The sequence below is a fragment of the Ixodes scapularis genome, unplaced genomic scaffold (genome assembly GCF_016920785.2).
Source record: "Ixodes scapularis isolate PalLabHiFi unplaced genomic scaffold, ASM1692078v2 PGA_scaffold7__128_contigs__length_106722199, whole genome shotgun sequence".
In the NCBI taxonomy this organism is placed as follows: domain Eukaryota; kingdom Metazoa; phylum Arthropoda; class Arachnida; order Ixodida; family Ixodidae; genus Ixodes; species Ixodes scapularis.
The window spans coordinates 12,703,978-12,992,335 of NW_024609882.1; the positions used below are offsets into that span (position 1 = coordinate 12,703,978).

The window sequence follows — 288,358 nt, forward strand, 5'->3', positions numbered from 1 at the left end:
GAAAATTTAATAGAAAAATATACAATAACAAAGAGGAAGAGAGAACCGTAAAACTAGTGCAAAAAAAAAAAAACGAAAAAAAAAATGAGCGAGAATATTGGACCAGGTTCTACACCCGAGGTCCTGGCAATATTGAATTTCGACGCGATCATATCGAGACGCGAGGGAGGCTCCAGCGAAGCTTACGTGTATGCGACGCGAAAAGCCCGAGAGAATCTGGACGGGACGCCGCGGCTGCCCAATTCGAACCGCGGGGACATGAATTCGAGAACCTGCAGGGTCTTGTCCAAAGAATGCCGCCTTGCTCTCAAACTTTAATCTGCCGCGTATCGACTGCCGTCCGGTAGATGCGCTCAAGTATCAATATGCAAATGTGCATCTCGAAAATTTAATAGAAAAATATACAATAACAAAAGGAAGAGAGAACCGTAAAACTAGTGCAAAAAAAAAAAAACGAAAAAAAAAATGAGCGAGAATATTGGACCAGGTTCTACACCCGAGGTTCTGGCAATATTGAATTTCGACGCGATCATATCGAGACGGGAGGGAGGCTCCAGCGAAGCTTACGTGTATGCGACGCGAAAAGCCCGAGAGAATCTGGACCGGACGCCGCGGCTGCCCAATTCGAACCGCGGGGACATGAATTCGAGAACCTGCAGGGTCTTGTCCAAAGAATGCCGCCTTGCTCTCAAACTTTAATCTGCCGCGTATCGACTGCCGTCCGGTAGATGCGCTCAAGTATCAATATGCAAATGTGCATCTCGAAAATTTAATAGAAAAATATACAATAACAAAAGGAAGAGAGAACCGTAAAACTAGTGCAAAAAAAAAACGGGAAAAAAAATGAGCGAGAATATTGGACCAGGTTCTACACCCGAGGTTCTGGCAATATTGAATTTCGACGCGATCATATCGAGACGGGAGGGAGGCTCCAGCGAAGCTTACGTGTATGCGACGCGAAAAGCCCGAGAGAATCTGGACCGGACGCCGCGGCTGCCCAATTCGAACCGCGGGGACATGAATTCGAGAACCTGCAGGGTCTTGTCCAAAGAATGCCGCCTTGCTCTCAAACTTTAATCTGCCGCGTATCGACTGCCGTCCGGTAGATGCGCTCAAGTATCAATATGCAAATGTGCATCTCGAAAATTTAATAGAAAAATATACAATAACAAAGAGGAAGAGAGAACCGTAAAACTAGTGCAAAAAAAAAAAAACGAAAAAAAAAATGAGCGAGAATATTGGACCAGGTTCTACACCCGAGGTCCTGGCAATATTGAATTTCGACGCGATCATATCGAGACGGGAGGGAGGCTCCAGCGAAGCTTACGTGTATGCGACGCGAAAAGCCCGAGAGAATCTGGACCGGACGCCGCGGCTGCCCAATTCGAACCGCGGGGACATGAATTCGAGAACCTGCAGGGTCTTGTCCAAAGAATGCCGCCTTGCTCTCAAACTTTAATCTGCCGCGTATCGACTGCCGTCCGGTAGATGCGCTCAAGTATCAATATGCAAATGTGCATCTCGAAAATTTAATAGAAAAATATACAATAACAAAAGGAAGAGAGAACCGTAAAACTAGTGCAAAAAAAAAACGGGAAAAAAAATGAGCGAGAATATTGGACCAGGTTCTACACCCGAGGTTCTGGCAATATTGAATTTCGACGCGATCATATCGAGACGGGAGGGAGGCTCCAGCGAAGCTTACGTGTATGCGACGCGAAAAGCCCGAGAGAATCTGGACCGGACGCCGCGGCTGCCCAATTCGAACCGCGGGGACATGAATTCGAGAACCTGCAGGGTCTTGTCCAAAGAATGCCGCCTTGCTCTCAAACTTTAATCTGCCGCGTATCGACTGCCGTCCGGTAGATGCGCTCAAGTATCAATATGCAAATGTGCATCTCGAAAATTTAATAGAAAAATATACAATAACAAAAGGAAGAGAGAACCGTAAAACTAGTGCAAAAAAAAAACGGGAAAAAAAATGAGCGAGAATATTGGACCAGGTTCTACACCCGAGGTTCTGGCAATATTGAATTTCGACGCGATCATATCGAGACGGGAGGGAGGCTCCAGCGAAGCTTACGTGTATGCGACGCGAAAAGCCCGAGAGAATCTGGACCGGACGCCGCGGCTGCCCAATTCGAACCGCGGGGACATGAATTCGAGAACCTGCAGGGTCTTGTCCAAAGAATGCCGCCTTGCTCTCAAACTTTAATCTGCCGCGTATCGACTGCCGTCCGGTAGATGCGCTCAAGTATCAATATGCAAATGTGCATCTCGAAAATTTAATAGAAAAATATACAATAACAAAAGGAAGAGAGAACCGTAAAACTAGTGCAAAAAAAAAACGGGAAAAAAAATGAGCGAGAATATTGGACCAGGTTCTACACCCGAGGTTCTGGCAATATTGAATTTCGACGCGATCATATCGAGACGCTAGGGCGGCTCCAGCGAAGCTTACGTGTATGCGACGCGAAAAGCCCGAGAGAATCTGGACCGGACGCCGCGGCTGCCCAATTCGAACCGCGGGGACATGAATTCGAGAACCTGCAGGGTCTTGTCCAAAGAATGCCGCCTTGCTCTCAAACTTTAATCTGCCGCGTATCGACTGCCGTCCGGTAGATGCGCTCAAGTATCAATATGCAAATGTGCATCTCGAAAATTTAATAGAAAAATATACAATAACAAAGAGGAAGAGAGAACCGTAAAACTAGTGCAAAAAAAAAAAAACGAAAAAAAAAATGAGCGAGAATATTGGACCAGGTTCTACACCCGAGGTCCTGGCAATATTGAATTTCGACGCGATCATATCGAGACGGGAGGGAGGCTCCAGCGAAGCTTACGTGTATGCGACGCGAAAAGCCCGAGAGAATCTGGACCGGACGCCGCGGCTGCCCAATTCGAACCGCGGGGACATGAATTCGAGAACCTGCAGGGTCTTGTCCAAAGAATGCCGCCTTGCTCTCAAACTTTAATCTGCCGCGTATCGACTGCCGTCCGGTAGATGCGCTCAAGTATCAATATGCAAATGTGCATCTCGAAAATTTAATAGAAAAATATACAATAACAAAGAGGAAGAGAGAACCGTAAAACTAGTGCAAAAAAAAAAAAACGAAAAAAAAAATGAGCGAGAATATTGGACCAGGTTCTACACCCGAGGTCCTGGCAATATTGAATTTCGACGCGATCATATCGAGACGGGAGGGAGGCTCCAGCGAAGCTTACGTGTATGCGACGCGAAAAGCCCGAGAGAATCTGGACCGGACGCCGCGGCTGCCCAATTCGAACCGCGGGGACATGAATTCGAGAACCTGCAGGGTCTTGTCCAAAGAATGCCGCCTTGCTCTCAAACTTTAATCTGCCGCGTATCGACTGCCGTCCGGTAGATGCGCTCAAGTATCAATATGCAAATGTGCATCTCGAAAATTTAATAGAAAAATATACAATAACAAAGAGGAAGAGAGAACCGTAAAACTAGTGCAAAAAAAAAAAAACGAAAAAAAAAATGAGCGAGAATATTGGACCAGGTTCTACACCCGAGGTCCTGGCAATATTGAATTTCGACGCGATCATATCGAGACGGGAGGGAGGCTCCAGCGAAGCTTACGTGTATGCGACGCGAAAAGCCCGAGAGAATCTGGACCGGACGCCGCGGCTGCCCAATTCGAACCGCGGGGACATGAATTCGAGAACCTGCAGGGTCTTGTCCAAAGAATGCCGCCTTGCTCTCAAACTTTAATCTGCCGCGTATCGACTGCCGTCCGGTAGATGCGCTCAAGTATCAATATGCAAATGTGCATCTCGAAAATTTAATAGAAAAATATACAATAACAAAAGGAAGAGAGAACCGTAAAACTAGTGCAAAAAAAAAAACGGGAAAAAAAATGAGCGAGAATATTGGACCAGGTTCTACACCCGAGGTTCTGGCAATATTGAATTTCGACGCGATCATATCGAGACGCGAGGGAGGCTCCAGCGAAGCTTACGTGTATGCGACGCGAAAAGCCCGAGAGAATCTGGACCGGACGCCGCGGCTGCCCAATTCGAACCGCGGGGACATGAATTCGAGAACCTGCAGGGTCTTGTCCAAAGAATGCCGCCTTGCTCTCAAACTTTAATCTGCCGCGTATCGACTGCCGTCCGGTAGATGCGCTCAAGTATCAATATGCAAATGTGCATCTCGAAAATTTAATAGAAAAATATACAATAACAAAAGGAAGAGAGAACCGTAAAACTAGTGCAAAAAAAAAACGGGAAAAAAAATGAGCGAGAATATTGGACCAGGTTCTACACCCGAGGTCCTGGCAATATTGAATTTCGACGCGATCATATCGAGACGCGAGGGAGGCTCCAGCGAAGCTTACGTGTATGCGACGCGAAAAGCCCGAGAGAATCTGGACCGGACGCCGCGGCTGCCCAATTCGAACCGCGGGGACATGAATTCGAGAACCTGCAGGGTCTTGTCCAAAGAATGCCGCCTTGCTCTCAAACTTTAATCTGCCGCGTATCGACTGCCGTCCGGTAGATGCGCTCAAGTATCAATATGCAAATGTGCATCTCGAAAATTTAATAGAAAAATATACAATAACAAAAGGAAGAGAGAACCGTAAATTTAGTGCAAAAAAAAAAACGGGAAAAAAAATGAGCGAGAATATTGGACCAGGTTCTACACCCGAGGTCCTGGCAATATTGAATTTCGACGCGATCATATCGAGACGCGAGGGAGGCTCCAGCGAAGCTTACGTGTATGCGACGCGAAAAGCCCGAGAGAATCTGGACCGGACGCCGCGGCTGCCCAATTCGAACCGCGGGGACATGAATTCGAGAACCTGCAGGGTCTTGTCCAAAGAATGCCGCCTTGCTCTCAAACTTTAATCTGCCGCGTATCGACTGCCGTCCGCTAGATGCGCTCAAGTATCAATATACAAATGTGCATCTCGAAAATTTAATAGAAAAATATACAATAACAAAAGGAAGAGAGAACCGTAAATTTAGTGCAAAAAAAAAAACGGGAAAAAAAATGAGCGAGAATATTGGACCAGGTTCTACACCCGAGGTTCTGGCAATATTGAATTTCGACGCGATCATATCGAGACGCGAGGGAGGCTCCAGCGAAGCTTACGTGTATGCGACGCGAAAAGCCCGAGAGAATCTGGACCGGACGCCGCGGCTGCCCAATTCGAACCGCGGGGACATGAATTCGAGAACCTGCAGGGTCTTGTCCAAAGAATGCCGCCTTGCTCTCAAACTTTAATCTGCCGCGTATCGACTGCCGTCCGGTAGATGCGCTCAAGTATCAATATGCAAATGTGCATCTCGAAAATTTAATAGAAAAATATACAATAACAAAAGGAAGAGAGAACCGTAAATTTAGTGCAAAAAAAAAAACGGGAAAAAAAATGAGCGAGAATATTGGACCAGGTTCTACACCCGAGGTCCTGGCAATATTGAATTTCGACGCGATCATATCGAGACGCGAGGGAGGCTCCAGCGAAGCTTACGTGTATGCGACGCGAAAAGCCCGAGAGAATCTGGACCGGACGCCGCGGCTGCCCAATTCGAACCGCGGGGACATGAATTCGAGAACCTGCAGGGTCTTGTCCAAAGAATGCCGCCTTGCTCTCAAACTTTAATCTGCCGCGTATCGACTGCCGTCCGGTAGATGCGCTCAAGTATCAATATGCAAATGTGCATCTCGAAAATTTAATAGAAAAATATACAATAACAAAAGGAAGAGAGAACCGTAAATTTAGTGCAAAAAAAAAAACGGGAAAAAAAATGAGCGAGAATATTGGACCAGGTTCTACACCCGAGGTCCTGGCAATATTGAATTTCGACGCGATCATATCGAGACGCGAGGGAGGCTCCAGCGAAGCTTACGTGTATGCGACGCGAAAAGCCCGAGAGAATCTGGACCGGACGCCGCGGCTGCCCAATTCGAACTGCGGGGACATGAATTCGAGAACCTGCAGGGTCTTGTCCAAAGAATGCCGCCTTGCTCTCAAACTTTAATCTGCCGCGTATCGACTGCCGTCCGGTAGATGCGCTCAAGTATCAATATGCAAATGTGCATCTCGAAAATTTAATAGAAAAATATACAATAACAAAAGGAAGAGAGAACCGTAAATTTAGTGCAAAAAAAAAAACGGGAAAAAAAATGAGCGAGAATATTGGACCAGGTTCTACACCCGAGGTCCTGGCAATATTGAATTTCGACGCGATCATATCGAGACGCGAGGGAGGCTCCAGCGAAGCTTACGTGTATGCGACGCGAAAAGCCCGAGAGAATCTGGACCGGACGCCGCGGCTGCCCAATTCGAACTGCGGGGACATGAATTCGAGAACCTGCAGGGTCTTGTCCAAAGAATGCCGCCTTGCTCTCAAACTTTAATCTGCCGCGTATCGACTGCCGTCCGGTAGATGCGCTCAAGTATCAATATGCAAATGTGCATCTCGAAAATTTAATAGAAAAATATACAATAACAAAAGGAAGAGAGAACCGTAAATTTAGTGCAAAAAAAAAAACGGGAAAAAAAATGAGCGAGAATATTGGACCAGGTTCTACACCCGAGGTCCTGGCAATATTGAATTTCGACGCGATCATGTCGAGACGCGAGGGAGGCTCCAGCGAAGCTTACGTGTATGCGACGCGAAAAGCCCGAGAGAATCTGGACCGGACGCCGCGGCTGCCCAATTCGAACTGCGGGGACATGAATTCGAGAACCTGCAGGGTCTTGTCCAAAGAATGCCGCCTTGCTCTCAAACTTTAATCTGCCGCGTATCGACTGCCGTCCGGTAGATGCGCTCAAGTATCAATATGCAAATGTGCATCTCGAAAATTTAATAGAAAAATATACAATAACAAAAGGAAGAGAGAACCGTAAAACTAGTCCAAAAATAAACGAAAAAAAAAAATGAGCGAGAATATTGGACCAGGTTCTACACCCGAGGTCCTGGCAATATTGAATTTCGACGCGATCATGTCGAGACGCGAGGGTGGCTCCAGCGAAGCTTACGTGTATGCGACGCGAAAAGCCCGAGAGAATCTGGACCGGACGCCGCGGCTGCCCAATTCGAACCGCGGGGACATGAATTCGAGAACCTGCAGGGTCTTGTCCAAAGAATGCCGCCTTGCTCTCAAACTTTAATCTACCGCGTATCGACTGCCGTCCGGTAGATGCGCTCAAGTATCAATATGCAAATGTGCATCTCGAAAATTTAATAGAAAAATATACAATAACAAAGAGGAAGAGAGAACCGTAAAACTAGTGCAAAAATAAACGAAAAAAAAAAAATGAGCGAGAATATTGGACCAGGTTCTACACCCGAGGTCCTGGCAATATTGAATTTCGACGCGATCATATCGAGACGCGAGGGAGGCTCCAGCGAAGCTTACGTGTATGCGACGCGAAAAGCCCGAGAGAATCTGGACCGGACGCCGCGGCTGCCCAATTCGAACTGCGGGGACATGAATTCGAGAACCTGCAGGGTCTTGTCCAAAGAATGCCGCCTTGCTCTCAAACTTTAATCTGCCGCGTATCGACTGCCGTCCGGTAGATGCGCTCAAGTATCAATATGCAAATGTGCATCTCGAAAATTTAATAGAAAAATATACAATAACAAAGAGGAAGAGAGAACCGTAAAACTAGTGCAAAAATAAACGAAAAAAAAAAATGAGCGAGAATATTGGACCAGGTTCTACACCCGAGGTCCTGGCAATATTGAATTTCGACGCGATCATGTCGAGACGCGAGGGAGGCTCCAGCGAAGCTTACGTGTATGCGACGCGAAAAGCCCGAGAGAATCTGGACCGGACGCCGCGGCTGCCCAATTCGAACCGCGGGGACATGAATTCGAGAACCTGCACGGTCTTGTCCAAAGAATGCCGCCTAGTTCTCAAACTTTAATCTGCCGCGTATCGACTGCCGTCCGGTAGATGCGCTCAAGTATCAATATGCAAATGTGCATCTCGAAAATTTAATAGAAAAATATACAATAACAAAGAGGAAGAGAGAACCGTAAAACTACTGCAAAAAAAAAACGAAAAAAAAAATGAGCGAAAATATTGGACCAGGTTCTACACCCGAGGTCCTGGCAATATTGAATTTCGACGCGATCATATCGAGACGCGAGGGAGGCTCCAGCGAAGCTTACGTGTATGCGACGCGAAAAGCCCGAGAGAATCTGGACCGGACGCCGCGGCTGCCCAATTCGAACCGCGGGGACATGAATTCGAGAACCTGCACGGTCTTGTCCAAAGAATGCCGCCTTGCTCTCAAACTTTAATCTGCCGCGTATCGACTGCCGTCCGGTAGATGCGCTCAAGTATCAATATGCAAATGTGCATCTCGAAAATTTAATAGAAAAATATACAATAACAAAGAGGAAGAGAGAACCGTAAAACTAGTGCAAAAGAAACGGGGCAAAAAAAAAAAGAATGCAAGGGAAGCGAGGTTAGCGGTGCGTAGCAGGGAGTGGGCGTAGCAACATGTGCTAAAAATAAATAAAATAAAAAGGTGCTGTACTGTCCGTCCCTATGTTTATGCTTTCTGTTTTATTAAAAAGAAAAAGAGGGATGAGAAGATAGAAGCGAAAGTCAATGAGATAACAAAAGTAGAAGTGAGGCGGAGACGAAGATGGAAACAAAGAAAAAGATGGAAAGGCATGTGAAAGAACTGGAGACGTAGAAATACAACAAGGGTTGCAAGAAGGGTTCCTGACAGAAAGATAAAGACATATGGATCTAAAGGGCACGTAAAGATGGAGACGAAAAAAGTGCTTTAAGAGAGTAAAAAGAAAGGAGAGAGAGAAAAATGCGATAAGATTTGGTAAGTGTAAGTGAATGTGCATGCGGCAAAAATAAAAACAGACAGACAAGACGATCTGTTAAAAAGAAAAAGGAAAGGGGGGAATGTTGGTGACTAGTAAGAAAAAGTATTCTTGTTTGCCTAGAAAAATAACCCTTATCAGCAAATCAGTGACTGGCTAATATTGCGTAATCTTTCATGTTTACCAAGAGGCAAAAATAGATTTGATGTTAGGGATTTGTCGATCGCAGTCCCAAGGAAAACAGCATCCGAGAGGAGGTGAAACGAGGGCACCGCAAATGCAATTTTCTCTAAAGCCGTGGTCACACCGTTTATACACCATACAATCTGCATACAGATTCGAATACGAGTCACCGCGAGATCTATGCTTCAAATGCCGATATGGCAATGAGTTCAAGAACAAAACTAGGCAGGCGGCATTCGAACCACGAATATTGCGGCGACTCCTGTTTGCAGACTGTCTTTTGTATGATGGTATGAGCAGTGTGAATCCAAAGTAAGTGAACCGCTTAACGTAAATTTCGCAAACACCTGCGTTCTTTGTCATGTTTTACGGTGCATCAAATAGTCAAGCGCAGGGATTTGTGGTAGCATCGGGAAAATGGCCGCCGGTACGGGATGGCACAACGTTTGGACTTCCTCGACAACGTTCAGAGGCACGTGAAATCGAGAGAAAAAAAACAACTTCTGTATACTCTTGTGATATACCATTTCCCCTTCAAGGCGCTCGAAAACATTACATATCTGTTCCTCGATCGACGTAATGTAGATTCACCAGAAAATCAAAAAGCAAAAATAAAAAAAAATGCTCTTCGGCGTCCAAAAAGGTAACATTGAACTTGAAAGGTATCAAATACGTGGAACGAAAGCAACTGATTTTCTCTCTTGTCATCCGATGCGCCATGGGGCTCAGTCCGATGAAAAGTGGCCCATCGCCGAAATTGAAATCGGAAAGGAGGACCGAAGACCTCACATCAATCCTCCAAAATCGATACTGCCTTCCGTTCTCGCTCTTACGATTCAATGCTTCTTGTTTTATAAGTTTATTTTCTCTCAGAATCTCACCCGTCCAACCGTCAGGGTGTATCGAAGCTAGATTTCGATTCCGAACCTATTAAAAACACACGACGGATGCCGTCGCCCGATTGGAAGTGCTCAGCTTTATGCATCTATGCGGCCATCGATTTGAAGCGATGTGACTGTGTACAGCCTGCCGGCGAGGTGTATCGCACTCTGAAACAATCCACTGCCGACTTCGATTCTTTTAGAAACACTGTCTAGGTGACTTTAGCCACCGCCACATTCAAAGTCCTGAGCTGCGTGCATTTATCAATCCAATGATGGGAAGCAATCTGGCTCTTTGTGGCGTGTTGATCTGAAAACACCTTCCTCCCAATAAGGGGTTATTCGAAACACCGAAAGTATTGGTCAACCATTCTGAGAGCGCTGTCTTCTCATCTAATTGCGCACCATTCCATCCTTCGACAGGGCGCTGTGTTTCCTTATCTTTTTGGCCGGGTGGACCAGCCGATTCAACTTATCCTGGAGGTTTTGTTCAGATAACTCGAATTAATCCTCACTGTTCAGAGGTGTGGCGTTTCTAATAGGGACTTTATTAGTGATCGTTATGTACATGGCTCTTTCTTGAATTGAGGTTCTGCAAAAAATTATCGGACAGCATCATTAAGGATTCTGGTTCGCTAAGTTGGATGGTAGTGTGAAGAATTACTAAATGAGCTGCGCTTAGACTGTGGGCACTTCATTCCTTGAAATTGTTGTGAACGCCGCCATTCTTGTGCTTTTGCAGAGCAGACGGAACTGCCGATCGTCATGATTCAAAAGTGCGACTTCCTCAGTATTTGGTACGGTGTTAGAAAGCTCTTGTAATATTGTTTTTCTTTGTCGCGAACTGTTTAAACCTTTGTGGGGGACACAAAAGTTTTTCCTGCGATTTCAGATAAAGCTTCAAATAACTGGCAATCATGATTTTAAGCCACAATAAAGGTGAGTGTCGTCACTCTGAAGCGTAGCTTGTTTTGTAACACTAGTAGTGTGCTAGCGCACTGCAGCTCGGAACAAACAAATAAACAAACTTGGACGTTCGTGTTTAGGCATCGTGATCCGGGACAGTGCCCCTTGTCCAATGTTCCGCCTAGACGCATGCGGGGTCCAGGGAAGCGGCCTATTCCGCTCGTTGCGACGCCCTTCACTTCCGGCTCGTTTGGATGAACCGACCATGGCCTCAGCAACTTGTCGTCCGCACGCTCGCCATTTTTTTGTGCGTGACAGGGAAAATAGTTTTAATATTCTTCCCAGCTGCAAAATGCATCGTTGGTTATCGCACGATAATAGCTCATAGCGACGTCGAACTCGCTGCGGGAATGTTTGCGAATGATTCATGTTGTGTCATGCATGCTGCTCTTACGGTTGGGAGCAAAAATCGTCTACGCTTTTACCGCGGTAACTTCTTATGAGTGCAGATTTGCGGCCCTTCGTTCTCGGAAAACTCAAGGCAAGTAAATATTAAGCAGTTTTAGTAGATTGTTTCGATACTATTGATAACAATATTGTACATGCGCAAATGTGTCGGCGGAGTATCCAGTACTGTTATCAGAACCATAAAAACAATCCTAAAGCTATCTAATAAAAAAGTTATCCTACAAACAAAAAATGCTATTTTTGCTGGTGCAGATCCCTAGCAAAAAATGCTCTTATTTATTGGTTAAAGGTTTCGCGGTTCCGCCGACCCTCATTTGCTAGCAGACGATCCAAAAGTGCAGAGTTGTGCAACGATCGCTGGAGACGTTATGTATCGTCCGCAAAGCGCCTTTATACATCGCGGAGAAATTGACAGGGGGCACCTGTAGTACCGGCGGCCACACGGAACTGTGTTTACACTCATATTGATCGCGATAGTACGACGATATTGTGTCACGCTGTAGATCTACCAGTGTAGAACGACTACACTCTTGAAGTCTGTAACCTGTATGACGCTGAAGCGATATACGACAGCACACCGGTACGATGCTAATCCAGATCGAAACTGCCAGGGACGGGGATTAAATCCAGGACCCCTGGGTTCTGCAGCACAAGCTTTCGCTCCGCCCTCTCTGAGTTTCAGTGGAGTAAAACACTCGGCAACCGATTTTTTCTTTTGCAATTAAGGAAAAGTGTACATCGGCCCCCAATCGTTCGCAGCTTGAAACACGGGGCGAGATGTGTAAGTCAGGCACATATCGAAGAAAAAGGTGTTCATCCTGAACTTTCTCACTTGAAGTCCCTGTGGCTTTTTATACGTTATTTTATATTATATGAGAGCGCATCCGGCGCTTCGAGCTGATAGGGGCAATTAAGAAGCGTAAAAATCGCAACGTCAAGGTGTTCGTAAATTTTGTATTTGTGCGCATCTGTGTCGAAACCAATTAAGCGCGGGTTATGTGCTGCGACCTTGCGATCTTAGCCCAAGTGACTGCGTTAAGACGTCTTTTCGAGTCTTTGACTGTGCCCTGACTTATAGTTATACGAAGTAGTACAGACTTTGAGGATGCATAAACCATAGGGCCTCAGGAATGTAGAGCAGCCGCAGCGCAAACGCTCTGCAGTCGCAATAGTGCACTTACTAAGGCAAAAAACAAAGCACGAAAGTTTTGTTTTATGTTCTTTCTTACTTTTGAAAAAGGTTTCCGTCCCCGATCTTTTGTTTAAAACAAAAAAAGGTACCATGAGGGACTTAGGAATATAACAAACGTAAGCATGGCATATCGTCACGCACAAATTCATAATATACTGTAATAAAAATGTTCCGCAATAAATTGTTTTTATATCTCAACAAATTAAAACCAAACAAAATGTAGAATATCGAGGAGTTTGACTACGGCCAATGCAAATATTACTCCAGAAATTGCACAAATTATAAGTTTTTAGTTACAAACTTGCACGTAAAAATACTTTGATATACCACAATAAAGAAACAAAATCTGCCTTTACTTTGAGATCAAGACAAGGTTATTACGTTTAGTTCACGCAGTTGATCGGAAAAGCGCGTGATATCCCCACTGACCGGTACTTTCTTCACTAGAAGCACAACGCGGACACAGAGCGAAATATTCACTCTAAAACCGCCGTTTTCCACTTTCTTGTCGAAACAAATGTCTACACAAGCAGTACATCTATGGTGCTGAGTTTATCTTAGTGATAATTGAACGTGGGAGCTGAAGATCTTGAGAAAAAAAGCATCGATGGAAACGGGAAGTAAAGAGATTTTATTCAGTTCCGACTTTCCGCAGAAGAATGCACATTTCCTTGTTTTGACGTGGGAATAAATCAATCAGTCTCACATGAAGAGTTGTCGCCTCCACCTTCAAAATAAACTCACTATTTTCGCCATGCGTTATATGTAATTATTAAAAGTCAACTCCCGGAACAAAAAATTAATTTTTTTATGTTCCCTATCTGTTCGTAGAATCGGGCAAACACTAGTCTACGAGTATCCAGTAAGAGTATAGAATTTCAGAAAGAGTTCCCCACTACCGGTTAACAAGTCCAAAAATTAAAAAAAATGTTACTGATGGAGACGAAGACAGGTAGTTGATCATTTGATGGATGCATTCAACTGCACGCGTTATTGAACAAGGCACTTTGATCATTTTGACAGGCACGGTACGAGATTTTACCTTTGTTCAGATGAAGCCTGAAGCAAACCTGTACAATTTAAGACATTTATTTGTTTTTATTAAAGAAAAAATCTCGCAAAGCATGCACGTTAATGATTCTACACAAGGAGGGAAAGTCAAAGAGGTGTCAAGGAGACATCTTTTCCCTTTCAGAGACAGTGCCTGTGCTTTCGAAAGGGGTTACATTTCTGTAACAGATGACAGTCTGCTTGCATAAAAGCTTCATGTGTCAACTTTTGCCAAATAACGTCTTTATTAATAGATGTGTATTGAGCGTTTGTTTTAGCAATATAGCGCGAAAAACTTTGTTTTGACGAATTTATAAGTAAACAAGAATCACGCATAGAAATGTTAATGAATAAAATATGCCTCCTCAATTTTAAACTAAAATTTCAATTTACTGTTCAAAGAACAAAAAAAACCTTAAAACTTTTGTTTTTTAACTCTATCCAGGATTACATTCTTAAACACTAAATTAAACACTGAAATTCCTCTAATTTAAATTATGAAAAAAAAATTCGGAGCTGTTAAGGCAGGAATCTAATTGCTAAGGTTCTCCCAGAACAATGGCGATTGCAAAAACTCCAGAATGTTTAACCTTATTTAACATGCGATATAACAGTTTATATTCTAGTACCGCTTGGCTGAAGCCTAGAAAGTCACAGAAACAGCATTTGCACATTTCGAGAACCTTTCAGAAGAACAATAATTTGAATAGTTCAAGTAGCATATACAAAAACACTTGGTGGGAAACACTTGCCACTGAATAAGTATGTTTGTTTTTTTCTTGGAAAAAACCCTAAATGTGAAAATTGTTCCTATACAGTTGCAGACGGCACAGTCTTCAGAACGTTCGTCACGAACTCAAACACACCAGACGTTGCGCACGAGTGATGCTTGACGTTCAGAAGCCATAGTCATTGGTTCACATGGGAAGCACAGACGTTCGGCGACGCGTCCTTTGTGTCGAATCCAATGTCTGCATGTCAAAAAAGAAAGCATACAAAATAAGGCCATTAGTTTCTAAATAACATTTCACTTTAGATATCTGTTAAGTTATCGATGGAGCGAAACTTCCGAGGTTCGTTTTTGGACTGTTTCAGAGAATTCTAAACTTTTTTAGACAAAATTTTGGTTGCTTCGAAGGCTCGACAGTTTCGTCGCTATCTGGCCTACATGTCGTAATGCGTTTTGGTTTTTTGTGGACGCTATGAGTGTTTTAGACTCGAAACCTTGATACAAACCGCAGTTCGATCAGTTTTGGGTTTATTTTTTGCGTTAGGATGCTCGACCAGGATGCTCGTGGCGTATGGGGATCTTCGTAGATCCTAGGATGCCATGTTGGGGCTTGCGGGCGCATCGACCCATCGAGAGTTTTTTTATGCGGGCTCGAACCGACGGCCATATGGTCGCCAGGAGCTCACCAAGCAAAGCTTTATGGTCCAAGTGTCAAAGCTCTGAATGCAGTCTGTAGGCGTCCCGAACAATTCGGTCACGAATCACGGTTGACTAATCGGAGTTTTTATTTCCACTCTGAAAACACGCGCTGCCAGTGGCCTTGAGCGGAGCATCCTGTGTGAAATGCGCCTTGCTGTGATGGGCGAGCAATAAGCGCCTTCGGATAAGCAATGGATTTAGCTAAAGCGTGTTTCGTTGAAAAGTGGGGGTGAGACTTCGTTCGCTAAAACGTCGTCGTTCGACAAACTGAGTTCCACAGGCCACCTGTGTTGTGTCAAGTTAAACCGCAACGCTCCCGGCGCTAGGAACGAAGAGCGTACACGTCGTCCAGCTCATAATGCGAGGAAAACGAGCGTTGCGATTTGTGAAAATCGATTTCGCCTATCCTGCCCGCTTAGTTTTGGTCACGTGACGACGTCACTATGGAAGGTGTGAAGTCAAAACCATTTTGACCAACAACGCAGAATTTTAATGGCTTGTGCGTTATTCTATTTCTCCCATAACAGATTTTATATTAACAAGATTATTTTGTTAAATTAAGTACGTAAATCTAAAATTTTAATTATCTTCCGGACACTCTGGCAAAGCTTCGAAACTACCGGAACATATAAGAAACAAACTGAGGTTCGGCCGTTCTTCCGAAACTGTTTCGGAAAAAGTATCGCTCAAACACCAGCTAAGTTTTCTGCACAACCAAAAGGGTGAGTAAACGAAAATGTACTGAAACTTCATGTTATCCAAAAAGCACTACAGATAATAATAAAAAAATGCATTCTACGAAACGATCTCAAATGCTTGCAGAAGGAGCTCTATACATTTATGCAGACTTTCGCAGACAATATATCCTCGCGTGTGCTGCAGAAAGCAGCGCACTCGAGGATATATTGTTGCGTGAAACAACTATAAACCGTGTTGTTGTGTGAAACATCTTGATTCAATGGGCTAGTATAACCCACACGGTATAAAAATTGGAGCACTGATAAAAATGTTACATGATGCTACTTTATCCGCTAGACTTGTGCGTTCTGCTGGACAGTGTGTGAAGGAAGTCACATTTCCACACACCAGCAAATATTTAGCTACTTATTTGTGTGACGTCGATGAAACTAATGGTGGATTAGCGCCACCTCAAAACACCCTACATGTACAGGTATCTAGTTGGTGTGATGGCGCCGAAGCACAAACTCACTTAGTTCGATAGCAATAACAAAGAACATGCTGGTGAATTTTTAGAGCGCAGCTCTTAGGCACCCGTTTCCGGTTTTCGCAGCGTCGGCGTAACCGCGCTAAATTTAGCGGGGAAATTGACGTCACGTGATCTGAACTCTAATTTAGTTTCTCCGCTAAATTTAGCGAGGAAAATGACGCCACACGAATTGGTGTCATGTCTCCTATGAACCAATTCAGTTTCTCTGCAAGATTTAGCGGGAAAATTGGCATCACATATGGAAGAAGAGGAGGAAGAGGAGGAGAGAGAATGAGGAGGCAGAAAGAAAGAGGAGAGGAGAGAAAGGGGATGAAAGGAGAAATACGGAAGAGGAGGAGAGGAGGAGGAGAAAACGAGGGAAGGACGAAGAGCAGAGGAGGGTGAGAGGAGGAGGGGAGGAGGATGGGAGGAGGATGTACGTGGGATGAGAGGGAGGATCATACCCTCCCCTGCGTACCCTCCCCTTCTCCCCCTCAAGAGCTGCGCTCGAATTTCGCGTTACAGACTCGTAAACGTCCGTAATTTGTTAACATAATTTTTATGTCCCTCGGTATCTGGTTTTCAATATGTTACTCAGTCTGGCTTCAATTCCTGCAATAGGAGGTATAGCTAAGGAAATTGGGTGTGCGAGATTTCTCTTGAGACTGAGCTCGTGTCAGCTCAAGGTCGAACCTTCCATAGAGTTGCTCATTGTGGCAGAATTGTGCATTCACACTATCATGCTGAACCGTCATGAATACTTACAAAACACAAAGGTAATAGAGGCTGTTAAGAGGCAGTTCTGAAAAGTATCCTAGAGTCGTTAAAACGGCACCAAATGTTTGGATGGGACGTCTTTTTCACAGCACAAATGCTTATACGCATTTATGAAATATTCTGTGCTGAAAACAAGTAGAGACTTTGTCTCAGACCTCTAAATCCCTTCACTATTAGTTTGAGTAAAAAGCAGACATCGGAATGCACGTCTTTTTGAATGAAAAGTCAGGGTGCCGTCAAACTGGTGAATGAATACTTTTTATGATTCAACACTGAGACAGCACGAGACAGGCAAAATAAAATCATTACAAATTGTGCACCCAGAGTATAAATTTGAATATTGCAGTTCTCAGTTCCTAAAAATTCGCCATTCACAGTTTGTTCTTCTGATTTTTTTTTTCTTTTTTACAAAAGGATAATTGTGGGACCTTATTCACTATGTAAATGTTGGAACATTCATTGCTGAAATTGAAGTGGCCTTTAAGATAACTTTTGTGTTCTCCTAATCACCGAATTTAAGTTCCAGCGTGCACTTCGAAGCTAACCACAAACTTTTTGTCTAGCTTTTGTAAGTATAGTTTCTGGTGTGGGCGAGTCATATTCGCTTGTAATATTTTGCTTCGTGCGAATGTCTTGTTATTATTTTTACCGTGACTTAGCAGTTTAGTACGGTTTTTTTTTGTTTTTTTTGCCACAGATTGCATTAGGCCCTTCTAATTATAGTTCCATAAAAACGGATAGTATTAAGAAAATTATCTTCTTATAGCCTTTGCAGTCTTTACTTGATTCATTTTTAAACCTTTTCTGTGTTGTAGAGACGAGTAGAGAACTTTATACATACACATGATATTCAAGAGGGGCCTGATGAAAAAGGCAGCTCGGTGAACAGGGGTCGATCCACCGCAGTGTGTTGCTCCGAAACAAAATGCGCCGAAAAATTTCAGAAATCAGCCTGGCACCCTCAGAGCAAAATGTATGGAACCTGAAATGAGATTCAGACAAAGAAAAAAACAGGTAGAACAAATGTTTCAAATAATCCGTGATTTCCTTTTTTATATATTAATATGTGCAAAACATTTCCTGAATATACACGAAAGAATATACGGTCTTTAACAATAATTTGACAAGATTAACACGAGGTTGAAGGAAATCAAATTTATCTTTTGGGATTTCCGGATTTTCTATATCTGCATCAATCAAAAGAAAATTTGAATTTTGTATCCGTGCGATTTTTAATCGTCATCCCGCATAAATAATAAGCCAGCGTAACACCTGCGTTTTTTAAAGGAGAAATGTATGTCAAAAAACGGCAGTATTAAAAAAAACATTATAATTTCGACTTTGATTGTGTGCTATTATCTTTTAATCTTCATTTTTTTCATTGGCACTATTATAAGAATTTATTATGATTGCGAAGTTAGTCCAATATGCATTTGAAAAAAATTTGAAAACCCAGAATCACATGAATTTAAGTTATTTTTGTATGCGCCGTTCTTCGAATTGCTAAGTCGCCCATCATCACAATTATCTTGAGAAGTAGGCCTCTTCATCTTCTCTCCATCCAAATCTCCTTTACTTTCAAATTATCACCAAAAATATTCAGAAAAATAAATTGTTTTTCTTCCGCATAGTTGCTTCAAATTTATTGTAATGTTCGAATGCTTTCTCATGATGTAACTTTGGGGCATCTTCACAGTTTGCGCAAAAAAAAAATAAGATGGATAGTATTGTCCTACCAGAACCAAATTTGCCATGCGTATGCTTTAGGATACGTTGAATGCGACTATCGAAGCTTCGCTAGAATATATACTTTTCACATTTGTGTCAAATATAATCAATTTTCCTAGCCCTTCAATAATGGCGTTTTTGTGATTTCTGGTTATTTTAAAATAAACTAAGTTTCGAGCACATTATGCTCGTTATTCTATACACTCAGTGATAAAAAATTAGCCAATTCGTTTATTTTACTAGGTTGTTCTAAGTGTGTCGCCAAGACCCCCGTGCGCGCAATAACATGATTTTTTTCTGTACTTGCATTCTATTCAGGACACTAAAAAACACCAGATTGATAAAAAGATCAAGTAGTATAAACTGAAAATTCGATTCGATTGTCGTAAATAATAATAAACATATAAATGTTTTCTCTCGGTCCACGCCCGCTTAACAACACTGGAAAACATAACAGGAACGATTAAATACCTTCCGTGTTTATTACAATAACGACGGTCCCAAGTGTGTTTATGCGTCTAAATGTCCACGATGCCTTAAAAATGTGTGCGCTGCGGCAGAGCAGAACAACTGGGAACATAAGATATGCATGATGCAGTTTCCCCCCGCTGGCGCAGCTTCAGAACATGCTCTTTAAATATGGCATGACTTCGTTGATGCCCTTTTCAGCAGACAGCAAAAAGGACTACCCTCAAAGAAAACACAAATACCTACCATGCTGCAGGACGGGAGAAAATGAAATTGAAAGTAACTCTCGCACAACGGTTCATTCATCGCGTAAGTCAGCGGGCATGTAGCAACTGAAGTCAGGATCCAGTTACTTCAGTAGCAACCAGACGCGAACGAAACCACTGGAACCAAAATTAAATAAAAGAGAACTACACGCTGAAGGATCAATGCGGGAAAAAGAGATGGCGCCACCCCTTGGAGAGGTTACGAATTATTTTTCATAAGCTTTTCACGAGCGGCGCGGGGCGGCGCGGTGTCCCACTTAGACCGCAGAAGCTTTCCTCCCGTTCAGCTTGTCCGCCGCGACACTGCGGTCACCAGCGAAGCGATCTCCCCAGCCCAGCACCCGCATGTTCGTCGCTTCGGAAAGCGAGCAAATCACGCATCATGTACACAAACACTGAAAAGAAAACGGCGCAGGAGCCCTTTTTTTTTTTTTTTTGCAAAGTCTATATTTCATTCCAGCTTAAGTCCCGACGCAGCTGACGCTACGAACTAATGGGAAAAATCAAGCAGCTTCAAAAGCGCAAGTCACTGGGCCTTTTTATTTATAATTGGTTCATCGATGATAGAACACGTACACAAGCATGATGGTGCGCTTTTGACGCTGTCTGATTGGTGTTATCAGCTCGTAGCGTTGGTTGCGTCTGGACTTCAGCTGAAACGAAGTATTGAGGGGGGGGGGGGGGGGGTGATCAGACCGTAGCGCCCCAGGCGCCTAACTTTAGAACTACACGGATGTGGACAACAGATAACAATGACTCAGCACTTGGTTGACGTAACCAAACGCCGAGCGTAATAACATCGAAGCGACTACACATTAAAAACGTCGTACATACATTCATCATCCGCATAATTGTTCTCTAAATATTATATATGATTTAGTGTCAGCTGGGAAAAGGCTTGCGTTAGGCTGGCCATCTGAAATAAGTGTACAGAATCCCAAATTATGGTAATTTAAAAAAAAAAAAAAAACGGCAAGTTATGTAGGATTTATATGTTGGAAAGTCATGTTTCTACACTTATTTAACCTTGCCGCACCCATTTTCGCAGTATGAGGCTGTGAGGGCGCAGAACTTACGCTTCTTTTAGATCAACTGAGTTGTTTACCACAATGTCAGTACAATTTATTTATTTATTTTCGTGTTTCATGTTTGCAAGACCGACGTATAACAACAGTGTACCCCTGTTGTGTGGTTTTAGCGTATCCATAACCGCGGACTAAAATGGCATTAAAGGAAGAGCGGCACTTCATCTTTTATATTTATATTGACAATTTATTTTTAACGCGTGTGCAAAACTATTCATTAATATCCTTACTACACAAGAAACGAAACATATCTGTCTCATGCACTATATAATTGAGTGTAAATATTTTATTGTTTCGCGTGTTTGTATTCTATTCTATACTAAATCATAGTTGTTTGTGTGTGTGTGTTTGTGTCACCTACCAAATTGGAAAATGATTGGCGTGTACAACCAAAGGGGTGATATTACTATCATTGAAATTGGAAAACACGCAGGCAAACTGGCGAACGAATTCCACAATGATAAATCCAATACTGGGAAAAGACATAGAGAGAACAGACAAGAGCGCACACCGTTTTGTAGCTGTGTTTTGAAACGCTGTATGCGGTTGCCCGTTTGTGTTTTTATATGTTCCCAGTTTAGGGTATATCATTATGGTGTGCTCTTAATAAATCTGTTACATCCTTATAATATTCCTAACCTTGAATTTCTAGAAGTTTAAAATTTTCACCTTTCAGAAAACCTTAAAGCGCATCTCCGACATCTACCTGATAAAAGGCTCTAAGTCATTGCTATACGTACCGGTTATAACAAAGTCGGTTATAACGAAATAGTGGCTACAGCGAAGCGATCATCATTTCCCATTCTCTTTTGCACTTTGTTAACCGAAGTCGGTTATAACGAAATACCGGATATAACGAAGTGATTTCCGATTCCCGTTGGCTTCGTTATAACCGGTCTCGACAGTAAAGGCTCTATATGGTTGCTATACGTGTAGATAATAACAGAGAAGAGGAGACGAGAGCGTGAGGGAACGTGAGAACACCAAGTCCTGGTTGGAATAATTAGTGGCTAGAATCTACTCACTTTTCAAACGTGTTCGAACCGGGTTCGAACACTGAGCATAAAAAAGGCAACTAGCTTTGCGCCTACCTACAACTTCCAACAAGAGCTCGCTGTTTTGACGTCCTCGCAAACTCTTATCCGCTCATTTCCCTCCCTTTTTACGCTTATAAAAAGCCACTCACGACTCGAGGTTATACCTAGAAGACAGCACCGCCGTGCAGGTAGTATCACAGTGACCGAGATAGTGCGAGGCCGGCCTGACTCCTCCTCGTCGGCTCCAAGACGGGGCCACGGAAAGTCCACGAAGGAAAAGGGTGAATCCAGGTCGGAGAGCTCGCTCGTTCATTCCGGTCGAGAGGCTTGCCGTCACAGCGCGCCTTCCGTATGTTGGAGGGCTATGACTGAAAATGGAATCGCGTTTCAGGCTCCAGACATCTGGAGACAAGATATCGGTGTTCTAACAAGATTACGCAAATGCAAAAACCCATTGGTCGCAATCGTCGATAGACTTCCATATTTTGCTAAAGATATCTTTTTTTTTTTTAATATAAATTAGGAGTAGTTGCTTTTTATCCGGTTCAACTTCAGTACGTGATGAAGACCTCATTTCAGTTAATTTTTTAGACACCAGACACAAACCCGATATATCAGGACCAGATAACGATAAGTCTTTAACATGTGGTTTCATGAGAACATATTCATAGGCAGACATATCGGTCAGGTATGGATAAGGCATCAGCAGCACCCGAACATCCTGATATACCAAAAAAAAAAAAATTTGCCATGCTGAAAAATCTTTTATTTGTGCGGCCCCAACGTTTCATGAATTTGGCAGAGGGGTTATTTTTACGACCTCGTTTTGTAAATGTAAAGGGCTGCATGTTCGCGTGCCCTTAAACTTTGCAATGTGAACTTTGCAAAAATAAGTGGAAAGCGAACACTAAAGCTTTTACACTATTACCCTTCACACGAAATCCTTAAAATGGCATCGATTTCTGGTCTGAAATCCCGTTTTTAAACGCCGCGAGTCAAACATCAGCTGAGACTCACTAGTTGCTCCGTGCAAGGCGGCCTCCGGAGGAAAGGCACGTCGTACGTGTGCTGGTGTTGAGCGTCCATCTCTTCCGAGGCCTCGTTGTGCTCCCCGGCCCTCAGCCTCCCTGTGGTCGTCCAGGTGTGCTGCGGTGGCGGCACTCCGTCGACGAAGGCGCACACGCGGCTTCCGGCGTAGGGCGACGGGAAGTAAAGTTGCTCCCGGCAGGCCACCTGGTCCGGCTTCTCCCAGACGCTCATGGGCACCGTGTCCACGGCCTTGGTGTTCTCGGGCTCCTCCATATCTTCTGGAGAGGAAGACCAAGTCGAGAACCATGACGCTTTTGGATGTAGAGTAGATTGTTGGGCTCGTTGGTTTTGGAACTTGGAATACACTTTAGCGCTCAAAAACAAGGACAAAAAGACGAGAATCAGACACCACTGTGCGCTGTTCCGAAAGTTGTCGTAAAAATCGAGTTTTTCTTACCACACAGACCATAAAGCGTGTCTACTTCGACCTAGTTTAATAATCTAGTTCATCTCCCAAACTCTGCACATTTCAAGGCACTGGACCCGAGCTAGGCGAGAGAAATCAATCGAAGGCCTTGTTTGGTGTTGAACTGGCAAATTTTGATTATTTCCACCTAGAGGACAGAGGGTCCTCATTACGCTATCGTCAGTGGATCCCGCGTCAAGCAGGAAAACAGACTGCGCTTTGACTAGAGTCACTGACAGGATGGCACAGAGAGCTTTCGGTGTTCCCGCCTCCAATTAATAATTTGTTAACACTGCAGTGCCTCGTGGGATTCGAGCGTGCACGCGCAGCAAGAAATTTCATACAGAAAATTTTAGCAAACGCGCAGCAAACAGCAAACACGCCGCACGTTTCATAGCGCTGAGGTTTAAGCATATTTCAACACATATACAATATGCCCCCAAAAATGTACCATTTGTTTTTCTCAGAAATAAATTATGCGTCGCCAAATGCTCATTTTCTGTCAAAACGTAGCGCTCGCGGTCTGAACCAGTTGCCAAGGTTTCAGAATTAACCGTTGCCTCAATCAAAAGTTATAAGCTATTTTTGTTGGAAATTCGAAAAGGAAAATGGGGCCCGTTTTCGTAGACTGGTGCCATTCAGCTCTACTCGAGAACTCTGTCGGTCACAATTTTTCTATCGAAAAATTAAACAAAAAAGTGACGAATACCTTTTTAATAAGATAACAGTTTGTTCGGAAACTTTGGCACCTGGTTTGAACCACTAGCTTTACATTTGGGCGGAGAATGAGGGTTCGGCAGTGAGTAGTTTGCGGAAAAAAAACACCCTGTATTTTTTTACACCATCTGGTTTATCCTAAAAGTTGAGTGCATTGTTAGCACAGGCACGGCTGTGTGGATTTCAAACGTGATATTCTTGCATTAGTCATTCTACGAACAAAGCATCCTGAAGAGTCTGTTCATAGCAATTATCTAAATGAAGTATAGAAAAACGGGCATAAGTATAAGCACGACCGGGCTAGGCAACGGCATTCCTTACGGCCTTTGCTATTGATTTAGAAGTAATCCGAGTTTTTGTTACATCATTTAGAATATTACTATGAACAGACTCTTCAGGATGCTTTGTTCGTAGAATGACTAATACAAGAATATCACTTTTTAATTTGGAAGGGTGGCGTTGTCGTGGGGGAGGAGGGGGGGGGGGTGGCAGGTCAACGCCACTCTTCCGAATACTGCCTAAACCGCGTTGAACCACTCTTCAGACCGCTTTGAATGAAAATGTGTGTCAATGTGCTCATTTGAAACCACTGTAGTGTGCTAATTGAAATACTTTTGGCTTTCGAAAAGCAGACGCCTGATTATGAAAATTTCTTTTTTTTTTTTTTTTGTGCGAAGACAAAGAAAACGAGTTTTGCGTAAGTCTCTGCGGGCCAGAGGCCTCGTTGCCTGTAGCTCTAACTAGTCTGGAAATTCCTCAGATTCAACCCCGGAGCCAAAAGGTCAACACGGTGACATAAAGGTGTCTCCATAGAACGAGTGAAAGCGCTGTAGGAGCGGTGATGCTCGCAGCGACCCCACCGAGCTGCGGTGGCAGAGAGAAATTACCCCCTCATGTGAAGGCCGTAAGAAAGGCTGGCTTTTCATTTTAGCCCGGCCGTATTATAGCCTAGATATTGGCTATAATTTGGATTCCGTGTTTTTGGAGTTTATTTCGCGTGAAATTTGGAAGGTGTTTCTTGGAGTTAATTTTTTTCCTGGTGATTAGGGGTTTATCAGAGTTTATTTTTCTTAGCTGAAAATTCTTCGAAATTCGGAGTTTATTTTACTGCGTAACACTAAAAAAACTAAGGTCTAGGTACCATGACCTGTTGTCCTGAAGGGACTTCGACGTTCAAAAAGGTAAACCCCTTTTTTCAATATTTCTAGATTTCAAAAGAAACAAGTGGAATCTCCTCACGCCACTGTCTTTATTAAATTGAATTTATTTCTGAAGTTTAATTATTAAATTAATCTTTATAAGAGAACCTTATGCTTTTATAGATTTTAATTGTAAGACTCCGTCTTTTTTGCTGTTTATTTTTGTCGCTTTGACATCGAAATTCGGAGCTTTACCAATAAATTCGAATTGACAAAAGTATTTACCGGCGAGAGTTTTCAGATTTTTTCAGATTTATCCGAAAACACGGAACCTTATCTATAATGTTAAATTATCAACAAGAAATCTAGCCATATCTTATTTATATTCGAAGATAACTTTTCGCAGCGTGTCGAACGCAACGTTTAAAACAAATTCGTAGTTTGCTGCATATTGAAAACCAGCCCCACCTCGTCGTCTTGCCAGTGACAGTCTTCTCCGGGAGACAACGCAGCAGACTACAGCGAAAACCATAAACAGGACGAACAGCACGCACACGACGGGGACGATGATGCGGATTTGCCGCTGCTGGGAATCGACGGCTTGCGTTAGTCGCGGCGGTGACACAGTTCCTGCAGAAGACGAAAACAATTATGGGAGTCTCTATAAAGCTTGTAAGAATTACTTCTACGCTTATATAGAGTCAGTATTTGCTTTAAAGTATATCTAATGGGTGTAATAAATTATTCAATTAACTATATGCATTAAGGGAGTATTAAAAAATTCGGAACAGATATTCTGGCCATCCATGTGCCACAAGTAATTTCCTAGACGTAGTGCGCCAAAAATGTAAATACATTTATACGACGTCCTGACATCGCTGGAATTGGGGATTATTACTCTCCGGGGTTTTTCACTCGTTGGAGTATAAAAAACTGGAGCATGCGGCCGCGGATTTGGTCTAATACAAGCCGGAAGACGAGGCCTGCGCATGACGTCATGGTTAGTGGATCCCGCCGCAAGCAAAGTCAAACACGCTGAAGCGAGACGAGAGTAACCGCAAAGCGGCAGGCGCGTCCATCTTGGCAACGACGCGTGAAGTGAGACGCTGCGGAACGCGTTGTCGTCGATACTGACGCAAGCTCGAAGGCGATGCGTGGATTCGCTAGCCTTGTCTTCTAGGTGCTATTGCCTAGTCGGTGCGTCACTTTAATTTTTTTTTCATGTAATTTCCGTTATTTAGCGCCGTATTGGCCGGCGTAGTTTGTAGTCTCCAATAATGCGATGCTCAAAATACGATTGGTTTGCACCAGTCTTACAAAGTTACCACTCCGGAGTAGAATCTCTGTGGGGTTATTCTGCACTTTCACTCTCCCGGAATGCAATGGGAATGCAATGGTAGGAGAGCTGGAAAGAAGGGAATAGGAATGGAATTGTATGCCTTATGTCCGGATTTGAGTGGGAATGGAATGGGTTTGGTTCTTATGCGAGATGTGTCGATCCTCAGCTAGGCTTGCATGGGCTGCTGGCGCAGCGCTAACACATGGTCAGCTCTCGCTGACCAGATGGCTCTTGAAACAGCATGATTGTACTAAAAGTGACCGGCGGCCTGATTGTCTCACGGCCTCATGTAGTTTGGAGGATGAAAGTGGCGCGCCCCAGTGGAGAAACAACCAAAGATGAAAAGTTGTTCATGGACATGGTTCCTGGCGCCGCCAGAAACGGCAAAGCGGCTGTTGTAAGTATACGCAACTAGCATGCGGTTTTTAACCTAGCAGATCCTCTAGTGCTCGCGTGGAAAGCAAATAAAAATTGGATTGATTATGGTAAAAACATCGCGAGAATAATACAGCAAACGTAAAATTATACTCTTTTAGCAGTTTCCACGATATGATCCTAAATTCCTTCGTGCTGGATCGGTAGCGATTCCACTTTGTCGGTGGTTTTGTGCGCTTCTGGCATCGCATAGAAATTTGGCGCAGGTGTACGCGTCGTCGCTTCGGACAGCACACTACTCCGTTCTCCTTTACGCTGAGATGGCTGTCAATGACACGAGCACGAGCTAGCCCTCACTCCTAGGAGTGAGGCCGGAACCAGCTTAAGCTAGTCCCAGCTTCAAGCTGGGTTATTGCCCTGACATGCCCAGTTTGGCATGCTGTCATGGTGGTTGATCTGGTCATACTAGTCATGTTGGTTGATCAGGTATTACTGCTCATGCTGGTTGATCTGGTTCCAGCTTCCAGCTGGGTTATTGTCCCAGCATGCCCAGTTTGGCAAGCTGGTCATGGTGGCTAAACTGGCCATGTTGGTGGACTTCCAAACCAGTTCAACGTGTTAAAATTATATACAGAATAAACAAGCCAAGCTCTTCAGAAAAGCCAACTCGGCATCCAATTTATTATTTTCGTACTTGCGGCCTGCTCATATGAGCTCAGATGCTACATATCCTCGACGCTGACACAGGACTAATCGACGCGCAGTCAGTGGTTTTTGGTGCAAAGCAAGCAATGTTAATAAAACCAGATTGCGTATCTCTCAACACGAAAAATGCGAGGCACACGCCCAAAACAGACAATAGCAAAAGAAAATACTACACGCATGAGAGAAGCGAACTTGGGTCCCACCAGTGAAGGGGGCGAAGCGGCCTCTTGCGTGGTCGGCAGAGGCGAGGAAATCCGTGTAGCTTGAATGACATTGGCGAGACTCCTCAGAACCACCGTCATTCACGAGCACACACACGTTCGAAGACACGAAGCGACGCCCCAGTCGGGACGTCCGACCTCTTCCCGCACTGAACGAACTGCCGCTCGCTGTCTCCTCAAAACCCTATTCGCTTGCATCGTCGTTCAAATAATCTCCAAACAACGCGCACACACCCGTCCCTTCGAAAATCTGCCCAAGCTAGCCAAACGTGTCTCAAACTCTCCGTTCCTACCTCTCTTCCTTTTTTTTCTCGTACACAAAGGCAGCTAGCAGTGCGCGTGGAGCGACCGGTCGTCTACTAAAAACGAGAGGACAAACAACAGGACGTGGCCTCGTTCCAGCTTAAGCCGACCTTGCCGCGCGCGCTCCCAGCAATGCCAATTCCACCATCTCTAGCCGACCTTGGAGTGCGCGCTCCTAGCAAGACCAGCTTGACCACCACGATTATTAGTTCGACAAGCTTCACCAGCTTGTTTCCCAGCTTGACCACATTGGCTCCATGGAAAACCAGTTTGACCAGTTAGGACAAGACTGGCTCCGAGCTACACCAGATTGAATCTAAAACCAGATTTTAGTTAGACCATGCTAGTTTTTACTTAAACCAGACTGACCACCTTACATTCTAGCTTGTCCAGCTTAAACCAGCTTGATTGCCAGTTAAACCACTTTTATAACCTCATTGACCAGTTTGCCCAGCTTAGTTACCAGCTTGACCAGTTTGATTTCCACGCTGGCTTTTCCAATAGGGCTTGCTTTGAGACGCGCCTTTCCAGCACTAACGCTTGTTCTGCGGAAGAACGTCTAATAGCCGCGATCTCGTGCTCTCGTGCTTGTGGCATTAGTTTCAGTTTCAGCTTACAGGGAAACCGCAGCGGTTTTGTATTTGCGTAAAAACACTTAAACAGTCTTTGCTGGGCCTCCAGAAGCATTTATATCGAGATGTGTGTCAATTTTGTGCACGGAGGCTGAAAAAATAATTTTAGTAGGACCACAGAAGCCCTCTTTTTCGGAGCGTTAGGTCATAAAGGGAGTTTTCGGGATCTCCGCCTTCGTGGATCTTCAACGCCCATTAAAGCTATGTACGTGCAGTCTTGCTATCTTTAAAAAAGGTCAGAAATAGACGTCATTACCGGTACCAGCACGATGGAAGAAAGCTGGCAAGCTTGCAATTGCACGCGCTGCCCAGACGAGCGACACGCGCTTATCGGACGATTTAACCCGTTATGACTTAACGACTGGTCGGAGGTTTTGCGTGTTTTCTCGCGTTTGATTGCAACTTCGGAGAAAACGAACGTGATATTCAGATTCACGGGAAAAAATTACTCTGTAATTGAACTTTAAGTCGTTTCATGTTCAATGAAGTCTTCAGCTTCCCTTTTCTGGTGAAGGGTGTATTCGCCCTTTAATGTTTGGCAACACGTTTAGGGGCGCCATCTATTAGGCTGCCCCAACGCCATTTTGGTTCACATATTTTTTTTACTTACCGTTATTTTGTCATAAAAGTAAATGAAGTCTGACAGTCCTATAAGCGGCCATTTCTAGAAGATAGAGTGTATATTTGATTTTGCAACTACTGCGGACCCGACGGCTATTTCAGAACCGCAAGTGGTTGGGGGCAATTTGCACACTGGCGCCACGACGTTTCAAGTCACGCGAGAAATAGCGAATAGCTGTGTTGTTCGAAGCAGCAGAAATATAACTTCTTCTTGGGTCACGCACAAACTAGATATTTTTAAGGCCTCATCAAAGAAACAACACGCTTACAGTGTATCGGCAGAGGATTTGTCAACAAAATGGATGGTTTTAATTTCTCTAAAACTTTGGTTGGGGCCAGTTGGTATACATATCGACGAAGAGGCTAATTAAAAGGCGCGAACAAACCCGGACGAAAAAAACACACGTACGACACGAACAGTAGTACACTACTCCGCCTGTCTGTGTCGTACGTGTTTTTTTTTGTTTTTTTTTCATCCTGTTCTGTTCGCGCCTTCTAACCTTTAAATTAATTTCTCTCGTCCGTTGGGAGCTTTTTACGCTTGATCGCGCAATCGATGTCTGCAGGGACGCCAAGTCTTACGAATCCTCTTGAGCGACCACCGCTCGGATTAGTAGAATGAGTTGTTTGGGGAAGCTATTTGCAGACACTTGGAGTTGTCTGCGCTTGATAATCTCAACTTTATTGATGCTTTTTTCTGGTAAAACAATGTCGTTGCCTAGAGTCATTGTTTTCCGTTCATGAATTAGAGAAATGGGATGGAAGGTTTTCAGCTATTCCAGGAGTGGAAAAAGAATGGAATCGTTGGAAACTCAAATTCCCCGTAATGAATATAGAATCGAAGGAGGGTGTCCTTCGATTCCATATTCATTACGGGGAATTTGAGTTTCCGACGATTCCATTTTTTTCACAACTTTGGTTTGCACTATACCTTGGGTGGATGCACGTAGCAATAGTGGTGGCATTGTTGCTGCTGTGTCACACCCTCGTTTATCCTATCTGACCGACTCCAGGAGCAAGGTGCCTATCTGAGGTCGTCTAGATAGCTATAGACCGTTTTACTGAAAGAGGGGAAGAGAAAAAAGGGGAAAGGGCTACTTGCGCTATTCCCCTTGCTGGTTGTGTAGGAAGAGTGAAAGTCCCGGATGAGGAGGCTTGGCCGGTGTTGGGTCTATGCAGTGCTTGAACTTCGCGCTTTCTTCCGTTTTAAACTTCTAAACTTAATTGGAGCCAAGGGCTTTGATAGCGACAGTCCCCCGGTCATCGGTACACCATTGCTGGGTGATAGGGTGCACGAATAACGACAGAAAGCGTCGAATACTGTCCGAGGGCCTACGTAGCTTGCATGGAATTCGGCAAAGCGAGTGCGGCTGCAATGTTTTTAAGCTCCATCGCTTTCCGTATGACTGGAAATGATGAACCATTTATCAATTTTTGCTTACAATGGGCATAATTCAACGTAGCCTTTTTTAGTAATCAACAAGTGATACACAACACGGGAACCTCAATTAACTTATGTAAACAGCCGGAGCTGCTATCGATCGTTTTGCTGCGCTGCTTTTATCTTGCGTGTCCGACTGAATAGACTTATTGCTAAATTACCCAAGCCCCAAGGAGGACGCAAGATTGTAAGTGTACGCACCGGACGCGCTCGCCTTCCCCGTGTAAATGATTCGAGGTAAATAGCCAAATTAAGGTGCTGATGAACGCGCGTGCAAGGTGATATTTGTTTTAGACTTCTGCCTTAGAACAGTTACAACTGCTACTGCCAACGCTTCCTGTATTGGCGGCGAGATGTTTTGGTTGTGGCGGGTGGCGTCCCCTTTGTATTTTTCTTTGTCCGCCAGACGAATAGTATACATTAGGTATAGCTACTGCATACGCCAGAACGTGCATCACGTGTGACTACACTCGGTGCATGTTCATTAGTGCTTGCAAAATTTAGCAAAAGTGGTCGTCGTGGTGCGACATTACCACCGAATTCCTGCGCGCGAGTGCCTGAGGCTCGTTTCTCAAGCCTCCTGTCGCTTCGCTTCTCTCTCGTCTTCTTCATGGTGGTTTCCGTATAGCATCGCGTATTTGCAGACGCGGCTCATAATCGATGTGACCTTACTCGAGCAGTTGGGACTTGCTCTCAAAAAAAGGCGCGCTAGCTTACCTCCGTCCAGAGTGAGTGTGGCGAACGCGTAGACAGCCTCGGTGGATCCAGCCTCGTTGTGGGCGGTCACCAGGAGGTCGTACCAGGTGGCCGGTGAGAGGTCACCGATAACCAGCGTCGTTGATTGCGGCGGGTGCTGCTGCGCCGGGGCGGGCAACCTGGCCGCTGCCGGCGTCCATTCCCGTGCGGCCTGTTGCTTGTAGAGCACCACGAAGTACGCAATAGGGCAACCGCCGCTCTTCCACGAGCTCAGCTGAAGTGTCACCGCCGTTATGTTCAGCGACACCAGGTCTTGCAGCTCGGGGGCCACGGGTGCTACAAAAACCAGACATTTCTGCTCTTGGAGAGTTTGAGGATTTCGTGTAAGAGCAAACGCGAGCACTCTGCGTTTGCGTTAGCATTGCGTGCTCCACACTTCGCCTGCGGCATATGCACGCAACGCAGCGAGCTATACCACTACCAACTAGAATATTAGGCCTGCGCATGACGTTACCCTTAGTGAATCCCCGCCCCGAGCGGCGATCACGCTCAAGCTCGAAGACATCGCCGCAACACGGCAGACGCATCCCTCTTGGCGGCGTCAAGGGATAACGTCGCATTCCTTGTGAGACGCTACAAGACGCACTGTCGATGATGCTGACGTAAGATAGACGACGCTGTGTGGATTGTTTGGCAATGTATTTTAATTACTCTTGGAAAGGATGCAGGACAGTTGGTAGGACGCTAGTGTGCGCATTCTTGTCACCGTCCTGCAAAGGGAAGGGAAAGGGGTCACTAGTGATGGCGTATGGGAGGCTTTGCCATCTAGGTGGGCTAAACTTGCGTCCGCATGCTTTCGTTCTTCGCATGCGTACGCAGCGGGTTTCTGCGTGCCCTTTTTGTTTCTCTTGTTGCGCGCGAGACAGAGCGAGACGTCCCACAGATTCAGAAATATAAAACTGCTGTCCTCATAGTTAAAAACAAAACAAAACTAAGCGCATTCACCGCCGGCAACCCGGAAAGAGATTCACAACATTTAGGTAGCGATTGGATTCGTGAGATTGGATTGGCTTGGCCGAATACCGGCCTTGAATCTTGAATTGCTTAGATAAGTTATCATCCGCGCATCTCGATGGTGATGCAACTGCCTCCGTATGCGCTTGCGTTCCGCTGTACTAAAAGTGCTAGATTGACGAACTCTGCGGCGTTCCCCCAAGAGCTTGAGTGTGCCGTAAGCACTGCTAACGCAGTGGTCACTTACGCTATTATGAAACTCTCTATTATTTAAAACTGAATGTGAATGAGGGCCGAGATTTCTGAGGAAAGGTGTTACGGAACACCACGGAAACCGTAACGAAATGTACCTGACATGGTAATCTATGAAAAAGGCTCGAGGCACTACTAAGCAGCTAAGCACTTCTTATAAGTTGTGAATGCGAAAGCATGCAAGCCGCTTGTCCGCTCCCTTATTTTGTCTGCTGCGTACCGCCGGCCAGAGCACGCGCTTCCTGGGCGCGGTGACTTTGGACGCTCCGTGTTAACGGCGCGCTGACGGACACGCAGCGCCATGGGGTGAGCAGTCGTTGAAACTGACGCCCGCAGCGGCCAATGGGAGCCTCGTCGACGTGCGCCAGCCAATGGAACCGAAACCGAGAATGCATCAGCTTTACTCCGCTCCTTTGGGATCGGGGAAACGAGGTGTCGTTGTCTAGCCTTTTCGAGTGGTTTCATAGCTGCGAGCTGCCTTCACTTGGAGAAAAGATTTAAGGTACTGTTTGGCGCGCTTCAAACTGATGACGTCGGCTTGCTCCATGGGACAGTTAATGCTTTGGCATTAAAAGTGATACATTGAGAAGGAAGAACGAAATTTGGAACGCGCAGCAACAAAAGTTGGAACCACGACTACAAGACTGTGGGGTTGGCGTTCAACCACTGCGCCGTTTCCCTTGTCCAGGGGGACGAGTGCGTCCAAAAAACGTGGCCAAGTAAAGTTCGTTCACACTTGTGCGAGCGACTAGGACCGATTCCGTTAACCTGTCTGTATGACCCTTGCCACTTCTTACTTCCGGGCCGCGCAGCAGGGATCGCTGTCGTAAGCGGCCTAAAAAGCGGCTGTTTCAGAGTCGGTCGTAGCCGGTCGCAAAAGGGTGGACGAGCCTTAATGTTTGCATAGAGGCCCGTTCACACACTTATGCATGACTAAAGCGCCGTTCACACTCTTGCGACCGAGTAAGACCGAGAGAGACCAGACCGGTTTTTAAGCCTTTTGCGACTTCTTAGGACCCGGCGCGCTGCTGCGGAGCTGGTTCTAAGACGTCGCAAGAAGCTTAAAAACCGGTCTGGTCTCTTTCGGTCGTACTCGGTTGCAAGAGTGTGAACGGGCCTTTTGACCGACTTCGACACGACCGATTTTTAAGCCTCTTGTGACGGCTTACGACCGGCCGCATTGCGGCGCGTCTGGTCATAAGCCATCACAAGAAACTTAAAAGCCCGTCTTGTCGAAGTCAGTCGTAGTCAAACACAAGCGTTTGAACGAGCCTTAAAGCCGTACTGTAGCTTCCTCAAGGCCTGACCACAAAAGCGGCGTTGCGGCGTCTTATCATGCTCGAGTCACGGAAGAATACGTCCATGACTCGAGCATTTAATAATAATAATAATAATAATAATAATAACAATATCTTTACTTCCATCAATCTTGATGGGGGAGCCCGAGGAAAAAAGCTGCGATATGCAGCTTGACTAGTCCTCGGTCCCCTTACAGTGGTCAACGGCAAGCATCGAGAAACAAAGATGAAAATCACATTCACTAGCAGCTGAAGGGATTGTTAACAGAAAAAGAAAACATATCAAATAACGTTTTATGAAAATATAATGCATCATGTACAAAAATATCCACGCAAGTCTTTGAAAGTCAAGTTTTTAGGGAAACATTACTACTGCGCAAAGTATTTAGCAAATTTGGAAGAGTAAATTGAAGCATTTGAGAGCCATAGCCATCTTCCACTTCTCCGCGTGACGAGTAGAATACACGGGTGAATTTTCCTTCAACAATGCAAGATTTTCTAAAAAACATGCCCCCTTTATTCTTTCACTCTTAAAACTGGTACAAAGTCGATATGATTTGGTCTATAATAAACGTTTGTCACGTCTGTCTTTGCACTCTCACAAAGTGCTTGGAACGAAAACAACAAAAAAGTTCAATAAAACAAAAGTGCATGTCGAGGCTTCGGGATTTTATAAAATACATATATTTTTTTATTTTTTATGACTTTTCTTTTTTATATAGCGTTCGTGAGCAACGTTTGAAAACTAAACGACGCACAGCCGAAACGCGATCTAAATATATTCCATCTTGCTCGATAAAAACGCGGCTCGAATGTTGAGAGCAACATGGGGTGTGTAAGCCCATAGTTAGCTGACCTTGTTTCCATGACGGTAGTTTCAACTGAATGTTGCCGCCTCGGTGGCTCCGAGGCAAAGCGCCGGCCTAGGGATCTTCATGTGGCGGGTTCGAATCCCAACCGAGGTGCCGGGATTCGATGGAGGCGCAGTGCGGAGAAGGCGCCGTGTAACCGAGCATAGAACAGAAGTTTCGGTTGCATGTAAAATTATCCCCGGGTGCGCTTAATATCACGGAGCTGGAAGCGCTGTGAAAACTTGCCGTCAACCCCTGCAGTGCTCAGCAGCAGCGAGCTCAGTTATGGTCGCCAGTATATGCCAGATATAGGTAGCCCACTCACCTGAGCCCTCGGTCTTGGCGAACACGGTGTTGCTCTGCGGTCCCCTGCCCGCCGCGTTGAACGCAAGGGCGTAGAAGGCGTAGCGGCGGCCGCAGTCGAGCCCCCGGAAAGCGTACGCCGACCGATCAGCGCTCATCTGGATCTCGGACCACTCTCCAGCAGATTCGGAGGACAACGAACTTGAGCCGGGAGTTGCCTCGGCTCTCTGGTACAGCACGTAGCCTGGGGTAGTGCGACACGTTGCACACCCGTCCAAGAAGGGCTTCGACAGACACGCCATGTGAATTTAATGTGTGCACATTAAAAAAAAATGGGCAGTCCTGTGTTAAACCGCAGAACAGTCACAGTGCTAGCTGCGACACGTCACGGCGAAGTCGATGGGAATAAGCGTCGCGTTCACGCACCGTAGAGTGCATGAACAAAAGCGTTTGGAACAAAAATAGACATGCAACCATTTTGTTCCAAACACTTTTTTTTTTTGGAGGATGTGAAAGCGAGTCTTTCAGCACGAGCTTTTGGGATTGACAAGGCACAACAGGGCGACTCGAGGGCCTGGGTGCGAAAGTGTTTAGTATGTACACTTTGATTGTTAGAGTGTCCTTTCGTGACATTTCTTCTTTGCTTCTGCGCTTTTCAGATAGATCTTAGGAAACTATTTGTTATACGGGCATTCCCTTACAACGTATTAGAATACAAGATGAAAGACAAAACCGTCAAATGAAATCTGAAATCCTTCTTACGTATAATTTGCGAAACAAAATGAAATGGCGCGAGAGAATCGACCTCCAGTAAGCTTGGCTCAAGTCATATGCCCGGCACAACTTCATGAATTTGGGTAGCCAGACATTTTTGTTTGTTTGAACAGATACGTTTTTTACTTCCAGCAGCATCGAGAGTAAATCCGGCATCGACATCGCTGCACTCAAGTGATTTCCATGCAGACTGCTTTTTTTTGCGTCAGATATTCCGTTACTCGGGTGCTTTTGTCAGGCACCCACAAGATGCCTTTGATACGTTTTTCACCCGGGAACCCGAACCCTTTACGTCTAGAAAAAATATTTGAATTGGATGTCTTAAAAAAAATTGCGTGACAACAGGCATGAAACCGATGTTTTCATGCCTGACAGCAGGCATACAAACACACGTGACGTCACACGTGACATCACGTACGTGACGTCACGAGGGTTACGAAGCTCACGAGTGACGTCACTCTCGTGGCGTCAAGCAGCGCCTAAATTTGAAGGCAATTTTTCTGCTAAATTTAGCGGAAAATTTCATCGCTAAATTAAGCGGAAACATTTCCCGTTAAATGTAGCGGGGAAATATTTTCGCTAAATTCTGCGGGGAAATTTTTTTCGCAAAATTTAGCGGGCAATATTTTTCGCTAGATTTACGTCGCAACTTCTGCGCAATCTTTTTCTGCCATATTTAGCGGGGATATTTTCCCGCCTAATCTAGCGGGACAATTTTTTCGCTAAATTTAGGAACTTTTTTGCCCAATTTAGCGGGCAATTTTTTCAGCTAAATTTAGCGGGGAAATTTGTTTGAAAATGTTTAGCTAAATTTAGCTGTGAAATGTTTTCGCCACAGTTAACGGGAAAAAGTTTCTCTAAATGTAGCGAAAAACTTTTCCGACAAATTTAGCGGAGAAATTTCTCCGCTAAATTTAGCGGGGAATTCGCCTGGAAATCGTGGGATAATTTCCGGGCAAAATCCTCTCCGTAGCCTTCCCTCCCCTACATCTCCTCCCCTCCTCCTCCTAAAGAGCTGCGCTCTAATTTGGCATGACAGATAATTGTAAACGTCTTTCACTTTTTTGTCCTGTAACATCCAGCTCAGTAGAAATCGCGCAGTGCGGAGGCTCTTTCAAACAGACTGAACAGCTTTGTTCATGGAACACTGATGTATGATTCAGACTCACCGCTGACAGGTTGTTCTTTGGCTGCCTCCCAGCTGAGGTGCACTGAAGACGACGTTGAAGAGACTAACTTCAGGGACGGTGCGTTGGGAGGGTCTGCAAAGGACGGTCAGAACCGATACAAAACTATTTTAGGCACACCCCTTATTAGGAACCGAGGCTCAACACGGTTGCCGCGACTTGAAAAGTTGGTCAATATTCACATTATTTGGTCAATATTCACATTAGAGCTACATGCCACACATACAGGCATTGTCGCTTCCAGACGTCTCATTTATATTTCGCTATAAATTAACAGCCTTGCTCTAATGTGAGCCAAATAATTGGTGCGTGCATGTAAAACCCTAGATTTTTTTAAGGAAGACATATTTAATGGCATATCTTTGCATGTGAAGTTTCAAGATGTAGGTCTGTCCGCGTGAAAACTGATTACAGCCTTGTCCTTTTCATCTGCGAGCTTTGACGCAAACGATAGAGGTAACCAAGACTTGCGTTTGCGTAGCCATCTCCAAATAAGGAGAACAAGCACTTCGGTCAAAAGCGTTGGAAGCACAAGACATCGTTTTTTGCTTTCTTCGCTTATTGTGAGATGTCGCAACAAAAACAACTCTAGATGAACTCGGTCGTCTGCATGAAAGCCCGCCGTTGAAAATGTCAATGCTGTTCTAACTTTTTAACGGGAACGGAGCTCCGTCATGAAATTTCATAATAATATCCACCAGTGACATATATCTTTCGTGAAGGTTTGAGAATGTTACTTGTAGGCGCCGAATTTTCTGGCCGAGTTTAGAGCGTGCACTTTAATTCCTAATACTTTATACGAGGCAATATTTGATTTTGTACATAAAAATGGTCGACACTGACCGATTTCCAGCGTCTGTGCGAGAACTTCTTCCGAGGATGGTCCCGCCCCCTTGGCGTTGAAGGCCTGAACCACGACGCTGTAGCGCGTGTTCTTGCGCAAGTCGGTGAGTTCGCATTCGTGCAGAGATGACGACGATGCCGTAAATCCATGACCTGCGGCAGCCGTAGATGCATCGAGGGTCTTGTAGGCGTACGACTCCTTTGATTCCCGGACACGGTAGCCCACGTAGTAGCCGTGAACGGTGCCGTGGGTCTCTTCTTCCGTCGGTGGCTGCGAATACCGTAAACTGCTTTACCGGGAGTGTGCGAGTTACGTTTACGATCTCTTGTGATTCTTAAGGCGAGTGATAGTTCAAGCCCAGTTGCACGTGCTCACTTTTCAAAAGCTCTACGGGTCACCACGACATAGAAAAAAAGCAAGAATTAACTGGATATATATACAAAACTAAAAATAGCCTAACTTAAAAACAATCAAGTATCAGAACACTGACAGATGAAACCTGAGAGATAGTAAATGGTTCTTTTTAAGCCACCAGACAAAACATTTATGAATCGATACGTTACCAGGTGTTTAACGGGCTCTCTGAAAATTAAGTCGCGAAATACATCATTTTTGTTTAATCGGTTCAAATTTTTTTTTCTGTTAAGAGCAATCTTAAAGCAAGAAGCAATGCGGTTTTGCTTCATTAATCGGATTTTAATATAATCAAGTGACCTGTAAGAGTTCTTCATTGAGGGCATCTCAATACGCTGATGTCTAATCGTGTTTTTTTGTGATCGATTCTCTTTCAACAAAAGTGGGGATACTAGTATTTGGAGATATATACCTTCCAGACGACGCGAAGACTTCGTGATCCGGTGGCTGTGACCTTGATGGCACGCGGTGCGCCGCTCGGTGCTGTAAACAAAAGGCGAATCGGTGCATCACAAACCGGTGCTGTATGAGTACCTCGGCTCACGTAATATAACCTCACTAGAATTTTAAATTATGAATTGCTTTTAGCGGAACCTTCAATCCTAGACCTTTGTTCGTTTGTTCGACCGTTCGTCCATTCATTTCCCGCTAAATTTAGCGTGTAGATTAACTTCACGTGATCTATACACCATATCAGCATCCGCGCTAAATTGAACGGGGAAATCAAAGTCACTGAATTTACACCAATAGAACGATTTCACCAGCACGTTTCGCTACGCCGCCGCTTCCGCAATGCATTGTGCGACCTTTAAAGACTGTGCGATGGGGCTAGTGTTGTCGTGGGCGGAGATGCAGCGACGATTTGGCTGGCGGCCAGCCTCGCACGGACGGCGTCAGCACTGTTGTCTGAGCGATTTTTTTTTTTTTTTTGCTAGGTTGTTATGTGGAATTTCACGTGTTGGCGTTCCTGGCTCCAGCAACAGCCGCACCAGACAAAAGGGTGTCGAGTTTCATAACTTTCCGGAGGACCGACAGTTCAGAGAAGAATGGATCGCCAAAGTTCGCCGAGCAGGCAGTAAGGGATGGTAAATGAGTCTTCGCTTTTTCCAGAAAGCTAGATTTTCAACGAAAACAAACTCACACGGATCGTGATTGTCCTGTTGTTGAGAATGTATTAGGCCAAAACCGACAGAGCCCGCGGAGTGACCCTGGGTCGGAGGTGCGATATGATCGTGCTTGCGTCCGATCGTGTTTGAGTATCGATGCGGCATCTCGTGTTCGGCACACACTCGGTAAACACACGACTTGTCTTTACTGGTAGCTTTCTATGCCATTGCTTTCTGCGTTAAGGTTGTCGAAGTTTGTGCTCACGATTGGACACACAAAGCGAAATTATCGATTTTTTATTCACAGCCTTTGTTCGCTTGCCAAGTGCACGCGGGTACGTGTAATAGATGCCTCAATCGTAGTGAGTTAAAGACAAGCCTGGCGAGTTAGTACCACAAAATGTGTTACAACCTGGGTCGAAAGTAGAACCAAGGAACGGAAACATAACATGATGTAACATCGGTTATGCGCATTTTCAATATGTAAACTAATACCTTGATTAAAAACATACCCCTAAATATCCACTTTCTTCAGAATTTCAATGTACAATAGCGTATAGAGGCTATGAATATACTGAAGCAAATGTATCCACTTTCCTATCCAGTGTCTATAGCTTTTTGGTCGTTTCCCTTCTGTAGACTTTCTATAGAACTGAGTGTATAAAAGTTTGATTAAAATAATGTAGAGATCAGAGGTTTTCTTGGAAGAAGAGCGTGTTGGTTTAAGTCATGGACGAAGAAAGACAACGTGTCAAACCCTTCCCTCCTGCTGACGAAAACTGAGGTTGAATTTTTAAAATCCGAGATAACCCTACCACTCTGACTTGCACTTTGCGTTTCTTTTCTTTCCTTCTCTCCCCCTTTTCTCCCCTGCTCCTACTGGGTATAGTCGGCTGCTCGCTGTTTGAAAGTTTACTCGTCTGTTGCTGGTTGAAAGATGTGGTTGTGTTGTCCCTGTTTTAATTGTTTTATTCTTTCTTCATCCATGTCAAAGGTTTTAACAACGTTTTTATCCGCATTTTACAAATAACTAATTAGTGTTCCACAAGAAAATTACATTCTGAATATTAGTTTTAGGTTTGTCACATTAGAGTCATGGAAACATGCACTGCCAACTTTCAGTGTGTACAAACACAGACATCACAAATACGCACGCCGCGAAGCACTCCTGTCATTAGTAATTCAGTAATATTGACCGCTCCACCGCAACATGTGCCTTACACTTAAAAGGCAATCACTCGAAGGAGGACCGTACGAGAAGATAAAATGAGTACAAGTATGTTGCATTTATCACTCGTAATTTGTATGACATTTGGTTTATAAGGTTTGGTGAACTGTATCTCCAGCTGTAAATCATTGCAAGAGGCGATAATGATTTGACACAGCCGAAAAAAGCAGCCTGCGCAGTGAGGATTCAACTAGATGTGATGTCGCTTCTCCTCACTCATCTCATTTTTCGATTCATTCTGGTTTATATAAATTATTTAAAAAATATGGCGACAAAAAGTATATTGATACGTTGTGATAAAAGTTTTATAGCATGTTTATTGTCTGTGCTCTATAGACTTTGGTTGCAGAAAAGTCTATAGAATGTATATTGGACATTTTTGGTACAACGTGACTAGATATGAGGTTGAAATAGTCATTAAAATGTGCATAGAAACTCCATTTTCTGCTTAAATTATTTTTGTAAGAAAAGAAAGCCAAATTATGAAAAATTAAAATAACAAGCTGTGTAACGCCTATAAGCACAAACAGCATGATCTGAATGTCCACAAAAGCAAATGTTTATCAGCAAGTTGCTCAGCAAATCATCCCAGTATTAACGTTGCAAGAGCTTAGACTAAACGCTAGCCTTATCTTTAACAAAAAACATGACGGGTATTTCTAGTTACATCAACAAGAGTCGGGCACAAAGGTTTGCGCAACTGCTTTAGAGTGGAAAAGCGGAACACTTCTACTTGTCCACGCGGTGTCACGCGTCAACGAGGGAACGAGGCGAAGGCGGCACCTAGGCTTGGGACCCCGTGTACGCACAGCCTCCGCGCTTCCTGGACTAAAGTTGTGGCGGCAGCTAAGATGCCTTGCTCAAATTCGCGCATGAGCCGAACGGTAGGTGAGATAGGTCTAGTCACTTTTCCGCAATACGAGTAAATGTACCGAAATAATGATATCACGTGATCTGATGTCACGAGACCTATATAACAATTAAATGTTCCCTTAAAACTAGAAAGAATATTGACGTCGCGCTATTTCACATCACGTGATCTATGCACTGAGTACGGTTCCGCGCTAAAATTAGTGGGTGAATTGATAAAAATATAAGTTTTTTCACTCCTGAAAAGGACAACCTTCTAAACAAATGTGAGTGATTGCTCTTTAAATCAGGAACATAGCCAGGGAAGGGGGGGCACGGGCCCTCCCCCCCCTCCCCCCATAATCTTCAGTTTTGCAGGGGCCCCCCTACCTCTCGTACAGCATTTCGTCATGGGCACGCACGCCCGCCCCCCCCCCCCCCCCCCCCTTTCCCGAATCAAAATCCTGGCTACGTGCCTGCTTTAAACAGTCCATTGCATGAAGGGCTTTGAAGAAAAAAGGTCGCTACCTTTTTCTATTAATAAGTGTTTTTGAGAATGGTGCGTTTTAGTTATCTGGATTTGCTACAGACATAAAACAATAGCGTTGAAGGTCATCATCAGTATTCACAGAAAGCTGAAATAGAACTAGCGTACCTTCTTCGTCAGTTGTGAGGACAAGCGAGTCGCTGTAGTCGCTAACGCCGAGAGCATTCTCCGCCCTCAGGCGGAACTCGTAAGTTGACTTGGGCTTGAGTGCATTCACCACGTGAGACAGATCCGTTGAATCGACGGCCACCAGATGCTTATCGGTGTCCCATGATCCTGAAAAATCAACGCATCAACTTATCTTAATTAATAGGATACTGTAAAATCATCAGCTCAAGTCTAAGTTTCCTTTCGAAAGACAACAGATCGCGTGAAGTTTTATTCGTGTAAGGAATTTATTGTTAAAAATACGAGTATTTTATCGTAATAGAGGCATCCGGTAAATACAAAGAAGAAATTTTTGACCGGCAAGCCTTTCATTAACCTATGATGAAGGCGAAATAATGGTTACGCTATTTCTCTCACGACAAAGGTAAGCAGACAAAAAGGTTCGGGCATGAATGCACTCACTGAAGGAACCCATTACAATAGTGGACAAAGGCATATCATCTCAAATAGAATTAGCGATGCTTTTTCGACATACTATAGCGTAGGTTTGTACACTTTAGTAGAATCCGATAGCAAAGGACAAATAGGAGATTGAGCAGCTCTAAATAAAAGACGAATAGGAAGGTAGATTGGCTGCTGGACCGAGAAGGTATTTTCCCCATCACTTACCGGGCTCAGTCTTGTACTCGAGCAGGTACTTGAGTACGGGACTGTTTCCAGAGTACGGCGGGGCCCAGACCAAAGTGGCAGCTCGACTGGTCGTCGACGTCGTCTCCAGACCCCGCGGCTTGTCCGGCGGCTCTGCGACATCAAACGCCCGTTCCCGCCATGAAGCGAGCGCACGAAGCAAATAGATGCACCACCTCAATATCACGGTCGCCAAGAAGTAGAGGGTGCGACAATACGAGCGGGCCCAACGGCTTTCGGGCCGGGCCGGCACTAAAGCTATGCGGGAGCCCCGCTTACGCTCAGTAAAACCTTTGATTGCCACGTCCGAGCATACTCTGGTCCAATCGCACGCAGGTTTCAGTTACGCTGCTTGGTACGTGTCTCCGACTAGTGTATTTACGCCGTTCAAAAAGTGGACCCTCGATTTCCGCATGGTGATGTCGCAGAAATGTCATGCTGTCGTTCGCCGCGATCCTGGCGGTGTCACAACAAGAAAGAATGGATGTGGCAGACGCCTGCTTTGTTGCAGGTCGCTTTTCAGCTTTCCAGCCCAGGGAGGCTTCGGCAGTCGGTAGTTGAAACGCTGCGACGAGAGCAAAGCTCGCGTTTGCTGGTTCTTTTTACCGCGACTTCTTGCGCCAACCGCCAGGGTCGCGACAACTGACAGCTTGACACTCCAGCTTCTCTGACGTCACTTGTTGGCAATTCGGGACCCCTTTTGACGTGCGGGAGCCATAGGACGTTAAACGCGCCAGTCTGATTTCATTCCATTACTAGATCTCCCAACTTGGTTGTCGAATATATTGGCGAGTAGAGCAACGTTATGCCTTGAAGTAACACCTGTTGACGGCGTGTGGCAAGGTATTTAAGGGGACTTCTGTCTCGGTTTGCTCCTTCCGTATTCCAGAGAGGCAAATGTATGTCGTTCATCCTCGCGCTTTCTGGCAAAAACGAAGATCTATAAATTGGTAATAGTTTATTTGGGCAATATTTTGTAGAGAAAAACCCCAGCCTCGAATACAAAATGGCGTCTAAGGACGCTCAAAAATTGTGACCCCAAGGTCGGGATGTTATTTTGCATACTATCGGGTCTCAAAGAGTATAATTCGAGAAACATATTCTTGGTTGGAGGCGGCCGGACATCAATTAACTTCAAGCCTATATATCAGCGTATCTTTGATGAATAAATCAATATTTTCATCAAACATACTACAATTTTTCTGCATAGGACCAAAATGTGTTGTCGACATACTGAATAAAAAAAGTAAACGAAAAAACTGGGTACTCAGGGGGATAAACACAAATATTTGAACGGACCCAAATTTATTTATTTCAACGTGGCAGTCGGCTTGTTAGCTTAGTACGGCCGAGGCTCTTCATGCGGCATTCATCCCCTTTCGGCTATAAGTAAACCGGAGCAGCTCATATTGCCGCTGACTCTACATCTGGAACTACGCGTACTATTTTTCTTTATTACCATGATTGCAAATAATAAACAAATTTAGGCAAAAGTTCAATTTAAGTCTGAATCCAAATAGATCAAGAACAAAATTGGTTTAAATCAATAAAACCGTTTTTTTTTTTTTTTTTTTTTTTTTTTTTTTGCCTACGCGGAGTCGGGGCCTGTCCTTAAAACTGATATTTGCCTCCACTTCAAGAACTGTCACGTTTGTGGGAACGAGGCGGGTCATAAAACTTTTCAATAGTTTACTGCTTGATAGGGAATTCTGTATCTGGAGATTAGTGGAACCTTAATTTGTTATTTATTGTTTTGTAAGTTAAGGTGCATCTTTGACTGCATTAAAAGCGAGAGCGTCAATCTTCAGATAGGGCTAATTCCGCGAAAAGACACTGCCTATAATGAAATGTTCCTGTTCTAATTTTACTCGTCCTAAAGGTATAAGCCAATTTTGGTTGTTTCTATTTCTATTGATGTATTATGTGCATATTTGAGGGTACTGACCCTAGAACCAGCAAAGCCTCGATTAAAAATAATGAATTGTTATAACATAGTCCGTGTTTTTTTCCTGATATATTCATGGTGGCTTAAAACGATATGCCCTTTTTAGGTTTTAGTCTGACACCTTAGTCTCAAAATATCGTTTCTAAAGCAACTATATAACAAAGCATTACAAGATAGATTGAATTTCGACACTACACGGTCTTTGAACCACAAGACGTATCTGTCTCTATGTTATGCACCTTGAACGACGACCTGGAAGTTGGTGTCATCTCTGCCGTACGCATTTTCTGCGTAGCAGCTGAACAGCGACGAGTCCCTGCGATCAGCAGCAGGGATGTGCACCGTGTACTCGAGGTCTTCTGCACCGGGCTTCTCTTCGACCACGTACCTAGACAGCAATGTCATGGCACACTTGAAATCACGTGAGACGTGACAGGCGTTTAGGAAATTTCAGTGCAATGATTTATAACAAAATAAGGCTCAAATTAAATAGAGGTGTCTAATGCCGAACAAAGCGATAGGTCACGTGATAAAAAAACAAAACAAAGCTACGTGTCACGGTCTTTGCCATGCTTCCTGTCACTCTTTGCCTAATTGTAGGCAACTTAAAATGACATTTAGTAAAGTACGTTGTTGCGCTAGTTGGTTCATTTTAGTAAACATATAAAATAGCGCAAAAAAAAAGGACAAGAAGTCCTTGTCTTGTTGTAATATGCGTTCTAGCGAAACACAGCCGGAAAACTCGAAGTGATTACCGACGGCTTCTACAAATGCTTGGAACGCGTCGGTTCCTTCGGCGACGGGTCTCTCATCGAGTTGAAAGGCATCCACGATGCGCTGCCCTTCTGTACCCAACAAAGAAAAAAGCATGGCTTTCTTACGACGAGGTTCTACGGCGTGTAACCCCGACGCGTCAAAGAACGAGAGAAAGGAACGCTTCCAGGCAGGCCAAGCCACGGCTGGCGAACCGGGTACAGCTAAGAACACGGCCGGCGGAGGGAACACTGTCGGCCCGACCAATGCAACTGACGGCGTTGCAGTGGAAGAAGGAGATGAAGTCATTTTGTTAAGGGTTATATGAAACGCAAAAGTGGAAGTACTGGACGAGGTTGTGTGCAGACAGAAACGCACCCTCAACCCCTGAAGACAAGGAGAACTATACTAAGCCTATACAGGAACATGGCGAGGCGCCAAAACGAAGACATCGGAGCAAAAAGGAAAACTGCATACTGGGACGCTTGCCGGGGCCTACTGCGGCAAAGCAAGCAACCGTGAAAACTAAAGAGCGGTTACGTGCCGGTATTCCAACCACCGAACCGGTACGCGGAGAGCCGCCGACACCTCCACCTGACTCAGCTGGACATCGTGCAAAAACCTCTAAAAAATTATCCCCTCCTCGTCGCCATTGTAGTATTCTAAGTTGAAAAGGGGACCAAAACTAGATGATAAGAGAAGGTGGTTACCGTCCGGTGACCGAAGCAGACGGCTGGAGGCGTAGAGAAGCAGACCAGCCAAGGGTCAGCGAGCATCTGTTCTTTTTCCGCCCCGCGCAAGGCGCGTGCCGTTCGCTCCTGTTTATTGCGTCATACCGGTCGGCGTGAGACCGGTAGCGCCATCTTTTTTAATTCAAAGAATACAACACTTGTCCTTGTCTTTTCTTGCGCTATTTTATATGTTTATTCAAAAGGACATATTTCTGCAACACGTTTCTGGAAAAGTTTGCAAGGTAACTTCGTTATATCTACATTTAAAATAGCTCAAAAAATTAAAATACACAACGGTCAGTGATGGCACAGCGCTCACTTCTAATGAATTAAATTGCACGATCCGTGACTCTCCTGATTATGCCAGTGGAACGTACCACAAAGCGTAAAATGAAAGAAAACGCATAAACTTCAGTAGGATTAATGAAAGTAAGTAACGTATGAAAAACAACAACGGCCATAAAATCCTCATAACCAAAGCGCCAATTCACCGTGCCTGGAATTAATTTATAGCGCTAAGTCTCTACATTATTTTGTGACATAGAAAACTACCCCTAGTGTGTTTGTTTGCAACTCCCATGTGTAGATCGTTTGGGAAAAACGGTATTTTTTAGATGAACTAATAATTGAATATGTCTGTGAGAATCAGCATGCATTTTAGTAAAAATATTCCCAGAAAAAAAACGTAAAATCTTTCAAACAAAAACCGAATTGTGTGGAGATCCATCAGTAGTGGGCAGTATGAAAGATTTGCTAGTGGTTGTGCCTCTCATACTGCTGTACAATTAGCCCTTGATAGCGCACATATGCAAAGATTAAATAAGCGAAAAAGGCGGCATTATCAAAACATACTAACCTGTTGTATATTTATTTATCTCTAGCTCCCTTCTAGAAGCTGGTTTTTTGAAGGCATCCGTTAATCACACATTTAATCCACAGATGTTTAACTTGTTTCGAGCAGCAGAACACAAGTGGACACGTCTTAGACGGAAGTACCTTATAATGGTATTAAAAGCATGCATCGGATCGCTCACCTGGGTTCGAGCGTGGGGTTAAAACCATGCCTGTCTCTCGTCCAGGTCACCGTGATCGGGGGCTCACCGACAACACTGCACGTGAGGGCAATGCTTTCTCCACGGCGAACCGTGAGTGCTTGGAATTTTCTTTCGAAGTGTGCCGCCACTGAGGACAAAGCAAAGTAATAAATATCAGCCACCGAGACCGCACTGAGACTTTAACTGTACAAAACTATCAGCCTATTCCACAAATGCAAACGAGTCATTTGCATGCCGAAATATAATTTAGTCGTCCAGAAGTTAATGCGGTAGTATGCGATACACTGAACAGACGCTTTAGAACTGTATGTATGAAGAATCCGGCGTTACCATAGTTTGTAATTTGGAATCATATATACAAAAGCTGTTGAGTAAGAAAATATCGAAACTATGTTTGTTGCATGAATATCGGCCTACAAAACTAACTTAAACGCTAAAATCCTTTTATACTACTTCGTTTTTCCAACCTACAGCATCAAAAAGAGCTTACAACTGTCTTCAAACTAATACAACGGTAGGTTATGTAGCTGAAAACAAAAACAACTAAAAACAGTATATTGAAATATTCGCTGTCATCAAAGGAAAATACATGTTTGATTGGCGTTAATTAAATTGGGTTATGATAACTTAACCCACGCTGTAGTTCACGTCCGTAAATATAATATTTGTGAGTGGCAGATGCATTAGTTACTGCGGCACCAAAAATATGCAAATATTCCGCAACAAAGAAGTAGCAGTCAAATGTTTTACCTCCTCCAACTTACTCACTAAATCTTTGACATGACGCTTCACATCTACGACATACTCTCGCAATTGGCGTTTTGTAACTGCAGCCTAAATTAAAGAAAAAAATATATGCTACGCCTATCTGAGAAAAATAAAACCTGAAAGAGAATACCATGGATGTCCAGGCGCACGACGGTGGATATTCCGGGTCCCACGCCGTTGATGGCCTGGCACATGTACTGTCCGCCATCTTTGCGGTCAGCCTCGCGGATGCTGAGCGAACCGTTCTCGAGAATCTGGACGTTGGCGTTGCTGATGATCACGCTAAAGTCGCGGCCGCCGCTGTCTCCTCCTGTAAGAAAGCGAAACAAAGACCATAAGTGAAGTGCTATCCTACTAGTCCATGTCATCAGGGCCCATGTACACTACAGCTTGTTTCTTTACGCTAAACATCCAAGCTTAGGGCGCAGACGTCCACAGCAGTAACAAGGACAAACTTTTGGGACCTTTATACCGGTCTTTCTCTCACGAAGGACCGCAGAGGATTCTGCAAGTCCTCGAAGCAAATTCAAGGCAGAGTGAGTCTCACATGACCTTTGGGAGGAGCGCAACGACACGCGAGACGCGTAGTTACTTGATACCATTTACAGCATGAATATCCAACGAATATAAAGATCCAACGAGTCGAAAAGTCCACTGGTGGATATTCCGTCTCGTCGGATATTAAGACACGTTGGACATTCATGCCTGGTTGGACATAACGTGTCATTGGATATTCAGACTCGTTGGACATTCAACCTCAATTGGACATTCCGTCTCGGCCTCCCGGTCTTATCGGATTTTTCGTCTCGTTGGTTATTCAAACTCGTTGGGCGTTCCGTCTCAGCTGGACATTCCTTCTCGCCTGCCTCGTGACCAAGTAGATATTGTACGCGGAGCGACATAGAGCTAAATTCCTCTTGCTACCTGATTTAAGCAATGTGTTTCGCAATTTTAGGTATTTCGACCTGATAGATCAAGTTGCTAAAAATATGTTCGTCGCTCAGGCGGATTTCAGCACGCTGGTAAAACATGGTAAATTTTTCAACTTCTACAACTGCCTAAATATAGGAAACAAAAAGACGAAGAAGTTCGCACAGCCTCCGCTGCACAAAACTAAATATTTATTTTAGAAGCATGTTTCATGGTAGGTTATTGTTCAATTACTACATTTCGTGGCGAAGTCGAAACGGGCTTCAAGAATAAAATGCAAACACATACAATCATGAATAATTTGTGTAAATAGGACCATCAGTTTTCACAAAAACGATATGGAGACGAAGCATCTTCGAGTGATAGGTTTCCGCTCTCGGCACGGGGCCCCTTTCATCACATCTTCAAGGCAGGACAACGTCATCAGTGGAAAACATGAAATATTTTTGCATTTCCTGCGTCACTAAACGACAACTGAAAGAATTGTTGAGTAGCCCCTGGGAGAACACCGGGGTTTGTGATTCAGTCCACGAAAATGCAGACGTCCTGGTAGGTCGCAACGTGACCACTGTTGAATGAGGCAAGCGCATTCATTTTTGCGGTGAGCCTCTCGCTTCTTGCCGAGACACAGTTTGATGTTGGTCTTTCCACCTCTACGGGTCCGGCAGAAGAGCCTGGATTCGAGTTTGTGCGGCATATTGTGCATCCTGAAGATAATTCGGGCTCCTTCTTGCATTCTTTTGCTTGATTTTTCGCTTACTAAAACCTTCAATAAACAGTTAAAAAAAAAAAAAAACTACTGGCAAAGTGGTGTGACAAGAACATCGTTTTAAAATTAGTCGTAATTAATTAATTATGTTTCATAAGTTAAATACTGGCGCTTTCAGAAGAGGCTTATAAGCAAATCACAGTTATTTTAATCGCATAGTGCGGTCTGCTTTATTTTAAAGCTTGACTCGTTTTTAATTGGAACACCCTGTATAGTTTTGCAGCAGCAGTGCGTGAAACCAGCCGTTTGTTCTGAGGCCAAAACAACAAAAACATTTATTTTAAATCAGTCACAAAATTTTTAGAATCTCTCAGGTAAATTTTATTTCATTAATGCTTTCTGTCACCACCCGTTTATTTACAGAGAGCATAGTCTCAACATAAACATATATGTATTCAACCACAAACTGCATACGAACACATTTTCAGCATCATGTTACTTTAAGTTCTAACTTGTCGTCTTGCGCACCATACAGAAATATTCTATGTCTCCACGGCTACTGCATTGGATATCATGTCTCAGTGCACGTTCAGACCTTGTTGAACCTTTCGTCTAGTTGGATATTCGGACTCGTTGGACATTCCGTCCCAATTGGACATTTCATCTTCATGGATATTCCGTATCGCCTGTCACGTGACGAACTGTATCTTTCGACTCGTTTGATCTTCCGTCTCGATGGATATTCAGGCAGTAATTGACTTGATAAGTTCACGCAGCGTATTGGCTGGGATGGCGGTTAGCGCCCACTGCAGTAGACCCTAAGAGGAAACTCCTTGTTTTATTGTGTTTTCAATATGAACCCACCATCTCAAAATATAATAGGAAAGGGACAAGCGACTATTAATTAATCATATATGGTGTAGCGCAATTTCAACAAACTTTGTGGGACCGACAATAACACGGTTCGCTGTGCAACTTATTTCCTTCCATCCCTTAAGGGCGAAAAATCCAACGTGCGACACCAAAGCAAGTCAAACTCAAAATGGCTTAGTATACTCTCTGCTTTACGGAAGTGTGGTTCCAAAGCCCTAGTACAGTCATCGCTGCATAAATGAAAATATTACAATATCGGGCAACTTCGATTTATCGCCCAAAAGAGCAAATCTTCGATGGCCATAATTTTGTGACACACAATTGCGGATCGCTCGTCTCTAACTGCGCCTTTTTTGGATTACGGACGCGAAAATTGTCGCTCGCTATGGTTGAAGAGAAGCGTCGTTCGCGAGCTAAACATAAAGTAAATTATAAAACAAAGCGAATGGAACTCGAAAAAGAAAACTGGTAGTACAACCAAAGTAATATATTGAAAAAAATCTCTGAAAACGTGCTTGACTGGTTCTTACAGTCACGACATCTTAGCAACTCAAGCACTATTTTTTTTATATGTATTTCCCCGATGCACAAACAAATATACGCAATGTGGCTCAGAGCAGGCTGCGGCCGCTGCGGTTGTCGTTCTGTTACGTATCGTTCTTCTCACGTGTCACTAAACGTTTTGAGTGAAATGATTTGTGAAAATCAACCATCTTTTACTTCCCATATTTCATATTTCTGTTACGAATGAACAATGCCTTGGGGCAATTCGTATCTTATTCATTATTGAGTGACATGCGTTAAGAATAAAGTCGCTATCGTCATTACGAAAACACCGTAATTACTATAAAGGGGCCGGGACTCCGGTTAACATTACCTAACAAATCCTTTCGTAAAACAAAATAAATGTTCTGGAATAAATTGTTTTGAATATGGTAGGCCACCGACCGTGAGCCTTTTTCCAGCGGATGACCGGCACGGGAAAGCCGTCCGCTTGGCAGTCGAATACCACGGCTTGCCCCATGACGGCCGACATGTCCCTCGGCTCCTGGCGCCATCTTGGAGGCACTGAAAATAAGATCAGAAATTTATAAACTCGCTGTAGGACCAGGAAGGTTTAATTGAAGTGCTGGAAGAAAAACACAAACATAAAAATTACTAGTTTTAAAGAAATTAATTTATGCAATCTGCTGCACATTCACTTCTTCATCAATGTGGTAATTTATATACAAAAAAAGAAAAATTATATTCGGAAACAATTTACCAGACATGCGTTAAGATATTTGAGGTAACTTATAAAACAGGAGAAACAATTTTGCTTTTTTATATATATAAACGTTTCGATTATTACATGGGCTCTGCACATTTCCTTTAACCTTTGCGCGTGCTAGCGTGCTCGTGTACTGTTGTGTAGATTATAAAATTCATACTTTGTGCGCGCTTTGTTCTTTTACGTGAACAGTCTTATTCTAATAAGGATATTCACGTTAATTACACAACCAAATATTTCCTTACTTTTTTCATAATAAACGTACACTACTCTTCGGCTTTATACGAAGAACAATGTACAAAAACTGACGCGTATTATTTTATAATAAATAACCTAATCACAGTGAGCCCTAGACAGGACAAACAAAACTTCACCCCCAGAAGTTAGAGATAGTATTTGTTAGTGGTTAAACATCCTAACGCTCCTTAGAGCTATTCAAGGAGTGTCCAGATTAAAACAATTATGAAGATAAAAATTAGCTGAACGATTATTTTCAACCTATAACATAAACATACACTCGCAGATTGATTTTAATGCTTTTGTGACTCATTTGCAAGGCGAACAAGACAGCCTACTTGAAATGTTTAAAAAATCATGTGAATTAAAGCAGAAATAAGAAAAAGAAAATAATTTCAGTCACGTCGATCGAATACACTCAAAAGGGGAGAACAGGTCACTTTACTTCTTTTTTTTTTTCTAGGAAGCTAATGTTTCGTGATCAGAATATAAAATCGATTGTTATTAGAGAAAAGAAATAACGAAAACATGAATCCACGAGAAATTGATCGGGAGTGCAAATGATCGATGGCTTTTTAAGCCCCTAAACCTAAACGAGACTATTGACATACCTTTTCCAAAACTTTCAGTGAAACTCAAAACTACATATATTTAGAAAAAAGTCGCATCCGGTAACATGCTCAAGCATATTTTAAGGAAAAAAAGAAAGGCCATACAGATTTCTGATACTTAATCGAAATATGGGAATGTTTTTTTCTTGCTATTTTTGTCGGACTACTAGGTTAATTAGTTATAAAAACTTGAACGTGATTGATAAGGTAAATTTAAGCGGGAAATTGAAAACAAACAAAGAAGCTAATGATGGGTTCATCCTGCGTATCAAACACAAACCAAAGAGGTTTTTTTTTATTTTTATTTTATTTCTTTGTTACGAATTTGACATTTGGAAATGAGATACCGAGATTTGTGCCGCGTGACAAACGAGGTCACGTAAAAATATTTAGTGGTAAAAAGGCATAAATCGGTAGATTATGTCGAGCTCGTTATGAGAGAAAAAAAAAATAACGGGCAATTTTTATGTCCTGTTGTATTAACCAACGGAAAATGAAGTCGAATTACGTACATGGTTAAACACTTGAATAATCAAAGTGAGGAGTATTTCGGCTATCGCGACACTGGCATTTTACGTGCAAACAGAGCTGCGTATATCTTGAGTGAAAAAAAAAACAGTGAGTGCGCAGGCGGGCTGGTGGATGATGATCATAATGTAGAAAACCCGAGACTGTGGTAAAAGCAAGGAAACGGAGTCGAAGAAAGACACGGGAAAAGAACGTATTTTTCCCTGTCTTTCTCCTTCGACACAGTTTCCCTGCTTTTACCACAGTCTCGGGTTTTCTACATCATGATCTTGAGTGAGTCAGATAATTAATATAATGCTTACGGGAAATAAATATAAAGTCAAGACACTATCTATTATTATTTATATATTTTTAATCTTTTAATTGGTTCGAAACAAAAATCACAAGCGAAATTAAGAAAGTGTGTTCCTTTCTTCTTTTTTTTTTTTCGCCAAATTTAGGCAAGTTATAGTAAAACCTTGAACTAAAGAGGGTGGTAGGTTAAAGTAAGGAATTAAGACTGAAGTTAATTTTGGGAGTTTTGAAAATAAGCTTAATTGATACTGGATAAATAGGATTACAAAAAAAAACAAGTTGGAGGTGCATTTTAAAGTATTTTTTATCCCGTGAATTTGAATATCACTTTCGTTTTCCCCGAAGATGTAACTAAAGGCGAGACAACACGAAAAACCTCCGACCAGTCGTTAGGTCATTGATCTTTCGGCCGCGCAGCGCCTGTCGCTCGAGTGGGCAGAGCGTGCAGTTCCAAACTTGCCAGGTATCTTCCCCGCACCAACAGCCCATTCACACTAGGAGCGGATCCGCAACCGCAAAGCGGATCCGTTCGTTTTCGTCATAAAATACGCGTGAATTTGCACTGAATCTTTCAGCAGCCGCATTCGCAACCGCTTCGCAACCGCTTTTCAACCGCTAGTGTGAATGCATGATAACACCAGTCGTGATATACTTTTATAACCTTTTTTTTCAAGAAAAAAGAAAAAGCAGATTGCTTGTGCATAGCTTTGATATACGGTGAAGATGCACGAGAGCAGAGAGTCAGAAAACCCCTAATTGGACGTCACGCGCCGGGAAGAAGGGGCTACAACGAGACTTTAAAAATTATTTTCTGCAGCCTCCGTGCACCAAATTGAAAAAAAAAAAAATAATAATATCGATAGTCGGGATCATGGAGGGAAAATGAAGACAATTTAAGTGTTTTCCTTCAAATGATAAACCGCTTGAGTTTTCCTTTAGGTGGGAAACCAACAAAAAACATTTGGCACGCCCCGGTGGAGGGCTGGGAATTCATTTCGACCACCTGTCTTGACGTTCATGGCGCCGTGTAGCACGTCTACACGGCGCCTTTTCGTCAAAACACCGCTGTCAGAATGCGGGCACCTCGTCCGGTATTCTAACCCGCCACGTGGGGATCTTAGTCAGGCGTTTTGCCTCGGAGCAACCCAGGGGGATAAGATTCGAGCTTTGTATCGTTATAAACAATTGCATTTATTCGGTCCAGACAAAAAAATCATGACGCGGGTTAAAGCTCGCTCTCAAAGTAAAGTATGCAAGCGCAGCTGAAACCGTCGAAAACACATATCGCTTGACCCGGAAACAAAGAGTCCAAAAAGAGGGCTATGTTCAGGAGGTGTTTCGATGTAGGCAACGTTGAAATTCTATCGCATTGCCCCGCACGACCTTCCGTCGTAGAAGAACGAGGGCGCCTTGCCCCTCTCTCTCTCTCTCTCCCTTAGCCAGCCGTCGCTCTTTCTCTCTCTCCCCGTCTCGTGCGGCGTCTTTTTGACATGTCTAGAAGGATCATACGCAGCCCGTCGGTGCCGAAGTCAAATTTGGGGAGTTTTACGTGCCAATCCAGCGACGGGCATCTGGCACGCCCCAGCGGAGGACTGAGGATTAATTTGGACCACCTGGGGATCTTTTGACGTGCAACCGAAAGCTCGGTTACACGGCGCATTCTCCGCAATAAGCCTACGCCAGATTGCGGGCACCTCGGTCGGGATTCGAACCCGCCACATGGGGATCCGTAGGCCGGCGCCCTCGCCTCGGAGCCACCGAGGCGGCTGCAGCCCGTCGGCGCTTCGGATCAGCTGTCCCTTCTCTTTCGACGCGCTTGTGAATACTATGACACAACCAGCGAGCCCGTTATCCCGCGCATTCCCGTGATAAGGAGAGAACAACGGAAAATGTATCTTTTCAGTTAACGACCACAAGTTTCTGGAGGGGAGAGGGTCACAAACAAGGGCTACCACATTCAAAAAGTTCCTCCACAAAAGAGCCTCCACATCCGAAGCACAAAAGGGTGGGTCCACTAGAACATTATTTTATCATATATAAACATGTGTCTATATATGTAAAGAAAGCGTGCTCTGTCATTTCCAAAAGGAGAAATAATAGGCACGCATGGGTTTAACTGTGTTCTTTCATAAAGTGATACAACACTTATTCCACTGAGGTTAATGCACAGCTTAAGCCGAGCTCACATTTCTCATACATTATGCAAAATACAGTCTGCAAACAAGAGTCACCGCAGTATCTGTTGTTCGAATCCCGCGTGCCAAGTTTCCTTCTTGAACATATTGACGGTGGGGCAATCGAAGCAGGAATCTCGCGCTGACTCGCGTTCGAATCTGTGTACAGACTGTCTTTTGTATAATGTATGAGCAGCCTTTAGGCTAAGTTTTATCTGAATTTGTATCGTTATACTCCAGACATGCATGAAGCTACATCAAATTTATAACGCAAAGTTAATAGGAAAACTTCATCCTTATACCGATACCATATTAAAAAGAAGAAAATATTTTTATACATTCGTCGTCATCACATTCAGTTATCTAACTAGCCTTTGTTTCAGGAAGAAAAAAAGGTCAACGGGGTCATGCCTGCCTTCTTTACTATAGCAAAATACCACCAATGTAGTTATTTGCCTCGCCCACCAACAAATACATTTAGGCATCACGCTCTAACCGCTCCTCCATTTAAAAATAACGGATGGTAAGACGTGTTATCGACTCAACTAGAGCATCCTGCCTTATAATGATACTTATTTTAACCTTGTTATAAAGTCGCGTTACTTATACAAAACAAACGATCCCCTAGATTACCGGGAAGTAGATACGCCCAATCCTCAAAGGGCTCCAGGTAGGCTAACCAGACCCAAGCGTCCAAGCGACTCCCAGCGCGAGCGTGCAATTTGCATCCCCACTCCTGACCGTCGGAGTTCACTGTTCCAGCCGGAACTTGACGTTGCCGAAATTAATCTGTTTCCTCCCAACTCCACTTTCGCCGCTCATTAAAACCCGACAGTTAATCGGGAACTCCTACCATCCCGGACATTCCGCTCCCACGCACCACCTTTCCGCACAGTCCGTCTTCTTTCGCCCCGCGTGCTTTTGCTGGCGAGCTTGCCTCCCAACTGGCATGTAATTGCCGCAACATGCCCGTGGGGGAGACAAAACAAACTATCGCGCCATTAGTCTTCCGTTTGATTACTTTCCACTCAAGTAAGCTATTTTGCTGGAGTTACTGAGTGGAACGCGCTTCCGTCAAAATACACGAGTAAATTAACAGACAGCTTGGTGACGTTTTATCAGTACGACAAACAAATAAGGTCGTACCAGCTTCGACACGACAAATAAAAAAGTCGTATCAGCGTTACATGAATGCGTCACTGCTCTAATGTGTTAGTATTCACACAGTCGCCGGGAGCTGACGCTGAGACGCGAGTGCAAGTTACCATGGCTACAAAGCGGTGCGTTGCTTTGTTTAACCAGTTCTGACTCGCCGTGAACCTCGCAACGTAGTCAAACGTAGCCGAACGTTATTGTGGGAATAAACATTGAGTGCGCCTATTTCTGCACGTTTGCCTACTGAGAAACATGGGCAAAATATCGAGTGATTCTCATAGCCGGCGTGGAAATAATACATGGCAAAATAGATCGACTTAGCGTTTGCAAGTATATCAACGTCGCTCCATTATAAACAAAACGTCTGCGTTGACTTTCCTGCAGGGCACGGAGAAAGAAAATTACGGTGAGCAAAATAATGATCCCAGCGAATCTCAAAACCCGGAACATCATCAGATAACATTTGTGGTGTTCGTAGACGAAACTAAAGTCACACGTTCCTAAACAAATAACGCCAAGCTCTTTGTTTGGTCGCCATTTCGGTCCATAGAATGAACAGTTTCTCCTTGAACTCTTTATTTTTGGCGATCCGATGCAAAATTACGGTTACATGTTGCTTTACAAAACATTTCTATAGTCCGTTGCAACTCAAGAAGGTAGGGCGAGGGTAAGACGGGCCGGAAAGGAGGAAGCAGACGGAACGCTAAAGAGAATAACAGGTTTCCCCCTCTCTTATCCAGCGTTCAGTCTGCTTCCCCCCTCCTCGGCCCGTCTTACCCTCGCCCTACCTTCTTGAGTTGCAAAGGACTATAGTATACCGAGATTTTGCAATCCAAACACCAGCGAAACAATCGCACATGTTCTCAGCGCCAACCACTGCAACGTTTTATTGTCGCGCAATACTCATGAATAACAACTTCATTCAAAAAAAATTTGTTAAGATAAACATGGTTGATATGTGGATTTCATGCAGAGTGCCGAAAGCGCTCGTATTGGCGAGGAACGCCTTCAGTGCCATGACGTTCTATCGCGATCTCGATGCCACTGGCTTAGGGCGACCCTTTTGAAGCTTGAAAGATTTCGAAGGGACAAAATGACTATTGCAATGGCGCCAAAACCCGGTCAGTCAGTCGCCTTCGATGTTTTGGTCGTATGTATATAAGTACTTCTTTGTGTGCTGCAAGCAGGTAGGGAAAGCAATGGCGCTACTTTCCAACGACCCAGTAAAGTTAAGGTAATGGAGCATGGCGTATGACTGGCTCACGCCTGAGGACGTCGCATTTTTTAAACATTGCCGCGCGCGCAGCTGGTTAAGTAGGCAGCGCGCGCGTGGCCTAATGGTTATTGTGCCTGCCTTTCATGCTAAAAGGCAGGGTTCGAATCCTGCGAGTGACGATTCTTTTGTTTAGTCCTGCAATTTAGTGTTCTGGTAAATTCAAGAATTCTGGGTCAAATGTTCTACGCGTCGAACCTTCTACGCCGATTATTCCAGAAGCCCACTCATGTACGTGCATAAAGGGCTCCGCTTGGCGAGTAGCAGTGTGTCTCACTGATTTCGACGCCCGCAACACTCTCTTGTTATCTTCTTTCTTTTTGCTTTGGGCACAGGTTCGCCTCATTAAACGTTTAGTTTCTTCAGTTATTCTTTGTTTCATTACCTCTTTATTCGTGACGTTTTGGTGGAGGTGCAGGGTAACGCATGTCCGGGCAGCGCTCCCTTCCGAGGTCCCGCAGTGCAAGTCTAAACCCAAGCCCCCGAGCACCCAACAAAGACCAGACCCAGATCCGATCACGTCGCCGCAACCTTGGACTACCCCCGGAATTAGGACCTTTGCCAACCAAGACCAAGCAAACAAGGAGGACGACGGTGAACAACTAGTCGTCGGAGACCCCGACCGCCGCCGCCGCCGCCGCCGTCGTATACCTTCCCGTCGCACCCCGGAACCCGACGCCTTTCCAAAGGGAAGTCCACAAGGACATTGAAGACTGGCTGCAACAATACGAACGTGTGGCCCGCCATAACGGTTGGACAGCTGAGCAGTGAGTGCTTGCAAAACATCTACTTCGCGCTGGAAGGGACTGCGAGGTACTGGCTGGAAAAGCACGAGGCTTCTATAACATCGTGGGAGCCAGGTACGATAACCGTTAGGCCACGCGCGCGCTGCCTACTTGGTCAGCTGCGCGCTCGGCGATATATTCGTATCCTTCTGGGGTCCTTCGCTGGTATCCATCCACTGTTTGCCGTTATTGGTTGCCTTCGTGTTGTGCAGAATAATGAACTCGCGGATGGGTGTAGAAAGTTTAAATGTAACGATCAAGGTGTACGTGAGTTTATTACGCAAACTAGTAATCCCCTTTTTGCGCTATCTGTGCAACGGAACGCCTGTTATTACGCGGGAACTCCTGTGTGCTTTGGCGGCAAAGTTCCAACAAGCGTAATTTTGGAAACGACTCCCTCTACGTGAGTTTCTGCGGATCCAAATATTATTACGATGGTAAGGGCTGAGAACGTTTATGATGCACCCGAATACTGCAAAACAAAAGATGCGCTGAGTTCCCGAATATGGTAGTATCTGAAAAACGAGCATCCCTTTTGGTGTACTGACACTAGCGGTCATAGGATGGCTCTGCTCGCTACAATAGCAAAACAAACAGGCAGAAATGAAACCTCTCAGTTAAAGCCATTTACTACGAAACAATCTGCTCTGGAAGAGAGATGCCATTCGCTAAATCAAAGATGATAAAACGCTGTTCTAAAATAAATAATGACCCTCGCTCCGAGATTAACTGTAATCCCAAGTCTCTAATTTACAGCGTATAATCCAAATTGCTGTAGAATGTAAATGTTGAGTTTAAACTTGCGAAACGCATCGGCTCAGCCCCTATTAAAAACAAGAAAGAACACGCCCCTCGAATCTAAAGCGCGCAGCGTTCAGTAATCTCCACGAAAGCGTCCTCCGCTGGGTTAAACAAACTCACCCACTGACCGCGACGCCAATGGCAGTAACGACGTACATGTCGACGGCTCGCGCAAAACAGACGCCGCACGCTGGGTTCCTGCATAATTGCTGCGCCCCAGGCTCTCTTGTAACCTGCCGGTAAGCAGGGTTATCGTGGAGGGAAACCCGACTGATCCCGCGTATCGCGACCTCGTGAATGCTTAATTCATTAAGCGGTGAGGAAACAAAGGCCTAGAAAACACTGGATACTTCTTTTACGTGTAAATGGCCGAGGAAAACGAAAGCGACAGGCTCGGTGAGCCAATAACAGTGCCCGATTGGGACACCACGTGACACCGCGCCGTCGGAGCGAACTTCCGGGGGAGGGGGGGGGGGGGGGGCTGTTACGTGCATCACTCCAACAATCTCATTGGCTGATTGAAAAGCGTGGCTATAGCCGTCTGCCAGGTTAGGCTAAAAACGGAGTATAGAGATAGAAGGTTGAAACGCCAATTTCAATTTACAGTTTGGTTCCGTTCGTTAGAGATCAATTTGGGAGCTGTGTCTTCAGCGTTTACGGCTTTGTCGAGTTTGCAGCTCTGCCCCATGCAAACAGCTGGGAAAACAGTCTCCTACAGTGAAGTAGAAGTGTGTAGGTCTATCTATTAACAAAAGCTTCATGTCGGAACTTTGGTGTGCACAAACATTATTTTGACTGCGCCATCTAACTTAGCCTAGCGTTGACCGTCGCTGGAAAGGCTACCAAAGACCGCTCCCGCTACATTGTGGCACTACTAAGATTAGTACGATTATTCGTTTAATGAATAGGCCCCTGAATTCATCTTTGAAGCGATAGTGAAAGGTTTAGTGAATAAGTCATTGATTAAATTAGCGAATATGTCGGTATATGTGGGAGTGAATTAATAGAGCGTGACTGAATATATAAGTAAAGATGTGAGTGAAACGTCAGTAACTAGGCCAAAAAGTACGCCAGTAACCGCGGGTGAAAGGTGGAGGGGAAATCTCGGCAGCAATTGATGAATAGAAATGAGAACGAATAGTAGGTAAGTGAGCAGTTGAGTAAAATCAATAGTGGGCAGTAGGTTAGTGAACAAATAAGGGATTGGCAAGCGAATAGTTGAGCGGAAAGGTAATTTAAACCGCAGTGGGTAGGTGAATAGGTTGGAAACTAAAATTATTGCGAAGAAAAAAGGATCGAAATGTCAGTTATATGGCGAGTCAGTAGGTAATTGAATGAACGAGTAATTAGGTGATTCATTACGTGAGTTAAGAGGCCATTAAATTTGTCAAGACCTCTTTTGAAAGGCGTGTAATAAAACATTGAGGTAATTGGTGACAAAATAGATACTTGCATGTGCATGTGAAAAAATAAGTCAATATTTATTTTGATTAATTTGAGTGAAAATGAGTCAAGTGGGTTTCGCATAGTTGAGTGAACATGCTAGTTAGTATACCTTTGATTAACCCAGTGAATATTTTGATGAATGCGTGACACATTCGGTGACTAGGCTCTTCCGGGAATAAAAAAAAGTTATATCCAGCAGTGATCATAGTTTTGTGATTTGATGTTGAATGCGTTTTTAATGCGAAGTGGAATCACAACCAATTTTCGCGAATTCAAAAGGGCCTCTCTTAGTTAAGAAGTTGGTTTACTAATGCCCCACGCTAGTGACTACATAATAACAGCTTCGATACTCCATTTCATACTTCCAATAAAGTTTTAGCGTCACAAAATTCAGCAGCGAAAACAGTTTTTGTTTTAATAATGCATATCTCGCGCGAGTTTTATAACAACCTCGTTCAAAATAAAAAAAAAATAATAATTTCGTAAGTTACGTACAGAGCCAACGGAGGGTACTTGACATGCTGTCGCCATGAACTCGAGACAATTTTAAACTTCGTGGGAATCATATTTTTATGTTTATATATTTAGATTTCGACCGGCATTGCCATGTATGAAGAGGACAAAACATATTGCTTTTTGATGGGGCCCCTACTGCGTGCACTTCAGAGTAGTTGAGCGTGTACGTTACACCCCTATCTAAGAGGGACAATGTAAACATCGTGGAAGCGATATATTGTCAAAAAATAGTGCTTCCGCAAACTGGGATTTGGTGCTTCCGACCTGGGATTCAGGAACCGGTATTTTGCGTCAAAGCGAACGCAGACAAATTTACTTCCAAGAAAATCTCACCCTGACTTTTTCTTAACTGCCATTCCATTCTACCTGTGAGATGAAGAACGTCAATCTTCAGGTTTCAGAGCGCTACTCATAAAAGTGGCAACGATAATTTCGCGATGGCAATTAAACAAAAATCAACTGTACTCTTCCTATTTTATTTCCTCTATTCCTCCTAATTTCTGGAATTCCACGTCTTTTCCGTCAACCTCCAGGTTTTAATATTTACACTCGGATGTTTCCGTGATTAACTATTTTTCCTTACCTCGCCCCAGCGCTCTGTGCTCACTTAGCCCAGATGAGTCAGCCAGGCACGTCAACGCGGCACGCATGCCCGGGATAACGCGACCAACTCGGGCCGTCCGCACAACAGCGAAGACCGGCAGACGTCGACACGCGGTCTGCATGCCTAACGAGGTCCTTCTACTCCAGGCCACCCCCCAATGCAATTTGCCAACTCTGTGTAAGCCCAGTGTGCGCCGGAAGGGTTTAAAAGTGGATTAAAACTGCATCAAAGCGTCGTAGAAACGCCTCGAGCGCCTCCACCCGGCCCCAGACTCGCCTGCTTCCTTCCCCGAATGCAGCGTAGTCTGGGCGCCTAAGCGCAGAATTGCGGGCCACAACTGGTTAACAAGTTCACTGGTCCAAAAAGGAACGACCGCTTGCTAAGCTTTTGCAATACACAATGTAGCGAAAAGAAAAAAAAAAGTTAAATATGTGTTTGAAAAGAAAAACAAACACTTCTATAGCTGCAAAAATATAAGTAGCCGAGTTTGAGCCGTTGCATTCTGTCACTCCGTTCCTTTCTTTTACAACTTCGATTATTATCGTTCTCCAAGAAAATGGGAAATCGACACGAGGTTGCCTGAGCCAGCACTGTTTTATGTTTAGTGATTACCTAGAGTTAACCGAAGTTCGAACAACATATCGAAGATAAGGTTCCTGGAGTTGGCTTTCCCTTCCTTATAACCTTATTGCAGCGAAGCACCCTTGCGGGTAAAGAGGCGTTCATATCTTTTAATAAAAGGGGACGTGTTTGAAATCAAACACGGTTGTCGGGCGAAAAAACATATTTTAACAGCACCATTTCCGTAATAAACAAAGCCGTTCTTTACCACTTGAACTAATTACTTATTTGCAAATGATATGTTTAATGAAGGAAGTTAAAATTCAACATTTTGGTTGGTTGATTTGTAATTCAGTTCTTTCGACGGATTCAAATAAAAGATAAAACTCACACAAAAGAAATATATCTTCAGATATGTTTAAAGTACGGCATGCTTTTTAAACTCATTTTTTTTTTGTTTACTGTATGCCCGAAATTTAAAAAAACGTTCAAACATCGTGCATTTCAAGCTTTGATGATATATGTGTGTCTCCGACTACCTTAGGATTCATTGCAATGTATACGGCTGCAGTGTTACACATGTTCTGTCGACTGATTCCACTTTAGTTTAATTTATTTTCAAAAATTATATATACAACTTTGAAACGCAATGAAAAATTGAATTTTCCATATCTTGAACCTACTCACAAAAATGACATTTTTTTTTCGTAATATTCCCAGGAACGTTAGCATTTTATTTGCCTAATGAGAGATCACCTTGCTGTATTTTTATAGAACTGATCAAACTAACCGGCGCAACCGATTTGGCGAAATGGTACTTAGTTGCTCAAGTTGGCTTTACTCCAAGGAGTTCAGCTTTCAAATGCAGAAGCAAGGGTCACACTGCTTATACATCGTAGAAACGACACTCTGCATAGAGATTAGAACGTGAGTCACCGCGTGTTCCGTGCTTCGAATGCCGCATGGCAACGAGTTCAAGGAGGAAACTTGGCCAGCGGCATTTTAACCACGGATATTGCGGTGAAAGGTGTTTTCACACTGCCTTTCGTACGATGTGTCGGCAGCGCGACCCCGGCTTAAGGGAGGTGCGCCCAGGAGTTTGGAAGGTGGAGGGGTGACGGGAGCTGGCGTTGGAGAGTGGGAGGGGGCAATATTGACGAGCCGCCATGAGAAAAAAACAAATGTCTGTCCGAAGCCCCTTTGCTGTTCCGACGTCACTGGCTATGTATTTATTTTTGTACTATTAATACTTGTATTAGGACACCCCAGCCTGGGTGAATATTTTTTGTTTATAGCACGAGTACATAGTATACAAAACAGTATATACTTTATTATGTGGTTAATTTTTTTAGTAAATTTACTTTACTATTGAGCTGATTAACTGAGTGACGCTAAAGAGCAGGGTAAAAAAACGTGACACCCAACGTGAGTTTTTAATTTTGTTTTGCTTATTTCCAAGATGCATAGCATCCAGACATTAATCCGAAAGACCTAATCCAGTCACTTCAAAACTAAACAAACGACGCCCGACTACTCAATATATTTCAGTCCACAGAAAAAAAAAAGAAAAAAAAAGCTTTTCCCGGTTTTGTTCTGAGTCTGGCAAACAAACTGCGGTGAGTGCCAAGGCGCCATACACTCTGCTGGACACCGACCACACATCACATTGTTTGACAAAATATTCCCGATAAATAGAGTGGGTATATTTTCCCCTTACATTTAGCTTCGTTGCGGAGAAAGTTATTCGCTCAACGTCAAGGCCACGTAACGTCACTTCAAACCAGGGCCTCACGTTGAACGTTCAGCAGGAAACAGTGTAGGGAGTTCGCTGCAAAACCTCGTGGATAAGGGCTGCCGTGCCCGACTCACCCTGCACGACCATGGGCGCGGTGAAGTTAGCCGAGGCGGCCGGGTTGCTGGCCACGCAGGTGTAGTTGCCCGAGTGGCTCTGTCGGACGGCGGCGAAGGACAGGAAGGACGTGTAGTCGTTGGCCTCGGCCACCGACGCCCTCAGGGCCGGGGCCAGGGGCAGGCCGTCCTTGCGCCACTCCACCGAGATGGGCAGGTCCCCGTCGGACACGATGCACGCCGCCCCCGCGCGCTTGCCCTCCGTCAGGTCCGACGGGAAGGCGAACGGGTTCACCACGGGGGGAACTGAACCGGAACAGAGTTCAAGCTTTACCTACCGTTTCCTATGTAATCAAAGCATCAGCCAGTATATATATCGCATACGTGTTCGCTGTTAATCGAAGCCCGTAGATATTTAAATAATATACGCAATATTGCCCAATTTCGAATAATGCCGCCGGTAGGTCCAATCCTACGGCACCACCTCGTGTGGATTCCCCTATAAAGTCGATACCATCGCGATTTATCCTTCTGCTCAGCCAGTTGTCCGGTCACTGAAAGCGGGAGAAAAATTGGATGCAAAGTTGGCGTGCCAGATACTCGGACCACGAGCCGAACAACGACTCGCGCAGCTTTTTAAGAGATCGGGCGTTGTGAGTGCCAATGTGTATTCCCGCGACAACTCTAGTAAGTTCGAGCTCAAGAAGGTACGACGAGTGAAAGGAAAGCTGGTGAGGAAGAAGCAGACGGAACGCAGAAGAGGAAATGGGTAAACGTTCTCCTGTTTCCAGCGTTCCACATCCCCGGCCTTCCTTTTCATCGCCGTACCTTGTTGAGTTACAACGGACTATAGTATTTCCTAGCCTCTCGTCGTCGGTTGTATTGAAGTCGTCAAATTGCCCCTGCGGCGAAAACTTTCGACCGCACATGTCATTCCACATGAACTTCCTGCAGGACAGACGCGAAGAATACGGCCCTGACTCTTTGTTATCTCGATCGAAAGCCAAGCAAGGCACGAGATGTTAACGTAACCAACATTTGTCGCGCATCTCGACCCCCGGGCTGTCATTAATGAGTGAGCTGTTAAAACCAGACTTGTACTTTGCTCATTTCATGTAGTCAAATTACTCGTCATCGATTACTTTTTGAAGTAACGTTATAATAATTTTAATACATGTATTAGGAAGTAATTGCGAGAATAAATCAATTACCTTTTGACGTACCAACATTAGTCGCAACGGTTACTATTGTTTCCTCCTCTCTCTATTGGCAGCCTTCGTCTTTACAAGTTCCCTAGCAAGGGATCCTCGAACCAAGTTTGCTACGGGCGGGTGCTTTACCAAAATTGGTCGAAGAAGAAGCTAAGTAGTTTATTGTTCGCTCATTAATACTTAATAAAAAAACAGTACGAAACACCCGTTCCTAAACCGGCAGAAAAATCTGTCGTTTCGAATATCTTAAGTAATCCGAAAAGAAAAGGTTGCGTATTGATGTAACGGCCAAATAATATTTTCCTCAACTAATAATCTAATCTAATCGTATACCTTTTAACCGTGAATAATTGTAATTGTAATCAATAACAGGTTTGAGTAACGTGTACGACATTGCTTGAAGTTCGTTACTTAATCGACCCTAGTGGACATGACACATTTTACACGTTTCTTATAAAAAAAGAATGGAGGTTTAAACTCGGAAGTGTAGGGCTACAGCGGCAGAAAAAGCGAGGTTCTCAGGCGATGCTGAAAACGGAGCTCTATTCAAATATGCAAATAGATCAGACTTTTTTTCTTTGATTTTTTGCTCTTAATTAAAATTTGTGTGGCTTCAGTAATGAGATATTCATTTTAAACTTTTTTTTTACATTTATTTAGATTGAAATTGTAAATAAATTTAAAAGCATAAAAATAATTACGCGATCATATTTTCGTACTCGAATCCAGAAAAAAGAACAACAAGGCAGTTTTTTTTTTTGTTTTTTTTCGAAATTTTCTTACGGACGACCGACTGCTTTTTCCTTTTAATTTCCTTTTAACTTTTAATTCCAAGCAGCAAAGTTAAACTAAAAAAAATCCAATCACGTAAATGCTTAAAACGACAAAATATAGCTAAAATTCAACGAACGGGCAGGACAGCAGCAGCTCGTTCACCATGCTTAAACGAGTCTTCTTCTTTGTCCAGATTTTGCTGCTGCCTTTCGGGAACCTTGAAGTGATTTCTGCGGCCTCGGATGAACAGTTTCAAGATCGCATCGTGGTGATTCCAAGCGACGTGACGGGTACCGTGAATTGTGCTCACGCACAATCTTCCCCGATACTCGAGACTGTTCTGTGTGACAACGACAACCGCGGTCACGTGTTTACGGGCTACTCTGTGACGCCCACCGGGATGACTACGGCGCACATCGACAACATAAAAAGCTTCGGACAAGGCTTCGACGCCAGTGGGCAGGACAGCAGCAGCTGGTTCACCATGCTTAAACGAGTCTTCTTCTTTGTCCAGGTATGTGGAAGAAGGAACGATCATTGTTACCGATCCGATAATCGTTTTTTACTGCTGGTGTCTTGCCCACACCAATATGTGCATTTTTTTTAGTGTGTCAGAAACACTGTTCAGTCTTTGCTATGTTGTGGCGACGTTGAGGCCAATCCGGGTCCCATGAGCGATGTTCAGGCTAAGCAGTTTAGCCAAATGTATGATCTTTTACAGAGCTTGAATGCTCGCTCGCTTCAGTTTGAACAGGGACAGGCAAGGCTGCTTACCGGTGTAAATGAAATAAGGGAAAACCAGAAACTTATGCAAGAAGAGGTGGCTGACATTAACAAAAGGTTGCATGTCGTTGAGAATAAAACAATCCTTCTTGAAACAAAACAGCAAGAATACGGTGTCGCCGGTCAAGCAGCTGATAGCTTACGGAGCGAAAACATCGCTCTGCGGGAGCGTCTTGATGATATGGAGGACCGGTCTTGTCGAAACAACGTTATCTTTTACGGTATTCCTGATCTTGCTTCAGAAACGTGGAGTGACGCTGAACAAAAGATAACAAGCCTGCTCTCCGAATGCTCTTTGCCTTCCATAAGCGGAACATTCGGTATAGAGCGCTCACATAGGCTAGGGGCATTTGCTGCGAACAAATGTCGCCCCATCATCGTACAGTTTTCTTCTTTCAAAACAGGGGATCTTATCTTATCTTGCAAAATGCAACTAAAAACGGTAGGCGTGACTGTCAGTGAAGATTTTTCTTTTGCTACTCGCCTGGCTAGGAGAAAACTATAGAATTTGGCAAATCCCAAGGAAGTACTTTCAAACTGCGTTTCAACAAGCTTTATCAAAATAACAACTGCTATACGTACAACCCCCAAGAAGACCGAATATGTGTGTCAACCTCATTCCAACGCTCTGAAAGAAATGTTAGCGTGCTTCCACTAATTTCAGCCCCCCTTTCTCAACCGTCCGGCTCCGCCTAGCGGTCCGAGAGGGGTGGGGGACCAGTTAATGTGCCAGTTGTTTTTTCTAACATTCGAAGTCTGATTAAAAAACGCGATGACTTATACTCAATGATTGACTCATGTGATGCTGGTTTGGTTGTGCTCACTGAAACTTGGCTTTCCTCTCAAGTTAAGGATTCTGAAATATTTCATTGTAGTAAAAGTTTTGATGTTTACCGGAATGACCGCAAGGAACGTTCTGGAGGCGGAGTTTTGATAGCAGCTGTGCCTGAACTTAAATCTTTTTTGATAGACATAAAATCTGATCTTGAGATAATATGGGTAGGTCTTTCCATTGGACACAAAAAGCTAGTATTAGGCTGTTGCTATCGTCCTCCAACAGGATCAAATACTTTTGTTGAGCAACTTCATGATGCAATTAACCTTGTCCGTGTTCGCTTTCCAAACTTGCCCATTTTTCTTATGGGCGACTTTAATTATCCCGGCATCGTCTGGTCTGATTTAAGTTCTTCATCGAAAAACCCCTCAACTGAATGTAACCAGTTCTTAAATCTATGTTCTGATTTTAATATTTCGCAAATTGTAAGATTTCCGACAAGGACAACAGACTCCTCGGCGAACGTGCTCGACCTGATACTGACTGATACACCTAATTTAATTTCTGATATTTTATACCTTCCTGGTCTCAGTGATCACTCGTTGCTTAATTTTTCTTTTATAACTCCCGTGTGCCGTAATACAAAACAGATCAAACAAATTCGGGATTACAAGAGGGCCAACTACGCAGCGATTAATGAAGGTCTGTGCTGTTTTTTGGAGGACTTTTTGCCAGAGTTTTGCGAGCGTTCAGTTCAAACCAATTGGGACTTATATAAAAACAAAGCCATTTCTTTATTTAATGAGCACATTCCATTACGCTCAATTATAACAAACACACAGTCTCCATGGTTCACTCCTCAACTCCGAAGGCTCTCAAATAAAAAGAAACGTTTGTTCAGAAACGCAAAGCGCATTGACTCGGAGGGATACTGGCAACGTTATAATCTCTCAGCGAATGAATACAAAAAAGCAGTCGGGGAGGCTAAATATTACTTCTTTAATGAGTGCCTACCATCTATGCTAATTAATAACCCTAAACAGTTTTGGAGTGTAATGAATCCCAGTGTTGAGCGTTCCCTTTCACTTAGAAATGAGTCCGGTGAAATGTTTCCCAATTCACTGTGTTCAACTGTTCTCAATGACATGTTTTCTAGTTTATTTAATAATGTTACTGATTCATTTTGTCCATCATATCCTTCATATGACTTTTTTCCCATGAATCCAATTGTCATTGATGAGTATGGCATTTTAAAGATTATAGAGTCAACTAAACAATCATCGTCATCTGGTGTTGACAATATTAACTCAAAGTTTCTAAAGAATACAAAAGAATATACATCAATCATTTTGTCTAAACTATTTGAGCAATCTCTTTCACTAGGTCAGCTTCCAGACGACTGGAAAACTGGAAGGGTGATTCCACTGCACAAGACTGGAGACAAACATTCCCCTTCTAACTTTAGACCCATTTCACTCACAAGTATTTGTTGTAAAACGATGGAACATATAATTTATTCTAATCTGGTTAATTTTCTTGAATCTAATTCATTCTTCAACGTTAACCAACACGGTTTTAGGAAATTTTTTTCATGCGAGACACAACTTGTAAGACTAACAAATGATTTCCATCGCGTTCTAGATCGTGGTTCACGAATTGACAGTGTTTTTCTTGACTTCTCCAAGGCGTTTGACAGGGTCTCTCATAACCTTCTTCTTCTTAAGCTTCACAAACTTAACATTGAACCGCATGTACTTTCGTGGATTCGCGCATTTCTAACTAATCGTTCACAGTTTGTAAGTTGTAATAATACCGACTCGTCCAACGTTTCAGTAACATCTGGAGTACCTCAGGGATCTGTGCTTGGCCCTCTTCTCTTTCTCATTTACATTAATGACTTACCATTGAATGTAACATCTTCTATTTGTTTATTTGCAGATGATTGTGTTGTATACCGCAAATTGTTAACAGTTCCGACATCTTACTTCTTCAAAATGATCTCGATTCCATCTCAAGTTGGTGTGACTCTTGGAACATGTCATTAAATGTCGACAAGTGTAAACACAGGATAATTTCCAGGCGAGTTAACGATCCTCCTTCCTATATCCTTAATAATATGACTTTAGAGCGGGTTGACACTTACAAATATCCGGGCGTTCACATCACATCTAACCTCTCATGGGAATCGCATGTTAACCACGTCATTTCCAATGCCAACCGCATGCTTGGCTATCTAAAACGTAATTTTTTCCAGACTCCTTCGACTTTGAAACTCTTTTTCTATAAAACACTAGTCCGGCCAAAACTTGAGTACGCTTCTGCTGTTTGGGATCCTAACACTGAGAGCCTCGTCGGCGCCTTGGAGGCTGTCCAGAATAGATCTGTGCGTTTCATTCTTTCTAATTACCATCGTACATCAAGCGTGACCTCTATGAAGAAATGCCTATCCTTGCCAGCTCTTTCTTTACGCCGAAAGTTTTATCGATTAAGTTTATTTCAGAAAATATTTTTTCACAACCCTATACTTAAGACTGAACTCCTACTGGAGTCATCCTACATATCATCACGCAATGATCACATACATAAAGTCGAAATTTTACAGTGCCACACTAATACCTACTACAGATCATTCATACCTCGTACGTCTGCTGACTGGAATCACCTTTCCACATCCATCGCCACAATTGTTAATCCTGTTGATTTTAAAAAAGCTGTATCAATATTACTAGAAGTTGATTGTGATTTGAGTGTTCCATTAACTTGTACGTAATAATCCCACCCCCCTCTGTAATGCCTTCGGGCCCTGAGGGTACCAATAAATGAAAAAATGAAATGAAATGAAAAAACGTCGAGGAAAAAGAGCGCTTTAAAACTTGGGGACTTATCTCAGTTTTAATAGAAAACAAAATGGGAAACTTGCCATGACGAACTCCGAAAACAAAATTCAGGCACCTGGTGAAAACACGCACAAATATTTGTTTGTTTTTTTCCAAGCATTATGCTGTAATTCAGATATACAACAAAATATAAAACCATCCCTAGGTGCAACGCTTCGTTAGCTTCAAAAACGCTTCTCTCCTGTTTATAGTCACTTCGAAGGTCCCAATTTCCGTAACAGCGACCGTCTCCAGTTTCAGTTTTGACGCCACTCAGAACTACACATAGACTAAAATTGAGCAACGCGGGTCGTCTGCGATTTTTCACTGCGTAGAAGGGCAAAAAACCGGAAAACAAATGGTGGCGTGAGTGACTGTCACCTACGCTCCGAACTCTAAGTTCCCGTGGCACTGCTTTTTTTACTATAAAAGTAGGCGCAATATTTTAAACATTTGAGTAAGCGACAAAGAACAGAACAGGAAAGTAAATTTGTCTCACCGCGGAAGGCGCAGCTTGTACATGGCGACGCTGGTCAATTTCGTAAATGCGAAGTTTACATAACTGCTACGAACGTAAAAGAGACGGAAAAAAAAAAAGAAAGCATAGTTGTAAACCCGGGGCTGGGGATACGGACAAGGGACAAACATAGAACGACGTGTCGTTGTTTGTCCTTTGTTCGTATCCCCAGTCTCGTGTTTACAACTATACTCAATTTAAATTAGCTAGCCTGCACCTTCACGATTGCTTCATGAAAAAAGAAACTTAGTCTCCATACGAATTCTATTAATCCGTGTTTCTCTCACACTGGAAACCTACTATCTACGCAAATTATGATGGCGGTCGAGTCGGGAAGCAAAAACATGAGAAGGATTCTCCTGGAAGCTGTAGAGTAACAGCCGACATTCAGCTATGAGGCCTACCGTGTTCGAGCAAGAACGCCTAGACTACAAGGCAAGCGTATTAATTTATCGCTAGTGAATCCAGGACACGCCCCAGCAGCAACCACGTTAAACCTCAATTAGACTACAGCCACCAGCCGAGGTTACATGAATGCGACTTAGTCGCATCGAAACCAGTTGTTGCATTCAATGTGGTAATGTAAACGGCATAATGCGGTAGGAATGGGCATCGCATTCAAGTCGCTAGACGAAGATGCAACGACAAGGCGAAGGCGAAATTTTTCAGCCCATGTAAGCGAAGGTCGGATCGCATTTTGGAACAGGGAGGATTATGTGAAAGCGCTCGATGCACAAGCGAGTGAACGAACAGCTAAGAACATGGCGGCGGTCTACCTCGTCGGCGACGGCGGCCAGCGGATAATTCAGAACACCTATAGGCGTTGGTTGCAGGCGATTTCTTGCAGAAAACCAAATAAGAAGGTGGTGCAAATGTAAAAAAATAACTCGTAAAAAAACAAAGTTTCTCTGGTGTCGTGTTAACATTGAGTTTTCCATGGCTTAAAGAAAGTGGGAAAGCCGGTAGACGTCACTGTGGTCTTCTCTTCCCCGAACAAGTTGTCTAAGTTCTGCAGAAATGTCAATCAGTGTACCGGAAGGCTTCAGGAGTGTACAAAGAAGCATCAATATCGGTTTGCTGATTGTAAAAAAAAATCGTTTATTCCATTCCGCTATCTTGAGGTAAACAATACGTAGGCCAGACGGCAGATGCCTCAATGATAGGTTGAGAGAATATTGTTACAATCTAAACACGGTAGTTAATATCAGGACACTTGGGCATTCATTGTCGTGAGCGTGGGTGTGATGCGGTATTTAAAATTTCACTGTCATTGGAGGAAGTGCCAATGCCCTCACCAGAGAGATTATGAAGGCAGAAACGATAACAAGCCTGGGGGAAGAGTGTCTCAGCGCCCAGTCGGTTCTTTTGTCGGCAAATAATTAGATTTTTCTTTCATTAATACAGCATGCGCGATGAGAGTGTGGGTTTCAGTGGGAAGTCATTGGCTCCGTGCGCTTCCTTTTGTTTGGTCGTGTATATAGGCTGCGCTTTGATGATTAAAACTTCATTTGTAAGTTCAGTGTTTGTTTGTCTCCTTTCTTTACGCGCCGTCTGTTTCGCTGTGCGTTTTAAATATCCATGCCTTATCAACACGTCCTAGCAACACATTCAAGCTTCCTTCCTGAACAATTGTATCCTGCGTGGTCGCTCGTAGTTTCCACCCGAGAAGAAACACGTGCTTTTATTGCCATTATAGGTGAGCGTAATATAACTAAGCTGCTCGGTGAGGGCGGCCCCCGCCCGAGCCTCGCGAATTACGACTTGCGCGTCCGAGGAAGCCCTTGCATGCTTCTGCGCAATCACGAACGACGCCGAGAGCTCCGAGCACTTCATGTTATCGCAGAACGTACAGCTCCTAAGTCGGTGATGTTTCTACCTTCGCCGGAGCCTTTCTGCCTCGGGGTCTGGTCCCGGTTGGCAAGGATTGGCAAGGCGAAGCGCAGTGACGTCCTCAAAGTGGTTGGAAACGATCTCGCTCGTCAGGACGTGTGCACGCACGTCGCCCCTGTCCCAAAGTGACCACGCGGCCCGACTCGGAGCCCGAAGCGTCTCGCAACCTCTTGCAGAGCATGGAAGACAGCTGGTACGATCTTTACCCTTGGCAAAAGCGTCGAAAAGGCTTCCGCGCGCGAAGCACCGGATAACGTGATCATGTGATGCGGCTGGTGCCGGAAGCGCTGCTTTAATTTTGAGGTTTGACACGGCGTGGTGTCGCATTCGCGTAGGAATTCATGCGCATTGATGTAAATGTTGGGCGCGTCGGCTACATTCGAAGGACGATTAGAGTCGATGCGCTGAAGTCGCATTCATGTAAACGCGGCTACTGACTGGATGACAACGGCAGGAAGAAACTTCAGTCGTGGTGACTTCGCTGAGCGCTTCCTAGCTTCAAAAACGCTTGGCATAAAGTGAAGCGCGTGTTTGGGGTCGGACGTCCGAAAGGCACGTCCAGCCGGGCTCATTCTGTCACTCACTAAAGGTGGTATTGATCCAGGAGGGTAGTGCAAAGGGGTACAGTCCACTAAGCTCTTATATAAAATGATCGAGCGGTGATGGGAACGGCGGTCAGTGCTGTCTAACGTCAAAACCGGGAACGAAGCACGTGAGAAAAACAGCAGGAGTGCTGGATGATTGCGATAATAGCAGGCGCCAAGTGGTTATTTCGACTGCTACGTACGCGTAACGGTATCCTGCACATTACCAGCACTTAACCTGCACCGCCGAAAAACTAAGTGCACATCCCCATACAAGCTCGGCACCCAACCGCGTGCCACACAGGCTTACCGTGCGGCAAGTCACTGCGCGAACTGAAATGCAGACGCCAGCAACCCCACCACTAGAGCCCTGCGCGGTTGAAAGTTTGGGCATCCGCATACGAACCGCATCCATGTGCTTTGTATTCGCATTTGAACCGCATCTACAAACTTTCAAGCCGCACCCGTCTCACAATCCGCGCATTTATGTTAGGTTTTAAAATCGAGCGTAAATAAAAAATAAAAAGTAACACCTGGATGTTGCAGTATAAGCTTTTGCTTCTCTTTGTACAATAATAAAAATAAAACACATTCAAGCCAAGAATACAGTGAAAGTTATTTTATAGTATTCTGTATTGTTCTACTTCTATTATTAGCGCGGATTCCTTCAAAAACACTTCGCGTTGGTGGAAAGATGGTCGCAGTTGTGAGATCGTTTCAGGAGTCTGCGATACTGTCGAGAAGATCCGCTCGAAAGGAAGAAAATTTTAATATATGTTTTGTTTCGCTTTGTAGCAGCCACTTTGAAAAAACACGCATTTTTTGATTTCGAAAATATACTAAGCACGTTTCTGTTATTTTATTTGAATCCAGCAATAAAAACGTGGGAGGAGAAATGCGGTCCCTCGCACCAGCGAAGTATTCGTATATACGTGGTATGACGTGCTTACACCGCATGAAAAATATCCAAATATTCAATAATCACAACACTTATAGGTTTGTTTAAACATGAAAACAAAACTGTGCGCTCCGAAAACATGCTTAGCAACAACTTGCTCACTATTGAGAAGAAAAAAACGCACACACACGTTGCGGTTTACCTGTTGAGGTTGCCGTGTATAAGCATAATATCGTCAACAATGGACATATTTATACTGATCCGCCACTCTTGATTTACAAGGCCCGCTACTGAGAGGTCTCTCTCCGCTTGTGCACTTGATGCTGGGGTAGAATGCACGAATTTCCCTACCAAAGTAAAGTACGGGAACTTGAACGTTACTTTCATGGTGAGACTTCTACGTTCTTGTGGCTTTTGCGTGTTACGTTGTTTTTTTTATGTTCGAAGAACATTTTCCGTTCTCACCCTGCCAAGCAAGAAGACGGTTTCTCAGGCGATTGTTGTCCCTTCATTTCTTATTTTTTTTCTATGGACAGCCTTTTTGGTAAGATAAATCATCTGAAGCGATCTTCGGTGAAACTCAGGTATTTCTTAGCGAAAAAAAAATTTTCAATTTGATTGGCACCTTTTTTTTTATGAGAGTATTTCGCTCCCGCAAGACATTCGATTATGCACTTCATATTATCATTCACCCATTAACTCACTTTACTCTTTACCCTATTTTTCTCCCTTTACCTCTTTCTTTTGACAAAGCGGAGAACAAGACATGACAGAGTCGCACACGCCCCCTGCGCCCAGCTCTCTGCCGAGCAAGAAACGCGTTCCAACAGATACCCGACGTCGAGTCTCCAACCAGCAGAAGGGCTCGGATCTCCTCGTTAAACGTCATTAAAGAAAGGGGTGGGCGTATCCGACGGAAACTCAAATGCTCGTCTTTCTCTCTCCCAAAGGGGAGAGGTCAAAAAATACGTCTGGAGGCTATCTTTTCCAACAAGAGTCTAGGAAGCACTGAAAAGACAAATTCAGTCTCTTACACGCGCAGGCTTTCATTAGTTAGTCTTCCCAGCTCAGAGAAACAAAAGAGAAAGCCTACCTATTGAGCGATAACCTCCCAAAAGACTCACCGAATCAGAGTCACTTATGGATGTAGTCTATTTGGCACCGTTGAAGACTTGCGCCCGTGAAAGTCAAACTGAAAAGGTTACTGAGCCTTGGTGTCGCTTAACAATGCACGTTGCGGTAAGTGCCTGAGATTAGACAATCTACAGAGGCAGCCCGACTTGTGACTATATGGTCTACGTGTATTAACGCTTTGCTTGTGCGATAAAAACATCACTAGTGTAATTAGCGCTATCTGACAAATGAATGTGTATGCTATAAGAGCGTTGAGAAGGAAAATTGAGAACTATCCAGGTGAGACATGCGCACTGCACAGTTTGCGGGATTGCAACAGCGCCTTTTACCGCTGAAGTGTGTACTGGGGTTCGCACATATTACTGCTCTACAATTTTTAATTATGTCTTTTCAGTTGAAATCGAGAAGCAGAAAAAACAGACAAATTCTTGAAGGTGACAACTTTGTCCCGGTCTGTACAAAGTGCGACTCAAACGGCACGAACAAGCGCTCTTCAGTCTTACTATCTTCGTTTTTCTTTTCCTTTTTCAAAGGAGCGGCTGTCACCACACTAGAAGTGTGATGGAATATTTTCTAACTTTCAACCGAAGCAGTAAAAGTGGATTCGGGGAACAAGTCCAAGCGGTTCATTTCTTAGTCGTCAATGCGGTAAAAAAATGCACCGCTTGCGACACCCACTGCGACAAATGCGACGCAAAGCGCCGATGTCGTGCTCGAGCTAACGGCTTCCCGCGGTGAAGGGACGCTTGACTTGATTTCTGAAACAACCTGGCTGAACACTAAGAAGTGATGCAATGGGTAATCTTGGGCCACAATTAGCCGAGTTGCCTCCTTGTATTTCCAATGTTAGCATAAGCTTTCTTCCACCACCGACCCGTATTAATTAAACAAAACGACTGAGCTTGGAACAAACGAATACTCACTCATTACGTCCAGAGCAACCTGTCTCTTGGCGCTGTTTCCGTCCGGATCTTGGGCAACGCAGCTGTACCATCCACTGTCTACGGACCGCTGCACATCCGAGATGACGAGGGTGCCGTTGGGAAACGTCCGCTGACGGTGATTCTGGGGCAGTGAGCGGCCATCTGCAGGAAAGCAACCATTGCGTGGAGGAAGTTCGTCTTTATTGCATCAGTATACGAGGCGCTAATGGAACCCGCGTAAACCCTGAGGCCTCTGAAGGCGGCGGTACAGTTCGCCATAAAGAGGAAGTTATATTGTTGACTGTAGGCCGCCTCGGTGATTCCGAGGCGAGAGTGCCGGCCTACGGATCCCCAGGTGGCAGGTTCGAATCCCGACCGAGGTGCCCGCAATATGACGGAGGCTTATTGCGGAGAAGGCGCCGTGTAACCGAGCTTTCGGTTGCACGTCAAAAGATCCCCAGGTGGTCAAAATTAATCCCCAGTCCTCCACTGGGGCGTGCCAGATGCCCGTCGTAGGTTTGGCACGTAAAACCCCCAAATTTGACTTTTGATATTGTTTACTGTCAGTTTCATATATTCAGAAAACCTTCGAAGGTACAGGTTATTCAACAGCTTCGCACAGTAGCAGTCCAACGTACGATAAAAAAAAAGTGTAGCGACTTGAGTTTACCGCTTTCAGAAGCGAAAGTAGCCGGCGATAAATACGACATTTCCTAGCCGCCATCCAGATATTTTTCGTGAGTCAGTAAAAATATTATCTATTTTGACGAATAAAAACGGTAGGCAGAATGTTGAAGTGAAAACCAGAGATTTGAATTCTGGCTTCTTTGCAGTATTTTTGCAGGCTCTAGCATTTTGTTCCCTAAATACGTGCGTGCCTATCTCCTGCTCATGTCGCAGTTGTCTGCAAATATAGATCCTGTTGAAAAATCCTCACTTTATAGTTTCAATAAACCTCCACAAGAGGAGGACATTTCTTTCCAACGCCCATTGGTAAAACAGATGTTCATCAGATATGTATTCGTTTGCTCCTATTGTTATTTGAAAAGAAAACGTTACGAGGCAAGCTTACTAGTTATTACTCGACAGACATACCTCCTTCTCGGGTTTTAGTATGCTATATTCTTATGCGCATAATTTACTCAATGCCACATGAAGGCGGGCCACTATTTCCCCACTAGGATGCCTAGACGTCCTTTTGTTAGGGTGATGACTTCCTTTGTAGTACCCGAAGCCGACAGCACGCGCGCACAAGGTAAAGACAAAGAAATCTTTAAAAACAAAATGTCGCCGTAGCACAGTCCACGCTAAGAGCGCGTGCAAAGAGATTCTCTTTCACGCGCTTCGGATCAAAGAAAAAAAATAGGCGTTCGGAACAAAATGAACAGACGTCATCAAAGTAAGCAAAGCACACGCGAAGGCACCCTAATCAACACGTACATCCATTAATCTCTACAGAGACGTTATGACTAGTAGACACAAAAGTAAGCTGCCCAAAAATCTGAGTAGTAATAAACCAGCAGGAGAAACTTCCGTAAGTTCACCGTTATGATGAGAAGACTAAAGACAATCTGTTCACACAGCACATACTTTGTCAGGGTGATATTTCCATATAAGAATATTTACTTGGAGCATTACCAAACAACTGTTTGCTTGTAGCGAAGTTTCGGGATTCTCGGCAGAGATAAATGTCTTAGTCGAGAAGTACGAAAAATGTGGGCCCCTGTCAGTGACAGCCACTCGAAGTAAGTCGGAATGAACTTTCCACTCGTGTCGGCAACACAAAAAGTGCAGAAAGCCGGTGTACCGCTACCGCAAAGTCGCAATTATACTTTCCCAAAACCTCGGAACGAGGCTGCCTTGGCAAACATTCTTGTAAACCAAAGTTAAAGAATCCGACGAGCGGCGTCGGCCTCCCAAGATGGGGCTCATTAGTCATTCGAAAGGAACTCGCAGCATTCAAAAAGGCCGTGATTGTGCCGAGACAAGCAACCGCTGACTTAGCGAAGGCGCGCGAATAATGCAGCTCGGCTGGGGACAACGCAATGCACCTTGAAAGCCTTTAAAGTCCCGTAAATATTAAAAGACATAAAAGCCTGTCGCACCTAAAAATTTTCGCCAGATAATATAAGCTGTATAAGCGGCTGCTGTAATAAAAAATATGTCAAAACTGTTACAAACATAAAGCGTCGTTTTTCTTTTTCTAAGGGTCAAAGATATAAAACGTAAGAAACTTTACATACTATCGATCGATTACTGACCCATTAGCTTAAAACAGACCGGAAGAATAAAACATAGGGCGAACCTCCCTCACCCTGAGCCCTAGAGCCATTTTAACCAACCTATATTACTATATATCTTCGTAATGTTCACATATCTGACGGATCGATTGCCAATAAACTCCGTGGCCACCCTGGATTGATAAGGGAATTAAAATAAAAATAATTTGACTTCAATATCACAAACGAAAACGGCAGGACTTTACATACAAGATTCGCAATTTCCTCTTATTTTTTTCAAGATAGTGTTAACCCCTCTTGGGTTCATTACAGGAGACGGTAAAATAAAAAAAGATACGGTAATAAACTGCAGCAGCAAAACAAGAACACCTCATAATAAAATCTTAAGCGGTCAAATTACTAACGGTACAAGGCAAGACGTATCAACATGTCAATACATATATATAATATCATTAACTACAAAAAGCAAAATTTAAATGAAATTTCTAAATGTGATAACAATTGATATGTATGCCAAAACGCTTTGATCAAACTAATTATAAACGAACTGTGCGAAAGGCAATCAATACTCAGCTCATTAGGTGATCAAAGTCACCAATTAGTTTTTGTTCTAGCGTTGCACGGCTCGTCGTAATGAGCCGTCAAGACTAAAAATAGATCTAAAAAAAATAACGAAAAACGCCTAAAAAATAAAACACAACTTATCAAGGCGTTTAGGTAGGAGATGAAAGATTTATCCTTCAAGAGACGAGAGTTAGTGCGCCTCTAAAGAAGGGATCAGAGAGGACCCAACCTAACTGCAAGTTAGCGAGCTTTAATACGCGTGATTTTAGATGCGCTTCACCTGTATCTTTCTTTCCTTTTCTTTCTTTCTCTTTCTCTCCCCCCCCCCCCCCCCCCCCCTTCTTACCTCCTTTGTTTCTAGCTTTGCCTTGTACTTAACCTTACGAGAATATTTGAGCTACATTATCGGAGCAAAAAAAACGCAACATTTTAAACAAAACTCGTTCAAGAAAGTTATGATTTGATCATAAGAGGAGGTCGCGGCTCGTTAGGTTACCGCCCCAAAAGAGTGTTTTTGCTCGCGACAAACGCTCGCGGCAGTGCAAAACCCTAATTTGGCTACACCGTTGTCTTTGTTGTTGTTATTTTTTAAACGCGAAGATGAGAGTCTGCCGTTTTGGCATGACAAAGGAATAGGACGCATCTATACTACCTATATAATTGGAAGAGGAGGCCATAAGAAAGCGAGCTCTCGAGTTTTCAGACTGCTGCTGCCATCATGGGGCTTAGCTCACTGCACAGAAGCAGCTCAAGTTTTACGCCTATTAAGATGCCACCATTTTCATTTGGAGCAAAGTTTACAATACATATTTTTTCTAAGCGCGTATAAACACCACAGTTCGTAACGAATATATCCTATGGAAATGTTAAAAGCCACTCGACTTCTGGAGATTCAGTGCAATTCCTTCAAACTTCCCTTAGTAACGTAAATATTGCTATTAAAAGTTTTAAGCTCTCGTACTTGCCCAAAACATGCCCCTTTATTATTTTTTGTATTTTTATTGGAAGTTAAATTATGACTCATTTTCTTCCGGAGAAACACCTTTTTTGTTATTTTATTTCAGTTTAAATGTGATAAAAAAACGTTTAGGCAATTGACCGGCTCACTGAAAAACGTCGCGATTCGGAATATATGTCGTTTAGCTCGTTTTGTGCGACGGCACCGGTCAGCAATGTATGCGATTATGCCTCACAGGGGCTTCGATGGATCAACGCAGCCGTCTGCGCTGGAAATCGACACTCTCAGCTATTCACCTTCAAAGTCTTTGAGCGAGAACACGTCGGCGACACGAAAGATACTATCAGGGATAGAGGACATACGAACAGATTAGCGCGTGGCTCGCGGTACAGCTGCGGCGCCTGGCAGTGAGCCTAGGAGCGAGGGTGTGTGGCCCACTCCGATGTGTATCCGCCCTTCGCTCGGCGCTTTCCAAGAATCGGCATTGCGCTTCTTAAAGGGGCACTGACACAGAAAAATCATTTGTTTCTTTTTATTATCTGAAACGATTGAAAACGATGCCGGGACATTACCCTCGAAAATTCGACACTTGAAATAGAGTATTTGTGAAGTAAAAAAACAATTTCTAAATGCCGAATTCGAAGTTCCCGCGCGATCTGCGCCGGTGCGTTGACGTCAAATATTGCGGAGCCCTAAGAGTCGACTTTCTTTCACGACTTCGTGCTGTTGCCATCGCGACCCGAAGCGAAAAGGAAAGGAGCGGGAAATTAAGGCGCCGGCGGACCGAGAAAAACCGGATTTATTTTGTGCGAGCGGTGCCGCCTGCCCAGGCGGCAAGTTTTCCGAGGGAGGATACAATTTAAGGAGGCGACATCACATCGGACTTTGATTTTGGGTATTTCAAAAAGAAGGGCCGTAGTGCGTTCGCAATTGCGTTAAAAACATATTTTGCAAGTGCCGTTATTAAATGTTCTAAAAATGTCGCCGACAACGCTTCTACATTTTATGACTTTTGACGTCACGAATCAAAAAAAGCGAGGAGGCAAGAGCGGGAGAGAAAAACGCAAAAAAAAAGCGGACCCGTCAAATTTTTTTTTTTTTTTTTTTTTTTTACGATGCGGGTTTTTTTTTTGCGTGTCTATGACTACAATTTGCATCGTTTTAGACAATAGAAAAAATACGACCCTTGAGGCGTCAGCGCCCCTCTAACCGCTCATTCACACTGGAAGCGCATCCGCGTTCGCAAAGTGGTTGCGAACGCGGTTGTATAAAGATCCAGTGCAATGTCACACGCACTAGATGTCATCGAGTGCGCGTGCAATTGCACTGGATCTTTATACAACCGCGTTCGCAACCACTTTGCGAACGCGGATCCGCTTCCAGTGTGAATGAGCAGTCACCGCTCGTTCACACTGGAAGCGGATCCGCGTTCGCAAAGCGGTTGCGAACGCGGTTGTATAAAGATCCAGTACAATGCCACACTCACTTGTTGTCATCGAGAGCGCGTGCAATTGCACTGGATCTTTATACAACCGCGTTCGCAACCACTTTGCGAACGCGGATCTGCTTCCAGTGTGAATGAGCAGTAAGGCCGGCTCTCACATGCAGCGAAGCGCTGATGTAGCGCTGCTCCCGTGTCGTCAGCTACTTATCGTCTGCCTTGAGCAAAAGTTTTGACGGTGCGGTACACAGCTGGTGAACTCTCCCGTGAGCCCGCGCTTAGTGCGAGGTCAACGCTATGCTTGTAGCGCGACGTCAGCGCTGCATGTGTGAACAGGCCTTTAGTGCGCTCAAAGCTATCACCGCTATCAATGCTCGCTCAGCGCTTGCGGCGCGAGGGAGCTCGCCGCTAGTAGCAGCGCTGGGCGCGCGCTCTAGCGCTACTGGCAGCGAGGTTCTTCGCGGTGCACGTGTCGAGCGATCAACGATAGCGGTGATAGCTTTGAGCGCACTAAGAGGCGGAATGCCGAAGCTACGGGAGCGCCGAGCGAAGGGCGTAAACACATCAGAGTAGGACACACGCCCTCGCCGCTGGGTTCTGTTCCAGGCTGCGCAGCTTGTACCGCTGGGGTGCCTACATGTCTGTCTGTCTCAGGGTGAAGACATTCACTGTTGCCCTGAATGTGCCAGCGCGTGACGCTCTGGCGCACTCGGTGCGTGACTTGGGTGGTAAAATGGCCTCTATGCATTAGCCAACTTTAGCATTAGCCAAAGCTACGCGCTCGAGCTGAGTGACATCGAATTGCGAGGACTTCAAAATGCGTTAAAAAAACGATTGAGCGGAAAAATGGCTGAGATGTCACCACTCAAGCAAAAGCGCGCGTGTGTATAAAGGCTCTCTATGTAGCGCGAGCCACGCGCTCCTCTGTTCGCATTTCATTTTTCCCCGTCAGGACCAATAAAACGGCGGAAAATGTGCGTCGTCAGAAAGTGCGCTGTCTTCGGAGGTTCGCTACCACGTTTACATCGGGGCTTGGGCTTTCGCCTTCAAGTCGTCCTAGAGATAACATACGAGACACTGGGAATTTTCCCCTGTCACAGTGCTTCTTGTAGCCCCGGATCGTCGGGCTATAAGCAGTCCGCCTGGCGTTACGTCCTGCCGCAGCCAGCGCTACGACCCCATAGAGCCAATCAAGCAGAGCCAATCAAACAGATCAGATAAACCATCCAGGCGGAAATAAAGTGCAGGATTGCGCCAGACTCACTGCGCGTGATGAGTTCAGCCGAAGGCGCGCACACTGTACTTCGTTGCAGCTTAAGTGCAGACGCAGCCGACACTACGAGCTAATGGGGCCAATGAAACAAGTTCAAAAGTGCAAGTAACTGAGCCTTTTCTGTTTATGATTGATTTAGCGATAATAAAAGGCGCACATAATTGCAACAAAAAAAACCAGAATGATGGGCCGTTTTTGACAGTCTCTGATTGGTCCCATCAGCTCGTCGCGTCGGCTGCGTCTGCACTTAAGCTGCAACCAAGCATAGGTCCGCCATGAAGAAGCGCTTTTGCTGGATTGGCTCAATCGGATCAAAACGTTGACTGAGGTTGGACTTAACGCGAAACGGGATTTGAGCCAGGAGGAGGCGAGGACCCACCCTTGAGCCAGGCGATGCTCCGAATGGGGTGTCCGGCGACGGGGCAGTGGAGGGTGACGGGGCGTCCCGCCAGCGCCGTCACGTTGCCCATGGGCCGCACCAGGGGTCGTCCGAGCACGTTCAGGCGGGCCGAGTGCTGCGCCGCGCCCACGCCGTTGCGCGCCACGCACGCGTACCGGCCGCCGTCCTCCACGCGTACGGAGGTCAGGTTCACGTAACTGTGCACAATCCTAGAGACGGATCAACGAGAAAAAAGATTAGCTTCAAACCGGAGCGGCACGCATTCTGTCGTCGTTTGCATTAACGTCAACGATACGGAAGCTATTGACGACGAGACGCTTCGGTGGCATCCTCTTGTGGTTTGCATCTCTGACGTCACAAACAGCATAACTAAATACGCGAGAAACTTTGATTATAACTGTAAAAAGCGCGGCGGCAGCTCGTAGTACTTGTTTCCTTAAACCAACACTGTCAAAGTGAGAGAGTGATCTTTTTCATGAATGAAAGTAGAACATATAATCCTCGAGACATCGAATGATCTCTTGGTCAATCCTGGCTGGGCGAACGAAGCGACGCTCTCGGTGGCGCACGTCGCAAAAGGCAAAACCTCAAAATCATAAAAAGTGGTTCCACGAGTGCTCATGCCGTGGGAGTGTTTGATATAGATGGGGGCCGCACGCCAGAAACGTTCCCGTCCAGGCCACACATGCGCTTAAAATTCCGTTTTGAATGCAGCCAACTTTTTTATTCTTCATTTTTTTTCTCCCTTTTGTTCCCCGACTCTCGAGTGACTTCCATCCGAGTGAGCGGCCAATCCGCTCACGATTCCAACGACGCACGTCCCACCTGGCATTTGCTCAGTTGCAGATGCCTTAACTGTATAAACCTCAACACTGGGAATCTTGAAGTTGGAACATTGCAACCGAGCTACCAGGTATTGGGTCGGCGTTTGTAGATTTTATATGATTGAGTGTGTAGATAACAGCTCAAAAAGAACACGATGGCAGTCCTGACAAATATAAAGAAAACAAAACAAAAACAAAAAAGTGGATGCATTTTAAGGGTCATGAAATTGCGACCTCTATTATTGAGACTTTTTCTGCGGCTGTGAGACTTGCAGTACACTGTTAGCAAAAATAACACGCCCAGACGTGTAAACCGTTGTCCCATAGCGGACACGTCGAAACGTGTTCGTTTTACACGAGGCCATTTGTTTTTTTCGTCTACACATGAGGTGCTGTGTAAACTTAACACGCTACACCGTGTCTGCCTTTCGCAAAACCGTTTCGAGCGTGTTCCTTATGAAACATGGCGGCCAGCGGCCGAGAACAGGCGAGAGACGAGCCCAGCGAGCCGCGCGCCTTTCAGCTGAATTGAAAGCACACAGGGCGCGTTAGTTCTCGTTCGATGTCTTTTGTACACAGTAAAGTCTCCAAGCGGCGGACGTAGCTACTTGCAAAGGTACGTACGTGCGTTGTCGGCGGTCGGCGGCGTCAATAGCTTCAACAAACCGCTAGACAAAAAAAAAAAAAAAAGCGAATGCCGAACTTACATGGATAAATAACTTGAGCAAACTATTTAGAATCAGGCGGTAACCTGCGCCACCTATCGAGATTTCTAGCAGCCTGTTTTTTAAAAAAAAAAAGACAAGTCTGTTAACACTGCGAACGACCACGACTACACAGCAACCCTACATACAACGCAGGCAACACAGCACACAGCTACACAGCACCGACATGTACACAAACACAACAACCGACGCTACGCCCGGCACTTCCTACTCGATATCCATTTCTCCCCGCGGCGCATATAAGCTTGACATGTGCGGGTGAGCTCTTTGGTCGCTGACCATTACAGATTTATAGAAGAACACACAAAACACGGCGCAATGGACAGCCGTGTGTTAGAACTGTTTGCATTTAAAAAGTATGAAGGCAAAATCTATAATGTTAGTCCGTTGCAATAAATAACGATATGTTAACAACAAATCTTAAACCGGTCATGAAAAAGTTCAAATTTTTGTTATTTTCTTGCTTGACCAGTGTTATGAGCAGTCCGACTAGCTTGAATCAGATAGGAAAACAAATTATTGGGATTTTGTCATTACGTATACAAAAAATAAATGAAAATGATCCTTGCGCAAAGCATTTTTTATATATTTTTGTGAAGGACATCCGGACATCCGCCCAACACTTCACTTCCGCTAGTTGCAGCAGTTGCAGTACGGTAGCAGACGCCTTCACTTTTGGGGCGTTTTGATGCAGTTCGTTGTCGTATGTCGTGTCGGTGTCGAGAAGAGCGGTGGGGCTTGGGAGTTTGTGACCGGTGTGATTCGTGAACACTGGTGTGGGGCGCTGATGCGTCTTTTTTTTATACTGCCACCACCCCGAACTTTGAAGATACACGGGCCCGTAGCAGTGCATTATGCTGAATCGCGAGCTCCTTCTCTGTTGACTTCGCTTTCCTGGTACCACTCGTGGATACTGCAAGCGTTTAAACAGTGTGCACCGTCTCGCCTACATCCCCGGTGACGTACTCGACCTGTTGAAACTTATTGCTTCCGTCATTTTAGAGTGCGCAAGGCAGTTATCTCGTTGGTCTGGTTTCGGTTATAAAAGCAAGGCAAAACGCTCGTAGTTCCCGCCCTCAGTACACGTTGGACATCTTCCACACTTTGACACCGGATAACTGAATGAACGAGGATTTACATTCCCTTCCAAGGTTACTTTCGCCGCTTCCTCACCGTTGAGCAGCAGGATGAGCTGGCGACAAGCCGCGGATGAAAGGCTTGAGCATCAACAACCCAAGCGCACTCGGTGCCGATGCGGGCGACGCGGGTTTCTGTCAACCGGGAGGCCAGCACAAACCGTGACCATTCCAGCTCTTCGCCATGACACGGTGTTGCAGAGAGCAGGGTAATATTCAGCTACACGGATCACCGAAGCAAACGACTGCTATCTTAAATCTTGGCTTGTGATTGCGCCTTTGTAGTAGATCATCTTATTCGTTTTGCTGGAGAGACGCAAACGACGGGCATAACAAAATCGCTTGCACATTCCGCATAACTCACAAAAGCATTTACCCTGTCACCTTGCGAAAAGCGCGAAATACGGAGTCCGCACCGTCCTAAGCTTCCCGTTTTTTACCTGCTTTAGAGCAGTTTGTACCTGCTAGTAGATATGCCTACTGAAACTGAAACAGGGCAGTGCCAGAGAGAAAGAGACAAAGTTGAGAAAGCTTGCTCGCTCTCCAATTTCTCACCTCTCAAGTGATTGTACCATAATAAATGCACCAACGCGTCTTCCAAAATAAAGAAAGAGCACTACGTTCACAACATAAAAAATGGTCTCAGTACATGCATCTGTGGGCAGGTAGGAAGCCTTGCCCTAATTTATTCACGCCGCATGATTGGCGCAACCAACTCGTTGCAGGACCGAATCATCTACTCGAGCGGTGTGCGTCGCTATGCAAACGCAGTCCAACACGAAGCATAAAAAACGGCAGATTTAAGACGACAATCCGGAGTCCATTATTCAATTAAAACAACGGAATTTTGTTGAAAACGCCCGCTGCTTCTTACTCACGGTATGTGTCGGGATACTTCCACAGTTTGAAACGGAACGGAGGAAGATTTACTTTTAAAAACGCTCGCTGCGTCCTCCCGGACCAGCTGGACCGGATCAGCTGACGACGACGGGACTGTACCCGTTGAACCTCCACCACGCAACAAACAATTTGCGCTCCGTGTTAAAAGCGTGGTTCAAACAGACCCGGAATACAAAGCACCGCACCACACACGACGAATGTTTCAGCTCTTTTTCGCATCGCCGGGTTGCACCAAACAGAACGAGATCGCCGAAGTCAACGCCGCGCTGTCGTGAACCTTGGCTTGTGGTTGCGAACTCGTGGACCCTGTGACTCCCTTCGCTTTCAAAGCACACACGACGATTACGAATGCTACTTTCCGTCTTCCAGGAACATCACAGGGGCACTTCTCCGGTCACGTCTTCACTATGTGCTCGCAAACTCCGAAGCTCTATGCGAAGCTTCTCGCGTCCCGTCAAACCAAAACAGTAGCGGCGCCATGCGTACTTGCCAGATTTTCTCCGGTCAAACAAAAACAACGAAAGCCAACCGGAGCTTGCTTCCAGCGTACATCGGCGTTGCGCTTGCGCCGTGGCCAGATCGCTTGCAGTTGAAGGTTGAAGCAAAAACGAAACCAACTGCAATGTCACGTGTTCACATCGAGGACACGCTTTTTATATCCATTTTAACTGTTTGGAACGAATAATTAGACCCATAACTTTATTTGTGGTGTCTAAGAAACTGTTATCAGGACCCCTAAACTAAATACAAACATGGGCGACATGAGGGAAGCCGCATTGCCATCGACCAGAAGATGGCGGCGAGAAACGGTAAGCGTGGGTTTCGCCAACGTCCTGCGACATGGCGCAATTGCTTTTGGTGCATATCTGTCTCCGAGACATGTGTCTTTCCGCGGCATTTGTCTCGACGGTCCTTTCTAAGTGTGTCCCCAAGCATTCCGGTGCTTCGATAGCCGGCAATGCCGCGGTCGTCGCCGGGGGCGATGCGTGTTATCGAGGTCGGCTACACGGTTATGCGTGTAGGAGCGAACCAAAACACGTTTTTTACAACCTCGCATGATTTCTGAACGAATTATCCGTTACTCATCGTGTAAATTTATGGTAATTTGTGTAAATAGCGTGTTTTTTACCCCAAATATTCGCCAAATACACGGGACTTGCTAACAGTGTAGGCTCGGCCCAGATAGCACAGCTCTTTGAAACAAGAGTTGCTTTCTGTCTGGAAATTGAGGGCCTTAAAAAACCCGAAGAAAAGGTACAGCCAAGTTTGACCTTCTTTGGCCAGAATTTGAGTACCCGGTCCTAATTAGCTATAGAAGTAACACATTTACATTTCACTTCTGGTTGTTCGTTCTTTATGTCGTAACCTTGTGGAAAAATTGCCGAGCAAGTTCCAGATTTAGGTTTCACCGCCGGTTCTTCGATACAGCTGGCTGTTTGTTTTATCTTTGGCTGAAGTCTGAACTTTGGCAATACTGTGGCGAGCCAGAGAAAAGCCATAAAAGCACCAAAGAAAAATACACCAGTATTACCTGATGCCTTCGAGAAAAACTGTATGAGGCCTAAGTGTGGTCCCTAAAATATCCAAGCTTGTGAAAGGTTAAGTATTAACCGCATGTAAGCAATTTTGTGAGCGACAAGACAAGCGGAGGTGACCCGCTTCGCTGTCGCTCGGCCAGTCGCGCGACGAGGCAAACCCCATGAAAGCGACGGGAGCAATCGACCAAGGTGACGAGCGACGTTTTCTAGAAATCCAAAAACCGATTGGCGTGAAGAGCGAGAGTAGGAAATCTCCGTCGCTCGTCGCTGACCCTCGTTGCTTGTTGCCGTCGCTCGCCTCGTCGCTCGCGAAATCGCTTACCTGCGGTTAAGCCTTTAGCCGTTTCTCTTTCGGGCTTGCACTCTTCGATCTTAACCTTGTTGAGACTGACCTCTCGTTGCTGACGTAGTCCCCGATGCGGATGTGGTACACCTCAGGCACCGCACCTCCATCCAGCGTCCATGTGACTTGGGGCAGCGGGTTCCCCGAGGCGGAGCACTTGAGGGACATCGAGGTACCCGGTCGCACCTCTTGCTCCGAGAACACTTGCTCTAGCACGGGAGCGTCCTCTGCTCGAAAAAAGAAATAGAAAAGAAAAAGATAAGGTAAGACCTAGCCTGATGAAACTCACGTGATCTGTATTTCGGGGTGGTCTTACTGTGTCAACGTCAGAAAGGGGAATCGTTCAATTGTTCGACAGCGAGACATTTCCGGCCAAAATAGTTATCTTGAAATGACTCAAACACTAGTATTCCCTGATGTGTTTCCCTCTACAAGAAGAAAAACGTGAAGAGTCTTGTTTTGTTTTTGATCAATCATTGTCGTGCTCAGTGACCCGTAACCAGCAATTTCGGAGAGTGTTTTCAATCACCGGCTCGGCGGCTTCTTTGGAAGCAGTTCGAAAAAAAATAACAGCCGGTGTTTCCAATCAAACTTTGTGATACACGCAAAATACAGCATTCACTTTGTTATATTTGACTAAGCGTTTTGCGCAGGAGAAATTACGGCGTGATTTATATACAACACGTAAGGATAGAAGACGACATTGTATAGAAACTACGCGTCGTGGCATTTCTTTATTATACGAATGAGGTAGTAGCACGTCATACCAAATGCTACCACCCACGTTCATGAATTGTATGCGAAACCGCAATGCCGGGAGTTTAGTTAACTGGTCTTCATCTATGCATGAAAATGTGTACGACCACGGTAAAGCTTTCTGTGCCAACAGCATGTGTATCAGGTATATTTGGACAAACCGTTTTGACGCAGTATTATGCGGAAGATTTTTTAGATACTACTATCGCTCCCGGAAAAAACAAAATCCCTAAGTGTTCACTCGCGCAACATGTCTATACCCGTTTTCACCTTAATAACTGTAGTAAAAAAGTACGGCTCCTCGTGTAGCATAACTTCTCTTTTAGCCTGCTAAAAGAGAAATTTCTCTTTTTCCTTTTTCCTGCTAAAGAGCACACGGACTCTTTAGCAGAACCCCAAAAGTTAAATAAAAGAAAAATTCCATATAAGCCTATTTATTAATTTATTTAAATTTCAACTCAATCATTACACGTATTATTATGATATATTATATTCACACATATAAATTCCTTTATAAGCCTATTTTTCATTTATAATTGTATGAATGCGACATCTGTCGTTTAGATTGACTTATTGATTGATTGACAATCTACCCAATTATTTTTTTTTTGCTACAGTACCCCGACTGCCCAAGAAATATGAAATAGCTCAGTGTTAAAAAATCAGAAGAAAGTATACAAACACTATACAAGAGACACACTAACCAAATACAAAAATTGACACCAAAAGCACAAGCTTGAAACAAATAAGAAAATTACGGCAGAAAATAAACATAAAAGTTATTAAGGCAGTTTAAGTTCCCCCTGTTTCAACATTCCCAAAACAAATGGGAAGGGAAGGGGGCGAGGGGGGGAAGGGGTGGGGGAGGGGGCAAGGTTTAGAAAGTATCTAGCGCAAGGCGCGGAAGCTTTGCGTGGAAACAAACACCCGGGAACCTCAGTTTCCGGCCACGACAGCACTTAAATGAACGACCTCTTAAACAAAACGAACTAGACCAAGAGCCTCGTCAACTTGCAAAACTAGAGCACGTTTTCCTGATCCTGAACGTGCATCACGCCGCGTCGCGAGTCTCGTTTTAATAATGCGTTTTTTGAAGGCGGCAGCGGCGCCTTAGTGTCAGCCTTCCGCCAAAAACTTGCCTCCAGACATTGTGTCACCGAAACTTAGCGCTAAACTCTTCCTAATTTGTTTCGCTTATCGTTGCACGCCGCACAAGGCAGAAGAGTACGGCCGAGTTACCGTGCACTGATCAATGTTGTCGGGGAGCGCAGATTTGTTTCCTAAAAACAAAAACAAAAAAGCATCGTATTTTTTGTTGTTTTGTTTTGTAAAACGTAATGTTGCTTTGAGTACCAACAAAGCTTTCTGGTGAGTTCAAGTGTGTGATTGAAGCTTACCGAAAAGTAAGAAATAGGAATGACTAAGAATCTTTTGTGTACAACTTTACGCATAAGTTTATATGCAGATTTTTGTGTTCCGCAAGTATACAGGTATCGAAAATGGGCCTAATAGAAAAGTGTGGATTTTTATATCACCGTAAAAAACAAAAAGCTACAGCATCTTGCCACATGAAAAAAAAATTTCAGTGGCGCGAAAGCTTTAAAATCTATTTGCGAAATTATTTTTTATATCGTTTTGCGTGAACTTATTTTAAGACTACCTTATGTTTCAGTAATAAAGGCACCATAGATATTTATCCTGTTAATTTTGCTGAGACAATTAAAAAAATGGATTTCTATAAAACATGCAGATCAGGCGAGTTGTCCAGGTTAAACAAATGCGACGCTATGGCGACCACTGGAAGAAACCGATTAGCGTTCATTTGACCCAAAACTGTTAATAGTTGCATATTCCACATGTATCTACAAAAAAGATATATTCGCAATAATATTATTACTTACTCAAACTCGCTGAAAGGCAAGCGAACATGCGGCAGTTTAACTATAAAATATTTTTTAGACCTCTTAAATCCCCTTGAAGTACGCATTCCCAGAGAACGAAGCTTTGCGGTCATCGGTTGTCAGCGGTGAAATAAACTTTGTTTGTGCATTGGAACCAGTTTATCAAAATACTCTTTTAGCTTACGTTTACCGGTGCTGTTTCATCAAATATCAAATAGTCATCTCCTTAAAGTCGGTCCGTCCCACAGACCGCAGAACAACGGGCACTGGTCCCACGCAGATCAACCAGACCTCGTTAGCATCCCCTTCTTTTTACACTCAAGCTTCAAGAACAGGCCACGTAACATCAAACATCTACACGATACCCCAAAAAAGTGACTAAATACCGTAACTCGTTAATGCCTTAAAAAGTAACTAAATACGTTACTCTTTACCGATGTTCAAAAAACGCGTGTTACTTTTCTCGTTACTTTGACTACCAAATACACAACTGCATGCCTTTGTTTCGTGGTTTATCGTTTTCTTTTCAGTAGTCGTTGCACTCAAGCAGCGGCTGCCTCTTGACGTGTTCACCAGTTATGTCTCCTTGATTCATTGACAATTCATCTCCGTCGACGCTGATGTGTCGTCCTAAGGCCACGCTCAAAGGAACGGCAGTGTTGTGCTTCAGCAAGAGCCGGTAAATTCCCCTCTTTCGTCTGTTCTATTTGCTTAGAAAGTTCAAAGTGGACAATGAGTTCTGTGCCTTCCCGCGTTGGCAACCTCCGGGTTTACATTCGGTTCGTACACGATTCTAGGAGGTTCAACCAACGAACCTTATTGTGTTCTCTTGGTGAAGGACATTCCCAGCTGTAGAGTTCGACTGACGCGTTCAGCGATAAACGCCGCTATACTGTCCTACTGTTTCGTTGTATTTCGGGTTGCCCGTCTGCCTTTGTCGCAATAGACGCATACTCAAATTAGAAATAAAATGGGGCCGTTCGAACGTTGCTGTACCCGTTACACCTCAAAAGTAACGAAATACCGTTACTCGTTAATTGCCCTAAAACGTAACTGAGTACGTTACTCGTTTCTTTTCTAAAAAAGTAACGAAATGCGTTACGCGGTACCGTAACTCCTTACCAGCAACGCGTCACGTGCAAGTATATCATGTTTGGAAATAAATGCTACAAATAAAAAGTTATCGGGTCGCTACGAAACTGATTTTGCTTTGCTGGCAGACAGAAATTTGTATTTTAGTGCTTGAGGGATGACTCTTTTTAATATTAGTTTCGACATCGGCAAAACGCAATACACTTGAAGTTTGAGAAGTGTTCAACTTTATCAAGCAAAACGCATTCTTTGTAAAGTATAAAGAGCTGTTTTTCGATTTGGATAATCGGATACAACAATATCCCTCGAGTTTGCATACTTCACAAAACAGACGCGACCTGACGAAGCAGAGAAATTCTTTTACGCGCAAAGCGCACCACTAAGACAGAAGGGAGTAGACTAATTGTATATTACGCATAGTTTATTTATGTAATTAATAGTAGTGCAATTACTTGCGAAACAAAGTACCACAATGTACTTCTTTGTATCGCAAAAGTGACGCATAACTTTACTTGTAGAGATTTTCTTTTGTACTAAACTGTTTGACTGAAAGCATGTTTCTGCTCAACTATTTTAGGCACCTGTGTTGCTCCTGTTGGTTGATACGAGAAAATCTTAAAAAGAAAAGAAAGAAGGCGAGAGGTAGCAGCCTACCTCCGATGACCAGTTGCGCCGTCCCCTGGGCTGAGTCCCTTTGGTTGAAGGCCAGACACTGGTACATGCCCCTGTCGTCGCGCTGCACGGAAGACACCTGGAGCAGGTCCCTGGAGAGTAGCGTGAACCGCGGATCGCCCTTGGCCAGGGGGCGGCCATTAAGTGTCCACTGGACGCCGTGCACAGGGTGGCCCGCTACGCGGCAGCTCAGGTTGGCAGTCCTGCCCACGTCCACGGTCTGTACCGAGGGCTCCAGGTGTGCCGAGAGGGGCACTGCATCCATGATGAATCGTTTATTTATTAAGTTTAACGGAAGAAACGTCCTTCGGTAGATTTAGCGGGGTACTACGACCCTATGCTACGCACACCCTGGGATCCGCTCGCAAACTTCACCAGCAACGGATGCCACCGGAAAATAAATATGTTTATTAGACGTCTGGTTTAAAACACTACATCGGCTGTCTTAAAGGTTTATACACAGCTTGACTCCAGTATTTTTTTTTCTTTGTTGTACAATTGCAGGAGTGCCGACTGCCCGGTACGGCTCGAGCACGAACCTGCAAACTTTCTTTAAGGTACGTTGTTGGGCTAGTTGGTTCATCTTAGTAAAACATATAAAATAGCGCAACAGAAACAAGGACAAGAAGTAAACAGGACAGGCGCTAGCACCTGTCCTGTTTACTTCTTGTCCTTGTTTAGCGCCTGTCCTGTTTACTTCTTGTCCTTGTTTCTGTTGCGCTATTTTATATGTTTTACTGCAAACTTTCAAACACGCTTAATACAAACTTCAAATTAGCGTTCCTAAATTTCTCTACTAGGTATTTTAAGAAATCTGTCTACAACAAAAAGACGATTGAGAAAATCTTAAGAATATTTTGAATTTATATATGACCTCTCCTTTTCTTCTAGCAGATTCACGAATATTCGAAGCACGCTCGCCAGGACTCCGAGTTTATTAAAATGATTTATTTTCACCTAAAAATAAAACCCCCAAGGGCTATTTTCTGACTCACCGGTGACCACCAGGTCCGTGTCGGCCCTGTCCTCTCCGGCCGAGTTGTTGACGACGCAGGCGTACTTCCCTTCGTCCTGGGTCCTGGCCCCGTGCAGGACCAGGGCTCCCTCGAGGAGGGTGAGCCGCTCCGAAGGCACCACGGGGATCGAGGACCTCCGCAGTCCTTTCGTAGGGTTCCCCAGACCCGTACTGGAAGAGGAAGACGCTGGGCCGTGCAGCCGGTACCAGGTCTGCGTGGGCGGCGGGTTGCCCTGAGCCAAGCAGGGCAGGAACGCCTGGTCGCCCTGCTCCACCTGGACGACGCTGCGGTACTCGGCCATGCGGGGCGGAGTCTGCGTGTGGGGCTCTGTGGTAGTTGGAAATAAAATATTTTTAGAGAAGGACAGCGGAAGGTTTTCAGAAATTGCGGTTCACTCTTAATCTGTCTGATAGCAACACGATATCTGTGTTTACTGAGAGAATGATAACGGCAGGCTGACTCTTTCCAACGCCAGATCTCCATCACTATGCCTGGCGCCGTGCTTTCACTGTGCTCGTGCGCTCGAGGCCCATGAGATGCGATTCTCAAAGGTCGGAAGCTCGCGCTGGAGGCGAGACAAGTGAAGCTCCTCCCGGCTCACATTGTGATTGACCAGAGGAGCATGCAGACAAATAACCTGATCGATATTTCTTTCTTTCTGTTATCCTACTAAAGCCTAAACGTTTGCGTCAGGCATATCTTTAATCTAGCAAACTCGCCCTTCATATTGCTGTATTAACTGAACTGCATTCTTGCACCTCTCGAATCAAGTAATTTTGTCACGTGGCATAATTGTAACCAGAAACACATCCTCTCCAACTGAAGGCTGCGGATTTTTAGGACAGCATTATGCGACCAGGTCCCTACTAGAAAATTCTCTAAGCCCTCAAAAGTATAGAATGAGCCTCTTACAACATTGGGGATATCAACGTATTTTCATTATACAATATAAAGCAACCTCTTACAGTAATACCTAACTCAAAATGCATATCCTCATCCTTACAAGGTTCTGGAGTATATGAAGGTTTTATGTGTATCTTGGACAATGTTACTACTTAGACAGTCTCAACACCACTAAGTTCTATCAGTTTCAAAGAAAGAAACAAAAGTAGCAGCACGCAAGATTGAGTAGTACAGCTAGGACTACCGTCGGACGTATACTCGACTTCGGAAGTTCATCTTAAGAGGCCACTTGTCAGTCAAAGCTACTCCAAGTGGAATCCACAAGCACCGCCTATCGCGAAACGCTTCGAGAATTTCTGTTCTTTCTTAACAATTTCCTTACTTTACCGGTTTCTCTCGAAAATGTATTCGGGGCGCATATGGATGCTCATGCGAGCGGCTGATACGGGGATGGAACACTCGAACGAAATGTAAAAAAAAGACGAAAGCGCATTACAGAAGCGGCGAGCTCGTCGGTGGTCGAAGTAAACACCGGCTCAAAAGATTATTACATCTCTCGAAGACCTAGAAAGAAAGTTCTTCCCAAAAAAGGCAATATACAGCCACGCTTGGGGTGTCTGGCGCCTTATTATAGCCTTCCTTCTTCGCCTACCTCTTGTACTATCAACGCACAAAGAACAACAGCAGTTTCGGAGTGCATGCGATGAGAAAGTGGGGAAAGATAGGCAGTAGCGGTGCGCCATAATGAGGCAAAAAAAAATGCTTTTCTTTTTGTTTCACCAGCCAAGGTGCGCGCTCTAATTTTAATACGTTTGGAACGTAAGCGGGCAAGGTTGAATACAAAGAACAGATTTGAAACTTGACAACGAATGTTTACAGGGAGTTATACTTTTTTTTTTATATGAGAAGGCATCTGTGGAGTCTCAATGTGAAACTTACAAAATAAAATAGAGCGAAAAAAAAACAGAGACCCAAAAAACAAGACAGGCGCAGGCACAGCGTTGACTTTCATCTTAAAGTTTGTTCTAGCGAAGTGATAAAAAACAGGAAAAAAATGAAAATAAAATAGAAAACAAAATAGTCGGTAAAAATATTTGTACCGCGCCATATCACCTTCATAGAAATCTGCTACATTTTTTTTATAAAGCCTATTCTGTCCCTCCCCAGCGATATTGCTGATTAGCTAACGCACATTTTATCTTCACAAGAGGGAAGAAAAAACTAATAGCTTTATAGTTTTGTTCTCGGTCTTGTATCTGCTCCGCACCAAGATATTTATCTTAGTGATTGGAGAGGTTGCAGCTGCATTTACTGCAGTGCACCGCAAGATGACCTGCGGCAGAGGAGCGCAGCCAAAGGGAATGCTCCCTCATACTTGCGTTGACACATCTCCCTTACTGTCCAATTTATACTCTGGCTCCAGCGAGAGGAACCTGTTACAAAACACCCATAGAACATGGGACAAAGGGTGTGCGGTGGCTCATATCACAATTAAATGTCCGACCGAGAGGACATTTAAACACAATGTCCTGTCGGACATTGTGTTTAAATAAATGGGAAAGTGTGTTATTGTATGGTATATCTATTCTTGTTCAAAAGGTTCTAATTCTGTATAATGCAGAAAATGGCTCTGTGTATGCTTTTTCTTGTTGTCATATTGCTTCTTGATAACCGCATTTCGCTTTTAGAAGGTGTTGTATTTTGTAGAATATTATGAACAGAAGCAGTGTGTATGTTTTTCTTGTGTCTGCGCTTGTGTGCGACCTTTTTCTTTTTTCTTTTTTTTTGTTGTAAATATTGGTATTTTGAATTTGGTAGTTCAGTAAATATTTTTTAGCGTGTTTTATTATTTTCTTTTTTTTTAATTATTCCTCCTGCTAATCTCCAAACGGGCCCCAGACCTCGTCAAGCTGCCTTTGGCAGCTTTTGTATGGAGCACCGTTGGCTATAAGGCCAATAATAAAGACTAATTGATTCATTGAATGATTGAAGTCTCGGGCTCTACCGTTGTTAGCGGCGGTGCAGAGCTTAGGTAACTTCCGCGGCGATGCGGCGCTGCTGTGGTTAGCTTGGAGAAAAAGGACGTGAACATAGGGAAACTCACTGAGGTCAGCCTGGACACTTGTAAACAGAATGCTCCCACATCTACGTGGCTGGTGAAGCGGACGGGCGATCGCCACTCCATTCGTACGAGCTTCATTGTTCAAGTGTTGCCCAGGCACACTAAACTTAATATAAGCTACCCACCCACCAGACAGAGCTTTTCTAGCACCGAGTACTATGTATATAATACAAAACAATAAACTTTATCCAAAACGATCGCGCACCGAGTTAAAAAAAAGTGGTCCTGTAATACTTTGCAGTGGTACAACGTGCGATACGTATTTGGGTGGGTACTTTTTTTTCATGCGTTAGCAGCCGAAAGTTTGTTTTGACGAAAACTCGGTGGTGTTGTCCGTTTGTCGGCACCGCGGAAAGAGAGAGAAGGAGGCAGAAAGGGTGGCGCGGGCGACACTCTCATTGACACAAAACGCTGACGTCAGCGCGTGTCAACCTCTCCCTTTCTCCCCGGCGCGGACGAACTGAAAGACACTGCAGGGTTTTCGTCAAAATGAGCCCTTTCGTTATCGTTAAAGACCCGAACAGCTGGTGTGGAGCCAGAGAAGATGACGCGCCGCGGCGCGGAGAAATGCGGGCGTACTCAGTTGCCGCTGTGCCGTCGCCGGTTGTTCTTCGCTTTGGATTTCCGCAAAACCGGAGCGTGGGCTGTGACCTCTGTGGGTAGTTAAAACGATGAATGTTGCTCGCTCTGCGAGTGATACGGATGGGGTTGCTTCCATGAGTAGTATGGATGTGGTTCTTAGATGACCATACCCAAGGGCTCTTACAGGCAGAGTAGAGAAAAGGGGTGAAAAAAATGATAGGAAGATTCATTGGTGGATTCTTGGGAAAGGAGTTAGCATGACCCTCATGAAACGCCACACACGTTCCCTCGTGCAAAACGCTAACACTGACCCGGTAACGAAGCCGAAAACAGACAAAAAAAAATAGAGGAAGCAAACGAGAAAGCTAAAACAGAGAGCCAAGACAGAAAAGTGAAGGGTTCAGCGTCAGCGATTCCCAAATGGGGACGTGCGTGGCGTGTTCCAAGGGTCGTGCTAACGTATTCATTATTTTTTTCAATCCTTTATTTGCAATTGTTTTTCTCCGCTGGCTTTTTCGTGGACGACCGAAGAACCAAAGGAACGGGGACGTCGGCGGAGACGGTGACAGGATTGTCGGCCTTGATTCTGCTGTTACCGCATTGTTCTGGTCGACTTGTTTGCGTTTCATACCGTGAAAAAAGCGAGTATATTAAAATAGGAATTGTTGCGTTCCGCTTTGAAAGTTCTAAAAATAGACATGCTTAATTTCTTAACGCACGTCAACATCACCTTATGCTCTTATGTACTCCCGCCCTGACCACTTCGTATCTGTAGGCACATAAACTAATTTTAGCCCACTGACCAGCATCGGCGAACCGGCGAATATGAAATACTGAAGAATCTATCCTCGCCTATTCCTCTATCTTGAACATACCACGCCGTCATCTATTCGCGACTCTAGGGAACTATAGGGGGCGCGCTGGTCAGGCAAAATGGCGGACGTAAGGAGATGGCTTTCGTCGTTCAGCACGCAGACCACCATAAATTTTTTGCACAGCAGCGTAAAATATGTGTTACATATAAAACCAAAGCCATTGTTCGACGGTAGAGACCTTATAGTTAGTGCGGAAGAATGACACGTCGGAAGCATAAAAATGAGTACTGAAAACGAGGTGTGTTTCTATGCTGCCTACGAGAACTAAGCAATGGGGAATGGCTACCTAAAGGTAGGGATTCCCCATTGCAGCACATCCACTTTTAATGCTTCTTTTCTACCCCAAATCTCCATTGATTGGAATCGCCTTCCCGCACATATAGTCTCAATAACTAACACTGTTGATTTTAAAAATTTTATTACCAACTTTGAACAGATAATGCGTAGCCCGTGTTTCTTTTTTTTTTTCTGTGTGTGTGTGTGGTTTTTTTTTGTATTTTTTGCCTCGTTCAACTATGTTACTTTTATGTTTTGACCTCCCACTCCCCTCTGTAATGCCTTCGGGCCCTGAGGGAATAATAAATGAAATGAAATGAAATGAAAGCAGCATACGATTTAGTAGACGAGGAGGACGATTCATTAAAATAGTTGGTAGTCCAGCGGTTGTTTGTCTTTTCTCTTTCTTATTCCTTGAATGTTCAGCTGGTTCCACCCGTAACGTAAAGCGATAGCAGAGGACAGACTCGAAACGACCTCTTCTCCTGAGCTTCTCGGCGTTGCCTCTACGCGGCGTCGATTTCGCTCAAGTCGCCAATAGGGCGTTGGAGTTGCGAATAGTAAGGAAATCATACCGCGAAGTCCAACGTAAATGCCATTGGCGGGCGGTATGGCCACGTGCTCACTTACGCTAGCCTATAGGAGTGAGGTGCCACTCGCGAGGGAGCCCTGCTACAGCGGTGGCGCTACTTATTGTTAGCTCGGTCCTAACGCTTTTCCGTTTTGCTTTCGGGTCTTACTTTTGCGTCTCGCATTTTGAGTGTAAGGTTTACTAACAATACTATAAAGAAAGTAGTTTTTTTTTTTTTTCAAGCTGGCTTTTTCTTTTGAATTGCTCGTTGAAATTCTCAAAATCTTTATTCTGCTTCTTTTTGTTTTCGTATATTTTTTCTTGTGGCTTTTCGGTCAGTGTATTTTGTTTGTTTTTCCTCGATTTCTTTATCTCCCTGTATTGTCGTTCTTGTCTTTCATTATTATTATGTGTCACTTTTGAGTCAGAATAAGATTGTTCTTTGCGATTCATCTTTTTATCCAGTTTTCTTTCCAGCAGTTTCCTTTTTTAAACTAGCTTTAACAATCATCAACTTGCCCAGCCTAGCACCTCACTGAGTTTTCCATAGGCCTTGGTAGTACCACAAACACGCTGCAAAATTATCAATGCGTCGACTAACCCAAATAGTCAAATTGACTATCCCGCAAAGATGATGCAGATCTCGGTATTCTTTCACTAGACGACACCCCTATCCAAAGCGGCTACACGAGACACCCAAACGACGCAACTAGAACTCACCATCGTTTATCTAACGGGCCTCTGCTCCTTCTAGGATAAATTCGCAAGTAGAATGAACACGAGACACCCCGCGAAGAAAAACTAATCACCGTCAATAGAATTTCTTTTTTCCATCACTGAGAGAAAAAAAAAAAAAGAAACGCCAAAAGACCTAGATAAGGAGATGCCATAACATTTTTATTTTGTATTTTTACGGGAAACAACGCGGTTAGAGTTACCCCTCCTTAATCTACGTCATTCGGATTTTTGGAACGCGAGGAGTTTTTCCCGGGGAGTGGGTGCAGCTGGGCCATATATTATGCCGGTCATCTTCCATCGGTGTCTAGGCGTTTAAATACGAGTCCAAGTTCGTGCTCGGCTTGCGCTTTACTAGGGATGACGGCGGGAGACGGGGACCCTTATTAAATGTACGCATCCCTGGACCCGAGAGGCATTTCCTCTTGGATAGATGAAGCTGGCCGGGTTTTGGTAAACGCATTCCTGGTTGGGCCCAGTTGTATCCAGATCAACCTGGGCCAATTAATGTTTTCGTTTTTCGATTCAAATTTGTTTTCTCCGAGCTCCTCGACTGAGTGTGTTTAAGTTCAGCCCCGTCATAGAATACCTATATTTTAGGGGCAACAAGTTACAAATATTTTGGATGGTGTTGCAAATCGGCGCGACAGACTCAACCAACAAAACCACATTTGATCGATTCTCGCGTAAGAATAATGAACCTCGGGGAAACAGTTGGAAAAAAAGCGATAGTTAGTGAGAGATTCACAGCGGCAGGGCGTGGGTCTTTCGAACGGCCAGGCTCCAGCACGCACTCGATGCTTTTCGCCGTGCTTCGGCAGCGCACTTAGTTTTTGTGGAGTTTACTTATTTAAAACGTGCGTAAAGCTTTTTTTTTGTGTGTGTGAAACCATTTTTATGGTGATTTCGCAAACATAAAAAATTGTGCTCTTCTACTTTTAAATTTGTCAGCCAAATCCCTCCTACAAGCTTCAGGCGACCACACTGCAAAAAAAAAAAAAAAAGAGAAAAAACCTCGAAATATATTTACATTAAACATTGACAATCCTTTTTTTATCTAAACCCCGACAATAAAAAAAATATAATAAGAACGGACGACAGGGCACAACATTGCGAGAGACTGTGTTGCGTTGTCCACTCATCTACTTTCTTCCGTTGCAGGGTTTAGATTATAATGTAGCCTGTACCTCGTTTCACCTTAAGACGCAGCCAACGCTTTGAGCTAATCGTATCAATCAGACAGCGCCAAAAATGCACCATCACGGAGTTGTGTCTGTATACGTGTTCTATCATTGCTGAACCAATCATAGACAAAAAATACGTAGTGACGTGCGCTTTAGGCACCGCTTGGCTGTTCCGGTTAGCTTCTACGTCCTCTGCATCTAAACTTCAGCTGAAACGAAGTATAACCAGTACTTCCGTCTGGTTTATTTTTTCTGCGTTCTTATTTCTCGGTTTTCCCGATTCCCGGCTCTGCTGTCGCCTTTCGCGACAACAAAGCATCGTCTGGAAACGGTTTATTTAACAAGAAATGCGTAGGACCAACATGAACAAAATCAAAACACAGACGTTAAGATTGGATTAGTGTCATGATGTAGGCGAGTTGGTTCATGGTAACGGAAATAAACAGCGCGCAAAAAATACACAAGGACGAAAGGAAGGTGCGAACGACACAACAGCGCTTGTGTCGTTCGCACCTTTCTTTCGTCCTTGTGTATTTTTTGCGCGCTGTTTATTTCCGTTACGTTAAGATTGGACCTGTGCGCAGTTGTGCCGTGAAAGTAGCGGTGGAGTTAATTGGAAGTATTTTTTAAACGTACTTCGTCAGGTTCTTGTGTTTTCAAGACGTAAACAACAGCTGGTTAAGAAAAAAAGCAGACATAAAAGTTCACCAGTTCAGTGATCGAAACGAAAATGAATGAATCGAGCATGGAAAACGCAGTCGGGGCATTTTTGCGAATGAATACTTTGGCAACTAATCTTTCAGTGGTGAAAATTGAATGCCTCAGTCTGTCGCTCAGTATTAACATCTCTGGAGCATAATATTACAATTATTATTGCGTAAAAAAACATTATATGCTGATCACTGACGTATTGATTGAAAAATAAACGAGTGAAACGTGCGCCTGTCCCACTACTAGCCAAAACAATGTAAAACATGCATTGTTCACGTGGTTTTCAGTTGGTCGTTAAGATTGCAGTCAAACAAACACCCCGTACCAGTCAGAATGTTGGCGGTAGCGCTTTAGAATTAACGACGTTACCAGAAAAGGGTTACTTTTTCCTTAACGTAGTAGAGTACTCGTTACGTTTTTTCAAAGCAGTAACGTGCTAGCTTTATTTATTTGGAGTAACCGGTGACGTAATTGTGGTACTTTTCGCATTTTTCAATACCTCAAGACAATTACATATAGATTTGTCTTGTTTCTAGGCACCGACTCATCTGAATTCTTGTGTTTTTGCGCAATTTGTTTTACGTTTTGCTCGTGAGTATTGATGTTGTACCGTACACAAATAACGTAAATATCCATTTGAAAAACAGCGCGAAAGACACACACAAAGATTCAAATGGATTCTTACCAACTCGCCCAACTTTCTATTCTAGTAACGTAAATATGTAAAGTCCTGCATAAAATAATGTGTATTTTGTATCTTAGTATGGCGCTTATGCATAATTGTAGCGTCAACATAGTAAAACGTTTTAATTCACGAATAAAAATTCACGCAGAAGTAACGTCCGTTACTTTTCATCGGTAACTGCAACAGTACCACGTTTCTTTGAATTCGAGGTAACGTAGGTCGGTAGCGCCTTCTCTTCATTTGCGAGTGACGAATTTCATTACTTTTCTTCGGTAACGCCTACTACACTAAACAGCCACGACTTGGAATCGCTCCTCGGAACGAGGAACGACAGTAGCCACGAGGAGTTATAAGATGTGTGGAAATGTTGAAGAGAAAAAAGTGAAAGCCGTTTACAACTCCCTGTAACAACGAATTAGAGCGCAGCTCTTGAGGAGGAGGAGGGAAGGGTACTGGGGGGTGAAGTGACCGGGGGGGGGGGGGGGGTCACGTGACCTTGGGGAGTCACGTGACCATGCCGATGATGTCATCAGTGACGTCACTGATGACGTCATCAGTGAGGATGACGATGCGGACTCCGATGACGTCCTCAGCGATGATGACGATGACTATGCGGATGTCGGTGACGTCATCAGTGACGTCACTGATGACGTCATCTGTGATGATGACCATGCGGATGCCCCCCAAAGTCACGTGACACCCCGAGGTCACGTGACCGAGGTCACGTGACCTCCCCGATGACGTCATCGTCCCTGATGACGTCACCGGCATCCGCATCGTCATCGTCATCATCACTGATGACGTCATGTGACGTCACTGATGACCTCACCGGCATCCGCATCGTCATCGTCATCATCACTGATGACGTCATCAGTGATGTCACTTATGACGTCATCTGTGATGATGACGATGACGATGCGGATGCCTTCCCGAAGTCACGTGAAACCCCCAGGTCACGTGACCCTCGCCGAGGTCACGTGACCTTCCCCATGACGTCATCGTCACTGATGACGTCACCGGCATCCGCATCGTCATCATCACTGATGACGTCATCAGTGACATCACTGATGAACTCACCGGCATCCGCATCGTCATCGTCATCATCACTGATGACGTCATCAGTGACGTCACTGATGAACTCACCGGCATCCGCATCGTCATCGTCATCATCACTGATGACGTCATCAGTGACGTCACCGGCATCCGCATCGTCATCATCATCATCACTGATGACGTCATCAGTGACGTCACTGATGACGTCATCAGTGATGATGACGATGACGATGCGGATGCCGGTGACGTCATCGATGTCATCGGGGAGGTCACGTGACCTCGGCGGTGGTCACGTGACCCTGGGGGTGGTCACGTGACCTGGGGGTGTCACGTGACTTCGGGGGGGGGGGTCACGTGACCTCGGGGGGGGGGTCACGTGACCTCGGGGGGGGGTCACGTGACTTTGGGTGTCACGTGACCTTGGGGGTCACGTGACCTTGGGATGACCTTGGGGGCCACGTGACCTTGGGATGACCTTGGTTACGCCGACGCCGCCGCCGCTCAAGCCGGGAACGGGCCCCTAAGAGCTGCGCTCTAAAATGCTGGCGCGAGAAGGGAGTACTCGATTTTCGGGCCGGTTCGGGCAAAGGTGCGTTTGTTCAGTGGCCAGCCTGTCTTGTCCTTCTGGTGGGGGAGTAGTATGCCCATATCCCCACAAACGTCTCCGCGACGTGCGCCTCATTAGCGGACTATTTGCGCACTGCGGAGGAACACCGGCTGGAGGCCCCTGAAGCTGGAAGAGCTTCAGGGGCATTCTTTTTGTATCTGACTATTGGGGGTATTCACTGGCGGCCATAGCTGTGTGCGCAAATGCTGAGCGCATGTTGATGGCGAGCTTCCACAGTTCTTTTGCAACGTGCACTCCGCACCATCAAAAGTGCCGGTCTTAGCAGCCTATTGATATGAGCTCGTTCTGAGCATACGCTCTAAACAGCACCCACAAATATGGCGTCCAGTGAATACTCCCTATAGTGGCACTGCAACTACCAGAGCTGTACCCTAAATCTTAATCTTAAGCGAAATAATATATTAACGTTCGATGCTGCGTCTACTTTCGTTTTGGACAACTTTCCTGAAACTTTCCAACATTGTACCTTTTCGACTTCTAATGAAGCTCCAGAGACGAAGCTTGCTGGCACGCACCACCGGCCTCAATTAGCTCAAATACAAATCAGTTCTCCAGCTAAATACCTTTCACTTCTTTATCATCTGGCCCTAGATTTCCGCGCCTAGCAGCCGGGCAACTCAAAGTCGACAAAAACAAAGCGGAAAAACAAAATGAACTAACGACCATAAACGGAACAGAGCGAGAACCTGAGCCTGGCGACGTTGGAACCGTCAAACTCCAGCCGCCGGCAATGGTGGACCGAGATATTCCGGACATTCTATCCCATGCTATCGTCAAAATGACGGCCATCAAGAAGTCCATTAATTAAACGATGGCTCCCTCCCTCGCACCATTCCGTCGAGCTTCCATCTTTTATAGTGCCACCAGCCGCCCAATTTGAACGGTCTTTACCATTTTTCCCTCTCATTTTCTCTTTAGTTATTTGCGTTCGCTTTCTTTCATTTCGTGTCGTCTGCTACATTTTCTCTTCCTTCGGGAAAACATTTTGATTGGGGAATTTGACGTGAGCAAATGGCCCTGCTTCGCGAGCTCAGGTCACTTTGTTCAATCCTTGCGAGATAACGAAACAAAACGAAGTAGCTGGGGTCTCTCTACAGTGAGCTCGAAGACCAGTAGAAACGGCATTGCAATTTCGTCTTGTCAGTTGGGTGAAGTTGGGGCAGCCTACCTCGCAAAATAAAACATTTTCGGCGTACACTACACTCGTGGAATTAGCGTCGAAAGCGGATCAGGGAAAATTCCTAAGGTTTTATTTGCTCGGCTAGTTGTGGAAAACGCTGGCGAGCCGATTCTTTCCGCAGTTCATTGGCTAATTGAGTTGAATAGTGCAATGAGGAAGTCTAATAGCTGTTCATCATTTCTTACACTAATTTGTATTTTTTTTTCAGAGACAAAGCTGATGTTGTAGAAATCTAAAATTAAACTATATGGTTTAGCATCACTCCCTGGTTCTGTTTCGGGATAACGTCAGATAAAATCCTTCTTCCGGCGCTGGTCGGAACACCGGTGCCCAACCGAGCGTCCAACGGCACCATCCGTCTTCGACAACAATGGCGGTTGCGTGAGCCCGATACTTCCAACCGAGACCGGACATCTCACCGATAAACCTGACTTGAACGGCTTGTACTCAAGAGGTAAAGAAAACAAGTTCTTTAATACGATTGGCGAGGTTTGCTGTTATATAAACTACAATGGCGACTCTGGACGTAACGCGTTCAAACTTTAGAATGGAGACGAGTGGCGACACCCGACGACCCAGGTTTATTTAACAAAATACACGATCATTGTTCCTTTTTTTTGCTATCTACTTAAAGGTAGTAGACTTTTATTTTGATAGCACTTGTTTTTTGGGAGGATTCGCGTGTATATATTATTGCATATCCGCAAAAACGTAAATAGTGTTTCATTGGCAAACGGTGCGGTGTAGCCGACACCCTTACAACAAAAAAATGAAATGAGTTTCAGTTGAACTTGTTAGAAATCCCCTCAATAGGCCGTGCTCTGCTTCAATTGAAACTATCGGTATTTATCTGTGCGTTCCTATTGAGTGCTCAAAGAATATTGGCCACTACGTTTCAATGAAATTGTTAGCAATTGACCTTAAGCAGAATTTTGTAGCTGTGTTGCAATTCAATTTCAATAAAATATTTAGTGATTTTTTCATAGAAATTCTGCAACTACGTTTCAAAAGATAATTCCCGCCACCTGGTGGGAATTGTAGTCTGTAATTTCTTAATGAATTCTAGATGGACGAAGCGATGTAGATAAGGGAAACAAACAGAAGAAACATAAAGCACTCGAATCATTCGAATCACTTTTTCCTTGACTACTCACCGTCTTATATACCCACATCTGAAAGGTATTCTTCTGAACGCTGACCAGCCGAGAATTAATTAAGGTTCTTAGCACGCTGTCCTCTCCTCGGACTAGTCTGATAAACGTTAAACAGTGCTTTGACGTTATTAAACTCTATCCCTTAATAAAAAAAGCAACATTGGTACAAGCAATAGCCATTCGGTGCAGTCGCCAAATCCACAAAAGTGGTTCATAGGGGGTACATCATTGCTTCTCTGCCTAGCACCGCTCATTACGAGACGAGTCACGATAGTTGCTCGCTTTAAAACAATCTCATTATTGTTTTTTTTCTTTACGAAGTGATGAATGAAGACACTATAGTCACTGACAGAGTGAGAACGGCATGGCGTGTTTTTCAAACGCCCGGACTTCAGCAGGCGCGCCATGCCTTCCACCGTGCTCTGGCAGCGCGACCACGCTCGATGTGCGCGAGACGTCGAAGCGTTTTCGAAGGTACGAGACAAGTGAAGCTTCTCCCTGTCGTTCTCACCTTGGCGGTGACTTATTATAACGTACTGTAGAGGTTCAAATAACGTTAGCAGGCATTTTTAAATTGAAGCAGAAGGCAACCACTCTGAAACTGACTTCCGGGAACCCATTTCTGTGGAAAAAAAAAGTGAGCACGATTTCTCTCTGCGCATGATTAGAAGAACAAACTTCACAAATTCAACATTAGAACATTTTCCAGTCACAAAAACAAAAAAATTGGTCATTTAGTGAGTTTTTCTTTCAATCTTGTGGCATTAAAAACGCTGATAAAATGGCTTTGTACATGTATTTATGTGCACTACCTGACACTGTTAGCACAAACCAGGCATCCCCGCCTTTCTGCAGGGGTTTACCTGCCATAGCAATGAAGAGCATCTTGATAATCAAGAGAGACGCCAAGAACTATGCACTGACGCTGCGCCAGTACATCGCTGTTCATATAGACGATCAAAATAAAGTAAAGCCAAGTAATGAGTGCGATCTGCAATAAATAACTTTAGTTTTATTCACTCTGCTGCTCACGTGTAGGCGGAGAGGTAAGTTTCTTTTAGCATTCAAATATCAAGTCTCCATGCTCGAGAACTTAAAACGGGGAAAAGCCAGAAAACTCTTACCATCCAATTAATTCAGCTGCAATATTAAAAAGAAAATACTTTTTATAGTGCTCTTACTTTCAATCTTATTCGTTTTAACCGCTCGTAAAGGGGGGGGGGGGGGGGGGGGGGAGGGTAATTTAGGGGCATAGAAATATCGAAGATTATCAATATTACCGTTTTACGAATATTGGCGCTCGTTAAACAAGTCCTACGTTATTTTCATAGTTTCCGCGCTTTGTTTCGACACTCGTCTTTACGTACTGGCCATGGAACATAGGATTAGACATGGAATACTCGGAAGTTAGACATCGCTCACTAGCGAATAAAATGAAAACTTTACCTCCTATTCGCTACGACCCAAGGAACAAAGGTTCTTCCTGATATTCTCCGGCGGAGAGATAAAATGCACGCACTTTTTCCCATAGGAACGCACGGGAGCACCGCAAAAGAGGACTGATTTGCTCTCTGCTTCACTTTTAAACCGGAAGTCCCTTAGACACTAGCGCCAGTTGAACCTCTGGCGTACATTTTGATAACTTTATGCGAGTGACTCTAGACAAACTTGCTGTAAACTTGTGACACAAAGTCAAAGTTGTTCATTAAAAAGTGGTTAGAAGGTTAGCTGCCTTTCTATTGACACTGGCGACAGAAATTTAACTATCATTCTCTGGGGCAATGAATTGCGCAGCGTTTTCAAAAAATGCTTCTGAATATATGCTCTACATTTTTTAAAGGTTTGTATTACATTTTGTGCACATGAATCTAGGAAATATTTTTGTTTTTTTTTTTATTTTGAGGGACTTAGTTCACTTATGGTTATCTTCAGCTATGCCCTTCCTGGGATTCCTCAACTGCAAAGGGTGCAAATCAGCTGATATCTGCAACTCAACGATAAGAGCTTATTTTAATCTCTAATGACGAGACAAAGAAATGTTCGTTAAGTGAGAGAACTCAAATGCGTGGATAGTGAGTGAGCTCAAATTAATAGATATTGAGTTCTTAAAGATAAAAATCATTTACATATCTAACCAGTAAACTTAAAATAATATATATTGAGCTTTCATTGATCATACTAATTCGCAGATCTAATATGGTAAATTAAAAAATGCATATTAATTTCTGAGTGACCAAATTCAATGGCCTTCTAAATCTGTTAATTCTAAATAATAGACATTGAGTTCTTAATGTCCAAGATCATTTTCATTACCAGAGAAAATTAATTTAATAAACTGGATATGGAGTTTCTTATTATCACACTCATTAGACGCTTTGTTTGTACTGAGTTTCAATTGACTGTATAAGAATACATTAAAATCAAATGAAACTTATTTACAGTTTTTGTAAGGGTCTCTCTATATGTACACAGATTTACGCGGCAGAACATTCCGTTTTTCAAGGACACGGACAAAACCCAAATTCACACGCAAAATAAAATAAAAATTCTACACTGTGTGTGGATATGTTTCTGTGCGTGTCCTTGAGAAACAAGATTTTCTGCCGTGTGAGTATGTGCATACACAGCGTCTTTTTTTTCAAGATTAACATATTTGTTTACAAAAAGCCGTGAAAGCTACATTAATGTGGTGTGTATGTGAGTTATACGGCCGGCCAGGGGGACATATCGCAGGGTGCTAGTTGTGACGGTATGTCGAATCATTAAGTAAATTATGTTAACTAAACTTTTAAGTTGCAAGAAATTGACATATGATTACGATCAGAAACTTGTCGAGTATCATTGAAAGTCACTACATCAGTTAGAAAGACTTTGAGCGCATGGGAAGGGCAATAGTGCGCTAAAGTTACCACCCGTGTAACAAGCACAAGACTGGGGCTATGATAACAAACACAAGAAAACTGCGCGGGCGTTTTATAGCACCGGTATCCTTACTCCTGCTGCACGGGTGGTAACTTTAGCGCTCCACCGTGCATTCCACGTGCTCAGAGACCTTGCTGATTTAGTGGTTTTTGCTGGTACTACGTAAATTTCAAATTGGAGCCATATGTTTATTTTGAAAATTTAAAAAGCTAATTCACATATTATTATTTGCAGACGGATCGGGACAATCAGACCCCTGTTTTATTTCCCTCTGGCCGTATAGCTCACCTGCACAAACACAATTATTGTAGCTTTAATGAATTTTTAAAACTAATTCGTTCAGCTTAAACTGCACTTTGTATATGCAGGATAATCAAATAAAATCAGTAGCCGAATTAGAGACGTTGTCTGTCACTTATCATATTTTCTACCAGTGCCAACAATTGTTTTCTTCTTCTGTCGCCGTTTTGGGTTAAAGTCATCATGGTAAACTTCCACGATCACACCTGCACATTGAATGTATTTTCTTCATTCATTAGAGCTTCCCAAAAGTTTCCAAAATTTTCTTAGGCCATCCTTTTAGTCTTTAAGGGGTCGATGAACCTTTTCCGTCATTTCGTTTTTTCACTTTACTTCCCCACACAGCCTGTCTGATGCCCTCGTTCCCAAATCGCGCCAAAAACAGACTTCACTTTCGAGCCCATAAACGGAAACAAGCGTTCCAACCACAAAACCCGAACGCCCCCAATGCTCCTCCTCTCCACTTCCAAATTAGGGTTCAGCGATCGGTCCTTTATTTCCTCGGCCTGCGTTTCACGGGTACGCGCTCGCTCAGCCCGTCTCAGCTCCAGGCATCCTTCTCTCTCTCGTCTTCCGCCGGCGGGAGTGCGCAGGAACCGGAAGCCGGCGCCGATCTCCCAGCGGTGCATCAATGCGTGCTTTTCCCGTTCCCGTCTCGCGCAGCGAGGAACCATACACACCGGAAATCGTTTCCTTGAACGATCGGCGGCCCTTACCTCCATCGCGAAGGAGTGGTCCCGATTTACTTCCGTTCAGTTGGCCCCGACGGGCAGCCGACCGTTATAGATGGAGGCACTTACACGCGGTTGAATGAGTTTCCTTAACTACGGAACGGTTACCTCCAAAACTAAAATTAATGCCGAACAACACACGCAGCGAGAATCTCTCGTCGGCCAGCAAAAAGCGAACGCGTGTCCGATAGCCACTTAAAAAAAAAAAAAAAAATCTTTTTACAACTTATTATAGCGCAGCTTACGGAAACGGGATATACTCAATCTTAAGAGCAGTGTGCGGCGTTCTGTAAAGCGTGACCGCTTGCGTGTGGGCATAAAAGTTTTATTCTGTTGCAGGGATGGTAATTGGTATGGCTTCGCAATTTTTTAATACATATTCTACATATTCTACCTGAACTTGCAGTTGCACGCCACACCTGACACAGCCCCTGTTAGGCGTCGACGCCATTTCTAAATAGAAAAAAGATAATAATAATTTCTCTGCTGTAATTTTTCCTCCACGGATTCAAGGCATATTAGAAGACTACGCTTTAGCATCGGTGGCTTTCACAATGCAGTAATCAGCTTGACAACTCCACTGTTGCAGCCTTGATTAACGCCGTTGATTTACACAGTAATTATATACCACGTCAGCCATTTTAAATGTGAAAAGAACATGTTCCGATATTCTAACGTTCGACAGTTTTAAGCGGTATTGGGTACTACAAATAAAGCCTGCGCTCAACACCACCCCAGTCTGAAAACGAGGAACTGCAGTGACCAGCTTCCACTAGCCCGTCAAACACCGATGTTTGTCCAAAAACAAAACAAAGCGTCCAATCGCAATAATACGAAAAATCTTAGTATCTCTTCCCCGCATCCACGCGGTTTTGGTGACCAGTCGATAAACTTCCAACGTAAAAAAGGGTTGGCAACAGAAAGGAAAAAAAAAAAAAAACAGAAACGAGGGAGACAAATCTGCTCAGACGTTTTGAGCTTTGTCCCCACCTTCGTCCGTCGTTTCCGGTTTTATCAAATGTGTGTAACATCAGCCAGTTCGCCTTTTTACTTACTCTTTATGCTCGACATGCACGCAGGCAGTTTTTATTGCTTGTACGCCTTAGAAGCATGTCACTAAAGCATCGTCGACTCTCCATTATTGTTTTTTATCGTTTTTTCATCTCACTCTACGTTATCGGGTAGGTCATTGAACAAAAGACGCGAGTATATTTTCTATCCCTTTTAGTTCAATGGCAGCTGGCGCTGCAATTCGATGGAGCCATTCAAGTAGCACTAAAAGTGAATGGTCACGCCGCTCACCGCCTTTGCGGGTTTGCTACTAAACCAACGACGCACCATAAATCAACCGCGATCTCGATTTTTTTTTTCTATGCGTGATTTGTTTAGCTGGTGATTCTATACCCACAGAGGCAAAAAGCGCCTCGGCGATAAATTTATGGCGCTGCTTTAGTGGCCTCATCGAATCGTAGTGTCGGCTGTGGTCGTACTTCAAATAAGACGGAGTGTAAAATTCTATTAGTAAAATATCTTTCTTCCAGATTATGGAGAAAAAAAAAGCGCACATCCCCATTCCCGATGGAGACCGCGCGGAACGCAGTTCGTCTCGTGAATCCAGCGGGAACTAGTTGGGCGCTGGTTCGCGCTCTCACCAGTTACGATGACCTTGCCCGCGGTGGCGCTGGTGTCGGTCACTCCGGTCAGGACGTTGCGTACCTGGCAGCGGTAACCCCGAAACGTGTCCGGAGACTGGACATCCCGAATGAGGAGTTCTCCCGTCGGAAGCATCAAGTACCGATCCTCGATTCCTGGCCGGAAAAACAAGAAACAAAATTTGCAGTCGGAAGGGACGCACGGATTAGTGCAGTCACACCTTCATAAGTTTACCTGAAGCACCGACGAGAAATGCACCGCCCTGTATCCAGGGGCGGATTTCATACTAGGGCGAGGGCCATCGGCCTTCCTAAGCTTCCTAAAGGCAACTTTTTTTTTTAAGGAATAAACGACGTATACACAAGCTTTTTTTTAAGAGAAATTGTCAGTTTCGCGAGAATTGGATATTAATTTGTTAGCGAAATTGATCTGGGCCCGTGACGACACACCCGACTTTGACGTTAGACCTCTGTGCTGGTGTCCCCCCCCCCCCCCAAGCTTCACCCATAAAATCGCCACTGCCGGTATATAGTCTGGCGTTTCGCTACTTTGTCGGTAATCATTGCTGCGTTAACGTTTTAAATAAAATAATGTGTCGATATTGAGCTATTAAAGTTTTATTAAGAAATAACTAGTAGATACGCAATGTTGCCAGTTGGCAGTTTGTGCTTGTCCGTCCCTTCTCGTTTTCTTCCTCAAATTTAATAAAAATTCTCATCAGTTTCATTTACTTTGAGAATATTTCCTCACTAAACGGCTTTAATAACACATCAAATAATGAGACGTCATTAATTTATTTTGACGCCAACGTAATTCAAACGGGAGATTTCTTTTTGCATCACAGGCGTTTATGTTTTTGTTTATGGTTACGTTTTTTTTATTGATGCTCACCAACAGCCACACGCCTTCGTGGTGGTGCACCACCACACAGACGTAGAAGAATGCGCACAGATCAAACACACTAACATTATAAACACAATACCAAGTTTCAAATATATACAGAAAAAGATTACATCTTCTATTATAGTTCTGGCATTGCTAAGTTTTTTTTAAAATAGCTTAGATGCATGAACAAATCATTTGCAGGGGACGAAATACCATAATACAGAACTTCCGTTCGGATGACAGGCGAAAGCTGGAAGCGCCCACTAACATAGAACCGTCTGATTGACCTCAAAGAGCAGGAAGATAAACAAGAAAGTACGGTGAATAATAAACATCAGCATGAAAACTTTCGTTCAAAAGTTCAAAATTTCGTTCAAAAGTGTGTTCAAAATAAAAAAAAATATGAAGATTTATTTTTTCGGAAAGTGCGGTCAAACCTATTGAACTCACCAGCCAGTGTGGTCCTAATGATATTTCTTTTCGAGTTATCGGCCTAAACTAGAAGCATAAATCGCGTCTGGACGTCTTCAATGCGCTTTGATTTAGAAGAATTAGGTGAATTCCAGGCAGTCGAAGCAAGCTCCAATCGTGAGCGAACTAATCAATTACACAGCACGAGCTCAGATGACAGTATTTTAAACTCCCACATAATTCTTGACGCCATGCTGAGCATCCTCAATGATGAAGCCGAGCACATATTGACAGCATCAACATCAACCTGCATTTCAATGCAACTGTAGTGAACTTCACGTGTGTGTTAAATAGTGCTGCGTAATCCGCATACTACAACAATCGAAAAAACTGTATAGAATGAAAAAAAAACATTCGCAAATTTGTTGTGCAAGTATTACAGGAGGACGCTTAAGCGTCGCTTTAAAGCGTGGAACGCGAACGCTGTGCAAGCTTGTCTGTGTGTCTTAGTCAGTACCGCGTCTGGCTCGCAACCGAAAAATCGTAGATTCGAACTCGCCTAACTTTTTTTTATTGTTTTAAATAAAATGAATTACTCGATAAAGTGACATTGTTCGAGAATTTGCGGGGGCCTCTTATTTCCATGATATGTCATATTTTAAATACTTCAATTCACCGCGTGACGTCACGTTTCAATAAACTGAAGCAGCTCGAAACACAAACTTTGCGAGGGTCAACATTTTATGTCTCGTTAATACGGAGAAAAACTAACGGACAAAATACGCAGCTGAACTCATGCAAGCGCCACACGAGCTTCCAGTTTCGGCGCTCTGTCGGTCGTCATCTTCCCAACCAGCAGAGTGTCTGTTGAAGTTCTGTCATGTGACTACCCGGAGGTGGAAAACCACCTGTTCCGCTGACAGTGGGAGTGAAGTGTGGCCGGTTGTCGATACGTGTTTACGCAGTCAAGAGTCATCCTTACGTTTGGGCCAATCTGCACACTGTGGGAGATTGCTAGCTTGCCAAAAGCGCCGCACTACCAATTTATTAGGACCTGCTCATCGACTCGGACAAAAAACGCTTCCCACTCCCGGTGGTTAGGCAGATCATAAGCATGTTTCAAAAATGAATTATCATTGATGTCCTTTTTTCTTCGAGCGAACTTTCAAAACTCGGTGGCCGCAGCTCTTCGGTTACCCACGTTGCGCTTGGCCTAATTTCCTTGTCGCGAAAAATCGTTTTTCTTATATCAAACTCCAGTGTCTACGTTCTTTGAATGTGGATTACTTAGACAAGGCAGAGATATGATTAAATTTTTAAACATACACATAGCGTTCGACAAGGCAGCATAGAAGAACGAACTTTTTTCTTTCGGTGTTCGGTGGTCGCGCTCCCTTTCGACGCTACTTAAAATTACGCTGTTTCCAGCTGATCAATTGACTATCCAACGTTTCAGCACTTATCGCCCCTGCAAAAAATGCTGTGTAGCTGGGTTATGAATGCATTCGCGGAGGGTGATATTTAGCAGAAGTAAGCTACGGTTCAAGCCGACAAAAACGCGTCAAACTGCCCATGAGACAAAAACGGTCATAGTGAACTAATGAACTTTTTAACCGTGTTTGGCTCTCAAATGTAGTCTGCGTGACTCGCTAACATTTTTTTCAAGCATGAAACGTCGATTCAACCAACCATTTGCGAAACCCTTAAACCTTTCGGGTCAAATTGAGCGTGCCGAATGAAGCGAGGCACGCATCTAAGCGAACCGACAGTGAGTCGAGATGGGACACAACCTGCACGGCTACCCAGGAATCAACGAATGCCTGCCACATTACCGAGAGTGTCCCGGAAAGCGACATGGTAAAACCTACACAAAGTTTCTCCCCATAACGACGTATATTTTTTTTTAGCTTAGCCGGCATACGGGCACAAAATGTAAGGGCGCAAACGAGCTGGTGTACATTGCAAATGGTTGAAAAAAAAACCGAGACTGCGGGTAAACGACACAACACTAAAGTTCTTAGTGTTGTGTCGTTTACCCGCAGCCTCGGGTTTTTTTCAACAACATACGGGCAGGTTTGCCACTGCGTCCCTTGCTGAGCTTCAGCATGTTTTCCACTTGGGCAGATCGGCGATCCGCTAACGATGACGTTATTTGCAGGCATTGTCTTTTTTGGGGTATTGGCCAAGCCCGAGACGACACAAACTCTCTCTTTCAATGACATCTGCCTCCTGTGGACCACTGTTATGGCGGCGTCACGCATGCGCGGAACGGTTAGCGAGATCGGTCTATTCAATATGAACGATTAGAGCGCAGTCGCCAAGCGGTTGCAGATACTCTGCGCAAAATCTTCTCTTCAAGTAGGCACGCTTTAGGTGATAAAAACACGTGCATTGCGTTGACGCATTACACTCTAATTAAACTTTCTTGGTCAGAACTTTGTCCAAGAAATGAAAGGTCCGCCCAGGGTCATCCCCTGTTATTTGAAACTAGCCCCTACTACGGAAGAAAACAAATAACTGAATACCTAGGCGGAAAGTACAGAAAACTCTCCCACAACAAGGCCAGTCTAGAAATTATAACATTGCCACGAATGACAGTCAGAAAGACAATTAATTCAGTAATAAACTAAGATTTTAATGGAGCGAACTTGCACTTTAAACAAGCACAGAGGTCCAGGCGTCGCGGGCGACGAAGGTGGCGTGACAGCTAAATCAAACGCTGGCGAAAGTCTGCCGTATGCAGCGGCAGCAGGCTCTTTTAGAGCAAGGGTTACGTACGTTGCGTACCACCCAGAAAGTTCTAGAATTACACAATGCAAGCGTAAAATAACGCGAACTTGGGAGTTCTTTCTGGATTCTTCCTGAGACTAACGAAATAATAAAAAAAAGGGTTTGCGGCTGGGGTTCAAACCCGGCACTGCGGCGTGACACTCGGGCATGCTAGCCACTGCAGTTCTTTCTTTTCCCCCTGTTATATTTAAAACGCTGGCTATTTACCTAAACAAAAATCTTCCGTTTCAGAGACCAGGTGCTTCAGGATATTTTACGAAGCAAAACGAAAGGGCATACTTGGCTGCAGAATATACAAACAAACATGATTGTCGCACAGCAATGAAAAACAACTATTCAAAACATCATAACAAAATTGCTAATGGAGAGCAGGGCGCCCCGCCACGTCTACGTGGTGTGTGCGGCTCTCATTGGAACACATAGAGACCCTGCCTCTACATACATGACCTCTACATCGGCCAGTACTCCAACTCTGGTTCTAGTGTCACCTCTATGAGCAAATCGACGCACATAAACCTGTCAACAAAATGCCGCCATGCTGACTTCACCCCTTTCCCGACTTCCAGGTGATCGGTCCTCTACCTCCACAATGCGTGCGGTTTATAGGAAGGCGAGCACTTCCCAGGCTCTGCTGTATGAACCGGAGTAGAATTCGAGGAACTTTACTTCTTTCCAGCTCATTTGAAAGTCTGTCTGCAATACCGCTCTGTGTTCAGTCAAAAACAACCAGGTCTTCCTGCAGTAAAAGAATACGTTCTCTAGGGTTTTTGGAACCTGGCAAAGTGCGCAATTAGTTGATTAGGGCACAAAACAAACTTTCTTCGCCATCCACGTTTTAGCCGGCAACACTTCGAAATGAAGACGCAGAAAAAAGTTATTTGTCCCGACCTTAGCCGGGTACCTGGTAGGGGCTTAAACACATCTTACTTAAGAATACTCTTTGTGATCGTGTGATATAAAGAAGGCGATGTTAGGGAACCATGCGTGTTTTAGTAAAAACGTTTTCTTTTAACCTTCTGAAAGCACTCCTTTGGATATTTTGCTTCAAGACATTCAATTACTGCACAATCTTTTTTGTAAAAGTTTAACACGCGCGAGTGGGCAGCACTGGATGCGCACTCAAACCAGGGGTTTAAGAAGGCACCGCCCAGTTTTCTGAAGGCAGACAAAATAAAAGTGCTTATCTGGTCCATGTAAAAAAAAAAAAAAAAAAACTTTTTTTTAGAAGCTTTAGTTTGATATTCACTATTCCCAATCCGCCCTTTTTTGGCCTAAAAACAAGTTAACGCAAAAGTATGAAATAAATGACGCACTTTAGAATTGTCAAGTGCCGCGCACGGCGCCATTTTGCCGTGTACCATGCAATTAAATAAACTGAATTACAAACAAATGCACGAGGCACCAGGGAAATTCGTCTGCCGTACCAGTCCACTGCTTTGGACCGTAGGCGGTTTACGTCTGTCTAGTTAGAAACACAAGCGTTGTGACTGCCGCCCAGAATTCCTATCATATGTAGACTGAAAGAACTTGCCCTAAAAGTTTCGAGACACTTTAAAAATTTATTTTTTTTTCCGTTGCGGCGTCATCATATACACTGTGAAGCGTATTTTGTAAACTATTTTCTACACTATATATGGCGACGATGTGCGAGTTGTATGATTTATGCACTATAATACATACCTTAGTTGAAGAACACAACAGGGGTCTTAATTTTAGGACTGCGACGCAAAGTTGTACCAATCACGGTTATATTTAGCGACCTACCTCACTTCGTGACAACCTTTCGACTCGGGTAAAATATACTTGACTGAAGTAAACAAATGGATGTTGAGTCGTAAAAACACGGCGCTTTGTATGTAAATCTAGATTTTTTTACTCTTGCGTCTACATTGAATAACGCAGTTTCTCGTTTTTGTTACGTGAAAATAAAAGATGATTGTGCAAAGCGTAAAAAAAAACTATATAACTGCTCATTTCACGGCGGAAATAGTGCCTAAATTGCTTAAACAGCGCGGAAAATATATTCTCTTTTCAGCGGTTTAAACCGGTTTTAACCGTAATTTTTTCTCCTCGGAATTGACCGAAAAGCCGTGAACCCGAACCCGAACCGATCCGATATAAATGTCGGTTCGACACTCCGGCAGTGGCCACCGCGCGAATCTCCGAAAAGCAGGCAGCGCAGCACCATGCAGCCGTCAACGACCCTCTCGTTTCCCCTTTCCCTCTTCCCTCAGCGTGATGAATGACAAGGCGCACACCCGACGACATTCGGCCAAGTGGGAGCAAGCCGCGAGCAGGCCGTGCGAGTGATGAACCCCGGGTTCGGTTTGACGTTCGCGAACCCCGGGTTCAGTTTGACGTTCGCTACGCGTCGGCGGGGCCCGTGGCTCGATACAGGACATTCCGCATATACCCTTGCGCTGCCCTACAAGAAACGTGCAGGAATCTTCGAATAACGGGGAATCGTCTAGCAGCCGCTAACCATGAGGTAAACAAAATTATCCTGGTCAAAGCCTTCCATGGCTTTACGGGCTAATTGGTACAATCTCTACTGAAAACAATTTACATTTTGCACCGATGCCAAGGTCATTTGAGAGGGTTTTTTATCGTTGTTTTTTTTTACTTCGTTTGTTGTTTTATGTTTGCGTTTATCAGTGCGACGTTCTGGACATCATTTTAATATTTATCATCCCATAATACGCTCGCTTTTGAACCCTATTTCAACGAACGAATCAGATTATTTTGAAATGAAAGAAACTTTGAAAAGGTACAGGCTCCTGATTACAGGTCGAAACGCCTTTCCGTTAAGACCCCAGAAAATTCATCCCTCTGTGCATACCGAGTTTTAAAAAAGGAACAGTGAGAGAAAAGACACGAAGAGAGGAACAAAAAAAAAAAACGAAAGTCACTAATTAAACGAAAAAGTAAAAAAAGAACAAACATTCCTTTAACACTCTCTCCCTCTCGTCCTGTATTAGAAATCGTGTTCGAGCTTTCACTGACAAATTCACCAATTAAAAAAAAAGTGAGAAAAACGTGGGTAAAGAAATAACAAAGATGCCTTCAACACTGTCTTGCTCTCGTCCTGTAATAGAAATCGTGTTCGAGCTGTCACGGACGCTACAACAAAGCGCCCAATAATCTTCCACTGATGGCACCTAAACACACGTACATCAAACACTACGATGTACTTCTAAATACTCTTATATATGGCTACACAATTCGACCTCGTGCAATTGCACAGCGGTTTCACAAGACGTGGTGTCCACCCAAATGTAATACATTGATAATTTTATTGTTTAGAAATACTGTTCACCCATTGTAAGGGGTTTTAATAGGTGTCGGAAATAAAAACTAGCATAAGTATACAAAACGCATTACCAGTAAGTCAATAGGTCAATCTACAATAACATTTCAGTAAATATTGTCACAAATTACATTTGATGAGGCGACAAATGACTGAAAGAAACTAAGGGGCGAACTTGTGCCCAAAACAAAAATGAAAAAGGCTAGCGTCGCAGGTTTCGGTAGCGCGGTAACAGCAAGATCAAGTGCTGGGGCGAGACTGACTGCGGCTCGCCACGCGGAGCCCCTTATGTACACGCGTTGGCTTCTGAAACAATCGGCGTAGAAGGTTTGGCGCGTAGAACATTCAGACTTCGAACAAGCGGCAGTGTTCTCGAATGCACCAGAATGCCACATTTACAGAAATAACAAAAAATGAAAGCCGTTTACAACTCCCTGTAACGCCGAATTAGAGCGCAGCTCTTGAGGAGGAGGAGGGAAGGGTACTGAGGGGGTGGGTCAAGTGACCTCGGGTGGCGGGGGGTCACGTGACCTTGTGGGAGTCACGTGACCTTGGGACGTCACGTGACGTCGGGGGGGGGGGGGGGGTCACGTGACCTGGGGCCACGTGACGATGCCGATGACGTCATCAGTGACGTCACTGATGACGCCATCAGTGATGATGATGATGACGATGCGGATGCCGGTGACGTCATCAGTGACGTCACTGATGACGTCATCAGTGATGATGACGATGACGATGCGGATGCCGGTGACGTAATCAGTGACGTCACTGATGACGTCATGAGTGGCTATGACGTCAACGGGGGTCACGTGACCTCGGGGGAATCCCCAGGTCACGTGACCCCAGGGGCGGTCACGTGACCTGGGTAACTATCGTGACCCTCGTGAGGGTAACCCTAGTAACCCTTGGGAGGGCAACTCTCGTGACCCTCGTGAGGGTAACTCTCGTGACCCTCGTGAGGGTAACTCTCGTGACCCTCGTGAGGGTAACTCTCATAACCCTCGTGACCCTCGTGAGGGTAACCCTCGTGAAGGTTACCCTCATGAGGGTTACTAACCCTCGTAACCCTCGTGAGGGTTACGAGGGTAAGTAACCCTCGTGAGGGTAACTCTCGTGAAGGTAACCCTTTTGAGGGTAACTAACCCTCGTAACCCTCGTGAGGGTTACGAGGGTAAGTAACCCTCGTGGCCCTCGTGATCCTCGTGAGGGTAACCCTCATGAGATTAACCCTCGTAACCCTCGTAACCCTCACGAGGGTTACGAGGGTTGCGGTTACGCCGACGCCGACGCCGACGCCGACGCCGACGGCGACGCCGCTCAAGCCGGGAACGGGCCCCTAAGAGCTGCGCTCTAAAAGTGAAAGCCGCTTACAACTCCCTGTAACGCCGAATTAGAGCGCAGCTCTTGAGGAGGAGGAGGGAAGGGCACTGGGGGGGGGGGGTTAAACTAACCAGGGGGGGTCACGTGACCCCCAATGCCGATGATGTCATCACTGGCGTCACTGATGACGTCATCAGTGACGATGACGATGCGGGTACTGATGACGTCATTAGTGACGTCACTGATGACTTCACCAGTGATGATGACGATGACGATGCGAATGTCGGTGATGTCATCAGTGACGTCGCTGATGACGTCATCAGTGATGATGACGATGACAATGCGGATGCCGGTGACGACATAGTGACGTCACTGATGACGTCATCAATGATGATGACGATGACGATGGGGATGTCGGTAACGTCATCAGTGATGATGACGATGACGATGCGGATGCCGGTGACGTCATCAGTGATGATGACGATGACGATGTGGATGCCGGTGACGTCATCAGTGATGATGACGATGACGATGTGGATGCCGGTGACGTCATCAGTGATGATGACGATGACGATGTGGATGCCGGTGACGTCATCAGTGATGATGACGATGACGATGTGGATGCCGGTGACGTCATCAGTGATGACGACGATGACGATGTGGATGCCGGTGACGTCATCAGTGACGATGACGTCATCGGGGGGTCAGCGACATCGGCGGCGGTCACGTGACCTCAGGGGAGTCACGTGACTTCAAGGGGTAACGTCCCCCCCCCCCCGAGGTCACGTGACCCCGGTGGGGGGCTGGCGCGGTGCATTATGGGACATTGCCCATGATGCACCGCGCGGTTACGCCGACGGCGACGCCGACGCCGCTTAAGCCGGAAACGGGCACCTAAGAGCTGCGCTCTAAAAAATGCGTCCACTCCTAGGCATCAGACCTCGGCCCTTTGGGTGGAAGCCAAGCTCGATAAACACTCAGGCACGGGCGCGCTGCCTACTTAGCTAGCTGCCGGCGCGGCGGTGTTATTTGGAACAATGGAACGGCGTAAGCAATACTAAGTACACACGTGCATATCGAACAAAGCCCCCCCCCCCAAACACACACGCACACACAAACAAAGTAATAATGACAATATTTGTTGCATATTTTGTTACAACTTACAGCCAGAATGACTTTTATCAATTAAGGCTCCCATTACTGTATATAGAAAACATTAAAATAAGTTAATTTACATGCATTCAAAATATATTTTTGAAATTTAACGGTAGAGTCAGCCGATGCGACTTCATGTAGTAGTTTATTCCAGTCCCTAATAGTCTAGGGAAAAAAACGAGTATTTAAAGACGTCGATCTTATATTTTGGAAGTTCAAATTGATGTTTCTTAACGTCTATTTGTTTCTTTGAAGCGCATGGCTTTAACGTAAAATGTGCATCAGTATTGTATAAGTGATTGAAACCATGAACACATTTCTTAGTCAGTCTATTTTTCGACGGGAAGACCTACTTTTTTAAACATATCTCAAAAATAGCCAAATTGCTTATATTTGGTAAAAAATAAACCTTGCCGCCTTTCTTTATAATGTTTTTTCGAGTTCATCAATATGTTCTATAAGTGGGTCCCAGATCATGGCAGAAAACTCAATTTTTTTTACCTAATACAGGGTTTGTAAACCGTTAACTTGGTCGAAGGTGGAGCACTCTTAAGATTTCGTCTTAGAAACCGAAGCTATTGGAGAGTCTCGTTTCAGTCTAGAAAGCACTTTCGCAGATTTCACGCCTAAAGTTATATTATATTATATTATAGTGCATTATAATATAATAACTCATTCTATTTTATTTATTTTATTTTATTCTCCTCCTATTACATTTTACTCCATTATTTAAAAGAAAAAGCGTCGGCGAGAAAATTGCTGCCCGCTTTCCAAGGGCTCAGCAATAAATACAACTGAACGTTACGAAATAGCCCAAAAAGCATAATAAGCATAATGCAGCTATCTAATATTTAGTACGCTATAAATGTTTCAAATGGAGGTCAAATGAACTCGCGCTCGCTTCAGTTGAGTTCAATAACACTTCGAACGAGACATAACAACAGGGTCCAGAAAATAAAAGTACTCTCGAAGGCGAGCGCACGCGAGTTGGTTCCGGCTAAGCCTGCTTGCGAATTTATGGCAACAAACTCAAACTCGGAAAGAGCCTTCTTAGAAGCAGAATAAAATCGACCGTTAGTAAATGACTGCCGCGTTTTACAAGATCTTTTTATTATTCTCTAGTAGAATTACATTTTACTGATACTATAACGGCAGCGTTGAATTGCCAATTTTGCATGCATATAGGACAACCGGCATTTGTTTTCAAGTGGCCTGTTACTGCAGCGATCATAACAAAAACTTGCCACGTATGTGAACGAATGTTAAACAGACGATATAGAGGAAACCAAATTCCTCGATGTGCCTTTCTACACCTGTAACATGGACGGGCTCGTTCATTTTGCTCTCTATACTTAAGTGTGTGTTACCTTCTTTCTGAAGTACGGTAGCCAGGGAGTAGTACCAGCAAGCCTATAGCCCGCCATGCAAAGTCCAAAGCTTAAGGAGCGTCTTGGTCACATTTATCAATTTACAGAAAATAATAAATAAAAAGCCAAATGCATTCATGATATCATGAAATCCCCTAACCATTGTGTTTTCTTGAAAATGTTTAATGTGCAGAAATACAATATTTTCCACGGGGATCCACTTCTAATTTTAAGTTTTCTCTGGTTGATAAAGAGCCCTTTTCTCGCAAAACGTAAAAAGACCAAAACGCAGATAATCCTGTGAAGAAATTTGATACTCACGTTCATAACAATATATTATTATTAAGGAAAATATTTTGTATCATAGGAGCCTATATTAAGTTAAAGGATATCGAAGTAACAGCTCCATACAGCGTGTTCTTGATACTTTCTGAGATTTTTTTGTCATTTGGCATTACCGAAACAATTTGTAGGTTTGAAAGATAAGCGGTTTTGGTAGGACGTTTTTATAAATAATGAGCAGCGGTGTCTAAAGATATCTACTGCCGGCTTCTTGTCTAACTTAAAGCTGAACAAACGATAAAAAAGGACTCAGGCGATATAGTTTCACCTCACAATTTTATCCAGTGTAAAAACGTCCATTTCCAATGGCTCGCTATTGTTTCAAAACCATTGCTTTATAAGGGTGATAACCCTTATAACTGCCTCTGGGCACCAACTCGTTTCCTTTAAGTGCGGCCACGGGGACGGTTCTCTGCGACAGCGAACTGCCAATAAGTGCCACGTCTCAGTATCTGTATCTGCACGCACACTCTATCAAATTAGCCGCGAACGGATTACCACTCTACGAAGGCGCGTCTGCTGACTGAGCTAAACTGGACGCCTGAGAGGTTTCTCCAGATACTTAAAAGGTTTAAACCTTTTAAGTCACCCGTGCTGAAAAGGTAAAACCTTTTCAGCACGGGTGACGCAGATACGGGGCTGCCATAGGCAGCAACACGTTGAATCGTGACAGGACAAGCTTCCCCCGTTCGACAATCCCCTCGACGTATTCATCTTGCACAGAGGTCACACTTAGTTGACATGGCGAAGACAATGCTACAACAGGGCGTGATTAAACCAGCATGTTTCCACTGGTCCTCACCAGCTACACTAGTCGGAAAAAAGGACGGTTCAACCAGATTTTGCGTAGAATATACAGGACTTAACGAATGTCACTAAGTAAGGCTCTTTCCCTCTTCCTCGAACTGCCTACACATTGGACGCCCTCGCCGGGTGCACGTGGTTCTCCACACTTAACCTTAAAAGCGGATATTGGCAGGTCCTAGTGCGCCCAGAAGACTGCGAGAAGATTGCTTTCACCACAAGTAACGGCTCCGGTTAGTTCAGTATGATGCCATTTGGACTCTGCAGTGCTCCGGCTACATTTCAGAGATTAATGGAATCCTTATTGACCGACCTCACAGGCACCATTTGCCTGGCTGACCTTAACGACATCACCGTCTTTAGCAAGACATTTTCAAACCATCGGGCGAATCTCAACTTGGTTTTCTCACGGCTGCGAAACGCGAACCTGAAGCTCACACAAAAAAAAAATGTTTGTTGTAAACAAAACAAGTAGAATACCTCGACCAGATTATTTTGGCAGATGGAGTTTCTACAGATCCTCGGAAGCTCTCTGCTCTAGCTGAATGGCCAACCCCAAGATCCACCACGGACGTGCAAAGTTTCATTACGTTGGCATCGTAATATCGAAAAATTTGTCCCCAGTTTCGCTCACCTTGCCAAGCCTCTGTATGCCATGACTGAGAAAAAGGCCAGGATTGTCTGGTTTTTGGAATGTCTGCGTGCGCTTGAGACACACAAAACAGCACTCACGTCTCCGCCAACACTTGCGAATTTGAAGGACACCGCACGCTTCATACTCGACACCGATGCCAGCGCTTCGGTTGTTGGTGCTGTGCTATCGCAAGAACAGGGCGGTCGAGAACGCGTCATTGCCTATTACAGCAAGGTCCTTACAAAGCCCGAACGCAATTACTGTACCACCCGACGCGAATCGCTGGCCATCCTAAAAGCCATCACTAATTTTCACCATTAGCTACTTGTATGGAAGTTTTTTATTCGTACCAACCACGCATGATTAACATGAATGCTGAGTTTCAAGACCCCTGGTGGTCAGATGGCCCGCTCGCTGGAACGCCTGCATCAATACGACTTCGACATCCAGCATCGTGCCGGCTCACTTCACACCGATGCCGATGGTCTCTACCGTCGCCCATGCAGTGCAAAGTACAAGCAGTGCTTGAAAATTGCAAAACGCAGCTTCGACTCGCTCAACGCACTGAACAACCTCCCCTGCGACAATCAAGAGTGGATTAAAAAAATCCTTTTCTGATGCTCAACTTTACGACCTGGATATCAGCCCATTCGTAAGATAGAAGAGACAGAATAGCAAGCCCCCAACTAATGAAGTGTCCAGGTTGTCTTCGGCCCTCAAGAACTATTTGGCGCAATGGGACTCCTTGTTTCAACGGGACAGTGTTTCTTACCGACGCTGGGAGTCCGCTGCAGGTAACTCTGCTATCTGGCAGCTGGTGCTGCCATGGAGGTTTTGCTTTTAAGTATTTCATCAACTCCACACTAGCCCTGAAGGAGGGCACTTCGGCGTGAAACACGGTCAAAAGGATTCGGCAAAACGTCTACTGGCTGCAGTGCTACAGTGGCGTGAAGCAATGGTGCCGTCAATGTGACATGTGTGCCTTGCGTAAGGGCCTCACGTAAAAGAACGAGCACCACTTGAAAAACATGTGACGGGGGCACCTTTTGAACGCGTTGGCACTTATGTACTGGGCAGTTTCCTCTATCTAAATTTGGCAACAGGTTCCTTCTAGTCATTGTTGACTATTTCATCAGGTGCCCGGAAGTCATTCCTATACCAAACCAAACCGCGTCCAAAGATCGCCGACGCTCCGGGGAAGAATTGGATTACCCGGTATGGAATCCCCCTGAGCATCCACTCGGACCAAGGAAGGAACTTCGAGAGTTCAAAGAAGTTTGCGAAATTTTCACTATCACAAAGACAAGAGCGACGCCCCTCCACCCGCAGTCAAACGGCTTGGTGGCAAGGATGAAGCGCACCATTCTACAGCATCTATCCATGTTTGTCCATGATCACCAAGATGGCTGGGATAGCATCGCACCTTTAATTTTGTGTGCATACCGCACAGCTGCTCATGAGGTTACTGGCTACACGCGTGCCACTACGCTCTTCGGTCATGACCTTCGCATGCCTTGTGAGGTAACCATCCCACAAGCACCGAAACCGGGCACAGACCCTGTGCCTTACATAGGTGAATTGAGAACAAACCTCGAATGGATGCACGCATTTGCTTGGCGGCGTTTAGCAAGCGATCTGACTCGCATGACGGCACAGCACGACGCGCATGTCACAACACACCCGTTCTCGCCAGGTGACAAAGTGTGGCTCTACAACCCGATTCGAAAAAGAGGGCTGTCTCCAAAACTACAACGTTACTGGCGAGGACCTTTTACCGTCATCAAACGTCTCAGTGATGTGGTCTATCGTATACGTCGCAGCGTTCGATCGTGGGCCCTTGTAACCACCGCGACCAGCTATCTTTGTACGAAGGACTTTGTTAAGCCTCACTGAAGCTTCGAAGGACGCAGATGTAACGAGTTGACGTTCACGTCGTTACATCTGCGCCAAACAAAGCGTATGCCATGTGCAGAAAGGTTACCAACGAAAATGTCCAAGCGACAACACATGAAGCCGCCCACAAAACAAAATATGCTCCGTGAAAGACGGGTGTCGTCAAACTTATTCCCCCGTCCTGCGGCAAGTATTATATCGGCCAACAGGGAGATGCATTATTTATTTTATTTGTTTATTTTATTCCTTTATTGTCTACAGTTCCCCTAAGGGCATTACAGTAGAGGGAGTCACATTACCAAAAAGGCGAATTTTTTACACACCATAGGTTATCAAGACACATAAGTACGCAAAATATACAAAACTCGCACACGCATATATACATGCATAAAAAAGAAACAACCTTAGTCTGCATGAAAAGAAACACAAATGCGGTAATAATATTTTTACACTCAAATATATTGTTACGAGACAGTGCTAGAGTTGCGAAAAAAAACGAATCTGGACTATTGACAGAACCAGGGAGCACGCAGAGTCTTTGAAGGGCACGTCAGTAGGAACATTTGTCAGCGCATTGCAGAACGTGCGAATGCACTGGAACGTTTCAGAACATCGCAATATTTGCAACAAATAAGAACCCTTTTGCTCGTGAGATGCTCGATGCACTGGCCATTGAAGACCACGCGGATCAGTGTATCAGCTCCCCGATCTACACTAAAGAAAAACAATATCTGCGGTGTGCAACAACCAGATGACTCACAGTTTGGTTTTCGGTGGGTTATGTCAAAAGTGTGGTGTGTATAGCAATTTCGTAAGACAATGGTGTTTTAAAAGGGATTACGTATATATGTATGTGTTGTACAGAATATGTTTTTAGTATGTATATATTAATTAGTTTATGATTACGACCTCTTAAAAGAAAGAGGAAGTTTAAAAAAATACAAAATTTCTTCACTAAAGCACGTTGATACTCAGCTGGCTTTTTTTTGTCCTTTTAATTATCTCTCCTTCTACACAAGGTCAAGGGGATCAATACGAAGTATATAACAACAAGCTCAACTCCAGCCCTTAACTCGATTTTGAAGATTAAATTTGGAGATTTACCTGCCAAACCAACGACGGATATCTGACACGCCCCAGAGTAGGACTCAGGGTTACTTTCGACCACCTGGGGATCTTTCAACGTGCAACCGAAAGCTAGGTTTTACGGCGCCTTCTCCACAATAAGCCTCCGTCAGATTGCGGGCACCTTGACCGGGATTCGAACCCGCCACGTGGGCATCTGTCGGTCGGCGCTTTGTCTTGGACCCACCGAGGCGGCTAATTCGGTTTCAAAACAACATCGTGCTGTGAAATCTCGTCGTAACCTCAATCGATGAAAATACTAAGCGGCGAAAAACTCACCCGTGCTTCCCAGGGTTCCCACCGTGACGCCGTCGTCCCGTACCCATGACGTCACCTTGACGTAGTCCTTCACAGCGGGAGGCACGTAACAGCGGAGCAGGGCAGAGTTTCCTCGAATGACGTAGACGTCGTACACGTTGGCCGTGAACTTCTGAAGCACCACTGGAAAGGAAATAGACCAATAACGTCCAGAATGAGTACCTCTATCGCGAAAAAACAGTGTCTGCCATGCTAATGTCGCCAGGATATTCTACGTATGTTCATCCGCTTTCGAAAAAGTGCGCCCTCATAAGGATCCAAAAGGAAACCATCGACACTTTTTTACACGCGGGGATATTTCTTCGCCCAAAGGGTATGAATGAGGGAAAGCCAACTTAACTAACCAACAGATAGCTCACCATTCTTAAAATGTTACTGAAAGCTATCCACCAACAAGATTAAAAATTGACAGGACAGCAATCTTTACGGTTTATTCCCGTTTTTATCAAGTACCAGATTCCGGTAAACTTTCCGTTCAGTCGAAGTAATTTCCGACCGAATAAGAATTGGTAGAAGATCGCGTGAACTGACAAGTGCTCCGCAGCCCGTGACGTAAAAGTTCATTTTCCTGAATAAGGAATCACGAGCTCAAGTCTCAGTTGTACCGATTTTACACGTTTTACCAGGTCGTGTTACTGTAATCCCTACTTATTTGTTGCAAAATTAAGAGTTAGCGGTTGTACATCAATCACCAAATTTCCATTTTACAGCAGAAACAGCCTCAACCACTGTAAAATATAAAATTTTTGACTTGATAAAAATCAAATCAAATCAAGTTTATTTGACATCTATTTTTGTAAGATGTCGGGACTATAGGGACTTCAATTTATACTTTTTTGGCTTTTCCACGTTGATTCTCACTAGTAATACTAGATCTGAAAATATTCTTATTATTGTGCTTCCCTAGGTGCAGTTTTAAGTCCGAGGTAGTTTTCATTGTTTTAACACAGAATTTTTTTTTCTATTTTTTACTGATGTTTTAAGATTTTACGCTAATATTGCAGCAAGACGAACTAATACCATTTTTAGACCACCTGAGACTGGGTGGAAGAAACACGACGACGTCTCAATCTTGAGACGTCGTCTTGTTTCTTTCACCCAGTCTCAGGTGGTCTAGAAATGGTAAACTTACAGCAGCTCGCCTGCGCCCTAACTGTTTTTTCACGAACTAATAAAACGAACAAAAACCATGCCCGCGTATTCGAGACAAGCTTACAATAATTCTATACTCGGGGACAACTTTTATTGGCAATTCCGAGGAGAGGAGGAGAGAGAGCGGACAGCTTTAATCAGTGCTAAACATGGGAAAGGGAATTTGACTGTATTGACAAAAAAGTTGTCCCCGAGTAAAACTCAATCATCGAGTGGTTCAGCTCATTTTCGAAACCTTGCACCGGTTAAACAGCTCTCCGCGCACACGGACCAGTACAATCACTATCTGCCTTTAACCAGGCGGAGGCGATCGAAGTACGGCTAGATGCGTTTAAAACTTCACTCTCCGAGCTCTGGCTACAAATCAATAAATGTTTAGGAGCACGCGAACCGGAAAGCCCGGATTTCGTCAACAATCTGGACCCGTTCCCAAAGAAGCGAAGCTCTTTTGTCAGAGAAGGATTAGCTGCGATAAACGAACGATTCTTCAATGAGTGTTGATGTCAGAAAGTAGGCATATATTTATACACTAAGGTCTTTCTTTTTCGGCTCGATGATATTGATTATATTAATAACGTTAATAACTAACGCTACTTTTATCGAATAATATGGATTTTTTCATTTTTTTTTTTTTATGCTAGACAGTGATTCATTCGCTTACAATATTATGAATATGCGGCAAATTTTTGTTAATATCAAATCAAAATATTGCCGACACTTGATTAATGCATTGTTCTGATTATGAGAGCAAAACCATAATCCCCAGAGCGTTTGACGGTTTAATAATAATAATAATAATTTATTTGTATCTTGCCCCATAACAACCTAGGGTTAGAGTGTGGTGGCACATAAAAAATAAAAAAAAAACAAGAAAACATAGGAAAGTGTATACAATCTTAAACGACGTGTACTCTCTGGTAAATAAAACATTTCACAAATCAGAAACCAAAAATATGCACATCAACTGGTCATTTAAACGCAGCAAAATTTAAAAATAGGTCTACATAAGCTGGGGGTTCATTTAAACAGGTTTGCACTCGAGCCAAAGGGGACAGTCTCGTTTGACTAGATGTGCAAAACACAGTTGAGTTACTAACGACACGGGGCGGTACATGAAACATTAAGGACGACAAAAGATTGCTATCTATTTGGCTGTGAACCAATTTGTGTAGAATATAAGGTCAAGGGCATTTCTTCTTTTTGAAAGGTCCTCTAATGAAAGTTCTCTAAGAATGTATTCATGATCATAATAACAATTCCTATCATAATATCTATCGTAAATCGATAGGTATTTTGTTACGAGTTCAGAAGCATATAAATCGCTTCTGAACTCTTTCTATCCTTGCAGCGTCGGTCATTGTTAACGAATTCTAGACTGAACTACAAAACTCAAGTTTCACTCGTACTAGGGGACAAAATAATCGAACTACGCACACTATATTTGAAAACTTGTGCGTCCAACGTCATATTATGCAGATTAATCTAAAGGCCGAAGCAAAAATTTGTATACCATGATAAGAACAGGCAAGATCACTATCAAAACAAATACCAATGTCACGAACTTGTTCCACACGTTCAATAGTAGAATTACCGATAAAAATAGTGATGTGAAATTCTTTCGCGCTTCCTACACATAGACACCACTTTTGTTTTATCTGGACTGACCAGAAAAAAGTTACTTGATCACCAGTTTCAGATACGTGATACATCTTATTTCTTGCAAAAGAGCACAATCATCTTCCAACTGGATTCTCAGATAAAGCTTACTATCGTCCGCAAATAAGAGCAATTTCTCATGTTGTACGCACAATCCTATATAACTGGTGCATATAAAAAAAAGTAGCGGCCCCAAATTTGATCCCTGAGGGACTCTCGAAGTTGGAGTAAATACATCTGATAAGCTATTGAAGATGTGTCTTCAACTCTTACCATCAGACAGATATCTATAAAACAAGCTTAAAAGAGGCGGCGAAACGCACAACGCCGTATAAAAATGGCTTATACAAGAGTCCCTCGTGATTTACCTTATCAAAGGCCTTTGATAAGTCAAAATGCACAATATCATCTTGCCCACTGTAGTGATTATGTTTAGGGACGTCTTTCATTCAGAGATGGCACCACCTACATTGCGCCAATTGCACGTGTCGCGTGTTGAGCAAAACCACGGGCCGCGTGGCGGCAAGACATGATTCGGTCACCAAAAATATGATAAATAAATCTGCTCGAGGCGCTCGCCTCAGATCTGCCCTCGTCACCGTCGAGATCGGTTGCCTGTCTTCTCGTCCTCATCGGCAGGTTCTGGCCCGGAGCCGGCCGCCACCCTCCATGTAGGCGCGCATCTATGTTATAGTCCCCGTTCACAGTGAAATCCAAGGCGTGCGAGGCTTGTTTCACCCCACACGTCTCTTTTGAAAAGATGGCACCGGGGAATTACAAAACCCACGTGTAACAATAAATAGGACAGTGCAATCAAGGTGAGAACAAAAGTTCGTTTCTACTGAGCACACTTTTATAAATCTATGTGAAACGGTGCTTAGTTTTCGACAAAAGTAAAAAGAAAGACGGGCATGTAAACCTTTCTCAAAAACCGTCGAAAAAGAACACAACAAAGATACAGGGCGGTACTTATCTACCCTAGAAGCGTCACCGGTTTTGTGTATTGGCACTACCCCTGACCTTTTTCAAAGACATGAAAAAACACCATTTCTCAGAGACAGGTTAAGTATAATAATAAGTAAAGGGGCAAATGATCGGCGCATCTTTTGACAATAAAGATAGGTATAGTATCATCTCCCGCTGACTTTTTTAATTTTAATTTTTAAATTTCCTCTAAAATTTCATTTAAATCGACCTCACTAAATGTGGAAATGTCGTTACAACCGGCAGCGCGGATTGAAGGCTTGCTTTTGAATTCTTTCTTCGAATAGCATTCACGAAAGTAATTTTGGAATATATTAGCCGCATTTTCAGGAGAAGCAACGTAGTCCGTATCAGTACGTAAATAAATATTTTTTGCTGACTTTTTCTTCTGCTTTTTTTACGAATCGCCAGAATGTATCAGGTTCACGGTAGAGAGAATTTCCTTCCGATTTTTTTTTTTATCAATGCATTTGACATGTTTATACAGTCTCTTTACAATGGCTCTGCAAACACTTAACTTTATGTACCATAACTCAATGCCGGTTCTTTTGAACAATTCATGGTAGCGTTCTTTTTTACGCATGTAGTGTTTCAACTCCCTCGAGAACCAAAACTGGTATTTAGCAAGCTTAGGCAATCGCTTGGGAATGAACGCATCGATTGCATTTTTCACTATCTTCGTCAAGGGTTCAGTCGCGGAATCTACACAATTATCATGAAGCACCTTTGACCAGTTATTGTTACGAAGGAACGTCTATCTACCTATGATAGCCATATCTGATTAAATTTTGTCTGTCACGAGACCTCACCGCCAAAGAAAAACATACGATGAAGGGCGGGTCAAAAACGTCAGTTTGCACAAGGGTATCGCTAACTGACGCGACACTGTCTATGGGGCAGTTTAAAAAGAAAAAAAAAGATCAAGAACATTTCTGGCCGTGTTTCTGAAATGATTATGCTGAGTTAGATTGTAAAATCAATGAAATCTACTAGACGTGACACTTTTACTACCGTTTGATCATTTTCACTACTACTTATACCGGTCGACAAGTTCACTCCTGGTAGATCAAAATCTCTGTACACATGTGCTTTGAATTTTGAAAAAGCAATTTGCTGTTCAAGAGTTTGTAAGTGTTTTACAAACACATTCGAACCCAAGAGCGAAAAAAAATAAACGTTTCCGACGAGATAATCAAACCCATCACGTGATAATAATTCAACCGATACGCACTCTGCATAGGTTTTTAAATGTAAACTTTTGTATGATTTATTGTTATCCCGCACGGCTGTCAACAACCCTCCTCGCCCCCCCTCCCCCCACCACCCCACCCCGCAAATTTTTTTTTCCCAATTGCAGCGTAATCTTTGTCCCTTCCATAAACACTGCATGATGTCGGAAAGTAACTGCTGCTGGAAATTTCTTTCAGGATCCAAGTGTCAGTTAAACAGAACACGTCAAAATTAGTGGAAACGATAGTTGCCATACAGTTATCTGTTTTCGTCCTGAAACCGCGAGTGTTCTGATAATAGCATTTAATTATTTAATTAGTCGTTAATACTGTTCGGTAGTGACGTTTGCGTCATTTCGAGTTTTCCGAAAAAGTGGTGAAAGATACACCCCTCGGAACAAATGTCTCGGTTATTAATGGTTTCAAAAAAGTTTCGTTCAACCGAAACATGCAAAGAAGAGTAGGACGGAAATTTTGTTTTCAGCTTCGTGCAGCTAAAAGTTTCCCTCATAGGGCAGGATCAAGAAGCGAACTAGCATCTTCAACTGTTGTCTCGAAGCCAAATCTAGTTACAAACAACGACTTTTTTTAAAAGGGGGACAGGTATAATTGTCACCTTGGATGCTTTCGATGTTACAACTGAAGGCTTCTTTCGTCGTCGAGGTCCCACTGTAGTTTAGCCGTCGTCCACGGTCACAAACGGGCTGAAGGTCTGTTGAAGATGGTCACACTACTGGTTGCTCGGTCTTCGTCGCTTACTTTGCTGTCAGAACTTTGCTTCGATGACACGGGACCCAAGCTGGCGATGTCTCTAGTTCGACCTCCCGCATACAATCTCGAATTCGTTGTTTTGCGTGCGACCTGATTCGGTCCCGATGATGCAGCAGCGCTGTAACTCTGGCTCGGGTGATTCAAATCAGGCCCCCGCTTGGAAAGTTGCTGCCGTAACTCGGTGGCTTCGGAGCGTAGATGGTTATTATCCGCTCTTAAGTACTTCATTTCGGCGGTACGCACGTCTAACTTGACATTTATCTTTTCGAGTACAGATTTCAAGTTCTTCGGCGCGCTTGAGGTGTATAGTTTAATGGTGGTTTCACAGGCTGATTTGATGTTCGTCTTTGACCCCGACACGTCCGACCTTTCTTCACGATTAGGCTTACCGTCACTGCGGTGCCGAGGGGTGCAGGCGTTGCATTTGTACGAGCTCTTTCCTGAGGCCATGAAAACGGTATATTTCTCAAGGCATACTCTAATACAATCGCAGAGGAATTTCGCCTTGCAGCCACCCAAACACGGGAGGAATTGACAATTACGAGCAAATTTTTTTTTGGAGCAGCTTCCACGCACGCCCTTCATGTTGCAATCTTGGATTAAGTGCGAGGAGCAGACGACGCTCTTGCTAGCTCTAACTGAAGGAAGACCGTGGCTACAAACAAAGGCAGCGACTTTGCGTCCACCCACCAATCCTTTCAATCAAGACTCGGAACTCAAGCGACGCAGCACGCTCTCATTTCCTCATCTGTTTCAGTTGGTTTTCTTTAAAGTCAAACTTAAAGATGAAGTAAAGCATGCAAATGTCACGTCTGATAACAGACGTCACAAGTTCAAGTTATTGTCATATCAACTCTTTGGAACATCCTCAAAAACTACGTACTACTTGTACACAATATGAGAATAAAATTAGTGTTAACATTGCGACCATCCTTCTAGCTGTAACCCCGTTTATTTTTCTGGGTTGCTTAGTCGCGGATGATTATAAAACGTTAAAAAAAACTGTCTTTAACGTGGGAGCGAACCACAGCGCTGTCAAGGACGGCATGTAATTTTTTTGTTACACGTTTCAAATGCAAATATATTCGTGTCTTGAGCGAGGCCATAAATAACCTCTTTTTTACTTACGGCCCCGCCACCAGAAACGCATGCTTATTAGTTTCGTCTTCCCAAGATTCGATTACAAAATTACTTTGTCCAGAAGAAATGGCTTGTGGGAGGCAAATAACAGAGAAAAAATATATTCCGTTAGCGTGTCAGACTGCACAAACAAGAAGTATAAGAGAAAGATACAAACTGGGAACGCCGCCGTTCGAGATCGTTACAAAGCTACACTGACTGCGGTTGCCAGCCGCAGATATCGAACACTTGTAAATAGATTAGGACACGGCCGCCGGAAGAAAAGTGAAAGTTGTGCGTCTCGCTGATATGCAGGCATGATGGCGGTCAGACCACGCACACCTAATGGGTAGTATAGTGTTATGTTGCTGTTGTTTCTTTGCTCCCAAACACTACTAAAATTGTATTTGACTTTTCCTTAGGCAAATTACTGCACGTTGTTGTATTTTTTATTTTCGTTAAGTGAGGAACTCGGTTTTCACTTTTGTGTGTTATTTTAATATACAGTATGTCGTAGAATTAATTTTTTTCAGGCTCATTCTAGTTTTTTTATATATATATATATATTTACCGCTAAAACCAAAATGCTTCATGAAGCTATAAATAGACAGGATGTTCCTTTTTACTTGTATCATACTTAAAGAAAGGGTACTGACCATTACATGGCTGCTGACTTCACTGCGTGTTCAACGGGCTTGGCGGACGTAAGAAAGGGCAATACTAATGCACGATCCCCCGGCTAATTAACTAAAATTGCGTAATAAACTTATTAAGTATTGGTTTAATGAGTCATGTTCCAATTGTAGTTTTGAAGCCAAACACCACTAATGACTAGACTATTGTATACAATGTGCGAAAATGCAACGGTCTTTGAGATATTCAGCCGCAAGTTTTCGCATGCTACTCGGCTGTTCGAAAAGTGCGGCATAGAAGTGCGTTAAATATTTAGGGTGGCGTGGCTTAAATGATGCGAAGAAGAGTAACTGGAACTTTCAAATCAGGGTTAGTGCGCAGGCGAGCTCGTAAACGAACATAGTGAGAAAAAAACAACCTTGAGACTAGGGACAACAAATGATGTTGTCTTGTCCCATTTATTTGACCATAGTTTCAAGGTTTTTTTTTTCACTATGACTGACACTTTGCCGTTATATAGGAAGTGTCCGGTTGACGCTTCCATAAACCACGTGCTGCCCAAATAAAGAAGAGGTGACCGGCACAGCAACGTGACCCTTGGACCTTGATAATGAGACGCGCGCAACGCGCGAAGTTTTTAAATGACCGACAAACATTCAAAAACATATCGCTAAATATTTTAAAAGTTTATACCATTTCCGAAATATGTTTCGGAAATTGTATAAGTTTGTGTGATAAGGAGGCGCGCAAAAGTGGGAAGCACGAAGTGTACGTCGGCCTTTAAACACACTGAAGACAGCACCCATGTAAGGATTCTTTGCTTTTTTTTCTAATAGAGTACACGGAAAAAGAAACACACTGGGTGTATTTTGTAACATTTCCAGTGAAAACACAATCGCTAGAAGAAATTATTCCGTTCCCCATTATCTAATTGGACTGTGAAATGATTCATTTTCTTTAGCTAAGTACTATTGACAATGCTCCCCTAGCCCAAACCGAATAATCGCCAAGCAAAGAGTAAACCCAACATAACCCGAGCATTCACCTTGAACTTATGTCCAACAAAATTTATTATCCGCATTCTGTTCTAAACTTAAACGCCTTGTCACAAAACTTGGCCAAATGGAGAGCACATTTTCCGTTTTCAAACCTATTTACCGAACCTGAAGCGCTATACTCATGGCATCACATGCTCGTACATTGCCTCACTTTGGCTTTAATGCAAGTGCAAACAGCGTTAAGCAGGATATCAATATTATCCTAAGGTCCTAGGAGTGAACGTGACCGCTCTCGTCCAATGCCCGAATCGAGGTGGCTAACAAAGCTAAGTTATATGGATCCTTATCTCTGCAACAACAAGGGCGTGGAGAGATACACTATCGCGCATCACGTATACTACAATAAGCAGATATATTTTGGTGGGTGTCATATGCGTATACTCACGCGAAGCAAAAAAAAATATAAAAAGATAGTTTATATTTTTACACAGTGTTCGTTTTGTCAGTTGAGTGCAATCTGTTGAGCCCTTCATTGTTTTGTTGTTACTTTAAGATTACTAACTTTTATCTGACGGGTGAGAACAGCTGAATCTCACACCCTGCAATGAGCTCCCGGCGGTCAAATTAAGCTTTAGCTTCGGTTGAAACAAAGCGCGCTACGACGTCTCCCCTGAGCCTTGCAGCGGGCTCTGGTGCCCAAAGATAAGAAACCGACACGCGTCGACTCGAAACCGGGCCATCGACGAGCGACGCCGCCCATTGTTGCTGCACATGGCGGCTTTCAACGGTCGTTAAACATAAAGCGAGTTGCCTAAACTTTCCTTTACTTTCGAAATAGACGAGAAATCAGAAGAGGAACAACCGTAATAGCTTGCTTTACATCGTTGTATCAGGTCGTTCAAAAAAAGAAAAAAAGAGCCGCTATGCTTTCTTTTGGAGTTATTGATGGAACTGAGAGGGTTTGCCCAATTTTGTAAGCTTCATGCGGAATTTATTTTTAGTGTGGAACAAGAACATATTTGTTAGGAATTTCCTGGTGTTTATATACGCACCAAAACGTGTCTTTCACGTCACGAGTCCTCAACGTATATTTAAACACGCGCAGTCGCAGAAAGTTTTACTTTATTTTTTAGTTTTTAAAATGATTTTGGTGCATGAGAAAATTTCTCATCAGTGTTAAAAACTTTCAGGGGCCGTGTGGTTGAGGTGAGAACGAGACTCGACTGATTAAAAGACTCGTATAAGACTAAAAGTATAGATTGGAATAAGTTATCCCTAAGAGAAGTAAAATCATCTTTTTTCTCTAGCAGCTGAAGGTAGTTGCCTTTCTTTCTTTGTAATCTTTGTAACTAGTTTTTGCATAATTTTATCTCTGCTGTCTGTCCTGCCTCAATGTAAAAAAAGGGGAAAAAAATCTAAAATTTGTTTTAAAATGTGTGATAGCGACAATCATTGTACAATTTTTTTTTCTCCTCTGGAATATCATTTTTTCCGGCTCTGTTGCTGCTTTCTGTAGGCGGTCAGAGACCCGTCAAGCTGTACCTGACAGCTTTTTTCCCTGATCGCCACCATCTTATGGTGGAAAATAAACATTATTATTATTATTATTATTATTATTATTATTATTAAGTGATCTTAGCGCAGAGAAGGATTTTCTTTCCACATAATATGACTGATATGGCCTGAAGAAAGGAGTTAGCTGGAACAGTTGGTAATATTTAAATATGGTTGATGAAGATCAGCTTCAAAAAGCGCTCAGCTCAGTCCTGTCGTGTTTTTTCTTCTTTTTTCTTTTTTTTCACCGTTTTTTTTTACGCTGATTTTCGTGAACCATGTCTGATATGACCTATATTTTGTCAACGAGATACAGATTATGCGGAACATTTTAATGTCTTATTGATTTTATATCGGCTACGCCAAATAACTAGAAGGTTAATTTATGTAATTTGTGTTTATTATTTTTTTATTTATTAAATCATACTCGTTTCTTATTCTTAGCTTTGTCCGATAACGTATACCGGTAGGCATCTCTTCTTTGTTTCAAGCGGACTTTTTTTTTTGCATATACAGCGTGTACCGTCAATTTCCCCTAAACCCAACCACAAACAAAGTGCGTTGTTCTTGCTTTTTTTTTTGTTGTTTTTATTGCAAGAAAACAATGTAGGTTTTGCAGGACACCCAGTCTCCGCTCAAACAAAGCGCTAAGGGCCAGGATCAGAGGCCAGATTTTCAAAACTAATTCAAAAATTTTAAGTGATTTTCTCATTTTCAACGGCAAATTGGGACGGTTTTCGGTAGTTTGCGTCATTCAGTCATGTATTCGTACGTTTTATCGGCCGCATTATTACTGTTCAAAAGTCCCATTAACCATAATTTACCGTCGAAAAGGGTACGTTCTGAAAATATTGCATCTAGTTCGGATCATAGAGTGATGATACTGTAGATTAGAGGTTCAACTGGCACTAGTGTGCTGTGGCAAATTGAAGCAGACAGCATCCAGTAGGAAACTGATTTTCCTTAATGCATTTTTTGTATGAAAAAGCGCATCCATTTTTTCTCAGCGCTTGATTGTAAGAGCAAATTTCACAAATAATTTGTACATACTATGAAGACTCGAACATTTCTGTCACGCAGACTAAATAAATGGGCAGTTATGCCGTTTTCTTTTAATATTCATGGCATTAAAAACGGTGCTGAAACGGCTTCGTACGTGATTTATGTGCAGTGCCAGAAACTGTTAGCACATACACGGCGTCGGCGCTTTCCAGCAAGAGGCATATTTGTGCCAAATGAACGAAGGATATCTAGAAAACCAGAAGAGACATCAAGAACTACGCAGTAACAGTAACTCCTTGAATATACAGACGATCTAAATAAATTTAATTCCACGTAAAATAGTTTTATTTGCAATAAATAAGTACAGCTTTATTTTTTCTACTCATGAAATTGTGCGAAGATGCTTCTTTGTTCAAAACCACCCTCAGGCTCAAAATCTTTGAAAATGGCGAAAAGTCGGAGATCAGGTGCCCAATTAAAGCTGCCCGGCCTAAGAAAAAATAAAAAGACACACCTTTTAATAGGACACATACTTTGTTCTTTACGTTTTGAAGGTTTTAACCACTCGTAAAGATACACGACGGGGTCCTTTTTTATGTATTGAAAGGACGGGCACATTAAGAATATATAAGCACCACCGGAATGCTACCGAACCTTAAACACACTCTACATTCCTTTCGATCGTTATTTTGCTTAGAATCGTCGCTCGTTTTGACACACCTGCTATGGAACTGAGGTTTGAGCATGAAATATAGCGAAATATAACAACGCTCACAGGTGAAAGAGAAAGCTGTAACTAAAGCAATGACACCTTTACAATGATAATAAAGGTACTCACTGTTGTATACGACCCAGAGTAACAATAGTTATTCATGTTATTTTCCGGCGAAGCGACAAAATGCACGCGCGTTTTCCCATAGGAATGGACAGGAGCACCGCAAAAGTAGACTCGTTTCTGTCTGCTTCAATTAGCATCCCGGAAGTCGCATAGGCACTAACACCAGTTAAACCTCTAGCGTACAATATAACTCTACGGTTGGGAACGCTAGCGCTAAACATTTGAGCGAAGTGTGAACGTGCGACAATGTGTAATTTATATTTAAAAAAAAAACGTTTTTTTTTTGTGTATTTGCATCCTAAAAAGACAGCACACTAACAGAAGGGTGCGCGAGCAGGTCGCCACCTTTCGGGCAGTCCCCGTACTCAACAAGTCCTGGTTTTTTTCAGCGCCTCGCGTCTACCCGGGAGAAGAGCAGCCGGAATCCGATCCACCCAGGGACGGAGAGAACGTCGCAGCGTCCACGCCAGGGTTCGATCGAAGCCGCGACCAGAGGACCGGTGAACAATTAGGTACGGGCCCCTCGACAAAGGATCGAAGGGGATTAGAGCCCGAAGCGCCTTCCTCCTCCCCCTTCAGCACGAACGGAGCCTCCTTTCCACCCCGTGCTTCTTTCCGGGAAACGGCTTTTGCGGCACTCCGACAACTCGTGCGAATGAACGGTCGTTGGGAAACCGGTTAATTTCAAACGACAGAAAGGCGAGACGATTTTCCGTGAGTAGAAACCGACGATCGTTGCGTCACACTTCTCGCTTAGTGGAAATAAAATCTAGGGTTTTGCGTAGATAAATAGTGCATGTTTGTTCCTTCAATACAATAAACTATATTCCGTTAATTTAAGAGAAACACTTTCAAGACAAAACATAAGAAAACTAAAAAACTATGAAATGCGGCAACAAACGCAAGCTTTTTATTTTTTAAACCTTACATAAGAGCATTGACAGTACCTCCATAGCCGTTTTGCCTTTTTTACGTCAGTTTATTTACAGTCTTGCATAAAAGTAACCGAAGAGTAGAATATATCTCAAGTTCATTTATATCGTCCAAAAAATAAAAGAAGTTTGGAACCGTTCTGCAAGTTCCTAGCATTCCATCGCCTCTTAACACGCTCGCAGAAATAAGAAGAAAACAATAAAAAAAAGCTAAAACTAACAAGTACAACATAAAAACAAAAATTACACGAGTACACTTAAGACTGCTTACGTATAGGAAGATGAAAGCCAGTCAAAGACAACGTCTAGGACGACATCTAGAACGACCTCAAAGACGACCTCTAAGACGACGTCGAGAACGACGCCTAAAGGACGATGCCTCGAACGAACTCTAGGACGACGTAAAGAACGACTTTTAGGACGACTTCTAGGACGACTTTGAGAACAAGCTTTAGAGGACGACGTCTAGGATGGCATCGAGAATGACGTCTACACGAGGACACTTAAGGAGGGTGTGGTGTATTTGCGTGGGAGGCCACGTTTGCCTGAGGAAGCCGTCGTAGATATAGACGCTGCTGCCGATGTTGAGGCCGTCGATGTAGACGCGGTCCCCTCACAATTCCATCGCACGAAGCACACAACGAGCACAGATGAAGTCGGAAGCGCACCTTTTGCACATGGTGCTCCGGCGGTGACTTCACGCCGATGACGTAGGATGTACAAAAGATTCATTTATCATGTGGCAGAGTGTACATTGGGCCAATCGGGTCGTTCTATAGATGACACGATCATGGAACACGCACTGTCAGTGATATCGTCACCCTCGTGAAATTTCGTAGTACACTGTAACAAATGTGAGTGTGCCCCGAAGCTTGACAACACCATTACTTCAGCCTGAAACAAAAACAAAGCTGCAAGGAAGATATCCGAAGTGTTCTTCCTAACCAAGTGCGTTGAAGGCACGTGTGTCAATGCGGACACTGATTTTAGCGCCCTGTTTGACTCTGAGGTGGCATTAAAATCTTTCAAGAAGTAAATGGTAGGTTGATAAGCATTGGTCTGATGATGTTGAAATTCTTTCAACATATGTTTCGATTTCACGGTGTGTATAATATGAATTTCCATGAGTAGTTGCAAGTAGTGATATGTGGTGTTGGTCTTTTTCACTTGTTTTTTTTTTTTAGAGCTATTAACCTCTGAACTATGCATCACCAACTAGCCCAAGTGCATACCCTTCTACGTATGATGATGGTTGACGACATCACGTTGATGACGCTCGATGACGTATTTTATGGCCATCTTTCGGAAACAACAACATCGACGCTGCTTGTTTTTCACGTAATGTGACAAGTGAGGTCGTCATAGAGGTCTAGGAAAACTTTCAGGACGACCGTAAAGACGATGCAAAAATAATGGGACAAGTAGGGTCGCCCATTGAGCATCGTGTGCAGCGCAATTGCGTTTTTATGGCTGTTTACTCCGATCTTTTGCTCAAGGGACAAGTAAGGCTTTCGCCATAAAAATTGACTCCGGACACTGATCTTAGCGCAGTTTTTGACCCAAGAATGTGTGTAAAGGCCAATATTACCGCGCCAATAGACACTTTTCAGGGGTCATTATAGCCATCCTGTCCAGAGCCAAATCCGACGCTCTAATGGCTACTTAAGACATAAAGAATAAAAACATGAAGAACTTCCACAGACAACCACACTTTTTTTATTTAGAAACGACGAATGTTTACTTCCGGGCGCGAAATTTACATGTCGACCAGAACGGTAGAGTTCTGATGGATAGAAGGTTAGAATTGGGAGAGCCGATAAGGATGGGTTCACCGTACCGTGACTGCCCAAGTTTATAATTTTTTTTTTTTCAGTCCTGGCCTGATAAATTTGATTTCACGCCTTGTCAGGGCTAACGATGCCAATGAGACGTTCGTTTTTGCTCTGTCGATGAAGGCTTTTTCAATAATTTTACGCCCGAATCACTGATTCCACTCAAAGGCCGGCTCAGCAGAGCATCACCCCAATAAGAAAAGTGAGCGTCTTGAAAACCGTAGGGCAGAGAAGGCGGATGTGTTCCACCAAGTTGGTTCTTTTATCTCGTCGTCGCTTCACAAAATTCGGTGTGCTTAATTTAGGCAAGATCGTTCTCCGATCACCGCCATTAGGCATGATTAACATGGTGCGATTTTACTTCCGATTTTGAAGTTGCGACGTAACTCCTGCGGCACACAAAAAAAGAAAAACTTGGGTGAAGCTGCAGTGCCCGATCTCGGAGCAGCAAATTTGAAAGCAAAATTTCACCATGGGAATCGTGCTTTAGAGCGGCGACATTAGAACTTTTTAGACTGCCTCTCTGTGGATCTGACTTTTCAAAGGTGAATTGGGGAATTGGAGAAGATTATGAAATTGGCTCGGCAGGAGACACGCCAAGGCTAGAGGCTCGCGCGGCAGTTTGAGTCTGCGTATCGTCGGAGTCCGTGGTTGTGTTTTGACTATAAGGGCTTATAGCGTACAAGGCCCGAATAAACCAATCACAAAAACTACGATTGACTCCTCCGCCTAATTCGAAAGGACGTCAGTCAGAGACTCAGGATCATTTACGCAAAGTCAACACACCCCGAATTTTCTTTCTTTGCATGCTTTGACTGTTGTTCACTGCGCTACATTAAACCAAATTCAATCTTGGTAGGCGCTCGAACAAGTAACAAACAGACATTCAACGGCGGGTCATCTCCAAGTCTCTCCGCGTTTGCCTCCACTAAGCTAATAGTTCCTTTAAGAACAACAACAACAATGGTGACAAAACTAAGCAAGCTTCATCCACAAGATAAAAGTCCAGAACTGATTCTATTATCAAGCTCTCATGTTTCTGCAAGTGCACCGAGTGTTGTCCACTCCCTTCACCGCCCAAAAGCCGCCACATCTCTATAAGAAGTCCGTTGGAGAAGTTCCGAACAAAACTCGACGACGCTTCTTTGCGCGATCTATAATGCAGTCGGCCCAGACATCAGCAACTTGCAAAATAAGAAAAAAAAAGAAAGAGATGTGGTACCTTCTTAGGCAGTACGCAAAAAGCCTCTCCCCCCCCCCCCCCCCCCCCCCCCCGGTCCCTCCCTACACTCCCTTCTTTCCGGCTGTAAAATCGAATCTTGGACTGGGCTCGTCTTTTGAGACATCCAGGTGTTTCGAATGGAGTCCCGAGATGTTTGCGCAAGCAGCAGAATGTAGTCTGAAGGCGATGCAAAGTTTTGTATAGAAGCGAGAAACGAAGCTGTCGATGTGGCCAGGGGAACATCCGCCTCTTTCGGTGTATCCGTTTGCTTCCATTGCTTGCTTTTAGGAGAAAGCCCTGCTTGGTCAACTGTGTTCGCCATGCTGTTCATAAACGAATCGAAGAAAAAACATATATAAACCCTTAAGCCGAGAAAATACGAACGAATAGAACTGACTCTATTGGTTTGTACCATATCAAATATAACCTAAACAAATGTTGTTTTTTTGTGACGGGTGGCCCGGGGGGAGGGGGGGGGGGGTTACAAGTCAAATGTGATACTACACAATTTTCCGAAGTGATTGTATATCTGCATGAAAACTTGCGAGGGCGCAGCGATAGTTAAAGTTGATTTCTCGAGAATGTACAAGCAGAGTGACAAAATCAATCACCCTCGTAACTATTCGACCTCATTACAGGAAGCTGTATCGCATTATAAAATTACAAAAAAAGATTAGCAGAGTAGATTTTCAACACAAAAAATAACCAGGGCTGACAAATATTTTCCAAAATGCATAACTTAGCAACAAAATGTTGAGTTGGGCCAGTCGGTTCATAATGGGAAAAGACAAGCGCCGAAAGACTAGGACAAGGTAAGAAGACGACGACACAAGGCGCCTTGTGTCGTCGTCTTCTTACCTTGTCCTAGACTTTCGGCGCTTGTCTTTTCCCTGCTTAACTTAGTTTTGAGTGAGCGCATGACAGACCTAATTACAACTTTTGAAACTGATTCTCGTAGATGCCGTACTTGGTTACCAAGGACCCTAGAATCTGGTCGAAACAACATTAAAGGGGCCCTTCAAGGACTTTTTACTGGTTTTTAATTTGCACCGAACCTGAGCGCACCGAACGTAGTAACTTAATGAAACTTTTCTTTTCTCGAAGTTCACTTTATCTTGAAAGTTATAGGCAAAATAAAATTACAAAGAAAAGCAAAAAATAACCTCCCTCATGACGTCCTTGGTTGATTGAGTGGCCTTTAACTAGAGAGGGGGGGGGGGGGGGGGTGAGCTCGTCGAGCGCTCACGGTTGCCGCATTCCGTGTCGACGGCGCCAGAGGGCGCCACTAAAGCATGTTCTGGATAGGCTGTATGCAGCGGGCAGCCAGAGCGGCTCGCATTGCATTTGCTGCGCGATTCAACACTAATTCAATATGACACTTCATTGGCCACAAACGACAGCAAACACGGGGTAAAGATCAGTTCAAAGAGGGAGCCACCTCGCGCTGCCATACTACGAAACGGCCAAACCGCAAGACAAACTTCTCGCCGAAGGCCTTCGGAACGCTCGGAGCCGGTCGGATCCTCCTGTCCATACGACAGCAGCGCCGCCGCGTACATCCGGGACCTTTCTGAGTCGGCGCCTGATCCCACTACTCCTTTCTAGTAGGCGCCGCCTTTTCCACCGCTCAGTGGCGGGTATGTCGGCGGGCTATTTCTTGTTTCCGTACTTTATAAACTGCATTCGTTTCTTGTCTGATCTAAAATACGGAACAAAAACTACCTTTATAAATAATTGAAACGGTTCGCGCCACTTATATTTTGTATTTCGACTAAAAAGAAGCTTTTAGCGGCTCTGAGCAGTAGTAAGCCCAGGGCCAAAGACGTCACATTTTGCGTGCTTTCGGTACCACGGGTCACCACCGTCGGTGGAGGAGGTTTTCGCGTCATCCGGTCAAAGTATGACGCACTGATATTTAGTTACTCTGTCCGTGCCCACTGGCTTGCCCGAAACCCAAGAGACGTGGAAGCCGCAAAAAAAAGGTAGACGCTTAAATATAATTGCAGGGCCCCTTTAAACTTATAAGAGTGCAGGTTCGAAGAAAATCAGGGAGACATAGCGGGAAGGATTAGGAGCAGGCCAAGGACGTACCTCTGATCCCGAGCCGTTCGCGAAGAGACATCAGTGGCCGATTTTTTGGAGTTTGAAGTCAAGACGCTAGGCCTCTGAACACTAATCCTTTTCTAAACAGGCTTAGTTTCCTTTGAACTTTGACACTACCTCTAAGCTTGCCAACTCCATCGGTCTTACGACCACGTCCAAATTATATGTTTGGTTGAAACAAAATAAAATAATTGAACAATTCACACGCTCATCTTTTTTTAAACCTCGATTAAAACCGAGACGCTTAAAGTTAACATGACGGGGGATACTAATTAATTGTGTTATTTCCTCATACTAGCTTTAAACGTCCCTTAACTATAAGCATTATCGTAAAAGCTACAGTAAAAGCTGAGTTATGTTTTTCTGCGAATAAAAATGCGCACAATGTTAAAGAAGATAACTAATGCGCCTACTGTCGAACTTCAAAAAACAATGTACTCCCGTCTAAATTAAAATTAAACAGAACTGTTTGAGCGGTAATTCTCGATAGCTCACCTGAAGTATTATTCATTAGGTCAAGCCTAGTCTATACCCAAATCAATTCTTCAACGCACTACATTAGCTCATAAAACAAAACGAAAAAAAATCCTCTTTGGGTATTCTAATAAACGCCCAAACTCACTCCCTGCACTAAAGTTCGGCAAGAATCAATTTGATAAACCTTTTCATCACACTTTAAAGCAGCAAACTAAACCGAATACCATCAAAACCCCAGCCGGCAACACCAAACACAGAATATCGTTAATTAATTTCCGGTTCTGGCAGAAAGGTCCTTTTATTACGTCCCGTTCTAAATCGCTCAATGATATTCAAAAAAAAAAAAAAATAGAACCCCAAAATAATAGACCCTTTCCGAAATTCAGTCTGGCCACTTTGATCACTATCATCATAATCTGGAAAATAGCATATGTGCCGTACCAATGGCGGCCTTCTGTTTACTGGTGAAGGGATGTGTTGAAGATACTCTTAAGCTGAGGATTTGAGGCCTATACATTCGAGACGTGAGCACGATGCGAAGCAGGAAATGAATGCAAGAGCTGCGTGGGCGTTCATTTCTATAACTTGGGCCCAGTCAATCTGTTAACTGTTAATACCACAGAATCGACTTCAAAGCCCCTTGATCTAGAGAACTTTATCGAGGCGTCTATCTGGGGTTGGCACTTCGTTCTGGCGGGTTGCATCTTTGTGGTCGTCGACACTACAAGAGATGATTGAGAAATAGCTGTACAGTAAAAAGCACATTCTCGTTCGCCGTTGACTTGCGGACGTGACGGTGCCGATAAAATACTGCAGGCTACAGGTTCATTGCCGCCATTAGTACGACAAAAATTAAACCACCATTTCAGCCACCAGATGGCAGTGAATTTCGGAAAGGGCCTATTGCATAAAATTCTAAATAAAAAACGTAAGCGAGAACGAATCGGGTGTGTAGGCTAAACTTCCAGAAGCCAGGGCGCGGTTCCTCGGCAGAAGCACAAGATACATCGCCCAACGAAAGAATAATAAGCGAGTTGCATTCAAATTCCCAGATCGGAAAATTCGTCATAAGCACCTCCAAATGCTCGGGCTCGCGATTCCTTTCCACTGCTTTCTATTTTTTTTTTTTTTTTTTGTCTCTTGATGCAATTTTCCATCTGCCGTGACGGCTCACCGCGCGCCACGCGTTATCCAGATGGCTATTATGTTTGATTTATCTTCGTGCCCGGACACGGTTAGAGCGTTTCTTCACCTGATCTCAGGTGTGTCGTGTTACATCTGGGCACAGTTCGATCTAGCCATAAAAAAAATGTATGCATCTTCGATTATCGGAGAATTGCTATAGAGTCGAAGGAAGGCGAAGAAGGCGAGATGCTAGAAGAGCCAAACCCCAATGTCAATAACTACATGGGGTGGAAACCTAACTTCGCATTTTCCTCGGCGATGGGCCGCAATCAAACACCATTCATATGGGGGTACACAAAAGACATGTGACCAGGACAAATTGAATCAGAGTGTTAATCTCGACGAGATGCTAATAGTTTAACATAATCAAAGTAACAGCTACCAAAAACGAGGACCAGCGAAACAACGCTTGCGACAGGTGTGGAAATCTGCCTGTCCTCCTTCGCGCTGACCCACGGGGCTCGACATTCCAGATGCTCGGACTCCGTCGTTGGTGCGGCAGAAGCTAAGCGCGCTCAATGCCTCCGAGATGCGCCATGCCAAGGGAGAGCTTCAATGAATTCACGCACCAGAAGATCCGGCTGCACCACACTCCTAAGCCAAGAGACGTCACGCGACTGGCTCCTCGGAACAAAGGTGCCAAGGCTCGAAAAGGGGACGCGGGACAAAGGGAGGATCTCTCGGGCGACGGACACGAAGGTGCGTGCAGCGGTGACGGGAGCGAAGGAAGATGCTGGCGCGGGGAAGTGCGGGGGCGACGTTGAGCTGCCGACTCGACGGACCGACCGGACAGCGACCCTGGACTACGACGTCCGCATGACGCGGTGTGGACGACCACCGCTGGGACGTGGAGCAGCTGAAGTGGCAGCGGACTTCTCCCCCAGCCTCGCTGATGACCTTTCTCTGATCCCGAAACCCGCCAGGCAATAAGTGAGTGAATAAACCCTTTTGCCGAGAGCGAAGTATTGCCGTGTCAAGTTCACCCGGGGACAGGGTCTGTGGAAATCGGAGTTAGAAGCCCGCACAGGACAACAGCGCTACTCAAAACTGAACTTTATTAGTTAAAAACAAAGGAAGGAAACACATCACACATCACGAACATATTACATGATGTGTACTCAACAAAATTCCCTACACGTTTCCCTTTTTTTCAAATTGGATCCCACTTACCCTGGTTATTAAAGGCAATTGAACCTGGTGATATGAATATAGATAGAACCTGGGAGTTATTCGTTCCACTCAGCAAAAATATAGAGAAGCGTAAACGTCTAATCAATCGCGAAATCCTGCTCCTTCAGAGGAGCATTAAGCGGCTAAAGAAAACTAGGCTGGATATCAAAGCTATGGGACAAACGTGTGTTTTGTCTGTGAGGCAAGGAGTGGCAGGCTAGCTGCGAGCGGCCCAATAAACAGTTAAGTCTTAAAAACGTGCGTGAATTGTTTAATTCTCGTGTCAGGCGACACAGAAGGCCAGGTACTCGTAGCAATGCACAAGGAATTTCGCCCACGTGAAAATCAAACCTTAGGTTTGAATCAAACGGAACACCATGGTCTCTAATTTTGGTTACACCAGCCAATAAGGCCCCCTCCATTCGATAGGTGAAACCGTCATTTTGAGTTTTGTGAGAAAATGGCAATACTTTGGTTTTTGAACCGTTCAAACAAAGCCTTTTTTACGTAAATTACTGAATCTGTTTACGGCTGCCTGTTACCTTACGCAGTCGTCACAATTTGAATTTCATGGTATATTTTAATGTCATCGGTCAAGCGAAGGAATAATTATTATGAGATAACGATAATGATATCACTGACAAATATAGAATAGAGAATAGGGTCTGAAACAGATCCCTGAGGCACCCCGTAGCTAATATTAAAGGTTATGGTTGTGCTATTAATAACTCGTACAAAACCCTGCCTATAACAATCACAGTTATTATTATTATTATTATTATTATTATTATCATTATTATTATTCATGGCATTACTGACTGCACATCATTGATTTCAAATGTACGTTTGAAAATTCCCGTAAAAACTACACGGCAAAATGCATTCTTTCTACAATGCTCGCATAACGAATCTTCAAGACCCCGTGTCAAGAATTGGGCACACGTACAACTTCTCTTTTACAGACACTATTGATATATTTAACAATAACACAACGGAGTTCATCAGAGCGCTAAAGGTCCTCCCCTAAATTTTGCTTACCATTTTTCGCACTTGATTAAGTTGCTCAGAAACAAATTGTATACTCTCGCTTTCCTTTCCTTTCGCTATTGTGGTGGTATACCGTAGAGAGTCTATGTGACATATATGATCTGTTTTAAGTGCTTTTATTGTGTACTGTTTGTTTGTTATGTGTAGTGTTGTTTTTCATGTTTCCTGAGTGCACCCGTACCAAGACCGCAAGGTTGTTCCTGGGCACTTCAATAAAAACATTGATTGTTTGATTGATTGATTGATTGATTGATTGATTGATTGATTGATTGATTGATTGATCAATAAATCACCAGATCGCTTCTTTGAGTGCACAACCAAGGAAAAACTGAAAAAAAAACTGGCCAATTTAGGCTTGTAGAAACCCTTCGTTTTTTGTGTTTTTTCTTGCCTTCTGCATAGTTCTTATTTTACTTTGAGTTGACCTTATTCTTTGTATACTTACGCCGCTTCGACTTGCCGGGTCCTGTCCCACAAGCCTCCTGTGGCTTGGACAGACCCGTATTTGTATTGTGTCATTTACTACATGTAGAATAAAGTTATTATTTTTTTTTTAATTGCATCTTTCATATTGTACATATACCAGCTCGCTAAAGCATGAATGTTTATGCTTGGCTGCTGGACCTGGCGTCCAACAGGTTGCTTGGTCACTGATAACAAAGAATGCATTAGTGTCATGCAAGAAAGCAAAACAAAACGAAGAGAACCCGCGCATGCTAAAAGAAAAGTGAAAAAAGCACTTTGAATCACGCGTCAAGTTTCGAGCACTACTCTATGTTCGTATTTTACTAAATTTAATGTATATACGTTAAAAAAACTCTTCCGATAGTTTATTAAAGTAAAACAAAACGTAATATGACATCGATTTCCATCCACAGTTAGTATACACTCTAGGAAAGACACGTTAAGGACCATGCTTTTTTAGTATTACCCGAAAACCCCGATTACAATGTACACTTTCATTTATTCCTGCATAATCTGATTCGGCCTCCTTCGTGTATTGCCAGAAACAAGTCGAGCTGGTTCTAATTCTTTCATTCTGGCTTTTGAAGTGTTGTTCTTTCGCGCTTTTCTATTCAATTTGTATTAACGTGTTCCATCAGATGCTCCGCTTCAGTTGCGAAAGCGTTGCATCGATTAATATATTCGGAAAACAGGCGGCCTCAGTTTCATGCTGATCGATCAAGCGTAACTCTCTTACTCGTCCACGCCGCTTTCTTCAAAACGAGTCCATTGAGGCCGCTTAGCGCGCCACGCCAATACTCCGGCCCCGACCGGAGAACGTGAGGCTCCCCGCTGTCTATCAGCCGAGCCCGTTTTTATCGGGCCCTACCAGACCACACACCAGAAATGAGGGTTGGTCTCAAGGGGGCAGCCGCTTTAACCTAAAACCCTCTCCCACGAACGCTTCTCTTCGTACTTCCCCCCCTGCTTCAAACCAGAAAAAAACAACTACGGCCAACCGCTCACCAAAGGGCAAGGGGACGCTATCAGGAACACCAAGAAGACAACGCCTGCGCCTTCCCTCAAACCATATCAGTATACTTTGGTTTATCTTAAGTTCAAACGTGGCAGACGCTATAGATCATTTTACTGAAAGAGGGTTAAGGAAGGAAAAGGAAAAGAGTTGCCGGCGCTTTCCTTCTTGCTGAGTGGTTAGGAACGAGCGAAAAAACCCGGAGGAACGCCTTGGACGCGTGTGTTTCTCCAAGCTCGGTTATTTTCTTCCCGCCTTCCTCTATTTTATTTTACTTCCAGGTGCAATTAGAGCTAGCGGAATCAGTGACGACCATCTCTGGTCATCGGGACATCACTGTTCGGTTACAGGCTGCACAAAGAACCGCCGAAAGCGCAGAATATTATCGGAGGACATCTGTATCGCGCACGGGATCCGACAACGCAACTGCGGCTGCAATGTCTTCAAACTCGCTCGCATTCCAAAGGACCAAAACCTCCGGCGGCAGTAGGTTGCGTCCGTAAACCAAAAAAAAAAAAAGAAAACTTTTCCCCGACGCCATTTTCTCGAGTATGTTCGAAACATTTCGTGAATTGTGCACGCACCGAACTAACCGCTGTACCTTCAATGAATATTGGCTACGCTCGCAAGGTAGGAGCAAGTTTGTCTTTAGAATCGGTTTCACCTTGTAACGTTTTGCAACTAAATTTATCTTATCGCTGATATTTTGCAGTTGTAACATAGACTCGATTTCATCATCTACAGCGCTTATAGTTGAAGGCTTATTTCCGCCACAGGGTGTCGCTGGAAAATGTCGAAAAGTAAGTTTTATTCGTTTTCCTTAAGCGAAATCTCCCGTGAGATAGCAGAGAACCGTTAATTTACGTTGACTGCCACAACGCGACTGGGTTCTAGTTAATTTGCCAAGTAGTTGATAACAAAGCTGGAAACAAAGCTTTAATTTGTATTGCTGAAACATGCTTATAAATCGATTTCGAATCGTTGGATTATTGATCGACTCGCTCCGGTCATGGGCCCATCTCAACTGCGTTGTTTCCAGGTCTAGACAAAGGACACGCTCGTTCGACACGGGATATCAACTAAAACTTCAATAAACATGTGCATGCCGTAGGGCGCTGCCATCTCGCGTTTCCTGCGTATCTCTTATTTTGCACGTCCTTTTTCTCATTATATTTGATTGTTGTGGACGACCCGAAACGCCAAAGATATTTTCGGTGTGCTCTATCTGAAACTACGAAACCTCCGAAGGGAAATTCAATCGCTGTAAACAAATAAAACATTTTCAGTACTCCCTTCCCATTTGTGTTCAGTGCCGCTCTTCAAGGCATCGCTGCACTGGCGGATGATATATCGCGGGGCAAGAAACATTCCCAATGAGTTAAAAAAACACTATCCGTGCAACAAAAAAAGTGAAAGCCGTTTACAAATCCCTGTAACGCCGAATTGGAGCGCAGCTCTTGAGGAGGAGGAGTGAAGGGTACTGAGGGGAGGGTAGACCCCTCCCCCTTCTCCTCCTTTTCCCCTCATTCTTTAATATGCTCCGGGGGGGGGGGGGTGTCACGTGACTTCGGGGAGGGGGTCACGTGACCTCGGGGAGGCGTGACCTGGGGGTGACCTCAAGGCCACGTGACCCCAAAGGTGACCCCCACGTGACCTTGGGGTCACGTGACCTGGAGGGGTCACGTGACCTCGGGGGGTCACGTGACCTCAGAGGGGTCACGTGACCTGGGGGTCACGTGGGGTCACGTGACCTTGAGATGACCTTGGAAGGGGTCACGTGACCTTGGGGGTCACGTGACCTCGGGGGTCACGTGACCTTGGGGAGGCGACCACGTGACCTCGGGGGTCACGTGACCTCAGAGGGGTCACGTGACTTGGGGGTCACGTGACCTTCAAAGGGTCACGTGGGGTCATCTTGGGGTCACGTGACCTTGAGATGACCTTGAAAGGGGTCACGTGACCTCGAGGGGTCACGTGACCTTCAGGGGGTCACGTGGGGTCACGTGACCTTGAGATGACCTTGGGAGGGGTCACGTGACCTTGGGGGTCACGTGACCTTGGGATGACCTTGGTTACGCCGACGCCGACGCCGACGCCGACGGCGACGGCGACGCCAACGCCGACGGCGACGCCGCTCAAGCCGGGAACGGGCCCCTAAGAGCTGCGCTCTAAAAACTAAAGACCCGCCCTTAGTCGGATACACAGCACGTTGGAGAATCGAACAGCACATCCAAAGCGGGAGCGGCGCCCAGGAGAGCACTTTGGCCAACGTCCCTCACCAATTAGCATGGCCACGGAACCTGACACTCGCTTGATGGCGCTACAGTATTCAAAATGGCGCTACCCACGATAAAGCGGTCTATAGTCCGTGACAGGTTACGAGTAAAGTAGAGGCCCGCCCCTTTCCACTTCAGCAGGGCGAACGCTGAAGAGGAGGTGACCTGGAACCAGACATGCACCGTGTACGTAACGTGTTACTAGTAACGAGTTACTTCCACCTAGTTACTTTTTTGAGTAACGAGTAACATATTTGGTTAGTTTTTTTGGAAAAGAAAAAAAAATAACGTACTTAATTAATTTTAAAGAAGTGGCGAGTAACGGTATTTGATTACTTTTGAGGAGTAACGTGTAGAACAACTTTTAAACAGCCTCGTTGTAATTCTATCCCGAGTATACGTCTATTGCGAAAAAGGCAGATGGGCAACCCGAACATAAATGAAAGACGTTGACAAATCTCTGTAACGCGAGATTGGAGTGCGGCTCTTGAGGGAGAGGAGAAGAGGGTACAAAGGGGAGAGTATACCTCAGCTCTTCCTCCTCTCCCCTGCCCCTCCTCTGCCGTCCTCCTTCTTCTACTGCGTACCCTCCCATCCTCCCACAGTTTGCCCGCTAAACGTAGCCGGAAATTTGACGCCAAGTAACCTCAAAACCGATTCAGTTTCCCCGCTAAATTTAGCGGGGGAAATGACGCCACATGACTTCGTGTCACGTCACCCATTAACAAATTTAGTTTCTCCGCTACATTTAGCGGCAAAATTGACGTCACTTGACTTTAACACCAATTCAATGTTCTGCTAAATTTAGTGGGCAATATGAATTCACATAACTTCGAGTCACATCAGCCATGAACGAATTCAGTTTCTCCGCTAGATTTAGCGGGAAAATTTACGTCACGTGAACTCAACATCAATTCAATTTCCCTCTACATTTATCGGGGCAGTTACGCCGACGGCGACGCCGTGGAACGCGGAAACGGGCGCCTAAGAGCTGGGCTCTAAAACAACTCAGTAGTATGAAAGTACATCAACGTGTATCTGTGAACACGTCACTCGAACTTTACAGCTGTAAATGTCCTTAGCCTAGGCAATAAGGTAGGTTGGTTGAACCTTTCTAAAATCGCGTACAGACCGAATTTAAACCTGGAGGTTGCCAACACGGGAAGGTACAGGTCCCATTGTCAACTTGGAGCTTTAGAGCAAAGATAACAAAAGAGGGGCGGGAATCCCAGATTTACCGGTTCTTATTCCTGAAGCCCAACGCTGCCGTTCCTTCGAGCGCGTCAGTAGAACGGCTCTTCACCATCGCCGGAGACGTGTTCTCAAGGAAGCGGGGAAACGTTACCGATGAAATCTTCTAGAGGCAGCTGCTGCTGAAGTGCAGCGACTACCGAAAAGAAAACAATATTAAACCACGAAAGAAAAGGAGAAATGAATTTGGTGTCAAAGTAACGAGAAAAGAAACTCGTTACTTTTGAGGTAGCGTAACACGGATCTTTTTTAGAATTTGTAACGAGTAACGTACATCTAGTATCTTTTTGAGCTGGCAACGAGTAACTGTGTTTATTTCCTTTGCTTGGAGAACGCCTACATGTCTGCCTGGAACCAATCAGACAGCTTCAAAAGCTCACCATCATGGTGTCTATTATGTTTCAATACTTGTGCCATTATCGCTGAACCAATCATAAACGGACAAGGCCTATTGACTTTCGCTTTCTACGCTGCTCGATTGTTGTCATCAGCAGGCAGTGCTGGCCGCGTCTGGACTTGAGTTGAAACGAAGCACTAGTGGACCCACGTAACGCCGCCTGGCTCGCATCAGCATCTTCGAGAGCGCGTCGTTCAGCATCTCACAACAATGGCGACGCTAGCAGACGGCGCCGCCAAGACGTGCGCAGCGGCCGCTTTTCGGGGGCTCACGTCAAGTTTCGGCACGCTTGGGGTGCGTCGGGGTTCCACCAAAGGTAATTGGCAGGCCCTGTCTCTAGGCGGTATTCACCAGGCACGCGCTCCCATCCTACCAACGGAAAAGGAGTCATTAACTCGCTCGTGAACACCGGGCGTGTTATTCGCACCGAGATCGAACTTAAGGTGGTGCTACTGTCGCGCTATCATCATCATCAATGTGTGGATAGGAAGATAGCTTCACCCATAGGCTATCTGCGGTCGCGGTCAAGAACCTGCACAATATCTCTTTTATTGCATCGTACAGTATCATTGTGAAAGCAATTTTAACAGAAAATGGTCCCATACTGTTCATGGCCTCAGGGCAATACTTATTGCACCGAGGTGGGGTTCAGTTTTGACCAATATCCAGCGGGCGGCGCGCTGGCGAAAGTGTGGCTTTCGCAGTTGAGGCCTGATATACGGGATGGTTTGCTCTAAACATTTCATTGCCGAACATTTTAAACCAACAATGCACGACAACCAAGGTAAGGGGCCGTCTCATTCTCTTCTTTGCTAGCTTTGACCAATCGCGGCTGTCCCCACGGGCTAGGTAAATGTGTTTGCGACATTATTAGCCAGATACAAATATTTACCAAATCCCGTCAACCAGTTCAACATTAGCGGCCTACATTGTATGCCACTCCGGGGGTCGAACTTGACTTCCTCAAAATCTTGCACACTAAGAAAACATCTAAATGGGACAAAATAAAACAGAATAGAGTTAAAGACACTAGAACACGAAGGTAATCAACAACAACAAAAAAAAAGGTTCGAGAAACAAGACGCACCACTCCAGTCTAATTTCCTGCCGGCGAGTTTCTCCGAGCAAGGATTGCTCAAGCGAAAAACTGGGATCTGTCGAAACTATTCCGGATTGTTTGGCAGCAGACGCGCTGCACAAAGTTGTACACGTCAAGTCGAGTCCTCTTGAAGATGGACGTTCTTTCGCAGCAGTTCCTGCAACGTCGTCTCTACTCGGTTGTCAAGAAAGTGGGGGCAACTAAATAAGAAACATCATCGGAGAAACGTAACAAAAAATGATATCGAAAATAAGCGTACGCGAAATCAAACTATCACTTTGAGTTTATGTAAAGTACAATCAATTGGTTTGACATAAAGAAAAGCAATTTCTACATCAGTGAGAACTTGAGTGCAAACAATGGTGCGAGTTCAGACAGCATGCGATATTCAGTTGTGGTAGTAACTGACAGCGAGCTTCCACAAGGGTTTCCTAATGTACATTCTACAGTATCGGTGTTCTTAGATTGGCGTTCTTAGCGGCCAAAACGTGGGCCCTAATTTTGAGCAGGCGCACTTTACAACACGCGTCAGTGTAGAGTACTGGTGTGTCGCAAAAAAGCACTTGAAATTCTAGGGCTGCAACATAATAGGTGCAGAAAAATCTTCCAAACAATGTAAACATTAAATCTTGCTGCAAGATGGTGAGGTGGGTTGGTTGGTGATCGTTGAACATAATAAAAAAAAAAAAAGCAGCGTTCGATTGGACGGGACAAAAGAAAGGAACACTAGCACCAGGCGCTGTTTGCATTTTGTCCTGCGTTCCTTCCTTTTATCCTGTCTCATTGAGCGCAACTTCTCATTAATGTATGAGAACCTAAATGCCGCAGCCTTTGACGAACTGAAAATAACTCAAGCGCAAATTACTTTCGGTAACCAAATATCAGCTGTTATCTGTCGCGATGTCTAGATGCAGCCCACCTTGCTCAGAATAGTCCGTTCTCCTTGTAGATAAAACGACCAAAATAATCACATGAATTTTCTTTTTTGTATTTAGTTTTTGCAAATGAAATGGTAGATTTGTCGCATGCTGCGTCGCGTGGGTGTTTAGTGCGCAAACGAATCTGTAGTTCCTTGATCCCAGTCGCAAACACAGATGTGGTACCGCCCGAGGCATCGTTTTCCCGAAACCACAAACACAGCAGCTCCGGAAATATGTTTTATCCCACAAAATATTGATGCAGCAAATAAAAACAAACTCCAATAAAGGCTTCACTCCAACAAAAACAACTCAAATAAGGGTTTCAGTTTGAGAAAACGGCACATTTGCTCCGCGGAAAAACACTTGCGTTGCCCACAAAAATATCGCCACCACGGGCACACATAAATCGACAATACAGTGCAAGAAAAAAAATAAGAATCCCTATATCCGCAGCGATAAAAAACATTAGTATATGATAAATAAAATGTACGACGCTGTGTGAAACACCAAACGTACACACGTAAACAGACAGAGAAACCGTTGCCAGATGTGAAGCGAAACTACCACCGCATGGGGTTCTGTACGCAACGTTTTCCTTCTTTAAAGGAACGTACACGTACGGATTTATTTAGGGCTGCCCGCGGTTCGCCTCAAGGGGGTCTTAGAAAGCTGCCCCTTTATAACCGTCTTCTACGTGTTTTCTTTGAGTTATTTACGCCTTGTTTATTTATTCAGTTTTTAAGAGAATCCGGAGCTCCGGTGGCATTTGCGACAGCGTTTTATTGGAATCTCCGGACGGCCGTTTCAACAACAAATGAAATAAAAGTAAAAAAAAAAAAAGAAAAGAGGCAAGATGTATTTAAATGGTTTACGTTCGTTGAATGGAAAGCAGAAAAACGAAACGTCACCGTTGGGTCACACCGTGAAAATAAGGTATAACAATGAGCCGTGGGGCGCTTCGAGCCAGACGCCCACGGCCACGTTTTCATTGTTCTTCCACGTTTACAACTTCCTTTTTTTTTTTTTTTTTTACCAAAAGCGATCCTGGAGTTACTTCCTGTTGACAAAATTTGTCCCTCTAATATATTTATTTTTGTTTTGACCACGGGTTTGTTTCAGTTCGTTTTTTCTAAGTTTAGACCATAAATCCTGCATGCGTTGAGTCACCTATACATTGCTTACTTTTTCAGTTTGGTCGTAAAACGTGACAATTCACATAAAACTATATTGGGGTTATTTTTTGTGTGTTGTAAATGTGTCGCCGTCTCTACGCACGTCCACACCAATACCCGATCTGTAAGGATATCGTGATGATTTCACTGACTCCCTAAATCTGCTTCTTCCGACTGCCGCCATCTTGGCAAACATCTTCCAGTCTTTGTCCGGTTTCTTTGGACGCAAGCGACCGTTAGACAGAAACAACTGAAGAGAGGCAGGGCGTGGCCTTCTCGCCGTTATATTGGGTGCTCGGTTGTGGAGCCAGAATAAAAATGTAAAAAGACACTTAAGACTGCTTACTTGTAGGAATGCGAAAGCATTCGTACACGCAGCGCATTCTTAGAAGCACCGCGCCAAGTCTTCCCATCGCAGACGGCGCTCCGGCGGTGACCATCATGCTCTCCCCCACTGCGCATGCGCAGCGAACCCCGCCGGCCTCACGCCCTCCGTGACGATGCACCTGCGTTGTTGTGCTTTTGCCAATGAGAATTTAACTGCCGTTTTGCTGCTACAGACGGTTACAGACATCGCCGGCTTCGCTCCATGGGTAAGGCTAATACTTTCGCATTCAAATGCTCCCGACTCGGTATACGCGCTGCGTTAATGAAGCTGCGAACGAACATCGTTTTTGGTTTGGTTAAGTCTCAGGACCATGGCGAACCATTTGCAAAGCGGTAAAAACAGGCTCCGAATGTCGGATCTGAGTCACACAGACACATGTTTTCTTGCTCCATTATTTCCGTCTCCTTGAAGCTGCCCCAGCGTACTGAACAAGGTTGTCATTGACGCCTATGAGGCTATCAGATGATGGTTTTCTCGAAGCGTCTACGCAACTACGTCCGGTACCGGTTATAAAATGTCTCGCACTCGAATAAATCACACATTTGATGGGTACTAACAGATTGCTGAAGCAGCGGGACTGTCCCTACTTTATACTAGTCTGTTTACGGGCCTGTTCCACTGTCGAGTCGGTCGCGACAAATACGGATTATCCTCGCGGACTTCCCAGATTTACGAGACCGCTTTTGTCGCGGCCACGGTGCATCTCGCCCCGACAGCGGCACCGTGAGGATTCTCGGGATTATGGACTGCGCCGTCGCTCGCCTCCTTATTTTCTCGGGCATACAGCGCAAACTGAATAAATTTTTATGACGTCCCCGTTAAGGGGAACGAAGCGCTGACGCTCACCTCGTTAAACTCACGGAAGCGTGAAACTGTTCGTCACACCCTTCCTTATCGTGTAGGGCGATTTAACGTACCGCACCGGCCACCTTCTGAAAACATTCCCAAGGACAATATTCTGTCTGTGTTCCTTGTATTTTTCGTACACTCCTAAACGCGGGTTTTGTTTTTCTTTGTGTCTTTTTTTTTTCTGCCCCATGCAGGGCCCTGCTGGATTTATGTGGCGAAAAAATTGAGGCCGCAGGAGTCTGCGATGTTAAGTCAGTTTGAAAGTTATAATCACCACGACAAATATCCAATAAAGTTATCCTGATGTGTTTCGGCAAAGCAGTTTCTGCGTTCGTGTCTCATAAGCGAATACTGAATGTTATCAGGAGCGCAACCTGGAATACTCACTTTAAACTTATTTTCCGTTTAGCGCCGTTCTTAGGCGCCCGTTTGCGGGTTGAGCGGCGTCGCCGTCGGCGTAACCGCGCGTTGCATTAGGGAGTTTTCGTAGACCGCGCTGCCTCCTCCGCTAAGCGTTCCGCAACGAAAAAGTTGCTACTGCGCCTGCGCGCCGATAGCCTTGACTGTGGAGATCCCGCTATCGTAGCGGTTGCGGAGGGCCTTGCGGGACGACGAAAACGATCTACGAAAACTCCCTATTATGAGAAGTGTCCCCGCTACAGTTAGCGGGGAAGTTTTCCCGCTAAATTTAGCGGAGAAATTTTTCCGCTAAATTTAAAATGCACCCACTAAGTTTAGGAAACGTTTGCTAAATCTCCCGCTAAATTTAGCGAGAAAATCTGCGTGAAATGTAGCGGGAAATTTAGCGGAAAATTTTGCGAAAATGGTCTGCTAAATGGGAGGGGCGCAGGCGAAGAGGAGGGGAGGGTACGGTAAGGAAGGAGGGGCATACCCTCCCCTCCGTACCCTCCCATCCTACTCATCCAGAGCTGCGCTCGAATTCGGCATTGCAGAGAATTGTAAACGTCTTTTATTTTCTTTAATACGTTCACGTTAGGGGTGTGTTTAAGTGCCATGACTCTCGTCGCCAATTTTCTTTAGGAATTTTTGTTCGCAAGATTCATATAATATATGTGACGCTTGAAGTACGCGTTACAAACTCGTAATCTTTACGCGCTATGTTTCTTTTTTTGTTTTTTTTTTTTTACTTTATAGTTAAATACAAAAAATGTATACCGGGCCTTTTGAAGCAAAGAGAGACTTGCTTTCTCTCGCTTCATAAATAAACTAAGTGCCCACAAATACCCAGTCTGTGACCAAATGTAGCGCTATAGCGCTTGGGACCGTATGCATAGTTTGAGAACTTAACTTTATCTGGTTCAATAATTGTAAAATATTTTGTTTATTTTTAACCAAATATTAATCAAGTAGCACGTGCCATTCATATCTATGTATTCGTGGGCTCCACTGGCTCACATTTTTCAAATGTTTTTTTCCCCCAAAAAAACCTCATACCTACTGAATCTAATAACGATAAGCTCTGAAAGCTTGGCATTCGGATAACATAACCACGTTCGCAAAAGCCACCGGATAAGCAAGAAATAATTTAAAAAAAAAACTGAAGGGAAGATTTTTTTTTGGACTTCAGTGGAGCTCGATGCACTCGGCCTTGGTAAGTGGGGCACCGCTTTCACTGAAATTTGTTATACGTTTAAATAGCGTATAATTCTACACCAAACAGGTTTCGGGTTGCCGCTAAGTGCAGCTGAGAAACTGACTTGGTGAATAACCATACTCCAATTCAGGTTTTTCGCCATAGTAAGCAGAAAAGCGCTTTCGCGTAAACTTCCTGAAAAATTTAATTAGCGTATAGTTAAACACGAATTCAGGTCTTCCCGCTATATTTTGCGTGGAATTCCCTTCCCCTCAATTTGGCGGGAAATAGACTTCGCGTATTGTTATACAAGAATGCTGGTCCCGAAGCAAAAGTTAAGCTTCCGACCGCATCGGATGGCCGCACACAATCTCAAGGTTTTGTGACCGCAATAATGGTATCGCGTTTCAAACATATCGTAGTGTCAACCCACAGCGCCTTTCGAATTCCCGTCATGGGCACCTAAATTCCGTTAATACTTCTTTTACAAGTAACCAGAACCAGTATGAATGACAAAGCACATTCTGCTGGAAGCAAACGGCGGCATGCAGTTCAAACCTCTGCTGTGTGCCGCTCTTCGCTTTTTAAAACCTGCACGTCACGCAGTCAGCGTTTCAAAGAAAGTCGCTATTTGTAGGAAGCCCTTATCTCGGCATTTTATGTTCACCATCTCACCCGTCCGCACCAGTCTCCTGCGCTGTTGACTCCAGAGCGAGCAAACAATGCCGCGAAAACTCGAGTCAGCCCAAAACAAAACATAAAGACAAGATGCTGCGGACTGAAACTGCGCTGAGCGGTGCAAGGGAAGAGTATGTTTTCCGACGAGGCACACGACGCTGTCTGGCGCATTTCTCAGCGCGCTCTAACTAGGCCTGGCCAACGCAGGGGGCAAAACGTCGGGCTAAGTTGCCAGGCGCGCTTCCACGACTCGGAGAACAGAGTGACAGGCTACAACGGCCTGCGGCAGCACCGACGTACGGGGCAGTGGGGGGAGACATAACGCGGCCACCCGACCATCTCGTTGCTGCGACGCGAACGTTCGCAGGAGTGCGCAACGAGCAGGAGTGAGTAGAGCGGAATAAATAACTTCGCCTGCTCCGCTATGACAGCCGCGGCGGACACCAACTGGAGAAGTGTGCAACCGAGCTCGTAACACCGAGTTTTGCTGCTGCCAGGGAATATGGGTTTTCTGCGGATAAACACAGCCTCGCGAAGTCATCAGTAACAAGATTAGGAATTAGAGTTCTATTTCTGTTTTTTCGTGACCAATGATGAACTGGCTGCGAACTCGTTGAGGAATGAACAACTCCCCTACATACGCCTAAAAACACGAAACATTTAGGTGATGATGTGTGTGAGTTGGTGCATAGCAAACTCAATATTAAAACAGCGCGAAAAAAACATTAACCCGGCGAAACAAACATTAACCGGGCGAAACAAGCGCCAACTGGATTCTTGGACAATTCCATTCTTAGCTTTCATCAAAACCTCAAGAAAAACAACAACGACGACTGAAAACGTGTTAACTTTTCAACTGTTAGTCCCTCTTTGCGTCATCTTCTTCTTCTGTCTGGTCCGATGCTGTTGACCGCTACTTCCGTATTTATATAAAACAAGAGTCCAAAGTGTGGTGACACAAATCACTTACGGAGTACGAGACATTTTTTGTTTTCTCAATCGCGATGATCCCGTATGACTCCGGATCTCGGGAAAAGAATGTAAAACTGTGGCTTACCGAGGCCAGCAATAACAATAGCAAAAGTTTAAAAAAAATCTTATGACAAAGGAGACGTCAAGTTAATTCCTCGTGCGAAAACGCAAGAAAAAGAGGGTACTAAGAAGTATGATTTGACATGTGAGCAAACAGTGTACGTTGTTTGTCCTTCTTGCCCGACGAGACCCCGCGCTGACGAGAAACTGAACCCAGTTCGCGTCCACGCTGATCCCAGTAATCACGTCGGGTTCTTTGTACAACCGCGGTCCCGTTATCCACGCCGCTTCAGGGCGGGAGTTTTCCCATCTGCCTGCGAGTTCTCTGAAGAAGAAAGTAGAAGAAAAGCGCTGACACCGTCGACGCGAGCGTTGGGGATTTCGAGGCATACGGCCAGTTCCCGTCGTCTCACGAAAACGAGCTGTAATGACAGGCTGCCGCGTTGTCGCCGAGACAGCTACACGCCGGGTTATCTGAACTCTCTGTCGCTCCGGCTGAATTCAGCCAGGGCCACATAGAAAACAAGGCCTGCGCCTTTCCCCGGCAAATGTCATCAGTAGTGGGTCGACGCAGCGCCGCGCGTCGGCATTCGCCTCCAGCGCGTTCCGCCGCGTTTCACAAGGAGTGTGACACTCGCAGGCGGCGTGAACAAGACGGACGCTCCTGCCGCCTTGCGGCAACATTCGTCGAGCTTCAGTCTGTGTGCCGGCTTGGGGTGGATCGTAGTCCTGTAGATCCACTAACGACAGCGTCATACTTGGGCCTTGTCTTCCAGGCACTACTGGTTCAGTCGACAATTCGGCGACCTCGAAGGCTGGTTTCTGCTTGGTTTGCAACGCGTCCGCCGACAAAACGAGCCCGTGTGTTTACTGGGAACGCTACACATGCGCAAAAACTCTTTTTTTCGGAAAATAAAAAAAATAACGAGGATTTGTGCAGGCGCTGTTAACAACCAGCGCTATCGCAAACGTGTCTTCAGAGACAGATGAGTTGACGTGCGCTTGAAGCGTCTAATCAACCCTTTTTTGTTTGGCAACAAATTCAGTGGTGCCATCTATTGGGTGCCCGCGGCACACTTCCGGTTCACATATATCTCCTAATTCATTACTCGGCATTCTTTTATCGTCAGAGTGAATAAGGTCTAACAGTGCTAGACGTGGCCATTTGCAAAAGATAGCGTGTATATTTGGTTGGATGAATACTGCAAAACCCACCAACTAGTTCAGAACGGGATGTGGTTGGGACCTATTCGCACACTGGCGCCACCATGTTCCAACTCACTCGAGCAAGAGCGAATGCAGAATACACCAAGTTAGAACCGATTTCACCGGCCTTTCTACTCGCAGTATGAATGGTCTGCTTCTCCGCAGGAGTTTCGGTGACGTCAAGACGACACCAAGATCTGATTGGCTTTGATGTAAAGGATACTGGGTAGGCCTCAATGCTAGGTGACCTGAGGTCTACTCACTCTTCTTTTTGTTTCAATCAGCCAATAAGAGTCTTGCGTTCTGACATCGTTGCAACCCCTGTGCAAGAAGCAGTCAAAATTGCGCTCCACATAGGTTCGTAGCTCTCCAGTGTAAGCAGCGCCTCTGGCGAGCCAAATCAAATATATTACGGTCGCGTTTCGGTTGGGCGTCGCTTGCTTTTTGACCTGGCACGCAGACTCTGAACTGGCAAACTTACAATTATAAATAAAAATATGTAAAAAAAACATTTAATTTACGAGTGAAGTATTGTTATTGTTTTCATAGGGCGTGGAAAGCACGAGGTGCATTTTTCTCTTATTCATTTACTATTTTCTTCAGCTCTTTCAGACGCTCTCTACCCGTACGTTTACACATGTTGACAGTAGCTTGTAAACGATTGTGGCTGATTCATGTTTGAACGCTGCAGTGATTCTCGGTGCAGGCATTGCATGGTCGTGTGTTACGAAGGCCTTGCTGAGTCACCGCGGTTGGACTCGGATTATGACGCGCCAAAGCGCACTCAACTAAGCAAGATGGCTGGCTTTCTGAGGCCGTACATGAATGCACGCTTTGCACTGACGCCTTACCCTCCATTTCGCACAGCACGAAAGGAAGAGAGGGGAAGCTGCTTTTGTATGCATTTTGAGTGACGGGTTAATTTTCTATAACCTCCTATGGAGAAAAAGCAGCGACGTCTCTGCACGTCTGGGGCAAAGAAAAGACGGTTCCACTGAGAGAAGAGTTCCTGCTTTCCTTCTTCTCTTTCGGTGGCCGGAAAGCTGACGGGATAACGTCAGGTACAAAGCATTATACGATCTCGATTTGGAACTGCGCTTTTTTCGTCCACGGCACATGCGCAGTCTACGGATAAGGAACGCAATGCAGCGCTGCCATTGCCAAGCGGCTACAGCCAACACCACCCAGGAGACAAGGCCCGCTGATGACGTCATTGTCTGTGGATGCATAGTGGCAGCCACGCCGAAGCTCGACGACAGCAAAGCGCCAGACGCGACCGTCCAGGCGTCGCCGCCTCCTAGCGTCGCGCCCATTGTGAGACGGTGTGACACGCGCTGTCGGCGATGCTAACGCTGGCGTTGCAACTCAAGAAGGTAGGGCGAGGGTAAGACGGGCCGGGGAGGCAGAAGCAGACGAAACGCTGGAGAAGAGAGAGGGAAACCTCCTTCTCTCTTTAACGTTCTGTCTGCTTCCTCCTCTCCGGCCCGTCTTACCCCCGCCCTACCTTCTTGAGTTGCAACGGACTATAGTTATAACATTTGCAGGAGGCAAGAGTCTTTGTCTTTTAGCTGGTATTGCTACAGCCCTCTCGGAAAAACTAACGAAAAATTGGCCTCACTGCTTATATAGGAAGCACAATGTATCTCTCGAAAGGAGGAATATTATAACTCATTACGAATATACTCAACAGCGACCAAAAAAAGGATTACAAGATTTTGCGCTGGCCAGTTTTATTGCGGCTGTGTTCTTCGCGACTGAAGTCATCCGAATTCGGGCACGTAAGAAGCATTAAACGGAAACCCGGGAAAAGGGGGAGGCGTAGCAGCAGGGGGTCGGAGCAAACCCTGCGCCTTGCAAGAAAACAAAGCCTCCTTCGTGTAGATCCGAGAATGCAACAGCCAGCAGAACGCAGCTGTTCGTGGCCCTTCGCTGGGGCACGTACGTGGTGAGGCTCGGTGTATCATTGTACGTCTCGAAGAACTTCACTGCCGCGTTGCCGGAAAGAAAAAGTGCTTACGTGAGCGGCGGACTCCACGTAGTTTTCTGTTTGCGCCATCTAAACTGCCGGCATGATAAGCTCGCGTTGAAATGGGCTACGTTCGTTTCTGTTTGTGTGCTTCCACGCTTTTTTTTCCCTGGTATACGGTTCTGGTTGGCGCCATGTTTACAGCATTTACGGTGGAGCTTGACCAGAAGTCACCCAACCGGAAAGGCATATCAACCACGTTAGGAGTGGTGAATGCAGATTGCAGTAATAAGAGTACCGACGTGGTGTTACATTCCTGGAAAACGGGTAATATGTTAGCAAATTTATCGATTACCTAGTAACGGTGCCAAGTTACCTTTCTTAGACTAGGGCGTTCACTAAGCGTAATTTAGTTTTAATATCTAACCGGTGACGAAGGAGTGTCAGAGTGTAGCCCGAACGAAGGAATGAACCGGAAAAACCTTCTCTGAATGATAAAGATTTGAAGTTCTTCATTGTTTAGCATCGGTTTGTGCGTGTTAGCTTAATGAATGGAAAAGTAAGGTCCGTACGATCAGAAATTCATTTATTTGAGTATCTTTAGTAGTAGGAGCAAAAAAAAGTGCGCTTTCACAATCAATATACTAGAGATAAGGCACTGGCAAGATCAAGTTTGCTCAAATCTTTTAGTTGTGACTTATTTGCAGCAGGTGCTGGTTAAAACGGGACGATAAAGTTTGTTTCATCTTTGCGCAACAGAGTGTTGTGAGTGGATACCAACGTTTATCCGCACACCTATGAAAACTAAACATTATAACGGGTATTACATCTAAAGCAGCACTTGCAAAACAACATATTACCTGCAAGGTGCTGTAAATGCTGAGTGAATTTGCAGTTATTCTGCCAGTTCCCGGCATTGTCAGGCTTCCATACTGTGGAATACTCGGAGTTTTTGCTTCTCGTATATTTTGCTGTTGACGATACTTGCAGAAAACAGGATTGCCGCAATTCAGGAATCTCCGGGGCTTTCCACCGACGCTGCTGAAGTAGCCCTCGACGTTACCTGGACTCACCTCGACTCGGGTAGCAGCGCCCCTTACGGCCACTCGTGCGAACCTCCAGAGACGGGCATCTAGGGGTTGCCAATTAGCGCCGGGGCACGAACGACAGAAAGCTCCCCAGCTGCTTCTCTCCACGTCACTCGCCCCATTCGAGCTACGAGGGCCTGGAGAGCCCTTTCAAGTGCGAGACACAATCAGTTCCCGTTCAGTGCCCTGCGCCAAGAGTTCACCCGTCTTCTTCCGTTTATACTTTTTCTCAGGTTTTTATTCTTTTCCCCCAAAGCGTCCTGCAGTGAACGTGCACACCTGTATTTTGTTTTCCGCGTTGCAACTCAATTTTAAAGAGAGTACCTGGTAAGATAGAACTCATAGTTCTTAAGGCAATAATCATTAGAAAACAAGTGCGCCCTCAAAGAAATACCGATAACCACTTCCTATTCAATAGTATATTGTAAAGATATACTTCACAAATAAGCGCGTTTTCTCACGAAAACTACCGGTAGTGCACCTGCGCAGGAACCTCCTATTAACCGTAAGCAGATACTTCGTTCCACAGCCAGCGTTTACTTTTCAGCTTGACAACGTAAGATAGTAAATAGAAGGCACAGACGTGCCGGAACAAATTGATCAAATTGACGCAATAGGGTATGTTTATTTAGCGCTCGCAAATGGGTTCACTATCATGCACAACTTGCACGAGACGCTTCTGCGCAGAGTCGCACGGGAAGTGGACTCAAAATACTCATTCTCACGTCAGATCACAAACACGCATCAACATAAAAAACGCAAAGCCGTAAAAAAAAAAAAAAGCATAAATACCGACAACCCAAATAAAAAAACGAAAACATTAACTTAGACACGCGCCGTTAATTCCTGGCATATCGTACAACAAAAACTAACAAAGAATTACTCAAGATCCCTATTAGTTGTACATCATTGTCGCATTTAGAAACACAATTAGTGTAGCAATTAGTAACCCGGCTTTCGTGGCGAGCGATGATGAATTCAACGCCTCATTAGTAGTATCATTTCTCTCCAGTGCCGATTTTTTTTTTTTTTTTCGTGGCAGGATATATCTGGTTAACGAAAATGCAGTTATGATATTAGCAAAACATAAAGCTCCATATTGAACCAAAGATTATTCACAGATGGTAAAATACAATTTCTTGAAACACTTTTACACACACACTTTATGCATTAGAGTTTTAATTGTGAGACACCTCGTGAATGTGTATTTTGATAAAGCAGCGTTCTACGCGAAATAAATATCGAAATAAAAAGTTTTGCAGCGCTAAACTTAAGGTTGTACGAACTGTAAGGGATAACTAAGCATTTCTTCCGTCAACACATTCACCCACTAAATAGTAAAACTCTTTTTATCTTATTTTTGTCCTTTTACGAAGCAGGGCGCAAACCTTTTCTTTTTTAATTTCTTTTTGCAAATAAAAGATAATAAAAAAAAACGAGACCCGCTGACTTTATCAATAAATCAGATGGCACGAAACGTGACCGGTATTGCAATCACGCCAAACCTTTGTGAATAAAAGTTAAAAATAAGAAATACATGCGCTTTTGATTGAAGAAAAGCAAGTCAATTCAACTTCGGTTTTTCTCTTTATTTTGTTTCAGTTTATTCCAAATCGACTAAACAATTACGGCTACTCTTCTGTATGCATGCTGAACAACAAAAAATGTATGTTGACAAAATTCAAATATCTGTGTATAATAGATTTAGTCAGTCTTACCATATTTATAGGAGATTAAATTACGTCCAAAAACGCATAATTAGGACAGTTAGAACAATATACATAAGCCCTTCCTGATTCATTTGCTAGCGTCCTAGGAACATCTATGCTTCCACAAAAGCATCTCTTGAAATGAGAATGTCGGAAATTCTGCAGTCACACTTTGCTGGATTTTCTCGAAAACCGGAGCGAGAACACTGCACTCGTTCACTTTGCCAACAAAGAATATTTTGCGTTCATGGCAAAGCTTCTACGCCCTCAAATAGGAATAAAATGATCCGCAATCTTCTGACGGGTCCGCTTGCGTGCTCGTCGCCAACATAATAGCCGCCGTTTGTGTTCGTTCTTTTTGTCGCGATTTTTTTTTCTTAATTACACAGCTCAAAGCGCGGGCGTCAGGAAAAACGTCCACGGCACGAGGCACAACACTTTTTCATTCGCAAAAAAAAAAAAAAAAAAAGCCTGAAGAAAACAGGCGGGAAGACAGCGTTCATCTTTCCAGCTTACCACCATTCATCATCACTTTAGGACAGGCCTTCTGCGCGGGGTTCAGACCCTGGAACCATCCCCCCTCCATCTCCTGCCATCCTTCACTTCACGAAGAGATGAACCGAAGAGAAGGCTACAACCCGATCGAACCCATCCTGTTCCACGAAATAGGTTACGTCGCAAGGTCGTTTGCATAAACTAACCAATCAGATACCGAGAACGCGCCACGTCACTGCGCTCATCACCCAACCGAACCAAGCGAGTGGTCGTAACAAGTCTTGACGTTGCACCTTTTGGAAGTAGACGTCCGAGCGTATACCTTAGCTTCGCTTTATCTTCGATAAGGTGGGACGTAGATTCCGGAGGAAAGAAAGTAAATGCGGCTGGTGAGAACGCACGCGTGGATACACATCGATATTGCTGACACACAACGCTTAGAAGACACTGCTCTCCAATCGGTTGGACTCGTGGCAGTGACTCCGAGAAAAGGGATTGGTTCAGACCTGCTTTGGAAGTGAGAAAAGTGATTGGTTCCTTTGATCCGCGATAATGGATTGTTTGTTGTTGATGGAAAGACGAATGGATTCGCAGCGAGTACTGTATTTTTTTTTTCGAAAATAGGTCAACCTCCTTCTGAACAATGCCTGCGCGTGTTATCTCTAAGCAACGCTAGAAAAGAGACAGTCACAGCGACTTATAGAAGAGGCCCGGCGAGTGACGAGGCACTGATAACGTTGGAACGCAGAAATAAGATCTCTCTCTATGCTTCTTTCTTTTTAATTCAACGCGTTATTTTGCTTTTGTTAGTCGTCGGCTTTGGGTAAGCGATTGGTCCCCGGGGGGGGGGGGGGGGGGGGGGGGTCTGAGGGACATTAGACACGCAGGTTTGTTTATAAAAAGATGGACATATTTTCATATAAATAGGGTAGTTTGGACGCCAAATAAAAGCCTATTGGATTGCACGTGCGTCGAGTACGCGTCTTCGCTTCAGCCTTCCCTTATGGCGCGTTTACACTGGCGGATCTCTGGAGGCGGAAAGTGGACTTTGGAGCCGAGTGGTGAAGTACACTTCTCGCTGGCGGGAAATCTTGATATGGGTCTCGGACTCATCCAGATTGTCTGCTAACGACGAGTCAATTTACCCACCAGGCTCCAAAATCCACTTTACCACGTGCGCGGATACGCCCGCGTATCCGCAAGTGGAAACGCGTCCTTATGACTAGGCCACTTGTTACCTGCTGATGAAGTAACAAGGCTCACTTAGACAAATGTTGGCAGAGTTGTAGTTTAGAAGCGTAGCAAATATTTAATTATAATTACTTTGCATTACCGTTAGCATATAATCTGAATTATGAGTATTTTAGCAAAAAAACACTCCCTTGGACTTGAAAGTTACAAATAGTTTGTAAACGCGGCAGCGCACGTATAGAGAAGGGATAACCACTCGCCTAAAACCTAAAGTTTTGAGGCGGCTCCAAAACGCGTTCTTTTTATGTTGAGATCGGAGCATGCGCAAGCGTTTTGGGCTGTGACTGGTTTGAGAGCCTTAGCATTGACTTCACAAGGTCGACAATTGTTAAGTAGCTTAAAGCTTCTTCGGCTGTACTGTTATGTTTTCGCAAAACACAGAGGGGTACACTGGGGGTAACATGAAATCAATCTACCTCTCAACGCTTGCTACGCCAAAGTTTCTCAAGGTTCAAACCGTCCCGTTTGCTATTGGACCGACTAGTGAAGTGGAGTAGTACAATAATGTAAAACCACTATTGCTATATTCTTAAAAGCACAGACAATGGAATCTACCGCTCGCACACTCATTAAAAAAATATATATTTATTTATTTGCCTCTTCGGCAACTACCGCAGCCCTATCAACCAGTTCGTGGGTGCTGAAGCGTACCCTCTTCCCATGCATAATCAGTGACGTTCGGGTCATCCTGGCTGGCGGTTTTATTTTCACTAAACTTGCGTGTATCTAAGACCAAATACATAAACAACGTCGTGCAATACCTGAAGCAAAACAACATTACGGGCGCCTGAGGAACGAACCATTTGAAATATTGATTTTATTCCTGTCGACCCGGGCAAAAAAGCGCGTAGCCTGTAACGACACATCCGGTAGAGCAGCCATTCATTATCAAGGGGCTTATGCCAACAATGAGGGCCTATAATTAATGACGTCGAGGAGTTTGGGATCATGCACCAGGCACCTCTCCAACGATATTAGCAACTAATATAGACAGAAAAATCTCTTCATTTCGTGAACGGGGAAGTGCAAGCTTAATTGCGGCACAAGGGATTACGCGCCTCTCGAAGAAGCGATTACCGGGGATTAGAAAGTTGGGAAATAAGAGACAAAAAGACGTCTCATTAGGCCGTGCCGCCTTCCTTTCCTCGTCCCGTCATTCGTTTTATTTCCCTAATCTCTCGCCACTTTCGAACGAGAGGATTAAAGCACCACCACTCGTCTTTTAAAAGTGCTTTTCGAGATCAATTTCCGGAACGGCGTTCTCTTCCAGGCTGCTTGGCCGCTTAGCGCAGATCTAATCGCGTAGCGCACAGCTCTCTCATAATGTGACAGCAGGGATCGCTTTCGCACCGAAGCCGAAAATCCACATCTAAAATTCCCGTTCACTGAGAGCCATGATCGCAACGCCCACCCTCACATATCCTACTCTTAAAGAAGAACTCCGACGATCTTTTTTTTTTTTTTTTTAACTACCCCAACTAATTATATTTTCGGAATCACCTGTCCCTAACCTTTCCGGTACATTATTTGTTATTGCGAAATTCAGAATAGTTATCGATAGATCGGCAAGTAAAAACGATACCAAAACAAACATTCAAACATACCCGCGCTTTTGAGTGCCGCGAAGTGAGAGGCAGACTTGTAGGCGCTACTAGAAAAGCAAGGACTTTACCTTTTTCGAGAAGCAAGCGCTGTGTGGCGGTTTGTCCGGGAACTACAAATGACGGGCAGCCCAACAAGACTCCGCTCGTTACAACACATTCACATCGTGCCGTTGTATCGGTTTTCGTTGCTTTTCATGTCCCATGCTAACGATACCCAGAAAAAGAATCTTCACGAAAGACAAAATAAGCGGAAAGATAGGCGCTGACATTGTTGGTCGTTCGGGACGGTGCTCTGCGACAACGAAATCAGCTGGAAGGAAGGCCGGGGGTTGAAGGTGTGCGCACGCGCAGAAGTTTACTGGAAAAAGTCTATTCCATTTACAATTACCCATAGCTAAATTGTAACTAAATACAGTTAAAGTTACACTTGCATAAAAGCAAGTGACCATTTACCTCGAAAAGTAATCCGTTTCTTTCGCGGCGTTACTCTCAACCTTACATTCCAGGTAAAAAAAAAAAACTTTCAGCCTTTCGAATCTGGTGAAGAAGCAAGAGCAGCGGAGCTGCAGCTTCTGTTCTCGGCGGTGGCTTTCCAGGCGAGCGATCTGCTCTTCTTTCGCAAGGGAATCTGAAGCGCTCGACGCACGCGGCGGTCGCGGACCCATAAGCCCTGCTGCGTACGTCGCCGCTCCTTCCGCAGCCTGTCTCCTTCCCCGAAGAAAGGGCACGTGACCGACCCAGCGTGAGTCCAAACTGGTCCAAACCGAAACTGATTAGAGCGTAGGAAACAGCGCGCAGAACAGACGAGGACGAAGAGGAAACGCACGGTACGTGCGCTGCGCTCGTCACGTGGGTTTCTTTGTCATCCTCATCCGTTTTGCGCGCTGTTTCCCACGGTAAATTCCCACCAACTCTCCCACTATCAATTCTTCTATGATAGCTGAAAGGTTGCCGCCATTTATTAGCGACGGCGGCAACCAGATTGGTAGCCTTGTTTCCGCCGTCGCTTATAGATGGCGGTAGCTGTCCAAAGGTTCATGTAGGTTTGTGTCGACATGCGTTCGATACCGGACACGATCCTGGGGAACCTAGCCCTTAACAGCTCCGCTGTAAAAAACACAAGTGTTATAGACGCGTTGTTGCAATATCGTGTTCCGTCGATATTGCTCACACTTTTGTCACGCTGAGAAACATTTGACTTTCAAAATTCGCATGGGACATCTTGTCTCGTTTCTATGCGAAAATGTCGCCCACCGCGCTGAACACGTTTTCAATCCCCTTTTTTCTTCAAATTCGCAACTTTCAGCGACGGTGGTACCGCGGTGGGAGAGTCGCGTTCCATAGGTTCTAGGTGATCGGCTTCCGGACGAAAGTGCTTGCTTGCCCTTTCCTAACGTTGAAGTATCATGTACGGCACTTGTGTCGTTCGTATTCTACAAAATATGAATTACCTGCCCGTTTCAGACCCAACCTGGTCTTGCTGTTCTACGGCGATCAGCACGCGACTGGATCTGGATTGAGAGGCTAGAAAACAACGTCCTCGCTAGGCCCCTCCCACCCGTTCGACGCCCAAAAAGTCAGCTACATCCTATTGGCCAACAGAGACACTGTGACCGAGCTACGGCTCCCCCAAATTTAGCTTTTGTCCCCAGTGTGGAGTATCTTCGTCCCTGAAGATGATACAAAGAACTTAAAAGTCATCTTCTTCTTTTCTCTCTTATCCAGAAGGAAGCAAAAAAAGGAAGAGACAAAAAGAAAAAGCGCGCACCAAGGGTTTTATTTTTCTTGCAGGAAACCTCTTAAGTTGCCTAATATTGTTTGAAGGAGGCACCGGTGCATTGCATCAGTGTGCTTCCTCCTTCGCCGTCGGCGAGCGGGCTGGCATTTGCGATTTGCCAAATACTAAAAAAAAAAAAAAAAAAATCGAGTCGAGGTTTTCGGTGACGTGATGATAGGCTTTGAGCATCTGAAGAATGTCAGGCCTTGCGTTTTGTAAATGCAGGTGACTATGTTATCCCGGTAGAGCTTACCCTTAAAAGATATATTTTTTTATTGTTTATTTGTTAATATTTAAATTTTCTACTTTTTCTTTTTATGATAGAAAACAAAAATGTAAAGAATTACACTCATTTCATACGTAACAAAGTATGGAAATTACTTTGCAATTACCTTCTGAAACATTTAATTATTCTCTCGGAAAATTACTGACAAATGTAAGGGATTACAAGTCGTTTTATTACCTGTAACGGGTTACGTACAAGTCTGATGAGGGGAAGGCATGTTTGCATGTCGAGCGGGCAGTTTAGAAAATGACGATGCCGAGCATTTGTTTCGCGCACCTGCGCGGGTGCTGGAGTAAACTTCCAAAGCATTCATCGGACACCATGAAAATGTTTGCAATCAGTTGGGAATGAAGTCTACAGTCCAAAGAGTGAACCTCTGCCTTCCCCTAACGTCACCGTTTCATCGTTCTTCGTAGAGACTTTCACTTCGAAAAACAAGGTGAGGTCCAAAATGAACCATTTGCAAACAATTGGTTCGAGAGTAAATGGATCAGGTACCTTCTCTCTCTTCCATCTGGCCGAGAATAGAGGGAAGGTGGTTTCGTTGTATCGACTTCGGCGCAGAAGATAACTCACGATGGGGACAAAGGGAAGTTTGGGAGAGCCGTATGTAGGTCACAGATGCTCTATATGCCGGTTTCTCTAGGCCAGGGGGCGCTGTAGCGTTCATGAGACGCGACCACAAAAGAGGTGCCTCTGCTAGCGTCCGCGAGACGCGACCGCCTAATGCTGACTTGAAACGGCGTCCTAGCGTCCCTTCATGTACCTTCCACGGGCGTAAACTAGCAGCTGTCAGATTCCCTCGGCGTCTGATTATGGTTCACGCGCACTAACAGCACGTTCGAAATGACGCGGCGCTACGCACAGTGGAAACGGGACTTAAAAATAGCTGATGTTTCTCGCCAGAGGCGCGGTTCAAAACTTGAAAGCTACAGGTCTATGGGCAAACAGGACGTAGCGTTTTGGGTGTCGAACGGAAGGGAGAGGCCTTTTCTGGCCACTTAGTCTCAACCCCAGTCGCGTGGCTAAGTGGCAGCGCATATTTGGCAAAAGGTGGATCGTAAATTTAATAACTTCGCGAAGAAAACAAAAACAGATCATTTTGCCCAATATTTTGCGTTACTGGTTTAGTGATGTTTGTTAGTGTGTCCAGCACATTTTCAGCAAATCAGAGAGTCTGGAAGGAACACCGGAGTACACCTTGAAGCCTGATCGTTATTTGAAATAAAATACGAGAAGGAATTACTACAAGTTGATTACTCAATTATTTTTACCTCAAACACAAATGTAATTTGAAAACAATGGTGAATATTGATTGGCACATTGATACTTTAGACCCATGTTGTTGTAAAAAAAACTATCTCCAAACTCCGGTCTAAAAACATGCTTTTCGTGCAAGGCTCGTCAAATTATGAGGCGCTGGAGTAATGCAGCCTTCTGCGTTAAGTCCTTATTTCGAACTCTTTTTGTTCGCCTTCCGCCCATTGAAAAGCATGCGGGAAGGGCCTTAGAACGCACCTGGTATCGCTGCGCCGCAGCGTTCTTCCGCATCAAAAAGTTCGTCTGCTTTCCTCGCCGTCACCATGGCAACGAACGCCGAATGAATAGAAGCACGCACGTACCGCCGCGTGAAGCTAGCAACAACTGACGCCATTTTACGAACGCCGTCTGCTAGCCAAAGCCGAACGCGGTTTGGCAGATCAACCGCCCCCGCCGGTGCGCCGCTAGCAAAGACGACGAAGCTAAAACACGCCGACGGCGATCGAGCAAGCAACAACACCGCGGGACGACTGCAGCGGCGGCATTTATTCGGATCAAAGGCCGCCTTCACCGGTGCGCCGCTAGCAAAGACAACGAAGCTGAGGCACGCCGACGGCGAATGGGCGAGCAACAGCACCGCGGGACGACTGCAACGGCGGCATTTATTTTGATCACAGGCGCGAAATAAGCAAGAACAATTTTTATTTGAATCATAACACCCGATATCCAAGTTGGGGACCACATACCTTTGCTGGGTCTTTCCTGTGAACTTTTTACAGAGACACGGGGTTGATAGTGGAGCTTGTTGGTACATACTTGTATATATTTGACAGCTTGAACCAGGGGAAGATATAGAGAAATTGAGACAGGAGAGAATAGACAGCTGGGGTGCCGCATTCAAAAAACAGCTCCGTTTGCAAAATATGGGGCCCTGAAAAGGGCCGTTTAGACCGCTGCCAGAACCTATAACTGACATAACGAGCAATTGACAAGCGGTTGGCGCATAAGTCGTCTTTATGCACGCAGACGGGTGACAGGCTCAGCGCAGCGGATCCCTCGAAGTCACCGGGGCCGTCAGAATCCTCGCCCTGTCTGCGTCGGGGCTCTAGATTTCGGCGGCCGCGGCGACGAACGACTGGAATCTATCAGTGTTTCCGCGCGCCTTGTCTCTCCTCCAAAACATGAACTTTGCAAGGTGACCAGTGAAATGGTGGCTCTCGCGCCGTCCAGATGGAAGAGAGTTTTTGACGTGGGCCCAGGTGCAATCCACCGTATTGGTGTGCGCACCAGTGTTCGCGTCGACAAAGTTAAGCTTATGGTTGACGGTGAGGTGCGTGAAGCGAGCGTCATCTGCAAGCTTGCGATAGCCAGCCCAACAGTCAGTGATTATTCTTGTTCCAGGGTGGACCAACTCGGCTATTAGCCCTTGCAGGGTTTTAGCGTCACGGGTCTCCACGGGAACAAGAAAGCAGCACCCGCTGCAACGCGCCACACCGCCGAAAACCCACTGGCCAGGCCTTAAATACCCGCGATGGTACTTGTGCCTACCGAACATACTCTCGTCTGGTTCTACAGTCACGCCGTCGCCACCAATCATGTCTGAATGCTTAAAGACGGCATTTAGCACAACCTCCCGACAAAGGCTCGCCCAATCAGTTATTGTCTTACTTGCGATATCAGCCTCCCGCTGAATGACGGCGCACGGTAGGTTCTGGCATCCGGAGGATGATTTTCATGAGTTGGAGAAGCGTCAGGTGCGTGCGATCCTTCGAAAAGGGAACCGCTTCGTATCGAGACTTCGCCCCGGCACTGAACTTTGACCGACTTCCTCTTGGGCACCTCACGAATCATCCACACACCGCACCCCCCCCCCCCCCCCCCCTTCCCCCCCGTGTAGCCATCCGCAGATCTAGCGCGGACTTGCAGCTTGTCATCGCAGCTTCGCACTCTGGACACGGACGAAAACCCAGGAGCCAGGAGCAGGCCAACGCGCTAAAGCAAATTAATTGCTTCAAGAGGGTCTTTCATGGCGCCAAGAAGACGGCACAAGTTGAACACCATGGCACTGCGATGCTCGCCTCTGGAAGAACAAAGCGCCGAGGGGGAACTGCGCGCTTCTTTGCATTTATTATATTTATTTCATCCGCCATTTTATACCTCGTGACACAATTCTAACAAACTCATTGGTTGATCGGTCGTACCACACCATCGCGTGACAAAAAAAAAAAAAAAAAAACGCCAAACGTATGTCCACGGACGGCATCGTCACAGAAAAGGGAGCAGTCGAACCCAACAACAAAATGAAGTAACAAAGTGAATAAAAAAAAAAAATAAGAAGGGAGCCGTTGCGGTTTCGGACGGCGTCTTCTTTGATGAGAGGAGCTGCTCTGGCCAGAGCGGCCTGAGCAGCCGTGCTGCTCTGGCTGCTCGGAATATTCCTTTTTGTTCTTTTTCTTACTCTACAGGGTGCCACGACCCTTATAGGCAACCTGCAATGCAGTTTGGCGCTACACGTTGCGCCATCTAGCGGCTGCAAAATAATGAAACTGGGTAGGCCAGGACTACGCGGGTCGCGGGGCTGCAGGCGGGCGCATCCAGAAACCACGTGTGAACGTTGCATTTCGGATCGGCGTGAGCTTTTTTTGGAACCGTTTGTTTTGTAAAAGTGAGTCCCAACTTCACGTCTCTATAACCTCACCGGGTTCCTGCGACATCTCGCCTACTCCTACAGTTCCCCCCAAAAATAAACGTTGCTACTGCTGCATAAAAGACGGCCACAATCGCGAAGGTGACTCAAGCGTCGAACTTCACCGCTTCCACAGCTTCCCTTCGAGACCTTGGGAAGCAACACGGCGACAGAAGTGGATTACTGCAGTGCGACGCAACAAGTAAGTGATTTTTACAGAAACTGTTGGGGGGGAAGTGAACGAAAATATATGTGTAGGCTTGGAAAGAGGTCGGACGAACTCGTTTTGCAGACTGCTCGGCAAAATAGCATATTTATACAAGTTGTATTACGAGTCGCTTTGACAGCCACATTAGGGAAATACGATAGGAACAGTCGGGCCGATTGTTGCTTCGCTGTGACGTCGAGAATCGGGCGATCAGGTCTTCAAGCGAAAGGCCCGTCGGCCCGTTCCGGCACTCCTAATGCCGTTCGGCACGCGTGGTTGCAACCAAACCTTCTAAACCTGCGAGTTTTCAAAAAGTGGATTTTCGTAGTACAAAGTTTTGTTTGTTTCAGCAACCGAATTTAATGCTGAGTCTGGTAACAACAGTGACGGCGTGCAGAAAGCAGAATACTAAAGTTTTTCTTCAGAAAAATCTCGTGCGAAGCGTAAATATCCTTCTTATACGTACTTATACTCTGTTTCATACTTAGCGTGCAACGCTGTCAAAGCTACTCGCGCGAGCGCGTGGCTTCATCTATGGTTTTGTTTGCGCGAGATCGCGTGCAAATGATCAAAGATATCGAGCCCCACGCTCGCGCCAGTAGCTCTGAAAGCGTTGCACGCTAAGTATGAAACAGAGTATACGCTTCGTTGCCTGGCGCCATTTTACACCAGGCTCTGTAATGTGCGTGCGGTTCTGTAGCATGCAGAGTTTGGTTCTAATTACCCAAATTTTATTCTAGTGTGTGTGGGCGTCGGGAGGAGAGGACGGCCGAGCGAGGCGCGAGCGGGGGCCAGCCGGCGAGGAAGAGGAAGAGCGTGCTGCCCGAGGCTGGAGCCGGGCAGGAACGATAGAGCCGTTCTGGCTGGTGTGGCCCATGGCGATTCCCGGGAGCATTCCACCAGCGAAGTTCGTATCAGGACCGGCGGAAGCGGCGAACCCTGACCATACTGGCCTCCATGACGATCTCGGAGTGGTTCCGCAGCGAGAGACTGGCTGTGATAGACCGGAACAGCTAGCCTACGCAGCGCTGGCGTGGGAAGGGCGATCCGCAGGCCTGGACACGGGCTCCGACTGTGAGCTCTGAACGACGGGCGACAACTAGGGTCGGCGGGTCCGAACTGCCGGCTGTCTAAGCCGGGCAACCGGGATGTACAATAAATAAACCCATTCGCTGCTTTCTCGTATTGTGTCACTTCATGGGACACGAGCGAAGCAGACCGATCGGGCGGCCACAAGTAGTGAAGTCAACTCAAACGGGGGGGTGTCCAAATGACGACTCTAGAATATTCTCTCAACTCTTGGACCTATCAAGGCTCCCGATGGTCTTAAAGAACCGCATAAAAGAACCAGGGACATAGCACGCAGGTGCACACGGGGACTGCTGAAATCGGGGTCGCCGCCGCTCGCAACGGCCCGACGGGCAAACTGGCCGCCCCAATAACAGAGACGCCTCCGCTTGTGGCGCTGAATGCAGTACTATAGTGGCGCCGCCTGGCCATTGCCGGCTGCCTATAGACCTTTGTCCGGAAGTGCTCTTTTTAGCCTCGACCGCAAGGAGCAAAAGCGAACAATAATCTCGAACCCAGACGCTCACGGGGAGGGGGGGCTGCGTCGGCTTGCGCCGCCGGTTCCCGTTGAGGGCTTCTTCGCTGGTGTGCCGACTGCCGTTTCGCCGGCATCGGTCCTGTTTACCGCGGTATGTGAGTATAGTGCCCGTAATGTGAGAGCCGTGTGTCCATACGCCACTTTGCCGTTGTTGGTTTTCATCTAGCCGAGCCAGAAAACATCTCGCGACGAGTTGACCGCGCCGCGAGTGACGAAGAAGAAGCAAACATGGCGCCGGTTTGTGCGATTGCTTTGGTGGCTCCGGTGTTGAGTGTCTTCAACGTCCTCGTGAGAAGGTTCCCCTGCCCTTCGAAGTTATTGCAAGCATCACGAAAGATGTGGAATCATCGTCTCAACTACAAATAAGCAGGCTTTCACGAGCAACAACGGTGCCGAGCAGGCGCTCGGCACATTTGTGTCAGGCTCACGCAGCCAGCGGCACAGTTGTGTTGGTTGTGTCGTCAGATGTTCAACAACGCCGAGGTATTTTCATTTATCATTTGGAATGGCTTCAAGAGTGGGAAATTAATCTATTTCGCGGATTGCTAACGCCGAGGCGAGTGCCCTCCGTTGCAGTGCCGTCGTCGCGCAAAGTGCAGAGAAAACCGGGTGGCGATGGCGGCGGTGCTCTTTGATCTTGCGCCGTCGGGTTCATGAAGTCCGGAGTAAACGTACGTACGTGCGTCTGCTGGATCGGTGTTTTGGACTTCCTCAAAACTCTTTCTCACGCGCATTTTCCTTGTGAAGCTTAGTAGCTCATTACACCTCATCGTCGACTGCGCTCATTTGACTACGACGGACGAGCCTGCGTGATGTGAATTTCACTGCCTAAGATCCTTGGTGTGCTGTAACGAGGGCTAATAAAATATCACCGCGAACTTCTGAACAAACGAGTCGAAGTTTCGTCTGCTATAATAACTGATCGCCTGTCACAATAGTAATCAGTAGCGTTCCTAGACTCCGCCCCCACAGGCACCGTGCTTCGTTGCCCGATAGTAAGTGTCTCCTGGTACCTCGTAGAATTCCAGCTCCCACTTCAAGTAAGTACCATCCTTTAGAACTGGCAATTAATAGTTTCGAACCCAGACGCTCGCAGTGTGTGTTTGTGTGTGTGTGTGTGGGGGGGGGGGGGGGGGGACGCGTGCTAACATACTCGGAGCCCTCGTTTACTCCGCTTCGCAGCGGCTGACAAGGCGCCAAATTACAAAAGAAAGCTAATCCGAGCTGTCTATGTAACTAGACCCATTCGCTAGTCATTCGATGAAACGTCGTCGTCTCGTTTTCATTCGCTAAAACTGCGTTCGATCAAGTGAACGCCTCGCACTTATTTCGGCTTGGCAGAGCCGCGCTGCCGCAGAAAGGCAAGCAGATCGCGAAAATCGGTCTCAAACGTGCCACGAATGTAATGTCGTATACAAGAAGCCAACAATCAAGCATTTGAAAGCAACAAGAAAGCGGTAGCGAAATATTTACTACGCAATGAACCCGGACTGAAACGCGGATGTCAAGGGTCAGCAGACACCGAGAACATTTAAGACAAGAAAGGTTTTCTCTTGTTTTCTTGATCGAGATGGGTTCTGGAATGTTCACGACATCTTATCTGTTGAAGAACGGGTCGCGGAGGCTTCTGGTGAAGACATCGTTCACGATCTGCCGGTGCATTCAGACAGCCTGCCGCATCCAGCTACCCAAAGCAACGCCGCCAACGCAGCCCCCCCTCCCTGCCTGCCAGTTCTTTCCGCGTGGTGGCGCGTGCGTAGATAAACATGGCGGCGCCCCGGAATTGGCGCGGACACTGGTCTATTTGAAGCTGATTTGTTAAATTAATAACAAACAACGCGTTGGAACGGAGGAGGTAGAGAGTCTTGGCGTCAGAATTTGACGTGGTAGAAAAGAAAAGAAAATAACGAATGCACAATACATACCGTATGCCAAGACCGTTATACTCCGCACTTGGCGAGGCCTTATGACGCAGCCGACGGCCGTAAGGCTATTTATTTTGTTTCTTTAGATTTGTTATCGTCACGACTACTCCAGTGTGCCTCGGAGTCTCCAGCGGAGATCCGGCATGCAGGTTTTAGTAATTATTATTGTCGTTTTGAAGGGCACTCTTTCTATGCTGCTTCGTCCCTGACGCCATAAAAATATTATTTCTGTTTAGATTATAGGCGCGAAAAATCCACACTGACTGGGGCCTGAGTAACAACTCTGCATTACTCAGGCTCTAGCCCGTGTGGATTTTCCCGCCTACAATCTAAAAAGAAAGAATGGCATAAACACACATCAGACGCGCACGCACTCAAAGTTAGTCCAGAAGTCCAATGTCCCCGACGTGTTTTTGTATCGCTTTCAAAACGATACACTGACACCGCCAAGTGTTCCCAGCCCAGGAATTCGGTGACATTAAATAGTCTACTTTTTGTATCCCTTACTCCCTCCCTATCTTGCGGCGCATTTTCTCAAAAGTGGTCTATGGTCCAGCAGTTGCAGCGTTGTTCTCGTGTCTTCTCGTTGGGTGTTGTATTTCACGCATGCACACAAAAGATGCTAATAATGAAGCTAAATAATCGTACTTATCAATTATTGGACTAATTTTATTGGACTAATTGTATCCACAAACCAATCCGACCATGAACTAAACTTTTTTTATTTTTGTTTATACGTGGTGCAAAGTAATCCCGCCCCATATGTTTATGGCGTCAGAAACAAAGCAGCGCACGAAGAGTGCCCTTCAAACGACAATAATAATAATTATTAAAAACTGCCGGATCTCTGCTGGAGACTCCGAGGCACAGTGGAGTAGTCGCCACGATAAAAAATCTAAAGAAACAAAATAAATAGCCTTACGGTCGTCGGCTGCGTCATAAGGCCTCGCCAAGTGCGGAGTATAACGGTCTTGGCATACGGTATGTATTGTGCATTCGTTATTTTCTTTTCTTTTGTACCACGTCAAATTCTGACGCCAAGACTCTCTACCTCCTCCGTTCCAACGCGCTGTTTGTTATTAATTTAACAAATCAGCTTCAAATAAGGGTCGTGGCACCCTGTAGAGTAAGAAAATGAACAAAAAGGAATATTCCGAGCAGCCAGAGCAGCACGGCTGCTCAGGCCGCTCTGGCCAGAGCAGCTCCTCTCATCAAAGAAGACGCCGTCCGAAACCGCAACGGCTCCCTTCTTATTATTTTTTTTTTATTCACTTTGTTACTTCATTTTGTTGTTGGGTTCGACTGCTCCCTTTTCTGTGACGATGCCGTCCGTGGACATACGTTTGGCGTTTTTTTTTTTTTTTTTGTCACGCGATGGTGTGGTACGCCCGATCAACCAATGAGTTTGTTAGAATTGTGTCACGAGGTATAAAATGGCGGATGAAATAAATATAATAAATGCAAAGAAGCGCGCAGTTCCCCCTCGGCGCTTTGTTCTTCCAGAGGCGAGCATCGCAGTGCCATGGTGCTCAACTTGTGCCGTCTTCTTGGCGCCATGAAAGACCCTCTTGAAGCAATTAATTTGCTTCAGCGCGTTGGCCTGCTCCTGGCTCCTGGGTTTTCGTGCGTGTCCAGAGTGCGAAGCTGCGATGACAAGCTGCAAGTCCGCGCTAGATCTGCGGATGGCTACACGGGGGGGGGGGGGGGGGGGGGGGGGGGTGCGGTGTGTGGATGATTCGTGAGGTGCCCAAGAGGAAGTCGGTCAAAGTTCAGTGCCGGGGCGAAGTCTCGATACGAAGCGGTTCCCTTTTCGAAGGATCGCACGCACCTGACGCTTCTCCAACTCATGAAAATCATCCTCCGGATGCCAGAACCTACCGTGCGCCGTCATTCAGCGGGAGGCTGATATCGCAAGTAAGACAATAACTGATTGGGCGAGCCTTTGTCGGGAGGTTGTGCTAAATGCCGTCTTTAAGCATTCAGACATGATTGGTGGCGACGGCGTGACTGTAGAACCAGACGAGAGTACCCAAGCAGCACATAAACGTGAAGAAAACGTCGAAAGAACGTCGAAGACGTCTGTAACGTGACGTCGTAAAACGTCGAAGGTCCGGACGTTACCTTCCTTCGACGTCGATGAAACCTTTAAATGTCCGCGAGAAAAGGTGCACAGAAGGTCGAGGGGACGTTCCAAATGACGTTTGTTGCACGTCACATGCACGTCTCAGTGGGCCGTTGCGTCCTCCCTCGACGTTTATGATACGTGTGTTTACGACATCCGGACTACCAACGACGTTCAGAGAACGTCGAGAAACCTTTCCAAATTACGTTCCCTAGCCGTCGTGGGAAAACGTTGCGGTCCACCCCCCCCCCCTCTTCCCCCCCCCCCCCCCCCCCCCAAAAAAAAAAAAAAGTAATTTTTCAGTATTATTGTGAAGGCAAGTTGCTATCAAGCAAGTACGAAGGAAGTAACTAAAACACAGGTTTGGCACGAACTGTTTATTTCAGCATGTTCAGACACGATATGCAATACGGAGCGCCTCCAAGAGACGTCCCTGGATGTGCCAGCCTCAAACATATAAAATAACAAACAAATTCACGTAAATAAATGAACAAGAGACGATGTCACGGGGCGCGGAATGTTCCACCGCTTACCTCGTTCGGCTTCTGATTAATGCGCTGACGCGCATGGTTTAGCCGTCCTATTGCGCGTAGCTGGTACTCTCACTGCGTGCACGGGAATGGTTTCAGAAGGGGGATCCCGTCCGCTGGGCGTTCTTGATTGGGATCGACGGAGGCGCTTGAAGGGTCTTGATCGGAGACTGGACTTGACGCGCCGTTATGTGCACTGCCACTTGTTTTCTGGGGGGCGTCATTCATATCCTCACAGGCACCTTGATCCGAGCAGTAGTACGATTCAACATGTGAAGCGTTATGGCCTTGAAAAAGATCCTCGAGGCGTGACTGAATACGACGGCGTTTTGGCGATCACAGACTTCTTCATGAGGGTGACTTGAACGACTCATCCAATCGCAGCACCTATACTGTATGCAGACTCAAAAAAAAAAAAAATCATGGCGACATAGCAGCCTGCCTCGTAGACCCGTAGACGTGACGGCCGGTGCTAGTGGCTGGCTTTCGGAAAAAGCTGGACCGGGATCGAAGAACAGAACATTCGGTGAAATATTTTGAGAACGACTGAGAAAATACGCGCGCCCGGAACTTAGTCGTCGCTATCTTCACCCACTTTTCTCTCTCGCCCTCTTCTTGCTGAGTTTCCCGACGCATCGCATGGGGCTCTATGGAGATGCCACTGGCCCCTCCTCTGCCTACCTTTCCCCCTCTCTCTCGCGCCGTGTTGACGCCAACCGTGTTTTTTTTTTTTTTTTTTTTTTTTGTTTTGTTGACACTTAGGTGCAGGCTGTACTTGAACGCTTCTTGGACCGTCATCTGGGCCATTCAACGGATGGCATCATGTGTGCCAATCTACACAAACTGTTGACCGTATCTACCGGATTTCGTCATTGCCGGGCATTTTATTTTTTTAAGTAGCGTTCAAAAATGCGCAAGTGTGCAGTGAAATTCTGCTCCGATTTTGTGTGTGCCGGCGTGCAATTTTCGCTTGGGTACGTCATCAGTGCCAAAGAAAGCAAGATCTGTTTTGACAGTCACGTAACGAGGCTGCGCACCGATCTACTGAAAGCGCTAATGTGCTGGAAGTTGGTGTTGGGGATGAACTGTGATGTTGATGCGAATTTTGTGGTTGCACGCAAGTGATCGTGGGTAACAAAACACGAAGAGAAATTTCCGAACCTTAAAACAATCCCAGGTGGTCGCGGAGCAATATGAATGCTCCTAGGAAATGATGCATGCCTGAAATCACCTGGAGAGGGGCTAGTGTGGCGACGCTCCCGTGGCGCGTCCCAGGACCAAAGCAAGACGACAACGCGAGTGCAAAAGACAAGAATGGCACAATTCGTTCCGGACGCCATGGGGTTCACTTCCATGGGCTTGACTTCGCAAATTAAAACCGTAATAGTATTTTAAACAAACCAAAAATATAACAAGCACATGTGAAAGGAATGATATTCCCAGCATGCCTTCATATTTTTTTTCCTTTAGTGAACATTGAGTTTTGTATATGCTCTGCCTAGTGTAATCCCATGCGCAATTAATATTATCTTGAAATGAATAAATTAATGCTTAAATAATTTTCTCCAACTCTCAAAAATTAAGTTTTGCTTGCGGCTCTTGAGCAGTGTCACTTTGAACACTGCTGTAATTAAGCTTTTAACAGTGAACGCGTACTATACGTGATTCTGCGGCTGGAGATGGAACTGTAAAAGCTAAAAAAACACCAAACAAAGGTTGTGGCATGACATCGCCAAGGCGTAAATGACAAGGCAAAAGTGAGACGTAATTTAGATATGTCGTCAACGTTGAACAAAACGTGAGTGGTCGACGTTGCCAGTACGTCCTGTATGACGTTTACGACAGTTAGGTCTGAACGCGACGTCGCTGGAACGTCACTGACGGGACATTAATGTAACGTCACTGTTGACTTTATTTTAACGTCGAAGAAACGTGAGTGTTCGACGCTGCTAAAACGTCTTGTCGTGGCGACAATGACGACGTAGAAGTTGAAACATGACGTCGCCAGCACGTTACGGACAGGACGATAATGGAACGTCATTTATGAACTTCACTTCAACGTCAAAGAAACGTGAGCGTTGGACGATGCCTGAACGTCGTGCATCGACGTCGTGGGAACGTTGGCGACGTTTGAGTTGGAATACAACGTCGTCACAACGTCACTGATTGGACTCTAATGGAACGTTATATAAGGACGTCACCTCAACATCGAAAAAACGTGATCGAAGTCACGCGGGACGTCACGGACGTCAGGAACCTTTTCTCGACGTTTCCACGACGTTTTGTGCTGCCTGGGTATGTTCGGTAGGCACAGGTACCATCGCGGGTATTTAAGGCCTGGCCAGTGGGTTTTCGGCGGTGTGGCGCGTTGCAGCGGGTGCTGCTTTCTTGTTCCCGTGGAGACCCGTGACGCTAAAACCCTGCAAGGGCTAATAGCCGAGTTGGTCCACCCTGGAACAAGAATAATTACTGACTGTTGGGCTGGCTATCGCAAGCTTGCAGATGACGCTCGCTTCACGCACCTCACCGTCAACCATAAGCTTAACTTTGTCGACGCGAACACTGGTGCGCACACCAATACGGTGGATTGCACCTGGGCCCACGTCAAAAACTCTCTTCCATCTGGACGGCGCGAGAGCCACCATTTCACTGGTCACCTTGCAAAGTTCATGTTTTGGAGGAGAGACAAGGCGCGCGGAAACACTGATAGATTCCAGTCGTTCGTCGCCGCGGCCGCCGAAATCTAGAGCCCCGACGCAGACAGGGCGAGGATTCTGACGGCCCCGGTGACTTCGAGGGATCCGCTGCGCTGAGCCTGTCACCCGTCTGCGTGCATAAAGACGACTTATGCGCCAACCGCTTGTCAATTGCTCGTTATGTCAGTTATAGGTTCTGGCAGCGGTCTAAACGGCCCTTTTCAGGGCCCCCATATTTTGCAAACGGAGCTGTGTTTTTAATGCGGCACCCCGTGTCTCTGTAAAAAGTTCACAGGAAAGACCCAGCAAAGGTATGTGGTCCCCAACTTGGATATCGGGTGTTATGATTCAAATAAAAATTGTTCTTGCTTATTTCGCGCCTGTGATCAAAATAAATGCCGCCGTTGCAGTCGTCCCGCGGTGCTGTTGCTCGCCCATTCGCCGTCGGCGTGCCTCAGCTTCGTTGTCTTTGCTAGCGGCGCACCGGTGAAGGCGGCCTTTGATCCGAATAAATGCCGCCGCTGCAGTCGTCCCGCGGTGTTGTTGCTTGCTCGATCGCCGTCGGCGTGTTTTAGCTTCGTCGTCTTTGCTAGCGGCGCACCGGCGGGGGCGGTTGATCTGCCAAACCGCGTTCGGCTTTGGCTAGCAGACGGCGTTCGTAAAATGGCGTCAGCTGTTGCTAGCTTCACGCGGCGGTACCGTGCGTGCTTCTATTCATTCGGCGTTCGTTGCCATGGTGACGGCGAGGAAAGCAGACGAACTTTTTGATGCGGAAGAACGCTGCGGCGCAGCGATACCAGGTGCGTTCTAAGGCCCTTCCCGCATGCTTTTCAATGGGCGGAGGGCGAACAAAAAGAGTTCGAAATAAGGACTTAACGCAGAAGGCTGCATTTCTCTAGCGCCTCATAATTTGACGAGCCTTGCACGAAAAGCATGTTTTTTTGGCCATCCCGCGTCCTGTTTTTTTTATCCGGAACATGGGTCTAAAGTATCAAACTGCCTATTGATTTTATCTCTCGTGTAGAGAAAGGCGATCATAAGAGCAACGCAGAATTGTTCCCTTTGGTTATTTGCTTCAGATTTCCACAAGGGTTCGAATAAACTGCCATTCTTTTTATACTCCCTTTCCGCACTTTTTCGGCAATGCTCCAAAAAAGTAGTAGTGTCAAATTCGACGCGCTCTCCATGAGGTTTTCGAAGCGGATGCCGCCGTGTGGCGTTGGCGTAGTTTCGCCGAGCAGTAGCGCTAGCAGGATGGGGCGTCGGCTACTGGCTCGCGGTCTTATCTCGTAATGTTTTTATCACAGCACACCATTTCATCGAGGACGACGACGACGATCCTATCTCTGGTAACCCATTTTGTGCTCTCCGAAGTAATCGTAAGAAACTACTGTTTTTCGTTTTGAGTAACCTCCAATTCTGTGACTACCACTAGAGAAAAGTACCTGACCTTTGTGTTCAAAGGGCCTCCTTTTGGGAGGCCGGAAAAATCTCGGAAATGACAACTGAGCCTCTGACCCCACCGAACCAACTCCACATGGAAGAGGACGAAGACCAGGCTACGGGCCCCATAGGTGACCTTCCACCTACTGATTTCCTAAATGACTCACACAGTAGTTCCTCATCGACAATTGTATCCCTACGTGACGACGACGACATGCTCTCCGATGACGCCCAGTACGAACTAGTGCATGGAAAGAAAAGACGCAAGACAAGCCAGAGCCCTGCATCACCACCTACGAACGAAACCAACTTACAGGTCGGATACACAGTACTGTTCATCCCGACAGCAAACGACAAAGTGGGATCTCTCAGCAAATTAAAGCTCACGGACTTCCTCAACAACGTTGCTCCAGGCATGGTCAATGTAGTTCGAGTGAACGCAGCACGTAACATCGTTGCAGTAGATGTGAAACGACCTCTCTACAAGGCCGAACTTCTAAAGATAACAAAACTCTGTGACGTGCCTGTAAGAGCTTTTATACCTCGAGAACGCTCCAACTGTTTCGGCGTACTTCGAGATATTGATCCCGACTATACCAAACAAGACGTCAAGGCGCAGCTACAGTCCTCCATTGGAGTAACAGAAGTGAAGCGACTAGGCAAAGCATCGCCTGTTGTGCGAATTGCATTTGCAGGAAAATGGCACCCCAGCATGTCAAAGTGGGCCTTGTGAGGACTACAGTAATTCCTTATCGAGCACGACCCCTGCAACGCTACAAATGCCATAAATTTGGTCACATTGCAGTTGCATGCGCTGCAGAGTTCCAAATTTGCTATCAGTGTGGGCAAAGTCATGAAGGCGCATGTGAGGCCACCCCGAGCTGCGTGAATTGTCGAGGAAATCACACCTCTAATGCAACAGAATGCCCGGTCAAGCATAGGGAAACAGAAATTATGAGATACCAACACGAAAATAACACGACACTTCGTGAGGCAAGGGGTGCTGTGTACGCGAAACGTCAAACCAACAAGCAAGTGAATGAAAAACATATACAGAGACCTAACATAACCAGTACGGCAGCGCCACCTTAGACTGATGAGGCGTTCCCTCCTTTGAGCAGCTCGGGGAAAACGGCTGAAGATGACCCCACCGCGGCATCCACATCATCAGACACACTAGGAAATTCTCAGAAACCATTCTTTTGGGAAAAACAACACATCAAAGACATTATCTCACACTCGTCTCCTCATACACATGCGTCGACTCCCAACCAGGCGAATGGAAGAGCACCTACCTCACTGATTAAAGTGATAGTGCCGTTAATTTTCTCCGTCCTTCGAAAAATATTGGACACAATACCACCATCATCAACGCTCCACCAAGTGATCACAGCAGTCCTTTCATTAGAGTCCATTATTTCAATGGCGTTCTGAACTATTCTCAAGAACGCCATACTCGCACTAAAAGGTCTATAACGCCTCCACGAAGCCCAGTGCTTTCACTTTTCTGCTCCAATAGCTAAACGACAATCAACGAAAAAGGCTAAGAGCATAAAACCTTTGCCAACTATACTACAATGGAATGTAAACAGCCTTCGTCCTCGCCTACCTGAACTTCGGCGCCGCCTCCTTACACTGCAAACAGATGTTCTCGCACTACAAGAGACTTACTTACCCAAAGGGCTTCACCGATTCTCCCCATATGTCCAGTACCACAGTGATACAATTCACCCCGATGGAAAATCTCGTGCATCCTTATTCATAAAAAAATCTATCTGTCAAAAAGAAATACCTTTGAAAGACTTCAACTCTACATATGACGAACACGTCGCGGCAATCATACGAATAGCCAAGCAGGAAGTTACTGTCATATCCACCTATGTTCGACCAAATACACCTTGGAATCCTAACGCAATCCGGAAAATTCGTGCACGCTGTTCTGGACCCATCATCTGGTGTGGCGACTTCAACGCAAACCATCCAGCATGGGGAAGCGACAGCACTACGCGACGAGGCACCATACTTTTGGACATCATCGCTGATTTGAACCTCCGCTGCATAAACACCGGAGACCCTACACTAGTACGGCCCAACCTTGAAAAAGCAAGCGTCCTAGACCTCACTTTGGTATCGCCTGAAATAGAGATAGTCTGGAGTCTCGAGCCCGACACATGGGGCTCAGATCAAATTCCAATTCACCTCACTCCCCGCTACGGCCTCGCACCAAAACATCGTGTACATACAGTAACGAATTGGGATATGTATCGACAAATACTAGCAAAACTCTTTAAAAGCACTGGCACGGGTAGCATCCCACTGGAAGATGCAATATGTGTAGCTCTCTCTAAAGCCACCAAAACAGTTACCCTACCCGCGAACAACCCAGTTCCTGACCTTATATATCTCGAAATCCGCGCTGCCTCTCGACGAGCTCAGCGGATTGCGAGACGCACAAATGCCCCCGCCGACTGGAAAAAATCAAGGCGGATAGACGCAAAACTACGTCGTCATACCAGACGCCTAGGCAGACAACAATGGCAACTTCGAAGCGAATCGCTTAAAACTGATTCGGGGTCGAGGCTACCTTGGACCACTGTGAGATGCTTACTTGAGCCTGTATCTCAAGCATATCCTTTTGCTGAGATAGCGATAAAAGACAACCTTACTATGGCTAACCTCGCAGAAAAATTCGCTGACGAATTCTCAAGGCCTGTATCTCCACCGCAAGGAAAACCTCCAGCGCCGAAGCCTCCAGTCCTAAATTTCACCCTAGCCACTATAAACGACGACTTCACAAACCCAGAGCTAGACTATGCCCTGACTCGCTGTCGCCGCAAGGGTGCCCCAGGAGCCGACGGCATTACAAACCAAGCCCTCAAAAACATTGACGCTACGGATAGACCCCTTCTTCTAGAGTACCTCAACGTGATTTGGCGATCCGGCGAACTTCCTTCCTCCTGGCTACATTCTACTGTAGTAGCCGTCCCAAAAGCAGGCAAGTCGAAAGCCATCATAACATCTTACCGTCCAATCTCCTTAACCTCCTGTGCCTGCAAGCTTTTAGAGCGGATGATCCACCGACGGCTCAGCTGGCAACTTGAAGACGCACAAGCGCTACCACCACAGCTATCAGGGTTTCGCGCGGGCTGCTCAACAGCGGACTCGATTGGAAATCTGACATCATCACTAGAGCAAGCCAAGGCACAAAAACACGTTCTTCATGCTGTCTTTCTAGACATTCACCGAGCATTTGATGCACTTCCACACAACGTGATTATGGAGCGCCTTCGTCATATCGGTGTCAGAGGGAGAACGTACAAGTTTATTGCGTCGTTTTTACAACGAAGAACCTTCCATGTAAAAATAGCTGGGCATACAAGTTCGCCCCGCGACTCTTCCCAGGGAGTACCACAGGGAAGCGTCTTAAGTCCCTTGCTATTTAACATCGTGATGGCCGGCCTACCTTCTGCGCTTCCTAAAGGTGACACAATCGCAGTCAACTGCGCTATCTATGCAGACGATGTTGCGCTCTGGTGTACGGGGCCAACGCGCATCTCGACTACAATACAAGCCAAACTCCAACAGTCCTTGAACACAACAGCCGCATTTCTCTACCACGTGGGTCTCACGCTGTCAGTAACAAAGACATCGGCGTTGAGCTATCGGCCAAGAGCTAGACTTAAAGGAAAATTCAGCTCGCTACGCGTAGATGGCAAACGGATTCGCAGAAGCACTGAGGTGCGATATCTTGGTGCAATCATTGACGACCTAGGAAATTGGCGCCCAGCCGTCAAACATACACTAAATGAGGCCCGCAAATTACTTGGCGCTATCCGAAGAATAGGAGGCCGCAACTGGGGTGTCAGTCAACAAGTCATGCTTACGCTGTATCGCGGCCTTATCGTCAACCGAATATTATATTCCCTCCCCCTGCTGGAGATTCTGGATTCTCAATGGAAAATTCTCGAAACATTTCACCGCAACGCACTCAGGATTTGTCTCGGACTGCCACGCTCGTCACATAACGTCTCCACTATAGTCGAGGCAGGTGACTCACCACTAAAAACACAATCACAAGAGAGAACACTACTTCACGCAGCCAGACTGCTCAGAGTACCATCATACGAGACACTCATTGACAGCATACTACTACGCCATCACTCCTACCTCGGTAAGACCATGAAACGCTTCATTGACCACGTCGGCTACCCAGAGAACATCCCTCCCCTCCCCCCTCCACACCGGCAGAACGATCACCTCCACATAACAACAGAGATCATGGACCTCCCACGACGAGGCCACGTCGCCGATATCGTGGCACGCGACATCGCAAATGACGTCATCCAGTCCTATTGCAACATGAAGCACATATATACCGATGGAAGCAGGAAAGACTTATCCACCACAGCTGCTTACATCATACCAGAATCTAATCAATCTTCTACAGCCAAATTGAGCTACTGTACCGACACGACCACAGCAGAACTTGCTGCGATATGGCTCGCGCTCTCCGAGTTAATAACACTTTCGGAAAATGAAAAAGTGGCTATTTTCACGGACTCGAAAGGAGCCTTACGACAGCTCCAAAACTTGAGAAGGGGAACTCCTTTGGCAAGATCCATTGTTCAACTCGTACACCACATGGCTAAAGAAGGATCAATCATCTGCTTTCAGTGGATCCCTTCGCATGTGGGTATACATGGAAATGAAAGAGCAGATGCCCTTGCAAATGAAGCCCACAATAATGTATCCCAAGTAATAGAAATACATCCATACAACAACTATCGAATCATAATCCATAATGAAGCACAAATTAATCACCCCCACCCAGGAACGGCTTCTGGACTACCTCCTCCAACCATTCCCAAAAACAAATTCCCGAGACCGCAACAATCGTTGCTACATAGACTACGAGTCAACTGTGCAAACACCTACTCTCGTCTACATCTCATGAGACAAGCGTCTAGCCCAAACTGTCCCGCATGTGATAAAAGAGAAGATCTGGACCACATCTTTTGGACATGCCCACAAAACGCCAATTCAAGAAACGTCCTGAAAAAATCTATTGCGAACGGCAGTAACCAGGATACCCGAAGTCTTCTTTTTCCCGCAGGACCACAAGCACTAAGGGTGCAAACATTCAAAGTCATCCTTCTTTTCCTCCAAGAGACTGGCCTCTCAACACGCCTCTAGGCTGTACTGACGGGCGTCAGCCATCCTCCTCCTCTTAACCACTCTTGGTTTCCCTTTCCCCAAGCGGAACGAGAAAGCTGACCCCGCTATTGGGAGACTAACCTTTCGTTCCGCATTACCCCCTTTTTCTTTTGCTCAATAAACTCACTCACTCATTTCATCAGCTCCGCGTTCATCAGACATGGCGAAAGTGTGTTTTGCGCCCCTGCAACAAAAATAAACTGCATATAGGCCAATGTTCAGTCAGCTCAGTCTCCACCCGAATGTAGCTCTAGCGCTTCGGATCAGATGCCATATTTCAAAACTGAGCGTTATATGAGTTACGAATATTGTCCGGAAAGATTCAATAAAAGACAATGTCCTATTCCTAGTAGCCAGACGCTGTTCACGTCTCTACATTCACACTCTCTGTTGGCTGCAATCCTCTTCTGAGTTATGAAATCAGTTATGAAATTGGATCCCAACGGCTTCCGGTGCATTCCGGTACGTAGATTGAGGGTTCCGTGATTGGTAGGTAATTATCGAAAGGAGAAATACACGGTTGCTATTTCTCTTCAGTTTAGTTCTAACCCAAAAATAAAACCTACTAATCCACCACAATTATTTTAGTGTCATGTTCCTTACTTGCGCACTGGCTTGCACGTTCGAGACGGAAATTCAAGCTATTCCTGTACCACGACAATGTCGGGAATAAAAATCAAGATGATTTGAATCCTTATTTAAATAATAATTTAAATCATGATTTAAATAGCGCTAATCAGGCTATAATGACTTAAATCGTACCGAATTGGCTACAATCATTTAAATGAAACATGTTTACCATTAAAACAACACTGGAAATCTCTTCCATTTTGCGTTTGTCTATCAGTCTTCGCTTCCCATTGGCATTCATTTTGTATTTGAAGCAAATAATAATCAAGCAGGGGTAATTTTTAGCAGACAGCCATTAAGAAAAGCACATCTATACTTCGTCTCACCCTAGCATGGACTAACCGCGAAGGCTGTGCTGGCGCGAGCGGCCAACCTTGACTGCCTTGACTAGAGCACTTGCTGCACGAGCGCTCGTGCAGTCGCCGCGGCTTCATTCAAAGCGACTAGCTCCCGCTTTTAGCACGCGCGGCTAACAATAGTCCATACTAATGTGAGACGAAGTATTAGCGGCGAGATGTTTTGGTGGCGCCCTCCTATGGTTCCTCCTTGTAACGTCAATACCTTGCGAACAACAAGTTCGATGGTGTTTGTAAATAGCATGGTGGAAGCCTGAAATCATTGCGCTCTCAAAGCAACACTGCCAACACCGTCGAAATTAAAGTTCTTTCATTCCTCTTATTTCCGTCGATGGCATACCCTTTCCGACGTCATAGTCAGCTTTTGGGCCAATCGTGGAAGGCCGACCACAGCGACGCTTTCGGTCGCGCACGTCGCCAATAGTGATAAGAAGGGTCGCAAATTTTAATTGTCAGTGATATAAATCACGTAAGTCTTGCTTTAAATCGAACGAATCTGGTTTAAACCAAAGAAATCTGATTTCTTTTTTTTTTCTAACTACTGATTTTCTTTTTCATCTTAACCACAAATAACATTTATTTAAATAAGATATGAATGCTGCTAAGAACACGAACAAATGAGGGGAAAAATTTCCAACAATTTTACTTTCAAACGGGTGAAGAAAATGGCTCAATTCTACATGAGGGTTATATTGAGCTAGGAAGCTCTGCCTCGTATGCACCGTGACAAAAAGAAATAAAAAAAGAACTCTTGAAAATGGGTATGCTCAGAGCTGCATCCGACTTTATACATCCTAAAACCGAAGCAACTGAGAAAAATAATACTTCAGCCGAACACAATGTACACGAAAAACAACAATAAAGATGATTATATGGAAGCATTTAGAGAAATAATACAGTTAGTTACTCAGCACACAATAGTATGGCACAATTACAAAAGTATAAATGGCTAAAAGTACTGAAAGTTACAGATTCTCCTGATGAAAAAAAAAAAAAAGACTTTCAACCTTTCCACTCTGGTGAAGAAGGAAGATTAGCGAAGCTGTACTATGGTGAGACGACCTCAAGGACGACTTCTTGAACGACCTCAAGGACGACGCCTAGAGGGCGACGCCTAGGACGACCTCGAGGACGACGCCTAGAGGATGACGCCTAGAGGACGACGCCTAGAACGACCTCGAGGACGACGAAAATTTTGTCCCTACGGTGTTCGCGTAGAAAGCACCAGCAAAGCGCTCGTCGGTGGCTAGCTGCGCCCGTGCTACCAAACGGTAGGAGATCGGCAGCAGAGCGGACGAAGCGTTCCCTTTTTTCGTGCCTTATGGTCATGTAGGTAAAAAAAATATCCTGCCTTGACGGAAGGGCGCTGTGTGTATATAATCAATTAATAAATAGACTTTCGCAGACCCAGTCTGCTGATCCCGCGGGCAGTGCGGAAACCGACTCGAAGTAATTGTAGGCCTCGAAAGAATTGTACGCCTGCGCCATGTCGGCCGTCAACTAGCTTGGCGAAAAAAACTAAATAAACGACTAGGTGAGCCATCGACGTCGGTGGCACAAACTTCACGTCGGAACTCCAGCAGGCCTTGCTTACCGCGTACGGATCGTCGAAGGCAACGCCGTCTACGCACAGTTTGTCTCGATACCGCTGCCGTTCAGGCTCAAATAGCGAGCTCAAATAGTCGGGTATACCGTATGCGACATTCGTTGGCAAGAAACGCGACGCACAAATAAAGCTACAAGCGTCTCCCCAACGACCCCAGCAAGCGCACACCACATAACACAATGGCGAAAACAGCGAGAGCCTTGCCGCTTCTTCTGCGCATACGCGGCCTTCCGGCCGTGTTGGTTGGTAAACAGAGCCGCGCCGCGTGTCGGTCTATACGAGCAGAAACTCTGGGAAACGAGTGAATGAGAGAGCGTCAGAACACCCAGCTCCGCATAGAATAATTAGTACGCTAAGCTAGCTGATGTTCTCTCCACTGCAGCGCTGGAACGCGTTCAAACGCGAACGCCAAACGCCGGACGCCCGAGTTTGGCGTTGATACGCGTTCGAACAGTGCAGTGAAGCCAAAGGCAGCTAGATTCGCCTACTACATATTGCAAGCGGGGCTGGGTGTTCTGACGATCTCTGGTCTCCTCCTCTCCACAGTTTCTGCCATTATAGTCATTGTTAAGAAACACAGGGAGGGTCGAGTCCTCCGATGATTGCTCCGCAGCCAACGAGATTGCGACGTGCGCCGCAGAAAAAGAGTCGAAGCGTGAAGAGAGGGAGCGTTTCTTCGACGGGCTAGAGAGACTCTCACTCAATGTCCGACCGCTGTGGACGATTCAATGGAGCCAATGCGGACCGCAAGCTCGTCTGCTTCCTGCGCAGGGGATGCGATGGTGTCAGAACGCCGAGCTCGTATTGGCTGATTGAAACAAAAAAAAATAGTGAGTAGACCCCGAGGCATCAAGCATCGGGGTATACCCACTATCCGATCAAGCCAAGCCAATCCGAGCTCGGTATCGTTCTGACGTCACCGCAACTCCTGCGCAAGAAACAGACGTCTTGCACTCCGCATACTCTGCGCCAAAGGTTTCATCGGCACGGCGTGCATCGTCTTTGTGCACCGACTAATGGAATCACACAAAGGAGAATACGGCGTGATCCTGCGGTTTTTGTTGCTGCGTTGTTTATGTAGCCGGTAAAAGCGAACGCACAAAGACGATGGGCGCCGTGACGTTTCACTTCATGGTGCAGCTTGATTGTTTCGATCCTACTGTAGCCTCGGCTGCGGTCGAGCTTAGTGTTAAACGGAATATATTCGCGACACTGACTAATACTAAAGGCACTGTATCAGGCTTGGGAAAGTAGCGCCATTGCCTTTCCTGCCTGCTAGCCGGACACAAACGGATACTAACATACGGACAAGGAATCCTCGCGAGGTGATTGGCTAAATTATTACGGTGGAAATCGCCATGTCGGTTTAATCAGATCGTCAAAGCTCCGAAAGCTGACCCTAGCTTTCGGAGCCGTGTACAAAGAGAATGGACCTTTTCCACATACCGACGGCCCCAGGCGGTGGCTGCACGAACTAAAAATCGAGGAAGTAACCGACCTGCGCTACCAATTGATAATGGGAGCTACGCTACCAGTTTCTTTGCTCTCTGAGCTGCGGCGCGTGCCCAACGCGACTTTAAAGAGGGGTATCCGTGGTGTCCACCCAAACGCCGTGTTTTTCTTTCCGTCCACTTTCTTTTTTTTTTGTGTGTGTGTAACACAATTATATATATGCTGCAATTACGTGTTCTACTCACTGATCTACAGCCTCCTTCCGAATTTCCTCGATTATTCGTGCAGACTTCCGCCGCTTGTTATCGGGCGCTCGCGTTTGCGCAGAACGCTTCTCGGAAAAGGGCCATTTTGTCAATAGGAGAAGCGGGAAGAACCAGGGCGTGTACCAGATGCAGATAGAGGAGCTTGGCGTGCTCTCTTGGCCAACCAGAAGCCGAAAAATATTCCCTAGCGGTGGTAGCGAGAAACAGTTTGAATAAGATTATAAGTTCTAAATGCAGTAACTCTTCATGTTTTGATTATGATAACGCAAGAAGATGTAAAAAACGAATGTGCCGCTAGAACCCTGTTTGGCTCGGTCAGTGTGTGACCGCTCGGACGGCAGATCCGGCGCCTGGCGTACGGATTATTTCGATTGTAGCGCTAGTCGTGCTCTTCCACCATGATTTTGGATGAACGTGATTGAGACATCACGTGCACCATATTTTCAGTCAGCGAGAGTTACTCTGACGCACTTATTAATTTCGTTGCTCACGACCACCACCAGGGTGTTATTTCCGCCTTCTGGTTGGCCAAATTCGAATTTATGAAGACGCCATAGAATACGCCCGGCCCGGTTTCGGCCAATGGCGCCTCTTCATTTGCCTCCTATATTCCCCAATGAATGGCCAAACTTCTTCTCTATACGGGTCTAAGGTCGCTCTGTGCCAGTCGCGTCAAGATTGCCATGGAGCATAATCGCACTGAGAGCGTTCCTTGCCAATATAAGCGTCTTTGGCACTGTGCCTGGAATCATCTTATCAATCGCGCTTATTGGCGACGTGAGCGATCGAAAGCGTCGCTGTGGTCGGCCCATCGCAATTGGCCGAATGCTGACTACGACGTCAGCAGAGGATGTCTCATCGACGGAAATAAGAGGAATATAAGAACTGGAATTTTGACGGTGTTGGCAGTGTTGCTTTGAGAGCGCTATGATTTCCGGCTTCCACCATGCCCATTAAAAACGGCATCGAACTTGTTGTTCACAAGGTGATGGCGTCACGAAAGGTAACTGAACGAGGGCGCCACCAAAAGATCTCGCCGCTAATAGGCGGGCGGCCATAGTTGTGTTACACTGTAGTTGTCTGTTCGACTGCCGAGCGCGTGCTGACGGCGAGCTTCCACAGTTCTTCTCCAACGCGTATTTCACACCATCGAGATTGCCGGGCTTAGCAACCTATTAATATTATCCTTCTATGCATGCGCTCCAAACAGCGCATCAAATATGGTTTCCGGTGAATACCCACTATACCCACAGTTCTCTTACACCTTGTATAGTTCTAGTGAATTTTAGTGCAGGAAAATAAATTTTATTGCCGCCAAGCACCGAAGCCGCATGCGATGACCGTGCGAAGAGGTGCCCTTGTTTCGGCGTAGTGCGGATAACAAAATATCGGTAGGCGAGAACTATTTACGAAGCAGCCTCTCTCCCTGAATTCAGATCGGCTCACCGAGAATAGATAGGTCAAGCAGAAACTGCTAACTCGGTCAGCCAAAATGAGGACCCTACTTGGAGCTTGGAGTTACTTTCCCAAAGGTCCAGTGACTACCACTACCGCCGAGAAGACACGGCCGCTTCCCCAGCAGACGTCCCCGCTAGTGAATCCACGCGGCGTCGCCTAGCTCGCGTCAGCGACCGTTGTCAGCGACACCGCAAGTGCGTCTGAAAGCGTTTAACAACGAGTGCGAGGCTTGCGCAAGGAATCACCGAGACGAACACGTATGCCGCTTTTCGCCGCGTCTCGTTCAAATTCGGCGTCTTTGCCGGCTGAAACGGGTCGCGCGTCCCTTACAGATGACGTCATGCTCAGGCCTTGTCTTCCAGGTTACCTTGACACATGGGAACAGACTCACCGCCTTGGACGTGTACCAGCCTGCTCTTGACGGTGCCCAGGGGGTTGGACGCCACACAGCGGTACGTGGCCGAGTGCACATCCTGGCGGTACTGGCTCGCCAAGAACGACGACAGGACGAGCGACCCGTCGGAGCGGACCGAGCGCAGTCCGTCTACCTGCAAGAGTCCACACGAGACATTGGACTCTTTAGCACGGAGTTACCGCAGGCTCTAAGGAGTCTGGCGCGTCCGCTCTCTCCCAAAGCTCTTGAGAGAGCACTGGAACGGATGGAGGAAGCTCGGCTAAGCACGGGGCGGAAAATAGATTTAAAAAGTCTACGCTTCGGCACTGAGCTTGACGTTTGGCCATGCTCAGCGTCACATCGCAGAGAGTTCTTTGTTTAGCTTTAAAACTATGATAGTCCCCGTCATTTACCGAGTTCGCTTCGTAGATTGTAGCGGTCACCAAAGTGCTTTGCGGGAAAGCAGACGCGCCAGATTTCTTGGGCGTACTTCACGCGACACCTTGGCGGTGCTTGTGTTCTAGATAGAAGGAATCCAGCGCTTCACTTCTCCAGAAATGCGTTGAAGGCGATACATACTCGCGCGCGCTTTGTTTCTTTCAGTAAACGATGCTAAGCTGTTTCAAAACCGTCCCCACCTTCCAAAGTCTGTGCGAAATTTGAGTGAGCTTGCTTGTTGTTTCTTTTTTTTTTTCGCATATATACTAGTTTAAAAAGATGTGGGCTTGATCGTTAGGTTTTAAAAGCTGCTTTCCTTGCAAAAGCACTCGTGAAAATCAAGCTTTTCACTCAAAACATCGATGCAGAATTGCTGGAGAACAGATTGTGTGTTCAAAATCAGATTTTCAATAAAATATTTAAAAAAAACAATAAAAACAACCTAATCTCGTTGTTGTTATTTTTCTTTTAATCTTGAAAACCTAGGATAAATATTAGTGAAAATCAAGGAACTTACAGCGCCAAATATGTATAATGTTTACGGCAAGCACGCCGCAAATATGCTTCTGTTAAGAGCATATCTGCGATTTATGTCTAAAAATTCGTAAGCATCGTTCGCATTCTTAAAAATGTTCCTCGCGTGGAACTTCGTTATTTATATTCCTAATATTATGCGTCTTTCGATTGCTCTTCTTCGAATCCTTCGAGCCCTGAGCGTTTCAGCCGCGCTACCATCGCACGTGTCTCGACGCCAACGAAAGAAGCGGAGCAGTATATTCTCAACAAGTGTGCCTCGAAGTTAGAGAGTTTCCAACTGCTCGATCGAAATCGCGTGTTTTATAGCCGAGTTTGCAATGAAAGCTACGAGGAAGTCAGGAAAGTGTCCGTTCTCTGCAAGCGTCTCCGCCTCTCTGGCCCACTTTCCTCCTCGCCCTAGAGAATACAACGCACGCGCACATGCAACCATTCTGAGCAGGACGCGTCAGCCATTCGATTGCAAGCGCACTTTCATAGCTCGAGTTGGTCCCTCTCTGACATCTGGGCTCTCTACACTGAATCAGTGAAAACGCTCACGGGTGCAGCGGGCGAGCCGTCCTTCCTCTCCCACGTGATCCTCGGGGTCGGTTGTCCCCTGGCCGAGCAAGGTAGCACGGCGCCGGATTCGCTCGAGAACTCCATCGACGTGGGGGGCTCGAGCACCAGCGCAGGCCCGAAGCCGCCACTCGCCGGAAACGAGCTGGAACCTGGGAAAAAAAAGAGCGTCCAAAAGGCGTTAACACTAGCCCACATTGTGCCGGTATGCTTCATTTCCCGGATTGTTCACAAATTTCACCAAAGCTGAGAGGAGGAACTAGAAGAAATTGACAGCTTTGTTTAGATATATTTATGAAACGGTCATATGCAGAATTGCGTTTTATGCGGAACACAGCGCACGCTGACATCCAGTCCAGGCCTCTGTGGCGCGCGCCGTCGTGTCGTTCTGTGTCGCCAGAATCTTCTATTTACCGTTTTTATAATTTTTATGAGAAAGCATTAACTGTTTTATGTAGCGAACCGACGTCATTAGCTTTTGGAGCCGTGCCACACGGCACCTTCCCCCTGTCCCCATAAAGCGAAGCCTGTCGTCTATAGCAGAAATCTGATGGGTAGGTTCCCATTCGCTGGCGCGCGTCATGGTTTCAAGGAACGAGGCTCCCATTGGCTCTCGCGCGGCGTAGTTCCAAGGAACGCCACCAGAGAAGCCCTCTCAATGGCGGCGCAGCGCACGTAGCGGCCCGGCCGCCGGTAAGAGGGAGCCCGCACGGGCAAACTCCGGAGAGGCTACACGGCCGAGCTCAGCGCGTCGCGGCCACGTCACGAGAGCGCGCGCTCGGTCGTCGGCCGCTACCTCGGCAGTAACGAGACGTGGCCGTCCACGCCAGTACACCGCAGACGAACTAAAGGAGCGGAAGAACGACATTGATGCTTTCACCTTCACAACTTATAGGCCAACTCATGTTTACAAACAAACCGAAGCGCCCCTAGCGGACGCCACCGGCTCCCCGCATGCACGACGAAGTGTGGGCAAGAAGCTCGCCGTCGCTGACGCCGCAGAATGGACGCTAAAGCCTGACTCGTATAATGAGGTTCCGCACACAATTTTCAGTCGCGACGTCGCTCGAGCTGCAAAAGCATGAATCGTAGCTGAGAGGGTCGACGTCGATACTGAAAATCGCCGGCTGAATCGGACCAAGTGAATCAGGTATAGCAAGTGGGCGACGACCACTGCTAACAATGACCAACATTTCCTTGTATTTACTGTTTACACTGAGCCTGCTTACCCCAACCAACCTTCCAGGTATTTTTAGGGCTGCACTTACTTCTTATCGCAATTACCGGGCCAACGTTTGGACTACGGGCCCGTGTGGTCAGAAAGAGCAGACGATAAGCATAAACTTTTGAAAGAGCAGACCACAGTTCGAACGATCAGGCGGCCGTTTGAACTTGAAGACGCACTGAACGTAGTTCGCAGGTGGTCCGTAAAACTTCATGGTTTCCCTGCGTTCATGTTGGAACAAAACAAATAAATCTGATGACCACAATTATCCGTGAATTCAGCCCAAAGTGCTTCCCCGCTTAAGCAATCGTGGTCCGACGGTGTCTAGTTTTCCCTTTTCAAGGCACATATCCACGTTCTCCGTTTTCAGACGAACCGAGCGCATGAAAACTGTTTCTGGACTCTTTCTGTACAGCCCCAGCCGTGGCGTTTTGACGAAAAGGCATTTTTGTTGTTGTTTTTTTGTTTTCCTTCAGAATAACGCAGAATGCACGCCCCAAATGTTACTTCCGCCCACATCCCCAGACCGGAAGTGCGCTCGACGCGCCACCACCGCGCCGTAACGTAAGAGAGTTGAGTTCGTGTATAAGCGCTTAGGTGTCTCTCAGAGTTTTTTTTTTTTTTTTCATATTTTTGTGTCGCAAGGTTTTGACAACTTCTGAATCTTTTTCGGGGTGTCTCCAGCCTCTCGTCGTCACTCCCGTGCCTCTTCCGTTTTACAGCTAAGCTGTTATGTGCTAGGATCTGGAAAAATTATGCGTCCATGGATGTTAGCAAAAACACTCCCGTCTAAACGGCACTCCTTCATTCCGATTGGTCGTGGCAAGTATAAATAAAAAGAGGAAGCAACTCGCTTGAATCAGTCTTTCTTGGCAATATTAGATAGTGAGGTCCTGATCCCTTATTATCATCTACGGTCACCGACTTACTTCAGCGCGCTGTGACGAGACTGAGGGCAGAAAGCGCCGATCTAACCTTCTTTTCTTTCGCTTCCGCGACGCTGATAAAGAGACTTGGGCTCAATCAGAAAAAACTGTCCTCGGGGTGTGCCTCGAAAAATTGGGTTTAGAACTTGCAAATAAGTGACCATAAGGTAATGATCACTTTAGTCACTAAGAACTGAATAAAGACAATTAAACCGCGAAGTCGTGTACGTGTCTTTATTGCAATCATATGTAAATCGTATAGACCTCCTATAGTTGTCGTAGAGCTGTCGTAAAGTATAAATATAACATCTTTGCTGGTCCTCCATCTTCACGTGAAGTTGATTGGCTCTAGAATCTTTTTTATTTGATTATTGTGGTGATCCCGAACGCTCTTGGCAGCTGGTCAACTGCCACTGTGGTACACCACACTCGTGATGTCGGAGTCTGAAGTGCGAGTGTTCTTCCGTGACTATGCAATGGTGCATCAAACGAACGCTTTGCTATAGGAATGCACTCCTGCAATCTGTTCACCGCTAAGCTGACATTAGAGTGGAACCTAGGTTGGTCTAGTCATACGTCTATATTTTGCCACGCGATCAATCTCCCGTTTATATTCCAAGGAAGGATAAAAAGTCAGGTGATGAAAGGGTGGCTCTTGATGGAGTCGGTAAGGGCGTAGCTACCAGCCTACTGCCAGCCTCAGAGTAAACGATGTATAGTGCTCAGGTTTTCCCCGTCGTCCGCTGCTATGTTCATCATATTAAAAGGCCCCGCTGCCACTCTGATAGCCAGTGAAGGGGTGAAATAGGAATAAATCTTTTTTTTCCTTCATTTCAACCTGCGTATATTTTTTACGTTATTTCAAAAAAGCGTGCTCCACATATAGCAGGGGAGCTGCGCGCGTTGGTTAAAACATCTTTAATGAATTTAATCTTCTCATCTAAAAACCCGTAAAGAATACCACAAATCTATCTTCCTTCTTTTTTATTTTGCTTTTTTTTATTTTTTAGGAGACCTCTTTCCAGCTACGTTCTGATATGTAGTTTCCGCTCCGACTCCTGATAGCGCGAGCCACCTGTTTTAGCCCATCTCGATGCGCACAAGATAGAGACGCGTCATTCCAAAGGACCGAAACACACACAAGATGGTGCATGCCAAGGGATTCCGAATCCCTCAACCTCGACAAGGGAGGGGCCTCAGCCGCGGTCAGTGAAGCCTGTGCCGGACTATTGAGTGACCTGCCACGCCCCCTCCACCACCTCCTCTCCTTCTCTCCGACGGAGAACCCCAGCGAAATCTTTTTCGGCGACGACAGGCTCTTTATCTTCGGCTAAGGCCCCCGAATACCTCAGAGAGTGAATGAAGCCCAGCCGACAAGCCAATAAACGAGCCAGGGGCCGGCCGGGGTTGAGCCAAGCCGAGCCACACTCTATCTAGGCTATCTTTATTCTTACGCTGGCGCCGATTCCATTGGGAGCCACTAAGATTCGTTGGCGAGTGTCCGCTCGGCGATTTATTGAAGCGTATACACGCACGAGTCAGTCGAAGAACCCGAAGCAGTCGCAAAATAAAACCTACGTCAAGTTCTTATTTATTATTTTTTTCTTTTTTACGTACGTTTGTGCCTTATTTTAGGCAGTAAATATACGTCGTAGACGTGCTGGTTTTACGCTTTTCGATTCTTTATTTGCCATCCATTCGACTTCAGCTGCGTTTCATTCTTCCCCGAGACATGTCGTGGTCGACGTCGTATAAAAAAAGAAAAAAAAAAAAAAGTGTGGCCAAAAGGAGGCGGGCAGCGGGTAATGAATAAAGGCGAGACGTCCAGTCGTGTTAAAGGGGACCAACAAAACGAAGGAAGTTGAGGGAAGCATAATGTGTCCTCATCTTTGGCGTCAACGTCGCCCGCTTCTACGAGAAAGCGATAAACTATGTCTGCCCAGATTCCGAAAGACGTCGCGGTCTTCCCTCCTTCCCGTTCTCTGATTTTCTCCTTTCCATCCTGGCGCAATAAATACGGGCGTACGTACAAGCGCGGAGCTTTTCAAAAAACAAAAAAATGACAAGAGAAAAAAAAACCTCAGCGAAGAACCGACGAAAACAATGTCGTAGATTCTGTCGGTGAAACCGGGCTGCGGAGTAAGAAAACAAAACACAACGAATGAGGAAAACGCAAAACAAATCGCTAATCCCGGTTTATGTTGCGCCTCTCCGATACTTCAGCTTCGTCTCGAGAAGAAAAAAAAAAATTACTTAGACGGCGGCCCCTCGGAGAATAACGCAAGAATTCGGGCGGAATTTCGTCCGTCTCTGTTCGGGTGGAAAGAGTCCGGCAGCGTCCGTCCCCCCAGGTCTTGACGGAACGGTTGTGGGTAGAGTTCTTCGGGTAGAGTTCTGTTCCCTCGCCATTTCGGGACGTTACGCTAGGTTTGCGAAAGGAAAAGCAGGAAGGTTTTGATTTCCTGCGGCTGAACAAACGATGCGGCCTTTCTTTTTGGTATCGGCCCCTGAAAGTGCAATGAACAAGAATGGCGAATCAGAGAATGCGAGGAACCAAATCCGCTCTCGTATAGTTTGACTGGTTCTCGAGAAAATAAACGATCTCGGGAATTCTCGTTCCCTAGATATATAAATGGTTACACGCCTATCTTTTTTTTTTTTTGCAAGTCTCGCGAGCAGTGGACGAACGAAGAGCGAATGGCTATGGGATTGTTGAGCCACCACACTCAGACGTGCGTTTATTGCACTAAGCTTGCGCAAGCGTACACTTTGTGTGGAGGTACCAGAAGTATCAGTCTCAATTCTCGGCTTGGTTTCCACGAATGGTAACATTTATTTATTTATTTATTTAGCAATATTTCCAGGCGCCTGATCGCAAGGGTGAACACTGATTGGCAGACTCTCCAAGCAAGCGAGACAAAAAAAAAAATAAACCGTAACTCCCAACAGCAACGAGGTACGGTTAAAGTACATACATTTCAACACACCTGATGATATAAATGGCAAGACCTCACTGAAATAAATTCGAATATTATGATGAATATTATGATATTATGAATCGAATATCATACTAAAAATAATCGAATATTATGTCTGTAAACCAATATTTTGGCTTTCGACGGGTTCGTGAAAACTGATTTTTTGATTCGTTGGATAAAGTACGGGTCATGCATCTGCATATGTTCGTATATATATATATATATATATATATATATATATATATATATATATATATATATATATATATATATATATATATATATATATATATACTTTATAAGTATATACGGCAGAAAACGCATTTGAGAGGGTTGTTGGAGTTTTTAAAACATATTATTTGTAAAATTCGTCGACGTTCGGCCTGAGACAGATCTTTTTCGAGACTATCGCAGTATTGAGAACCAGATAATAATCAAGTAAATATAATTTGGAAAAAAAAAACGCACTAAGTAAATATACATAGATGATCATTTCAATACAGAAGCTCAAAATTTACAAAAGATTCTAAGCGGTTAATAAAAAAACACAAGATACGAATAGCAAGACTCGCAAGTAATAGTACAGTTCAATATATTATATCGTTTAATATTTAGCTAACTGCGACATTACCCAATAGTTTACCCTTTCACAAATTCAGTGCCATCCAGTGATTCAATTATCACTTCAAATCGTTGTTTTCTCGTGGCGGATAATATCTGGTATCTATTCATCAACGGTAGACGTGAGAAAATTACCGCGTTTTATATATATATATATATATGGGTGGTTTCATCTAAAATCGTGCAGGCAAAAAGGGTCGAATTTTTCATTTCGATGAAAAAAATATATGTTATGGCGCCGTTTCTGAAACCGCGGTCGACACAAACCGCAAGTTCGTCGGATTTATTGTTCTCGACTTATGAATTTTTAAAGAGGCCGCGGCGAAAAGCAGTGTTTTTCACACCCGTCGTGGGTCGGATGTTTCGCTTGATCTACCGCCATGGATTTTTAGTCCACATTATATTATCTTTTTTGAAGCACTCTGTGGACAGATTTAAAAGGCTCCAATACCATGAAATAATTTTAGGCCTTTTTCTTTTTTACTGTAAAAATGTCAAAAACGCCTCCTCGGTCAATTGTTGACGAACTTTGACAATTAATTACTGGCGATCTACTTAGGTTACACCGATATCTTTTATGTCCACGGAGAGCCCAGAACACGCTCTTTATATTTATTATAAAATGCCTTGACTGTATAAAATATCCTTTGCGGTACGTTTACGTTAATATTATGCAAAAACCATAAAGTACCATTTTTGAAATTGATTTTCTCAAAAAACCCATTTTTTATTTTTTTTATTTTTTGTTCAAATGTAGATATGATAGTTGTCTACACAAAAATCAAGCCTAGAAAGTGTATATTTTGATCGCATGTTTTATATTTAGGCCTCAATATCGGAAAAAGACGTCTTTGCTTTGCAAGACCCAAGTCAGACATAGCGAACCATGCGTCTCTATGAATTGTAAAGAAGTTTTCTTGAATTTTCTTCTGCATTTTGTAATCAATTATAAACGGATTTTGTGGTTTTGAATATTTATGTATGTTTGGATAAGAGCGGGAACCATGAGATACATATCTAACCAAATCAGCAGGCCTATAGTAGACTTTCAATAACCAAAAGGCACAGACGTTGTATTGTTTCAATTTATAAACCTTTCAAAGTAAACTAGCACGACTAGCTATTAGCTGTCATATTACTAAGACAAAGAAAGTCGCCACATCGTCGATATATTATATACAATTCTTTACGAAACCAAACACTGGGGCTTGTTCACCGCACATCGCACAGGTCACCAGGGAATGTCCTTTCACTTCCGTAATACACAAAAGTGGTGACACAGAAACGATCTGAAACACACAGAGAGTTTGTCATGGAGAGGGGTAGGAAATAAAAATAAATAAATAGAAATTAAATTGCCCAACTCCGATCTTAACGAAAATTGCGTTAAAAAAATAAATAAAGTATTTAGGTTCGAGCGGTGGCAAGGCGATAGGTCCACGCCTGGTGGAGAGTCAGACAAAGAAGTCGACGGCACGTAAAGGTAAAACAAAAAAAAATCAATAATTTAATAAAGACGGGAAAACTCAGCCGCACATGGCAAGAACAAAAACCAACCCCCCGGGCATTCCCTAAACGGGATGCAACCAAATGCGTGCGAACACGCTCTCTACATCACCGCCAGGCCGCTACGCCATGACGAAATAAACCCAACAACTGAACAGTGCTAACAAACAGTTAGTAAGAAAACATTGAAAAAAAAAAAAAAGTTCATAAAAAACCGCACCCGAGAAACAAAGTTCAGCGGGGCGAAGAAACACACACGAGTCGATCCCACGACATTGAAGTCTGGCATGATGACGGCGTCCATGTGATGCTCGAATCTGTTCCTCCCTCTATTACGCACATCCACGACGGCTGTGCGGAACAGTGGCTGTACGAAAGAAAGTGAAGAATAGATTCGAGCAGGCGATGCGCGAGAAGGTAACCGAGACTATGCTTCAAGCTTCATATCGGGAGAGGAGCTTTCGAGGTAGTTTCTGCAGTTACTCAAACTTTCTCTTTCCCCTTCCCTTTTTTCAAAAGAACACGTCAACTGGCGTTAACGTTTCATCTCGGGAGAAGCCCACTCTTCACAAACGGTTATAGTTGACAAGGAGGCTGACTTCGACCCAATTAGTCTCCGGGCTGTTTCCAAAAGAGATAACCCTTTATAAGGACAGAACGAGCGGGTTGGTGGGGACAATTAAACTTAAACACTCCCTTCTCGTTTTCTTCCTCAAGTTTAATAGATAACCCTTCGGTGCTATCGGATCTCCCTGGAGAGAGAGAGAGAGCACGGCCGTTTCAAGGTAAGGATAGGGTGCTCGAAGCTAGGGCAAACATACGGTATCGTTTCACGCATGCACGGATGGCTGGTTTTAAATTTCCCCACATCCCTAACGAAACCGGCCCATCTTCGTGTGTGCGTCTGCGCGATTTCTGTCCCGCGCCGCCGGTTTTAGCGCGCACGCGGCGTTGTTTTGGCTGGCATTACAGTTGTTGACCGTCGACATTGTAAGGCCGTGGTGTCCTCATCCTTTCAGGCAACGATTCCTTTGCTTTCCCTTGTGCAATACTCTGACAGACTCCTCCTGGGTGGCTGTCACTGTTCGCCGCGTCAACGACACAATCGTACCATTTCACTTTTGGTGACACAGGGTGCGCTGCTCGCTTTACTGTCACGGGCCGTCCCATCAAACACAACGAGCGCGAAAGGTCGTGGTCATCTGCTGGCTCCAAAAGGGCGGGACGTTCATGCAGGCCAATGAGGGCCCCGAATCAATAAGACGTCTGCCGACTCCTACACGTTAAAAATTTACGACACCTGGTGTGTTAAGAAGTGTTCCTTTCTCTTTTTGGAACTCCTCCGATGTAGCTTGCCGCCTACAATAAAATTTAAATAATCAATAAATATATCAGGGTGGAAATACTGTATTTCATTTTTATGTGGGAACGTTGAAAAAAAGAAAAAAACTATTTCCAAGCTTGCGAAGACGCGCAATTCGCAAGTCCACTTGGAGCCGTAAAAACACGTTTTTGTACGATATTGATGCTTAAATGTAGAACATACAAACAAAATATACACTTTCTAGGCTTGATTTTCGTGTAGACAACTATCATATCTACGTTTGAACAAAAAATAAAAAGATAAAAAATGTGTTTTTTGAGAAAATCCATTTTAAAAATGGTACTTTTTGGTTTTTGCATAATATTAACGTAAACGTACCGCAAAGGATATTTTATACAGCCAAGGCATTTTATAATAAATATAAAAAGCGTGTTCTGGGCTCTTCGTGGACATAAAAAATATCGGTGTGACCCAAGTAGATCGCCAGTAATTAATTGTCAAAGTTCGTCAACAATTGACCGAGGAGGCGTTTCTGACATTTTTACAGAAAAAAAGCAAAAGGCCTAAAATTATTTCATGGTATTGGAGCCTTTTACATATGTCCACAGAGTGCTTCAAAAAAGATAATATAATGTGGACTGAAAATTCATGGCGGTAGATCAAGCGAAAATCCGACCCACGACGGGTGTGAAAAACACTGCTTTTTGCCGCGGCCTCTTTAAAAATTCATAACTCGAGAACAAAAACTCCGACGAACTTGCGGTTTGTGTCGACTGCGGTTTTAGAGCCGGTGCCATAACATATATTTTTTTCATCGAAATTAAAAATTCGACTCTTTTTGCCTGCACGATTTGAGATGAAACCACCCATATATATATATATATATACATGTGTGTGTGTGCGCGCGCGTGTGCGCGCGCTTGTTTTTTTTTGTGTGTGTGTGCGTGCGTGTTTAAGCGCGTGCGTGCGTGCGTGTGTGTATTGTAAACTTGCATGACAGCCTCAAATGCGTAGAGCATAGCAGCTTGTAAGTATCGCCACGGTGACTTTGAACAAAAATACAGCGAACTAACGTCTAGATGCTGAGGCTCCGCATTGGTTCCTGTCTTTGATGCTGCCTACACCAGCCATAAAAAGGCCGCCATTCGCATGTTCAGATGGCACCACTGATCTGTATGTCTATTTGCTGGATGGCGTTTAACCAGCTCCGCCTATAGACGGGAATGCGGCCACGGTCGGCCATCGTTTTGGTACAGTTACATTATCTCTAGCCATCATAGTAATATGGCGCACAGCGCAATGGCGGCAGGCTGCCATAGTATAGCCGTAGATCTAGTACACTGTACCGTGGGTGCTATTTCGTGCTTAACTGAAGTTGTTCGACGAAGCAGATTCTTGAAACCGGCGTGAATGGTAGCCTCATTTTTTAGAACTCGGCGAAAGTTCTACGAAAGCGCAGCACCGGGGGAAAAGCAGCGCAGCTCGCATCGAAAGCAGACTCCGTACCGGCGTCTGCTTTCTAAGCTTCTTTCGATGCGACTTTCGATGCGTGCTGTGCTGCTTTTCCCCGGTGCTGCGATTTCGTGAAACTTTCACCGGGTCCTGAAAGATCGGGCTACCGTTCACGCCGGGTTTCAAGCATATGTTTCGTCAAACAATTTCAGTCAAGCACGAAATATCAGCCACGCAATCTTGATGGCAGCCGGCCACCACTACTGCCCCAACGCTGTCTGTCATGGATGGATGATAGTGGCTGCAGCAGCTGTACCTTGGCTAGAGGTAATATAACTCTACCAAAAAGATGGCCACCAGTAGCCGCATTCGCGGAGCGGGCAAACGCCATCCAGCAATTGTCATAGAGATCAGTGGATGGTACACACTTAGGTGATGATAGCTATCCAAGTGGCCACATTGAATGTCAAAAAGGGTTTATTGTGGCCAAGAAAACTCACCGGGCAATAATCAAAGATCATAGGAACGTTGTCATATTCCTACAAGGCAGAAGACATAAGCCGGGGTCGCACTGCTTATACATCATACTATAGTCGGTGACAAGTCAAGTACGAAATGGAAGCTCCTCCCCTTTCTTTCCACTTTAGTAGAGCAAACAGTGGAGAGGAGGCGACCTGCTCTCCACCGTTCGCTCCGCTGAAGTGGAAAGGGGTGGGAGGAGCTTCCACTTCCCTCCTGACCTCTCACCGGCTATAGGGTGCCTCGATGTTCCTCTGTCACAAAGTGAAGACCGCCATTGTAGTAGTGAAAACTGCCAGCGCGCGCCAAATGGCCATCCAAATGGCGCAAAAGCACCGGCCAGAGCTAAACGCACGGTCCGACCGACACCGAAGCCTGTGCATACTGGGGACCGAAATAGCGGAGACGTCACCACCCTAAGACAGACGTGGCGCCTGTGTGCGAAGGCTCCCTAACATCACACAAAACAGTAGTGAATACAGATTTGAACGCGAGTCACCGCAATGTCCGTGCTTTGAATGTCGCATAACAGTGAGTTGATCGAGAAACTTGGCACGTGGCATTCGAACCACGGATATTGCGGTGACTCGGGTTCTCAGACTGTTTTTTCTGTGTGTGATTTAGGGGCAGTGTGACCCCGGCTTAATGAGAATGGTTGGTCTGGAGGATGATGACAATACGCGATGCTTACGGCACTGAACAATAAAGGCGAATTCAGGTGGTCATTTTCCGGGAAAATATTTTGTCATGTTTTCGGCAAGGGCGTTCGGTCAAAGGCTGGCGAGTTCAAGCTATTTGGGTGTCGCTTTTCAAGCGCGAGCCGGCACAATGTTTACCCGAGCTCCAAGAGATCATGCAGCTTGTCTGCCAGACCGTATCCGGTATCGTCACAATCGAATCGGGAAAGGAAACAAAACAAAACAATGCTCGGCGACAGCGGCAAACAACGGGTTCAACGGGTTCGAGGAACACCTCCTAGACAGCCGTTGTGCTGCTAGAGATGTCATCAGCGACGGCCAACGCTGGCCCCGGATTGGACAGGACGATTGCGTCAACGTTCGGCTCAAACTGGACTCAAAGCCGAGTGCTCACGCAGCACTCGTTTCCAGTCTGTCTGTGTTCTGCGTTGGCCTCCTCTGATGACGTCATCTAATTCAGCAGTACGGCCTTGCCTTCTGGGTCGTGTTGGCTCGAGTTGCAAACGAAGCCACCGACAAAGACACTCTCTTGTGCTTGGAGACTTGATAGCAAAAACAAAGAAGTGAAATATAATTTATGTTTGAAAATCAGCAAACTTTTTTGGAAGAATTTGTCCAGCCTGAGTAAGGTGAGGTTGCTCTGAGAGACGACCTAGCATCCCTACATTATTTTATTTTACAGCGGTGTAGTAAGACATTATTACACTACCATAACAAAAATATTGTGTGGATGCTGATGCAGCTCGACACTTGAACACGCATTACATAGTCAAGAAGAGGGGGGATTAAGAGAAAGGTCTATAAAATATGAAAAGCGAAGCTGATAAGCCTCATTGGTATCCTTGTATAATCGATGGCAACAGTTTTTCTGAAACCCCAGCAAAATATATTGAAATTTGACGCGTGTGCGGGTAGCACCACACCGATTGATTAATCTGTCCTCCCATTAATTTTATATTTTAAGATCGTTAGTAAGCTGTGCTGACTTTGGTAATATTCATATTTCGAAAACTACCGTTAAGGGGCTTGTGCTTACACGCAATTCAGAGAGTCGTAATTTATGTGGTTAACCCAAACAGCGTGCTTATTGTACCATACATTTATTTATTTATTTAATATACCTTAAAGCGCCCCCCCCCCCAAAAAAAAAAAAAAAATTTCCACTCGTACACAAGAGAAAGAAAAATCCAATATACACACCCAAAAGCAGTCCACTCGTCCACAAACAGGACGCATCGTGCCAACCAGGCTACAGGAAAAGAAATCAAACTATCATCGCACAAAAACAAAAAAAGGACACCATCTTATGATTCATTCCTGGGAAAAGTAGAACAAACGTTCGCATGTAGATTTGAATTCATTTTTTTTTTTTTCTGTTACACCTACAACGTGGTGGGTGCGTTGTAAGCGTTCTATTTGACAAGCTGTAATGGCGAGTTGCAAAATTGATTAGTGCGACGATTCGAAAGCGAATTTTGTGAGGATGATCATGTCAGGGAAAGATGCGCTCAGGGGGAGGCAATAAGCGTTCCCTAAGGATAAAATCCAAGTAATATATATTGTGGATGAACGCCAGACGAAGCTCACGCGCGATCCAAGCAAACAAAACGCCAGTCTCCGGTGCTTTGTGTTCGGGTGGAGAGGGTCACCTGCTGGCGCATTTTTGGTCGCTGGTGTCGTCGCCAAGGGCTCGCCGGCGATAGACCACTCTAATTCGCCATAAGCGCCATATAAATAAAGACGCAAAATAATTCTAGCGTAGTTACACATAGAGAATGAAGATGCCGATGATCACAATGTGCAATAAATATGACACACAACTATCAGCGAGATAACAATCGAAATAGATGCGAAGTGTTTGGTGAGCCCCGCGGCGCAGTTTCTTTACACGCGCCTATTTTTGTGCCAGCGGGCCTGCTGCAAACGGGCCGCGGGCCGGGCGTCACAATAGCGACCGCGGACAGCCGCGGGCAGGGGGAAAGGCCTCGGCGGGCGGGATCTGGCCCGCGGGCCGGGGTTTGGCCATTCCCGATCGAAACAACTGGCATCTACCAAAGAAAAATGTTTTGAGAAAACATTTGAGAAGCAGTAAATTAGTGTCAAGTTTTAACGTGGCAAATGAGAAAGTCCAGCGCATGCAGAATAAGCAAGAGGCCTTCAGTTTTTATTGTTATACGTTCGTTTTACATTTCGAAGTTTCTGTATTGAGATGTATTTTTTTTTTCTCAATTTATTCATCTGGAAGTAATATAGGACAAGCTGATGTGCTTCTCAATGATTATGTTTTCATACGATATATGTATTCTAAACGGGGAGAGATAAACAAATGGGAAGAATCCTAGCAGTGTATAGCGCCGAAATGGTACGAGCTAGAAGAATGTCGCAACTTTGCTCCCCCAAACGTTGTGATTGTGCAGCCTCCCGGCAGAGCGGTGCAACCGCCGCGCATCTCCAGTAGAGTGGCTAGATTTTAGAGTGTTTTCAGCTGCTATATCAGTGTCACGTGTTTCATGGGCCGCGTTTGCAATAGGAGAGGCAAGGAGTGGACGAAAGCGTTGGTCGTCTGCAAGTGTCTCTGCTTTATACCCGTTTTCCTTCTCTTTGCGCAACAACAGAACTCACGCGCACTGTCAATTGATACGACCAGGAGGCGTCCGCCATTAAATTGCAAACGTTTTGCATTGTTTGAGTTAGTGTCTCTTTTAAATTTAGGCTCTCTGATTTCCGGCACTGCTACCCAAGCGACAGGTTCACTATCGACGCAGCTCAGTGCGAGTCTCAAAGCGAGTTATCCCGCCCGATTGCGCCCGTGAAGTTGCCCACTCTTCCGAGCCAGTCGAACATTGATGCGAAAACGAGTGAGAGAGAGAGAGAGCGTGAGAGTTAGACTGCGCAGTGTTAACGGGCGAACGGCTTAGGCTTTGTAAAATGTGGTCCCGCTCAATGTTTTGTTTCTCAGAGTTTTACGTGATCCATAGGCGGGTAATGATCGAGCATAAGGGATTCCAACGAAAAAGGTTGAGTGTTCAAACAAACCAGGACCAATGTTTCTCTTACATTTTTGTGAGGAGGTCATCATGCCGCTTACGCTTCCCGTAAGCAGGAAAATTCTAAAAATCCTTTATATATATATATATATATATATATATATATATATATATATATATATATATATATATATATATATATATATATATATATATATATAACGGGCATGGTGGCGGGAGGCCGAAGGCGTGGGTATATAACTGAGAAGAAAAAAAACCCTTAGTGAAAACAGCAACAACGGACGATTTATTTTTCTCAGAATAAATCGTTCGTTGTTGCTGTTTTCACTAAGGAATTTTTCTTCTCAGTTTATATATATATATATATATATATATATTGTTTTTTTCGTTGGGCGTTGGTTCAGTAAAATAGATGTGCATCTATTCATGCGCCCAGTAGTCATTTCCTGGGCAAGCATAATTCTGAAAGCTTAACATAAAATAGAGCACAAGGTGCAATGGAGGGTTGTTTTATACGAGCTTATAAACCGACTCATGTTTGTGGTGTTTTGCCAGAGTGGTGGCGCTCTCTGTGTAACGGGGCATGGTCGCTCTCCCAGATACGTGTTTAGGCGCATGTGCAACGTTCATAGGTCTGATGGGCACATGTCTCATGCGAAAAATGTGAGTTCAGTATGTAGTGTGTCTTTTGACGGCCTACGAAAATTCTGCGGTCTAGAAAGCTTTAAAGTAATGCGATGATAAAAGTAGAACGTTTCACTTTCGAGAGTTACCAGGATCGAGGAGAGCCAGAAATGCTTTCATCACGCTAGACTAAATCAAAACAAATGAATGTCCTGGTGATGACGCAGTAAAAAAGATAAAGTCGTTCACGGCAACGAAAGTTTAAAAAAAAATGGTGCTTAGTGTTAACCATGCAAATAACGCCTAGAGAAATGATCAGAAATGATCACATTGTTGTATCATTAATAACCGGAAGGAGTGACGTCACTGGTTCCGAATCAGGAGCCCATTTCTGCATCTTTTCTTTCTCGCCGTCTCGAAGCAAAAAGCGGAAGAGAACAAGGAGACAAAGATCGAAGCGCACTAAAAAATATACCGAATCAGCGATGTCACGCAGCGTTTTCCATTTATCGATTGTATGTTCGATAGCATCCCACCTTCAGAAAAAATCGTAGTCTCGTAAAAAATACCAGTGTCTAAAGCATACCCACGAATTCATAGGGGAAACAAGAAAGCTAACTTTATTTAGAGATTCTCCTCATTGAAAACAAATATCAGCGGTGTTGTGTGTGTCAGGTTAACAGTCGCGGCCGGACTAGTTTAGCACGCTTTTTTTTACATACCGCCCGTTTCGTCGTAGGTGAAACCATGCACATTGCTCTAAAAGAGGAGGGAGGGGGGGGGGGGGGGGAGCGCGCTGTGATTGAATTATTTTCACTATTTTACCCTCCTGCTCAACGGGTTCTGTTTCTCGTGGCTGAACAGGTTACCGTTATGTCCCGATTTGCAAGTCCACATTAAGGAAGCCTTTTGACGCGCCTTTCCACACCAGCTGCCCCGCGATTAATTGCTAAGCAACACGTGAAAAAACAAGATTCCAGGGGCGAACCTTGTTGTGAACGATAAATTTATTTAAGGTTCTGTACAGCAGGCACTTTAAAGTGGAGGATTGTGTACCGGGATGCTCCACGAAGGAGGTGGCCCCTGGGGTCGTGCTCACGGCGATCTATGGGTCTTCAAAGAGCAAAATGTCAGCACCCAAGGAAGCCTGAGGAGAACCCGTTTTGAAGCCTCGGTATCTCCTCCGAAAAGCGGAAAGCGAAAGGATTCTTATGTGTTGGCTCCCCAAGAGAATTGTGAGCAGATTGAGTAAAACGAACCACGGCTCTAATGTACGCTCTAACGTAGCTTTGACTGCATAGCAACAGAAAATTGTCCCGGAGGACAAATCCTTTTCATGAAAAAACCCGCCGTCGCTAAAGTTTTTGACGTCCCAGACAACTACCGGCTCCTAAAAAAAAATACAAAATGTCCTCCTTAACACCGCTGCTTAAATTGTCGGTGAAACGTTCGTCCAGCAATTCTCCAGGTAAACGCAAGGAGAACGAAGAAGCGCGGGATCTGTTCAAATGTTTCGAGTATTCGTGTAAACCAGCTTGTCTCCTCCAAGATGTGAAATTGTACAGACGAAGGGCCTTCGTTGAATCTCCAACTTTGTTGCCCGTGTAGCATTTATGCTTTTGTATCACTGGTGACATAGGCAAGCTCGACAGGCTCGCAAACACGGAATAACCGGAAGTCGCTTGGGGCGCAAATGGCGGTTCATGTTCGTAAACAGCTAAAGGGTATACAGCAGCTACACCTCTTAAAGGGATACTGAACCAAACATTTTAGTGTGCATACTAAGTGCCGCACGATCTTTCTACGATCGAGCAGCCGCCGGTGTGCGCGAGCATGTGCAACGAAATTGACTTCCTAGTCCAATCCATCCCCATTTAAAGGGAAGCTCAAGCGGCTCTGTATTTGAATAAAACTATCTAAATCGTCTACATTTGCCCTCCAGGATTACGAATAACGAGATTATTTTCCAATTGGGTGCAGGCAGGCTGCAGAAAATCATTTTCAAATTAGCGCTAACGCCCGTCCTTCCCGAAGCGTTGCGTCATGAAAGACATTTTTGGAATCTCCACTTCCGCGCATCTTCAGCACCCATCAAAGCTATGCACGCGCAATCTTGCTATTTTCGAAAAGGTTACAAAAATACGTTACGACTGATGTCAGTGCGGGGGAATACAACTGGCAAGCTTGCAGTTGCAGGCGCTGCCCAGACGAGCGACATGCAATTGGCGGCCGAAATATCATTTTATGATGTAACAAATGGTCGGAGCTTTCTCTTGTTTTCTCGCGTTTAATTACATCTTCGGGGAAAACGTAACATTCAGATTCACGGGATAAAAATACTACAAAACTAACATTTAACTTGTTTTTTTTTTTTTTTAAATCCTTTTTAGCTTATTTTCGAGATGACAGTGAAATGCATGGGCTCTGGGAAAAGAGAGAAAAAGACAGGCTTTTCATCCTAACAGGTAAAACCTACGTGCTCGTTAGACCAATTAATCACGTAGGTAAGTGCGAAAAACACAGGGACGAAAAAATAGGCAGACAAGGGCGCACCCGCTAATAACTTTTATTCTTAAGAAAGTGGTGCTTGGTACAATGTACCCGTGGTTTTTACTGCAGGCAATAGGTTCTCGTGATTGTACCGTAGGTCAGCGATACCGGTGACTCTACATATTCTTGCAAAAACAGGCACTGCACCAAATACAAATAGTGCACCCAAGAGTAGTGTAAGAAATCGCCTTGTCATGCGGCTTTTTTATATAGGCCAAACTAGCAAGTACTTCAATGATCGTGCGCTCGGGCATGACGCAGCCAAACAAGCCACCTCGTCAGGACACCTTGCCACTTACTGCAGTCGTTGCCCATGCGCCCTGTCATTTAGCGACAACAGGCTTTTGGCTAGGTACCCAGATAGGCTTTTTAGAAAACTTCATGAAGCAAGGGTGATACGTGAATAAATGACACAATACTGCCTTTAACGGCAAATAAGTAATTTTTATAGTTACAAGGGTTACACCAAAATTAGAGGGCGCTGTTTAATTTGCCACGGCTATGTATATATAACCTTTTTTTTTCAAGTAAATGTTAGTTGCGAATGGCCCTCCTCTGTCTACTTTTCGATCTGTGTTTTTTGGCCCTCACCTATGTGTTCATGAATTAACTGGCTCAAATTGGCACTATAATGCCATTCATTTCTCTAACAGCGGCCCCTTTTCAATGTTCTCCAACCAATCATTTTACGGTATACCCCTTATTAACCACGACGCTCTTGCGTGTTGCCGCTCCAGGGGAAACAGCTTTGCCATCCGCCACGGATGCTTCCCACGGGAAATCGTCGCCTTCCTCAACGGAGCGTAGCCCTCCACTGACCACGCAAAAAAAAAAAAAAATAGAATTTTGAGTTTACAATTTTGGAGGCAGGCTGAGATATACAGAGAATCCTTTAGAATCAAGTGCCATGTCAGTGGAGAAAGAAAAAGCGCGACTGAAATAGTCTACAGACTTCATCTCCGGATAGCGGCGCAACACACCGAGCTCTTCAGGCAGCAGGCAAGAATAATGCTGAACAAGAAAACCGGAGACAGAGCGATGGGGGCCAACAAAAACTCGCCATTCTAGGATATGTGATTCTTCCTCCACGAATCAAGTGTTGCTTGGAACGTGAACCGAAATTCAGCCAGAAACTGCGCTTGCGCCCGGCCACAAAACTGTCGCTCGTGAGATGGATGGGCAACAAAGCCAAACCTGATGAGAGAGCAAGATGTGTAGCTGAAGGCGTTGAGATTCTCCAGCGCTCTTTTGGCCAAACCCACTGACCTCTATGACGATTGTTGGATCGCGTTTGCCCGCTCTGCGAATGCGGCCACTGGCGGCCATCTTTTTGGTAGAGTTATATTACCTCTAGCCAAGGTACAGCTGCAGTAGCCACTATCATCCATCCATAGCAGACAGCGTTGTGGCAGTTGTGGTGGCACGCTGCCATCAAAATAGCGTGGGTAATATTTCGTGCTTGATTGAAATTGTTTGACGAAACATATTTTTGAAACCCAGCGTGAACGGTAGCCCCATTTTTGAGGACCCGGTGAAAGTTTCACCAAATCGCAGCACCGGGGAAAAGCAGCACAGCACGCATCGAAAATCGCATCGAAAGCAGACGCCGGTACGGAATCTGCTTTCGATGCAAGCTGCGCTGCTTTCCCCCGGTGCTGCGCTTTCGTAGAACTTTTGCCGGTTCCTCAAAGATGAGGCTAGCGTTCACGCCGGGTTTCGAGAATCTGCTACGTCGAACAGCTTCAATCTAGCACAAATTATCATCCAAGATACAGTGTATTGGATCCACGGCTATTTTATGTCAGCCTGCCGCCATTGCGCTGTCCGTCATATTACTATGATGGCTAAAGATAACATTACTCTACCAAAAAGATGGCCGATCGTGGCCGCATTTCCGTCCATAGGCAGAGCTCGTCAAACGCGATCCAGCAAATAGAACAAAAAGATCAGTGCCGAACCACAAAATACTTCAAGACCAGCAGCATCGTTGACCACTTCTTGGACAGCAACTTAAAGTTGCTTACTTAGGACAAGGAGGGAGGCTTCTTGGTCATTCCGGATGCCATCTACGGTACCTATGTAAGACAGCAATACGTAAGAACTTAGAGCAAGTGAGTCCACCATCATTAACAAATGTGAAAGCCCGTGCTATGTAAATAATAATAATAATAATATTAATAAGAATTTTATTTCAATCGTAAACATGTTACATATGCAGGCCTGCGAAAGCAGTGGTGTGCTTGTACGCGGGACATGCCGTCCAGCGGATTGCTTACCATGAAATCCTCTTGTGTGCTTTACTGGCACACAACAAAAGCAGACAAGAAAAGAAACAAAACTCAGTGGAGTACTAAAGCAATAAAGCCAGGTTACATTTCCAAGTTCAAACACCAATATTCTGCGCCATGAAACTACCTGGGCAGCTAAAAAGTGAGAAAGCCAGCAACAAACGGCAATTGGACATTTTCTTCACAGCAAAACCCCATAAAATCGGGGTCCCCTTCAGGGCGGGCTATTGTTAGCGATAGGACTTCTTGGGAATTTCACGTGGCATGCTTTATGTGTAAGCATTTGGCCGCTCTTGAGTTGTGCGGTTGTGTGTGGAGTTGTGTATGGAGTGCAAGCACTGTTCAGGACCACATGCTCGCGCTTGTAGCATCGGCTGTGTCTGGACTTAAACTGGAACGAAGTATTGAAGCAAGTAGCCTGGCTGGAGAGAGCGGGTTTTCCTCAGGGCAATTTGGTTGAGGTGGCAAAAAGCCTGGTAGAGAATGATTGAAGGAATACAGAGGCTACCCCGCGACTTGAATACGGCGAGCCGGTTTTAATTTCGTATATATGCACGCCGTCACGCACAAATTTATGAAAGTGGCCACTCGGTACAATGTACCCGTGTTTTTCACTGCACCCATTAAGTTGCCGTGGTCGTACCGTCGGATCGGCGATTTCAGTAATTCTACAGAGCCTTGCAAAACCAGGCAACGCACCAAACACTCAGAGAGCACCACGTTAGTAGTGTATGAAATACCTTTGCCATGCGGCTCTTCGTATATAGACCAGACTGACAGTGGCTTCAATGATCGTGCGCGCTAGCATGCCGTTGCCACACATGCTATCCCGTCGGGACACCATGATATAGTCACGGCAGTCGTTGACCTTGCGCCCCGTCGTTTAGCGACAGCAGATTTTCGGTTAGGTACCACATACCGTTTTTAAAAAGGTATTCGAAGCTCTCAAAATAAAAGCAAAGGGTGATGGGCAAATGAGTGACACGTCTCTGTCTTTACCGACAAATGAGCATCCTCTCTTCCTTTTTACGGGGGTTACATCGGAGTTATTTGTGACTTTGTTTTCCCACGGCTATGTATATGCGTAGTTTTTTCGAATAAAAGTTAGTTACGAGTGCGCTCTTGTGTGTCTACTTTCTTGTCCTTGTGTTTTCGTTGGCGCTTGTCTACGTGATAATGAACCGAATGGCCCAAATGGCCCCTTTAATACCAATTAATCGCCTACCTTGTAACCAGACCCCACCGTGGAGATGAAGAGCCTTTTTGTATTTCCCTTTTCCCCGGAGCCCACACATTTCACATTCATCTCAAGGCAGACACACACATTTTTTCGTTTGATTGCGTTCGACTGCGCTGCGCTTCGTATAGAACGTGAAATCGTATTCAAGGAGTAGCTTGTCACGCGACATAAGAAGCAGAGATGTCCTGGTTTCTCGCAGCCGCAACGGCCGCGCTGCGGAGCGGTTCCCGTCCGCACAGCGGCGCTTGCAGCTAACTATCCGTCGGCGCCGCATTGGGAGCATAGGTGCTGGTGAGGTCGGAAGAAAACCGGCACGCATCCAGTCCGACCGTGCAGCAGTTGACTCGATTCCGCGCAGCGCGACTCAGTACTTCCTTAGCACAATGGCCCGTTGCTCGCTGATCACTCCGAGGCGCCACGCACGCTACACAAATGCTATCACTTTAATCATCGTTTGCGTAAATTGTCCTTTCCAGAAAATAAAAAAAAAATTTCTGTTCCCGGTACGCGACAACCCGGTTTTAGTACGTGTCGAGAGTAATAAGTTTCAGGAGATTGGAACCGCCGGTCTTGTGTTAAGATAACGCTGCAATTCGACGTTTGTTTTTACGAAGCCCCGTGCCGTGTTGCTGCAACTTCCCTTTTTTTTTTTTTTGGTATTCGTCGTTCGGTTTTGGCAAGTTAAATTATTACTCGATTTGACACGCTTACCGCGCACCTCTATCTTTGCCCCTCGAAAGAAGCAAAGACGGAGAGGAAAGCGTCGTGAAGGAATAATTACGAGGCAGTCATTAATTTGCGCACGGTAACGTCCCCCCCCCCCCCCCCCCCCCGTGGCTTCCGGTTTTATCATTATCATCTTCTTTCTGTTTTTTTTTTTTTTTTTGTGCTTATGGACAACAATTGTCGGTAATGTGGCACAACGTAATAATTACCCTTCGTTCTTAGCGTGTAGGTTCCCCTTACTAATAAGAAATAGCTATTTTATAATTACTTATATTTCCGACGCGCGGTTATTAAGCTGTCCTTCTTAAATGCTCCTCACGCGAAGTGTCGGTCAACTTATACGCATCATCGGTTAGCGGAGGCAAGGCGACAGATTTGGCGGCGCAGATCGCATCTCAAGCCGTGCTCACTCTAAACCTACATTACACAAACGACAGTCTGCGGACGCTGACTGACGCGTGTTTTTGTTCTTGTATGACGTCACGTTGGTCATAAACATTCCGCCTGCAGACACGTTCGAAACATACAAACGTAAAAAGCAAACATGCCTCGAATATTCGTGAGGAGTATCCGCAGATGATGACGTCATTACAGAGTTTTAGGGAACCGTTTTTGCACATCCAATGCGGTGCGATGAGCCCTCCGGTACGCACTGCGCAAGCGCAACCACAGAACACTCGAATATGCGCAGCTCGTAACGAAGGGCAGTTTGTACCTGGTGGAAAAAACGCTTCCCTAAAGCGGTCTATTAACTCTGCGGCGACAACCGTATTTTTTGAACGATGTACGAGCAGTGGGACAATGGCTTAAGAGTATCCGCAGCGTATCGCTCTGAAATGAAACCTGCAGAAAGCCGCAGGCAGAGTGGACTTGGATAGTGCCACTGTCACAAAGGCGCTTGTTGCGGACCCGCAACATGCAAACGAGAGTGACACCACCCTTCGTGCCTGCTTCGAAAAAGGAGTTTGCGTGAGGGGAGAACGTTTCAGAACAGTGCTACCGTAATACGTTACCGCAGTATCAAGGCGGGACTAACTCTGCATAAACTATTCTGTTCTGCATAGCCAAGGCTGACCTAGCTTCCACTGTTCTGCAGTTCCGCACTGCAGCGAAAGCATACACCTTTGTCTCGCGTCTTGTTCGCATGCGCCTGCGAAACTAGCTTTGACAGAGTTGGAGCACTTCGCAAGCTTCATCAGCCTTCACAGCGTAGCGCAAAATAGTTCACGCCGAGTATGGTGCCTACACTGAAGGAAACGTTATATTCGCGACTCCGGAAAAACAAACGGCACCAAGAGGGAAAACGCTAAAATGACCAAAAAAGGCTCTCTCGCAATCTACGCTCCTCCAGCAGATATCGGTGATTACATGTTGTCGGCGGTTGGCGCGATGTAACAGTAGTACTGCTGACTCTGTTGCTACTGTCACATCGGCGTGTTGCCCTGGTCGCTCTCAACGCAACCTACGATACCGTGTGAACCTGATACTTTGTATATCAACGTTCATCAGAAGACGGATTCATTCCATCGCATCCCCGAAGAGGGTCAATCCTCCTGGAAGCTCGCTTTAGCCAACACATCGCCGCAGGTTTGAAACGTAGTGAATCCTAATCGGGACACACCATTTGTTTCTAAAGCTTGCTGAAACCACAGCATTGTGAGTTGAGCTGGCACATGGGACTGCACGACCTGTAGGAGAACACCATATTTCCACGATAGTGGCGACCCCTATAAGTTGCTGGAGTCGCGATTAGACCATCGCACTCTTTACAAACAGAGTTTGCATTTGCCCACACCCCGTGGGGACATTGCGCATGCTCAGGAACTAGGTTCTTTTCAAGTGATATCTGTGCAGTGTGGAGGATTATTCACACGGGAAAGAAGTCCCTCCTTTTACTCAACGGGATGCTCCTTGCGCGGTTACAACGGCACGCTCTTGCACGAAGCCGAGCTGACGTGGACATCTCCGGGTGAGGGGAGAGTTTTTGTTCGGGCAACGCGAGCACTCCCCGCCTTGGCGTGGGATCTCTTTGCAATTGGCGGTATCTTAACCACGCGTCTGGCAACTTTACAGATTTTGTTTAGAGAGATGCCGGCGGTGGCATCGGGATCGCCTAACTTGTGGCTTGCGCTGTTGCACATGTCGTCCGAGGCGCGTAAAGGAGTCTTCGATATTCATCAATCCCGTCCCTAAGCGCCTCCTCGTACAATTTGTTTCTGTTTAAACAAGTGCTGTGTCCACCCATTGAAGAAGCATTTTTTTTTTATCAGTAAGCAGTTTGTCAACTTTTTAAATTAATCACGCTCCTTCCATAATCGCGTATTGCCATTTTATGTACGTCTCCATTTTTCCACTTTTATCAGCGTGCACCGAGCCCTGTTGTCGAACGTTCGACCGCTAAACGCATCTGATAACACTTGAAAATAACTAGATTGTAAAAAAGTAGCACCAAGCTCACCGCATGGTCGCCATTTTTGCTGATGAAATGAACAATTTGTCCTTGATTTCCTGGAGGAAAAATCTGGCACCACCACCACCGCCGCCGCCACCTTTATTTACTCCGATCCAACCCCTGCCGATGCTCCAAAGGACTTACGCCGAGTTAGTCCGGGGCACGCCAAATTTTGACAGAGAGAGCTACAAGGTCCGATTTACAAGGCTGAAAAAACAGCTCTCAGCGCTAAGCCAACAGCTCACTGTCATCTTTTAAACATGGGCGTTAACAATAGGGATCAGCATTGTTCAATGGAACTGCAGAGGACTGGGGCTACGGGCCGCAGAGCTCAATGCAAGACACTCGAACAGACCATCAAAACGTCCAGATGCTATTCTTTTACAAGAAGTAAAAGCAACCTCCATAAACCTAACAAGTTACCCTTTATACTTCAGCCCGTCGATCCCACCAGGCTACAAGCCCAACCAAGACGTACCCAAGGGGCAAGCCATGGTGTATTTGCGATCGGGCCACAACCTCAAATTGACCTGAAGCGATGGTTTCCAGAGGGAAAAGAAGTCGTCGCAGTCCGTGCAACGCACCAAGGAACGCCCGTAATCTTCGCATCTGTATACTACAGGCCAGGGGCTAGCAGCAATCACAAAGAGACAACGGGTGGATAGAACAACTACACCATCCTGTACCCAAAATAACGAAAGTTTATAGGGGGAGACCAACTTGCCACATACCAGCTTGGGCTACAAAGTAGACACCGCAAACGGCCAGGAACTCCTGTAGGACATGACGCGGTTCGTATAAACACTCTTAAACTCGCCGGGCTCAACAACGAGACTCGGCTTGACAAGCAGACAACGCCACACCAGTTCACATCTTACATGAATGTACGGGAAGACAGGAAATCACTGGCATGTAAACATCGACACATGGGAGAGTGACCACTTCCCAATAAAGATCGAGGTGGACTCCAACAGGTCTAAAAGGAACCAGTGTTTCGCTCATACAGTCAATTGAGACCTTTAGGGAAGACACCCGGAAAAAAGCCAGGCGGAATTCTTTGCCACAGCAATGCTTGATGAAGTGAAAGCGGCTACAACAAGAGCCAACATAGCTGCTGAAGCACCTACCCCGGAATATTACCTCTTGAATCTCTGGGCTAGGAGACTCCGTGCGCTTATTCTGACTCTGTTCCGTCGAATGCTCGCCACCATTTTGTTTTATCATCAAATGCGAGCGAGGCAAAAAGCCAGGGGAGCGAGCGGCGTCAAGGCTCTACGGCACAACTAGTGCCACAATAAGACGCCGAAAGCCTCCAACATGGCGTCAAGGCACTGACAGCAGATGACAACGCTGATTTCGATTTCGAGGCTAATCGGAAGTGGCGTCATCTGCAAGATTGCAACAGAAGGTTCGACTAATACAAGATTCCGATTGCGGTTTAGTTTCTCTGTAAGAAGTAGAGCATTGTGCGGCGATACTTACTTAAAACCATCGAAAGCCCATTTGCCGACGTGAGATTCATGTTTCGCTTTCTTTTTACTCGGGTGATTATAAATGGCCGCGGATCGAAGTCGATTGATGACGATATTTTCGTTCATTTTGACGTCCTCCTTTTCCTACTACCCTTGTTTTTCTTTTCTTTTTTTTGTGGCTGGTAAATGGGATTTTGGGTATATAACTGATCGCTTTGCGGACGGGACTGCAGCTTTCCTCTTGCGCATTACTGCGACAACGAATGGCGGAAACGAATTTGAGTTTCCGGCCGGCGAAGGGGATACGTCCCGGCCAGTTTCTGGGCGCACTCACGCGGAACCCAGATGACTTAATAATGACACAAAAGAAACGGAAGTCGTTCACATTCCATTTCGTTGGGTTTCCTTTTTTATTTTTTATTTATTCGCTGAAATGTGAAGCAGCCAGGAAAAGAAATCCTTCGATAACCAGAGTCCGCTCCGACGAACTGCGACTAAGTGCAGTGCAAACATAAAAAAAATAAGAAAATAATAACTCGTCGTGGGTTTCCGGGTTCTTCCGTGGAGAATCTTGTCCGATGCTCGGCGTCACGTTACAAGCCTGTCGTTAGAACATCGGATTTACTACTCAAAAAATACATTTTTTTTTCTTTCCAGTGCGAGCGTCCCAAAGATTCGAACGAAAGATCCCTAATCTGCGCGAGGAAGTATGAGTAATGTTTCCTCAATTTTTGTACATTCAGTACAATACACGGCGGCTTTATATGCTCTTTTTTCTTTTCGCGTCAGAAAAATTTTCTGGTATAAAAAATTTGCTCGACTTACGCGGCATAAGCTGATCGAGTATTTATGTATTTTAAATACTATCAGTTCAAATGAGTCAAAATCCTAACCAACACCTTCCAAAAAGCAAAGCGGCATTGTACGTTTTTTTTTTGCGTTTACGAAAGTGATGAGTCAACGGTTAACTGGTACCTTTCTCCTCACTTACAACGGCCCTGCAAAGCGTTTTTGTACATTTTTCTTATTTGCCTCGCGTTCGCTCAAACTAGTGTATGGGACTCTAGCAACATAGTAAAAAATATAGTAAAGAATATACCTTATGTATTTTGAACATGAAAGGTGAAAGAAGTTCAAAAGTTTGAGCACATTTTTCATTGTTGATGACGTCATTGCCTGAATCAATAAAGAACCGAAACGACAACAGCGTACAACAACCATGCGTGACCTTCATAATTGCTGAAAATAACACCAGTTAGGAAGATGCGAATGCCCACCGATTTACGGTTGTTCCAAGCAACATTTTTAGTGAGAATCACGCGCTTGAAATAATCAGATGGGGTTACATGCACCTATTCAGCCAGTCCCAACGTTATAATATTTGCTCAGTTACGGAAAAAAATGGGTTGTGTGAATGTTGATACTGCACAGAACTTAGTCTGCCTCAAAGAGCGACGAGTCTCCCAGCTGTAGATGAGAAATTTAGCCAGTGCAGTACATCCGCTAGCCTGGGGTCTTTAACGTGCATCACGTAGTAGTGATGCACGACCGCACGCCTGTACGACGCTGATCTAGATCGTAACGGGCAGGGGTGGGGATTGAACCCAGGATTCCTGGGTTCTGCAGCACGAGCTTTGGCTCCACGTGCTCCTAGCTGGTGTGCGCTAGCTCACTTGGACATCGATCCCCCCCTCATTTACGGAACTGCTCATGGACGCTGCTTACATGAGCAGTTTCCCCCGCACTCACCATGACTCGCCCCCCATTGCTTGACGCGCCGGACGGCTGCTATGGTGGAACCATTGAGTTATTTAATGTACGCTAGAGGTTTAACCGGCGCTAGTGTCTCTGCGACTTCCGGGAGGCAAATTGAAGCAGGCTGCAACCTGAATAATTTTGCGGTGCTCCTGCGCACGCGAGTTTTCCCATAGGAATAATGGGGAAACGCGCGTGTATTTTGTCTCTTCGCCTGAAAACAACGTGGAACACTTTTGTTATTTGGGCCGCACCGAATAGTATGAACCTTTATTAAGATTGTAAATGTGTACTTGCTTTAGTTAGAGCTTTTCTTTTTTTCATCCATGAACGATGTTTAATTTTGCTGTATTTCAAACCCAAACCTCTGTTCCACAGCAGGTGTGTAAAAACAAGCTACGATTCTAAGGAAAATATCAATCGAAAGGAATATAGAGCGTGTTCAACGCTCGCAGGAATTCCGGTGACGCTTATGTATTGCTAATATGCTAGTCTTATCACTATATGAAAATGACCCCTTCTTGCATGTTTAGTGCGGTTAAAAACATTCAAATCACAAAGAACAAAGTGCGTGGGGTATGAAAGGCGTCTTTTTAAAATATTTTCTCTGCTGGGAAGTCTTTATCGGGCAGTTTTTATCAAAGATTTCTAGTGTGCGGGTGATGTTTTGAACACAGAGCAAGTATATTCGCACAGAGCAGAGAATAAAGCAGTACTTATTGAAAATCTGACTATATAACCTGGCCTTCAGTGTTACTGTGTTACTGCGTAGTTCTTGACGTCTCTCTTAGTTTCCAAGATGTCCTGCGTTCGTTTGGCACGTATATCCTCATGCTGAAAAGCGCCGATGGCTTGTTCGCGCTTCCGACAAAGCACGTAAATACATGTACGAAGCCGTTTTAGCACCGCTTTTAATACAATTACTTTTAAGAAAAAAAGAAAAACGTCGTAACTGATCAAATATTTTGTCTGCCTTACTGAGAAAAGTTTCAGTCAACCTAGGACGTACGAATTATTCGGGATATTTTCTCTTATAATCGAGCTCAAGAAAAAAATGCACTCGCTTTTTCCCATAGAAATGCATTACCGGAAGTCAATCTTCGGCTGGTTTCCGTCTTTTCAATTTGCGTCAGCATAATAGCGCCAATTGAATCTCTAGCGTATATTATAATAACTCTATGGGTATAAGTCAACGACACTAAACCAGTCACTTGGGAAACTGCCATAGAGACTGCTCTAAAAAAGTGGCACCGACCCGTCCTCCAGAACCGAGCTAATGGCGATCACAACGCCGCCATTTCTCTCGTAGCGGCCACTCGAGGAACTGCACGTGACTTATGTTTTGGCTTTAATCGGCGAATATGGCGCCGAAACAGATACGGTGGAAGAGGGTAGGGCGCCACCCCCGTCTGCCTAGCGGACGCGCCGCGAATTACTACCAAAGCTAAGATGCACCTAGGTCGGGACGCGCTACCTGAAATCACCGATGAGGCATGGTTGTATAAAAACAACATTAATTGTTAGTGAAAAGACGGTGAGAGTGCAGGCGAGCTGGTGGTAGCTAATCATGTCGTATTACACCTGAGACTGCGGTGGAAGAAATCGGAAGAACTTTCAGTACAAGGAACAGACACAGAGAACGTCTCAAACTCAGCTAACTGGTTTATTTCTCAAACAGCCTTTAAGTACCCACGGAACTTTTTCCCAACCACACTCTACAGATAAACTCCTTTGTTTGAAATGTCTGCAACAAAGGAGTTTATCTGTAGAGTGTGGTTGGGAAAAAGTTCCGTGGGTACTTAAAGGCTGTTTGAGAAATAAACCAGTTAGCTGAGTTTGAGACGTTCTCTGTGTCTGTTCCTTCTACTGAAAGTTCTTCCGATTTCTTCCACCGCAGTCTCAGGTGTAATACGACATGATTAACATTAATTGTGCCGCAAAACCTTGCAAACTAAAGATTTTAGAAAAAATCACGCGCCCTCAATTTGTTCTAAACTCCAATAAAATTTTCTACAAATGGAGTTTTTTCCCGTTGGTTTTTACGCAGAAACATGCGTCTGAAAGGTCAAAGTGACCACAGTACCGACAAATGATAAAGAGTGGCGCTGTTGTCGTATTTAGCTCGGTCTCTATGGACGCCAGCGGTCCATGTTTTAATGGTGAGTTTCCCAACTGAGGGTTGTTGTAGCGTTGGTACAACTGCAGTGAATTTTGTGGAATCCGTACGTTTCGAAGCACGGCATCCAGATGGCGTTCCACCGTACTCTATGGAACACAGAGTTATAAGACGAAAATCCAGATGGCGTTACAAACGACGGGAGGCGGAGTGAAGTGAGTGAGGAGGGGATGGGGGTAGCCTCCTCACGCGGCAGTTCCGCAACTGAGGTAATCTAGTAACGTTGGCCAGTCCCACGTCTAAAAGCCTATGTCATCATTATCCGGTGCTCTAGACCAATGTCGTCACTAAACGCCCGTATTTGACACTGATAGGCACGCATTTTTAAGCAGCATTTTGTTTTCGTTGTCCCTTGCGGTGCGCCGGGTCACACTGCTCATACATCATACAAAGGATAGTGTACAAACACAAGTCACCGCAATATCCGTGGTTCGAATGTTTTCTCTTTGAACTCATTACCATGCAGCATTTGAAGCACGGATCTTGCAGTGAGTCGCGTTCGAGTCGATATGCAGTGTCATTTTGTATAATGTATGGGATGTGTGAACCAGGGTTTATCGGACCCGAAAGGCGAACTCTAACCAAGCACTCGCGTCTAATGGGTGATGGCCGCTTCAAGGGTTTGTAAGAAATCCAACATTACTGCATTGCTATCTAAAAAATGTGGCGACTACGTGCAAGGGATCTTCCTCGCGGACACGCGTAACAATGCTAATTCACTGAAGCCTTCGCCGTCATTACGAAAGCCCGCTTATACGAACGTCTTATGCCACACGAATCAACTAGTATAAGAAGGCAGCCGACGTATTCAACATCGAAAAAGGCGAGTATATTAGCGAAGCGTAGGCTTCAACAACTTACTGGTTCTCCACCATGCATTTAGTAGTTTTTCTTTTCAAGCGTGAGACGTTTGAGGGCGGAGGGTGCTTGATAAACTTCTGATCGTCAACGAACCTCATGCAAAAAATGATACTCAAAATAGAGTCGCCGCCACTTGAACAATTTTAACGCCGAACCAGGAGTCACTAATACCGTATTTCATAGTAGTAGTAAACGATGTTGTTTTAGAAATCAGAAGAAAAAGAAAATCATCGGCGTTGCTCTCGTACATAACATCAGTTGAGGCTGGAGAATCGGCACAATCGAGTTTTCTGACTGGTTGATGTATACGCCTTCTTAACAACCAAAGAAAGAAAAACAAATATATGTAAAACGTTTCCGCGTCGAAGCTCTTAAAGTCTGGTGAACTAGGGTGTGTTGGAAGGTTGTAAGCCTGTCGATTTTCCCTACGGCTATCTTTATCGAGTAGACCTTAACCTAGTTTGTGAAGAAGTGATGCCGCACCGCTTGCCCGCAGAGCAGCCTCCGCCAGCTCTGCCCCTCCTCCGTTCGACTGGACTGCTCAAGGCGATCATTTTGCAACTCCGAAATGCGACGCGGCAAAGGGCTTCTAAAACGAAGCTGGAAAATGTCGGCACTCAAAGAAGTGGCTCTACGCGGACGACATTGAATCGAGCAAACAAACATGACCAGGAAAGCATTGCTGGTTCAGCTCTCTCCTTTCTTTTCCCGAAACAGTGCCGATGCAAAGGGTGAACAAAAAGAAAAAGGAGAGTGTCGCCCGGGAATTTAAAATTTAAATAAGGCACTAACAAGCCGCGTGTGCCTCGCACACCTTTCGAGCGATCTCATTGTGCCCTCTTTCTCTCTTATTTTGCGTAAAATTTTTTATCACAATACTCCGGCTAAGTACTGCAATCAAACGCACAAAAAGTTCGAATTAAGCTCGCAGTGAATTCGGAGCGCCTTCTGTCAAAACTTTACATTTTTATTTTCAGCACCAGCTTTTTTACTGCGTAAGTTTCGTTTTCGCGTTCAGATTTCATAATAAATTGCTTGGTAAAACACACACACACACACACAAAAAAGCGACCACAGAGAGCAATTTTTTTTTTTTTTCGTCTTCAAACTGAGGTGTTAGCCTACGCTGCAATTTGCGTGCAAACCCAATTACGTTACAGGTGTTAAACGAATTCGTGCAGTTTTAGTTCGTTATCTTGTCCTCTCTTTCAAGGTTTATCCGATTTGTTTTACTGATAAAAACCTCCCGGGCAACTATTTTTTGTAAGGTTTATAGATGAATCCGAAAACTGATCGGGGTCTATTATAAGGATTCTTGACCGATGGTATATGTTTGCATTTTTTATGTTATACACCTGTGTTCAAAACAAAATGATCAAAAGGGTGACTTGCGAGGTCCATATTTTTATCCATCTAGTCAAGCAATTTATCCCGTGTGTCGGCGTACGAAACTTTTTTTATTTAAAAAAAAATTCTACAAAGAATGAATTCTAATATTAAGAAAAATATAGAGAAACACCTGCTACACAGTGAACAGGGCGCATTACCCTGTTTGTATACTTCTCTCCTTCGAAATTCTATGTTGGTAATATTTTTTTTAAATATATATATATATATATATATATATTATATCATATTATGTTACTGAGTTATTAAATCAATATTATTTATAAACGTCACCGTAAATAGGTGATTTCAATCGATGAAAATAGATGCACTTAACACAAGTTCCGTGTTCTTGTTAATTGCGAATTAAGGCAGCCATGAATGCATTCAGTAGTTGACGTATATTGTGGGACACCATTTTTTATAGGCGTTTTTATGTCAGTCTAATGTATATATTTAAATCAACTTATCTATTATGCCTTATGCCTTTTGTTATTGACTATATGCACAGTTTCAGCGTACTCTGATGTCTAAACGACCGTTCTATACAAACAACAGAATGTCTTTCATTAATCCAAAACGAACGCGATGCCTAGCTCCGTGTGAAACATTACTCACTTGATCAATAAAATTTTGATTTTATCTGGCACTTTTTGTATTAATTTTTGTGTTCCGAAAAGACGTATTTCGCACGTCACTAATTACTACAGTACACTAAGGCGCTCTTTTTTTCTTTTCTTTTTTGCGCTAGGTTTTTTGTAAAAGCAATCTCTCCGAACCGAGCTTCAAACAAACATAAAAACTTGTAAAAAAATAACAGTGTACTTTATTTTGCGCGTCATTTATCTTGTGCCTCGAACATTTTTTGGGGCGACACATTGTGTCCATTAAGCTGCCATTAGTTAGCTGCTCGACCCAAGAAAGTGTTTTTAACCTGTCACTGAAAATTTATGTAAGAGACTGAAGTTCTACCTTTTTCTTTTTTCCTTTCTTATTATATTGCCTTTTTTATACTCAGTCGTTACGTGGGAAAAGAAAAGAAAACGTAAGGAATCTTTAACTATACGTTCTCGTGTGACAATCACTGTAAAGGATATCATTTTTCTTTTTGTTCGCAGCAAACTTTAATAAAACAACTTCTAATATAGGATGACGTAACACCATTTTTAGACTCTAACGTACTTTTCTTGTTTATTTGAGACAAAATTCTAATTAATATGTAATAGAAACGTATGTACAAAATTAGAATAAACTATATTTAGAAAATACGGGCTTACAAATACTGCAAAGAATAAATTCCTACTTTAACCCTAGACTCACCACCGCCAAAAAAAACCAAAAAACTACTGCTTTTTCTTTGTCAACAGAACAAGAAGAGTTTTACATTTTAACATTTCTTTCTATTTGTCAGGGGTCTGTAACTAGTCTAGGTCTATGGATTAAGATTGTGTTTATTTTGTTTTATTTTTTATGCATCATAAATTCGTAAAAACACTGAAGAATACCTTTTTCGTGACCAGAATAATTTTCAGCATATCCGCCTATTCACATGTCCCTTATCTTTGGCGAGTTAGGCTCAAACCTAAACTGGTTGCTATCAACGAGATATATTCGAGACGTGCGTGATAATGTTTTTTATTGTGGTTTTGGTAGGACAAAGCTCTCATCAACTGCTTATAAAACAAATCGTAAAAACGCCTGGTTGTGTTTTCCGAATGAAGAACGCTAAATATATTATCTCGCGTTTCATTATTTTGGAATCATCCAGATAAGACCCATTAGGAGAATAATTAGCTGATTACAAGTACGCGAATGAATGGTAAAAACTTGCTACTCAATGCATTTTTTGTAGCTGTGAATATTCTTCTCGTAAAAACAACTACTATAAACGTTAAAAAATGCATACTCTTTCCACTATTACACGATTGCACTGTAAACAGCAAAGAAACAAATTTTCGCTGCGTCTTCAAAGTGAGTTTCGCATTTTATTTAACCTTAATATTGACTAGATACGAGAGGCTCGTGCATTTTATATATATTTAACAAAAAGACAAAAAGGAACTCGCATGCCTCAAGAAAACAATAAAAAAAGCAATAAAGATCTAAAGTGAAGCATTACAGAGCTACAGCGGAGTCGTCTTTTCCTTCTAAGCAGAACACTCGTAATCCGATTAAGGGCTCAGCCGAAATTTTGTTTGGTTCTGTTTTCAGTATTTTTTTTCTGTGTTCATTTATTTCCAATAGCTCTAAAAAAAATCATTCGTTCGCCGTTTTTTTTTTTCTTTTTTTGTGACAGGCAATTTGAACGAGAGCGTATTAAGGTATAGATGTAATCCAACGTTGTTGTTGTTTTTATTCTACACTACGTCTTTTGTTTTGTTGTTTGCTTCAAAAGTAAAAAGATATCCCGCTTTTTTCTTTTTTTTTCTTCTTTGCGTTCATATAGGACGAAGCTGTATATTCAACAGAACAGACGCCTGTACATCCACGCATTCGTTATGAATATTGTCCGCAGCCAAATGCCGGTCCACTTCAGAGGACCTGGAGAAAACTTTATACAAAAGCTTGGGTCTGAGCCGTCTGAATCTTCTACAAGTTTGTTAGTGGGGGAGGGTCTAGGATCTTCCACTCATGAAGGAGCAGGTGGGGCCAAAGCGTGTTTTGTAGATTACAAGTTTGAGCGGCCCGATTTCCCCACGAGTAGGGGAGGTGGGAAGGGGAGTTGAAAGCAGGGAGTGAATGGGGGAGCTTGTGGCTCTAGGGCAGAGCCAGTACCATCCGAGGGACAAGCGGATCAAAGGCCATGAGGCTCTGGATGGGACCTCCGATCCCACACAAAATGCGCTCGGTCACCGGGGAGCGGCGCTGTCTGTCGGGAATGCAACTCTTTTCAGGTGGACAGGCCAGAGGAATCCCGATCCCGCAGCTCTCGGAAAAAAAAAAAGGGGGGACTGCAGGCGCCCGTCGCGGAGGATTCCAGAAGCGTGGAATTCCATCGGTCCGTCTCCGGGCTGCACAAGCTCGAATCGTGAACGTTTTCGTCTGTGTTAAACAGGCTCTCAAGTGCTTCTCGATATCGTCTTTTTATTAAGTGAACTCAATCTACGCGCATTAGCATTATTAAAAACTTTCAGCCTTTCCACGCTGGTGAAGATAGAAGACTAGCGGAGCTGTACAATGGAAAGTAATGGCCGGCCGCAAGTCGGCGACCCAGAGTAGAAAGGCTGCCGCCATTTATGAGTGACGGCGGCAACCAGATACTTGGCTTGCCGTGGTCGCTCATAGATGGCGGTAGGTGTACAGAGTTTGGTGTCATCATTTTTTCGCGGGGGACAATTTTACTGAGGAAACTAGCCCTTAACAGGTTTACTGTAAAAAAAAAAAGAAACTAAGAATAAGAATCTGGTCTGACCTTTTTTTTCATTAAAATCGTGGACAGAGGTCGCAACAGGGCCCTTTTTATGGGCTCTATCTCCCTTATACCTTATTCTAATATTTCTAAGTCCTCGTCCAGCACACGCATGTTTGTTTCTTCGGAAAGCGAGTAACTCACACGCCATTCGAACAAACACTGAGAATAGAACCGGCCAGGAGTCCTTTCTTCGGTGGTGACCAATAACACGGTCCGTCGCTCTTGCCGAAGGCTGAACGCTGGGGGCACACTGCTCATGCGTGAGGGTACAAAGGACACTTCCTTCGCTCCAGACACCATGAGAGATTTATCTGCGGATGTTCATATATATGTACCCTTCGAACATATCTGCAGGCCGTTTTCGTACGACCCACGTGATACGAGGAACGCCTCAGACAATGGTTGCAGACTATCTTTTGTACTTGAGCAGTGTGAGGCCGGCTTCAACCAGGTAAGGAACAAAAGAGCCAAAAGCAAAAGCCGCTATAGCCTATAGACGCTTTACAGCAGCTGTGCATGGGCGCCGCCATAACTGACCTTCAGTTCTTGTTCCCTCTTATTCCGTTCGCTTCACTTTATCATTACCAGAGCAGGACAGGTTATTGTCATTATAGATGCTACTGTGTTCTTGTGCCCAACATAGGCCCTTGTGAAGACACGTCAACGCCCGCTTCAGTGGCTCGGCATCTCGGTAAGACAAGAGAAGGGCGGCTATGGCGGCTCAATCTGGCGCACGCGTAAAGCGTCTATAACGGCGCGGAAGACAACGTGGGGCGCGGAGGACCTGGCGAAATCACCGCACCCCTGAGAGCAGGGACACGAGATGCTCCATCGACCATCTCGCCAAGTCTTCGAAAGACGACGTATACAAGTTACAAGTTACCTTTTTTTCTGCGAGGAAGGTAATCCGTTCAGGGACCTTTTTTTACTCAACCCGCGAGGGCAGAGACAAATGGAAAGAAGCTATCGAGAGAAGGAGGCTCCTCGCGTTCTCCTTTCACCAGCTCGATAACAAGGCGGGAATGCTGGAGTTTCACGTCACCTTCAGGAGGCCAGCGCGGGATCGAAAACAAACGAATAGTGGCTGAGCGTTCAGCTGGCTTTTAATCGGGGAGGACACAAGTTTCGGCCGAATGAGGCTTTCGTGTCCAATGTGTGCCACGCGCAGGCCTCTGGTGGATGACGTAGAACACCCCGGCCTTGGTGTCTAACGGGTGTCGCTTCCACGTCCAGCTGAGGCCCGTTCGAACACTTGCGTTAGCTTACGGCCTAGTCCTTGTGATCTCTTACTACGGGAAAATACACTGGCACGCTAGAGCCATCTATCAGTTTATCCTGGAACTGCAAATTGTCAGAGCGAAGGTTTCGCGCTGTTGGCAAGATCAAATATACGTACTATCTATGAAACATGGTCCTTTACACAATGCCAAAAGGTTTTCGAGCCATGAAAGAAATAATGATGCGGAAAGGTGTAAACATACAGAAATGTCGAGTGTATCGATGCCATCCGCGATAGATGACGCCAGCGGGTTCTCTCGTCGTAAAAGATTTAAAAAGGTATTAAGGGACTCGGCCGTAACTACCGTATTTCCAGACTATAGTCCTCAACAATGAGTGAAGTTGGGCTGGTTGGTGCACTTTTTTTTTTTTTTATAGTCCGCACGCGTGTCCGCAGGGGTCAAATTTGGTGTCAAAAATAAAAGTTTTGACTTAGATATCCTGTGGATAGTCCACGCACTTTGCCCAGTCACAACGTAAAAATTAGCATACACAGCACTCCTTCACAAATGCCTGCTGTAGTAGCTCACAAAGAGGCCTGTATCATAGCTATGTATAATTACCATGCTCTCTCATTCACAAAAATGAGCCACTACTCATCAGAGTGAACAGTAAAAAAAAAATGTATTGTATACTCATGTAGATAGCCCGGGTAAATGTTCTACTTTTAAACATGTATAGTCCGCGGATTGACTAGAGTCAAGGAAATGCGGTTGTCGCATGTGCGTGAGTCAGCCTTTAGGTGAATAAGAAGGGGATGAATTGTTCGTGAAAGAAAAGGGATTTGAAAGAGGCAAAAGCCAGTTGAGGCACGCTACGCCGGGCCTGCATATGGCCGTCCGCATTGAACTTGCCTATTTAACTAGGAATCAATTGAATCAATGAACGAAAAATATCCGGTTTGTTCCGGTGTCGAATATCTCGAGGGGACCTTTGAGATGATTGTAGCTTTGTTTTGATTTTTAACCAAGATGCGTCATCGCGTTGCTCGAACCTTTAAAAAAGTCCTTAAAAAAGTGAAAGCCGCTTACAACTCCCTGTAACGCCGAATTAGAGCGCAGCTATTGAGGAGGAGGAGGGAAGGGCGCTGGGGGGGGGGGGTTAGACTAACCAGGGGGGAGGTCACGTGACCTTGGAGGGTCACGTGACCTTGGGGGTCACGTGACCCCCAATGCCGATGATGTCATCACTGAGGTCAATGATGATGTCATCAGTGACGATGAATTGCGGGTACCGATGACGTCATTAGTGACGTCACTGATGACTTTACCAGTGATGATGACGATGACGATGCGAATGTCGGTGACGTCATCAGTGACGTCGCTGACGACGTCATCAGTGATGATGACGATGACGATGCGGATGTCGGTAACGTCACCGGCATCCACATCGTCATTGTCATCATCACTGATGACGTCACCGGCATCCACATCGTCATCGTCATCATCACTGATGACGTCACCGGCATCCAGATCGTCATCGTCATCATCACTGATGACGTCACCGGCATCCGCATCGTCATCATCACTGATGACGTCATCATGACGTCACCGGCATCCACATCGTCATCGTCACTGATGACGTCACCGGCATCCACATCGTCATCGTCATCATCACTGATGACGTCACCGGCATCCACATCGTCATCGTCATCATCACTAATGACGTCACCGGCATCCGCGTCGTCATCGTCATCATCACTGATGATGACGTCATCAGTGATGATGACGATGCCGATGTGGATGCCGGTGACGTCATCAGTGTCGATGACGTCATCAGGGGGTCACGCGACATCGGCGGGGGTCACGTGACCTCGGGGGGTCACGTGACCTCGAGGAGGGGGTGACGTGACCTCAGGGGAGTCACGTGACCTCGAGGAGGGGGTCACGTGACCTCAGGGGAGTCGCTTGACTTCGGGGGGTCACGTGACCTCGGGGGGGTCACGTGCCCCCCACGAAGTCACGTGGCCCCGGTGGGGGGCTCGCGCGGTGCATTATGGGACATTTCCCATGATGCACCGCGCGGTTACGCCGACGCCGACGCCGACGCCGCTCAAGCCGGAAACGGGCCCCTAAGAGCTGCGCTCTAAAACAGTCTTTTTGTGTGTGTGTGGGTTGGGGGGGGGGGGAAGGCGGAGGGGGAGAGGGAGGGGGAAAGGGACGTAGCGTTTCTAGAACACGTTTCCATTCGGAAAACCAAAGGCTCCCCACTTGAACGAGGATTCTTGTTTTTCTTAAGCACAAAGTCGAACGATATTTGACTATAAATTATTTATTCAAAGATTTCAGCGACTTCATTAAATTCATATTTGGCGGTCCCAATATTGTTCAATCAACTGTATCTTTAAATATCGACCTATTTATATTGCCGCGCGCGCTGGCCAAGTAGGCAGCGCGCGCGTGGCATAATGGTTATCGCGCCTGCCTCCCACGCGAAAAGCTAGGGTTCGAATCCTGGGAGCGACGTGTCTTTTGTTTATTCCTGTAATTTAGTGTTCTGGAGAAATCGAGAACCCGAATGTTCCACGCGTCGAAGTTTCTACGCCGATTATTCCAGAAGACCACGCATGTACATAAGGGGCTCCGCGTGGCGAGCCGCAGTCAATTTCGCACCAGCGTTCGACTCTGTTGCTACGCCGACTTCGACGCCCGCGACGCTCTGTTATTATCTTTTGTACTCGTTTATTTTTTTGGCACAAGTTCGCCACATTAAACGTTTATTTCTTTCTGTTTATTTCCTGTTTTTTGTTTGGTCACCACCCGTGACATTTGGTGGAGGTGCGGGGTACCGCATGCCCCTGCCGCGTACCCCTCCGAGGGCCCACAGTGCAAGTCCGACGCCTAGCCCACGAAGAACCGACGAAAGCACTTCCGAGATCCGGTTCAGTCGTCGCACCCAAGGTCTACACCCGGAATTCGGACCTCTACCGCCCAAGACTAAGCAGCCAACGAGGCCAACGATGGACAGCCAGTCGTCCCAGAACCCGTCCACCGCCAGCGGCGTATACCTGCCCGTCGCACCCAAAACTCCGACGTCTTTCCACGGAGACACCCACGAGGACATCGAGGACTGGCTGCAACATTATGAACGTGTGGCCCGACATAACGGGTGGTCAGCTGAGCACTGCTTGCAGAACCTTTACTTCTCGCTGGAAGGTACTGCAAGGTACTGGCTGGAGAACCACGAGGCTTCTTTAACCTCGTGGGAGGTGTGCAAACAAGAGCTAGTGAAGACGTTTACCAGCCAACACCGACGCGAGAGGGCCGAAGACATCCTTCGAACAAGGACCCAAGGTCCGAATGAAAGCATCACCAGCTTCGTTGAGGATGTTCTTCGCCTGAGCGCCCGCGCCGATCCTCAGGCTACAGAGGAGAAGAAGCTGCGACACCTGATGAGGGGTGTCAAAAGCGAGATATTCGGAGGTCTCATTCGCAATCCTCCGACAACTGTCGACGGGTTCGTCACGGAGGCGACGAATATGGAGCGTGCGCTACTAGCACGCGCCAGGCACTACGAACGGCACCCTGGCGTGACTACTCTGGCGACATCCGGATACGACCTTGGTACCGACCTCCCAGGCATCCGTGACATCATCCGTGAAGTCGTCCGGGAAGAAATCCGCAAGATGCTCCCCGCTACGGATCGCTCGTCCTCCCTGTCGCTCGCCGAGGTCGTCCAAGAGGAAGTCCACCGAGCCTTGCAACCTGAGATTCCGATCAAAACGACGACGCCAGAGGAACCTACTTTGAGCTACGCCGCCATGGCCCCAAGATCGCCGCAAGCTAACCGCCAGACCACGGCGCCACCCCGAAGAGACGCTCCGATGCCTCAGTATCCTCGACGCCAGGAAGGACAAGTCCACGACGTTCGCCCGGAGCAACCCTCGTCGAGGAAGACCGACGTGTGGCGAACGTCCGACCGGCGCCCGCTCTGCTACCACTGCGGGGAAGCCGACCATGTGTACCGCCGATGCCCATACCGACGACTCGGGCTGCGCGGATTCCACCCAAACGACCCGCGCCCCCGGTGTGGTGAACGCCCTCGGGAGATCGACGAGTACCTGCGACGACCCCAGTCCCCCAAGCCTGCGTCCCGCCGAGAGTTCCGGTCGCCATCGCCACGACGTCCAGCTTCGCCGATGCACCGACCCCGACGTGAAAGCCTGTCGCCCCTCGCTCCTCGCCGGGGAAACTAGGCGCGGCAACCCCTGGAGGTGGAGTTGCCGAAGACGGCCGACGTAAAGAGCCTCCAAGAACGCCGGAGCGCTCCCACTCTCCCGACGCCACGCATCGCTACGACGCCACTGCAACGGTGTCCAACAACCTAAACGTCGTCATCGACGGTCACGACGCATCGGCACTCGTGGACACCGGAGCAGACTACTCAGTCTTGAGTGGGAGGCTCTCCCGCCGCCTTCGAAAAGTCATGACGCCGTGGGAAGGACCCCAAATACGAACCGCCGGAGGACATCTCATCACACCAGTCGGGAGATGCACTGCTCGCGTCGAGATCCACGGTGAAACGTGCCCTGTCAAGTTCGCCGTTCTGCAAGACTGTTCGAGGGACGTTATCCTCGGAATGGACTTTCTCTGCGAGTATGGCGCCGTCATCGACCTCGGAACAAACCGGCTGACGCTACGAAAACCTGCTCCACCAGCGGAGGAACCCGAAGCGACGTCACCCACGGTCCGGGTCCTCGCAAACCACGTAAACCTACCACCGCGGTCGAGTGTTTTCGTACTTGTCGGGATCGATGAAGCTTCCTGTGACGAAGTTCTTCTCGAGGGAAGCCTCCAATTGCTCCTGGGAAGAGGCATAGGCGTCGCAAGGGGAGTAGCTGAACTTCAGGATGGGCGAACTGTGGCCCTCGTGACGAACTTCCGAAACGAAACGCAACACCTCACGAAAGGTGCAGCCGTGGGCCACGTCGAGAAACTCCGAAACCCCGCCGAAATCACTGCGATCACTGACGAATCCTCGCCGCCCCAGCAAGACAGTACGTCGCCAGCGCAGCTCGACATTGACCCTAAGCTTCCGGACCCTAAACGGCGTCAGCTGGTTAACCTCCTCGCCGAATACCGCGACTGCTTTGCGACGTCGTCGAAGGTGCGCCAGACCGCGGTTGCCAAGCACCGCATCGTTACTGAGGACGACGCGCGCCCTGTGCATCGATCGCCGTACAGAGTCTCCGCTAAGGAAAGGGAGGTGATCCATCAGCAAGTTCAAGAGATGCTGAATGACGACATAATCCAACCTTCAAGCAGTCCATGGGCCTCTCCAGTCGTGCTGGTTAAGAAGAAGGACGGAACTCTTCGGTTCTGCGTGGATTACCGGCAGCTCAACACGGTTACGAAGAAAGACGTCTACCCACTCCCCCCCTTCGACGACACTCTAGACCAGCTGCGCCACTCTCGATACTTTTCATCGATGGACCTGAAGAGCGGCTACTGGCAAATAGAGGTCGACGAACGGGACCGAGAGAAGACAGCCTTCGTCACGCCGGATGGACTGTACGAGTTCAAGGTGATGCCCTTCGGACTATGCACGGCGCCAGCAACTTTCCAGCGTGTCATGGACACCGTACTGGCAGGGCTGAAGTGGCAGAGTTGTCTCGTCTACCTTGACGACGTCGTAGTATTTTCAGCTGACTTCGACGAGCACCTGAGACGACTCCGAGCTGTTCTTCAAGCCATTCAGACCGCCGGACTCACACTCAAGCCGTCAAAGTGCCGGTTCGCCTATGACGAACTGAAGTTCCTTGGCCACGTGGTTAGTAACGAAGGCGTCCGCCCAGACCCCGAGAAGACTCGCGCCGTCGCGGCATTTCCAGCGCCGACAGATAAGAAGGCCGTGCGAAGATTCCTTGGACTTTGTGCCTATTATCGACGCTTCGTTCGGGATTTCGCAAGGATTTCCGCACCACTTACGAATCTCACGAAGGACGCCAAGAAGTTCGAATGGGCCGAGGAGCAACAGCAGGCATTCGACGAACTGAAACGACGACTCCAGACTCCTCCTGTGCTTGGACATTTCGACCAGGATGCAGAAACAGAAATTCACACGGACGCAAGTAACGCGGGACTGGGCGCAGTACTAGTCCAAGTGCAAGAAGGCATCGAGCGAGTCATCGCCTACGCAAGTCGGACATTGTCCAAGGCGGAGAAAAATTACTCCACAACTGAGAAAGAATGCCTTGCGGTCGTCTGGGCAATAACGAAGTTTCGTCCGTACTTGTACGGCAGCCCGTTCCGTGTAGTCACGGACCACCACTCGCTCTGCTGGCTTGCGAAGCTGAAGGACCCGTCAGGACGCCTCGCTCGATGGAGTCTTTGACTACAAGAGTTCAACATGACAGTGGTCTATAAGTCAGGCCGCAAGCACAGCGACGCCGACTGCCTGTCCAGAGCCCCCGTCGAAACCCCTTCCGGCTGCAGCGACGACAATGACGACGAGTGCTTTCTAGGAGCAGTGAACACCGACGATATGGCACGACGTCAACGGGACGATCCTGAGCTGCGCGCATTAATCGAGCACCTGGAAGGGGGCAGGAGTACCGTGCGACGTGTCTTCTCACGAGTACTGCCGACCTTCGCCATCCGACAAGGTGTACTCTACAAAAAGAACTTCGGCAACAACAACACACCTTGGTTGCTGGTAATCTCGAGTGACCTTCGAGAGGAGATCTTCCAGGCCTGCCACGACGACCCGACATCCGGACACCTTGGTTACAGCCGGACACTGGCCCGTATTCGTGAAAAGTATTACTGGCCGAAGCTCCCCAAGACCGTCCACCTATACACACGATCATGCCACGAGTGCCAGCGACGCAAGAAACCGCCGACGAGGCCGGCCGGACTTCTGCAGCCCATTTCTCCTCCAACTGCACCCTTCCAGCAGATCGGAATGGATCTACTTGGTCCTTTTCCGCCTTCGACGTCGGGGAACCGCTGGATCATCGTCGCCACAGATTATCTCACGCGGTACGCCGAAACGAAAGCTCTTCCTTCAGGGACTGCTGTGGAAGTCGCCAAGTTTTTCATCGAGTCCATCGTCCTCCGGCACGGCGCTCCCGAAGTTCTGATTACAGATCGCGGATCTTCGTTCATGGCCCAGCTGACGCAAGAGATCCTTCGTCTCAGTGGCACCGGCCATCGTCGAACCACTGCATACCACCCGCAGACCAACGGACTGACCGAGCGACTCAACAAGACAATCGCCGATATGATCTCTATGTACGTCGACGTAGAGCACAAGACGTGGGACGAGGTGTTGCCCTACGTCACGTTCGCCTACAATACGGTGGTTCAGGAGACCACTGGATTCACCCCTTTCCAGCTGGTACATGGTCGGAAGGTAACGACCATGCTGGACGCAATGCTGCCCCATGAGTCATCTGACAATGAGAGCGACGACGCCCAGGCGGTTGCTCAACGCGCCGAAGAAGTCCGCCAGCTCGCCCGACTCATGATTCAAGACCAGCAACGCTTCGACGCGGGCCGCTACAACCTTCGTCGCAGGGACGTCCACTTCCAGCCCGGAGACAGGGTGTGGGTGTGGACGCCCATCCGTCGCCGCGGCCTCAGTGAGAAACTGCTGAAACGGTACTTTGGACCATACAAGGTACTTCGTCGCCTCGGCGAGCTGAACTACGAGGTGATGCCCGATGGAACACGGACTTCATCACGCCGCCCTCCACGACCAGAAGTCGTCCACGTCGTGCGCATGAAGCCGTACTACGCTCGATAGGACAGTGGACCTTACGTATTCCAAATGACTCTTTAGTTTACCGGTCTTTTTGTTTGCTTTGTTTTGTTTTGTGCTGCATCGGGGCGATGCACTTTTTAAAGGGGGGAGTAATGCCGCGCGCGCTGGCCAAGTAGGCAGCGCGCGCGTGGCCTAATGGTTATCGCGCCTGCCTCCCACGCGAAAAGCTAGGGTTCGAATCCTGGGAGCGACGTGTCTTTTGTTTATTCCTGTAATTTAGTGTTCTGGAGAAATCGAGAACCCGAATGTTCCACGCGTCGAAGTTTCTACGCCGATTATTCCAGAAGACCACGCATGTACATAAGGGGCTCCGCGTGGTGAGCCGCAGTCAGTTTCGCACCAGCGTTCGACTCTGTTGCTACGCCGACTTCGACGCCCGCGACGCTCTGTTATTATCTTTTGTACTCGTTTATTTTTTTGGCACAAGTTCGCCACATTAAACATTTATTTCTTTCTGTTTATTTCCTGTTTTTTGTTTGGTCACCACCCGCGACAATATGTAACATTTCTTTTACGAGTTCAACTGAACTAGCGAGAGCCGTAGTTCATTCAATTCATTTTTATAGAAAAACACAGATTTCCCCATACTCTAAACAATTAAGTCTCTACTAACGTTACTTTTCGAGACGCGTTACAATTATGCCTTCCTTTTCAAGCAATAAAATGGATTTTTGCAAACCGTCTCGTTCCGAGCGTTACCGAGCTCCCTGCCTCAAGTTCAATTTGCGTGCTCAAGCATGCACTTCTAAAACTTCAGACTCTGAGCGTGCCCTGTTGCACAAACTCGTTCGTACATGGCGAGCGTTATTCAGTCTGTCTATGCTGGAACGCCAACTACATGATGTAGAAAACTGCATCGGGCACTGATTGGCTTTTCTCTCGGGTCGCGTGACATGACGTTGAAATGTAGTTTTTCCCTATGCAGTTTGAGCTATGCTCGTAAAATGATGCAGTTAGCGGTGACGTCAAAATGTCGTCACGATGCACTTTGACGATGCAGTTAACTGAATGGTCGAGGCGAAGCCAGAGACCAATCTGCATCGTAAAAGATGGCGACCCTAACATATGCATCTCTACTGTTGGGTTCGCCAGCGGATCGAGTTTTTAGAGATCACCGGGATGCGTTCGAGACGAGCGATGCGAGGTTTGTGGGCAAATACCAACTGACCAAAGGGGTGACTCGCTGGTTGTGTGAAAGCTCGGAAAGCTCCAGCGTTGTCTTGAAGGGCCCCGTGTGCTGACGGTCGAACAACAAGTCCTCGCAGCTCTACGCTTTTACGCCGCTGGCGGCTTCTAGGGAACCGTTGGGAGCGACGAAAACATTGGTGTTCTCCAGTACTCTGTGAGTCACATACTTGGTGATGTCACCAACGCTATCATCAATTGCCTCGGACCGAAGTGGCTGTGTTTCCAACAAACTCAAGCAGAGAAGGCGCTCACAAAAAGGAAGTTCTTCGAGCAATGCAAGTTCAGCGGCGTGATCGATAAATATTCTAAATACTCTTACACGAATTAACACGATTGTGTTTTCATTTGAGTGCGCCCCATATAAGCGATTAGGCTGAGCGAAGAGCCAAGCAAGCAACGGTAACAGGCTTAAGTTGAGCTAGTTCGTTCATACTTCAGGTAGAGAGAGAGAGATACATGCTTTATTTTAAAGCAACTACTTCAGGTCAGGCCAGCTGAACTAGAATAAACGTACACATAAAGAAAAGACCATACACACCGTGGGACTAACAACTGATTTTCTTCTTCCCCCTCTTCTACTACGAGCCCAACTTGAGGGAAATATTCTCTTTTCTTCTTTTTTGCTTCCTACTTCACCGAAAACTTAACCCCCGAAGGAACATTTTGTTCTTTTTCGTGCAGCACGAGAAAAGTTGCACTAACGCAGTCAAACATAGTCAAAAAGTAAAATTTGTCGTTAGTTATATATGCAGCAGGAGGTTAGCCTGCCTGAACATGGAGACATTGTTACCCACTGTAGATAAGCAATTTAGCCAGTGCAGTACGACTGCTAGCCCGGGGTCTTTAACGTGCATCACGCAGTACACGACCGCACGCCGGTACGATGCTCATCCAGCAGATCGAAACGGGCAGGAGCGGGGATTGAACCCACGATCCCTGGGTTCTGCAGCGCGAGCTTTCGCTCCACGTGCGCTGGCGTGCGCTAGCCTACTCGGCGATTCTCCGAAATTCCCTGTAGGGAAAAAAAGAACGATGTAGTTTCAACTCAATCGCCACTGTTCGGCGACGTCACCGGACACGTCACGGTGCAGTTCTCTTCCGATGTAGTTTCTTGGCGATGGAGATAAGGCTCCTCCTACCGGCGACGTCACGATGCAGTTTCTCCACCGCTTTTTCCAGCATAGACAGACAGAACAGCATGCTTCAGTCTCCGAGTTCAGCATCAGCCGAACAATAGACCATTCGGAAATTCGGTCTTGCCACCTCAATAACTATCGTCATTTAAGTGATCTGTACATACTAATGGCTGCCTTTTTATGAGTGATGAAGGAATAATTTGAACAAAGGCACCGATGCGGAGCCTGAATATTCGAGACGTTTATCCGTTGTATCCGCGACTCCAGCGACCTATAGGGGACGCCACTATCGGGCAAATATGGCGGTCGAATCCAGGTCGTGCCGTGCCATGTGCCAGCTCAACGCACAACGCTGCGGCACAAGCAAGTAAGCATTGGACTCAAAATTGGTTCCCCAGCGTTTTATCTTATACGTTTCGAACCTGCGGCGATGTGTTGGGGTAAGCGAACCTCCAGAGGCTCGACTTTCTTCGAGGAAACGAGGAAATGACTGCCCACTGTCCTTTCACTGTGCTGATGAACGTTGAGAAACGCGGAATGTCTGGCTCACGCGGTTACGAAGGTCGCGTGCAGAGCAGCCTAGGTCACAAGGCTACGGTTACGACACAGTCACCGGTGGAACTGTTCTGTCGCGCAAACCACCAACATGGAAACACGGAAGCCAGAAGAGACGAGCAGAAATCGAGAAAGGGTCTGTTCCGGCCAGTTCAGTGTTCTCCCGCTAAGTGCCGTTCGTTTTGCTGGAGTTGCAAATCGTCGGTCAATGTCCGTGACTAGATTTATAAGCTTCTGTGCGCTCCACATTTGAGGGTGTCATGTGAATCATCGCGGTTTTCGGCTTTGGAACGCCCCAGACAACTCGTAATATTACTATGTAGTGAATTTTATCGAGAGATTTAGTCAAGTACGTGCCTCGCAGAGTGGTAGTTTCTCGACACCATTGGAAACAGAAACAAATAGAGAAACAAATAACTTCACAGGGAAGAGCACCTAACTTTTGTACGTCTGCCATTCACTACCCAGGCTCGATCTAAAATGGACCGTAAAAATCGACGCCTGCACGTGAATATGAACCCCACCACACCCCGCTACTGGTCTCCTGTCGTCTGCGTCGCTGCCCGCCGTAGACCCTGGCAAGTTTCTTGGTCTTATAATTTACAGAAAGGGAGCGAGGCTTAGTAACTTTACACGAAAAACCGACCTGTGAAATGCACCTTTGACGAAAAGTTTAGATTGCTGCGTGCAGGCGTCGATTTTTACGGTCCATTTTAGATCGAGCCTGTTGACTTGGCCCACCCTATATTTGAGCCATCATGAGAATACAAAACTTTAGACTGATATTTGAGTGACTAAATTGGACTCAAGATCTAAAATCGTTTATCAGTGCGAACCGGTGCATCTCTGCATTTACTTGTTTCTCGGGTTTTGTCGGTCTCTTTGACCGAGAATTGGCCCCGAACATGAGAAGGCAATTAATTCACGTTGAGCCAATAGTGGTTTGGCCAGGCCATAATTTTAAATGTAAGTTTTAATATTTCAGAACTTCTGGTTGCTAAATTGCTCGCAAAAATTCTGGAATTTTCGACCACGTGGAGACCTCTCAAGGGAGCCCAATACTGTGCTTATACCGATTCTTATTCTCTTATTTCTACGGCTGTACAAATAAACAGCGCAAAAGTGTGAAGGTATACATCTAGCAAAAAGAAGCCGTCTTGAAACATAGTAAGTGCAGATAACTCACAGAAAACCGTGGACTTTGAAAGTGCAATGCTTTAAAATAAATTTACCCCGACTTAGAAATAAAACCTTGGATTGCGAGTTAGTTTTGAAGCTGAGGACGAAACATAGGAATAATCACCGACCTACAGTTGTTATTTACAAATGAGCCGACCACCAACCTCCGGTAAGCCGTACTCATAGCCTAAACAAGCCGAGACCGGACAAGGTCTGTGGCGGTCCGTCGAACCAAGCACGCTGCGGCGGATCTGGACCCTGATCCTTCCAGCGTCACGCGAGTCCCCTCTTGGCCCTCGCGGCTGACAGGTTACAAACGACGGCACCTCTTCGGGGGGACGCCGAGGGGTTCGGCCATGCTTCCCTCCTCGAGTGGCGTTCGGCCATCCTTCCCTCCCCGAGACAAACGGTCGCGTCCTCGTAAGAAATGCATCGCCCGACGACTATCCGTCCGGGCACTGGAAGGAGCGCCCAACGAATCTGAGGAGACCGCGGGCTTTCTCTTTATCGTCGAGGACAGCGGCTAAGCCTAACGTAATGGCGGTGGGTTTTGCGGATTATGATGTCGCTTCTAATTGCCCAAAGTATTGGCTGCCGGTTTCAAGGCATAGACTACAGGAAAAAAAGAAAGTGTTTTGGAGAAAAGCTTTCTGCAAAAACAAACGACGCAATAAAAGTTCCCAGATTGTAAGCTCACTTCTGATAAGATCGACGAAGGCAAACAAGACTAAGGTAGGTTCGCGGAATAAGCTCGACACTCTGTCCAGATAAACTCACTGCAGATGAACTCGCCGGCACTGTCTTCTCCGAATTCACTTACATAAGGTAAAGTTACAGCGAAAGACATTACAAATAAATCAAGAAAGTACAAAAACGTTGCGTTGATGTTTTTTCTTAAATTTTTGCGTTAGCTAAGATTATTGACTCTAGGTATTTAAATAAAATACATGAAGCATATTAAGGACTCAAGGCAAATTGCGAAGGGGAAGGGCTATTTATTAAGCTAGTTAATATTCCTACCGACTGAATGCTTTGTCCCATTCGAAACGACTCATTGCTTGGTGGACGCGGGAAAAAAAATGAATTTTATCCAAAACAAAATGGAAAGCGCCGAACGTCGCAAAACATATAAATACCCATCAAAGAAGATGATAAACACAAGTAACCAATAGCAATGCGAGCGAACGGAGGCGACGGAACAAAGCGCTCATTCTTCACATTCGGGGCACACTCAGATTAGGGACGTTTGCAGCTGGATTTGTCGGCTCGTCGCGCCGCGATGTTTCCTTCGGTAGTTCGCAAAATTCTTTCGCGTTCATCACCATGCCGTTGATGACACGGGCTGCGAACGCTGCCTTGTTGTCATTGCCGCACCCGGCGCGGGTTACAACGTTTCGCCTTGTTCCTCGTTCCCCGCATTATTAAATTGCGGCCCTCGCTCACCATGTCCATGCCGCTGATTTGGTGCAGATGGTAGCAATACTTGAATCAGGCCAAGTCGAGATACCCCCGGCGGACAATATTTACTGGAACACCCGATTCGGGCTCTTTCTGCGTCAGCGGTCCCCAAACGCTTTGTCGTCCCTCGATTTGTAAAATAGGTTGAAGTATGGGACCCCAACTTGGCATTTCATTAAAATTGGTACGTACGCCGAGGAAGCTTGAATAGCAGTTTCATCTCATATTGTCCGCGATAGAGCCAAAATGACCGGTCCAAGCGTCAGCTCTTGTTTTAACGACCGCAAAGCGCCAGCTGCTTTTGATTGGCTAGTTAATGAATTTCTGTGTTTGGATGTCTCTACCTGTTTGTACGCTTGCGTGTGTTCGTGCTTCGAGCCGGTATTTATCCGTTTTTTTTTTAATTCTTTTTGTGCATACTTGTTTGCGTCGCGGACATCTAAGTGTGCCTGTCAGTGTCTGCTTTTATATGTGCGTTTGCGTGAACGCCTGTGCGAGAGCGCACATGCATGCGAGTCTTTCTTTGTTACTGCAAGTCTGTGTGCCCGTGTACTTGCATGTGAGTCCATTTGTATGTTTTGTCGCGCCTCCTGTAGTAATAGCCCTGCCTACAATTTTCAGGGTGGAGGTTGAATGGCAGCAACCAAAAGCCCACCGGTGGAATGGCAAGGTTTCAGACCTCCTGGAGTGGAGGGAGTTGTGGCAAAACTTCCTAATGCCCTCCGGGCTTTTACTGCAGGAACTTTTCACAATGTGTAGCGCACTACAACGCCACCACTTGTGGGAGCCACTAGTTTCCCTACCCCAAGAAGGCGTATGCGGCGGACGTTCCGGCGGGAGTCGTCTGGCCTCGAGCCTTGTCGCTCCGTAGCGTGTCGGGCAGAGTACGCCACCATTTTGGCCTACCCTCCCGCACTCCTCCGCGTGCCTCCCGTCTTTGGGGAACCAGCGAGTTTTTGCGTGACAGTCGGGTGTTCCCTCCTCCGAGTGGACGGCCGTCGGGTCCAGGAGTCCTGGATTGGACTCCGGGCGACGGGTCGAGTCGCAGCGTACGAGCTCGTCCGACCGGCGATGACTCAACGCTCCCCTGGCTCTGACAGTCGGCGTTCCCTCCTTCGAGTGGACGTCGGTCTGCCGGGAGATCCGGCCCAAACTCCTGCGGCGAAGGAGAGCGGCGTGAGGTCGGCCCACCGGCGATGACTCCGCTCGAAATTGCCTTCGGCTTTCAGGTCGGCGGGCGTTGCCGGTCCTTTGTACCCACGGCTCGCTTGACTGCAGTGTCTTGTTGGATACCCCAGTTTCCCAATAAACGCTGTTGGATGCTGGGATTATCGTTGTTGGCATGGCATTGGCGAAACCGGCGCGGTGACCGCCATCGCTTGTAGCCGTCGGCCGTGTCATGAAGCAGGCATCGGGTTCCCTTTGAGCACAGGTCCCCGGGACGTAAAGGTACCAAATCCTCCGCCGAAACGTCCAAAAATTTGCATCGGGCTATTTAAAGCATGTAGATTGAGGTGCACATCAATTACGCTTGAAAATGCATAGTATGAATAAACAATTGACCTTTATAAATCTGTGTATTTCATTGCACTTTTAGCATGGCATACCACTCCTACTATGATATTCGCCGAAAACCGCACTACAGCTAAATAACTATTTAAAACAATATGTTTACTTTATAGCACGTCGCCGTATATCACGCGTTAATTTGGGCGATCTGAACAAAACAATTTTGTTGTCTCACTCGTGCTCTAAATTGAGCTGTTATGTAATGTTTATGATATTATACTAGACTAAGCAGGTAGCATGAGTCGTGTTTAAAACAGTGCGACGCGTAATGCACACGTAGGTTGTAGAACATTTCCTGTGATGAATGCATTGTAATCAGACAACTTCAAAACAAAAATAACCCACATAACGCGTCCCAGATTGTCCTTTTCCTTTTTTCTACTTCCATTGTGCTCGGCAAGCCAATCAAATGAGTAACTCTTATTTAACAAAACACATGTTCCAGCAAAAAATCCGAAATAAATAATTAACAAAAAGGCTAGCAACAATAGCGCTCACGACCTTTGTTTACCTAATCCGATTTGGCCCGAGTAATTTGCGAACCCAATCGGGAAATGACTCCCGCTCTCTCCCTCTCTATCACTACATTTTCTTTTTTTTCTTTTGTTCTTTAACATTCTCTTTATCTGCAGCAACACTCAGTTTCGGAAATGAACGCATCCTTTCACATATTATCACCCACAGTACACGCCTACAATTCCATACGTACAACCTCCCACGGTAGGAAAGACAGCTTACGACCTTACAGCGCATAAACGTCTCACGAAGAGACACTCACTTGATTGCAGTCACAAAAAACCAGACTTGTACCGTACGCATTACAAGTAATCAAATTACTTGTAATCGATTACTTTTTGGAGTAATTTTGTAATCAGTTGATTACTTTTATTAGGCAGTAATCACATGAGTAATATGATTACTTTTTGAAGTAATAAAATTACTTGTAACCGTTACAATTTGTCCACGGGATCCCCCCCCCCCTCCCCCCCCGCCGGCCCCGGCACACGCCTTTTTTTTATGAAATGACAGAAATAAATTTTTTTTTTTTCGAACGGAAAAAATGAAAGATTTTTGCGGAGCTGCGGGAAACGAAGTCGATCACTTTCTATGTACAGTTTCTGTGGAATGTCCGTTTTTCTTTTTCCCGAGCTGGGACTGGGAGTGGTAAGCCCCAGGGAAGCCACAGTGCGTGACAAAGGCCATTCAGGGCGGAGTTTGAGGAAGCAGAATATAGCTTTGTGAGTCCTTCGTTCAAACTAGCCCCCTCACGCAGACACACACAAAAATAAAAAAAAATAAAACGTTTTTAAAAATCCTGCTTAGGGTACCTACTCGCAGCCCGCAGGAGAACCAGAACCGAAGAATACCTAAAGCAGATGCAAAATATAACAAAGGCAGCTAAAATATTTCCTCATTTCCCCTACGTGGTCTTTGTGACAAACAATGTTTAGAGTTGAGAAGTGGTCGGGGCGATCTCATCCGCTAATGGATACTACGCATGATCCGTTTCAAATCCTGGAGCTGCTGCTCTTTTGTATAACATGCGAGCTCATCCACACGTGATTAATAAAATGAGCGACGGAAACTTTGAGCGACAACCCTTGCTCAAGCTTAACAAGATCTAGAACCCCCTCCGCTCCCCCCCCCCCCCCCCCCCCCCCACACACACACACACTGGCGAACGCCCAAATCATTAAACGTCTTCAAACAAATTCTATGCTTGTGTCCGCATTGTGAAGGTGCAACGACCACGAAGAGGGAGCTAGTTTTTCTTCTTCAATACTTGTGCAAATGTGAAATATAGGTTGGAAGTAGTTCATTGTTATGAGCGCTAAAGATGTGTCTTCACACATTAAAGTAATCGGAAAAGTAGCGATTACTTCTTTAAGTAATGTCACATTACTTTTGCCGTCGAGTAATCAAGTAATCTAATCGAATACTTTTTAGCCAAGAGTAATAGTAATTGTAATCGATTACTTTTTTTTAGTAACGTGTACAAGACTGCAAAAAACGTACACGAAGCGCTGAACTCACAACTGTTTGTATTTTGTCTTTGTTTTCTTCTACACATTGTTAAATCAATATTTGTAACCTGTTTTGTTCTCGTTTCCTTCTCCGCCTGTTCAAATCAATTCGTAAAATAGTCCGCGCGTATCTTCTTAAAAGGGCCCTAAAAAACGTTTCTGGCTTTTCTTTTTTTTTTTTTTTTTCATTTGCAGCGCGTTTGCTCGGACGAGTAAGTGAAACTCTTGCACCAAATTTAAAATAAGATAAATACAATACCTTATGTATTTTTTAACATAATAGGTGAAAGAAGTTCAGAATTTTGAGCACATTTTCTATAGCTGATGACGTCCTTGGTTTGAACCAGTATAAAATTCAAACGAAAAAAGCGTGGAACAGCCACATGTGATATTTTTAATTGTTGGAATTAATATTCACTTATGAAGATGTGAAACTCCCCGCCGATTTACGGGCGTTCCAATCAAAACGTGACGCGCTTAAAAGGACCAGAAGTCACATGCACCTATTCAGCCAGCCCTACCTGTCGGATAACACCATCATTATCCGACACTCTAGATGAATCTCGTCACTGAACGATCGTGTTTGACACTGATACTCACGACCTTCGAGCAGCATTCGGTTTTCTTCGTCCCTTTGCTGCGATCCTTTAAGGTAAAATAAGCTAATTTGTTTTTTTTTTGTTTTTTTTTTTTTTCAGATAAGGTGACAGATGGGCTATTCACGCATCCATCGTCAAGCCTGGCGATTTCGGTCTAGCAGGGTGCGACTACATGGTTGCGGCGCACACCCGCCATCCCGGCAGTGCAAACCTAGATGTCCCGAGTTGGCTCTACTAGAATCATTGTGGTGTTCGCGTAGTCGATCGTTGAGGCACCGTCCAGTCTGGCCAATATAGCGTTTCCCACAGGAGAGAGGAATGGAGTACACGACCTTTTCTATACACTGCATTTGCATTTTTAATTGTAATGCAGTTTATGTAAAGGCAATGCAATCCGATTTCAATTTTATTGTATTCACATTGCGTTGGAATTGAAATTTGTAATTGGTAATTCCATTTACAAAAATGTAAATGCAATGCAATGCAAACGCAAACATGCAAATTTGATGCAATGCAAATGCACTGCAATAGCATTGCAATAGCATTGCAATGCATTTGCACTGCATGCTGCCTTCCTAGCAGTGAAAACTTGCAAGTTCCCAACGACGATGGCCAACGTTCTATCCAGATTCAAAGGCTGCATGAATCCGTTCGAGCTTACACATGTGCTTCACGACGAGAAATACATTAGATTCCAGGATCTACGACTATTTTTGTTGAGCGATCGCGTATCCGGGTCAAATAAGCCACGGCAAAAAAAAAAAAAAAAAGCCGCTACTTCACTTAAACTCTGCACACTCCAAGATGTTCAAGAGAGGTATCGTGAATCTGTGCCTCAAAAACTCACTTAACAAATCATGCGAACATTTGATCAAAACAAGATTCGATGCGCAAATGTCTGACCTAACACTAGCAGGATACCCCAGCGCCTTATTAACGTCGATAGACGAGAACCTCCTCAAAGATATGAAAAGACGGGAGGTCACTCAACCTTAACCAAGAGGTAGGTCAACTAGACTTATTGTTGTGTCTTATGTTCACAGCTTTCTCCATAAACCGGAAAAAAAAAGTAGCGAAAAAAGTAAACGTTGAGGTGGTATTTTAAGCTATACGAACAAGCTCACAGCTTCTGTAAGAAGGTGAACGCTTTTTCAAACCAATCCGAAAGCTGCACTAAGTAGCACAAAACCAGTTTTTTTCAGTGCACAAAAAAGGTCGTGTACTTCATTCTTCTCTTTTGTGGAAAACGTTATATTGGGATGGACGGTGCTTCAACAATCGAGTTCGCAAACACAACAATAACATGACTAGGGCCAACTAAAGACACCTAGGTCTGCACTGCCGGGTTGCGGGCGTGCGGCACAACAACGCACCGTGCTAGACCGAATCAACAACCAACTAGGGAAATCATTAAAGCGAAGCATATTGCCAGGTTCAAAGATAGACGCCGTGAGCAGCCCATTTATCACCTTATCTCCGAAAGAACTAGCTTACCTCACCTTAAGAAGATTATCGCGGACTATTTTACGAATTGATTTTATTAGGTGGAGTAGAAAACGAGGCAAAACAAGTTACACATTTTGTTTTAACAATACGTAGAAGAAAACGAAGACCGAATTGAAAGAGTTGTGAGTTCAGCGCAATCTGTACGTGTCTGTGATTGTGTGAGTGCCTGTTTGTGAGACGTTTATGTGCTGTGAAGTTGTAACATGAAAAACCAACTAGCCCGAGCTGCTGTGTTGACAAGGAAAGACACATTCGCAGAGGCAACTTATGCGCTCGTGCTATCGGGCTTTGACCGGAGGCACTATATGTTAGAAGAAAGAATAGAACACGGCTCTCTTTATTTCTTCACCTCAAGCGACGGGGCCTTGACCCCAAGTGAATCCCGAATAACCGCACGAAAAGGCCTTGGCAATGGGCTCTTTCATACTAGTGGAGGCTGTGGCAGACGCATGTGCATGAAAACAAACAGACAAACACCAGCACGTAAACATGCATTTATAAAAAAGATTGAGCGGGAAATCAGAAATAAATCACCAAACCTTGAACAAAAACGTTTTTTTTTGTTTTCCTTCGCACGTACCGATTGCAGTGCCGATCATTGTCAAGCGGACGAGAGTCAAACCAGAGTGCGAGAAAGCGTTTTCTTAATTTCGCTTTGTGTATTTCTATATTCCACGTTCTTGTCGCTTAACACCTTCGCTAGAAAGGGAACGAAACGAATCAATAGCGTGAGACAGTGTATCGAACAACGGTTGCGCCATCTTGTCGATAACGACGTCCGTCCACAGGTCTCGAAACCCCGGCCCGCGGGCCAGATCCTGCCCGCAGAAGACTTCTGAGCGGCCGAGTGAAGTTCGACCCGGGGCCCGCTTGCAGCAGACCCGCCGGCACAAAACGATGGGCGGCTAAAAAAAAAAAAAAACGGCGCCGCGACGCGTTTTGAATAGACCGATCTCACCAGCCAGTTTGACTATGCCACCGCTGCCGCAATGCACTGAGGGAACTTTAGTCTTTTTGCACGTGCAACAACCTCGCTGGAGCACTGCACGCCTAAAGCACGAGAAGGTCCGAGCCCTCGCGTGCACGGCCGTCTGCCTCCTGAGAACTAAAGTAATGGCGGCGTCACGCATGCGCCGAACGCTTAGTGAGATCGGTCTATTCGTGAAGCAAAATACCAGAAAGAGCGAAAGACACTCGTAACAGAGTTTTCTCGCCATGACTGAACAATAGGGACTTTTAGCAAACCGTTACCGTGTTCCGCGTACCGCACTACCGGAGCCTTTGAAGAATGCTTTTAAGCGCGCGCCCCGCGGTCACGGTATCACTACGCGCGCGCGCTTAAAAACACGATTCAATGGCTTCAGAGTGCGGTACGCTGAACACGGTAGCGATTTGCTAAAAGTAACTATTGTCAATACCAGCATCACTATTCTTACTCACCGGCTTCGTGTCTGTGTGACTATGTTACAATTCTCTCGCGTCCTTATGTACATTATGCCAGGGCTATAGTTTTATTATTCTCATTAGTATTTTACATTGCGCGAATGTCATAAAGTTTCCATGCGCTTTGATTTATGCCTCGTGAGGTTTCGTGGCCAATATTGTTGTGGAAGTTCATAACTAGCTAAATACAAAATTTAAAAATAAAACTTAGGGTTTTTAATACTTACTCTAACATTCATATCTGTGATTATATTTTTAACTCGGAATATTTTTTTTTTTTTTATACTTATTAATTACTATTTTTCTCCGCGGCCCTCGAGAACGCTACCTAATCCGGCCCCTTAACCCAAAAGCGTATAATCGAAGGCGGCAGCGAGAAATGATGACTGATTCAGAATGCCGGAATGAGCGATTTCAGATTGTTGCTTCCCTTCGCCTGCGCCTCGTGTAAGTTACGTAATGGTTGCGCACAATCATCAATCATGAGGAGCGATGAACACGCTCGGGGCGCTCCAGTGCGTTAAGTGCGACCTGCCAGGCGTGTGCATGCTCCGAGCTACAACCGAGCGTTGCGTCCCTACCCGCTAAGCACTTGCGTAATGAATTATCGTAACGAGGGTACCCGACATGCCCTGCAATCGTTAATACGTCTGCGTAAGTTTACGCAATACATAAGCTACGCACAAATGCACGGCAACTAAGCGTGCACTGTAGCTCCGCCATTTTATTCGCTCGTTACCGCGCTGGCGTTTCCTCCGCGTGTATTTTACTTGGTTGTAGGAGCCGCCACAATTATAATTATTTACGTGGTGAGGTTTCTTCCGTGTATTTGTTTTCTACTGAATTCGCACATATCAGAAGAAACGCGGAGGATAACACAATGATACACCGTTTAGTAAAGCCTACGGCCGCGAGCTTTTTTGTCTTTGTGTGCTTCCACGAGCAACCGCGCGGGATCACCGCTGCTGAAGTTCTTTGAGTCGCGTCCATAGCTCTCCCTTTTTTTCCCTGATCCCAACTAAGAGGCTACTCTTTTTCCTTTTCCACTTCTAAGCCTCTGTGGTCCTACCGTCAACTGCAGATGAGTGTGCAATGCCACGCGTAGCCAAACCCACACGAGATAATCACGCATCCCCTCAAAGAGCGGCTTAATGAGCAGTTCCAATAAAATGCTTCAGTCAGGCGCCAGCTTTGGAGTTCCCACTTTTGCTGCGTGTTTCTCTCGCTTTCAGAAGCCACAAACCCGCGCGTGCCAGGTTGTAAAGATCGCACGCTGGGCTGTGGATAGGTAAACAAAAGGTGTATAGGCCTCATTTTCAATTCAGCGGCAGACCATAACATGATGTCGGCTTTACGTACCACGCAACTGCTTGGCGTTAGCTTACACGCCCGAAAACTGTCAACAATGCAGAAAAATAGAATTCTTCAAGAAGCAGAACCCCGGAAGTTTTCTTGAGTAGAAATAAAACGGACTTCATTTCGTCGTGGTGAAAGTTGGGTGTTTGTCGTGTTCGAGAAACCAAAATCATGGGCGGTTTTCGCCAACTTCGTGGGTCTCCAAAATTATTGAGATTAATTTAAATCTCTTCAATTTTATGCGTTTGTGTTTTTAAGTAATAATAGAAACTTTTAGCAAACCGTTGCCGTGTTCGGCGTACCGCACTACCGGAGCCTTTGAAGCATGCTTTTAAGCGCGCGTCCCGCGATCATGGTACCAGCCGGGCGCGCACTTAAAAGCATGCTTCAAAAGCTCCGCGGAGCACGACAACGATTTGCTAAAGGTCTCTGTAGGGGGCATTCACTGGGCGCCATATTTGTGGATGATGTCTAGAGCGCATGCTCTGAACGAGACCACGTTAATAGACTGCTAAGACCGGCAACCTTGATGGTGTGGAACGCACGTTGCAAAAGAACTGTGGAAGCTCGTCATCAGCACGCGCTCAGCATTCACGCACACAGATATGGCCGCCGGTGAATACTCCCTATTATTAGTTCCGTACGGCATAAAAAAAAAACAAAAAAACGCAGGGAACAAATCGTGCCACGTCTCATTGTTCCACTTCCGAGGAAACCCCTCTTATTTAGATTGTTTAACAATAAAGTCGTAATTAATCTGCGCGTTATCATAGAACAGTTTTAGCAGAACTTCATCGCGTGAGTAGCGGAAACTCAAGTAGTCAAAATCTATGCAGGTAGAAACTGAGGGAAAGGAGGAGACGAGAGCGCGGCGGACGGCAGAGAGCCGAGCTCTCACTGGAATGAATAATGGGTAGACCCAAAGCCAGCTGACTGCTTTCCTACCACCGTGGCCCCCACTCACTCGTCCAACGCAGCGGAATGCCTAAAAGGTACACATAGCAGAGCGCGTTGGATAGAGTACAGTTCACATTGAAAGAATAAAAACACACAGAATATACACGAGGGACAGACACACACAGTTCTTTCAACGAGCAACTATATTTAAATGATGCCCATTACACTATGATGAACCACCTAGGATATAAAGAAAATTAAGAGAAGACGAAAATACTAGAAGGTACTAGAAAAAGATAAAGAAAAAGGTAAAGATGGCGGAAATTTAACTTCCTGGAAAGGAAGAAGAAGAAGAGAAACGGGAGATGTTTTCTATGACAATTCCGGCGCTAGGAAATCCATCTCTGCTGTCGATAACGACAGTGAGGGCTCGGAAACATTGTCTCTGGCAGTTTCGATCTTAAAGGCTTCGATGATCTCTCGCCCATACTTGTCGTTGTGTGAGCCTAGCACAGTAGTGTTTGCATAGCTAGGAGAGCAATCTTGTCAGGTGCGGGCGTGGACAACAATCGGATGGTAGGAGTCGGATGACGCCTTGTTGGTTTCAAGAAAGTGTTCTCTAAGGCGAACGTTCAGGCGTCGTCCCGTCTGGCCAATGTATTGACTGCCACAACTGAGCGGAATAGAATAAATTGGCTTCTCTTGGGCATTTGACGTATTTGTTGACGTGTTTGATGGTGCATTCTGGTGGACGACTTTCGTTATTTACCCTTTGGCACATTTGTTTTAGCTTCATCCGACATGTGAATACTACCTTCGTATCGAAGCGGGCAGCGAGACTCCTCAGGCGGTCGGAAGTATTATGCACATATGGAACACAGGCCGGGCGTGTGTGGCTGCGTCCATTGTTGTTAGATGATCGGCGGTTGGGCCCTGTAAGGAGACGCTGAAGGGTAGTACGGAGGAGGTCTGCTGGATACCCGGCTCGGAGAAGCCGGTCATGCTGACGTTGGACGCTTGTTGATGATTTTTTTCTTAACTTCCTTTTCAGGAAGTTAAATTTCCGCCATCTTTACCTTTTTCTTTATCTTTTTCTAGTACCTTCTAGTATTTTCGTCTTCTCTTAATTTTCTTCATATCCTAGGTGGTTCATCGTAGTGTAATGGGCATCATTCAAATATAGTTGCTCGTTGAAAGAACTGTGTGTGTCTGTCCCTCGTGTATATTCTGTGTGTTTTTATTCTTTCAGTGTGAAATGCCTAAAACACGGCGTTCGCGTTCGAACACGTTCGAAGAGTGAGTAGACGAAGGCAGGCAGCTTTGTGTCTACCTACAAGTCATTCAAAGCAGATGTCGGACTTCGGACGTCCCCGTGCGCTTTTGTCTTTTCTTCCTTACTGTCTACCAGTACGCCTGCAGTAATCTAGGCAACGGAACAGCCTTTTTTTTCTACTTCATGAAACGTCATAACCCCAGGATGGCACTAATTTTGCAATATGACCGGAAGCCAAAGGTAAGCTTTCATCAGCGCACTCATTCGACATGACGCCCAGCTGAACGCTGTTGTATTGGCAACATTGGGCATCTGTTTCATCTTTATCTACGCATTATATTCCAGGCTAGGTGCCGCAAGCTACCGCCCAATATAAAGGGTACAGCCGTTAGCATCCATCCATGCATTCATCCATTTATCCTGAATATATACCATCGCTCGGTAGATATAAACATCGGCTGTTTGGCACTTCAGTCTAAGGCTGTGTTCCAAAATTTACTCGACCCGGCTCCGAAGGGAAGGTTATATAACGTGGCGTTTAAAACGTACTCGGAGTTACTCGACGACATGAGAACTCGCGTTCCTGAAGCGGGTTGTAATTACTCCGGAGTAATCACTCACGCTACCCTTTTCGATCGGGCAGTAACGTCAAATAAAATCGAGTAAACACGTCACCTGATCTGTTCGCCATCTGCTGGTCATCTACTTTCTGCGCTCACAGCAGTCATAGCTCGTTTGCTTTGTTGACTTTTGTGGTAAACGTTCGAAATGACAAGGAATGAGGTGCAGTCATTTATGTGTGGTTAATGCGATTTGCTCTTTTAAATGGGATAATTGACTGTACACCGCATCCAGACCAAGCACCTCCCGCAGGAACAAAGGTGTTATTATCAGAGTGCCAGCATAAACAGGAGCTTCTCCGCATCCTCGTACTTGACGTTGGAGGGAACTCGTATGTTCCCGTTCAAGGCTGAAAATGTTAGAAGGCAGAAGATGGAGTGGAAGTATTTTTTTTAAGAGTGTCTGTAATGAGACCAAAGCGCCTGTAAGACAGTGAAGTCTTCGATGGTTCCATGTAAATGACCAGTCAAAAACACCACCCCGTCTCCCTCCCCAAGAAATATAGCTGTTTGAATGATCTCTTTATAATTTTATGATGATATTCGGGTAAAAGCGAACGTGAGTTACATATTGCTGTTTATAAATTCCTTTGCGGTGTACCGCTACATCGTGCGGAAGCAATTTCCGGAAGGTGTAATCGCTGCAAATTACGATCCGTGGAACGTTTGCGTTAGGGCACCTGGACCAGACACACGGCGATCGCGGTGGTTAATAAAAACAAATTTCGGATGTCTAACTGAAAGGAATAAGTAATTTTCATCTCAAATTACATTCCAAAAGAAAGGTGAGCAAACGCAGCTGGTGGAGACACCTCAGAAAAACCCCGCGTCGTTACTTCAAAGAAAAACTTCGAAGCGCTTGATATTATCGTATCCTCGCGTGCTTTCTCCATGATCAGAACAAACTGTCTGCTATTTTCCATCGCCGCTGTTATGCTTTCTTTTTGCCATAGCCCTAGACGAAGCCAATCCGCATAGTATCCAGGTAATACTCCCAGCCGTTCCCAAATCGAGTCGCGGATCGTCTACTCGCGATGTCACCTGGTATTGCCCACTGACGAAGAAGACAGGTTACTTGATTAAGATTTGGAACATGTCTCACTTTGCTTGATTCTAGATTCTGGGTCACTTTGAAAGCGAGCAGGGCATAATAAACGCTGGCATATATTTCGTGTCATCCCGTGTCTTCTCTTGATCTTATTTTAATGACGCCAATATTCTAGTACACACCTTTAATTTTTCTACGGTCTGCTGACCGGTCACCCTCACTGTACTATTACGAGCTTGGAAAGCGGACTGCAGGGAATCCCTTATTACAACATGCGTTTCGTTGCTTTACATAAACCACATGACCGAGCAATTTCCAGTCAAAGACTAAGGTGCTCTTCACGCATGCGAATGGTTTAAGAGTAAACAAACCGCAGGCGCGAACGCTTTATTCAAAATGAGGATGGGTGGTAGTTGAGACCGAGCTGCGTTTTGGAAATTGCTCGTAAATAAAAAGGCCCTTATTTACCAGCAACCTCCTCAGCCCGATTCCTAAAATCAGGATTCCCACCGTAATTCCGGCCCTTAAGTGGATTCACTTCACATCGACCGATTCGTTGAAGAGGGCAGGAAGAAAGCAAGCAAAGATTGCTCTTTCTGTTTCTTTTAAATGGACCAGCGATCGATAGACACTTGGCCTCACTGCTAATGCCCTTTTGTATTCATGGCGGGTGGAAGCTGTCCACATTTCTCGTTTAGATTACGCGAAGGAAACCAAACAGAGCAAATCTTAATGACCGTTCCGCTAAGTACCGTTTTAGTCTTCACGGCGAGCACTTTCAGTGTGACGCTTGGTCCCTCCGTCTCTACGGCACTTAAGCAAGGTGCGCATGGAGGCAGCTTAGCCCCGGCAGTTTGCAACGCTCGTTCGTTGATTTTTGGATAAATTGCAAGAAAATGCGAAACACACAAAATTAGGGGTGCGTTTTACATCTTGCAGACAATGATGAAATAACAGCCGACGTGCCGTATTTTCCGTGGGTTATGATTGTTTAAAAGTTGAAAGTGTATATCTACAATTTCAACTTTCAACAACGCAGACTATCTACAGGTGCGGACTATACAATACAAAAGTTTTTTTTTTTTTTTTTTTGTTTTTTTTTTAGTTCGTTCATTTTGAGAGACTGACGAATTATGTGAATGAACGAATAATATTACTGCACGGACTTAGTAATTTACGTTTTACGTAGCATACAAAGACGAAAGTAACAACTGACCTGTCCGGTAAAGCTCTAACTTTCTGCTTATTCCTTTTATGTGTACCTGCCAGAACACGATCGCAGCCCGCGAAATATTTTGTCCAGGAGGAATCGGTGGCCGAGTGTGTTAGCGCACACTAAAGTCCCTGAATTCTGGAAAAGTAACGCCATTGCCTTCCCTACCTGCTAGCCGGACACAAACATATACTAACATACAGATGACCAAAATCTCGCAAGGCGATTGGTTAATCTGTCTACGTTGCGTTCTAAATCAGTCGCGCCAAGATCAGCATAGAGCGTCATCGTACTGGAAGCGTCCCTCGCCAATATAGGCGTCCCTGGCACTGTGTATGCAATCAACTTATCAATCATGCCCATCTCTACGCATCTCTTACAATTATATTGTTCTTCTTGCGCATTTTAAAACAGTAAACTTATTTTTCAGAGCCTCCAAGCATCGTTACAGCATGTAGTAGTGGTACGAAGATGCACGCTTTTTTCGCCGGTGCGTGAGAAGCAAAATCTTGGTATACAAGCAACGTCTCCATAAAGATATATGTCACCAGCGAATTTAGATCTGATCACCAAGAACGGAGGCGTCAAAAAGAAATTTCTCATTTCACGGACCAAAATGGCGACCATACGGGGAGCTTGGCGCTACTTTCCCATGATCCATTGACTTTAGCGCACACCAGCTCGAAGCACGTGGAGAAAAAAGCTGCCACTGCAGAATCCAGGGATCCTCGGTTCAATCCCCACTTCTGCCCGTTTTGCTCTGGATGAGCATCGTACCGGCGTGCAGTCGTGTATCACTACTGCGTGGTGCACGTTAAAGACCCCAGGCTAGCAGTGACACCGCGCTCACTAAATTTCTGATCTACAGCGTAAATCAGCGTCGCGAATTCTCAAAAGCAGACCGAGCTTACGTTCTGCAAACGCGAACGTCAAATTTGTTTTTCTTTCATAATGATTCAGCTTTTGCGTGTTAACATTGATAATATAGGAAAAAGTTTCATTGTAGAATGTTATGTCGTAGCTTTTGTTTATTCTGCGTTCGTGACACGAACATAAGATTGCATCGTGGTACACAATAAGATATCGTGACCGCTTTTTTAGATTTCTCTTTTGAGTTGTAAATTGTCCACCCAATGGACGTATTTAAATGTATGCGTAAGACTTTTAAAATATATTCTTTCGACGGGTAGAATTTTTGCGATACAATATTCCTTCGCTCAAATTGACGACGACACAGGGTGTATAGTTGAGGCTGTAGTGATCTGGTGTCATGACATCACGCTCTAAAAATCGAGGCAGCTGCACGTGTTCACCTGCGTATCTCCGATAATAAAAATGTACGTCTATATCGGGTTCGAAAGTATAGGAAAGTTTCGAGTTGCTCTTTTCGCTATATCTGTTTTGTGCGTGTGTGTCTGAGAGCTGATTTTACCTTGCATTTTTAAACCGCGAGCGCGGAGCACTTTGACATTGTCTCAGGATTACAACAGCGGATTTCTCCGTACGCGGCACGCACATTTGATCGTACGTGGGAGTAAAAACGTTCACAATAAGAAGGACCCGCCAATATTATTAGTCGAACTGTGCTCTTTATTGAAATTATTTGTTTTTATCAGCCACCATCATTTACTGCGCCTAAGCCTTAAATCGCCCAGTCATAGTTTTCGACGCGAACCGGCCAACTCCACATGGGTACGAAAAAAGCAGCTACAAAATGAAGCAAACTTTAAGTGACTGCACAGGGGCTCAGGAAGGTCTTAAGGTATAAACAGACCGCAGCCTTCGTTGGAAGGAAAATGTTTGTTTTGTTTGTTATGGCGCTAGTTTTTGGGAGAGCAGAGTGGAAACTCTGGTAGTTTCCCGGATCTCGCTGGGCAGGAAGTTATTCTAAAGCGATAAAAAAAAAAAAAAAAAAAAAGAACACGTTAGCGCTCTTGAGAAGGGACTTGATTAATGAACCTTCGGGCTGTTGGGGCTAAAAAAGGTACCGAGGCGCTGAAGAAGGAGAGGCGTTGGGGAGCTGAGAGGACCAGGTGAATCTGCTCCGGAGAGTCTGGGTCTCTGTTCTTGACGGCTGGTGCGCTCACAAAGTTCAGTGGTGGTGGCTTTTGGATGGCTCTTATCTCCTTAATATTTCAATTTGCGCCGCGTTTGGGGTCGAGAAAGTGTAATCCTTTGATGATGGGGCCAGCGCGCCGGAAGAATTTTGTTGAAGGCGGGTAATGATCGAAGCATTTTGCGGCACTGTTTTGAATTTTATTGATGGTGAGTCAAATAAAAAAAGTGATTCCAAATGTATTTGATGCTTTTTTTTATATAGTACGTGTATTGCGTTTTGAAGTTCGCCTTTAACAGCAAGGTAGAGTGGTGTCTTGGAGGTGATTGATTGCCTTAACAAGATTTTGATTTCTGGTGCACGTAACTGGGGTAGTGAGTTCGCTGGTCATAAAGCACTAGCAGCAATAATTAATTACAGCGTGTGCGTCTGAGTAGTAATCGCGCCAGTCAATAAAGGAGGGGGGGCTGCCTCAATACTTCGTCCCAATATAAGCAGTAGAGATCAAATGTCAATCTTCACTAGCATTCCAACATTGATCTTGTTTTACAGCGACAACTGTCACTGGCCTGTTCCACAGTGTTTCGACAGAGTGAGCGTAAATGCCTTCAGTTTCCCCGCTAAATTTAGCGAAAATATTTATGTCACGTGACCTATGCACTATTTCAGCTTCCCCGCTAAGTTTGGCGGGAAAACACATCACGTCCTCAAAATTATTTTTTATCAACAACGTATCGATCGACGCGAAATCAACGCAACATAACTTCAATATCAAATCACCGTATGACCAACGATGGCGCAATGCCAATCGATTGTTATCGTCATATCGTCGAATAAGCACCACAGCTGACACTGTCTAAACGCATCTTGTTGTGTGATCGTCGCGCAATTTTTTTAATGAGGGAAGAGCTTAGCCATTTTCACTAAATTCATTGTTTGTCCCTGTCATGGAAGCTGCGTTCTCAATGGTTAGCGAGCAACAGGATGGGTCAAGTTCATTACCATTATACTGCATTAGTACTGCTTCTGCTGCTGCTGGGCAACTGATAATATTTACGTAAATTATACTGAATATCACATAGTTACAACCGCCGTCGATTATATGTCATTAATGTCGTCATAATTATACTGGTTTTCATTGTCATCATTGCTTTTACCATGATCAAGACACTCATAATCAGTATCAATATAAGCTGCCCATTAACAGCCAATTAAAATGATTCTTATTGATCGAATAGTTCTGCTATGAAACTGAAATGTACAAGTCATGGAGTACGAACATATTCTACCGGGTTCGATGGAGAAACCCAATTATATGGCCCACGTAAATAAGCTACGCAATGCAGAAATTCCAACAGTATAACGCGAAACTGAAGACACGACGTCTCCTGGATCAAGATATTAAATGTTTTTCTGCGCCGACATCCATTTAAGCCTTTTTTCATCAGAAACTCAGATTTTGGGCGCCTATTGCAGTTATGTAACTGAAATGTACTCGTAAAAAAAAATTATACTGCCTTTCCTGTTGCCAGGTTAGTTTTACTAGATTAACGTCGCAAGGACACAAACTGTCACTTCTTCATTTGACGCAATTAGGGTTAAGTGAATATCAACTCACAGGAAAATGTCGTCTGTCTCTTTTATTTTTTGATTCAGGTTACTTAATGTCTTAATTTTCTGCACCCCCCCCCCCCTCACCCCCACCGTCAGCGTCAAATTGTGACAGAGTTTCAGCCTCTGCAACGCGTATAGTTTATTTATTCGGCCCAAGAAAACGGGTTTCATTTTCTCGACCGAACCCGCTACTCGGTGTCGGAAGTAGTGTAACACTCGGGCATAGCCTCCTGCATGCTGATGGTGGCTGCCCAGTCGCCGGTTGCCAGCTCTCACCACAGGAATACGCCACTTCCTCATACGAGAGATAAAACGTGAACGACGGGAAAGAGGTGATCAACTCTCGCACCTTCTTGCATTCTAGGTGCTGTTTTAGGCATTTGGCGTGGTAACTGTGGCACGCACTCAGGAAGACTTGCAAAAGGAGAGCCCGGGGCTGTCCTTTCCTCAGACCCCAATTAACACTCGGGGTCATAAAAACTGACTGAAGCTCATTTTGAAGAAAGACTGCGCCCCAAATTCTACTTTCTGGTAGGCAAGAATCTGCATTAGGCAGCTTTGGGTGACGAACATTAATGAAGGCTTCTCTAGACAGGCCTTAATATTTGTATGAGTGAAGCCACAGAATTGTTCTGAGGCTTCACTCAAAGCCCAGCCTTCGGGCCTTGCTCTCGTCAAAGTTGAATCAGCTTGTGTACCATACTACGGCCTCTTTCGGTGCTGTTTGACTGGCTGACCTGCCCAGCTATCTCTCGCAACTCGGGCGTCCCTGGCGCCCGAGTGGCGTCCCTGGCGGTAATTGCGTGAAGCAGGGATACTCGATGCTCGCAGCTTGCTCATGTGGCTTCTGCTGCACTGGAACTTAGAATAGAACGAAGCATGAAAAAAAAAAAAAAAACTGTAGTGGGGAACCGTAATGACGCATGTTCGAAACGCGAACCACCCATGTTAAATTTGGCTCGCCTGAAGCGCTATTCCAATCTTGAGAGCTACGGCTCTATGCTGCATGAAAGAAAAAAATGTTTTCGCGATATTAATTATGATTAAGTACGACAAATTATGAGTCGTACGACTTCAATGTGCTTTCTATCTGTCTGAACTTGCTGAAGGCTGTGACTGGAAAGGGGCCGGGGGGGCTGTCAAAATTATCCAAAAAATGCTGTCATTGTCATATTAATGTTCAAAAATGTTCCCTTAATGATCCCTTAAGAAAACCGTTTTTATATTAAATGCGGGGTTTATTTCATGGAACATTTGTTTAGTTTATTTGTTTACCTCAGGTGCCGCGTCCTTTCCGCACAAAGATTGAAGTGTCGAAGAAGCGTACCGGAGTACAGGGGTGAACCGAGCTAGCCGTAACAAAGCGGCCAACTACCAGCGCCACTTTGCAGGGAGGAATGCGATCCGGATTTGGGGTTCTAATCTGGGCACTTGGCGAAAACGTCAACGAGGAATTATACGGTCCTGATTGGCCGGCAGCGAGGTCAAGCGCAACGCCGACGAATCACAGGTGACGAATTCCTCGCCAAAGGTTTTGTGAAGGGTCTAGATTAGTGCCTCCGGAAAAGCACTCTTGTACGCGCTCCGCAAACAACAGTGCTTTAAAAAGTGCCTGCTAGTGGCGATTCTAGCAGTTCTGAGCGGCATCCACTCACGCGTTATAATTAACCAACTCCGGCATGCTACGTCCAAAGAACTACTTCTATTAGATAATTTTAAATGTCATCTCTAAAAAAAGAAAGGCTCTTCGAGCCCAGTCACCCTTTAGAACCGTCCATCCTCGTAGCGTTGTCTCATTTTTATTTCGAATGTCGCAAAGATTCCAGCACAACATTGGCAACGCGACAACTTAGAAACTCTCCGGTCAAACTACGCATATCTGATTTGTATGCGACTCGCCCGTCGGGGCGCCCGATTCCAGAAGCAGAAAACCTTCACGCTGTATGCAAAACAGCGCTGTAACGTGGTCGGGTACTGCTTCTAAAAGCGCCTCCATCAATGTAGCGAGGGTTGCTTATTCGTGCTACTCTAAAATTTATTCTGTTTTTGTTGTGGCGTGTTCTGCTTTTTGGTACGACTCCCCACCGTGTGGTTTTCTTAATGTTGTTTTATTTCACTCGCTTCAAAGGTTCGCAACTCCAGAAATCTATAAAGGAATACATAAACAGCCAACCCGCTCGCACATTATTCATCGAATAAAAATAATCGATTACGAGGCTGATTTATTTTCCCTCATTTGAAAACATTTATGCTGGTACAGCAATACGGTCGATATTGGGATCCTTAAGATACACTGTCAAGTAGTGAAAAAAAAACATTCTGTGCATAGAACCAATTTTGAAACATGTTAGAAACATCTGAAACTGGTACTCTCTTGATTTTTTGAGTTAATCAAACTAACTATATTATCTGAATCCCCGGCCTTTATCCTTTTTTGTATGTTATTTAGTACCGCGAAATGCATAATAAAGATCGTGATATCGGCTAATGAAAAAGATGCAAAAACCAACATTCAAATATACCCGCACCTTTCAGTGCCGTAATGTTAGTCGCAGGAAGGCTTACCATTCGAGTAAAAAAAGTCTAAGCAATAGACTATATCAAGCATTTGATCCGGGCTTGTGAGAGGTTCTAGAGCGAGCTTCCAAAACATTCATTTGACGTCATTAAACTGCTTGAAATCAGTTGGGAACAAATTCTACAGTCCAAAGAGAGAATTCCTGCCTTCCGCTGGCGCCACTTTTTCGTTGTTACCAGTAGAAACTTTCAGTTTGGACAACATGATGAGGACTAAAATTGTAAATTCAATAACTTCGCGAAAAAAAATATTATTTTGTCCTAGTATTTGGGATGCTATTTAGCGAAGTTGTTTTATGTGTGTTTAGCAACTTTTAAGGCAAATCGGGAGCCATAATGAAATTGCCGGAGTAGTCTTTTAAGTTAGCGCTCGCGCATTTTATTCGGATCAAAGGGAGGCACCCGGCTAAAGAAATAAGTATAAGACGCACGTGTAAGACAATAGTAAGCTCGTGGACAAAGATGGCTGCAGAAACTACTATTGCTGTTCATGTTCAAGTAATCTGACACAGGGGTAGGGAAGAAACATCAAAACGTAGAAGTGACAGAAAATAGACAGCTATTGTGGGTTGTCTATGAAGTGCGAGAGCATTCGCCATGTTAACCTTTTTTTTTCTGGCGCATTGGTCCCATGACGTCAATTTTCCCGTTAAATTTAGCGGGGAACCCGAATCCGTCCGAAGATCCCGTGACGTCAGGTCAAGTGACATCAAGTTTCCCGCCAAATTTTGCTGGGAAACTGAATTGGTGCATACTTCACGTGACATCAATTTTCCCGTCAAATTTAGAGGGGAAACTCAATTGGTGCATAGGTTACGTGATGTCAAGTTTTCTGCTAAATTTAGCGGGGAAACCTACTGCGCATTAGGAGGCCAAAGAGGTCCACGAAATCGGTTTGGGAGGGGGGGGGGGGGGCGGCTGCTAAAGAATGTTGTCACATTAAAACAAAGCAATGCAGACACTCTAAAGCTTTTTTGTGGGCGCTGAGTGGTTGGCAAGTGTGCACTCAGGAATTCCTTCCAGCGCCGAGTAGAGGCCCATACTCACATTTGCGTTTGAACGCTTATGAGTGCGCTGCGGCGTACTTGCGGCTAGGAGTGGTCGCTTGCGGTACGACGCGCGTCTTCCCGCAACGCTCGTTAGCGCGACACAAGCGAGAAAAGACTCGCTCAACTTTCCGGAGCGTCGAGGTGCGTTCGAACAATCAGAACCCTAGAGAGGACAGGAAGGTCAGGATCTCGCTCACTCTACTCGGCGAGGCGTATCCGGTCATAGCCTTCTATATACTGACAAAGCCTGGCAGATCGCCACGAGAATCGGCCGCCGTAATGGAAAAGGTGGAGTGGCAGACAACGGATGAGAGGAGAGCCACGTGACTGGCGCCCCGCCGCGGCGAGACGCCGAAACATACTTCTCCCGAGCGGAAAAGTTTGTTTCGGGTCCTCGCCACTGCAAAAGCTGCGCGCTGACGTCCAGGTTTCCCGAAAAATGGCTCTTTGATGCTCTGTGCTACCACATCCTCGCGCTCCAAATCTGCGACCGGGCACTCTATGCCTCGGTCGTCAAACTGTCAGATTTTGTGTGTATAGAGGTGGCTATGATACGGTTCTCCGCTCAAATAACTTGCTTTTACGTTTTGCGGAGCGGTGGGTACTGCTTTTTCCAGGGCTGCGATGGTTCAGGCTTAACAGAATGTCGAGGAAGCCAGCGGCATTATCCCAAGGTCGAACAATACGACGCTGTTGCCGGCACCGCCATGATGCCGTAGATTTTGCTTACTATTGGTGAGCCGCTAGCGACGATTGCGAGTGCTTATTGGCTCCTGAATGCAGTTGATCGCGTGTCAACGCAACTGTGTGTACAAGCTTGGCGAAAGCGCTCTTCGCAACGCATCGCGTCCGCTTGTCGCTACGGAACGCGCCGCGCTCAAACGCAGCAGTGCGTAAAAGGATCTTATAGCGCTTAGTGAGCGAAGCATAATCGAGACTTGTTAAATAAATACACTAAAAATGAAGAAACCAAATTAATAATCGTATTTTTAGCTGCTTTTATGAGTCGACAAAAACGTACGTCGGTGTTGCAAAATATTATGTGTGCGTCCAACCTTCCATTCAATACACTTCATGCTTTTGTTGACTGTACCCTACCTACATTTTTGTCTAAAAAAGAAAAGCTTATAATTATAGACAAAATATATTTGTTTACATGTTTATGGTTTTCAGCACTAACACGTTCCGGAAGGAACGCTATGTGGAGAAAATTCTTAACTAAAATTTCCTATTGGCTATAGTGATTTTACGTTATAACGTTGGCCTTACACTGTTCATTCCTGTAAATTGTACTCGGGAACACATCTGGCTTTCTATCCGCTCCTTGTCGCGTTTCACTCCTTCGGTGTATTTCATTCACTCAAAGCCGCTCTTGTGGGGACGCTTGAAGATGAAAAGAAAATGAAAATATCATAAATGCATTACTTCGTCTTCACGGAAGAGAGGCCCAGAAAGAAAACATGCACCTCGCCTCGATACACAGTGGCTCTGCCTTCTAGAGCGAAGGCTCTATTCTTCTTTATGCAACCTCGAGTAAATCAAATATCTAAGTTATTCCGCGAAGATAATAAGAAAACAACCGACTTAAATTTAGTGCTGAAACTCTCCTTATACTTAGAAGAACAGCTAAAACAAATCCCGGTCCCTTCGCCTTTAGCGCGCTTCGTAATGTAGCCGCCATCCCGTGCCTTCCAAGCTACAACCGAGATGGCCAGTCACTAAAACTGGTGATGAGGAAGGCAGACGATGGGAGCCTGTCTTGGGGAAAACAACTTCGAAACGTAAACGAAGTCATATCACTACGCAATTCCTTGACAAAAAAGGCCTTTCTGGTACGTAAAAGCGGCAGCCGGCGTCTAGCAAAAAAGACAAAAACTTTTAGCTAATTAATTGTATTTCTTTTTTTTTTTTTAAGCGTGGGTCGCACTCTGGATCTTCCTAGAGGTTTTTTTTTTTTTTAATATGCTCCAGCGAGCTTTGAATGTCTTTGTGAGCTTTATTCGAGTATTTTCAGGGCAGCAGTAAACTAACTTGACCATACTAAGGAAAAATGGAAGGTCACCTATAGGTACGTCCTTGCACAGACACCGCGTCAATTACCCACTGTTCGCGGCTCAAGTATCGAACCGAAGCAGCAACCAGCCCTCGAGGAAGGGCATTATTGGCATACGACAAAAGTCACCTTTAAACTTTCATCGAAATTCGTAACTGCACGACCATACCTGGTATGGTACAAAATGCACGCAAAAATGTTCAAAACGTTCGGGAGTCATAATTAAAAGAATAATTTCAGACTTGACATAACAATACAAACAACTTCATTAGACGTTTCACCTCCCAAGCGGGAAGCATACCCAGTAGACAGTTCAAGTGAGAGCTTTTTCGTTAGGGGTGCTGACGAGTCGTTTAGGGGACGGAGTAGTCAGCATCTCGGCGGGTTGCTCGTCGCTTTCCTGCCCCATCTATGCGAGCGACGAGCAACCCGCCGGAATGCTAACCTTTCCCTCCCCAGGACGACTCACCACCACACCTAAGGAAAGAAAGCTCTCACTTTCTTTATGTCTACTGATGATGACTTGCGCATGGGAGACAAAACGTCTAATGAAGTTGTTTTACTTTTTTATGTCAAGTCGGCGTAATCGTTGTTTTCACAATGCATGCATAACGCAGTCCAACGAAAACGCTTAAAAGAATTGAACAAAAACTATAAGATGAGAGATAACAAGGAGATACAGGTAATGCAAAAAAAAAACAAAAAAACACCGTATGTTCTTTACTTCTCGTAGCTGCACCCACTCATCCAAGAACTCTAGTTCTGTCCCGGTCCTCGGTCCGCCACCCGGCGTTCCATCACCTTCCTCCCCGGGAGTGCAGAAAGGCAAGGAAACGTCGCTGAGTCCCTGCCTGCCCGTGCGTATTTCCGCCCCACTCCGGCCACACTAGAAGACAAGGCCGACACTCTTGGCCCCAAAACGTCATCACGAGTGGATATGCGCAGCGCCGCCTGCCTTGCGTCAGCATCTTCGTCGACTTGCAGCGTCTCACGCGACGTTGGCATTCGGCGACGCCATGCTGGACGCGTTTTCCGCTTTGTGGTAACTCCCTTTGAACTCCGTTCGCGTCGGGGTTTCTTAAATGATGACGTAATGCGAGGCCTTCTCTTCTCGGTTGCATTGCCCCTGCCGGACGTCTTTGTAACCTCCTTCCACTTCCTCTAGATGCGCCATTCGGCCGTACGCCTCCTCATTGCGGCACCCCCTATCAAGCTCTTTTAGTATCTCTCTGTCCTTACTTCTTGTTTTATATCCGATGCTTTACGCTTTTTAATCTCGCAATAATCGGTGCCCAATTATCGCCAGTGAGTCCCCTCGACCGCTTGCCTTATGAATGGACATATGTGCTCCAAAATTGACTCGATCCGATTCCGGAGTAAAAATTTTGTACCGTGGCGTTTCAAAACTTACTTGCGCTCACTCGATGACGTCAGAACTCGCGTTCCAAAAGCCAGTTCTTTTCTACTGGCGAATTACTCACGCCACCCTCCTCCGATCGGTATGTAACATCGGATAAATACGAGCAACGACGTCACGTGATTTCTTCGCTGTGTGCTCGTCGTCTGCTTTCTGCGCACACAGCCGTCAAAGCTCGTCTGCTTCGTTGACTTTGGTGGCAGACTTTCGAAATTACAGAGAATAAGGTGCAGCCATTTATGTCAGGTTATTGCGACTTTCTGCTTTCAACGCACGAATTGACTGTGCACCACATCCAGACCGTGCACCTTCTGCAGGAAGGTATACTCGTTGTCATTACTAGAGTGCCAGCGTAAACACCAGCTTCCGCATCGCCGCCTTCGGCTTAGAGTGATCGCGGTGAAAGGACTTTTTTGATGTTTCACTGAAAGGAGTAAGTAATATTTTATCTCAATATATAGCCTAAAATGAAGGTGAGCAAGTAGAGCTGGTGGAGCAATCGTCCAAAACACCGCGTATTCGCTGTAAAAAAAAAAAAAAAAAAAAAAAAAAAAAAAAAAAAAACTTTGCAGCGGTTAATATCATCGTCTCTTCGAGTGCTTCCTCAATAATCAAAAGCGATCGTCTGCTATTTTCCGCCATCGCTGCTATTTTATTTCTCTTTTGTAGCCCAAGACGAAGTCAATACGCGTAGTATTCAGGAGATAATTCTGGTCGTTCTAATACGAGTCGCGGATCGTTTACTCGTGATGTTTTGTGGTGCTCCCCGCTGACATAGAGGGCAGGCTACTCGGCTAAGATTTGAAACATAGCCAGAAGCGCCGGTTTCTCTCTATACATGTTTGCAGGTACGGCCCTTGGGAGCCCCCATTTCGCTCTTGCTGTGTGCAAATCGTCTGCTAGTCAAGACGTGTTAAGGCGTGCACATGGTTGCCAGACTGGTGCTCCGCGCGCGGGTTCCACCCACGGTGATTGGAATAGAGATTGAAGCGTGGCAGGTGAAAGTCTTGTGCACACGATTTCACGTACTGCCCCAGCGCTTCGCTATTGCTGTACCGGTGTTCATATTACCACATTTTAAAGCCAATGCGGCCCATGGATCGATGGATGGATGAAATGATTTCTTCGACTTTCCCTTTGGATTGGGTGACCACAAAAATTCGGATTCTGAATCTAGCCAGTTGGCTCTTTTTGTCATTTACACTTCTACTGTCTTTTCCGTCGATTGGGACCGAATTTAGGTTGCCAAGCTATGCCCAAGGTTGCCAAACCATTCTGTGGGATGTGCATTTCAGAAACACCGATATCCGGACAAAGTTTCTGAAACTTAGTTGCTCGGTAATATGCTTGGCTTCTGGAGGTATTAATTTATTTCTTTATATATTTATTTTAATACCCTTAGGGCCAATAGGGTATTACAAAAGGAGAGCGAATAAAAAACATGCTGAAAAAATTAACACAAGAAAAATACAAGCAAAAAGAGCAGCTTTGTTAAAAAAACTATTAGTGCGGTGCGTTAGCAAAGGTGGTTAGCGAACGCCTCTTTAAGTAGTTCATTTGATGGTATTTATGTCAGGGGTGTTCGAAGGCGGTTCCAATCAGACGAAGTTATTGGTGCCAAGGATTTTATGTATACTGACATTTCACGATGAGGTATGCCGACTGTAACTTTTGTAAAATATGAATGAGGGCTTGGGGAATGTATTCACATAAACATTATTGTAACAAGTTACTGGGTATTCTCAGATACTCCAAAGCCCGACTTAAGGTCAAGCGCTGCTTTGCGGAGCTTGGCATATTTCATCTCAGTTCGTTGATTTCTTCGATGTCTGGCACACCAAGAGGCCGTCAACAGAAAGCAAAAAAAGTTAATTGTATAGGAGTTTTTGCTAAATTGTTTAGGGCGGAATATGCAATTTTAGACAAGTTCGTTACTACATCCTGTCCGGAGCTTAGCGATTCTCAAAAGGTAACTACCATTCACTGCACGGAGTGCCGTTCTACCGAGAGGAAGTAAATCGTGGCGTTATCAATATTCCTAAATAATCAGTATTAAAAAGTACGCCCTCACATTCGTTTTTCCTCTTATTTATGGCCTCCTTTCAGTTTGCTTCAAAATAAACATCCCCAATAAAAAAACAAAATTGCAACAATCACCACGACAGCACAAGCCGCCACGCACCTAGGAAGCGCGTGTGTGCTGCCTTCTAATTATTGCCTCGGCGTCATGTGCCATTGTCCTGGCCTTCTTTTAAAGTTCTTTCTCGGAACATGCAAACCCCTCGTTTCCGAAGCAAAAAAAGAAACTGCAAAGAAAGAGTAGCCGAAAACAATACCTATCCAAAAGAACCAGCGAAAACACAGTAACAGAAGATGAAGAATAAAAAAAAAAAAAAAGCTCCAAGTTTCGCTGCCAACTGCATCAGCCAGCTTTCCCAAACCGAACGCGCGCCAAGGTAATAAAGAGATCCAACTGCTAATTCCACGTTAGCAACGCCGCGCACGCGAATGTCTCTTCCGCTTTAGTCTTTGCACATTCGAGGGACTCGAAAGAAAAAAAGAAAAAGTTAAATACAGGAAGAAAGATGTTTCGTGGAACTCTAATGTCGACAAGGGCACGACAAATTTAACGGCAAAAAGGAAACGTTGTCGAGTGCGCGCTTGCGAGGTAAGGAAGCGAAAACTTGCTAGCGTCGGTTTGAAAAAAAGAAGTGTCGAGGTCTGCAAGAACAAACTTTGTTCAGCATTTGAAGCGGCAAAAAAAAAAGTAAACAAAAATGTGACGAACCTCCAACCAAACGTGGTATCTTCAATATTTCAACCCCCTCCCCCCTCAATTTATATATATATATATATATATATATATATATATATATATGCAGCAATTTAATGCTCATACGTAAAGAAAGTTGAGTATGTTGCAATGAAAGCAAAAGTCGTCAAAAACAGGGACTCATTTTTTAAGACTATAAATAAGTATCGGGACAAAATCCAACTTGCGTTTGTGCCATTCCTGACTGGGAACGTCAATAAACAAACAATAGCGATGCTGAGGAGCAGTAGGTGATTTCAAAATATATTATAATTAAACGCCCAGTTTTTCTTTCGTTGTTCATGTTTAATCCATTCGTTCCACGAAGCATTTATCCAATCATATAAAATCATTTTATTACAACTTTAATACCTCAGTCAAAACCAATTATTTTCGCGATACCCAACTTGATAGAAACGACAGATATAATAAAAATGTTGAGTGTTACATCGTGTCTTCGTAGAATCAATACGTTATATCCGGTCAAGCATAAATGATTTCTTTTCTGTCTGTTGCATAAGTGAAAATGTTCGCGTCGAAATATTCAACCACACCTGAGCTTTTGAATAAAGTTTTCCTCCTCCTCCTCATTGGGTAAAAACAATTCGCACCCAAAAAATAAAATTAAATATTTAAACACGCATTATTTAACAGACGCGCACACAAACGAACATTCCTCAATTAAACATTTCGGTATATTAATAAATACGTTCCCTGTGCTATTCCCCCCTCCCCCTTTCTCCCCCTACCCACAAGCAATTCGAGCGTTTCAGGCTCAGTAAACGAAGTAAGGTCTTTCCTACAAGGGCGAAATTGAATTCACCAAAGCGCCTCATTAAAAAAAAACGACATTTCCTCAGAAGTTCTCCTGGCCAACTTCCCAAAACGAACTTCGGCGGCAGTTATTCTGGCATCGTCATTAGTTTGAAGGGAGCGCACACTCCAGCGAAGTGCTGTACGGAGAAGGGGCGGGCGACGTTCTCCAGGAATACATCATGGCGGGTGGTCACGCTACAGCTATTCCCAGAGTAAGCCGCTGCTCCGCGCAACCCATGTTTGGAAGGACGGAAAGTAAAAACTTACTTTTCTTTATTGTGCGCGTGGCCGTTTACTAACTGGAAAATTATGTGCTACGCGGTTGCTGGTCGTTAGTGTTCTTGTCGTACTTGGTAGAAAAACTTGACTTTCGCGTTTGTTCTCTAAACAAAGAAACGGCGTGCAATTGTTGTGTAGATTGAAGATAAAGCGTTGTCTTTGCAATTGAAATGATTGAAATTGAAAGGAACGATTGAAAATGGATTGAACGGATTGAAAATGGCGAACACGGCGCCAAATATTGATAAGTGCACCAAATCGCTCCCCATCTAAGGAAAAAAAGAGTAGTAATAATCGTGCAATGTTTCTGCGGTGTGTTTGAACTTGCATCGTTATTTTACATTATATTGCATTCAAAATAACGATGCAAGTCACGCACATTTGCCCCGAAGCAGGGAGCGCCCCTAATAGTTTGCTTTCCCCCTAAAAGGAATCTTGTGCTGAGATGCACCCTTTACAGGGTGTCATCTGGTTGGCGTTGTTTTAATACGAATAATATTCGTATATAGAGTCAGACGAACAATATTCGTATTAAAACAATCCCAACCAGATGGCACCCTGTAAAGCTGTAATTATATAAATCGACCATAGCTTTTTTTAGCATATACTAAAAAAAAAAGCTATGGTCGATTTCTAGAATTACTACTTCTACATGCCACGGATATTTAACAATATTATTAATAATAAATCTGAAACCCAATTCTAAGCTAAATAATGCTAAAATAAAGTAAAATATCGGCATATTTGGATTCCAAGATTCTGGATTAGCTTATAGCGAACCCTCGTTTTCTATATTTTAAACGACAATTAAACATTCCTCAAAAGGCTTACGCGGAAATCTAATATTTTCAGTGAGTTACACCGAAAGTGTTCTAGATTAAAAAGTTCTACACCCAGATCAAAATAAACCCCTCTTGGAGAATGAGCACCCGTGGCACTCATGCATGCAGACGCTAGAAATCATCTCGTATAGTACCTTCGAAAAAAAGCGTTTTTAAGTTTTCGATGGCAACGTAATTTTACAGCAGAAAAATAAAAATGAATAAGGACCTCCAAACGAAAAAGCACACCACCCCGGAATATTCCATCTCCACCACCACACAATTCTATTTCCGCACATACTCAAGCCAAAATCTAAATTCCCACCTACGGGTTTTATTTTTTAACTACTAAATGGCAGTTGAGCCAAACTCAAAAGCACTACCTGCAAATGATGTCCACAAAAAAAAAGCTAAATTCTAAAAATATAAAAAGCCAAAAAAATACATACAGCCGCAGTGCCGCAATTCAGCTTTCTCCCATTGCAGAAAAAAAAAGAAAAGAATAACTAGTATGCATTTTTATTTATTTAGCGCTAAACCCCTTCCAATCTCCCGAATTGAATAGGAAAAAAGATTTCCCGGCGCGATTTTATTGTTCTAGGCACTCCTTTTGCGCACTCATAATTTTCTTCGCCAGTTGTATGTCCGCGTAGAGGTCTTACAAGGACACTTTTCCAGACGTTTTTTCCCATCGAAAAAAAAAAGTGCGTGTTTTTTCTTTGCGATTTTGATTTTGCGAAGGATGACAATACACTATTTATCTGTATGAACAACTGCATTCACAAGAGGTTAAGCAGAAATATTACATTTCCTACGGTGTCAACACTTTATTGTGTTCTGATAGTATACACACACACACAAATACACACACATATATATATATATATATATATATATATATATATATATATATATATATATATATATATATTATTCATTCATCTACCAATGTAATCGTACTCTCCACTGAACACAGGTTCCGGAATGCTGCTACTTGAACAGAGAAAACTCTTAAAGCAGCAGGCTTTTCTGTGTACCTTAACGATGCTATCACACAAGTAAACAATAAGGTATATGCGAACAACTGAGGGTTAATGGAACACATTTCAAAATGGGGGAAGGGAGCGCTGGAAATGCGCAGAATAAATATTTTACAAGAATAAGTATCTGCGCATGTTTTATTGCGGGGCCAAAGCTATGGCTGTATTCTGACGTTGAAAGCAGGGCCTGGTTGACTTTATTGAGTTAACTGGCCTTTCCGGTTATTCCCTCTAATTCTAGCTCAGTATATTCTAGCTATTCTATTTACCCTACTTACTTCCCCACATTTTTTTTTAATTCGCTCCATCCTTACATATGTTTTTTCATCTCTTATTTTCTCCCTGTCTGATTGTATGCGGAGAGCAGTTTCGTCTGCTTCTTCTTGCAGGGGTTCTGTTGCCGTCAGAATGCTGAGCTCTGGTTGGCTCTGAATGCAGGATAGCGGGTAGACCTCAATGCGGCATGCGTTACGGTCTACCCACTATCCTTAATTTAGAACCAATCAGAGCTCCGTGTTCCGACGGCAACAGAACCCCCGCGAAAGGGGCAGTCGATATTGCGCTGCGCATAAGTTTCCTTTTTTACTTCTAAAAAAAACAGCTCGACACACCCGCCAGAATGACCTTCTTTTTATTTTCTCCCCCGAACAGCATTCCGCAAATTCGAGAATTGCAGCTTGAGATCAAGTGACTGCTTTTCAGTCAGTAATAAAGTTCACTATTGCTACAATTATTAAACTCGACAGTAAGCAAAAAACCAAAAACGCAACGGCTTCGTCGTTTTTAGTGATAATTGTGTTATTTCGGGAGTACTCCCCGATTACTCGAGACATCGATTCACAGAAAAAAGTTGGGAAATTTTTCCTAAACAAAAATTATCTTCCTGTTAGAACCGCACCATTGAAAATTGTTTATTGTGCAGTAATAGTTGGCAACATGCTTGGTGACGTCGGTTTGTAAACCCGAAATTTCATGAAAACAAAAGCGATTGAAATAAGGATGTTGTCATTACGCGGAATTAATTTCGTAAAGCGACATATCCCATTAAAAATAGCGCGGCCTCAGATGCGATTTTAAATATTTCCTATACTCAGAGAAAGTGAAAGGAATTTCGTTGCGACATTGTACTCACTACCGCCTGTCTCTAATTGCAGATTTCACTCGCGCATTTTTATACGTAGTTTGATCATCTTTTTTTGTTGTACCACGTCTCGTCCTTCTTTTCTTTTTCTCCTTCGGAATCTTTTACGGGTCAGGCTTCTTGAGTCAACTCTCATGGATCCAGTTTCCCCGGAATAGATGACTTTCCCGGCAACTCGAGAGGATTGGCGGCTCCCCGTCAAGAACCGCCGGGGCCATTACTCTCGCCAAGCTTCCGTATCGGATGAACTGTCGGTCGTCGCACCACCACAAAATCACTTTCCAAACTTCCGCGTTGCAACTTCTATTTTCTTTCTGACGTCGCCAAGTTAAATCGACCTAGCGCAATAAATCAGCGTTTGCTTCGAGCTCAGATAGATTCGAAGGTAATCGTTGTTTATCCATCTGCAATTGTGCTCCAACCGGACGAATAAAATGGTAGGAAGCATTCGCAAGCAGAGCAGATTCTAGCCCAAAAGCAAAATGTATAGTAGTTCATGGAACAGTTATCTCGGACGCCGCCATCACGTTTTCGAAATTGGGGCACCGATACTATAGTGACTGGCGGAATAATAACGGCAGAACGTGTCTTTCGAAGGCCCGGTCTCCAGCACATGCCTTCCGCCGTGCTTTGAGTGCGCGATTGCTCAAGGCGCACGAGACGCCGAAGCATTGCAGAAGGTCGAACGCTCGTGCTGGAGGTGCCGCTTCTTTCCTGCCGTTCTCACATTGTCAGTGGCTAGAATAAAGACCGCCGGGTTGTTTTTTTTTTTTTTTTCCAAATCAGGGTCTAAGAGTATTCAGCGAATTACGCTTCGTTTCATCTCAAGCGAGCTTTCAGGGAAAGACTCGAACACATGGAGACACAGCATGCTCAAAGCTTAAATTCAAAGCGGATTTACAGCACCTATACACCACTTCCACAATGACGCAGTCATCTTGAGTGTCGTCACTTCTCGTATGCGGTAACACATTGTGTTGATCTCTCCGCGCCGCTGGAAGGTGTTTACGAAAAATGCGTTATTGTCACACATCCTTGTTTTGACTTACCTATATTTTCTCACATAATACAAGCTGAAATACGTTATTATTTTTTGTCCCGCATACCAGATACGGAACCCACGTGACTGAAAATGACAGGAATCAGAAAACGTCCATACAGCGAGCGAGTCTTCCAAAATGTGTCCTTGGAGAATCGAAACGCAAGAAGGAGCATGCCGATCAAATGACAACAAAAAGAAGGCGTGCACGGAACGCATGATGACGAGGTAGATAGACGCGTTTTGTCATCGATTGAGGCCGGGGGAAGGAAACGCACGTGAACTCATTGGGGGGGGGGGGGGGGGGGGGTTAAACTAACGCACAGGGTGTGCAAGGAGCAGACAAACTTGCAGGCCGTATATTTTTTTCCGCTATTGATAGCACACGCACCGGAATGTTACCAGTGCCGTGAATTTGTGCTTTTGGTGCACTATTGTTGCTTTCAATAGCTACCGCGTCAGCTGCACCTCGACTTGCGATGAAACAAAGTATTGAACCTTTGACGACAAAGTTTTTGCCATGAGACGAAGAACAATAAAGGATTGCTCTTTCTCAATAACGGCATTTTTTTAAAGAAAAATGATTGGGCGAGTTGGCTATTCTTACATATAATTGAGACTGCGCAGGGACAATTTGCACGGAAACACGCATCAAAGTAAAGAAAAGAACTCTCAGTGAGCGCTGACTATTCACTCAGTATTGTATTCGTTTTTTAAAAAAAAACTGCGCGGTAATAAGCGAGAACTTTAAACAGCTTATGCGAGATATTACTTAGGCCGAGGCGAGAACATTGTGAGGTTGGAAAAAATGTGATACCAACTCGTCTATTACCTTATCTAAGAAAGGGTTCTTCTGTCTAGCAATCAAAAAATAGCAAAGTGTAGTACATGTGCAAACAGTGCAGACGAAGATTACCAAATACAACACTGAGTTCGTAGTCAGCGCTGAATTAGTGGTTTATATTTTATGTATGTACGTTTTCCAGTATGAATTGTTCTTTTACGCTGTAAATCACAAGTATGAATAGGTTTGTTTAGCTCTGTAGAGCGTGAGAGAGGTAGTACAGAATGACATGGACACCTGTTTCTTCACATTTCAGTCCCACGGTCTTTAGGACGCGCTCTCTCGTTTGTGAATTTAAGGATTTGTAAATATCGCGATGGAAGCATATGATAGCGCTGTCCAACATTGAAAGACGCGCTAGTAATTCACTTGAGCTTAGTGCAAGCGATAACCAAGCAAACGTATAGCCCCAGGACAAAGACTCGTGGGACTAAAGAAATATCATAAATATATCTATAGATATATTTATGATATTTCTTTAGTTGTTTTGCTTGTCATCGTTCTTTTTATAGGTGATAATTTTACGGTGCACTACTAAATTTCAAAATGCTAGAGCCTCCTTGTGATATCGGTCGTATTTATCAAAAACTAGATGAAATAACATCTCGTCTCATCTCATCTAGAGGTCAATTTATTATTGCGTATATCTTTCATACCTACGGGAGTTCTCATAAATTATTAAGATCTAATCGAGGATAAACATTATTTAAACGAAAGCAAAACCAGCAAAAGAAACACCTTGAATTATTCCGCCTTTACGCGATAAAACACAGCGCCTTGGTGCGATCCCCCCCCCCCCCCTTTCCTGCTACGTCAATATTAAATTTGGCGACCGTGTTGTAAGAAACAGTTTACAAACTTAAACTCTGTGTCATCTGTATTGTCTTCAATGTCCCCCTTTCGTTATTGTAAGCAATTGCGTAAAAGAGGTATAAAAAATGCCGTCGTCTTGCAATTTCAGCGCCGACGACGCTGTCTGGTAGTTCTGCACTCTTAATATTGGCTGGGTATGGCGGCGCAGCACTTATCTCATCAAGCAACGTTGTGGGTAAAGGGAGAACTTTTCTAGAATTTGTCAGGCACTCGACAGTCTGAGCCGAGTAGGTTTATGGCGGGCGATTGCCTTGCTTTGTCATAAAGCCTAAATAAACTCCATGAGGCAAACAACACGAAGAATAACTGACGAACTTCGTCCGACGACACGCTAGGTTTGAGCGCGACGTAGGAGCCATTGTGCTCCTGCCACGCGCCGACCAAAGGCCTCCGGGCGAAACTGATCCACTTTTCGCAGCATATTTGCCCCATGGAGTCCAGCCTTTAGTACTAGGACGAAGACGGGCGGGAGTTTTGTTCGAGTCTAGATATCGAGAAACATATGAACAGTTTAATGTAGCTTGATACGAATGCATGTAAGCGTTAGACATTTTGTACCTGAATCTTGAGTCATTGCACTTAGTCGCGTCCGAGCCGCCTTCACATGGCACGAAATGGTGATGTACCTCGCGACGATATTCAAGTTGGAGCATCGCTGCCTGTTTCAACTTGATCGTAGCTTACCGAGATGTCTGTGCACACCCGGGAGGATGGGTTTGGCGCAAGTCCTCATGGCCACTGACGCTCGAAATTGGTTGGAGTCGTATATCAAAATTTTGGGGGAAGGTGCGGACTTGGCAGCCACACTCGCGCCGCACCATCTTGGGCTTATTGCGCCGCATTTGCCTTTTCGCTCGTGCACCTGAGCACAACCCTGTGATAGTCCCATGACGATAAATTTCCGGATGTATTCATACGCTGATGGTCACCTGGTACAGGCCTTTGTCTTTACTTGTCATTGTCTTTGTCTTTACCTTTCCATTATAGCATATATTAATAATATTAATAATAATATTATTATTATTATTTATTTATTTAATGTGCCCAAAAAACAACCACGCGGGTCTTCATATTGGCGCATACAAGTTATCGGTCTCTCTTTCTTTCTCTTTCTATTTCCATGGTACGGAGAAACAAGTCAGAACTGACTCATGCACGGCGCAGCACACTAATAAACGCCACGCGTAACACAACACCGTCTTTAAGCGTCTTCGGTCATTCCTTTCTCTGTCGTGCGCCCTGAGTGCAAGCACTATTCCGGGTCGAGGGTCCGTCATTTTCGCGCTGGATTGAGGTCACCCTCAAAACGTACATTGCGGCGAGCTTCGATTGTAACCTATCTCAAGAAGTGTCGTCACTGCTATCGAACGTGCAAACGCGAGTGCGAAAATTAAAAAAAAAAAAAAATACCTGCACCAGCACTGAAACATGGTATACGGACAATAGGGTCCCGGACATTATGGTCCCGGACAGTATGGTACGGGACAAAATGATCCCGGGCAAAGTTGTTTCGAGTGCTAGGCCGGACAAAATGGTCCC

General features: G+C 45.2%; 1 protein-coding gene across 1 annotated transcript; it reads right to left on the minus strand.

Annotated features, from left to right (window-relative positions):
* Positions 1-21,682: 21,682 nt before the first annotated feature.
* On the minus strand, positions 21,683-203,281 carry LOC8052023 (Down syndrome cell adhesion molecule homolog). The gene is made up of 25 exons (XM_040220765.3): positions 203,066-203,281; positions 201,551-201,707; positions 129,244-129,405; positions 112,928-113,083; positions 94,849-94,990; positions 94,643-94,797; positions 93,630-93,902; positions 89,276-89,453; positions 83,740-83,969; positions 76,885-77,046; positions 64,541-64,825; positions 51,365-51,484; positions 48,035-48,208; positions 47,116-47,263; positions 44,837-44,985; positions 42,635-42,766; positions 41,966-42,133; positions 38,540-38,610; positions 37,713-37,983; positions 36,852-36,944; positions 34,931-35,152; positions 31,212-31,526; positions 25,326-25,487; positions 22,524-22,813; positions 21,683-21,874 (listed from the first exon to the last, which is right to left on the minus strand). The coding sequence occupies exons 1-25, from the start codon at positions 203,279-203,281 to the stop codon at positions 21,869-21,871; spliced, it is 4,437 nt and encodes a 1,478-aa protein (XP_040076699.1). The 3' UTR covers positions 21,683-21,868.
* Positions 203,282-288,358: the final 85,077 nt, after the last annotated feature.

Bases quoted from the DNA above. Each gene is read 5' to 3' on its own strand.
- LOC8052023 (XM_040220765.3), bottom strand. From the start codon at position 203,281: ATGTGGGCTAGTGTTAACGCCTTTTGGACGCTCTTTTTTTTCCCAGGT. The intron at 36,945-37,712 runs GTCAGTGTCGAC...CGTCCTTTGCAG, and splicing joins CGCACAGACGCTGGAAATCG to ACCCTCCCAACGCACCGTCC. The intron at 31,527-34,930 runs GTGAGTGGGCTA...TGGTTTTTGTAG, and splicing joins CGCCAAGACCGAGGGCTCAG to CACCCGTGGCCCCCGAGCTG.